Source organism: Opisthocomus hoazin, chromosome 8 (assembly GCF_030867145.1).
Source record: "Opisthocomus hoazin isolate bOpiHoa1 chromosome 8, bOpiHoa1.hap1, whole genome shotgun sequence".
NCBI classification, from domain to species: domain Eukaryota; kingdom Metazoa; phylum Chordata; class Aves; order Opisthocomiformes; family Opisthocomidae; genus Opisthocomus; species Opisthocomus hoazin.
Window position 1 is genome coordinate 37,720,567 of NC_134421.1, and position 288,358 is coordinate 38,008,924.

At 39.0% G+C, this 288,358-nt stretch overlaps 1 protein-coding gene and 1 long non-coding RNA gene across 8 annotated transcripts; one reads left to right on the forward strand and one right to left on the reverse strand.

Moving 5' to 3' along the window:
* Positions 1-19,772: 19,772 nt before the first annotated feature.
* Positions 19,773-105,796, reverse strand: SLC16A7 (solute carrier family 16 member 7). Of its 2 annotated transcripts, none has more exons than XM_075428743.1 (5): positions 105,707-105,796; positions 54,215-54,457; positions 30,921-31,064; positions 28,520-29,332; positions 19,773-25,882 (listed from the first exon to the last, which is right to left on the reverse strand). In XM_075428743.1, exons 2-5 carry the CDS (start codon positions 54,426-54,428, stop codon positions 25,611-25,613), a joined length of 1,443 nt encoding a protein of 480 aa, XP_075284858.1. In that variant the 5' UTR covers positions 54,429-54,457; positions 105,707-105,796; the 3' UTR covers positions 19,773-25,610. The 2 variants fall into 2 exon arrangements, with proteins under 2 accessions (XP_075284858.1, XP_075284859.1); XM_075428744.1 differs by lacking the exon at positions 105,707-105,796 and adding an exon at positions 85,669-85,756.
* On the forward strand, positions 105,395-202,785 carry LOC142362222 (uncharacterized). 6 transcript variants are annotated; one of them, XR_012764837.1, is made up of 7 exons: positions 105,728-105,771; positions 132,250-132,459; positions 134,206-134,307; positions 159,865-159,939; positions 160,898-160,974; positions 187,272-187,460; positions 199,986-202,785. It is a non-coding gene; the product is annotated as an uncharacterized LOC142362222 (long non-coding RNA). The 6 variants fall into 6 exon arrangements; XR_012764839.1 differs by lacking the exons at positions 105,728-105,771; positions 132,250-132,459 and adding an exon at positions 105,395-105,692; XR_012764834.1 differs by lacking the exon at positions 132,250-132,459 and having other exon boundaries at positions 105,690-105,771.
* Positions 202,786-288,358: the final 85,573 nt, after the last annotated feature.

Consider the following 288,358-nt stretch of genomic DNA (forward strand, 5'->3'; position numbering starts at 1 on the left):
AACAGCAGTCAATAAAAAGCGATGCTAATTACACAGGCATTCAAGGGACTTCTCAGAAATTATAGTTCAATAAATCTGACTCGTATACTGGAAAAGCTAGCTGAAAATATACATTTGACAACAGTCAGAGAGAATATTGGGAAATACGGACATGTGGTCTGAGTATGGCAGTTTTTCCAGTGTTTCTATAAGTTTCCCTTGAAATTATCCGTAACACCACTCAGTTTCACAGAGAAACATAAGTAAATCAGCAGCATAGAAGATGTTAATGCATTCCAAGTCACTAAGACCCACTCAATCTGCTGTAAAAGATCCCTTTTCACTGGTTGAAACACAGCAAAGCTTCAGTCATTTAATGTACCTTGGATTACACTGGCAGATACAGTAACTGGACTGGGAAAGTGATTGGATCATTTTGCATATAAATATGTATTGCATTATCTGTCTGACGCTATAACGAGAGGAAACAAAGTCAGTATAGTAACCTTTACTAAAAAGAAGATACAGTCATTTCCTTTGTTTTTTACACCAACTATAGGCTTTAGATGTATGGTTTAGTCAATGTGATGTCCTCAAGTGATACTAGAGGAGAGGAAATTACGTCTTTTTTATTTGCTAATATTTGAGACATTTTCTTTTTCTCTTTTTTGTGTAATCTCTGTCTTAAGGTACTTGAATAAAGTTTGGATATGTTCACAAAAAATGTTTAGCAAGATTACATGCCAAAAACATCTGTTGTTTCGGCAGAGTATTTTAGCTGCTCCCACTGTTTCAGTCAGGACCATGAGGATACTTTGAAAGCACAATAATGCTTCATTTTCCAGGGAAGAACGTGGTGGTGGTAGGTGTGAAAATGGAAGCTTTTTCAGTAAGAAGTGGGAAATCAGTGATGACTGCAGAGTATCTTGCTAGAGGTTGAATGGTTGTTAACTGCATTACCGAATCGTTGATTTACATGTTGCACACTTACAATCGATGTTACAAGGAAGTCTGTGAGCCTAACTGACAGGAGATGTTATTTGCTTTCTTTAACAGTTTCTGCTTACTCAAAGTTGTGCTGTTTTTCCTTGAAGTGCTTACCAACATCGAAAGTTTGTGACTAATATCCACTTTTCTTAAGAATGACTTTTTTACTCTATATGCAAGAAGTGTACATAACCCTTTTTACTATTTTTTAGTCTTCCATTAAACAAAGGTTCTTTCAAAAGAAAAACCTGTTGGTCATGCTGGCCCTACACATGGCTACTTGGTCTACTGGACAGGGAGTGGCATAGGTGGTGAGTTCCTGCATTTCTCTATATGAATGTAAAAATAAAGGAGGGATTTTTTTCTTTTCTTATTACATTCAATTTCTACAATAATTACACATCAATTTACAATTCATTCATCAGTTTTATCAGCATAGCATGTACAGTAGTTATCAGTTCTTTCCTGAATTTATCTCCTTGCTATACTGATCTCCACCCACTCCATTTGTATATTCTACAGCAGTTTATAATATTTAAATCTCTCAGTGAAGATTTAATACTTAAAATTTATGTAGTTTATAAAATTCATTAGATGTCTTTTCTAGGGCTTATTTAAATTATGGATTAGTTTGATAAAAAATCAAATTAGATTTCTATCAGCAATGAAAAAACTTGAGAAGGTAACTGCTTAATAAATGATCCCAGTTTAAGCATGACTGTGCTGCTGTTGCCTTTGTGAGGAGCTATTTTTTGCCAGTTAGAAACTCTTTTTTTCCTGTTTAGTAATCTACAAAGCTGTATTTTGTAACATATTCTGATTAAAAGTGCTAAGGTCCAATGAAAAAAAATCTGCTCACAAAGAGAATTTATATGCTTTGGCCTAATAATAGTTTTCAATAACCACACTGTTTCAGGAGCCTGTCAAATTAACAAAAAATGACAGATTTAATTTTCAGCACTGATCTTGACTATCTACATTTTACAATTTGTGATGTCAAACTAAGTTGATGAAAAAATGTAGGATGAATTCTGTATAAATCTTTCAAAAGAAAAAGAAAACAACTGTTATATGGGATGAACAATAACCTGCAACCTACAAATAGCAGTTCAGGAATATTTATCACAGTTTTCTGAGTTATTGAAAATCATAATTACTAAGATGAAAATTCCAGGATTTGTTTTGTTTAGCTTTCAGTTTGAAAGTGTAACTTTCAAGCAGGTGAACTGCTATTTATGCATCCAATCCCAGGTCATTATCTATAAAAAAACAAAAAAGAAAGAAAAAAGAAAGGATGCTCCTGTGGTTATAGCAGGGTGTCTGTACTTAATATTAATCTTTATAGAAAAGGAACAAAAATACTAGTTACATGACTTACCAAAGTCCATAATCATCACTGAAATTAAACTCTGTACAGTAGCTGCTTATATGTAAAGGAATTTTTTCAGATACTGTTTGATGTGAGAATTCCCCTGATTTGTGCAGATCTGGCCACAGTGCATGCAACTACAAGTCTGGACTTAACTTTCACATAAGCATCACTGAATTCTAAAGACTATAGGAATAACCCAAAGGTCACTTGAGTTGATCTATAGACAATTTTTCTACATGTCTAATGACAGTAACAATTCCTGAATGAAAGGCACAGGTTCTGACTACTACCTACCCTACACACCTTAGTGATTAAAACATCAAGGTAGGAAGTATGTATTTACTTCCCTAGTCGAAATGGGGAATTCTAAATTTGTATTTCTACCTCTCATTTCCTATAAAATCTTTAGTAGGCTGGATAGCCTCCTCCTCTAGAAATAGTGTGAAAATATGCAGTTTAATGATTAGGCTACTGACTGTGTTCAATGTTACTAGACACAAGCCCCTCAAGCACTTCTGCAATTTGCATTACATTGCTATTGAATGAAACCAAAAATAATACTGGCGGACCAAAATCCAGGACTCCTTTTGGTAGGGAATGCATAATATAGAACTATAGAATCATATTCTTTTGTTTCTCATCTTCTGTCTACAGGACAAGGATTCAGAACCACAATTAGAAGAGAGACAAAACATTCTCAGTCCCCAGATAGTCCCTCTGCTGGAAGTTAAAGAGCTTTCCTAGGAAGCACAGCTTTGAATCCCCCTTTCCCCTGGAACACAGAACCAAAGTATCACTCTCCTTAAGGATCGTTTAGATAACAATATGAAAAAGGGCAAGCTTCTTGTACCACTGCCATCTGAAAAAAAAAATAATTCACCTAAATTCTGACTAACTATCCTCTGAATGAATTTCAGGTTCCAGTTTCTAAGCAGTAGCTTTTATACACGATGTACAGTACAGAGTAGTGCCCAGTAGTCTAACTCTGATGATGATAAACTCTGAAAAGGAGGAGTAGTTTAAAGGCATAATATCTACCCTGTTTAACTGAAAGGCACATAAGCATTTAACTGGATTTAGTCTAAGAAGATATTTGCAGGGTTATCTTGCAATACGTAACCAGCTCTACTTAAATACAAGGGACAAACACTGTGGAACAAAAAAATGACACCACCTTAACTGATAGGCTGTGCAAGTTATTACTCCTTATTATTTCAAGAAAAATATTTTTCTTTTCTGTTTAATCCAGCAGCAAGTGGAGATTATTTCATGTTCTGACTCACACATGAAAAGTGTTATTCAATAACTGCCACTACTAATTCCTACATCATGCATATTTTCCTTGAGGGTCTCCAATCCAGACTGAATGCCTCCGCCTTTCCTTCCTTCTACAAATCATTTATAAGATCTGACAGGATTACAGTCCACAGTAATATGGCTGCAGGGTATGTAAATAAATATTTAACATCTACTAAAGGAAGGATATTTCTTTCACAATAACACTGAATTTTACAAATGCAAGTCACAAGAGTCTGCAGATGCTCTACAGCACTAAATGAGGTTTCATTCACTTGAAGGAACTTACTAATATTCTCTCCAAGTGGAAAACCAAGCAAACACAGTCTTTAGAAGATGGCTGAGTCACACTATCCCCAGTGCTAACAGCTCTTATTACTGTCAGGACACACTGCACCTGTACTCTGGAGTGCCTCTGAGAGTCTCACTACTGCATGATCAGGACAATTTATACCTTTCTCTATCTTTCCTAAATAAAGAGCATAGTGAGGTGATGAATTTATGTACATCACAAAAATACAGGTACCCTTGCAATTCGGGATTAACAACCTGCTTATGACTCGTTTCGTTTATTTTCATATTACCAATATCCTCTTTCTTCTAGATGGGGGGATGTAAGAGGACGTGATCTTCACTTTCCATCTGTGAAGTTTACTGAAATTTCATTTTCATCTACATGGATCCTCTAGTGAGAAGAAGGCGGCAGAATTGTGATTTACATTGGGAAAACTTGTGCGCAGCTATTGTTTTTATTAATGGTGAATTCATTCCTAAGGAGTACCTGAAAAATTGTTATAAAAGATTCTCAGAAATAGACGACATATCTAAAAATATACGCCTTAAAAGAGACTGCTAATTTCTATCACAGATAGATATTTTGCTGAAGCCAAGAATGTGCAAGTCAAACCACTGGTCAGTCAGACTGGGAGCAGTATTGGAGCAGACTGGGAGCGTGCAATGTTAGAGGGTTGCCAAATCCAACAGCCTGATAGAGACGAGGCTGTCACAGCCCCATGCCTGCAGATTCAACAGGTAACAAAGGTAAGCGTGTACTCTCAATATGCATATGAACAGAAACACATGTATGCAACATATACATGCATACAGCATGCACACACACACAAATGGCCACCACATAGAACAGCACAGACAGAAACACACACAGCACTCCTGTGAACACAAACAGCACCAACAGCCTCATCCTGTTCCTCTCTCTGACTGATCAGGATTAAGGGCCACCACTGTGAAATACATTGATGTTATACAAAATGGACCCCTCCAGCAGCTGGGGTCTGACACTCAATCTGCCCAAAAATGGACCCAGCTGCTACACCTGGGGACAGATGAGCTCGCAGGGCCACAGTCCTACTGCAGCCGCTGGTACAGACACATGCATGCACACACACTGTGGATCTTCCAGCCACGAGCTCGGAGGTTCAGCCTGTGCAGTAGCTGGGCCTGAACCCTTGCTGTCCCCAGTTGCCTGCTGCACTGCCTCCAGCACGTGTGTGCACGCATACATGGGCAAATGGGTCTCAGTCAAACTCCAGACCCCATAGTCTCTCCAGGACCTGGCTTGGACCTCATGGTTGGCCCAGTAGCCATGGCATAGATCCTTGTCTTTCCAGTATCCAGTGAAGACTGGTGGTCACTCTGGTTTCCAACTGCCATACAGACACCTACATAAGCACCTGCACACAACAGTCTCTCCAGGTGCTGGCAACACAGGCATGAGAGTCCCCAGACAGCAGTCCAGCCCTGGAACTGGCACTCAGTTTCTCCCCACAAACAGGCACACAGCCCAGAGAGCCCCACACTCAGGAGAATATCTAGACATGGAGTTTAGTGAGAAGCCAGGACAGACTGCGCTGGTCAGGTGCAAGCATGACTGGACAGGCATCCACCCCAGTGCCTGTTTGCACAGGGCTGGCTCCTTTTCTCCCCTTCTCTTTCTGTTTTCCCACAATTGTTCCTTCCAAAACCACCTCAGTCTCCCCCATTCCCCACCTTCATTACCTCCCTTAAACATCCTCTAGTAAGTTCTATGCACTCCTGAAAAGCTCTTCCCTGCACCCCACCGCAAGCCCTGCACCCTGAGCAGTGCCCCCATTCTGTGGCATGACTCCGAGAGCCTCCCTGCTGACTCCTGGTGCTGGTTGTCCCTTGGCACATGGGGCAGGGGCTGCCCTGGGAGAGCCGTGGGGCTGGGACAGGGGCTCCTGTCTCTGACTGGGGCACTGGGATCCCCCTGTCATGGCACCTCTTTGCTCCTTCTTGTCCGTGAGGATGGGCCTTTCAGCACCCCATGAGATGAGGCTGTGGTTAACACAGGCAGGGTCTGCAGAAGTGCCTGAGGAGTGGTGGTATGAAACCTTAATTTTTCTTCCACTTCTCCAAAATGAGCAAATTCCAAGTGTATGTGAATCTGTAAAGGTCTCATATAGGACTCTCTTTTTTAATAGATTTGAGATCTCTTTATCATTCCACAAATTAAGTTGGCTAAGAAGTACAAAAATATCTGTGCCTTACCCTTTACACATGGTTTTCTTAGATTAGTCAAAAGAAGAAATACAGTTTGCAAATGTAATATTCTTGTCCTGTCTCGAAAGTGATTTTCTCAACCCATCAAATGCAGCTGCTGAAACTGCATTTCCCAAAGTAAATCAAGATCTTATATTTGAGAGTCTACATGGAACCTCCCTGGGACATAAATGAATGAGCCTAGAAATATTAACGTTCTTTTTTCCTCCCTTTTACGTTTGCCCATTCCTTGAAGTGTCCAATAAAACAAATACTCTCTATAGCTTTTCTAGCTAGGACTTTTTTTTACTTTATAGAAATCCTGATAATCAACTTTTCACTTCTGGCTTACATATTTATCTGTATGTCATGATTTGTCCTTTAAGTGTATTCTGTTGTTACTAACAATTAAAGGCAAAAGCTTTCAGATACCATTATATCAAAAGTTTCAAAGGCTGATTAGAGTCAATAACAAGAATTAAAAAAACCACAAAAAGTCAGTGGAAAACTACGTATAAGAAGTAAAAGTAAAAAATATCTTCAAATAAAATTATAGACTTAAAATTAAACAAATAGGTGAGAGAAGATAAAGCAACAGCCATTTTTGTATAGTTCACTAAAATTAAAGTGAACTCATCACATCTGAATTGGTTGATCCCTTATTCATTTATTAGCTAATAACAGTGATTTTTCACTATTTTGTGTAGGGGATGTTCCTTAGGATTCTGATGAGAATCACATCCAAGACAGTGTTCCATTATTCATACTAATCAAAACCAAAAGTCAGCTCCAAAGGGGTTACTTAGGAAGACTTGAATGAATTTTTTTAAATAAGCAGTATAGTACATTCACATGCTATTCTGTAGTAATCCCAGATTCACTGCTTTCTGATTAGTACAAAAGGACAGTAAAATGTGTTTTGTAAGCACATATTCCCTTAAGAGATGTCAGGATGAATTTACAACTTTTTAGTTTTGAATTGGGTAAATTGTGAGGAGTGACTCAAAGGCCAGTGACAGGAAAGAGGTTTACAACTATTAATCTAGGGATTCAAGTGCAGTACACAGACAGGACTTATCCTTGCTCTGTCTTCTCAGACCCCTCAATCCGTGCCCACTCTAAAGTCATTTACATGTGTGTGTGACAAGTGAGTAAGAATTAGGAACAAGTGAAAATAAAAGCTTTTTTATTCCCTTCGAAGACGTAATAATGGCTTAAGAGAATTCTATGATCTGGGTCTTCTGATGTCCCTTTCATGCTGATGTTTTAAACTGGCCTAGGTATGTTATTCTTTTCAAACAAAATAATGGACAAATTTAAGCACCTGTTATTGAATTTAAGTCCAACAAATCAAGCAGAACTTCAGTCGTCCTGCTGTCAGCATTAGCTCATTCTGCATCCGTGCTGTGCTGCCCAAGCATGGTGCTTCCACAAAGCACAGCCTGTATCTTTGAGAGAGATAAATATGCCATTTTGCTTCATGATAGGATACTTTGTTCCCACCAAACATCTGATACAGTTACCGTTTGTCCGTTTTATTTTCCTAGCTCAAGGAAAAGATGAACAAACAAACAAACATACAAAAAATAACTCCAGTATCATTATAACCTATAAAACATCACTGACTGCTGAGAAAATAACTTCAGTGGGATAGAAGATCTGGAAAGAACTCTGTAGTAGACAATGCATAGGAATACACTGAGAAGAAAATTAGATACTAGACAAAAACTTGCAACTAAAAAATTAAAGATCTTAAATCTGATTCTGATTTGAATATATATACATATATGAGTTCATTCCTGTATTATTTTTTTTTATTACTGACTTATACTTGGTTCAGCAGAATCTTATTCTTACCAATGATCAGGATGAAACAATAACTACCATGTTTTAACTTTCAGCTCTGAGATATTATACTAAAGAACAGCACTTGCTTGTAGATTTGGGGAGACGAAGTCCAAAAACAAAGAAAACTAAAAGATAGGCAAGCATAGCAACATGACTGGGAGAGAACGAAGAATACTAACAAATTGGAAAAGATTGAAATAAGCACACAGATTTCATTCATTTCTTTAGTGACAAAGAGACTAGATATGGTGCCAAGCAGATTTGGTTTTCTTTGTGTTCCTCACCAAGGCAGACTCAATCTCGCACTTAGTAATTACATGTCTTTTATCACAAAAAAGTACATCTTTGAAGTGAGACTCCATGAGCCAGTTAGGCAGATTAGTTTCAAAACACACAGGATGCAGCAGTTCTCATTTGTTGACCCTTGGGCAGCTGTGCTAATGGCTTTGTCGCTAGATTATCAATGGATTAGCTCAATTACAGATATTTTAGTTTTTAAAAATGTTAGGAACCTGAATAGCATTCCCAGCCTAGCTGGAATATGTGGGCTGACTGTCCAGATGTATCTTCTGTTGCTCAGTTTGAAAAACACAAAGAGGACAAAGACCTAGTCAGTGAAGTGGAGGGTCAGCTCAAAGTCCAGGTCTAAATGTTCCTAACTGTAATTGCTTTAATTAACTTCAACCGAAATTTTCTCTGTAAACAGTGTATTATTTATTTAAGATACAGCCAGCAACACTGTCAGAAAATGTACGTATTTTTCTCTTACTACATAAGAGTAATCAATGAATTCTAGCTTGATTTATTTTGTAGAAAATTTTAATGTCTACATTTTTACTTTCAATATTGCACAGTGTAAAAATACGTACTTTAATTAGTGTGAAAATACAGAAGCAAATGTAGTAGTCTTTACTCTTTAGTAGTCATATTTATGTCTTGTCTTGAATTGTAGCGTTATTTGTAATAAGATAAGGAATCTACAGCCATCCCATTCCCTACTAAAGTTATAGGGAATAATAAACTTGCAAACAAATAGAAGGGCTTCACTTTAATATTTCAACATGAATATGTCAGCAGATCGCATCATAACTTCTTCTCAGCCTGCTGAATATTAATCTTCAATCTAGTTAAGGCTGAGAAAAAACTAAGAGTTGAAACATAATGATCTTCAACAGATATAGAACCAATATGAAAGTTATTACATTATTTCCTCTGCTTGCTACTAATTTTATAAGGAAAAAGACACCTAGACTGGACTTCTGCTATCACTTTGGTGCTGGTGATCACTGTACTTTGAAATCCATTAGACCATTCCTGATGAGAGTAAAAGCAGATCAGGAGGACTGGTCTGTGCGAAACACCATGAGAATCAGGGTTCTGTGAAAAATAAATTTATGAACCTCAGCCTGATCTAGCCATATCCCAGGGGTGAACCACGCTTACAATAACACTGGATTTTACTGCTTGCTAAAACAATAGTTCTTACAGGATTTTTCATTTTGATAAGACTTTTATTGATTTTTTTGTTGATGTTAAATGAAAATAATTTTTTTTATTTGTTCAGTGAAACCTGAAGTGTGAAGAAAAAATAAATTTTACAGGGAGAAAAGGAGTGAAACAGAGGGAGAGAGAGGGGAAGAGGGAGGGGAAGAGTGAGCAGTCTCCACGTGCAGGAAGAGAGACACCTCTAAAAAGTAATTAATATCACCCTAGTTAGAGATCTGAGGACAGCAGAAATCTCCCTCTAGAATTAATGAAAAGCGGGAGAAAACTGACTAACGTTTCAAATGACTGAGGTATCAAATACTTGCAATATACTAGCAGAGAGTTATTTTCAAATAGTATAATACTAGTTCAATAGCACAATACATGCATAAATATCCATTAGGTTTACTCTGAGTAGGGGTACAAAATCAGATCTGTCATGTAGCTAATGCATCTCTAGTGAAAATGTTAGATTTAAGTATTGAGTTCATGGAGACCAAGAGCTCTGTTTATTTTCTTGGAATGCTTTCTACTACTACTGAAAAATATTCCTTCATCAAACTCCATTGGTTCTAGAGAAATCCTGCAGTGTAACCTTTTCTTTTTTTCTTATTACATGATTGTAATTATTATGTAGGAAAAAAATAATCTGAAAAAAGAAATACACTATGCTTGTCCCATGCAAAATCATAGTAATAGTGCTTATTTACATCAGACAAGGATCTGGGTTCTCAAAAAGCATTATTTAATCAAGTGTTATGAATACAGTTTTACGTGGATCTATTTTTGCTTAACACATGCTTTCAGTGCTGTATATATTCAGTCAGTTTTACAGTTTAGACGTGCGACACATCAATCCTCTCATTTCCCCCCATATTATTTGTGACAAATTCACAGCTCTTAGCAACAGACTTGGAAAGCTCTAGATGATGTATGACTTACATGGTGAGCTCCTCAGGTGATCAGATATCAGGTGACATATCTCTTTTATATACCAGTCAAATCCCACTTAATTCTGGGAGGGTAATCTTATTTTTTAAACTATTTCTTGCATTCTATCAACAATTTATTTTTCCCTCACAGGGTTGAATACAAATTATCTAGCAGAAATAAGCCAAGAAATTTCATGGAAAAGCGCATGCCACTGGGGTGCAATGAAGCTATTGCTAGATGAGAGTCATGATGGAGACATTTTCCATAATGCCATGGGAATAAAAGAATCAGAACTGGAGGATTACTGGCTTTGCACAGGTATTCACTGCAATGCAAGGGGCAGCACACTGGAAGACGAGGTTGACAGAGACGTGCTGAAGGGCCAGAAAGATGTAGACAGCCATAAAACTGAAAATTCTCAGATGATTGCATAAAGAATTTTTTCAGCACATTAACCTGTTGTTTGATGACTTTTAATTTATTTTTTTTTTAGTGGGTACAATTTATTGTACTTCAGTGTGCCTTTTCAAACTGTTTTAAAAGATGTAGAGCCCCAACTGGATTTCTTACAGGAAGACTTGAATCACTCATTAAAGGCTTAAACTTAAATTTCTATTCTACTCAGCTCCAATCTAAGCTGCAGTCTTGAAGTTTGAGAAGGCCAAGGATGGCTTTCATTTCTTTTGTTAAAGTATGGATTTCATGAACAGAGCAGCAAGTATGCTTCTTGACTTTACGCGACTTTCATTACCAGAACGTTTCAGGACCATTCCTTTAATCTTCTGAGAAGATTCTCTTGATGACTGAGATTATAAGGATAGATCTCATTTACTGATCAGTGCAAGCAGACTAAGTTTCTGACACTTTCATATATACACTTTTTATAATAATCTTCCTAACAGAAGAGCTTAGGGAGATGAAATATGAAATAGACAGTTAATTATGAATACAGAGAAACTGACTGAATTAAATGAGGATTGTTCCCTATGAGTAGGAAAGCTTTAAAAGTTGAAATATGAAACATTTTTTTAATAATTAATATTTTAAAATGGAAATGAATCAAATGGAAATTCAGCTGAAAGTTACCTGGAGAGCTCCATAGGAAGAATGTACTCAGTACAGCACATTCCTATGGACCTTCACTCATACATTCTAGGGAAAATGAAAGTGAAGAGATATAAAAGCTGTATTCACTACTGGGACTTTAAATTATTTGATTGCGATGAGAAAACTTTTTTAGTTCAACTTGTCTGACCTTTTTTATAACCCTATTTGCATTAAAAGTAAAAAAGACCAAGTAAATAGCTTTGAGAAGTATCTGCTTATTGAAGCAAATTCTTTTATTTCTTTTGTCTTTAGGGACATTTACAAGATAATGAACATTAAATAAAATTTGTATACCAATATGATAAAACAATCATGTATTAATATTTTTTTTTATTTATAATATGGAGAGAGATATATATGTATATGTATCTAGGTAAGTTCCTGGAGATTAATTTGAAATTGGAATTCACTGCAGTCACAGTCAGTTTCCAAAACTGTTACTTGTCTATCCAACTGGCAGATTTTAACGGTAGGGTTTACCCAGTGAAACATATGGCTGGTATTTTCAAAGCTGCTCCTGACATCAGCTGAGAATTACCAACTCACTTAAAACAGGTTGCAATCAAGCAGCAAAACTGTTGGACAAGACTGAAATTTACAGAGCTCCATTAAGACCCTAGTTCTTCATACATATTCAAAAATTCAGTTGTAAATCCAGTGCTTGGTTTGGATGCACATCAGAATGGGCACGTTCATTCTCGCTCTGTTAAAAGGTTAACTTATAGAAGGCTGTAAACTAGCTTCTTAGAGGTTGGTTTGTTTTAACTCTTCTATAATGTAAAGGAAATCGTGTTTTAAATAAAAAGTGCTGTTCGGAATTACATCACAGCAGGCAGAAACTCTGCATTGCACCTGTGAGTCACTGTCATGTGATGCAAGTGAAGGCAGGAGGCTGAGTGTGATTTCTGTCAGTTCACAGAGTTTCAGAAACACTATTGCTAACTGAAGCGAAGAGATTGCTACACTTTGAGCTTCATAAATCAGACAATAACTAAGAAACAAACAGAGCCGACCATGTCCTTTGTGGATTGCACTCAGTTTCCTTCCTCCCTTCTCCTTGTCTTTGTACCATTGAAATGAAGGCTTTGGATAACAGCATATTTCCTGATCCTGAGAATACACTGTCTTTTTCATTGTGGAGTCCCAACAGACAACTCATTTATGACTGTCTCACAGCCACACGTACAGACATGTGGGTTGGTAAAGCTGAAATAATCACAGCATATGGTGCTGGAAGACCTCCCCATTCTCTCCTCTCACCTTGTAGCCTTACTAATGAAGATTCAAAGGTTAGTTTGAAGTGCTGCTCATCAGCCCTTATGCTCCCTGTGAGGACTCCTCACATACACCCTCTTCAAAGTTGATTACCTTTGTACAAGAAGTTGTTGCATTCAGGTGGATGGAAACAATAAAATATGATGTGGTTTAGAGAGCTATTTGGTGATGTGGATCAGCCAGGCCTAAGGGTAGGAGCTAGAACAGAGATGATGTGGATGATAACTTAGCAGAGACGTAAGTAATCTACCTCTCCATCTTGAAGCAAATGGGTCCTGTGATGTAGATATTTCGCTGAATGACTACAACATGTCACAACCTGTCGTTCAGCAGCAGACCCATATTGCAGTAAGATGATTCCTACTCAGCAGCAATCACGTATGTTTTCAGTTAGAGAGCATTTTGAGAGACACCACAGTGCATTTGGAAAGCCCCTGTGAAACGCAAAAGTGAGAGAAGAGCTAGCCAGATAAGGACCAGCTCCTAGACTCCATTTACTAGCTTTTAGGGTAGGCTCTACTCACGTGTTATCAGGAAAGCAGACCCTTCGTGCTTTGTTGCAACCTGTCTTGAGACTGGGAACTATGAGATAGCATGCCTTATCCTGTGGAATGGAGCAAAAGATATAGTGGGAAAAGAACACATTATAGCAGCTTAGCAGCATGTGACCTTCTCAACAACTGGTGACAAAAACGAGCTGTGTTTCAACACAGCAGCTAGGAACACCCATAGGAGTAGGAGGCTGTATGGACCTTCCCTTTGCTCCACATCACCTGTTGGACCACAAAGCTGTCCAGTGTTAATGAATTAATACAATGTCGGGGTAACCAGTTGGACTTACAGATGCTCGTTTTCATTGTAGAAAATGAGATATGGTGACTGTGAGCAAAATGACTTTTCATACATATTAGATACCGTTCTTGAAACACAGATGCTTGATTTATATTTTTAGCTTCACAGAGCATTATTCGTTCTTCAGTGTCTAATCCATTAGCACTGTTATAAAAGTCCATATCCATTATTTCCTGTGGTAATAAACGCCAATTAGAAATAAGCAGCTGAATAGAGAAACAGTTGCCTTAAGTATATGGCTTGGAGTTTTGCTGAACTATGAAATAATTTCTAGGCCAGAGGTGTTAGAAGGTGAGTAGCTGTGTGGTACTCTTTCTTCAGGGATGCTAGCAGCCTCATGTTGAGAACTTATTGCCTGCAATTCTGCAACAGGGGAAGTGGTTCTTCAGCTGCTACAAAGGTGACAAGGAAAACAGTATGTGTTCTGAGAACTTAAAAGTATTAGTAATCACTGATATTACACCTTGAATTCATAGGTTTCACCCTATTTTGCAAAGGTCTCTAGACATAATTTGTTATATGCTTAGAAATGTAGGAAAACAGAGACAAATCAAGTCTAGAAAATTGCTTGGAAATTTCCTAAAATAATCCACAGGGCAGATATGAAACAAATTCCAGTCATCTTGCGTTTTAATTTATTTTTATTTATACTCTGACCCTACTTTAAAGGGAAAACTTTTGAAATATAAAAACTCTCCCATAAAGTCTATATCAAAAAAGAAAAGCTTTTCAGGAGTGGAAGAAAGATTCCTGAATGTGGTATTCCTGAATCTTCTTATACTGGAAGGTTTTTTGTGTTCCTTCCACCCACCCAAAGAGACTTCCAGCATGGGATTGCTTATAATTTTCACAGTCACATGCGTTTGGATAAAAATATTATTTCAGAATGTATTTCTCCATACAATGGCCGAAAAATTCTTGACAGAGAAACTCTCCTAAGGACAGGCATCCTGAATTGGAAAAATCTTCTAATAAAGCTTTTTGATTGGTTCCATGTGAGGTTCTTAAGTTTTTTGGCAAAATCCATTAGAAAGAGAAGTCCCCAAATTAAAAACTTTACATTTTCCCTGTGAATTATATTTGTGCACACTGAAGCTTACAGATACCAGAGAAAGAATTGCACAAACTGCTCAGCCTGTAAGTTTTGTGGTCGTCCCTTGATGTGGTTTGGGTCAGAGTGAGGAAGAACCTGGACTGTGTTCAAAACAGATAGTTCTTGATGTAACCCAGTGAGATGAGCCCCTGAATTGAGCACCTGGCAGCGCTGAAGCAAGGCATTGCTCAGTTGTCGTGTATTGTGTATGCTTAGCTGTAAGATGGAGAATGTGCAAAAAGTTCAAGGCAAGAAATTTCCACCCCAGGCTCTACAGTCAGCTGTCTGGTCTGCACTTGGAGGAAAGTGAGAGTAAGGTTATCATCGTGGAAACCTCTCAGTGACTGTTGCTACGGTAAACAGAAAAGACATTGACAAGTCTGATGACACAGATGTGGGAATAAGTTATTTACTGATACACAAAATGGAGTTGTAAATGGTTGAAGGGTGTTTCACGCTTGTTGTCAATGTCCTGTACCAACTGCAGAACTTCAAGCAGTCCTCTGGCTGCAAACTCCTGTTAATCTCAAATTCTTGAGGGCAATTAAGTATGTCACACTCTTGAGCCCCTGGGACTACACACTTCTGTTAACAGCCCACTTGCCACCCTCTGCCAGCTGCGCTGAATCTCCAGGTTGCTGCTGCTGCTGTTAAGGCAGAGTTTAAGAATGAGTTTTTAATATCTTTTCAGTTGATTAACTTCAGACAAAATCTTGCTTTAACCAATCTGAGTGGGAGACAGAATTAAGACTTTTTAGTGACACGTTACTTGTGGAAAAAATATTGCTAAAAAGATTAATTCTTTTGGAAAATAATTGCTAATTTGGGGCATTATTTCCTATTTTCAGTCACTTTTTGTATCCAGACCAAACTCCTGTGCATCCAGGCTTCAGGATGGGAAGATAAATATCTAATTCTATGAGGCAGTCATTTTCAATCAATTCAGACTGTGCCTTTGCTACAACAAATCCAGTGTCCATGTAAACACAAAACAGCTGACTGTGGATTTTATTAATACCCAACAATAAAACCTTTTATTTGCAGTGGACATCAGCTGAGTAAAGAGGATATTATCAATGCCAACCTACTTTATTTCAGTCTTTCAAAAGCTATGGAAACTGTGTCTTTTCAAACCAATTCCTATGATATTCCCCAAACACATTTTCATGGGATTTTTCTGGCGTGCAGGTATTAGCAATTTCTTTTATTGGTGCTCCTTCACTTTGCATAAACTATTTGCTGTTGGAATACATATAGTCCAGGTGCTAGAGTGCCACCATGCAAAATGGAACAAAAGTTTGCCAGTCTCTCTGCCTGTAAAAATTATCAGCAGGACAGCAACTCACTCCCAAATCCCCAGCAGCTTTAGAAGAGGGAATCATGGGTGCATTCATGTCAGGCAGAAGAAAGAATTGAATCTGTCTCCCTGGTTGTCTGATGAATAATGTGATCATTGTTGAATCCTGTTGTTTTGTAAATGGTATCCAACTCTCCCTTTATTTCCATTCAAAAGGTCCAAAATAGAATCAAAATGCTTTGTTTTGTAATTAAGGCAAAGAAACACTTTTTCAGTGAGGGGAAAAAACCCCTTCAGTTAAACCTCAACCATTTTTCCCCAATTATCCAGTTCAGTGATGAACTGAATAATTACACTGCCTAACTGCTACTCATCTATCACTCAGGCCAAACTGGAATTGCAGTTATTAATCAAAGTATATTATGATGGTTGGGAAAATGAATCACTGTTCCTCCAAAACAAATTCTTTGTCATTGAACACTGATACGTGTGTGATATCTCAGAAAACTTTGCCATTTCTTTTGGTACCTAGCTTTAGGGTTCTACAGGACCATTTCTGAATATACTTATTTTTTGGAAAATACAAGCCCATACATGTTATGGATATCTGAACCAGATTTTGTACGACAAATCTTTTCTATTAGTATTGAGTTTAAACTTCTTTTAACAGGGAGTTTTAAGACGTTTGAATAACACATTTTCCTAAATATTTCACATGGCTTTTCTGCTCAGAACTCAAATACCATATAAAGAGTTTTATTAAATGCTTGTGGTTTTTGTAGGTCTCCATGAACTTTGATGAAGACAATAAAACCAAAATAGGTTGTGCTGATGTACTTCTGCCAGTCTTAAATTAAGAAACCATGAAAGTGGCATTAGCTAATTTCCCATTCCAATTTCATAGACATTGAAGGGCTCAAACACATTTCCAGCTTATGGAAAATGATATGAAAGGGAAGTAGGAAGGGGAATAGCCATAAGACTGGACTGGGATGGTATACAGTTAGTAGAGAAGACACGAAAACTCTTCTGCTGTCACAGTAAATCTGCAGTAGTTTTATACAGAAAATATATAGTGCTTGATCAACTACACTCACTAAATTTCCAGGGGCATAAAATATAATTAAATGCCAAAAATATAGACAAATTGAAATAAAATTCATAGCTTTTGTAACAAAAGAAACCATTGCATAGATACTACTCCTTAAAAGCACTCAAATTAAAATTGATCATTTCCAGACATTAGCATCTAATTCTATATTTAATTGAAACAATGTGTACGATTATAGGATGATATCTACAAATGCTGAACAGTACAGCCTCCAGTCATGCATTTTGATTCAGTTTTTTCTTTATGGAGACTTGGCCATTTCCAAGAAATTTCTCAGAGATGCTTTTTATCACATAAGGTCTGAAAGGTTTTGTTTTAACAAATAGTTGGAAACCAACTTTTTTTTTTCAAAATATTTTTTTTAGCTTACTGTTCTTTAGGTGTAATTTTTTTTGAAGAAGATCTGTGTCTAGCAGCTACAATATATTACTTTACTTGACTGATATTTCTTCAGCATCGTCAGCATGAGTGAAAAAGTTAGGAAGAGAAGAGCATGTGAAATAATATTAATATCTCTAATTTTAAATATCCAATCACATTCTATAGATAAACACCAATTTAACTGGGCCAAGTAATCATAACCTTAAGTCAACTGACAAATAGATAGCATCTGGGAATGCTTAGAAAGATTAGAAGAAATAGAGTTATCTACATCTACTGTTTCAAGCCATATGGATAAATTACTCTTTGGTATGAAAACAAATATTAGTGATAAATGAATTATCTTGCATGTACATGGAATGCAGAAAAACATCCCAACCAGGGTACTGGGAAGAAATCCTGGGTGTCCAGATGGTATTTAAGTAATGTATGAGATTAAATCATAATTATGGTGGAACTGGGAATAGGAAGAGGCTGGTAGCACGTTCTGCTGCTGGTAGTATCTTTCCTATACAAGAAATCTTCCAGTTCTGTTTCTGTATGCAAGGAGAAGTGATTTTAAGATCTTAACTACATTTGAATAGTGAATCAATGTGAATACTGAATCAATTAATATATCTGTGAATACCTGTACACTTTAAAAACGTAAATAATTTACTATTACAGAGTCCAAAAACCAGCATTTACATTATTTCAGAAAATTTACATGGGAATTTTATTTTAATTTTTCTTTTTTTCTTCCAATTGTTTATCATACACTTTTTTCATTGTAATTTTCCATAAATATGTATGGACAAATTTGACATATTAGACACTAGTACAAGCCTGGAATAGAAGTTAATGAGCAAATATGCAATGTACATTTTGTACATACACATTGTACAACGTAATGCAGTGCATAAGCATTTTACAGGGTTAATATACATTATGAACAACGAGTTTTGTCATGTCATAAAAAGGATTTGGCATCTAGAAAGAGAATGTTATCATTCGCTCAGATCTCTTTGGAACATAAATAGCACCTCCAGCTAATAAATGATTGTCAAAAAAAAAAAAAAATCTAGCCAATACTTTCAAGTAAAAACCGTACAGTATTGCAAAATACTAAAAGGAAGAAAAAAATTTGTTAATCAACCACAATGGCTATTGCATGTTTAATATTGCATAGCAATACCAAGTTCTCTTGGTAGACTGCAGATATGGTGATCTTTCCAAGTAGGCTATAAGTGTAAAATGCACTTATGTCACACTTCAGGAAGGGTATTTATGTAAGTACTTTTTGTACCACTCTGAAAAAATGTCTCAATAACTTTAAGGTAGAACTTTTAAAGAGTCAAAGACAAATGTAGACTTTTCACTGGCTTGCCTACTTGCAGACAAAACAAAAAACCAAAACCTAGAAAAGGTATGAAAAATAATCAGTGTTTTCAGACCCTAGCGTTCTGGAGAGTTTCCTATAATAGTTTTAGAGCCTAGAGTTCTGGAGAGTTTCCTATAATAATTTAACAAGAATATTATTTGCAGGGCCTTGATTATCCTCATTTTGCAAAATTTTTACAAGAATATCATGCCCCTCAATACCTCATAAGATCTCACCATACATACGTATGTATCGTCATGCATACATATGTATCATCATACAATAGATGAAAACTCAGCCTACGTGCCGTAGTCTGTTCAGAGATTATCTAGTTCATACTTCCACAGCAAAAACAATCAACCAACCCCTCCACCAGCACTGTAGGGTTTACAGTCTAACAACAAAAATTCTCAGTTATCTTATAACACTGTGAACTGAGTCATAGTTGAAATACCAGTATTACCTAATCTTGCAGTTTTCTGAATGAATTTCCAATATAAAGAAAGCAAAAAACTGAAAATAATAAAATACGGTCCTGTAGAAAACCTTTAAATTTTTCTGTCATTTGCTGAAGTCTTTCACCTGCTTACAAATATGCTTCATTGATTAGGCACAGTATGAAACTTACTCTAAGACCTTATATATATTTTATATATACATAAATATATATAATATATATAAATTAGTTTTATATGTAGGGGAATATATGTACACACATATATACACATATGCATATATATTCCCTTACATACAAATCTATATATACATTCCCAAAAGACATAAACCATTTTCTCTGGAAATAACAAAAATGAAGATTATAAACTGCTGAAGGAAGGCTTGAAAGGAAATAGATAATTTTCTTCGAGGCTGAACAGATTTGTTGGGATATTTATTTAAATATATCCTCTATATTTTACAACTGACATTCAGAGTTTATGTTCGATGTTTTTTATTTACATAGGCTATTGAAATAATACATATTGTGCGTTAATTTAGGGACTGATTCGTTAGGAATACAATGCAGGTACAGCTAAATTGTCAGTTGCCACAAATCCTGCATTTGTTGTGTTAAATCTAATACTCCTGAGATCTGATGTGGAGAAAATAAGGCTGAAGCCACATCATCTCCAATGTCTGATAAAGCTCTTTGACTTTGAAGGATTTTTTTGTCGGCTTCAGTGGACATTGTACTAAGTCCTAGAAGGCAAGAATGGTTTGCAGACTAAAAAGAATATCTTTGAAGAGACAATCATCTGTTTTTGTAAAGAGTATATGAAGAACAACCATTACTTCTTGGCCTCAGTCCAACGTTTTGTGACCATCTCCCTCAACTGACTCACGAAAAGGAAAGCAAGCTAAAATTCTTTATTATTTCTAAACCACATAATTTTTATTCCAGGGATGCAAAATGCAAATATTCTGTATCACTTTTTAAAATTATTTGGATGTACTAACTATGTAATATTTCCATTTAACTACTTCCACTAACTCAGAAATTGAAAGAAAACCAGAAAAAAACAGAGAGCCAGCATCTCACAGAAGGGCCAGCAGACTTTGAATATATAAATGGCACTGAGTTTTTATACCAGTTCAGCGATGTAAAAACTACACCAGTATGGATTAAATCTTTAGATTTATTAAAACTATGCCAATTGATACAAGAATTTGGTCATAAATATGCACTGCCTTAAAAATAGAACTGTAAGTGGCTTCAAATACTTGGGAGACTTTCTAATAATCTGTACAGGTTTTATCATTATGCTTTTTGTTAACTGTATTCTTCCAGGGTCGTGCAAGTCTCCAAACTTCAGTTAAGAGGTAGATGATGAGAAAAATTTGAACTGCAAAACAACAACATGCAAATTATGTTGAAATTACATAGCATAGCAATGCTTATGCAAATTGTGATCAAAAAGGTGATAATACATGCGAACACATTCTATGTGTATATGCACAAATATCAGAAAAGCACCCACCCCTGCAAAAAATCCAGAGAGCCTTGTTAAAATTGATATGTCATCTCAGAAAATAATTATTTAAAAATTCCCTTTATATTCCTCTCAGTAGAAAAATAGTCATCTATAGAGAAACTAACAAAAGTTGCCTTGAGTCAATTTTGTTATAGGCAAAATTGTCAGTACCAGTTACAGCACGTTCATCTATAAAAGTGGTCACTGGCTTTGTTTAGTGAAATCCCGATGGCTGCCCCAAATCTGGCTGTATGTGGTTTCTATAGCTTATTATGTATCTGAATAATACCTCCCCACTAGTACTCACAACCATCCAGACCTGAAAGTAGCAAGTGAAAAATATTGCTTAGGCATTTGAGGAAAAAGAATGACAAGAGAGCATCTAAGAAAAGTAACTACATGCTGGGCCCAAATTCTTTGTGTTACATCAAAATGGAGAAAGTGTGGGGCAGTAGGCAAAGGGGACCTTTGGGGGAACGAGAGGTGTCCGGGAGGAACAATTATGTACACACTGCCAAATGTTTTTAAGCACATTGAATGCTAATGCAAAAAGATCGTTAAAATTAACATGAATTTTGAATCATGAAGTCAGTGAAATTGCTGCCATTCACTTCAGCAGTAATTAAAGTTGAACTTCCTCTCGTAAGGACAGCATCATTAAAAAGAAAAAAAAATCTTTTTGAAGAGAAAATAAGATTTTCCCTAACTCTGTCAAAACAGTTGACAAATCACACTTCTGAAATAAAAGGATTGTAGTCTTAACTACTTATGCTACACTATTTCGTATAAAAAGATGCTTTTGTGAATTTAAAGAAAATACAGAACTGGTAACAGTTGCAACCACAGTTCAGTGGCGAGAGATGGGAGGGGGAATCTTTTGATATGTTCTTGAAAAAACACTGAGAACTATTGGCGAGAAGTCTTTCCCTGGAGTTGGAAAGGGCAATAGAGAAGGACCCTCCAGCTACTAGACAGTACGATGTCAAAAAACTCTAAAGAGATAAAAGTATCTGGATGTGTACTCTGAAACTACTTGAAATTTAACCTTGATGTTAAATAGGAAAAACATTATTGATCTTCTCCCCTTTTTTACTAAATTTAAAATTTTGGTATTATTTTTCTTGATTGATCAAGTAAGAGCAAGATCACAATTAGCCTCAGTGATATTGTGGCAGAGAAATGAAGAGGATGAAGTATACATGAATATAAATGAGATTAAGATCAATTAAGGCTTTTCTTGCTCTGACTGTCAGAGACTACACACTCCATAGTGCGTAACAGATGGATGTGATATGTCTTCAAGTCTGAGAGTATGTTTTTTCATTGTAGGGCAGCGGCCTCTCTTAGTCCTGACCCTGCAGTGGTCCAGACTGGGGCTGAGGCAATTAAAAGAAACCAGGGCGAATTAGAGAGATGGTATATACCCAGATCTTTTCCTGAAGGTAGAAACGTAATGATGAAATGACTTGCAGTACAAATTACAGCTCAGGGCAAGTAAGAGTGATATTCAGGGGTCTGAATGCAAGTTATACTCATTTTGCTACTTTGCTGCTCAGTATAGCGTTGATCCAAGACAATTTATTATTATTATTACTTTTAGAAATACGAGCTACATATACAAGGCAATTGCCCCTTTAGGAACTATTATTTGGAAGACACAGTTTTTTAATTCCAGGTACTTTTTGCATAGAAATTGTTCCAATTTTCTTCATCCATCTCTGAATTTTAACTTCTTTAATATTCAGCAATATCAAAAGTATTCTGATGGGGTTTTTTTTGATGCTACTGTTAAGAGGAAAAGTAATGAAAGAAGTGTAAGTAAATGTTTCACTTCACTCAGTTCCTACTTTATATTGCTCCAGTTGCCTGCTACATCATTTTACTTTATGCGATTACAAATTGCACATTGGTGAGTGGTGGTAAAACAGCTCTTTCATTCCTATTATTTTTTAACATAATTGGCCAGAGATGAAAGAGTAGTATCTCTGCAGAGGGCTGTGTTTATATAAATTTTTATTTCCTCTGAGATAGTAACATGATTTTTCTTACTGGTGGTCAGGTGTGTCTCTGGCTTATGGAATCTTTTTTTTCCCTTTTTTCCTATGCCATGTTGCATCGTATTCTGCTACCCTGCATAGAATAGGTAAATTGTCTGCATGTTTCCTGAGAGCCTTTTTTTATCATCTTTTTTCTGAGTCCTTTAATTACTCAACAGCAACTTTTAACAGACCTAAGTCTAAAGCTGAAACTTCTTGTCTTCTGCCCTGCATTCTTCATCACACTGTTTTTTGCAAAGAGATAATAAGCATCTAGAATTTTGCTTCAATCATCTTGGTTCAGCCTCTACATTCACCTCTTTTCAAATAATCTCTGCCTTTCTACCACTTGCTGTCAAGAGCAGAGTGATGTTCCTGATGACTACTCTTTAACTAAAATTTCAGTTCTTCTTTCCCAATCCAATATTTGTAACTGATATTCCTCACTGTATGAAAGCTTAGTGTCTATGAAACTTCTCACCGCTTTTTAGCTCTGGACACGTGGGGCCTTCACAGACCCTGGAACTCACCCTATGTATTTGTATAGCCAAAACTGGAGCAATGCTTATACCTCATGCGGTGCCAGCACGGCTATGGTTCAGAATGAGGTGCAATGTAAATTTCTTCTCTGAAGTTGGGTGCTGGGAGAGGAACTGTAATTTTACTGGGACTAAATCATTCTCCTTTACACAGTTTGCTGCTCAAATCTGAGCATGTAACTGATATTTTCTCCCCAAACTCTGAAATGCACGTATATTGTTGTGAATGCGCATATTAAATTACAGGACTTGTAGAAGGTGTCAGGTTTTCCTGCATATAATTAGGTAAAAAGTAGGTATTAATTTCCGTACCATGCTGTGAGTAGATTTATGATACTTCTCCCCCAAAACTGTGCTGACATAATGAAAAAATTCAGCATTACTGTGGAAGTTCGTAGTATATAAGATGACAACTTAGCAAAACAGAAGCAAGCACTATCTAAATTTTTAGAAGAATGAAAATCATAGTATTGAACACCAGTCTTAAAGAATGGCTTTCTTAAAAGCACTCACATATCTGCTAGATTTTTTTTTTTTCTCTTGTTATTGGTGCTTCAAAGTGTGTTTAACACAGCTGCCTGGCTGTCCAATATATTTGCAATTTTTTGAGATTTAAAAGAAGGCTAAAATGAATTATATTATTTTCCCTGAACTGAATGCATATGTATCCTGCCTAAACAGTGCATAAAAGTTTTATGAATCAGACCCCTAATTTTCACAATTTCTGAGGCATTTATATGCACCACTCCAAAACGAATAGCACCTTTCCTCACCTACAAATAAAACAGAAACATTTTCACTTAGTAACTTCAGAAGCTTGCACTTTTGGCTTTCAAGTGCAATGTTAAGTAATTTCTGTGAAGTGAAATTGTAGAGTCATGCTTTTTTTGCCTCAAGGAAGAGGAACAGTTGTGTACATTTTAATCAATATGAGTGTATGTGCGAAACTGTAGACACAAGACCAAATATCCTGCACAAAAATGATGTATCAATACAAAGCTTCCAGACTGGCACTGTCAATGTGCCTTGCAGCATTTTTGCTTGAACTGGCATTACAAAAAAGAAGTAGCTTTTCACTAAACACATGGGAAAGAGACGTGAGAACTGGTATGAAGTTACGTGTCTTCAAAGACCTGAAGTTAGACCTTAACTATCCTCTCAGCAGACCATCAAATATCTAATAACTTTCCAATAAATCCATGCACCTACTTTGAAGTCACTACTATGAAACTGATTCAGGCTACAAAAGCCAAGGGCAAGTACCCTTTTAACATCAGCAGGTTCTGAATCTAGTCCCTTCAGGAAGAAGGCTTCACAGTCCAACCCAGTTTCTTCTGCCATTCAGGAATACATAACTGAACAAAACTAATTGCCACTCTTGTTAGCAATGTGTATCTTGGTTTTAAGTCCTTTTATGTACAGGCAGATTTTAGCTTAGTTTCAACTGGTGAAGTCTAAACGTACTTTGTGTTCAAATATGTATGTTGAAGTACAATATAGTCAGCTATCACAGGAGGAAACAACTTCTGGAATATACAGTAATTCAGCTGTTTATTGTATTTTAGAGATGGTACCCACCAATTTTTTGTCTTCTAGACTGAACTTTTACATGAATACTGTAATTGTTTAGACAGACATAATGTATCCTTTTGATCTAGCGGGCATACAGAAGAGAAAAAAAGTTTTATTGTGCTTCATACAGGTACTCTGTCTCTTTTGAAAGGAATCTTTGAGCTTATATTCTTTTTAATATTAGTGGTAAGTACAGTCTGGGCAGATTATTTCAAGAGACTTTATCAATACTCTAAAGATGAACACAAAGTATCTTCCCAAATAAGAGATACTTTTGCATTAGATATAATCTTAACACAAAACTGTTTGTCATTGGAAGGCCTTTATATACAGTCTGGTTTACCTGACTCTTGATTGTCCAGAGTCATGGTTTGATGGACTCGTTTGCATGGAGTCACTACCTCTGTAATCTCAATTTTGTATCACAGAAACAAATAAACTGCAGACAGTAATTTAACTTAGAGTCTTGCCATGGGGCAAAAATCTGTTCCCATCCAATATTGTGACTGATCATTATTACCACAAAACCTGGCCTGTGTCTTGAAGACATATTTCTAATGGAAGTCATAAACGTTGTCTTCTGAGCTATATTGCAGATTAAATATTGGTTTCTCTTTCTGAAGGATCTTCAAGAGCTTTATCAGCTCTGCTGGCAGCATCTTCATTTTCATTGTTTGTTAATGGTTCTGCTTCCTTTGAGTCAGCATTCTTCTGTGCTTTCTGCTTCTCATCTTCTAACTTCTTTTCTTTTGCCAAAAGCCTGTAGTTAATGGCATTGCCAATGAACAACCAAATACTGGCCACAATCACAATCACTCCGCAGACAAAATACATGTACTGATATTCACCAGTAACATCCACTAGCCAACCTGAAATACAACGACAAGAAGAAAGAAAAAGAGTCTTTAAAATAGAATACCCAATACAATCCAGATAGCTCCCTAGGAGAAATACCTATATATTGCCTGGCATTTAAGTTGGAGCAGAAAAGCATTTTCAGCATGTTCAAATGGTCTAGCATATATAGCAGAACTCTAACCAAATCTGTATTAGTCAAGCTAGCAATTGTCATTGGAATCACTGACAATGGTAAAATATTGAAGAACAAAGTAAGTAAAGCTTAATGAATAATGATAGACAGGTTTTTAGTTCTTTCGTTTTCATTCTTTCATTGTCTATTATTTTATTCACCTCCTAATTTTGTTTCCTATTGTTTTGAAGTGACTGTGTGACACTCACGGAGGCTGCATACAGACAATAGGATGATGAGGTGGGTGCCTTTTTAGGCTGCTGTCACTGTGCATCAACTGCTTGCTTTTCATTTTTACTTTCCTGTGACTGGTGAAAGAGATAGTAAAGCTTGTCCCTTCAGCTATCATGCTCGAGTGCTGAGTTTTGGACTCTGAAGCCTGTACCTAAAAACTATTTCCACACCTCTGAGAATATTTTGGTCATGACAAGGAAAATAAAATATAACTGTTCATCCACTTTATGAGCCTTTCTTTCTAAATTTTCCCAACTGCCAAAGCAACATTTGTACGTAATCAACTATTTAGCTCTGAACTCTGCTACACTATCATTGAAACAGGATAACCTGCACACTTCGATTTAGCATGTATTTAGATGCTTTTACTGGTTTGAAATCATAATGCCAGCCTAGTCACCTGAAACAAATTTACAAGCCATTGAATTATTTTAGTCTTTTCTTTATTTCACAAGCCTAGTCTTAGGAAAAACTCAAATAGCACTGCAACTGTATAATTCAACTATTAGTGTAAATAGTACAATTTACTGTTTTTTCTCGATGAGCAGTCTCATAAAGCTAATGATTAAAAATGAAATTCTGTATTAGCATTACTTCGTCATAATATTTCAAAGGATATGAGCCAGTCAAAACTGGAATTTAGCTTCTCTACGTGCTCATCCCCTTTGATGTCTCTATTTAACAAAATAAATCCATTATTCATATAGTTCTAGTACAAAAATATGCTTTTCAAAATTTCTGCAAAGCCAATATACTGAAAAATAAATGGTTGCATATGCTATTGCTCCATAAATATTAGATTTCACATCTTTAAAGTTAATATTAATATTGATTTCAGAACTTGACTGAAAAGGCTGGACTCCAGCGGTCACAGGCTCAGTCCCCCCACTAGGTGGCACAGGAAGAGTCTGAGTGAGAAGATCACCTTTTGTTCTGCCATCACCAAAATGAATTTGTACACTCAGAGATGAGGGAAATCTTGAGGACTATTAAACTTTTACTTGTATAAACATTATTTCACTGAAGTGAGTGGAATTGATTTGGCATACTCAAAATTTCACTCAGCAATGCTCTTTTCATACATATTCATACAATACTTTAATAATTATAAATGGTTTTAGGCACATATAATCTTGCTGACTTTTGTGGTTTTGCTTACGTGGGTATAGTGTATTTTCACAAAGCTGGTAATTGCAGTATCTTTATATTTTCATATTGTTGGGCTTACACGGCAACACACACATTTAACTGATATTTTTCAATAAGATTTGAGCATCTATTTCTTCAGTCTCTTATATCATCAGAAACCTTAAGATTATAAAACTTACAGCATTACTAAATACTGACTAAAAATCTACCAAACAGAAAATACTTTAGATAAGACTCTTCAACATTTTTTGTGCTAGACGCCAAAAAAGTTAAGGAATGTAGTCCAAGCTACATGCCTAGGCTCCCTTTAAGCTCCCTTTACAATCAAAAGAGAGAAGTTGGAAACACCGCCATCCTTTAGTCAATGTAGGATGGTTCACACTCTGAATTGCCTTACACGTATCTGTTGGCTACAGAAACAGGTTAAAGGACTGGCTGAGAGCGAGGCTGTGGTGTGAAACCATGCCAGGGCACAAGGCTCCACAGCACTGCGCTGGAATGCCACCAGGCACGCACCCTGCCTAGGCTGCTGAGCATGCCCCTGTCCTTTCTGGCACCTCCCTACTGGTTTGCTCTCTCTAGAAATGCCAGTCCTCTCTGTCTAGGCAAACTAAAGCTGTAATTCTAAATTTACGTGGGTACTCCTCTAGCTGCCAGAAACTTTCGCTTACAGAAACTATAAGTCACTGTGAGATCTTCACAAAAACTGACCACTGCATTCAACCAAATCAAGAGAGTAAGAACTGTCTTGGCAAAATGCAAATTGCAGCTGAACACACATAAAACAAGGCTGCAAAGTTAGCACTATGTGCTATCAGGAAAACATACATTTATCACATGGACTTATGGGCCAGTACAGACATGCTCTTAATCTAGCTATTGCACATACATGCAATGTATGTCTTTAGATTATCATGTGGATCTGCAGCTGTAAAGCCCAAAGGTAACTGATGCAGTGCATGGCTGCTACAGTGCATTCCTAGTCACAGCGAAAACATTAAATAACATTAAGAACAATGTTTATATTAATTCAATGCTAAATTGCAAGATTATGCTGCAACGTCTTAAAAAATGGAATAAAGGAGATTCTTACCTCCTAGAGGAGGGCCTATGAGCACTGGGCAACATTCCACGATGGTGACAAGTCCAACCGCACTGGAAAATCTGGCAGCCCCAACGAGGTCCATCAATGTCTCAAAAAGAACACTGCTAACCATTCCAAACGCAAACCCAAAAAACACAGCATATATCACCAAGCCAGTGTAATTTGTTGCCAGAGGGCACATGACATGACAGACACCATTGTAGAAGACAGCAAAACTAAAAAAGTACTGAATCTTTGGCCGGATAAACTTGGAGTTTGCTACGAGTCCCATTGAAGGCCTAGCAAACATGTCTACAAAGGCTAAGATAGATAGCAAAAAAGCAGCAGAATATTCATCAATTCCCTTGTGCTTGGCATAAGGAGCCAAGAATACTATTGGAGCGAAGAAACCTATAAACATAATGACATTTCCTGACAAATAGATCAGAAACCCTCTATGTTTGAAGAGGGACAGATCTAGATACTTATTCATAGTTTGCCAAAAAGACTTCTTGTTGTTTTTGTGCAAGGCAGAATCTCCTGTGCCTTTTTCAACATCTTTTTTCACAGGAGGAACTGTTTTCGGTCCAACAGGTCTCATAAGTGACCCAGCCACACAGCAGTTCAAAAGAAGTCCTCCCAGAATGAGAAAGCTTCCTTTCCAGCCAAACGCATTAAAGAGGAATTGATTGAGAGGTGCCAATGTGCTCAGAAACACTGGACTTCCAGCCATAGCCAATCCATTAGCAATGGGACGCTTCTTATAGAAATACTTGCCAATCATGGTCAAGGCAGGCTGTAAGTTGAATGCTAAACCCAGACCTAAACAACACATAAAAGACAGTATCATTGAAGGTCATGCACTACAAAGCATATCACACCTCTTTCAAGCTATTTTTAAAATGGCCAGTATCTAATCCAGTGATTCTCAATGAAGACAGAAATCAGCTAGCATCAGAGAACGCAATACAGCTTCACTGCTGTCCATGTGTGTTACTGCAAAGACTATGTCATGATGGCATGCTGCCATTTCCCCCTGTAGCACTGTAATAAAAGCCAAAACATTGCTGTGTTTCAGCAATGATAGAGACAGGAGAATCACAGAGGAATGGTGGTATCAGTGCCTTGACTCATCATTATTGTATTTACTAAGCTATAACGCAAATGTCTCTTGGCTCATTTCACAAAAGTTATTAAATGTCACCTCAGCTACAATGAATGCAGGGTGTATTTAAATGCATAAATCTCCTCATTTCTTATTTCCAGCCCTATTTAAGATCAAACTTGTGTACAAAAGTGGAGCTTAAAATGGCTAATTATTTTGGAACACATTTAGCTCCACTTCCCCAGGTTTGGAAGTCACTACTAAATGTGGAAGAGTTGTAGAGGACACGCATGGGAGCAGATCACCCACCCACATCAGCTGAGTGTGTAAGATGAACCTCTAGACCTTCTCTCTGTACTAAGACATCTAGGCAATAAGATCTCAGTAGCTATGCATCTGATGGATGGCACAGGAGAGAAGTTTTCTTCTCTGATAGGCCCATTTCTGGACCCTGGCTCTATTCTTTCAGTGAGCCTCAAGTTCAGGATGTGAAAAATAAGAGCATTAAGAAATAATCACTGAACAAAGGAGGACTCCTTTAGTCCCAGCATAAAGAAAGATGAGCTTGAATATAGGAACAAGTATTATTTGATTCATTTATTATTTGCCAATATTTCACCTCCCTTGCCTTCCTTATTCTGAGGAGGTAGTTTCAAAAAAACTCCACAACTTTTGATAAGAAGGTTATTTAATTTACTGGCTTTATGATCACTTTAGTTCATTGCCTTAGGCAACATTCAGGCCTTTGATTATATACGAATAATTTCATTTGGGGATTGACCCTGGGGGATTTTAAACAGAAAGCTATTGAACTGAAAGTTGTTACACTTCTCTGTGAGAGTACATGTATGTACAAATCTACAGAAAGCTGGTACTGGCTTTTGCATTTTCACTAGAATTCTGCTAGCCTCTGCCACCCTGTTTGAAGTGCAACATGATTGAAAGCTAAAAGAATGAATGTGAAATTCTACACAAATAACTGTAATAAGTGCTGCCACGAGCCAGTCAATTTTTACAACATAATTACAGTGCAGTGTGGAACAGTACATACAAACAGCGTTTACTGAATAAAATCATCAGTTGTTCCTGAAATATCCCAAGAAATAATTTAACATAATACCAGTTAATTTAAAGGATTAGATTGTTAAGGTAGCTTAAATGAACTGATCTTGCTACCTTTTTGGTTTACATTTGTACAATGCCTTGCACAGTGGGTTCTTGATCAGTAAGACTCATTGGTAGAACAGTATTAGAAATAAAATAATATAATATAATAAAATAATCCTTTTTAAACAGGACTCTTACCTCCAACGACACCAATACATAGATAAAGTTCCAGAACACTATTGCAGAAAGAGGAGGCAATCATTCCAAATGAACACAAGATACCTCCTGCTATCATCACAGGCCGGCTACCATACTTATTCACCAAAATGCTGCTTATGGGACCTGTTGGTAGAAAGAAAATACATTAACAGGTAACAGATAACTCCATCATACATGGTTTTGTATTTAGGACATGTTGGAATGCTTTACTCTTCCATCCTGGAAAATGTTTAGCTGTTTCTATACCAATTTGTCTTACAAACACACTCTATAAGTTTGCAGAGGCATGAGCCTGGATGTGGATATATTGCCTCCATGACAAAATAAATATTGATTAGTCATGGAGATGGATCAAAAGATTAAAGACATCAGACAAGCAAGAGGGATTGTTACAGTTCACAGGCAATCAATACTGAGATCGGTCAATGGAAGTTTTGAAAGTGCAAGTTCTGAAGAATTTCAAGTATGAGACAGATATCAAAACTCCACAGAGCAGGAGGAATCTCCAGGCAAGCAGACTAATAACTGACCTTAATACCGTAGCATGTCCTGGACTCCTACTTAAAATTACACATAAACTTAAAAATATTGTCAAATCAGAATGTAAATCTCTGGCCCCTGAGGCTCATTTTCCCTTACCTCATCCAGAAAGGAGTGTTAATGGGCAGTAAGACAACTATAGATTGTCTGGGAAAATCTAAGATGTGGTTAACATAAAGACCTATAAACTTTGAAAATATCACTACAGGTCTGCTTTTCAGTTTCAACTGCAATTCAGTTTATGGTGTAATTATGTCCATACTAAACAAACTGCTAGTGTGCAATTTACCATGACATGCATTACATGTTTTTTTAAACGACCGTGACTAGAATAGATGGTGTACTACATATCAAGATTAAGAGGTTGTCAAAGCTCTTTAGGTAAACCTGCATACCATCTGACTGCACTATATTTGGTCCAAACCTTTACAAGTAGTCTTGCTTTTGCAATAACTACACTTATCCAATTCAAAAATAAATAAATAAAAACAAACATAATAAAAAGTAATACATTTCACACTAAAGATAAACAGGCACCTGGCATAAAGTGGAATGCCAAGCTCTGCATCTGATTCCACTGAAAATCATTCACTGTACTGGCAACAGTTCTAAATCTCTCTCTCTTTAAACAGCTGAAGGAATAGATGCCAGAAACTCCAACCAAATTTAAAAGTGTATTTTCATAAGTACAGTGTTACTTTAGACTCCACTGTTTGAATTACAGATTTCAGTGATACTTGGACTCCATGATCTTGAAAGGTCTTTTTCAACCTAAATGATTCTGTGGTTTTATGGTCTTATCGTTTGTGCATTCATTAAATGGCTTGGGTCATGAGGACTCTAGTGCAGCACCTGTTTAGAAAAGGGGATCCCTGTCCAGGCAACACGGACACTGGATAATATACTCTGTTTTCCGTCAGTAAAAGCAATCTATCTTCTTGACCAGGTAGCTGATCAAGGTAGGGGCATAGAAGATAAACAGGGTGACTATTTTACTGGGAAGGTAAAAGATGCTCAGACTGCAGTCATTAGGGCTCATCCTACAGACACATAAACATAGAAGACCAGGCTCTGCTGCTTCTTGAACTGCAGTTTAAGCATAATCGTATATTGAAACCACCAGAGTAGAAAATGCACAGCGTGGAATGGTCCACCAAATATACAATAGCCAGAGATTTATTAAAACACTTTAAATCACATATGAAGCACTAAAATATTTCGCTGACAGCTTATATTACGAGATACTTAACACTTCCTTTATTTCCATTTGGGGGAACCACTGAACAGAACAGTGACGAGGTGGGCTTTCTCCTTTGAGGCCATGTGAAGAAAGCAGTGAAACATGAAGGACGGACAAATTATGCCCCAAACACCTCCCAAATATATCATGCTTACTTCCCCTGTCTTAATAAACTTGTGCTCTCATAACTATGCTGAAGCATAACTTCAATCACTTTTTTTTTTTTATTTATAGAGCTATATTTGGACAATCAGTAGTTTGGCTCATGTTTGAATTAGAAAGAAAGTCCTTTTGAAATATGTGAACAATACAAATATTTCCTCTGGGTCAAAAAAAAACCCTTTTAACTTGAACTCTTTGTTTAACTCAAAAAAGTTTCATCTCAATATTAAGTAATACTAGTACATTTGAAAAAACATTAAATTTAAGGCAATTTTATGGGAAAAATCAAATTATAACTGCTATCATTGCTAAACTCAAAATATTCAACAATATTTCAATTCAAAGATACCGAAATAAGGATTTTCAAAATTAATTTCATGTTTTTTCCTGCAATGAGATAGAAGTATTTACAAAATTGATCTGAGCACATCAAAACTTGTTTAGTATTTGTTAGCATTGTGAGTTCCCCAAAAATTACTGCTGTAATAAATATTGCCTTGCTGTAGTCTTGCTTAAGATGTTCCTTTGTTGATCCTTAGTGTTATGGGATTGCGTGGCAAGGGTTCGGTAGCGGGGGGCTATTGGGGTGGCTTCTGTGAGAAGCTGTGAGAAGCTTCCCCTATGTCTGATAGAGCCAATGCCAGCCGGCTCCAAGATGGATCCACTGCTGGCCAAGGCCAAGCCAATCAGCAACGGTGGTAGCACCTCTGTGATAACATAGTTAAGAAGGGGGAAAAAAAACCTGCGGTGAAATGGCAGTGAGGAGAGAGGAGTGAGATGATGTGAAAGAAACAACTCTGCAGACACCAAGGTCAGTGAAGAAGGAGGGGGGAGGAGGTGCTTGAGACGCTGGACCAAGAGAGTTTTCCCTTGCAGCTCGCGCTGAAGACCACGGTGAGGCAGGCTGTCCCCCTGCAGTCCATGGAGGTCCACGGTGGAGCAGATATCCACCTGTAGCCCATGGAAGGGACCCCATGCCGGAGCAGGTGGATGCCTGAAGGAAGCTGTGACCCTGTGGGGACCCCATGCTGGAGCAGGCTCCTGCCAGGACCTGTGGCCCCGTCGAGAGAGGAGCCCACATCAGAGCAGGTTTGCTGGCAGGGCTTGTGACCCTGTGGTGGACCCACGCTGGAGCAGCCTGTTCCTAAAGGATTGCACCCTGTGGAAGGGACCCACGCTGGGGCAGTTCATGAAGAGCTGCAGCCCATGGGAAGGACTCATGTTGGAGAAGTTTGTGGAGAACTGTCTCCTGTGAGAGGGACCTCACGCTGGAGCAGGGACAGTGTGAGGAGTCCTCCCCCTGAGGACGAAGGAGTGGCAGAGAAAATGTGTGATGAACTGACCGTAGCCCCCATTCCCTGTCCCCCTGTGCCGCTCGGGGGGAGGAGATAGAGAAACGGGAGTGAAGTTGAGCCCAGGAAGAAGGGAGTGGTGGGGGGAATGTGTTTGAAGATCTGGTTTTATTTCTCATTATCCTTCTCTGATTTGATTGGTGATAAATTTCCTTTTCTCCCCAAGTTCAATCTGGTTTGTCCACAATGGTAACTGGTGAGTGATCTCTCCCTGTCCTTATGTCGAGCCTCGAGCCTTTCATCATATTTTCTGTCCCCTGTCCAGCTGAGGAGGCGGGGGTGATAGAGTGGTTCTGGGGGGCACCTGGCATTTATGCAGGCCAAACGAAAACACTTAGGAAAAAATCTAAGAAAGAGGCATAGGGGAATATTTGACGATACTATTTACACATTTATTCACTACAGGCAGCACCTTGAATTGTACCCTTATATAAATACTTCAGTAATGATCTAGATAAGACCTGTTCGCAATCTGTTTCTTCTCACTAAAGACAGTGTGAAAAGCCAGAAGGACAGATGTGAGATCAAATGAAAAAGATGAGGTAAACTCACACATAGCAGACTATCAAGTGTTGGAAAGAGAGGAATGGCATTAAAAAGAGCACTGTGCAATACTGATATATTGTTAGCATCTTAAATAAAATTATGGATTAAAAAGACAGCATTGCACAACACTGACAAAATTTTCCAACAATAATCAAGGACAAAGATGAGCTCTGCTGTAATATTCACCCCAAAACAGTACTGACTATGATATTTATATTCTTTAATATTGTTCCATTAATCCTTCCTTCCTTCCTTCTCCTCTAAGACAGGAAAATGAGACAGATTCTTGCTTTTTTAGGGGTTTAGTGAAGAGGACTGTTTTTAGTGTTTGTTTGGTTGATTTTTTGGGGAGTGTCCAGAAATGGCAAGTTTCATAATACAGTTCTTTGAGGTTGATCATTTTGCAACCAGTTCCTTAACAGGAACAAGAAAACTGCATCTCTGTAGACCTTAACTGTGGCAGTTAGGCCGGACTGTAAGCTACAGCTTTTTGGATCAAAGCACGCAATGTTAGCCTCACCTACAAGACCTGTTAGGTAGAGGTCAAATAGGGATGTATTAATTTAGGTAGGTAGCGGATGAAGACACCAGAGGACAGATAAAGCTGTCTGATGGGTCTAAGCTCTGTACTTTCAAATGACCTAACTCTGGAATGTATTATGAATTTAAAATTACTTTAAACGTAATATTCGCTTTGAAATGTTTTCCTTATATTAATGATGTGTATTTACCACCACAGCTCCATTTAATTCTGTATTTTCTTTTAGTATATTCCAGTATTTTGATTTAAAATTTGTTCGTGTGGGAAACATTAATTGATAAGCCATAAAGTTAGTTTAAGCCAACTCCCTAAGTTATGTAGGAACCTTTCCAGTCTAATGAGTAGGTTAAATATTTTCTTGTGACATCTGTGTATATACTTGGTTTTGGAGACTCACAAAATTATGCATATTCATATCTTAATGTATATGAATCTACATAAATTCCAGCTGTTTACCTGTCATCACACATTTTATAGCCACGCACAAATTTCGTTTCACATCTAACAGCATCTGCAATTATTTAAGCAATGCTCACATGCCAGCACGTATGTGTGTTCCTTGCATATTTTTTATTTTTATCGGAAGCAAGATTAAGCTGTTTAAGTTCCATAACACTGCCAAAATCTTGCTATACAATTAATGCACATTAATGCACTAAAGGGCTGCTGGATCTGCGAGTCTACTTTCCCGAGGCCTGAAGTAACTACATAACAGATGTTAAGTCAGGAAGCCCACAAGAATATTTACTCTGATCTCTCCCTCAGCACCTACAAACCATCAACCACAAAAGACTATATGCTCCCTAAACCAAATTTAAGGCCATTATCATAATACGCTAACAGTCTCCTAGCTGTATTTTTGTTTTATATCTTTCTGTTTGAGGCAAATGACCAGACTGTGAGAAGGAATAAGGCAGCAACTGTAAGTAGTGCCACTGAAGAACAGTGCCAGGAAGGGCTGTGCAGCAGGAAACAAATGGTTTAGAAGAAGACAAGAAAAAATAGCAGCTCTTCACATTCTTCATTGTATGTCAAGGGAAAGATGGCAAAAGTCACTTCATCTATGTGAGCAGAGACTGGCTTATGCATTTGGGAGCTGTTTATGATGCTTTAGACAAAGTTTATAATAATGTGACACCTACGTTCTGTTCTGATGGCTCAGCAGAACACTCACTTGCACATCTGTATTGTGCAAAACGTGAGGATGAAGCTGCTTTCGTTGTTCTGCAATGAATATCAACACCTCTCAGAAGAAATATATATCTTCACAGATGAGATTTATTTCTTACAATAACAAAGGTAGCAATAACCCATATTTTCCTCTCACTTCCAAGTTTAAATTTTCAATCACCATTTAAATCTTCCTTCTTCTGCTAAGCCATACTGTTGTAAATGAAAAGCAATAAAAAAGACTACATAACTGAATAATAAGTAGATTCAAAAAGCAGATGTTTGAAGAAATAATCACTTTTTTCCCCTTAAAAGATGCTTATTGTGCTAATATGGCTCAAACATAACTCGAACATTAAAGTTTCTTCTTAAAGAAATATACTGCTTGCTATTTTTGTGGAAATGAGTAGAGGGCTCAAACTATGCACTATAAATTTAATATTGTTTCTCATATAGTTACATTCTCAGAGATACACATACACTCATATACACACATCTATAAATTTTTTTTTGGCTTTTTTCAGCCCTAAGAAAATATACACTTCAAAAATTGATCTGACTCTGGAGACGACGCAACAACTTTATATCTAGTATTTCTAAAATCTTAAAGGATGCAAACCAGATAACCATATTTTCATTTCATAATACCGTGAACTAACAGTACAGGCAGATCAATTTTAAGGCCATAAAATAGAATAAAGGAAGATTTATTTGGCATTAAATCTATATCTTGCTCAGCTCTCAGGCAGAATAACATTTATAAGCCCAAATGTATTAGGTACACTCCATTAACTTATAACAGGAAGAGAATCTAGGACACTAAAATTCTTGCTGCCTTTTCTCTTTTCCATCAATTTTTTTCTTACCAAAATGAAAAAAGTGTATTTACTTTAGACAGTTCACCTGTAAATAGACATCACTTTCTGTGAGAGATGAAAAAATCTTCTGCGACTTAAAGGTATAGTAACTGGTCAGAATGGTTACAGTAGTAGGGATTGGTTTGTAGCAGTATCATCTGCCATAATTGTCTTTTATGTCAATAATGAGGTCATCTTTGGGTCTATTCAATATTTATATTCACTGTAGGAATGAAAATTTATTTTGAAAGTATCTAATCTAGGTTTTAGTATTTAATTTATTTGTCCTGGTTTGATTTCTCACTGCTATAATACAGTGATACAGTTAAAGATCACTCACATCTGCAGTTTGTTTCACATACAGCAAGTGCACTTACACTTTTTATTTTGTCACCTGCATTATTCTTAATATGGAACTAGAGATGAAACTTCTTGATATAAAGGTAATTTTTTAAACATATATTGACAATGTCATACAGTCTTCATAGTGTAAATCATCCAAGCAACCTAAAATGACTCAGTCTGAACAATACGACATTTATTTAAATAAAGTGGATTGCTGAAAGAAGTTGAAAATAAATGCAATAATATTTCAAGTTGCACTAATGCAATATTGTAGATTGCATTCTGTCAAGTGATCTAAACACAAACACATTTTCAGCCTTCTGCTCTGTGGAGTCAGCTATCCTTCCGGTACAGCTTTATTTTTTCTTTCTGTTTCCTACAAGGTTGGAAAAGCCCAAGGAGTTCCAAGAATTAACATCAGGATAAGCTACTTGCTTATTACTACTTGCATCAGTTAACATCAGGATAAGCTACTTGCTTATTACTACTTGCATCAGTCAGACTCAGTCTTTTTCTTTCTCTTTTTTTTCTTTTTCTTTTTTTTCTTTTCTTTTTTCCTCCTTTTTGTTTTTTTGTGGTTGTTTTTTTTTTCAAAATTGATTCTGATTATGTTTACAGCCTGTTCATGACATTGGAAAATGCTTTAAAAATATGCTGCTTTTCTCAAGCAGGTTTAAGTCAAAATATGGAGCATTCTGTTACAGTCTCATCTCCAGTTCAGAAACCTTTGGCCAAATACTTTCAGTACTCTTGGGTAGGCGTTTACAGAATGCAGAAAAAAAAATCAAAAAAGTATTGATGAATTTGATAATATTAAAATATCACGCAACTATTTTCGTCCTAGATTCTTTATCACATTTCTGGGAATGGTAACCTGTGCTTCTGACACATTCTATATGTTTGTGTAACAGCAACAAAGGTAACATAGTTGAATAATTCTTGTAAAGCTTTCTCTGTAGTTCCTCTGTGCATTTAGCAGTACTTTTTTCCCATTTCATATAACATCTACAACTGGCTGCACTGATTCCATAAACCTAGACAACATAGTAACCGTGGCAGAAAGCAAAGAGAAAAAAACATGGTTTTGTAATAAATATTACTAAAAAGAAATGGTTAATATTCAGTTAAGGTTGCTCAACTATGAGTTAAAATAGCTCAGCAGCCAAAAGCACAGCATGCCAGGGAGTAAGCAGTCAGTCGTTCAACCATCCATCACTCTTTGCTCATCACTTCCCCTCCTCAAACTACGTTTTCTCAGTGTCATTACCCTGAATGCACACATTGTCACTTGTGTCCTGAAGGATCCTTGAATTCTCTTAAGTTTCTATCTTTTGATTACTTGAGGATTAATTTGACCTTCAGATATTCCTCAGAACCTTTATAACAAATACAACGATCATGTGTGGTAACCTGTAGGAGCATGAGTGATGGCAGAGTGCCGCAACACACTGGCTGCTTCTCCATGGTTCCTCCCCACAAGAGGTTACAGCTGATAATTTTGAAGCGATGTGCTCAGTTCAGTGCACCTATGTCAAGCTGCAAATATAAGTTATCATTTTCCTTAAATGTTCAGAAGAAACATAAAATAGCTATCAGTGGTGCTGGTGCTTGCTCTGAATTTATTTGGTTTAGGTAGAAGTAATAGATCCTTGATCAATTTGGGGGTTTTTTTGGGTTTTGGTTTGTTTCTTTTTTTTTCGGTGATACATCAGAGACATGAACCAAGGGCACTACATACTTCGATTAAAGCTGTTGATTGGCTTACAGGTTTTTTTCTTGTTTGCTATGGTGCAAATGTGTATGGAGTTATAGACCATGTAATTTAGAAAACTTCTCTTCAAGTTAACAAATTACTCTATATCTACGAATTTAAAGATGTTGGATAATTGCCCAGATTTGAATCAAGGAGTAGCCATGATGATTATTATTTACATGTATACATAGTGATGTTTTATATTAATTATCTTGTGTATGCTCTGCTACAGAAGTTTTTTCATGAAAGGCTAAAACACTTGATCCCAAAGCAGAAGATGTTAAGATGATCTATGACATTTCTTTTGAGATTAGTAATATGAAACTTCATAATATTTCATGAGAAATAAGTGAGTGTGATCTATGAGCTGCTGAACACACTGCAGTTTTCAGAAACATTTATGGTCATCGACTACAAAAAATGTTCTGTCCCAAAATTAATTGCCCAAATTTTGTGTTGACACATTTATTGTGAAATGAAGTCAGATGCAGAAAAATATTACAGTATTTTTCTAAACCTTGCTTATATTTATATTCCCCTTACCTTCAACATCACTGAGTACAGTGAAGCCTATGCATAGATATTTGTAACAACTAGTCTTCCAACTTGGAAAACAGCAAGAAACAAGAAAGAAGAAAGAAGGGAACAAGCTAATGCCGAGATGGAACCAAAACACCTGTAAGAAAGATGCTTATAAATAGAGACTTGTAACACTAGGCACATATTTTTTACAGTGGCCTGCATGCCTCTGTAATGGGGACAGCTGAAAATAGTATCAGCCCATGATAAATGAATTGCAAACGGTCTTCTCGGAGAACTGTTCTTTTCTTCTCAGAAAACCGATGCAAGCAGCTTGTAACTTAAGTGGTAAATGTTACGTAGTGCATCAACATGAACATTAAAAAATTCAGTGGCAAATATGAGGTACTTGGAAGAATATAAGTTTCCCGTAGAACAAAAGACAATGAATTTTTAAAGCTTAGTATTTAACCACAATTAACTCCTCCAGACTTCATAAGCTTGCAAGAATCTAAATTTAAAACAGCTTTTCGGACCCAAAAAATGTGTGGTGGATTTCACCCAAATAATATTACTGTTGACACGCACCACAAACCTGTGCCATTAAATGTTGCTTCTCCTTTAAATGAAAAACCAAATAAGGGCAAGGACTTGTAAATACCGTAAAAATTATAATAATACTAATATATAAATATTAGTAAATATAATTCTCTACAGCAATAGTTAATACAATAAACATCACTACAGTTATATCCTTTCCAAGGTTTCACCAGGAATTTCAGGAGGCATAACTGTAAGTATAGAAATGCTCCAATGACAGTATTTAGTGGTTTTCTTCCAGAGTTCTCATCCTTGAAGTATTATCCATTCAGCTCAGTGGCTGCTCCTTCTTTGTCTGTGGATGGTTGCAAGTGAAAGACTTCGTGCAATTTGGTAATATCTGTGTTTGAGCATTTGTACTGAAAGAAGCATCACATTTCTGAAAAGATTAAATAAAGTTAATCCTATCTAATATGTCTACTTTCAGGGAACAAAGGAAAATTAATACTAATCCAAAAACAAAATGGTCATTTACAGCTATTCAGTATTTCTACTAGTTCTTCCGTCTCAAAAATAATCTTACTAAAAAACTGCTATGCCCAGACATAAAGGCTGTGTATTCACAGATACACACACACGTAAAAAAAAAAAAAATGAACCGCTTTTCCTCATCTGGTTGTTGGACTCCTAATGATATATATGTGTTGATTTTTTCCTGGGTTAACAGAAAGTACTCATCTCACTTATAAATATTTTTTGCCTGGAAACCTTTGAACTCACTAGTGAAATTTTTGAAAATTTATGACTAAAGAACACTTAGTATTTAATACTTTGTGCCTTGACAAAGAAGATTACAACTTTTAGGTATAAAACTTGTTTTTACAGATTGCTAACTGGGTAAACCAGATTGCCAAAGAAGTTCTGTATATTCTGCTGTTACAAAAGGAAGACGACTGTCTGTACTGTTGCAGATCATAAACTGAAAAGGAAGACAGAGGTTACAATATACCATTCTCACAACTACAACTACAGCAACTTGAAAATAAGAGATATGTTGTTAATCTCCGAGCTAATTGTTGGAAAGAAAAAAAACCCAAAATCATAACAAACAGTGCTTGTAAATATTTATTTTAATTCTTCATAGACATTTTCCTAAATGATGTTATTAACTAGCTACAAATACTTCCATTTTTTATTTCTTGCTCTTTGAGCAACGACTATGTTTTCTGCAAATCTGTGTATGCTTGTGAACACAATATCCATAAATGTTCATTACTCATCACTTCCTAGTTATTATTCCCCATTATCATTCATGACTTTTATACACTTTCTTAAAAATCTCTGGCTACTCTTCCTGGAGCAGCACAATACTTCGTCATTTGGAAGCCTAGCAGACATCACAGAGAGCAAACAGTCACAGCAAACACTTTCAGAAGACCTGGCACAGCCTATATAGTAGTACTTATGAATGTAGAGTATATGTATGGATGGTTGGACTTGATGGATGGTTGGACTTGATGATCTTAGAGGTCTTTTCCAACCTATGATTCTATGATTCTATGATTCTCTGCAACTCAAACCATTACATTTTTCAGATAATGCATTCACTGTGAAAAATTTAGCCAACTTCAGTTAAGATTAACATTGTCCTTTGGATTTCTCTGTCTTCTACAAATTGCCTATTATATTAATGTTAATACAGTATCCCATTTTTACCCTGCACATCATCCTACAGTGTATTTGGTTTCTTCCAGAACAATATTATACCTAGCTCAAGTTGGAAAGGATTCCTCATATGTTGTTACAGGCAATAATACATAATTTCAGAGAAAGCACAAGATACATGGTTCTTCCTAGTTATTTCTTTGTCATATTCCTTTCTGGTCTCAACTTTTCACTCTAGAATTAAACTTCAAATTGAAAATATTGAATCTGCTCCTTATGATGTTTTCATGGGCCACTTACTGTGAATTATGGATCATGAGTCGATCATTAAATCTCATCTACATGTTCAGAATATATGCAATGAGAAGTATAAATCCATATGTATATATACATATATATATGTATACATAGTGAGGGAACAGGAAGAGGAAGGGAAGAAGGAAAAGGGAGGGGAGGGGAATGGAAAGAGGAAAATAAAGAGAAGGGGGTAGGAAATTTATTTGTGTTTCAAAGATATACAAATTTCCTATGTATAGTCACATGTCATTTCTTTTGTGGACTGGATCAACAAATACACATTCCATGGACTGTGATCAAGCAAAACATGATGACTTTAATGAGGCGGAAAGTATTCCTTCTGCTATGAAAACAATACTTCAATACTTCATGAAACATGACCAAATAAGGAGTGAAGGAATCATGAAAAAATAGTAGACAAAGCCTGAGACTTAATCCATGGAAAAGGAATATATTATGAGGGAGCTGGGCAAAGGTCTTTATGGCATTTGTGTTTCGCCTGGTCTAGAGAGGAAACAACATGTATAATATTCTCTACACAGTGCCTTCCCTTGAAGCAACCGAGGATATGTCTCCATAGAAATCATCTTGTGAAAATGTGGGGTGGATGGGTGGCGGGAGTCTAGATGAGGTTTGCTTACATGAATAGGGAATATTTGAACCCTGCTGCAAAAAGCAACATGAAGTGGCTTGGTGACCTAGTGCCGTCTTACTGCACTTGAAGATAATATTTCTATGGCTTTTGAAGCAGGCATGGTTCCTCATCTGTCGTGAAAAAATTAAACTACCCACCACTGTCAGAAACCTTATTGTCCACCAACGTAAAGCAGCTTACTTCTAATTATTGTAATACATCATAAATTCAAAATAAATTAGTGCCTATTAAAATATAGGCTTCTCATGATTTGTATTACTGATGCTGTTTTGATGTCATGCATTCCTGGAGATATCTTTCACCTAAGGAGTTATGCTGATATTCTTCAACCAGAACATATTAAAATAATCCAATGAAATATACCCGCTTCTGCAAGGATTTAACATGTGCCTGAGAGGATAATACTACTTAGCTTTCCTAATGAAAGAATTATTTTCTTCCCACAGGGGAAATATGTTTCTTTAGTAAGTTTTAATACATCTTACTAAAAAGCAATTGGTTAGAAAGTTGACTGATCTAGGCAATACATATATCTGAACACCATCTGGTAAATTTTTTATAACATATGGAGAAATGATCCAGAAGCAATTCTATGATACAAATTTGTTCTCATCTTAATCCCATATGCCACTTCAGTTCTGTTTCTCTGAGCATGGGGTCAAGTGTTTTTCACTCAGGTTACTGTTTACATTTGAGTAAGTAAATATGAAAAGCTTCTAAATCACAATGGCAATGGTTTATATAACCTTGCACACTCTTTGCACAGGTATAAACTATGGTGCTGTGTGAAAGACAAGAAAATCACTCCCACATGTACTATCTTTTTGACATGCTATTTGATTTTTAAGGAGCAATACATAAAATTAGAGCTAGCATTGCGTGAAACACTTATGCTTTAACATCCATTTTATTCCCAAGCTGAAATAAACATTTCAAATTTCAGAATTTCAGTTGAATTAAAACCCTTCAAATAAGTCACTCTGAAATGTCTTAAATGTTTTCTGTCGTACAAAATAAACAAACCAGAAATATAACTGTCCAGCATTCCCATGATCTAATTCTTCCTCTTAGCTTTTCAAAATAATTGAAAACATTCTGTTTCAGGTCATTTAGCACTATATTGCATTTCCAAATGTTACCAAATAATCTTAAAAAAAATTGCAGCTCTGTAGCTTGTTAATTTAGTATAAATCCAATTGTTGGACCGTGTTGCTCGTTGTAAACACAGTCACACAATGCACACCAGACCTTGCTCTGAGATTAACTGCCCCATCTCATTCTGGGAGGTGTAGTCCTTCAGCAAGTGCAGCCCATAGAGGGGGTTTATTTGGCAAACTTTTTTTACATTTTGTGTAATTTTATATGACAATAAAAATGTGTTAATCAAAACGGTTATTCAGGCCATAAGTCCCTTACAGCCACCTCTAATGTTGACATTCTGTTCTCAAGTGAGAATCACACAATTTCAGGTCACTACCAGTGAGTTTTTGTTACGTAGTGTGTTGCTTCAGCAAATAATCAGAACGATCATTACAGTCACAGTGTCTGATTCTCCACTCCTCAGTTCACTTTGCAGCACTGGAACTCGATGGAATCCAATAAATTAGAATCGAGGTTAGGAGACTCATACTTAAGGTCAAATTGTGCTGTTTCTTCAGATTTTTATTTTTTATTTATGAAACAGAGATATGCTCACTGACAAATAAGCCATATCAAAAAGTTTAATCAAATGGTTACTTTAATAAAGTGAATATCACCAGTTTTGCTCAAATACTATAATTTCTTAAAGCTAATCTTCTGTATTTTATTTATATTTTATTTTTGAGAAAAGATGTGAATCATTTATGGATAATGTCTTTTTAAGGTTAATATAAATAAAAATGAGATTTTAATGAGTGCCTCTGGGAGCACTTAAGTTATTGAAGGTACACTGTCAAGAACTTAATGTTACAAACACATATGCATAAACATATTTGCAGAAATATATAAACATGTTTACATGCTGACTTTAAGCAGGTGAAAATTTTGTTTTAACTTTTAACTTGATGAGATCACTAAAGTATTTAAAATTAAGCACGTAACGCAGGATGGGCACCATAGTGCCCATACTTGGAACAGAGTCCCAGGCTGTTATTTTACATGTCTCTGATAAAACCATAACATTGTCAGTGAAAATGGTCATTCATCACTATGTATATCAATGGATCTGTTGTGAGTTTTCCTACTGTCATCTTTTATTATGTCCAGTGTCACTAGCCAAACTACGATTCTAGAACATTTGGCTACAAATTCAAAGAAGATCTGCAGACTCACCATATGTAGCACATGACCTAAACTTCTTTATCAATAATGTCGCTATTTTACTTTATTTCTTTTATTTTACTGTATTTTTCTGGGCAGATGTCCAGGTAAACTAACTAACTAACCAACCTTATTTCACCATGAGTAATGTCATGCTGTTTCTCACTAGCTTTAAAACCTTATGTTCCATAAATGTTCCATCGTAACAGTTAGAGTCTTGTAACTTATGGATTGAATAGCTCCTGCAAAGAGAGTCTTTAAGTAGAATATCCAAACGTAAAACCTCCTCCACTTTGTTTATTTCCTTGCCGCTCTGGAAATTACAACTATTCTTATTAGGCAAATAACAGATTCAACTACTTAATTAGACACACCCAAAGCTTAGCAACATTACAGTAAGGAAGGATTAATTCTGCTATTTGCATGTATGTCAATAATTCAAACAACTTAGAACAGAACTACTCTTGAAGCTTTTCTGAGTGAATTTTGACTTCCAAGGAAACCAGACTACTCCCCCTTCTAAGGGAAGCCAAGCAGGACACCTGCCCGCCTTCCTCTTTTGTGGCAGCCCTACCCTGAAAGCCGTTGCAAAGAGTCATTGGGAAGTCCTGACACTAAATTATACTCTACTATGTAGAAAACAACAAGAAGATAAAAGCTAGGATACATCTGTAAATCTGGAAGCATCATGTGGGGGATAGAGAAGCTCATTCTTGCAACACAGGAAAAAATTTCAGTCAAATAATTTCTGTTCCTGGAAAATCAAAGGACTCCTCCAAAGGAAAGCAGTATGAGTCAGGTCTGTACCATGACAAAGTTGGTACTGCCAGCTGACACTGACAGGGAAGTGTTTTGGGATCTTGTTACAAAGAGGCTGAACTGTATGCAACTTTCAAACCATTCACAGAACAGAAGAAAATATAACAGATCCATAGATATTCTATCAGCTTATAATCAGCTACAAAAGAATGCAAACTTGGTCAATTATTAGATAAAGCAGGTATTCTCCCATTTGTGTTTTTTTCTCAGCTGATGATGCAAGTAAGGGAATTACAGGTATGAGGAAAAGTCACTGCAAGATTAAAGAAGCTTTTAAAAGTTAATAGGTAATCCTAAAATTACCAGGTAAAACTAGTACAGCTGAGTCAGTGTCAGTGAAACGTGGGAGAATTATAACCTGTCCAACATACAAAAGGAAGATTAAAACAGAAAATCAAATCTTAACCAGAACAAGCTCAAAACCACTATGCATGGGTGCATATCTGTAACAGAAATGCTCTTAGATTTCAAGGCCTCTAGGGAGCGAAGTATAATGTATTAGTATAGGGCAGCAATCATGTGGGTGGCATCACTTCAGATTGGTGCAAAACAGACATCTGAATGCTTCTAGATTCCTTTAGCACTCAGAAGACAGAGAAGTCTTTCTAAAACATGATTCATTTGATGTGCTTCAGATATTTAACTTAGGAAGGGATGAATCAGAATTCCCATTTTTATTGACTGACAACAGAAGTTGTCTAGACAGCTGGATCAGATGTAGGTGCCAATGCTGAAGAACACTAAACTCATGAATCCTGTCCATATGATCTCTAATTACTATAGTTAAAAAGCTGTAACGGTAGCACTAGTTTCTTCAAAGTTTTCTAACAGTCAAAGCACTTACTGATAAGTGTTTCAAAGCAGTACACATAGAAAACCAAACAGGGCACATGTTCCCATCATCAGTGGGAAAGTTTTGCAAGAAGCGTTTGAAGTAGATGAGGAAATCAACATCTTCTTTCACAATACAGTCTCCTATGTTAATCACATTCTTTCATCTGGTTGTCTAGTCATAGTACACATTCACCTGAACAAAAGTCAGGTAAAACTGCTGTGAAAATGCTTAACTGTTTCTTGACAATTAAAAAAAACCTGCCAAAATTTGTGGAAAAGAAAGGTAAGCTTTTCTTCTGCTTGTATGCACCAATGAAACGTGTTACCTACTAAAGCTGCAGCCGTTTGTGCTCTTTGACATATGTGATCATAATAGAATATCACTGTCAGATGAAAAGGTTCTGATTGACCAAAAACTCTTCATATGCTATATATGCTTATCTGCCTGTGTCATATGTGATCTCTGCAAAAATGTTCAACACCAGTTAATCAATTAGAAGAGAGTTTAATGTAATCATAAAAGACAATTTAAAACCACCTCATTCTTTGATTTCTGCAGTTCCCCCGGCATCAGCATAAACCTGCCATTAAGTCCATTCACCTCTGTTAATGACTATGGATCTACATATCTTTACGAATCACAGTAAAAATCTCAGCTGTTGCCATTTGATACTGGCTAACATTATCTTCTAAACATATCAGTGCAACTTTGTTTCCCTTGAATATACCCTTCAAAATAAACATGGGAATAGTTCTTAGACATTCCAAAACAATGGACCAGTAAAATTCTATAATAAGTTCTTTGTAAATTGCTGGGTTTATTATTTCATTTGAAGTGCTGGTGTGACTACAATGGTATACACAGCATGAGCAGATACACTTTTCCTTCCCCACAGTACTTCTCTGGTATCTGCTTCAGTATCTCTTGGTTCCCAGTTGTGCTAGACCATTGTTTCACTACCTTTGAATTACGCGACACGCATCACAAATACAACCATTGTATGATCCAGTGATATGAAAAACTATATGGGAACTAATCCAACATTATTAGTACACACAAAATAAGCATTCTTTTGCCAAAGTTTTAGAAGCTCAACGAACATATCAAAGGCCTACATTTGTCCCTTGATATCTTTCCTAAACAAACCTAAAGTTTTAGCCCCTTAGAAAATGTATTTTATGATGCATGTTATTTGTTATTGTTTGACTTCGACCCATTACTTTTTAGTAGGAGAGAAAAAAGAATCTTCTTTGCAGATAAAAAATCTGTCAATATTGATTACTTCACTTACAGAAATCCCTGGCTATAAACCCAAATGAAGATCAAGACAAATTCAAATCCTTAAATAGGAAAAGAGTGCTTAACTAACATTCATTATGTTATCCATGTTGCTTACTTGCATGTAAATCAGAACTGTTTTAATAAAGGGCCTGAGTTAACTAAATAAAAGTTAACGTAAATATTTCTATGATATGTATCAAATCATTACTAATAACCTATGTTTTGGATACTGAAAGAGCTTGGTAGAAGCACAGTGGGAATTCTTGGCTATGTAATGTCTTTCTGACAATTATTCAAAATTAACATAAGTGTACAATAAAAGCCAAAAAAACCCCAATATTTCTCTCAGTGGTAGCATGTCCTGAACTTTGAGACTGGCTTCCTGAATGTGGCTCAGTAGATCCCAGTAAAAACTTTTTGAGAAGCTGAAAAAATTGGATCCCCCAAAAGCACTGAACATTCAACAACTAGATTTTCTCTGTTCAGCCAAACATAACAAGTTGCAGAGTAAAAAAGCAGCTTGCTCCTGTAGATAGGATGACAAACCTGTTTGAAAAAACTGTATAAAAACATCTACAACAGATCTGCTTTTTCTCATCTTTCTTCTCATGACCATTTTAAAGAGTGTATTCTAAACATTAAGAAAGGTCTCTGTCTAAAAGAGCTATTGCTACCACAAAACACTGCCCTACAAGGTACATTTTTACTAAAACTGAAAGCCTTCCAAGAAACATAAGAGGTGGCTGTATTACCCTTCAGAGGCTTTATCAGGCTTCCTTAGCATTCAGGTCTTCTTTTTTAAACACTGAACTACTGTAAATTTGTAATATTATTGTTACTCAATACCTCTTTTTTGTACTTCTATTTGCTAGTAAGATTCAAAATGCACTGTTCTTGTGTCACCTCATTATGACTTCTTTTCCTTTATATGAGAGTTTCAAATTAACTTGACATACAAGTTTTACATATATTTTAGGCTAAATGTGACGTATTCCCTCATGCCCATGAGGCATTTGGAAAGTTGCTAAGTTCTGCTTTCAAGGACACTCTAAATGAGGTTATTAAAATTCAACACTTTGCATATTCTGATGGAGAAAAACGTTTGTCCCTGACAACAAAGGACATAGGTCAATTTAAGAAAGCTTCTCAATCTCCTTTTCCATGGCCACTGAATTCCTTGTGTCAGTATTTGTAAAACCAAAATAAGAAAATGTTACCAGGGAGGAAGGAAAGCGTAGGAGCCCAGGTCCTGTCCAAAAGTAAAAATCCATAACCATCTGTTGTTTGTGTTACATGGATTTCACAACTGTCATCTCCACTGTGCACGCCATTTCATCTTCACAGCAATATCACCAAAACACCCACTGAGATGAAATCACAAATATTTTGAACATACCATATGATATGTTATTTTCCAAATTAATATTTGACAATGTCAAAATGAGAACTTGACTACAGGTTACTTTTGTGTTGTCACCTGAAAAATCCCTTAAGGGTTTGCTACTGTTTGGAAATACTTAACCTCAAACTTGAATAACAAAAATACAGAAGAAGAGAGAGAAAGCTATTAAATGCTGCATTTTTTAACTATAAGTATGATTTGAAAAATGGTAAGGGCCACTACTTCCACTCAGCATCTCTCTTCAAAAGGGCTCCAAAGCTGCTTTTTAAATTATTTACTTAGAAATACATTCTAGAATTTAAACGGACCTTTCTTTTTTGAACTTCAGACCAGCAAGACTATCCCACATTTCACAGCTGGGTATGGCCTGAGGGATGTACTGGCTCTCAAACTAATCTCTATAACCCAATGTCACATCCAAAAAGTTCTTTCTGAAAAGGAAAAAAACCCTACAAAAACAAAACACCCAAACTGAAATTGCCTTGGAAAAATGACAGAAAAACAGTTAAAGACAAGTGAGTCAACTAACTGCTTTTCCCTTACAGAAATCTAAAAGTCAAGGTCAGCTGTGTCTGAAATCACCAGACCTGTCACATGGCTTTCATAGCTGCCACTAAGGCTCCTATCAAACCTACACTGAAAGCAATGAAAACATTTTTACTGGAAACAGATCGAGCTCTGATAAGGAGCTCTCTAATCACCTTTGGTTGGTTAATGCTGCACAAAGTGAGAGGTGAAGTTTTGAAAAAGGGAATAATGGATTGACAGAACTTGAGGTCAAATGTATTTGCTCTATTTCTTGAATTCCTTAGTGCTTGTGTGTGTTAGAGCATAAATATGGCTCTTTAAGTATATGAATACATATATAGTTTATGTATATAAGAATACATAAATGCAAATACATTTTATATACATATGTGTGCATTCACATACAGAAATACAGGTTGCACTGTCAGGATAACTCAACTCCATCTTATCCCAGCTTTTGTCCTGCAGTAACAAAAGTCTGGTGGTCTCAGTCACAGTCCCTTGGGGGTAGGAGCCCATCACAAAACCATCAACCTTAATTTAATACAATTGACAGTCTCTGCTCAAGAGAGGCAGAAAACGGAGTTGCCATGGAGACTGAACTATTGCTCTTCTCCAGAGGATGCTTTTTTAGGCACAGGCTTAACAGTAGAGGCTGTGCAATACCTGTAACCTTGATCAAATCACAGGATCTTGCTTTTCGAGTTGGCTTTTTAGTAAACTCTTACAAACATCCAGCAGATGAGGGGAAAAAAAGAGAGCGCTTAAGAAAACAAATTAAGAAAAAAATCAACAAAACCCAACAAAAAACAGTATGAAAATGTATATTATGCCAGATTGAGAAAGGAAAAGAGTTTCATATTGATTTGATTTATCAGATTTGTCACCTCTGCTTAGTGCTTTCCTAACAGGGTGAACACTGTGCTTGACCTATTTGCTGGAATTAACAAGGACTGCAGGAGACCATATGGATTGCCAGATGGTCTGCTATAATTTAATGCCATTTATTCTAAGTATGAAGTAAGTGATAAACATAATTAACATTCTTTTAGCTCCTTACTGGATGCCTTTTATTAGTTTTTTTTTCTCAGACATTGAAAGGTAAGTTAATACCTTGTTACTGAAACACAGATGCCAGCTAATTACTGCAAGAGGCTGCAGCCTCCAAAGCAAAGAGCATCTGTACAGACTCTAACTTATTCACTGACCCCACTGCGATGATTAATAGGTTGAATGCTAAGCTCTAACGAGAATGACAGATCTTAGATGTTTTCAGGTTACCTTTATTAGTGGTATGAGGAACAGAGTGTTCATTGCAGATGTACAGATCACACTTCACAGTAAACAATACACCTTGTACTCCTGGTCTGAACGTGTATTACACATTACAGCACATCAAATGCTAAGGAATCAAACCACCTTCAGTCAGTAAAAACAATGGAGTGATTTCCTTCAGAAATGTTTTTCCTCATTGCTATTTCATATTCTGCCAGCGATTGTCTAAATGGCCTATTTTTTAGGAAGTGATTCTAGAGAAGCTATGGCTTCAAAGAGTGTTTACATCAGGCAGGGTCGTCATCCTCAGCATTTTGATGTGAGTCTGTAACAAGATATCCAAACAACTTTGCCTACTGCTCCTGTGCTGACAATCTTCATAGTGACTAGGGTAGCTATTAGCAGAATGAATAGTAAACCATTTTGTAATTTCTAATGTTAATGTACAGGTGAAGTTAGTATGCTGGTACTCAGAACAGTAAGAGAAGTGTTAGAGAAAAGGCAGAACTACTGGATGCTTTGCACTTTACATGAAAAGCTATGCACATTGAACATCACAGATAAAATTGGCCCCAGCTAAACACACTGTGATCTGCATCTGTACTGTTAATAAAACTTGGGTGAACTTTGAGATGACAGAAACAGCATAAATTAAACGTTATTCAAATATTAAAACAAAAGAACAGCACCTATGCTATGAAGCAAATCTGCCCTTAGAAAATTTAGCTCCGATCAGAAAACATGATGAAAAAGAGTCCACCTCAAAAGTCACAGCATAGGCAAAGCAGAAACAAACTCCAGCTTTTCAACACCTGTGCTCTTCCTTTGTTCCAGAGGGGTCCAGCATTTGTCCAGAGGCCTCCACAGTTACACATGTACACTCCACAGCACAAGTGCTGACATATCCTTAAGAAGCAACTACATTAGATGGGACCTGAATATGACGGGACATACCTGCTCTCTTACTCCACTCTTGATGGCATTAGTTCAAGTTACTTCTTCACCTGGTGAATTTTGCTTACTGTTGCTGGTCCTATAAAATCCTTTATGATTCTTTATGAGTAAATGGATAATTTGTGATTCCCTACTAGTATACCAATAAAAATCGGATCAAAATATCTGGACGGCAAGCCTTTGTTGATATTGACAGCATTTGTCAAAACATCTTTACAGGTCTCTGCCTCTGTCAGCATTTGAAAAAAATCCATTTTTCCATCCCATTAACTGAAAAATATTTACTTGAAGAGCTTAAGCTAATGCTATGCTGGATGCAGGTTCATTTTTATAGTCAGAGGGGAAAAACAGGTCCTTAAAGAGAGAACTCAGGTAGCCTGAATTGCTGTCTGTAGGCACCTACCTCTCTTCCCTGGCTGCTAAAGGAGTTAGCGTCATTCAGGTGTCAAAACTGAGGTAGGCTGAAATCAAAGATAAAAAATTACCATGCTAAAAATCAGACGTCATGTTTCCTTCAATAGGTTGTTTACCGGACCTGACAATAACATACTTTAATATTATACAGACACAACTTCTGACTGGAATGATGGTCTTCAGTGATTAGATATACTGAATCTCAATATGCTATTAGCACTTTTTCTGCTTCTATGTATATACATTAATACACATGTACATACTCACATACACACACATACATATAAAGGTATGCATTTAATTGCTCCATCATTGCAAACAGTCTGAGATGTTCCAAGTGGTCACCTTGTAACATCCAAGAAAGGGCAATGCTAGATTTATTTCCTGAAATAACCTCTTATTCGGACCTCTGGACTGCCCGAAAAAGCACTTTGCCTAAGTAGCAGATAGCTCCCACCAATACTTAAAATATGCTAAAAAAACAAAGTAATCCAGTGGAATTTAACAGTTAGTCTTTGAAGTTGATATAGACACAAAACCTGCCAAAGCAGGTTTGACACTTAGTACTTTAACATGGCTTTACACTTTAAAATCCTTTTTCATGTGTCTTGTTCTTTACTTGCTTTCTCACAAGACAAAAGGTATCAGAGAATTTATGTTCGCTGTTCATTTCAGTCCCAAGAATAAGATTGTCTGTATCTTAGCTATCATACAGATGGCATGTATGAAACATGGCTCTTGGCCTAAATGGAAAGTAGGATTTTATTTCAGGACAAATAGGGATAAGATATAAAACCCCTGTCTACACTACAGAGGAATACCTGTGCCTGACTAATGAACCCTCATGGCCATAACAATTTTCTGTGTTCATGCTCCATCATGTGATCTACCGGGAGATCTCACCGAGGCAGTGGAAATTCAGCAAATGTACCCCCAGTCCAAGGAGAAGTTACTTGAGCATTGCTTTGCTGGAAAATTTGACTCTTAGAAAGTATAAATTTAAGGCAAAATTACAAAATAGAATAAGGTAGAGAAGAAACAAAAGGCCCTAAGGGGAAAACAAAAGGGAAGATAATGTAAAGTGTTTTAAAAGGGAAAGTAAACAGTACTTTAATGATGATGTGGCTACCAGTCTCTCTGACAAAGTACAATACAAAAAGCAGCATGTCTCTCGGTAAATGCTTTAGTCAGTAATGACACAATCAGGTAGTATTTAAATGCTTTAAGACCATAGAAAAAACCCACCAAACTATGATATTTGCAAATGTTACAAACGTCTTACCTCCTGCATACATGACAGCCAACATTATCGATGATATCCAAGCTATTTCACTATATGATGTGTGAAAGATCTCTTGTATTTCTTTGAAGAATACTGTGATGGCTTTGGGGAACGCATAGGAAAATCCAATGGAGATAAAAGCCCCAAAGACCACAACCCATCCCCAGCCTCCATCTGGAGGTGGGTACTGTGGCGCCACTGTTGCTGGTGGCATTTTTTGTCTCTGTCTCTTCTCCAACTAGGCTGAAAAAGAAGAGAAGAAACACAGTTTCAAACAGTTTTCCTTTTTTCTTTATCAAACTGCAGTATTTACTCATCATCTACTGGGATCATAAAGAATCCTCAGAGCAGAGACCAATTTCCAGCTTTCATGAGACCACAAAGTGTGAACACCTGTTTTCAGAAGCAAAATCAGTTCTACAAAAAAAACTACATGGCAAGAATATTTGCAATATCCTATTCGGCATGTGGCAATTATTACAAATCACTGATGTCAGTCACTGAACTTGTGTTTGCAATTAGTCACATATTAGAAAGTGATGTGTTTGTGTGGGTTGATCTATGTATCTACAGAGTGGATTTAGTACAGGAATGAAACAGAAAAAAAACGCTGAAAACTGGAATTATAGGAAACAATGGCAAAAAGTTACAGTAAATTACCACTAAATGCCATTTCATTAGCAAGATTTACTGGTACTTCAGCAAAATTATCAGCAACAACCGCAAGGAATAAAATCATTACACAGTTTTTAATCATATGCTGTCATAATCAAATTTTTGACCGTTGTTCGTATCTCTTGCTGGTCTATGAGAACATCTAAAAAGCAGGTTCTGAGTAGAGATTTAAACTTCCCTGAGTATCCATAAAATAAATACAAAGTATTAAAATACCATATTGTACTCTTATTTTTAAAATTTTCATCTTCATATTAGTTGATGTTGATATAACTTGCAGGAATAAGGTGGGGCTTGATGGTGCTATTTTTGCTCTGTTTCCACGTCAAAAGACATGAAGAAGTCTTTCACTAATAACCTCACAAACTTTCTACAGCTATTCCTTAATTTAGAATTTACCATAATAGATACCACCAGAGTGACATCTTACAGAAGTTGTGAGAGATGCAACTAACACATTCAGGCAGCTCAAGAAATCATAGGTAATCCACATAAAACTCCTAAGGCCTGAAATAAATTTCATACTATTGTCATCATCCTGGTATCTAAAAACATAAGTTTTCTACATTATGCAAAACCGTTTTACAAAACATGTATTAGTGAGAATCCATTTTGTAATTCTGAGATTTTTTCACTGTCAAATCCCTTTATTATTAAACAGCAATCTGGAGTCCACTGTGTTTTCTTCTGTGTAATCCAGCCTACACAGACAGCATGAACTAAAAATTCCTCCTTCCTCCCTTGTTTCTGTCTTGGGCATTTAGGCAATTGATTACTCTTGATGGGTCTCCTGCCATACCAGTATTGAAAGCTGTTGATGTTAACAGTGTTGTAGGTTGTTGTTATGCTTATGATTACCAGTAAGTTTTTATGTGATTTCTTCTGTGCCACTTATGGGATATTTCAATTTCTTGCAGCAAACTGCATTAGCAGTGGGAGTGATATGATTACCTTAACAAAAAATAAAAAACAAACTGTGCCAGCTTCTATTAATCTCTTGGGATAGTGCCTGGAGTACTTTCAGGGTAAACACCATGTAGCACTGTGTGCAATATATGCCACAAAACTAGCAGAGTGTTGCTTTTAAGCTTATCTGTCACTAGGCTAGACTACTTTTGAGTCTCCACTTTACTGAAGTTGATTGTAGACATCACCTTGACATTGGCAGACCTCTGAGGGGAAGATAAATCAACCACTAAAACATCTGGCGTCTATGCAAGGCTGCAAAACCCCAGGTAGTTTGGTTTCTGCATCCTATCATACAGATTCGCTGATGGCAGCAATAGGTTATCTATTGCTCTGTACATAGAGCATATAAATCTTTTTATACGTATGTCCAGAAAGAACCTCTGGTATGTACTTTGTTTCTGCTTATCCTAGTCTCAGCTTAATATTAGTCCACTGACATACACAGCAGTAAAATACTAGTTTATTTTTTCTGAATCAGGACCCATCAGAAGGATCTCAGAAAGCCCACTGTAACTTACAACACACATAGTGATGACTGATTGCCATCAAAAGCACAAAACCTCAAATTGACATGAAAAGCAGAACTCTGTTTCTGTGAATGGAATCACAGTAAATAACAGAATTTGCTCTCTGTCCCAGAAAGCTGTTGTTTTGCTCATCTGAGAAAACTTTTGGTCATTTCCTAAAAAAAGGTTAACTATTGTTTTCTTACACTTCAAAGGTTTGAGCATATTTATTTTCATATTTAATATTCATATGACAACACTTCTATCTCTATTACAAATTTTAGTAATGCCACACAACATCAAGGCACTGTTCCCCAAAAAAATGGAAAGGAATTATCAATTTATTGAGGAAGCACTCCTTTTCCTAAAAATAATACACAAGCACTTTGAAAAATCACTGCCACCACCTTAGTCGGAAGAATGCTGAAGATTCCCAAATGTCTCTAAGGCACTGGCGCTTTGGAATGACCCCAGTGTATCCACCCTTTTAGGGCAGCAGAACAGGCTCTGACAGTTCAGTGCTTTCCTGCCTTTAAAAGCTTCACAGTGAACTTAGACAGCGTTCAGAAGACGAGTGAAAGGGCACTGGCTGCTCCTGGGCCTCAGCCTAGAGGCAAAATGCTGCAAAGCCCATTGGGTGGCCAGTTTGTAGAGCTGCTGCAGTAAAAGTCTGTCTGCTAACCTACACCTAACTTTCACTGTCACAAAGAAAAGCCTGGATCATTGTATCTCACACCTCCTGTCTATCCCACAGAGTGGAGTTAATAATAGCTTCCCTGATGTTCCTTTATGATTGTCATGGCCAATTTTAGCTCCAGTTAATAAAAGGTGAAAAGGAAAAAAATAATAAATATGTTCGCACCAAGAGGAAAAAAGTATTCATTTCATCGGAAACGTTAAATCCAACACCTGAAACATCCCATACCTGCTCACGAGCTAAAGCAATTTTCCCCTGTAAAATCTGCACTTAATATCCCTGAAACTGAACTCCTCCTAAAGCAGTCTAGCACATTCACATACCTAGCTCTAATCTAAGCCTAACTAGTAATATCTGGGTAGTATAAGTAGTATACAGACAAGTGCAAAATCCATTAGCAACCAAAACAAAACAGCATTTTAGATGAGTGGATATAAATGTTGACAAGGGAAGAGGTAGAAGAGGGAGGAATAAAGCAGTGACAAGTGAAATGCCTCTTCAGAGCTCTCAGAGCTTATTATGGGCTGTGAAGAATAAAAAGAAATATGGTAGAAAGCACAAAAAAAGGCATGTGTAATGACATTCATGTGAAGGACATGGTACTAAATAAAAAAAAAAAAAAAAAGGCAGCACTTGAGTAAATAAAGGTCACCACCAGTGTTTTCAGTCAGTCATATGAATTCCATCATGTGCTTGAAGCTAGGGAGCGAGTACTGCTCATACCTATGCTTTTATAGGCAAGTGGTGGGTGAGGAATGCTGCCTGCCCTCTGCCCAGGGAAGCAGCAGGGGAATAGCGACTGAAGCGAGTCCTGAGCGAAGCAATCAATCTCCCTTCTCTCTGTCAGATACAGAGATGTTGCTCAGCCTTTCCACATCCTGAGGCAGACCATGCACAAGGATTTCCTCCTAAGCTCTTTCTAGTTCCTCTGTATAAATCCCATTTATGTAAGCAGTGAACAAGAACTCTTACTGTAGTAAGAGCTGCATGTCTCTACTAACAAATAATAGGAAAGAAACGGTAAAAGGACACTTTTAAAACATCTGATATGCCACATTTTTTATTATATAGGTCCCAGCACTTTTGAACTAAATTAAGCAAATGAGAACTAGTGAATGAAAGAGAGAAAGAGAGAAAGGGAGGGAAGGGAGAATGGAGGGAGGGAGGAAGTGAAAGGGAAAAAAAGGGGAAAAAAGAAAGTGAGAAGGCAGCAAGCAAGCAACAAGGTCAAACTAAGAGCAAATGCTACAGACAAATAATGTGTCTTCGTGTCATGCACCATAGACTTCAGTCAGTCACAATCAACCTGTTCAGACTTCTCTTGTACCAATTCTTCATTAATATTCTGCAGCTGCCAGAATCAGCTATCAATATAACAGCTTGTCAAAGGCTCTTCTGAGCAGGGGTTATGTTGTTCTCTTGTTTACAGAGACTCTGATTTTACTGGGAGTTTTAGTTCTGTTTTTCTGCAACATTAGAGTAACTGTTTGCTTTTTTACTTGCATTTTATCTGCCTTGTCCTCAATGTGTCCCATCATCACTTGACTCAGCAGCCATTTGTCCCAGAGTAAAAGAGCTGGTATGTGAAAAATCTGTCCCCAGTTGCTGTAGGATTGTAGGAATATTTGGCACGTGTGTACTGCATTCCAGTTCCACACTGCAAGGCAAGGACTGCAAAAAGTTTTGCAAACTTGAATAAATTCAGTCTTACAACATCTTTGTGGGGTGACTGAGAAGTATCATTCACTTTCAGACATGGGAAACAAATATAGTAACAGGGCAATCCTAAGTCTTGTCCCAAACTAGTGGCAGAGCTGGGATGTGTGCTAATGTCCAAGTAAGCTGTGAGTTAGGACTGAAATTTTTAAGTACATGTGTGTTTCAGAAGCTCATTAAGTAGCAAATGCAGATTAATTGTACTGCTTAATACTTGAGTAAGAAGCACAGGTAAGGGCACAGTGTTTGCTTTATAGGTTTGAATAGTTTGCTGCTCTAACTTACCCCTAACAAAAGTTGCATTGCTGTATCTGAAACAAACAATTTGTGGTAGCATTAGTAAAAAAAATGTGCTATATAATAATTATACTCTTATAAAAGATTCTTGCTTAAAAGCTCCAATAATTTCAGTTTTCCTATTTTTATTAACAGCTCTTTACCAAGTTCCAAGCAGGATGGCAGGATAGCAGGTATCGTCTCATTGAAGGGTATTGCCTCACCAACTTCTACAAGCTATTGTCATTATCTTGTGAACAATATTCAGTATTTAAAGAAAAAAATATCTTGTTAGTTTTGTGAGAGGATTTTGCTCTGTCTTGGGATTTTATTGTGGAGAAAGGGAGGATGCGGCAAGACTGACTGAAGGGATCAAGAGAGCCTGTTCTCTGCTTTTAGCTCTAACTATTCAGTTCTGGAGGCAAAGTCGCTCCTAATGAGCTCTGGTACCCAGCCTTAAAGAAATGGCTAATCATCCTGAAAGCGGAAAATAGTCTCCATTTTGTCTGAATGTCCATATTCAGAGACTGAGAGGTATGCGATAAATGAAACACAGGTAGATGAAAGATACACTCAGAATCTGACTTCACTGCCTTTTTTCCACCAGGGTCTAACCTGCAGGACAAATACACCCTGTGCGAGACTAAAACTGCTAAAATGTTCCCAGGCTCTCTAGCATTTTAGCAAGCTGTTGCTTTTTATCATTTCTCCAACAGGCTTGAATCAAAGGGCCATGTCTGTGAATGCTTTCCAGACTTTTATATGACAAAAAAATAAATTATATATATAGTATATTATATCAAATTGTATTTATGGGGCTTATGTTAACATTTACTATTTTTGCTAAAAGTCTAAGCAAACCTTTACAAAAACCCACAAAATCATCAGCTTTAAATATTTTGAAGCTTATTTCACATCAGTATTTAATATCCAAAAATATCCAACAATATTAAAATGTATTACTACAGATATTTTAAGTATAAAGCTATCTACCTTGACTTCAGCAAGGCTTTCGACACTGTCCCCCATAACATCCTCCTAGGGAAGCTTAGGAAGTGTGGGCTGGATGAGTGGTCGGTGAGGTGGATTGAGAACTGGCTGAATGGCAGAACTCAGAGGGTTGTCATCAGCGGCACCGAGTCTAGTTGGAGGCCTGTAACTACTGGTGTACCCCAGGGGTCAGTAGTGGGCCCAGTCTGGTTCAACTTCTTCATCAGTGACCTGGATGAAGAGTTAGAATGTACCCCCAGCAAGTTTGCTGATAACACAAAACTGGGAGGAGTGGTGGATACACCAGAAGTCTGTGCTGCCATTCAGCAAGACCTGGACAGGCTGGAAAGTTGGGCACAGAGGAACCTGATGAGGTTCAACAAAGGCAAGTGCAGGGTCCTGCACCCGGGGAGGAACAACCCCATGCATCAGTACAGGCTTGGAGCTGACCCTGCTCTGCGGAGAGGGACCTGGGAGTGCTGGTGGACGACAGGTTGACCATGAGCCAGCACTGTGTCCCGGCTGCCAAGAAGGCCAATGGGATCCTGGGGTGCATCAAGAAGAGTGTGGCCAGTAGGTCGAGGGAGGTTCTTCTCCCCCTCTATACTGCCCTATTGAGGCCCCATCTGGAGTACTGTGTCCAGTTCTGGGCTCCCCAGGTCAAGAAAGATGAGGAGCTACTGGAGAGAGTCCAGAGGAGGGCTACGAGGATGATGAGGGAACTGGAGCATCTCTCCTGTGAGGAAAGGCTGAGGGAGCTGGGCTTGTTCAGCCTGAAGAAGAGAAGGCTGCATGGGGACCTTCTAAATGCCTACAAATATCTGAAGGGTGGGTGTCAAGAGGACAGGGCCAGACACATTTCAGTGGTGCCCAGTGACAGGACAAGGGGCAATGGGCACAAACTGAAGCACAGGAAATTCCAGCTGAACATGAGGAAGAACTTCTTCCCTCTGAGGGTGACGGAGCACTGGAACAGGCTGCCCAGGGAGGCTGTGGAGTCTCCTTCTCTGGAGATATTCAAGACCCGCCTGGACAAGGTCCTGTGCAGTCTGCTGTAGGAGACTCTGCTTCGGCAGGGGGGTTGGACTAGATGACCCACAGAGGTCCCTTCCAGCCCCTACCATTCTGTGATTCTGTGATATCTTACTGAGAAAAAAACAAACCTTTTTTCTTGAAGAGGAGACAAAGGAACTAGTTCTATGCATTCACCTCTATGGAACAAACATAGACGTATTCAACCCATTCATAATTTAAAGTTAAGAATCAATATTGTGGTATACTTGTCATCCCACTGAAGCAGTTAACAAGACAAGTATGTGCTTAAAGACAGTGTGGGAAAGTAATAGCCCCTCACACATCCAAAGCAGGCATATTAATATCAATCTTCCAAATGCTTCGGAGGTTGGCAGAGGCAGGCTCTGTGGAGGGAAGCAGAAAGGAGGGAAAGGCACATGTTGTAAAACAAAAATACTTTCTTCTTAGGGTCTGACATTGTAATGGGCTGATTATCAGTAACAGCATCAGCTGAGCAGATAATTGGATGTAAAAGCAAAAGCTGTTTGCTGAGTTAAACAAGGATGATTACAGATGTGAGCTTCTGACAACTGTGGGAATAATGAAAGGTCTAATTCACTTTTACCAAGATGACTGGAATAAAGGCACATGTCATGTAATTCCTTCTTCCTGTTTGAGGATGCAGAATAGGATTACTGAGACAGAAGCGAGCCCTGTAAGATACTGCCCTATAAAAAGCGAAAATGTATAAATTACATTGTGAAAGTGTAACTAAAATCCCATTTGTGCTAAGGCCCTATTTCATCACGGTTTAAACAGAGGTTGAAGCCAAAAGCTATTACTAAGTCAGTCACTAAAGTCAGAATTTTACAGAACTTGAACCCCCTTTTGAAAAAAACAATATTGAAACTATATTGGAATAGTTACATCACTGAAATCAGATTTTGAGCACTGCTGAGTCAGTAGCGAGATGTGAAACATAATTTGTCAAAACTAATACTAATGCAGCACTTATAATTCACTGGAGTTTTGTTGGGGGAGATTGTTGGGTTTGTTTTTTTCAACCTCATATGTAGTGCTGTCACATTCTCCTGGGAAATCATAATCTGTATTCACAATCACAGTCATGGGCTGGATTTCCATTCATCACGTATTCTGTTATTACCTTTTTCATTGACTTTAAGGGAAACCTAAATGACTGGCTTACTCTAGATGACTAAATGCCTAGATGACTAAAGTTAAGCGAAATGAATTCCAACCAAAGTGATTGCAATTCTGTTTTAATTACTTCAAAAAAGCAGTCAATAGAATATCTAGCCTGAAGAGGCTGGCACTCCACTCGAAGTGCAATGAAATGAAGTGTTGATGGCTAAATTGAAAATGCCAGTGATCCAGTCTAAAGAATTAATCAGTTTTAACAATAAGTTGATTGAGTTTGATGAAAAATTCTGCATACCTGGACAAAAATAACCCATCAGACTAGTCAACCTCCCAAAAAACCCAAACCAAAACCTTGTTGTGCCATTAGAGAACTAGTTTTAATAAGCTCAGGGAAACTTGTTCTTTATAAGTCAAAGTGTTGGCTCCTCGCACTGCAAGAATATTGATCCACTTGTTAATTCATTTCTAACCACTCACATCATCCTTTAAATTCTAGTACTACTCCCTCATGTTTATCTATGGTAGTTACCAGCTTTACAACCTGCTACATAAGCTTGCTATTTTAACTCTGTATAGATCAATTTTGAATGATTTTTGGTAATATAAGCCTTTTTAGTATATCAGCACACTCATCTTCTTTAAAATTCACATTGAGTGAATGTTGTAATGACCAAGAATACCCAGAATAACAGAAGTCACGTAAATCTGGAGTTGTATGTTTGATACTTATTTTCAAGTTTTATTATGTCTGGAGGATGGAGAGTTATATTTTCACTTATTTGTAACATTTTATACATGGAAGAATTAAGGTTTCAAGTCAGTGTTAATGGAGCTGTCTGCACAGCTGCTGCACATTGCTTGAAAAATAAATAGCGTAATCCTTCCAAAGCAGCAGATTTTCCATTATCAATAATAACAGATATTAATTTTAATATCATTCTCTCCATACTAAGCTGCAGAAAAAAATATAAATTATGGGAAAAGCTAGTCTATTCATACGCTGTGCTATTAGTTAAGGTTCTTAAAATCAAAATTCATATCTTTTTACATAAACACATAATTTGGAAGTGGCAATATTTAATTTATTTATTACTGAAGATAATATTCACATCCATCTATCAGCTTAATATTTAATGTTATGAAGCTGCAATAGATTCCAATTCTAATTCTGCTGACATTAATTTCTGTAAACTTTATCAAAGTTACTCTGTGCTCTTGAGATTAGAATCTAACCACTGACTGTCTTCTCTACTTCAATATTACGGCCCAGTGTACTTCTGTGTATGTCCTACCACTCGCCTAATTCCTGGCCTGGAAGCATGGTCTGACACATACTGAGAAAATATTTTTATTCTGTTCTCATGGAGCACATGACTCCCGTGGATGGAAATAGCTACTAATGCTTAAGTCTCAGTGACAGTCACTTAGATTATGTAATAGGAAGTAAACTGATCTGGATTCTGTTCCTAAGAGCATATGACTGGAAACACATAACAGGCCAAGGCTGGAAAGCAACTCCAGACTGCAGAAGCTTATACAGGGCTCAGATTTCATTTATTTCTGCCAGTTTGGAAAATGTTACTAGTATAAGAAATATTTTCTATATTATTAATAAAACGGAAAAAGTTAGGAACAATTCTGATGACACAGGGACTTTTAGAAGTATGGACTGGGAAATCTAATGAATTATGAACTACCTATTAGCAAAGCTACATATAATTTATGTACTATATAGAAAAGTACATAAATAAGGCAAAAACGAAATGGGCACAACCACCAAAACTGACAATGAGGAAAATAGCTTTTAAAAGAAATTACTTGGGAACCATCGTATCTTGGAAAAGCCAGAACAGTTTCTGCAATTGTAGGTATTCAGTCTGAAAAAATCCCCAGGCTTTAGGTCCTAAGTAAGAAGCTATCTGCTTAATATAGATTATAAAAGCTGTGTGAGAATAGAGAAAGTAAGCCATCTATTTGTATGAAATAAAATAAAAAACACACAGATAATTCAAACTGAAAAATCCAATCGATACAGCTGTGCCCATAAAAGCTTGATATGTGAGCTCCTTCTGCCAGGGAAAGTTCAAATGTGAGCCACTGATTCCAAGAACAATATAGCCAAAAGATAAATTAATCCAGCGGTCCTTCCAGAATTACTAAAAAATATTAGGTCCAGAGGAAGGAAGGAAGGAAGGAGCAAACAAACAAACAACCAAACTTCATCTGCCTTAACAGAATTTAGCCGAGATTAAAACTTTTTATACATTTATACAAAATGTTTTTAGAACTGAATCAGTGTGGCTTCATAAAACTAAGTGGAAGAATTCTAAAAATGTCCACATTTTTCTCAGGGACACAGACTACCTGAGAGTTTTCTCAAGCCAGAGACTTTAATTTTTGTTTTATTCATCTTATGAGCAGTGATACCCATGGCTCTGAAAAAGCAAAACATGACAGCAAGGTATTCTCCTCACTCCAACTGTCTCCAGTTCCAGGCAGATAGATAATCACGCAGATATACTAACACAGGGCTCATGTTTGGGGCCATGCAGGGGCCATCCTTGAAGATGCACTTGCCATTTCTTAAGTACAGAAATCAGATTTTAATAGCACCTTGAAGACTGCGCAGGGAAGGTAACATCTCTAACCACCTAGCATTAAAATAGACAGCTATGTCCGGTAGACTCAACTTTCAGCCTTTCTTATGCTGGTATTCATGCTGGTAAAAGACTGTAAAATAAGGTCTATTCTTATTTGATAGCCTGTAACTTTGAGTAGACAGCTAAACAAATGGGAAGGTATATATTTACCTGGGACAGTGCAGTACTACACTGATACTCATGCTATCTCTTGATGGCTAAACATGGCTAGTAGGAGGAGAACAGCTATGTTAGCTTGGTATCCTGTCGAGGTAACTTAGCTCTACTCAGGTATCATGGCATTGTGCTACATAAAGTAAGTACATGTGTGACGATTATTTGTCCAGTCTGGAACACGATGATAAAAAGTTCATTTGAAGTACGTACCAAAACTAATATAATTTAGCCATGGCAGTGTTTTAGCATAAACAAATACAGGGAAGGAAGAAGTTATGATTGTATTTGATTTCCATGGGAAGGAAGAGGATGTTTAATTACAAACTTACTATGTACTTTGTCCAAGTGTTAATGAAGTGACCTGCTGACATATATACAAAACAACTTTAAAGACCATTTAATCAAATGCTGATGTGTACCCCTCCACCCATTGTGAGAAACTGGACATCGGGAGATCAAAAAACCTCTCCTGGCTGTTATGGAGGACACTTTTTCCTAACACAGTACACAACACCGAAAGAGTACAGAACACTGCTGTACCTCTTAGACCATAGTTCTACAATGCTACAGCTAAACCAATCTTTGACTAATTTGCAACAAGCTTTAGAATTCACCAAGAGTTTAACACGTCAGATTGTTTATACATGTATCATTTGTAATTTTTTTATTCTGCCATTTACTAAATCCCCATACAATATCGAGAATATATATGTGAAGCCTGTGGTTCTGCTCTGATACAATGGCATTAAAAGGTTGTTTAGTGCTTCTCCATACACTCAAAGAGACGAAGAGATGACCAACCACTGAAGGATGCAAGAGCAGTGCTACATAACTCCGAAACCCCTCTCCTCTCATTCTTTTGTCAGGAATTTCTGAATAATCTAGAAATCCATTTTTTTTTTCCATAATTTTTCGTATTTGCCATTTTTGACTCTCCCATTATCTAAGCATTTATCTTATACAACATCCATTTCCCCAGCTTACAGTGCGGAACATAAGCCTGCTGGAATATAAGCCTTTTGACCACAACGTACCAGCTATCTTAGCCTGTTTCAAAAGTGCTCTTTTTTGAAATATTAAGACAAGAGGAACTCATTTTCTTACTAGAAATGGATGATCCAAATAGGCCAATGTCTGAGTTGCAGAACAAAAAGCAGACCTGAAAACTGAAGTCCCGAATTAGCCCACTAATTACATGATATGAACTTGCTACTGCAATAGTTCTGGTTTAGCTAGTAAATTACTCATTTTTGACGGAGAATATGGGGTAGAATTGCTTTATTATTCAAAAGCAACCTGATGAATCCACAACAAGATGCACTTTTGTTGATCTATGTTGGACTCTAACTGTAAAATTTCTCCCATGCACCAAAGTACTTTGCTCTAACCCTTCTTTGCCAAAACCACACCAAAGTAAACAGACTCACAAGTATTAACTTTTACATTTCTGTATCATCACAAGAAAAGCTTTACACTAGATTGCTGTCCTGTGAGCTAACATAGCACTCCTTATTCTCATTATTGAGAATCTAGATCAAAATAATTCAAATCCTCAAAATTTCACTATAATAGCTGCAATAGAAACAGCAGTGCAGTTTACATAAATATATAGCAGATAAGACAAGAAAAATAAAGATCTCGGTGGTATTTGCATGCTTCCAATTAGCAAAAGGGCACAGTGAAAACATTCACAGAAGAGACTAGTTAAATCATGTTTACCTGGAAGCTTAATGAATCAAGATCAAGCTGTATCAAATGCCAGGGAATGAGTGCATCAATCTAAGCAATGACTCTGTCGTCCCTTTCAGGACAGAAGTTTAATCAGTTCAGAGGCAAAAAAAATGAGTTGTCTTTTTCCTTGTGAAAAGCAGATACATATACTGTTTTTGTTGTTATCATATGATTTCTACCAAAGGCCAGCTTACACACAAAACCGAGTTTAGCCAAACTTTCTATATGTAAAATTGTTCAAAATGTGTAAAAATACATACAGCACACTCCACATATCTATTAAATTTGTCTTGATAACAAGAGAAGGAAGAGGCAGTGGAGTTTTGTAAATCTCAAGGTTTTCTCTTGAGAAAGCAATACAACATTGGGATTCATAGCCTAAAAGCATTATAGTCTGCTGAAGATTACTCCTTCAATCTTCAAGACAATAATACTTTTGTGTACAAAACACTCAGCTCTGGAGTGTGTATGTTTTTCTAAAACCTTTAAAGACATCTCTTTTACTCATTTGTACTCACGTCCCAAACTATTATCCTACCCATGCATAGTTACGCATCAACTATGCATAGACTTCCTATACGTAGACTTTTACTTTCACATACAGCCCAACTGCCTTCAAAGGGGCTTAGATGGATTTGAACTACAAATCCATACTTCTAATTGTCATTTAGCTAGATCCTTTCTCAGTCAGTAGCTGCAGATGAAACAACTATCACCTTCTGGGATGACTGGATTTAAGTAAGCTTTTTTCTTTTCTTTACAGATTCTTCACCAAACATACTTTTCAATATTTCACTTATCTCTCAAAATATTACTGGATGTACTGCCAGCTGTTCCTGAGGGGAGGTTGTACTTGTTTTGATCTGTCTGAATCAAGCAGAAAATCTGTGTTCTGTTCACCCTTAGTGTTATTATTCCCTTTTAATTATATTTTGCATTCTGTACATTAAACATGGAAATCAGGTTTCGTTCTTCCCCCCCTCCACCCCCTGTAAGTTACGTACAGTGAGATTCATCTCTTCAGTCAACAAAATGTTTATATTAATAGACAAAGTTTGGGTAAGATTAACTCTGCCCTAACTAGCTCCAAACAAATCTGTATGGCTTTTAAGTGTAGCAAGACCATGGATTGTTTCTTTCTCTTCTCCCTAGTATAATTTACTGATTCAAAAACTATGTCTGTAAAGTGCTGCATACATTTATTTCTCCATAAAAGAATCATATGATGGAAAAACATACCTATGTTGCGCTTTTGAGTCTGTTAATCTCAGAAAATGGTACAATGTATACAGGTGGTAAAACCTATGAAATGAAATTTGAATGCACAGAATTTTTCATTTGCCCTTGTTGGGGAAATATGTGATTGGCCCCTGCAGAACAAAGCTGACAGTTAAAAGATGCAGCACTGATAAACCTTGAATTTTATGAAGTAAAAAAGGACAGTAATAAAATACACCCGTTCAGGTTTCTTGAGCAAATATCAGACTGTAAAAGGATGAAGCAAATAATAGTGTTGTTTTCATCTCCAAAATGTGAGTAAAGCTGTGACTCATCTTCTTTGCAAAACAAAATAGGACGCTGAGGAGGAGCACATGAGATGTCATCTAGCTCTGACTATTTATGAGTTTTTCAATTGGCTCTAGCTTCTACCTGCTATACATCAGACCTAAACCTGCCTTGCAGGTTTAGCTGCGTTCTGTAAAGTCATGCATACATTTGCAGTACATATACATTACAAAATAACTTTTATTATTACCTATGATAGCTGTGCATATTTTAAATGGTAAATTAACACGAATTATTGTTTCAATTTCCATCAGTCAAAGGAAAATCTTATTTTTTAGCACCATCCTAAAATAAGACCATCGTAGGATTTTTTCATATGCTAGTTGACAGATTTTTTGATTTGTTTTAAAATTATATTTTTTTAAATGAAAACAACATAGTAACTCAAAGACAATGTACAAATTCTGTACATAAATCAATAAAATATTTTCTAGTGTACAGTCCTTCAGCCATATTTCTTGAAGAGACAACCTGTCAATTCAGTAAAACATAAGAAAAGCAATAGAATAAAATACAAAAGGCTGATTTTGAATGATAGCAAAATTTTATGTACTTTTGACACTTCTCACAATCTACATTTCACAGAATCACAGAATCACAGAATAGTAGGGGTTGGAAGGGACCTCTGTGGGTCATCTAGTCCAACCCCCCTGCCGAAGCAGGGTCACCTACAGCAGGCTGCACAGGACCTTGTCCAGGCGGGTCTTGAATATTTGAACATGCAGGTGGTGGTTTTCTAAGTGGATTTTAATGTATCTGTCTCCTGCAAATTTAGCTGTGAGTGCTCACTGAAGTAAAAAAAAAAGTGTTCCCTCAAACTTCATTTGGCTTTGACAATTAATTCTGAGCTGGAAAGTTGGCAGAAAAAATCAGTCTCACAAAAATAAAAGATTAAACCTCTTTTAAGTAGAACAGATACTGTAATTCTTGAATTGTTCTTAGGTATAAGAACAGAATACTCAGAACACCTGTTCGGTTATACTGAATTTGTACTATTAGAGCAGCCAAACAGAGATACAACATAGTTCTTAATAAGAGAATGTGACCAAAATTGTGACCAGAAGCACTGTAAGAAGAGAAAACATGAATAAATAAACAAACCAGCACTCCTGTCATATAAAGTTGTATGCCTTCTATGATCCAGAAAAAAACATATAAAGCAAAGCACTCAACTCCTTCAAGGCACGTAGGATAAAATTACATGTGAAACAGTTACTAAAGCTATACTTTGGTTGACTCAAGCATAAGACTGAGTGATTACTCATTACTTAATGCATAGCACATATATTTCAGACCAGTGGCTAGATCACCTAATCATCCTTTTATAAATGCTCCTGTTTATCCCGATTTCTTAAAAGATCAAGAAAAAAATCCTCTTGAAGAATGTATCTCTATCTGCATATTTCATTGTTATAGGTTGCTCCTAAGTGTTGTAAAAGGCTACTCTGATCATTACCTGAGCCTTGAATCACACAAGTTCATCTTCTTCAAAGCTTTTATATCACTCATTGAAATTCACTGTATTTTGGCTTCTGCATGAGGAACACCTCCAAGGTTCATTAGAAAACTACTTTAATAAAACCACTCTAGAACTACTTAGGTTTTTAAAAAAAATGTAATAAAACCAGAATTATTTACAAGTTAACATGGTGAAAGAAAACGAAGGAAATAATACCCAATTCCTTTGTGAATAAGAGTTATTATAACAAAAAATTCATTCAAAATTGTGAAAATTACTTAGAAATAGCAATGAAATGGACATGAGCTAGACAATAATGTTGTACTTGTGCCGCCATAATTACAGTTATGTATTTCACATGCACTATATATCTACAAATCTTTATGGTGAAGATATGCATAGCTACACCTTACTTTAAGAAAATAATTTCTTTTGTCTGTTAACAGAGCAATGTGCTAGTTTATTTGCTCTAGTATATCATACACACCTGCCTCAATGTGAAATAATGTAATATTATTCTTCTGTTTGCTGCCAAGTAACTACAAAATCATTGTTAATTGCCAGTAAAGCACTTGAAACAAAGTGCTTATTTAAGCAAAGCAAAGATGGCTCTAGGCCATATTTGCACTGTGGGACTGACATAAAATGGGTACTATATAATCCAAGATGGGAGTCTTTATCCTTCTCAGTCACAAAGATATATTTTACCAGCAAACCACGACCCAAAATAGTATTATTATGTGCATTCCAGGACATTACACTTCACAGAAGAACTCGACATACAGTTAAATTTAAATATAATAACCAGTTGTAGATTTTTGTTTCTTTTGGATATCAATGCTGAGTAGTTGAATGTGAAAAATACGTAGCCTTTCTGAAGTATGATGCTTATTTTACAAATAGGTTGATGTACCCAGGACAGGAAACATGAAGCAGAGAGATGTATTAAGTCTTTCAAGGTGTACATTAGCTCTTTCACCCTGGAGTACACTTCCACCCCAGTATGAGTCGAATGGTATGGGTCAAGTAGATGGACACATTTAATTCCACCTTTTTTCAATTTCTTATTTTAGTAGATTCCACTGTATTTATTATTTCATATTAATGACGAATTTTTCACGATCTGTATTTCTTGTGTGAGATACCAATAATATTAAGTACACATCTGATTATTTTTAATTCCATGCCTGACATAGAAGCATAGTCTTCCAGTCAAGGGAATGACTTAGGTTTCATGTGACCTGGACTCTTTCTCTCACTTTACAACTAACTTTTCTTGTAATTTTCAGCAAGCCTTTCATGTCTCAGTGCAACAAAGAGATGAAGAACACCCATGCATCTATTTTTATCTCAAACAAAACATTAGGATCAAGAGCTTTGCAAGATGGTTGTTGGTTACAGGTGTCTAACATGTCTGTAGCGGAAAGACAGTCACTTCAGGAAAACCTCAAGTCTACATATCCACCTCCAAAGCAGAAATTTCTCCTGCTTGGGCTAAATTTTGTTGGCACTTCCATTTTCAGCGGCCAAGGAATACAAGATTATTGCCTCCAAAACAGAATAATTTTATCAAGTTGGACTGACAATGTCCTCCTGAATATTCTCATAACTGAAGTACTCTCCTGTCCCTGAAAAGATGTTGGCTAGAATTTTCTTGGCTAGAAAACAAACTTGAATGTTAGGTAATGTACTGGTCATTGAGCACGTGCCTAAAAATGAAGTGCCAGCGTCACCTAATAACCAACACTGTGACACCCTATTGACCAGGTAACATCTAAAAATGTAGAACAGTCCAGACCTATCAAATGATCTCATGTTGTTTATTTAATAGATCCCGGTGGAAGTAAGACATCCAGCACAACCAAAGCTGGGGCATTTCTGACCATGCTACGAAACAGAATGTTTTTAGGAAAAGAAATTTAAGGGCCTTCACTATAACGAAGCAGCTCTTTGAGGTTTTGATTACTGAAATTTATATAAGCTTATATTTATTATCATGTATGTGTGAAGATTATATATCAAGCTTATACTCCTTTCTGTATCAAACTTTATTGTAGTGAATTGAGGGATGATGATAACTGGCCAAATACATGTCTCCAATGCAAACAGCAATCAAGACCATTTTCTCCAGCCATGAAAAGCTCTCCATTTAAGTGCCTATATATGAGTAGTTTTGTTATCTTAATTTTTTCCTTGAAGGGAACTTAGTGATAAGTGGGACTGTTGTAGAATGTATCATCTATCGACTTCTTTCCTCTTTCTATCTTCAGTGTGAGAAAATATGTATGCTTCTTAATGGTAAGATCTTTAACACTGTATTATTTTTGCCCTTTAAAACTGTCTTTTGCACAAGCCAATGTCAAAACCTATTTAATCTATCTGCATTTTGAAAGCGTTTATTGCTGTTGTGGTGCTCCCAAGAGTGGTGTACAAAGACTGAAAAACAACAGGCAGGCTACCTGCAGGTAGGCAGTGGAATCCATATGTTCCGAGTGCTGTGATACTATGAAGTTGTTCTGAACAATCAAGGAAGACAGAAAAAAATTAGGCTCTGCACAAAACTTTCCAAAATGAGAGCGCTAATGGGGAATTCCAAATTTCAAAACAATTTTTTAATATTTATTTTTTTATTTTCTCATATTCATGGAAAAACATCAAAGGTTTATTTATGCAAATAACCTGAACATGACAGGAAAAAGGTTATTTCAGAAACATTCTTTCTCACTCTCTCTTTCAAAAAGAAAAGAAAAAAAACAAACACAAAACCCCAGACTTTTAAATGCAACTTTCTTATTTAGTCTAGCACACTCATTCAAGATTCATAACTGCATATATTTTGCAGGGCAAACAATCAAAATTCTTTTTTTAGCTGAAAAAGAGACAAAAAGCATTAAAGTCAACACTTAAGATGAGGAGAATTTTTAGTGATATGAGAAACCATAGAAGATGAAAGCCAGTGTTTCAGACATTGCAAAAATATTCCCCTTTGTCTTCAGTATAAACTTGGCAATTTCAATGCCAACCACAATTTTAATTGAGAGTGAATGAAGTCCAGCAGCAATGTTACTTTGTTGATATATAAGAACAACAGTCTCTCTACCATCCATCCCACATTATTTCTCTTTTCTAGGCAAAGAAATGTATCTTTCCAATTATTCTGAATTCATCAGGTTCCAACTTTAGTGGGCAGAGGGGAAATCCAATGTCCAAGTTCTTCTACTGGAAAAATAAGACAACTTGATTTTGAAAATTTGAAATCATGATGTAGCAATAACCTCTTCCTTTTACTTGTTGCAAAGAAAAGAAGCAATCCATAAGAGATCCAGTATTCACCCCAAGATGTAAGGATTTTCTGCAAAAATTAAAATCAATGCTGGCTTCGGTGTTTGTCACTTAGCTGAAGTCATATATGCAAAGTCCACACATTCAGCACTAGCCAAGATATTGTCTGTGTTTTGCAGCATGAGCAAGTGCTTGTTAAAAGACACAGGAAGAGGAGCAAACTAGCATATTTTCAGTGCCGAAGTAGAATTTGCTCATAAAAAAAAAAATTGCCATAAACCAAACAGGAAGACATTCCAGGGAATTAGCATGGCATGCATAATATTTTTTGAAGCCTCAACTGTATCTGTCATCCATTCTGCTTTCACATTTATCTTATTTGAACTGTCTTTTATTTCTCCAATATTTTAATATATGTGCTCACACTCAAGGACATCGCAGGAGGACTCAGTTGAGATTTCAGACAAAATATTTGGCACCACAGCAAAATAAGGTCACCTTTCAGCCTCATGACTAGAGGTTTTGGTTCACCGTCATTGACCCTGCCTGTGCTATATTCTGGGTTCAGTCATGCAAGGAGGTGGGAAGGATTACTCAAGAAAATGTGGGCAGGCTTAATAACATGTATAACAATATGCACCCCTTAGAAAAGAAGCACTCGGGTCTCCCCTCTAAGCAGGGTTTGCTTTTCTCCGTGGTCTTTCAGTTGCCTCTTCCTTTCTGTTCTTTTCTAGTTAATCCAGAGAAAAATCTTGTTCTTGCATACAAATAATTTAAGGTATTTTTCTTTTGTACAGTATAGCACAGTCACAGGTATTTTAAAAAACTATTTGTGGCTTGCTATCATCCTGCAGCACTTTTTCCAATAGCCGTTCTCGCCTCAGCTGACCAGCACAGAATGCCACAGCATTTCTGGAGAAGAACTGCCATGACAAACAGCTTTCAACTGTGAAATCATTCAACAGATTTAGGAAACAATGTAGATTCGGGCCAGACTGCTAGGTTTTATTTGATAGAATTTATCCATACAGAATTTCACAGAAATTTAACAGTTTATACCTTCTTCATCAAGTGCTCTGATTAAACACTAGCTTTAGGAGCAAATATAAAATAATTTCTATTCTCTGTAACTGTTTTCTTACTCTTTAGCTTGTTCCCTGCCATCCGGCTTACAGCCAGCTGTTTACTTGCAATGATCAGATTAATTATTTCCTGCAAGAAATACAGTTGCATGGGCTTGATTCCCTTTTCCAAATTACTGCTGGCCAACAGAGTAGTATAAGCATAGCAAAGATCAGCTACCGTGAAGAAAACACAGCAGCAAAATCGTTTTTCATCTTAGAATAATTAGATCCTGAATCGAATTAGAAAGGAAGGACAGAGGAGTGTACAATTATGCTCAGAGGATAGGAATACCTACCATAAACTATTTTTCTTCCCTTCAGGGGTCTTACACACAGGAGGGGGGAAAAAAACAGGGGTAAAAAAAACAATCAGTCTTTATTTCTGGAATAAATTATGCAGAATTTCAATAGCAGTTTCCAACAATTAAATCTACATGAAACTGGGGCTTTGGGGTTGTTTTTCCCCCAACATGTCTCTGAGGCAAAAGTCATATGAAAAGTTAATGCAGATGCCAAAGTAACTGAAAAAAAAGCAATCCCATTTCCCATCATTCATCCTTTCTTCATCACTGTCATATAAAAAACAGACAGCATTTAGAAAGAATTATTTTTGCACTTCTATCTGTTCAAATTCCTTATGGTTTCTCTTTATGAAAAGGCAAAACAATCTCACCTAGAAATTATCTATTAATTCAGAATTCATCAAGCAGCAATACTGTCCACTGACTTTCCAATTTCAAAACTAAAATTTTCTTTCTAAGGAAATACATGAAACTTCACCTTGATAATGTAAATAGAGAATAGGATCAGAGTATTTCATATCCAAGACATTGATTTATATATAGCAAAACCAACTTATGCGTGTCACGTATGATATGTAGTATTTTATGAACTGTGAGCAACAAGGCAACAAAAGCACAGTGACAAACATTGGAAATTATGTCAAAATGAATAAAACCAACACAACCCAAAGCAAAAACAGCCTTATTTTAGTATTATTCCACACACACCTCAGAAATAGCCCTACATTTTACAAAACTTGTTGCAGGATTTGAACTACAAAACCTTTTGCTGTTACCTGACAGGGTTAATTAATGATCCATCAAAAATGACAAGGAAGTAAATTTTATACTAACAGAGGAACTGGCTGAACCACCCTCAGCTGGATGAATCCAGATAAACGAACCAAGTCATGCCATACTATGTCAAGCCTTAAGTACAATTTTCCTACTTGCATGGTATGACTGTGGCAAATACAGCCTGAGGTTTCCAACAACAGACATGCTGTTATTATGGCAACTGCACAGGGTAATAAAAGAAACCTTGTGAAAGTCACACGTGACAAAAGTTGAAAGGAAAGTCACAGTAAATAATGGCTTCCCTGAAGCTGGGTCTACTGCTGCTCTTTGAAGTATTTCCATGACTGCTCGTTAGTCTGTACATTACACTAATTCCACAATAAAATAATTTTTATTTGTATTACAGGTATGCATATGATATTTGATGCTGAAATAAGAATACTGTAAAGCAAGCTTAAGGCTAGAAGAATGTATTGATATTTGATTATTATATCATGATAGCATCAATCCATTATCTTTAATGGACCTCATAGTCACTTATAGTGCACATGAAAGAAATAAAGTTGGTTCTCTGTTCATGAAGATGTTAGGATGATCAAAACCAGGAAAAGATGGATGTGTCTCTGAGACATCCATGAAACAAAATTCTATTTTGTCCCAATGCCTGTTTAAATAGGTAAGGCACTTCTGGTTATTAATACACAGATGTGTGAATTTGATGGAAGAAAAAGAAATCAAGGTGAAAATTAGAAAAAAAATAAAAGACCAGGAGTTTAAAAGATGAAATTCAGCAAAAAAATTAGAGAAAATGTATTGATATAATAACAGGTAACTTTGGGGCAATATTAAAGTAATGCAGAGGAATTTTTATAACTTGTAATGCTGTCAGATTTTTCACTAATCTCGCAGAAATATTGTCTATGAAGATATGAGGATATTCTGGAAATTTAGCACTTCTAATGTTGGATAAACCTTTTCAGTTCTGAGCAGGCAGAATCATGTTTGCACTGTTCATACAGTGCAACAAAAGAAAAGATCGAGAAGTGGCTAAATGTCAGTAGCTAGGCATTTCTGACTCATGCTACAGGTTCAGAAAAAACTTCTATCCAGTTCATTGCAGAGTCAGCATATTTCAGAAATTGCAGTACTCACCATGAATAAACCAGGAATGCTCTGAAAACAAGTTCCGATGCTGTCCTCTTAAGAAATGAGGAAACAGCGAAAGTAAGCTTCCATGGTCAAGTAGGCCTCTCTCTTACCTGCCATTTTGAGGTATCACACTGAGATGCCTCACGGGCCAAAATCTAGCTCACCAGTTTAAAATTACCCCCAGACTCATCAGCAATGCCTTTTGCCTGATGCCCTGTATATATGGCCATCAGAATACAGACATCAGGAGAATCTGTACTTTATGTGGATATTCCATGTCTCACATAAAAAGCCAATACATCCATCTCTTCATGACACTGTCTTCTATTACCAGGTAACCATACATTCGGCTGTGTGGCATCTGGAAAATCAGCTTTAGTAGTGTCTTTGTTGGATAAGGACAACATGAATGTGTGTACTTAGATGAAGGAAGAGAAAGAAAGGGGAGAGGAACAAAATGTGCAAGAGAGAGAGAGGGAGAGACAGAAAGATGGATAAAGTGACAGCTGAGAGAGAAGAAAATTAATTGTTCTTCATTGAGTATTGGCAGACAAAGAAAAACAGTTTCAACTTCTTCACTATTATGGTTAGCAGAGAAGGAGAGATGAGAAATTTATATTTAGCTAAAGAACTACATTTCCCTAGTGACACAAGAAAACTACTGCCTACCTACTTTTCTAAGAATTTCAGGTGCCCTTCAGACACGTTTCTATTAGAAATGAAATGCTCCTCAAGAGTAGATGTCAACCATTACGCCAGTCTTTAGAAGCAATTTGGGGACTCAGCTGATAGGACAGTTGCAATGACTAATGAAGCTGCATTTCTGTCATTGATATATTTCATTGTGATATGTATAATACTTCTATTTGTGAAGGACTTGCTTCTGTAATTTCTCTTCAGATCGTCTGTTTCAACTGTACAATACCCAGCCTTACAGTATGATTTGATTACACACAGAACTAGCACTATTTTCCTCAGTTTATATCTACTGCTTGAATTACAGTAACTTTTATTTTGGAACTAATTACATTTTCCCATATTAACACATCTGAAACTGGCTCTGCTTTGTCAGTCTGTTTAACCAGCATTGCACTAGAATACTGGGCCTTTGAGCCTAAAATTATGTATATTTGCATGCCATTTTCTTCTCTTACTGCTATCGCACGAGTAATTCAGCTGCACTACACGGCCAGATGTTAGTACATACTGTTGATCTATATCATCTTTGCCAACCAAGAAACTAATATCATGGGATCATTTTGAACAAATAAAGTACTTACTGAGGGACAGAAAACAATGTGTTTTATGTGAAGGATGCAATGCATCCCACAAGGCTCTTTTATAGACTGTGATTAACTCTTTATTATTTTCATACGTTACAGAAAGTCTTCCTCATAAGTCAGAGATGAATTACTCAGCAAAAAATATTAATGTTTGTTCCGATGGTGTATTTCATACTGATTGATACAAATGAGTTTCCCAATAATATGTGAAGAGAGTTTATTAATAAAGCAAAAATTCCTACTCTATGGAGTTACATTCCTGTTCACCTCTTTCCTTATTTCCAAGTTAAAAATGACACATTTGGAATTTAAAATTGAGGATATATCAGTAATTTCATGCATTGCAGTGATACTAAAACTCAATTCATACTCTCTGAAAAGTCTCACCAAAAAAATAAATAAATAAAGAATGAATGAATTCAAGCCAGTTAAGATACAGAAACAGACACCCAAAAGCACTTAAATGGTTGTTCCACTATACCAGTATTTTAGTACAGTGCTGGTCTACTTATGTCTGGTGATTTAAAGTGTCTGTAATGCCAGATTTGGTTAAAATGTCTTTTAAAGATTCCTGATTTGTCATTAAATGGGATTTCTTCTCCCTTTTCCATTTTTCTTTATTTCACTATTCAGTATCTTTAAGTGCCTATTTTATGGGGATGAAGGTGCATGAAATGAAAAATTGCTTCTTCCTCCCACTATGCTTAGTCTTCTGATCTGCAGAGGTGTAATTTTGCCCTCATTCAAACAGACCTTTTCAAATGTTGACTTCTACAAGATGAGTGGTTGTTTCAAAACTATCTAGGAAGAAGGGGCATGGCTTTCCCTCTCACAGTTTAAATATTTCTGCAATTGAGTAGCTAAGCTGCCTCTCACGAAGCCTTCTTCATGTTGCATGGTCATGTACATCATATTGTCTTGATCCCAGATACCTCCTCAGTCCCTTTGCCTTTCTGCTGCACATTTCAAGGTCTCACCTCGCTTCACGCCAGCCATCATTCTCTTTGTGCAAAGCGACAAAACCTAAAGGGCTCGAAAAGGCTTTCTTTCCCACAGATCAACTGCTCTAGTTTTGCTTTTCTACCTCCTCTTGACCTAGCGCACTACCAGTGCAGACTGCTTGAGTCACACACCACCATCAGGCTGTCAGCTGAAGTTATAATGACCTCAGGCTGAAGTTAAATCACCCTGACATCTACAATGTAGATTAGGTGTTTCTTCTCCTGGTGCCCTAATTCAGACGTCTTCAGGCAAAGGCTAGCCAGCAGCATAGGCATGTGTGTGAGTTACCTCCTAATTTCTTCTGGGACCACTGGCTGCTGCGTACAGCCTGCCAGGGGCTTCCCTTCCACCAGCAACTCAGGTACCCAGGCTACACCTGCATGTCTCCATGTCTACATTTCTAAGGAAGCGCAGGCTGCAAAATAAACACAAAAACCACAACAAAAATGCTCACACTAACCTAACAAGTATCCCTTTTTTGCAATATCTATTTTCACCATACTCTTCTTTCACTAATATCTGAGGTCTACTGTCAACCAGGGCAAGCACTTCAGCTTTAATGAATCTGATAGCAATGAGGGAGGATGGAAAAATGAATTAACACTTCATACAGCCATCACAGATAGCTTCCCAGAATAAAGTGGAATACATGAGAAGGCTCTTCCCAGTCAATCTAAAGACGGTTTAATGACATCAATCACATATTCTTGCTGGTCTATGTCTGTGACACTGTGAAACTCAATGATGTAGAGAAGGATAGTAGGTAACAAGTACTTGCTATTTCTCACAACACAAGGATGAGGAGCTACACAAAGAAATGACCAGGTAGATTCTTTAATGCTACATGTTTTTAAGGAAAATCCACAAAAAGTGAATTGCATTCCATTCTACTTCCCTAAATAAACTTTGAATCCTGCCTGAAACCTAGGGGCAAAAAAACCCAAACAAAAACCCAATACACTTCACTTAGAAATCCTACTCCTCAAATTACCCTAATAGTCATGTCACCATCCCTTTCTCTCAGAACAAACATTAAAGAGATGTTTTCCTGGTATTTTATCCTTCTCCCATAGGTCTAGATTTCAGAAGACAGTGTGTGGACTGCCACATTTTGCAGTCATTGTCAGAATTTTTCCTGAATGTATTGCAAAATGAACCATTTTGAAAAAGGGAGAGCAATTATTATTCCCAATTGTGGGAGTTAGTCCTTAAAGACAGTGATGAGAGCTCTCTTGACACAAGGCAATGGTAAATTTAAGGAAATATAAAATCGTTTGTTAACTACTAAGCACTGCAAACTAGTAGTTACCAGGAAAGCACTCATTTCTTCCAACAATATTCCCTATAACGAACCTCAATAAACAATCTCATTATCTCTCCTAATAAGGACCGTATGCTTCTCTCTAGGAAAAGATTCCTCAATGATTCAGTGACACAAACACGTGCTAAGCATTTTTTCTGGATCAGAGCTAGAAAGCCCAACATACCCAGGGACTGAATTCTAGACAGCCAAACGCCTGCAAAGAAGCGCACTCTCCCCTTTTGTTTCATGTTTGCAGCTCAGCTGCACGATGGATTGAGAGCATAACTACTGCTGTCAGGCTGATCTCATGAAAAGGAGGGGGATGTACAGGACAGCTGGCCAGCAACAGATGGGGATATGCTGTTCCATCTCGCAGGTTGGTAGAGCTCCTGTTGCAGCACATGCCATCCAGAAGGAATTCTAACTCTAAGACAGCACCAGTCTTCCAAAGGAGGCCTGGCTTTAAGCCACAGTCAAATCCTAGAATTCAAAGAACTTCTTAAATTGTCTATCTACTCCTTCAATAGTCCAGTCATTTATAGCTCAGATCAGTTGTTTGCACTGGAAATTAATTAGTCAGTTCTTTAAATTCTTTTTTCTTTAAGATAAGGTGAAAGCATGCTGTAACCTTCTCCGGTTTTGTGAACAGAACTTGATATACCTGTTGACAGCTTAAGATTTCTTGTCCTTGAAGGAATAAATTCTTTGCTTTTCTAATCACATGATAAATTCAAAAAGGTCATCATCAGTCCCAGTCACCACAAGGATGATTGCTTTCACTCATTCTGTTTAACAGTAACATTGGTTTTGACAATCAATTGACTTCTAAAATAGTTAAGCTGCGTTAAAATTAGACTGTTGTTATTGAAATTTACAACAAACTGAATTTTTCTTTTATTCATTTCCTTAACTTTGTATATACACCTAGAGTTTAATTTTGTTCTTTTGATATTTCACATTAAATATTACTTGAAAATGAAAAAAGTAAAACTCATTTGAAAACTTACAGAAACAGAAATGAAGGTACCAGTTCATTTTGACCTTCTGAATGGAAAGAAATGAATAAATTAAACATATATGTCATTTCTCATTATCAAGGTGACTGGACGCAATTGTAGGGAGCTCATTCCACTGTGCAAACTCACCCTGACCCAACTAATCATTGAACTAGTCATTGTGTGTCAATATAAAGAATTATCATCTCATCTCCTTAAAATAGAGATACTGTCTGTTATGGATAAAGTTATCTATACCATGTCATACACAGAATATCAGAGGACAGTATTCATCAGTAGTGCCAGATTCACACCAGGGATTAAAATACAAAGCACTAATACAAACTAATGTAACAAGCAAGTTAAAGGAGATTATAAAATAGGATTTGGCTGAGAAATACTGCTTCTTTGCATTATCATCTGTGGCACTGCATACAATCAGTGTTATAACTTCACAGTTACAGACACCTTGAGCTCATACTTGGCAGATTATTAGAAATTTTATGCAAAAGATGCCTGTACAATCCCATACAGAGCCATAAGCATTCAGTAGGACATTTTTTTCTTTATGCCTTTTTTCTCTTATAAAATTGCTTCCAAGCAAAAAAGATATATATTAACAGTGATATATAAACACAACTCTGTAGTATATCCTTTCTTAAACACACAAATTACAAATTAGAAAAATGGATATGGTCTAAAATTCATTAAAAGCTGTTTTTGCTTTATGTATTTCTTCTTTTTTTTTAACTGAAGGATAAGTTTACAGAGATACAGCTATAGTCTGATCCTTCTGAAATGCCTACTGACTTCAAAGAAAATCTGTCCAAGAACAGAAACATATGTTTTACAGCTTCTTCCTCATTATTAACAAATATTTCAGTATTTGAACTAATGGAGTAATTCTTGTGAATGCTTGCACACAGCATTTTAGTACTTGTGCATATCCCTACTGGACCCTACAGCACTGTTTCCCTCTGACGAGCCTCTTAAAGGGAGTCTTGATAGAAAAAACCCCACAACTTTGCCTAATGTGCTCTATAAAAAACAACAGGATACTCAGAGTACTCATACAATAAAATTAATACTCAGACTAAATGTTTACAGACATAAGCCTTTAAACAAATGCAGTGAGCTAGAATTGAGTTTACCTTACTCTCTTAGCTACTAATTCACCCTCACCACAAACAAGAAGATAAATCATACACAGTTCTACCCAGAAAAAGGAGTTGAACTTGCTGAATAAAATATTGCCATTTTTATGTCTCGTCTTTCTCTGCAAAGTCACAGCCTACCCTTTCCCTTTTTCATGGTCTTTCTGTTCTTAAATTTGAGGCCTACAGTTAAAGTCACATCATCATCTTATCAACTATCAAATATTTTTTTATTTATCATTAAAATAGCTAGATTTATTATTCTAACCTATTATTGTTTCTCTAGTTTCTTCATACATCAGACATTATTGTTCGTTTTACACACAATGTGCTATATAATATCAATATAAATCACAATCCCCATATCAGTTCAAAATCTAATGTAAAAGGAAAAATATACGTATACATTAATAATTTTTATAATTTATATAATTGGCATAAATATGGTATATAGTTTTTGTATCAGCATACATCATACATGCTGACATTTTTGTGATTACAGAAATGCATGAATTATGATTTACTGCTGCTAAACATATGATATTAATTTGCTGCAGTATAATGAAAGAACAGAATTTTAAGTGGAAATCTGATGATGGAAGCAGTTGAGTGTTTTGTCAGTTTTCAGTATCTTCAGGACCAAACATCACATATGGCAATTTTATTTGAGGTTGATGACCAGTTCCATTTGTCATCTACAAGAAGTTGATTCCATCAGTTTTATATTATTTTGAATCACCAGATGGCACTTTCCCTTGCTCTAAAGATTTACCATCTGAGCGTGTAGGAGTTAGATCTGGGAGAAACATTGCCAACTGAACTGTGATGCTGTATAGATGTTGAGTGCTTTACCAGTAAAGAAGCACTTGTCTTGTTTCAATCTCTCTCTTTAGCTGAAAATATTCTTTCTCAAACTAGTTGCTGTAGGCAAGCTATGTCTACAGAAGTGGAAAAAACATAATTAAAACCACCCCAGTTTTGTCAACACATATGCACAGCCCAGGGATATTTTTTAAAGGCATTTTTTCACATTCCCCACAAGACTATATTTAAAGTTGCACTTCTAACTTGAATAAAATAATATTGACAAAATGAAATAGAACTCTGTTGAAAAATTTATCCACTTCTAAGTACTATTATAATTTTGCTGCTTCTATTCTGGTTATGATCTTCAAGTAATTTCTCTCCCTTGTTTCCATGTGCAATCCACAGGAAGAAAAAAATCAGAGAAGTATGCAGCCATAGCAAGAGCTCTCAGTGAAGTACAATCATGATTCATTATCATCACATACTAACGGAATATCTCAGTTGAAACACCATACAGCAATGTTTAAACATCATGCAGTGATTATTTTATAATGTCTGTAACTACATTGCACACAAATCTTTCACCCTCCTGCTTTCTTCTGTTATGTGGGTCAAGCACTGTGCTTCCTTTCTCTGTGACTTTGGGGAGAAGAGACAGGCTGATCTGGGGCTTTTTCCCTTCAATTTCTTTCTATCTTCTCATTGTTTAAGGGGATAGGGAGCTGCACTGTTAAATCAATTTTGTGTGGCAATCTGAAAAACAGTTTTTTAGGAGGTAAATTAAAGGAAAAGGAATTTTCCTCATATTGAAACTTCACTAGGGTCGCATGCAGCATCATGAAAAATCACTTGTGCAAACATGACTCCTTTATGTAAGGACTGGGGGGACCTCTCTGCCATTACCCTGTAGGAATACCTTTCTGCTACCTCCTGTTTTTACCAACAGGCAAGTGACTGTTTTTACTGTTGGAGAGTTACAATACATCAGTGACTACATGAATATACACTGGCTTTCCAGCCACTGATGATAAACAAAATATTACTTATTTTTTTATCTCCCCAATATTTTCTTTATGTAGATTTATTGAGAATCATATAATGAGCAAATATGAATGAAAAAAATATGAAGACAGGCATAAAAATAGCCATCAGAAATAAGCGTGAAAACTGTCACCATCAACTAGTTGTGTCATTTTTTGGTTTGCAGTTTGACCCATTTAAGTCCATAGCCTTACTATGTGGTAAACCGTCATGATATCAGAAGGGTTTTGAAGATGACAGCCAAAATTCTGGCCTCTGAGCCATCAGCCCACTCTAGTGAAATCAAAGACAGCTTTGCACTCCGTTTTGAGCTCAGTAAGCAAAGAATTAGAGACTGTGATTCTTTAAACTTTGATAACAGGGATGACAAAAACAGCAGCAAAAATCACCAGGTTATCTCCATGAAATAAACTCCGTATACTTTTCTCCAAAATTATGTTTAATCAGCCGTTGTTAAACTGCTAGTGCATTAACCACTGGCAAAACTCCTTAGGTTGGCTGGAGATTTTAGGGGGGGGGTTACATAGGAAAAACAGAGTTGGATATTACTTCTGCTATTGCTTCAGTCAAAGGCATCTAGTAATTTTGAAGTGCCTATAGATAAAACTAGGCATAGGACACTGAGTTCTGAGGTTGCAAAAGACTGAAACAAAGTTACCTGTGTCAGTGAGATATACACCCACATTGCTTGCTTTAAAGCAACCCCTCATTCTCTATTATAAAAATTTCTGGCACTGCAAAAGAACCAACTATGTAAGTGCTCAGCAAGGCTGAATAGCCTTCATTCCATCATTTGGTTTTGTGCAGGGGGATTATGCTATTGCTGCCGTCCCAAACCCTTATGAAAATAAGCTGTTTATCATGAAGACTTGTCTTGTTAGTAAAATTGATATTGCATTTATAAATTACGTGTTACTTCAGAACACATGGGATTAATTTGCCCTGTCAGCCCAGGCTCTAGTGTTCATTCCCATGCATGCTGCCACACCAGTCATCTACTTTCCCTGTTGCCTCGCTATGTCCAACTTCCCTTCAAGTCTTCTGCCCTCATTCATCTTTTTCCATACTAGCTGTGAGCTTCTTGAGCTTTTTCAAAGCTGTGTTTCTGCCAGTTTGCTTGCACTCTTTATTACTGTCCTATCATTCCTCTAATTCAATCCAAGTCACATAGCCACAGAACCACAGCACACCCTTCATTCTAACTCTGATTTACATTTCACATCCATCAGTTCTGAAATCTGACCTGAGCGACACCGATGCTTCCCTTTCTTTAAAGTTCCTCTTCAGAAGACTCATCTTTGAACTCTCTATTTTCTCAGAAATGTAGGCAAAATATATGAACAAAAAATGTCAGTCAAATCTATAAGTCCTGACAAGACTTGGGGAGTGTCACCTTTCAGTCATTAATCCTTGTTGTAACTTTTTAGGAGTAGAAAGACTGTAAGAACATTTCTTCTCTACAGTGCTCCACACTCTTTCGTCAGTATATGCTAGATAATCATTAAAAACCCAACAGCAAATATTGTGCAATGTGCGCTGGTGCATTGACTCGTCTTGCATTTAATTAGTCAATTCATTTTGCATGGATTACCACAGTAATCTGAAACTACCTATTACCACTAAGTAAAGCTAAAAGGAAACAGAAAAACAGCACATTACCTGGCAGAGATCTGCTGTCCAAGACAATAATCTGAATTTGACAGATAAAGAGCCTTTGTTCAGTTTGGACATTTAAAGACTCTTCGGAGACGTGATTGGCTGATTATCACACATGATGTTTGGACAGTTTATTTTGTACGACCAATTGCCAAACCAACAAGCATCTCAAATTACTGAGGCGCAAGAGGTTATGGTGAAGCTCAACATTCAGAACACAATTCCACAGAGGGGCATTCTAGGTCTACGAACATTAAATCATCTGTTTAGGGTTTTTTTCAGAGTGTCTTTGTTTGACGTGCAGGATTTTTCCTTGTCATCCTCTGTGCATGTTCAAAAGTGTATTTAGATGCTATTGCCTTTAAAATGAGTGCTAATATCTGGGGACACCTGAACATCGTTTGTGCCTAATGCTACAGAATTTCAGCATGTACTCAGACGCTGGGTGTGAACCTGCCTTTTAAAACATATGGTGTCTTAAGATCAGCACTAATATGATTTTGTTCAACAAATTAAAACTGTAATAAAAATGCTCTAAAGATCAGCAGCAGAGGCTTAAAAGCAAAACTGGAGACACTCAATGCAGCTAACATGTTGCAAAAATCTAATTTTTTTCTCATTTGAAGGAAATTGTCCAGCAATTAACAGTAAATATGCAATTAACTTAGACTTTTTTTAGACTGTTCCATTAACAGGCATAGTAAAATACTGCATTAGGCCTTACAGAGTAATTAGACACTTCTTTGTATTAATAAGCAATGCTAGCCACTACATTATTTTAAAAGCTGTATTTTGCTGGAGATAATGCAGAATTTCCTTCAGAGCTCCAAAAATTCTTTTCTGCTGTTTCTTAATGAAAACTCACCATTTTTGCATAGGAAAAAAATCAAATCATTTGCAATACTGATGATAAAAAGAATGCATATATAAAAGGCAAGCTGTACAGTAGACCAGATCATAACTTCACTCAAGAATGCTCAGAAAAATGCTGTTATTGGTTCACATCAAAAGCCTTTCCTTTTTAATTGCAAAAATGACCTTAACTGTTTTTTTGGAGAAGCAAACAAAAAAGTGTGTCTGTCCTTACAATTGTTATTTTTCACAAGTCTCACACACCATACTTGCCTTGACCCAGTAAATGCCGGAAGAGATGAAACTGCATGGACGGATGAAACTACATGGCCAAATGAAAAGGAAAAGCATTCTGACGACTCAGGTTAAAAAATCTGAAACTTTTTCTTGTCCTAGATATTCACTGTGCAATTGATATTAGAGTCTCAAAGCTCCTTAGCAGTGCTTTGTTGGGAATTTTAGGCAGTCTCTGGGACAAATTGTATGAGAAAACTGCTGTCGCTTTCACTGTTCACCACTTTGAATATTCACAGAGAAAGAAGAAATTCTCTCCATGAATTTCTCAATTTATCTGAAAATAATGATGCTAATGATGATCTGCATTTCCAAAACCTGTGGCAATCTTGTATGAAAAGTGAGACGAGTTTTAGTACTACTGGAAGTGCACCCAATATGAGAGTTGCTTAAAGAAAAAGACCAGCCTAATCATCAGAAAATACTATCATTTAATTGATCTCTGTACTGTCTAAAAGTTTCATTCAAATCTGAAATGGTTCCTTTGGGAAGGATAAAATATATTGGAGATAATACACGGCAGCGATAGGTAAGCCTCTAATGCCAAACCGCAGGGAGGACTACTTGCCAGGGGTGTTTGTCTCAGCACTGAGGACAACGGCAGGAAGGGAACGTGTTTGCTGACACAAGCACATAAGAAGAGGACAAAAAGGAAGTAAACACGGGTTGCTGAACTCTGACGGAGATCCTGCGGTGACAGCAATACCGCATTTCCTATTATTGGAGAAAAATAGGAAGCGAGGCATTGTTCATGCTGGACACCCTCTGTTAGATTTTGACAACTCGTGTTGAGTCCCAGGTACAGCTTCTCACTTGTGTCAGCAGAGCTGCTCCCCCCCACCATGCCCTTCAGTGGCAGGCCCTTCCTTCCACAGGATGCCCAGCCTGCCCCAGGGCTGGGGAAGAGAAAATCACCTCTGGCCTCAAGATTTCTGCATCTGTGAAAAGCAGCCACAGAAAGAGGGATTAACAGTGGGTACCGCTGTGATGTCCCTACAAGGTGAGCCCGCAGCTGTCCTCTAGGGATGCTGACTATATGGCCAACATGAGCAAGCACAGCACCAACTTGGCATCAAGGTGGCTGTCTTTTGTCCACCCACTTCAGAGAGCAAACAGAAGGGCTTAAATCTGTGCCTGCACCACGGCTAATCTTCTAAATTCAGGGAACTGAGCACGAGGTAGAAGGTCAGAGCTGATGTCAAAGTGCACTTCTGAGTGACAGAGCTAATTGGCACAGGGCATGCCGCTGGCAGTCAGCTGGCCTGCAGTTCACTGTCAGCTTGAACTCGACGAAAATAAAAGTTAATACTGTCTTGGACAGTTGTCTATAAAAACGTATAGATACCAAGAGGGCTATTACTCAACTCACCATATGAGACTAATCTGGTAGTGTGTTTTGCGAATAATAATGGCATTGGGTTTTTAAATGTAATACGAATCCAGCTACTCAAGTGCTCCTCTGAGATACATGCCTAGATGTAGTTCCTTTACTGCACCTTGCTGCCCACTCACAGATAGGCACACACTTATTAAATCTAACTGTTCCTTCCTGGAAAAGAGCCAGACACCAGAAGAAGGCTGAGGTTTTCTTCTGGGATCATGAGCTTAAACTATTAAAATTGAAGAAAGTTCACCATAACCATTCAGTTTGGATGCTGATCTGAACTTCAGCTCAGGTTTGCTACTCACTAACCTCTGTTCCAGTGCAATGTCTGTTTATTATTAAGTAATAGATAAATAGTAATAGATAAATAGTAATAGTAATAGTAAAAAGTAATAGATACTTAAAAAAAATAATCTCTTTTGCACACAGCCAAGTGATATCTTTAATATTACACACAGTTTTTCCTTCAGTCACAATCCAAGGATGTTGGTTTCCTTGAAAGAATGCTTTTATTTAGCAGCAGCAATAGTGCTTAAAGCTAAATAGCAGTTTGTTCTAATAATGGGGTTTTGGTCAGAGACTCTTTTCTGTTGGTGTGAATTTCTGATTTTAGTGTAATCTCTTGAAACACTTGAGATGCTGGGTGACAATCTCCATTTCTCCTGTTTCTCCTGCTAGTATATAATTTTATCTTTTCACATTTTAGGAAAGATTTAAGTTTGTAACAAAGACTTGCAAGATATTATTTGGCTCATGCGATTTGTGACTTTTTCTGATTTAAGGGAGGGATTCATCACAGCCATATTTAGACATCGACAGTGCTGACACCTGCATGTGATCTGGATACTTAGGTTCCACCTATAGTCAATGGGCAAAAATGAAATTCTGGGACATATCTCACTGATTTGTTTTAGACATCTAAGCTATCACGGAATGATACGTGGCCTACAAGTGCCTGTATCTCTCCATTCTATAAAGTGAATCTAGAAAACTAGCTGAATTATAGATATCTATGCTACTGAACTCTGCATTTGGATGAACCCAGCCTTATGTGCCCATAATACAGTTTCTTGGTATGGCAGGAGACTGGAAATAACGAATCAGTTCCTTCTTCCAGTACAATGTTTTTAAATCTTAAGTGTTTTGGGGTAGAAGGAGGGTTTTCTTGTGCGTTTATTTAACTGTTATGAAATAAGAAAGGGAAAAATATATGTTCTGGATTCTAAAAATGTTCTTTCTGTCTTCTTTGAAGTAGATCTGCAGTTTAACAGTATAGCATTGAAATCTGAAATTTTGCAATCTTTTCTGTATTGCTGAGAAAAATATGTTCAGTTTGGCTGAGTAATGAGTCTTTGAAAAGCATGTGCTTGCAATATCCATATTTTGCTGCTGTGTTTGTAAAATGTGCAACTCAGTAATGTTACACGATGAACATTTTTGTGGCTATCATGGCTATACAGAAGAAAATTTATGGAAGATGCAGACAATCTCATGATTTATGTACATACCGTAGCCAACTAATACTATCCTTTCTGAAAGTAAATCTTCAAGTCAGGTCTTCTATAGCAAAAGCAAATTACTGTCTTGTTAGACAAAAAACAGTGACAAATTTCTTATGTTCAGTTTTAACTCACAATTTACTCAAACAAGTCATTGCATAAATCATCCAGTTAAAAATCAAAACAGTGTTCAATGCCATACAGAACAACGTAGAGGGCAGCCTACCTTATGTAAAGACTGGACAGTTGCCCAGAGCTGCAAAATTGGAGAGGCAGCATCTTTAGAACCAATTTCTGACTGCACTGATTAAATTGCTAATAAGACATTAATTTTCATAGTGCATAAATACTTTGTCTCATATTTTTCTGGAATTTTGTGAGACTGTTATTTCATAATAGCTGAATATGTGGCATTCTAAAATTCTACTAAAATGCCTGGTATTAAATATGATTTCTTGCAAATGTTGGAGTAGAGGCAGCAGAATATAGTTTACTCAAGGCAACAAAATAGCTAGGGCTGTCTCTGATGATACATATACCAAATATGCACCAGGGACTGCTTACAACTGACCAGAAAAACAGTAACTGTTTGCCAGAGATACTGCCAAGACTTTTTGAATAGGCTCAAGAATTCCATAGCAGAGCTGTTTGCAGAAAAAAAAGACAATATTAATTTAAAAATATTCTCTGTGAATTATTTAAAACATGTTATCGTTCAGGCATGAAGCTTTGTTGGATTAGATAACTGCAGATACACAAGAGTTTGAGTAATAAGATATGCCATAGGGTGTGACAGTGCACAAGTTTGAGTGTGTTAGGTATGAAGAAAATGCAAAACTGAAAGGTATGCTGTCACATTGCCCAACATTGTGCGAATCCGTAGCCTTTTGGGCTGGTTCTTGCCTGATTCTCCTCTAACCACTGTTTTGCAGCGGTTAGTTTCAAGGGATACTAAGTAGTGGAGAAGACCATAAGCAACCATGAATGAAGAACAGCAGGACCAGACAGACTTGCTGTACCTAGGCAATGTAAAACACGGACATTTTCTCATCTATCTATCTCCAAAATGGCAATAACTCTCCCGTCTTGTACACCACCCTTCAGAATGAGCCAGACACACTGGTGTGTTAAAAACTGCCTGTGCACAAGTTGCAAACACACGGGCTAAAGAGAAATATCAGTAGTTTCCTTCTCACCACTTGTACTTTAGCACTCATTGCAATGGCACTGTAGCTAAAACATGTGCTTCCCCACCAGCCCCTTAGTCTGCCAGCCTGCCCCAACAGCGACCTCTGCTTCAGCCTGCTCCATGGGAACACTCACTGCTCTCCCTTCACTCTTCCTCCCTAATCCACCAACCTCAAAGGCTGGCAGTCTCACCCACCTTGCTCTAATAGCTCTAGTAACTCAAAAACTTACCAGCGTACAAATCCCAAGCTAAGGAAAAACTACTCCATAACTGACTGACTTAAGTCTTGTTCACCACAAGACTGACACTTTATGTTTCTCCTGGTGCCTTGATTTTGCTCCCAACATCCTCACTGTCTTGTATTTAAATGTATCTATAGGAATATATAGATAATTGCACACCAAATAAAAGAATGCAATACCTTCAAAATAATTTTTAAGGCTACAGTTGGCTGTAACTCTATCAGGTCAGAGTTAAGCCATGATTATTTGAATATCACCTAGTGCCTTAAATAAAGAGATATAAACTTGGCCACCAACTTTCTTACTTTTTTAAAACACTGTAGTAGCTCATGAAAACAAAATATGTTCAAATCACTAATATATGTGTGCAGTTTTTCTGTTTTACTTATATCACTTTAGATTCATATACTGAATCCCTTGCGTTCTCTTTCATAGACTATTTGTCAGCAAGTGTATTTTTTCAAGTAGAAAAATATCTTTTTCTAGTCAGATAAGATAATGTATGAGCCTAATAAGAATAATCATGTGAGCCTAGTTCAGTGGAACTGAGTATGTACATAAGACTCACTGAATATTAGAAAAGAAAGGGTGTTCTTCAGAGGGGAGAGGATGCAGTGAAGATATTGCAAAATCTAAGTGAAAATGAAAATGAGCTTAAATGGAGGGGTAATACTGCCCTTACTGACACCTTAATTTTTAATGACATATATCTTGTGAAAGCCTTACTCTTAGCTTTAACTTGGCAAATCTTTGTAGTTGCATAATTATTATGTTAAGCAAAAAATATTTGTTTCCAGCTTGTAACAAAATGCAAGTAGGTCTCAAATGGGAAGTTTATGACTTTCATACAGATATATAAATTGCCAAATATGTGTTACATTTGTTGGAAGTATGCTCTGCTTGTCAGTCAAATCTAGACCATGATTAAGGGAGGCATTTAAAACAAGTAAGCAATAAATGTAGACGTACATTATAGTGGGAACATGACAGTTGTGCTTGGGTATATATTAGTTTAACATATAAGCAAAGTGATAAAAATATTCAGCAATTGATGAAGTAATTTTGTTTAAAGACAAGAAGGAGATATAACCCATAGTGATGAAAGGGTCTAGTACAATATCTTTCTGCTTGCCTAGAGGGGCAGCTGTGCTGGCAGAAGCTTTTGCCCCCAAGGTATCAACTCTTGGCTGTAGTTTCTACCAGGGTAAAGCAGGTTTATTTTTATGGGCAGAAATCTACACAGATCCTGCCAGCTGAGGCTCCTCAGGAGACAGATAAATTTTATGCAACTCCCAGCTGGCCTGAATATCACAACAGCAGCACGTTTCCCTTAACAGCTCACTTTTCTTTTTTGCTCTCTGAACTAATCAGCTTCTTTCAAGCCACCCTGAGTAAGTCTATTTGAGACACATACAGTACTTTTAGCTACCACAGGTAAAAGATTCAGATCAATGTACAGGTTCACTGTGTCTCTACAGCAGCTATTTTGTGCACATGTGCAGTTTTTTGAAGACGGTAACCTCAGCAGTAACACAAACAGCCTCTCAAAAGTCAGCCTGTGGTCCACAACAGAACTGCTCAAGCTGCTTCAATATTTATGCTGCTGCATTTTAGGATTGAAATTAAAGCCAGTGCTCCAACAATACTGTGCATTCCCTCCACTCTGAGGCATAGAGGGTTTTTTATGTAGCTCATGCTACTATGGCTTTCCTCAAAAGCAGGGCAGAAAAAAAGTCTATGTATTGCTGGACTGCCTGAGAATTAAAGGCCAGCGGCCTGACAGCTTATACCATGTACTTTTCCTTCTTTCTCTACATTCACGACTTTGCATCTTCTCACTGCTGTCACCACCCTTCCTACCTCTGCTTGAAGAACCACTGCAACACCCTCCAAGACAAGAAATTATCAATTCTCTACAGGGGAAAAAAAAAAAAAAATAAAAAACCATCTTACATAAGCTCTTCTCTCTTTAGGACAAGCGACAGTGTGTCATGGTTCCTGTTTGCAGCAGAAAGTAGGCAGCCCATTTCTATCCTCAGCAGGGCCCAGATAAACAGTTCTACCAAATGAAGAAATAAACAGGGATTCCCTCTGGCAAGGTCAGAGGAGCAGATGAAAATGACCCTGGGAGCATGAGTTCAACCAAATACAAAAGGTTCTGTGCTCAGTGGGGTTTGGTTAAATAATTCAGGTCCAATCTTTTAGGAACACAAATATGAACGATTCCCTTCTCAATGGGGTAAAAGAAACAAACACACAAAGCTAATGAACCCAGCGGGGATTGACCAAACAGTTCACACTCCCCTTTGGAGCAGCAAGAATAGCCGTGAAGCAAACAACCATAGCCACTTGGCACTGCAACACAGAACCTGTTCTGCTTTGGTTCGATGAGTAAAAACTTCCTTGATTACAGGAGTCCTTCATTCTTTAGAGCACTAAATTTACTACTAAATGCTGACTAAATAATCATCCATTTAGTTCTGACAGTTGATGTGCTAAGTCAAAGCAATGGTAGTGAAATGCCTTCTCCAAGCATTCGATCCCCTTGTTTTCTTGCTAGGTCGAGTCTACATCTCCTCACGCTCCTGTACCGCCTGTACGCAGGTTCCTCTCTTTCAGTCCCCTGCTTCCTTTCACACTGTTCTTGTACGAAACACTGTTTTTATCCATCAGTATCCTCTACTCCTTCTATGCACCTGGTCATAGAAGTCTTCCAAAGGAGTCAAAAGGATCATATGGAAAATATATCCGCATGTATCTACGGAACTCATGGTAGGTCAATATAGGCTGTAAATACCATACTGCAACACTAGAACTGCCTGAAACATCAAACTAATATACCCGCACTTCTTCTTCCAGTGCTTTCTTCATTTCCCCACTTCATCCCCTAGTATGTAGCATGTCACATATTCCTTCCTATTTTTGTATCACCTTGTGTATTTATATATATACATACCATTATTTCTATTAGAAAACTACCTCCTCACTTATGTATATTCAGTTGCCATAATGAGAAGCAAGTAGATGCTTCCTTGAGACTACACCAGAATGCAAGATTCTTTGCACACAGAACAACTATAACTGCTGTTCAAAGCACTTACTTATAAAGTACTGTAGGCCGTTCAGCGTACAGTTATAACTTCCAATTTCATCCTGTACAAGTGTTAGTTAGAAGAAAGGCCTGATTTAAAAGTAGGATTTAAGCTTCAGTTATTAAGAGATAACAACCTACTTACCCAAGATCCAGTAATACTGAAATTAAAGATCCTAATTTAGGTGGCTAATTTAGGTTTCACAAGACTATTGGGGTGCATATAAAAACTGTTGTATTTATACACCTGGGATGAAACTGGTAAATGAGGGAAGAGAGGAAAACAAAGGAAAGAAAAAAATTCTAACTACCTTATTAAGGTTAAAAACATATTCTGGATCCTCAATAAAACATATCATTCAGTATTCTGTAAGAATTCTATTTTATTAGAGTAGCAATTCAAGTATAATAATTTAAAACTAAGCTTGGACATGGCAACTACAATAGCTTTGCTAATTTTTCAGGAAATAGCTACAAGAAAAAAAAACATCATACCCCCATAGTTAAAATACGTTTGCTCTGAGAACAACATGATTTAAATCATCACTTTAGCTATACAATATTTCAGCAATGCTAAAGTACGTCCAGAAGTGCAAGCTGATTACTTAGTGAAGCAAGAACATCTTATTTCATTAACACCTTTGTATGCTATCACATTCAGAAGAAGAACCTATTTTAATTGTGGAAAGGACAGGCTTTTGTATCCTATTACATTATCATCACAATATGTATTATCCAGGTTGCATAAAACAATCAGCTTTAGTATTAAGCATAATGGTGGAAGCCACTATTAATTTTTTAATCACAAAAATAATTCTCAGCTGGAAGCTGTCAACTGGATCAACACTCCCGTGTGTATTTGGGTGCTACCAGCCACAGCCATGTATACACAACATATTCGCACTTCACATGTCAGAGCCCCTTTTTCATGGCACACCTGAGAGGGAGTCTCCTGCGCACGTGCAGATCAACTTAACAGACACACACAGTGGGACACGGTAGCAGACTGCACACTGCCATGGGGCTTCGCAGTGCTGTACCAGACGTAAACCAGGAACAAGCCCCTTTTTCGCTCACCCACTGCTAAAGCACCAGAACAAATCTGTACCACAGGGTCCAGGTTGTCTCCCACTGAGTAACAGGCCATCATTACTTAGTATGGTGGTTCTAGCCTTTATTTAATTTTGCAGTGTTAAGTGTAATGGTTTTGAATGTGTCTCACACTATTTGCAAAGTACTTCTGCAATTCAAGGTATGGTCAACCATGAGGCTAAACAATGTCTATAAAACTCAACTCTTGCCTTCTATTTTCAAGGTTGCAATGTTCGAACTGTATTGCTGAATTGTTTATTAATTTTCTCTCATATCATATTTCATATTCATTTTTTTATTAATGTCTTGTATGATGGATATACTGGTAAGAGTGCACTCCCATTTGGTGATCAGACAACACAACCACTCATCAATAACAAAAACTTTGCCATACCCTACAATTAGCACACCGAAACAACAAAAGCAAAGGTCATTCTCTCTGCTTCTTTGTCAAAAGTAAAAAAAATATTTAAAAATCTGAAGACAACTAAAACCCACACTGACTGAAAATATGACACATTATTCCACTTCTGCCATCTTGAAGATATTTGCCTCTATGAAATTCCTCAAAATAATATTTCCTCAGGTTAATGCATCTTTCCCTTCTATTCTGTTTTCACCCTCTGCATTTGTCATTCTTCTAAGGCATTTTTGTCATTATTTTTCTTTACCCTAATCATAACACCTGAAAAGCAAAATTAAAAAACAGAAGGGTGAAGAATGTAAACATTTGTAACTCTAAAGACAACAATAGCATGATAAAACATAAATACTGGTTGCTATGGAGGAGCATCATCTGTGCCATGTAAAAGCTGTCCTTCAAGCGAGCCTGTCTCTGACTGTTTCCAGATTTAGTGTGGAAGACCCAGTACGCTAGCAGGATGAGCAGAGCAGAATAGTAACTTGACACTTTACCTTGAGGTTTTCTATTCTAATAAATAGGGAAAAGCAAAATGTTCTCACAGAAAGAAAGATGGGAACAGAAGGACAGAAAAGATGGACACTTGAAAGTATTTGTTTGGAAACAGAGAAATCATTTAGGTAATCATTATGAGAAATAATTTCCATTTAAACCAATCAGGCAGGTCAAAGCAAGAGATCCAAATGACTAACTGAGTCTTGAGAAGCAGTCAAAAGAGTCTCTTCAGCTATTACCGGGCATAAACAACGAGTAACCCCTTTTAACCCAGTGGAACTGCACAAGAGGAAGGGCGCTCAAACTCACACCTGGAGTCACAGAAACAGAGCAAATGCCAATCAAGCAACACTGACATATTCTTTGACTGAGAGAAAACACCACAGTGCTTTTAGGTCTCTGTTATAAATCCCCTTCCAGGATTTTTCTACCTCATGCGAGTTTGGCCCTTACACTTACAGAATCACAGAATGGTAAGGGTTGGAAGGGACCTCTGTGGGTCATCTAGTCCAACTCCCCTGCCGAAGCAGGGTCACCTACAGCAGGCTGCACAGGACCTCGTCCAGCCGGGTCGTGAATATCTCCAGAGAAGGAGACTCCACAGCCTCCCTGGGCAGCCTGTGCCAGTGCTCCGTCGCCCTCAGAGGGAAGAAGTTCTTCCTCATGTTCAGACAGAACTTCCTATGCTTCAGTTTGTGCCCATTGCCCCTTGTCCTGTCACTGGGCACCACTGAAAAGAGTCTGGCCCCATCCTCTTGACACCCACCCTTCAGATATTTGTAGGCATTTAGAAGGTCCCCTTGCAGCCTTCTCTTCTTCAGGCTGAACAAGCATAGCTCCCTCAGCCTTTCCTCATAGGAGAGATGCTCCAGTCCCCTCACCATCCTTGTAGCCCTCTGCTGGACTCTCTCCAGTAGCTCCTCATCTTTCTTGAAGTGGGAAGCCCAGAACTGGACACAGTACTCCAGATGGGGCCTCAATAGGGCAGAGTAGAGGGGGAGGAGAACCCCCCTTGACCTGCTGGCCACACTCCTCTTGATGCACCCCAGGATCCCATTGGCCTTCTTGGCAGCCAGGGCACACTGCTGGCTCATGGTCAACTTGTCATCCACCAGCACTCCCAGGTCTCTCTCCACAGAGCTGCTCTCCAGCAGGTCCGCCCCAAGCCTGTAGTGGTGCATGGGGTTGTTCCTCCCCAGGTACAGGACCCTGCACTGCACTAGCGCTTGTTGAACTTCATCGGGTTCCTCTCTGCCCGACTCTCCAGCCTGTCCAGGTCTTGCTGAATGGCAGCACAGCCTTCCAGTGTACCCACCACTCCTCCCAGTTTTGTGTCATCAGCAAACATGCTGAGGGTACATTCTAACTTGTTAGCTTTACTTATAAATCTCCTCTTTCACTAATACAGCTAAAACTGAAATAGGCCATGCACAGCACTCATGATGCTCTAGCGTTGTTATGTATGAATGAGAAAATAAGCTAAATTGAAATAAAGCACCTTCACATCCAGCATAACTACATCAAAACATCTCTTTTTGGATAACTACATCAGAAAAACATGAGAACAAAAGCTACTTTATGCCTCTAGTCAACGTAATTACATCTGCACAAGAACAAGAAAACAGGATCTCCTTTTTTCTTATTCTTCATAAATACAATGCATACTTCATGCTTTATAAATACAGGCTATTACGGCATATTCTTTCTACCTATTTTATTTAAATGTACAACCCAGAGCTCTCAAACTACACAACCTTTTTTCACTCCTCGCTAATATCTGGTGTTGGGGCTTCTAATCACAGGCTGTTGAGTCCCCTGATTTGCCTTTTGTAGTGCTGGTGAGAAGCAGGGAAAGAGGCTGCCTAATGGCAGACAGGGAGTTAGGAGCCCTGTGTGATACAATGATCAGAGATCTTCTAAATTCCTCAGGGCAGAAAGGAAGTCTTTAGTTTCACACTATGTACAAGTTATTATAAAGATGTACATCTTAAAAAAGGGTTTGGTAATGGGATAATAGGCCCATTGCCTTCTTCAGCACCCAGCACCAATTTCCCTTCACAGTCTCGTCTATTCTCTCCACCTGCTCCCAGATGCCACCCCCTCGCTCAGCCAGCTTGAGTCTCTGTCCTAGGCACATTTTTTATGTCTCTGAACCCAGTCTGAAGTTCCAGTTTGCAGTTTATAGCTCACCAATTTCTGTATTTCTAACATCACCAGGAGGCAGCAGGCACACAGGCTCCAGTACCCAGACCCAAATCCATCCCTGGCACAGCGTGCAAAAGCAGTTAAGAAGAGATCTCTAGAAGAGATTTGTTCAGTGGAGAGTGTACTCAGCAAAGGCAGAATCGTTGAGGAATTTAACACATAAAATTCCAATTCTTAAGAAATCAGACACCTACATTCCCATGGGAAGCTTATTTGCATCACTAAGTTGTTCTTTTTTCTTTCTTTCTTGAACCTGCCCTGAGGCCCATATTAAGAATGCAAACTATAGGAGCTCAATTTAGTAATCGCAACTCCTACAGCATTTTAATTCAATAGCGTGGCAAATTGTTGAGATGTCCTACAATTTGAGTTTTCCAATTTCCATCTCCCAGTAAGGTCAGCAGAGAAAAGCAGCTACGTCTCTCAGAAGCCAAGTTGTTATAGTTGGTAGTTTGAACATAGTCCTGTGTCACTTCAAAAATTCTAACCTCACTGCCAAATGTTTATATCACTATCCCAGAGATTTGAAAAAAAATGCCACAAAGCATTTCTAATATTAAAAAAACACTCTAATACAATTGATTTCAAAAGCATACAGACAGAACTGATTTTTGTTTAAAAAAAATCAAGTACACATTTTGCATGTATGCTTTTGCCATTTTTGTCAGCACAGAAATGGTAAGTTCTTTTTGGTTTGTTTCCTCACATGTTTTTAGTACTGTAAAATAAACATTTATACTCTTTCATTCAGAAAACAAGCACTGAGAAGTACAAGTCTGAGGTTGACACTATGAGTTTCATACTAATACAAGAGACGAATTGAGATTTCATCTTTTTTTGTCTCCTTTTCACTTGTACCATGGACTGCAAGAGTGTCTAAGTGGTGAGTGGCAAGTATGAATGCTAAAATCTTAATTAATCCATTTCTATGAAAAAAAATTTACATCTCTTGGGATGATGTAGTGCTGTTTTGTGACTGATTGTACTAATTTCTATTGCACGGAACACATGCAAAAGGCAACATATATCATTGCACTGTCATTACCACCACTGTAATGACAGCAAATGGCTAAGTTTCTTCGATGCAAAACATATTTTGACCATCACAACTCTTTGTCATTTGTGCTATCCCTAGGTGCCAAACTTGGGAGTGCTGCCAATAGTTTGGTGTCACTGAGGCCATATGATGAGAGGGCACTACACAATGCTCATGCCTGAAGCTGCGGCAGGAGTCTGCTAGCAAGTGTGGGAAGATGAGTTATTCTAAAGGACAGGAACTTTTAAAGATATATAAAGATAAGAAAAGCCATGAAATACAGGAGGTGTTCTGAGCTGTCTTCTGTGCAAGGTGCTCTCTGAATGTTCCCACAGCACCTTGATCATCACCTACAGTTGAGTCCTCCACTGGAAAACCTTAAAAAGAGATAAAAGTGAAATAACTACCAAGCTTGCTGTCAAAACAACTGGAAAGTGTTCTTTTTGGGGTACAAATGTTCAGGCTGGAAGAAAGCAACCACTGTTTAAACAATCCTGCACATTCGAGCAACTCCAGTCTGTGGAGTTTTATGCTTTGACCACTAGAATCAGATGTTGTCATTATCTTTAATCGTAAATACATGAAAAGAATGTCACATTCACCTATTCTGAAATATTCCAACTTCTGCAAAGTCTGGGCTTTCTACAGTTTGTCAATAGGTGACTTAAAAGTACAAATTTCCTGCAGTCTAAAGTTATCAGCTAATTCTACATAATTTACATTATTACTCAGAGCACTGCTTTCTTGTTGGGTGGAACTGAAATACATTCAATGCTTCACATTCAATAATCACGACACCAAGTTAAAAGAAAATGCATCAACAGCTACATTAAAAATCAAGCTTAAGTTTGTTCTCTAGTGCTTCCTGATTTTGTGAATTAACATTAATTCAATTTCTTAAGATCTTAAATCTTCAAACTACAAAGGAAAAGAGTACATCATGCTAAGGCCCCATTCTTTTCCAATAATTTTCCTCCTTCATTTTTGTGAACTTTTTAAATTGCCCTAGTTATGCTACTATCCTGGAAACGCTTATTCATTTTTTATCAGCAAATGCTCTTAATGCAACACCTCTGATTACGTATTACTGCAAGTGTCATGAGACAGGAAAGCACCACGTCCCGAAAATAAAAAAATATTAGCATGTAACTGGGGACTTGTCCTTGGAGATAACAAATAAAGGAACTACTTAAAAACACTGCATAAAATAAAATTAAAAATATAATCAACAAAAGAACTAGCTGATGAGGATGAATCACCCCATCAGACACAAATATTATGAATTAAAAATGTTGAGATTGCAAGGAAAAAAACAAACTGAGACTCCTTCTAGTTTGTCAGCCACTATGACCTGGTTAGCTATACATTTGCTCTTCAGTAAAAGCTTTACATTATTTTGATTGCTTGACTATAAGACCAAGACCCTTTAAGAAGTATTTGAAATATGTGATAGATTGTAAAGCCAAATAGAGTTCCCCAGTCAGTTTGTCCAACATGCTCTATTCTTCAAGTTACGGAATATTATCTCCTTACTCGTATATCCCAATTACTTTTATTTGAATACTGCAAACCTTTCTTCACATGTTCCAAAATTCACAATAAAATTATCAAAGTTCACACCACAGTTCACAAATACATGCAAGTCAAGGAATGCAGATTTGGACTGAGATGCATATGTAAGGCGCAGCCTGTTTCTCACTTTCATTTGACACGTAAAACAGTTGGTCAATGAGGTCCTATTTTCCTATCTAACCTCCTCCTTGGAGTTGTGCAAACACTAGGCCACATATATTACACAAACAGACACAGAAACTGGTAATGTTCTCTATCAATGATTAGCAGCCCAACCCTTTTTTAATAAAAATCAGAAGATAATTACATTTTCATAATTATACCAATCTTGAAACATAAAATTCATTTAACAGCACAGATTATTAGCATAGCTCAAAAACATTCTTCTTTTCTCAATCCTCACTTAAGAAAATGGGCAGCTTTAACTCTGGCAAATGTTGTAAAGGATACAATGAATTGAGAATTATATTCAGACACCATCTTTGCTAAAGCAAACATCTACTCAAGAAAACTACAACTCTTCAAAAGCATCCTGTGATGTTGCAATGGGACCAAAAAGCAGGTGAGCTGTAGTCTCCTTTCTTGAACTGGAAGGGGTCCAATAATAACCAGAGTTGCTGGAAGGAAAACCACCTGCTAAGGCACATGGAGGACAGACAGGTGATTCGAGACAGCCAGCATGGCTCCACCAAGAGCAAGTCCTGCCTGACCAACCTAGTGGCTTTCTATGATGGTATGACTTGATCAGTGGACAAGGGAAGAGCTACTAATGTCATCTGTCGGGATTTCTATCAAGCCTTCGACACAGTCCTTCACAGCATCCTTCTCTCTCAATTGGAGAGATATGGATTTGATGGGTGGACTGTTTGGTGCTTAAGGAATTGGTTGGATGGTCGCAGCCAGAGGGTAGTGGTCAACGGCTCGATATCCAAATGGATGCTGGTGACAAGTGGTGTCCCTCAGGGGTCCGTACTGGGCCCGGTGCTGTTTAACATTTTCATCAATGACTCAGACAGCGAGATCGAGTACTCCCTCAGTGAGTTTTCAGACAACACCAAGCTGAGTGGTGCAGTTGACACGCCAGAAGGATGGGACGTCATCCAAAGAGACCTGGACAAGCTCGAGAAGTGGGCCTGTGTGAACCTCATGAGGTTCAACAAGGCCAAGGGCAAGGTCCTGCATCTGGGTCAGGGCAACCCCTGCTATCAATACACAGTGGGGGATGAAGGGATTGAGAGCAGCCCTGATGAGAAGGACTTGGGGGTACTCGTGGATGAAAAGCTGGGCATGAGCCAACAATGTGCGCTCGCAGCCCAGAAGGCCAACCGTATCTTGTGCTGCATCAAAAGAAGCATGGCCAGCAGGGCGAGAGAGGTGATTCTGCCCCTCTGCTCCACTCTGGTGAGACCCCACCTGGAGTCCTGCATCCAGCTCTGGACCCCTCAGCACAGGAAAGACATGGAGCTGTTGGACTGGGTCCAGAGGAGGGCCACAAAGATGATCTGAGGGATGGAATACCTCTCCTACAAGGAAAGGCTGAGAGAGTTGGTGTTGTTCAGCCTGGAGAAGAGAAGGCTGCAGGGAGACCTTATAGAAGCCTTTCAGTACCTGAAGGGGGCCTATAGGAAAGATGGGGAAAATATTTTCAGCAGGGCTTGTTGTGATAGGACAAGGAGTAATGGCTTTAAACTAAGGGAGAGTAGATTTAGACTGGATATAAGGAAGAATTTTTTCACAGTCAGGGTGGTGAAACACTGGAGCGGGTTGCCTAAAGAGGTAGTGGAGGTCCCATCCCTGGAAACATTCAAGGTCAGGTTAGATGGGGCTCTGAGCAACCTGGTCTAGTTGAAGACGCTCATTGCCGGCGGGTTGGGCTAGATGGCCTCTAAAGGTCCCTTCCAACCCAAACCGTTCTATGATTCTATGATCATAGAAAGAGGACAGGATAATTTACTTAAGAAACAAAGGATAACAAAGAGGACTTTTTTCTAAAACAAACTATGGATGCCAGAAATGCACACACACATAGGAAATAGATAAGGAGTATGACATAGTGAACCAAATCCAAGAAAGAAGACTAATGAAAGAAAAACATTTTAAAAACCATCAGCTCGTGACTCAAGAAGTGCTACTTCCTCCATCTTAACTTGCCTGTGCATAAATAACAGCATCTCCTTTAAGGCTACCCAAAGGATCTCCTGCCTCCATAAAACTCAGATTCTAGAAGGAGGATTTTGCCATAGCAAGGGCTGAGTGAGCTTAAATCCAATAAATACCCCAGAGAAGGGACAGGTGGAATTAGGTTAAAGAGCTGGAAGGAGACTTTTTTTTATATACCATTAATGATGCTTTCATTTACACTGAAAATTGCTGAAATGGAATTCCACCTCTCTTCGCTGCAGCCACAGAGCCACAACGTTTAACTACACTCTGTTTCTCTGATATTTCCCTTTGTAATATTTCAAAGTGTCCCCCTTTACCTGTAAAATTCCTGTTCGGATCAGTTGTATCACTACATAATCCAAAGAGTTTCCCATCCATAAAACGTGTGAATTTAGTTTTCTGCCATCCATGAAGACCTTCCATGAAGAACACCACTGATATTGAGGCTATTCCACTTCTCATTCATATAAATAAAATACAGCTGACTTCATTAACCAAAATCTCTCGCTGCTGCCATAAAAGCAAATCCACAACCTCCAGCCACCCTTTGACTGTTCAAAACGATGAGCTGTTTTGCTCTGAAGCCACTTACATTGTAAACACTATGTTGCAAACTAAGCTAGCTGGGCCCTTACAGATACATGGACTTACAGTTCTACAATAAATTGCACAAATAATAGAAACACATGGGGTATAATTTCTTCTCTGAATTTATTCCACGGAGTGGAAGGAGTAGATACTCGGCACCCATTCTTGAGTATGATATTCAAAGTTAGCAGACAATAATGGAAGCAGAGAGGAGGCAGCTGTCTTCAAAAATAAGAAGGGAATCACACATTACTCCCAGATTTAGTACTTGTACATAAAAGTATCTACCACTTGTATTGAACTATTTGTCAGTTTTTGGCTTCCTTTAAATATTAGTCTACATCCGTCTGTCTTGAAGACTAACTTTTGCATCATGATTCATCGAGACAGAGCTGAGGCAGTATTTTGTTGGCTCAATTGGTGTGTCGTTAAGTTTATGGCCCCATTCCTGGAATGGAAGCTGCAAGCACCTATTTCATTACTATTTGATAAGTAACTTGAGAGCCACAGATGGATGTCACTATGGAAACACAAGCGATTATTCGAGAGACCAAGGAAACAAGAATGGACGCCTCCATGAGGCATCAGCTTCCTTCAGTTTCCTTCTTTTTCCCAAAACAGCTTTCAACAATAATTTCAGTAAGACTCCTTTACTGAAAGCTCAGGCTGGCCTCTGAAAAACCACCAATCTCTAAACGTTATTCTTTTTTGTTTGTTTTCCTATCCACATGACTGTATAAGCAGCGGAGAGCCCGTCAGCTCTGCAGGACTGCGAGGTACCGTGCCCTCCAAGGAGTACCAGGGGACATCCTGCTCTCTGAAACGTGAACAGGGCAACTTCTCGCCCTCAGAATGCTATGGTTGCTTCAGTGTCACATAGGGGCCACTTCAGCAACCACGAACCCCAGGCACGGAGGTCTCCGTGGGCACAGAGAACTCCTTTACTCTCGGGACAATGGCCCCTCACTAGGGAGGCTCTTCAGAACATTCCCTTCAAGGCCTTGGAGTCCAATGTGTGCTGGCGGAACTCAAGCAAAGAGAAGGATGGAGAAGCCGCGTGTTCCCGGCCCTGGTACCCGTCACCACGGGAGCTCAGCACACAACCGCCAACTCAAGTCAGCGACCTTCGGAGATATTAATGCCAGCACTGTCAGGCTCGGAGCAGCCCGGAGCAGGGCAACCCGCGCCGCGGCTGGCACGGTGCGGCAGAGGGGTTCGTCCAGACCCACCTCCCCCAAGGTCACCCCGACCACGCAGCCGTGATATCAGCGCCGCTCGCGGGCCTGTGCCTGACGGCGGCAAGGGCGGCAGCACGGTTTTCGCCACGCTGCCGCCGCCGCGTCCCCCTCCCCGCCCATGCTTCCCGGCGGAGCTGCCCCCGGGCCCCGGCTCGGCTCGGGGCGGGGGGTCCCGCAGCGCCCAGGACGCGGCGCGAGGCGGCCCCGGCGCCCGGGCTCGCCGCCCCGCGGCGATGCGCGCAGCGGCGCGGGGGCGGGATCGCGCGGCACCCCCCTCCCCCCCCCCCCCAAGCTGCGGCCTCGGCCCGGCCCCGCCGCCGCGCCCCGCTGTCAGAGCCGGGCGCCCGCACGGCAGCGGGGCTGCGCTCGCCGCGGGGCGTGCGGCATCTCTCCGCAGCGGCTGCTTTGGCACGGGGGGTAGGAGGGGCAGCGCCCGCGGCGTGCGTCCGTCCGTCCGTCCATCCCTGCGTGGGCGGTGGCTCGTGTGTGCGTGTGTGTGTGCGTGTGACTGACAGTGCGGAGCGCAGCGCGGGGGCAGCCGCCCTCACGCTGCCAGCCGGGGCCAGGCCGGCGCGCCCTGTGGCGGCAGCCCCTTCGCCGTCCCCCGGAACCCTCCCCGGCGGGGGCGACCTCGCTGCTTCTCCTCCTCCTCCTCCCTCCTGGCGGGTAGGTTACGTTACCTGGTCTCTAGCTCGGGCTGGATCTACTCCCGCGGCCGCTGCCGGCTCCTCTCCCTGCCGCGGGGGTGAGTGGGGTAATTAATTTATTTATTTCCCATGAGGTGTCCTCGGCAGCAGAGAGCCCGGGCCGGGCGGCGGGGAGGGAGGCCCGGCTGCTGCTGCGGGTGCCGACGGGGCGCCGCTATCCCGGCGGTGCTGCCGGGGAGCGGCCGAGGCGCTTCAGCACCGGCGCGGCGGGCGGGCGGGGGGGGAGGCGGGGGCTGCGGAGGAGACGCCTCCCAGGCTGCCCAACCCGGCTCGGCGGGGCCGGCGGGGGCGCGGCGCCGCCCGGCTCGGGGAGACGGAGCCGGCGCGGGAGGTGGGACGCGCCGGGCCCGGCCGGGCCGGGTAAGGCCGGGCCGCGCCGGGACACCGCGTCCTCCGGGGCGAGGCGTGAGGCCTCCCCGCCCGCGGCCTTCCCGCCTGCCTGCCCGCCCGGGGCCGCCGCCGCCGGTCGGGGGGCTGGTAGGCGCGGGCGGGGCAGCGTGCGCTCCCCGGGGAGCAGAAGGGCGTGGAGAGCCCCGCCGGCCGCTCTGCACCTCGCTCGTGGCCGCGCACCGCGCGCCCGCCCCCGGCCCCACCCGCCCTCCTCCTCCTCACGGCGGAGGCTGCTAAGTCTGTCGCTTGTGGGGCTGTTGGCGCTCGCTATGGCGTGGAAAGGTTACAAAAATCCGCATTGGCTTGCTCGTGTTAGGGAAAAAGAAAAAAAAAATTGACAGAGATCTTTTTGTCCTAAACGGGGAACTTCGTCTTCTGAAGCAGGAACTGAAATTTGGCCAGTCAGCAGTGAGCTGTCGATTAAAATCGTGGTCACTTCTTGCTTTGCCCCCTTTTTCTCTCCCTTAAAAAAAAAAAAAGTGACAAGAACTGTTATACATATATCATGAGCATATTTATGGAAGTAGCCACCAAGTTCTCTAGAAATTCCGCCCTTAAGGCTAAAATCCTGTAGGGAAAGAGATAGAACATAATCATATAATTGCATAATTAAAGCCTTTGCCATAGTGCCTCTCCTCATGGGTGCAGGCTGCACATTACGTGCAACATTTGAAGTAGTGCGAGGAGGCTGGAGTGATTACAGTTGTTGACATTACGTTACAAAACGTGCAAGAGTAAATGTGGTTATCATGTGATTTTTTTTTTTAAACTTTATTGCATGTACTTTGTTTAGTGAGAGCTTTATGAACAGGATCTTCACAGATGCATCAGGAACTGAGACTGCCTGTGTATGGCAGGAGGAGAGAGAGCTTGGGTTGTAGCTGGGGATCTTCCAGTTTGCTGAGCTGCTAGGGAAGGACTTGGTAGGGTCGTCTGTTTATTTTCCATTAATAACATTTGAATCCTTTAGCTAGCACCCGCCACAATGAACAAAAATTTTTGAGAAATAACCTGGAAGGAGCATGCCACCCCTCAAAAAAGCTGCAATGTGACTGGCAATACCTATTACACATCAAAGAATCCATCCACAGAGGACTGCCATCCTGAAGCACAAATTCATAGAAGTCAAGTTGCTTTGACTCCATTGCTTATACATCTGCTTGTATGTCAGAAGTGTTAGGAATTATTCTGTGTTTTAAACTATACTTGTTAAACCAGAAGACACAGACCCAGAAATCTTGGTAATGCAACATTTTATCATTCCTTCCTTCTTTAGGATATTATTGTTATAATTTATGTATCATCTGCAAGTTCTTCAGATTCAGGAGTCACATGTTTGTAATGCAGCCAGGTGGCTACAGTGTCTGGGCGGATCCCGACACTGCAGTCAGAAGGAACAGTAAGTAGTTCGCTGGTAGAGACAGCCAACATTTTTATTCCTGAAATGCAGTTTGGAGTAATTTTTGTGACATCACATAAGCTAAGTAATACTCAAGTTATGTACCTGAGTCCAGGGATGTTTTTAGGTGCAAACATCCATGGTGACTGCCAGGGTGGCTCGTGGCAGTTGCATTAATTTAGGGAGTGGTGTCAAGTCATCTCCTGTGCAAATGTGTGAAAGGAGCCTGTGCCCAGCACCCCCACACAGTGGGGTCATGGTGTCTGTCCTGGCTGCAGGTTGCACTACAGGCTTTGGAAGACCAATGAGCACTCAAGAGGGGCCTGCTAAGCCAAGCGGTGGGAAGACTGAACACGAAGCAGCGACTCTTGGGCATACAAGCAAAGGCGGCATGGGTACAGATGCCCGTGGTCGAATTCACTGTCACTTCCAGGCAGGCCTGCAATTACAGGATTAAAAATGTGTAAATTAGGCTGAAATCTGATATGAGATCTTTCACAGAGAAGCTGCTAGTGCTGAAATCAAAGCGGTATACTTGGCACTACAGCGGTGTTAAGCTCTCGTCCATATTCAAACAGTTTGTATGCCCTGAAGAAAATCGTAGACCGTATGGGACCTCAGACAGTTCCTGTAAAATGCAGAGCATGGCTACATTGTCTTTTACAGTGAAATATTATGGTTTACATAGTTTTTTATAGAATGTTAGGAATATGATTTTCAAAGGCAGCAGAAAAGTAAAAACATAAAGATAGAAATGGTAACTGTTTTTCATTGCATAGTTCTATTCCCTCCACTGGTGTGCCTTAAGTATATAGTTATATAGACATGTATAAGTTATACAGAATTTCTTTATTTATAAATATATACTATATATTATTGACAATAAATTTTACTCAGTGATTTTTGTGAAGTACGTCACATACACAGTATTTGCTGTACTACGTAGTACGTACTGCCCGCTGTGCGTAACACAGTGCTACACACAGTACAAATGGATGTGTATTGTATAATTTGTATTTATATTACTACTGCATACATTAACTTACCTATATAGAAATAGTAGTTTATATTAACACGTGTTAACCATCACATAGACATATACATTTTCTGTATCTACATATGTGCCTCATGCAGTTTCTTTCTATAACTTTTCAGAACATCCTCTCTAGGAAAGGTTTATGCATCTTAATTGACTTACTGTTGCTGTGTGCTTCACTGCATTTTGCGTTTTCTAGTTTGAGACAGAGTCTGAACATAAGATAGCTGCAGTTGTAACTGTGTGACTCTGGCCTACAGTCTACACAAGTTCAGACACAGCTCAGTGTCTGCGTCCTGCTTAAAGTCACAAAAATTACCGTAAGCCCTCAGACTAAAAGTTCATGTATGATTTTATTTTTTCTGCTGTCTTCAGCTGCAGTGACATCAGTTTTTTAAAGTGAATGAACTCCTCTGCAAGTGCTGCAGAATGAAGGCTCTGAAGTGATTCAGTTCCCTGTTGCAGGTTAAAAAAAAATGTGTTGTCATTCTACATCCTTCCAGTCTCAGAGCACCTTCAATGTAGGAAGCCCATTACGCAAAGTAAAAATATTCATATCCACAGTCTATGAGTAAGAATTAAAAATATATTAGTGATAGCAATTGATAATTTATGTGTGAATTTCAAGAAGCTAGCAAAAGTTCCGAGCTGCATGTGCACACCTATATGCTTCTGTGTATGGGTATTCGTTTGATGTCCATTAGATAGTGAGATAGACTTCTGGGAGGGTGCATGTTATACACTCTCCTGTTTCAGTTGACATCACCTTGAGGTCTTTTTAGTGATATCAACAGAAAAAGATTTTAAGCATTATTTTTCGCCAGAGAAAAAAAATGCTGCATATGTTGAATACCTGATGGTATTTTCTGTGAGTCTATCCACTAATTGTTTGGGGAAGTCTCCTACTGGAATAGTCCATTACCCCACGTGCCACTTGTCACGCAGTTTCATTTGAACCCATAATTTTACAGGTCCCCTTCTACACTTAGATTCTTCTGCTGCATCACAGGCTATGTCTTCTAGTCCCAGAGTCTGGATCTAAAGGGTGCATATTTATGTTCATGTGTTCTGGGACACATAAGATTACATTCTGATTATGGTTTGGTTTTTTTTATATCTGTTCCATAAATACACAACTCAAACTTCTCTATGTAGGCTGGTGTGGTGTGCATGCTCCCAATCTCCAGCAAATACACAGGGTATTATCATTGAAATTGTATTGGTAAACTACCCGGGCCACCTTCTGTAAACTTTGTATCAACAACTAATCATTGTCAGCCCATGTCTCGGTCCAGCTTCATTCACACACACAGGTAGCTCTGTTGCTAGCATAGAACTTAAATCATAGTTCTGTTAGTGAAAGAGATATGTATACTTCAATTTTTGTGATAAAATTCATATAGATATGATTAGACTGTAGAATTCTAATGATAAATTATAGCCAAAGCACGTCTTTCTATTGAGGTCAGTCTTCTCTGTAAGCATAAACTATGTCTATTCCAGGCCCAATAGAACTCTTTTCTTTTACAGCTTTCAGGGACACAGAACACAGCACATTGTAACCACAGCAATAGGCTCGACTACAAAAGATCTCTATCGGGCATCACAGAGAATTTGAGGCAGCTGGCTGTTATCAGCTGAAGCAGGTAGTCAGTAGAAGTGTAGAGGATAAATAGATAATAGAAAAGCAGTCTAGAAACCTGGGAGAGAATAAACCTCTCCTCTAGAGGGGAGGTAACAACTCAGGTAAGTCACTGATGAACTCAACTCCCAGATCACTACTGCCTCTAATACTGCTCAAAATACAATAGGAGCTCATGCCTGTCAGCTCTGAAGTAGTGTTCAAGATGTTGTTGGAAATGCAGCTTGACATATTCAGTTATAGAAATCACTATTGCAGTAGAGTGAAGAAGGATCATGCTGCTGAAAGACAGGTGACCAAAATCCCAGGAACACCATGACCCTCTATTAAACTGCAATTGCCAGAATAGGTAACTAGTTACACCCCCTTCTTAGCCTGCATGCCGCTGTGTCTATATTGCCAGCGCAACCATTACATAGTATTCTTGCCATACTGACCATGGTCCTCTGTGGGGCCCATGATTACTTTTTTTGTGTAATTTCTCCTTGTCTTGAAATAACTGAACCATTCTGCTTTCCCTACCATGAGCACAGAGAAGACAGGGCAAGACCCATGTCTATGAGTAAAAGAATGTGTTGTTCTTAGTAGCTGTACATTAAAACAGTCCCACAGAACATCTTTTTCTTCAAGTCACTCTTATGATTCTTAGATTCTTATAATTCTCAAATTCCTCTCTATGAAAGTGTGAAATCTCACATGAATGTGCATGGAAACTGATACCATTTGATAACTCTTCTTGCTGGCTTCTGAGATCTTGTAGGACTATATTGGTAGTCGGGAGATAGCGTCAGGAGATATTTTTGTGAGAGTAGGCACAGAAAAGAAGTCTGTCAGTGGCCACTTTCCACCAAAGAAGTGTTTGAATTGCTGAATTACTCCACCGACATCTGTCTTTATCTTGTTGAGCCACTCAGGTGGACCACAGGAAGTAGCTGATGTTACTGTAATGTGAATTCTTGTGGAGCTGAACGAAAAAAAAAGAAGAAAGAAAAAGAGACTCCTACTGCACAATTTGCGTTGAAAGATGCTTTAAAAAATCTGTCTGTACCAGAAGAGTTATAAATCATTCTGTGAATTTACACTGAAAGAGCATAAACCAAGACACATGCATCAAATATTTTTAGAGTATTAGTTACCACTGTTAAAGAATGTCCTAACCATGAAAGCAACTTATTATATTCATAAAACCAGTTAACAAAATTTAGATGTATCCAAGTTGCTGGTTGCATAAATAATGTGGGTCCTTTGAACAGTCTCTGTAATTCTTAAATAGTAACTGATGTACATATTTTTATTTTTTATGTATTGTTTCAATATTTGTTTTACTGTGCCACTGGGCATAAATTACCTGTGTGCCTCTGTAAATTCTGCCTCTAAGCAGTGATTGCTGAGGGTGTTTTTCCTTTCATATCTCATTCTATGACTGCTAAAACAAGGAAAGGTCAAAGTTTTAAGGCTTACATACACCAAAAGTTTACAATTACCATTTGCTATTTTGAGGCCTGATTTATCTTTCCATTGTGCCAGTGCAATCCTAGCAATAGACTCTGGGCCAGTCTAGATCCATCTTTTATATCATTTTCTCCTTTTAGATGTTACACAACTGTAAATTACTACCATTGTGTTACAAGATATGCCTAAATTCATTCGATTACAAAACTTTTAGGTAGCAGGAGAATTTTGTTTCTGACAGATATATTTTTATTTGTTTTTAAAAGAAGGTGAAAGAAAAATAGAAAAAAAATTGCTTATTAGAAAAATTTCTAGAATGTGCCTACATATTTATTATAAGAATCCAGTACATCAGTAATTATCAGCTAACAAGATGTTGACAACATGTTGTCCAAAACAGTGCAGATAATACTTAAGGTAATATATGGAGCCAGAAGTAAGAAGCATCACTCCCAGTGAAGCATCCTTATAATTAGGACAGAAACAGATCTTTTTACTATTTTCTCTCTCTCATGAATTCTTTGAATATTTTGGTCTTTTTGTATGCTGTGATCCCAAATCAACAGGAAAAGTGGAGAAGAAATAGTCCAGCTCAGTCTCAGGCTATGTAACTCTCTGAGATTCAGGTACTGCTAGAGGAGGTCTAAACAGAGGGAAGTCTTAGCATCTCTTTCTGATCAAGTTTCCTAATTGTGCATAAAAGGAGGCATCCCTTCATTATCTGGTTCTGCTCAGAAACTGGTGCAGTGCTTGGAATTGCAGGGGATGAAGGTGTCTTTTATGAAGGTACAAAATTTAGATAACTGTTCAGACAAAAATCATAGTTGAGTGTTCCCAAAGATATTTGCTGTAGCATCAGTGGAAAGGAAAAGTCTTCCTCAAGGTTTCTGAATACTCTCACAGAGGCACTTAACCACCTGATTCTGTGAGAGCTGGGATGTCTAAGGGACTACATCTGAATCATCCTGCAGCTATGATCATCCGAATAAGGCCCTGAAGAGTAGATGGATTTGCAGAAACGTTAAGCATCAATGAGCATACTCTGATGGGATCACGTTCTGCACTCAAGGTAACATGAAAACCCAGCTCCTGAGTTGGTTTACAGAATATCATGAACCTCTTGAATACTGTGAGTATGTTGAATGTGCAATTAATGTTCAGTACTTTCATTTGTTATTGTGTTGAAAGCACTGAACTATATGATCAAAATCATACATGAAGAACTTTTACTTCTTACGTTTATGTCTTCCTATTAAAATCATGTTTACTTTGCAACTCTCCTCTAGGATAGTCACATTTTCCCAAAGTGGGTAAAACTTAAGAACTCAAAGTGTGTTTGGATTACTAGTGCTTCGCATGCTTCAAAACTGTAAAAATCTTCAGTATATCAAGTATTTACTTTGTTTAATGATTGGGTCAAAAACATAGTTTTGCAAGATAAAGATATTATAAAATATTTTAGACGTAGTGATATATTTAACTTTGGGGGGCTACATACCTAACAAGTCCTTCTCCCGACACACAAGTCGACACCAGGAGACTTTTGAAGAGGAAACCACACGATACTTATGTGTGTGGTTCTACAGGGAAGTAGGAGGAAGCAGCAGTCAACTCCCTTTTTGGGGAAAGCCTGAGACTGCTAATCCAAACCCTGTTTTCCCCAACAGATAAGTGGCATGACAACTACGTGTTTGCAGGTGTTCGCATATGTGCTTTTACTTCTTTTTGGTGACCCTCTTATTCTGTAACAATTAGGCCTGCTGGAGCTTCTGCTGGTGCCCTGGGATCACTCTATTCTGTTTTGGTTATTCCACAAAATCAGTAATAAACATTTCTTTCTTGATGTTTCCATTTTATTGTCAGATGTCGTCTCATTGCCAATAATGTCTTTGGATACACAAGTATGGTATCTTGTATTGAAATACCCACTTTTTATCGAATGGCTTGAATTCTGCTGCAGTTTATTGTGGTCTAGGGTAAGACTACAGTGAGATGAAGATGCCTTAGGCACCTAATGGAAGTGCTCCAGTGTAAGCTGTATGTGTAAACTCCTGTTCTAGACAGCAGAGTCAATGGAATCTGTGGAGCCTGCTCAGTGTCTTGTCACCTGACGAACCACTTTGCATATATTTCAGAGTGAGCTGGGTTGTTCTCTAGGCTCCATCTGAACACAGAGAAAAAACATGGCATCTTGTAAAAGGTACTGTCAGTTTCTAGGTCTTGCAGTTCTTTAAAGGATGCAGCTCCCAGAAACTAGAAAAATATTCTACTGTAATCATTAAGTTTCTGACAAAAATAGTAAAAAGTACTTTCTTGAGTTTCTCCTAAAGATAAATGAGGAATCTGTGAAATTGTCAAATCTTCTCTTGTCATTTGCTGTGACTTGTGCATGTCAGACACCTCTACACCCTAAACTGGTAACATGTATTTGGCCAGGTAAAAGCAATCTTCGGTAATCTTCATATGCCTTTATCCTGAAAATGCATATCAATGTAATGATGCCAGTTCTTGAATCTCTTGGGCTTATTCAATACATTTAAGATATTGACAGGATTATTTCATTTGGTAGCCTGTAGTAACGGGAGACTGCACTTGTTGATGCAGAACGTTACTCTGATTTCAATATCTGAGTGTCTTATCTGTTACATGTGAATAAAATACTTTCCTATAAATACAGCTTTTTGTTTCCTTTGTAGTGATTGTGTATATTGGGGGAAAGGAAGTAATTTGTCCATTACCCTGAAGATTTTTGCTTCTCATAACACCAGCAACCTATTTTGTTTTAGAGCATTGGCTTAATCTGAAGTTTGGCAGTTAATATACCAGAGAGCAGGTTTGAATCCAATCATCAAATAAAAATGGAAAGCAACAGCAAAAGACACGATCCAAGTTATGGTTGGACTAAGGTTACACAGGGTAGCTACTGACCCGGGACAGCTACAGAGACGGAGCCTAGACAGCTGCAGAGCAATGGCAGCCAGCCAGTGTTCCTGAACACGTGAAGATGAGGCCAAAAGGAGGACTTCAATCTCAGATATTAGCTGCTCTAACACAGAACGAACAAGCTATGTAAGAACCTTACATGCTGTGACAAGAATTGCAACAGCTAATTGGAAACAAAGTACTCGAAGCTTCTTGTGCAACTTTTCAAATAGAAATTCTCATAACTAAAGTATTTAAAAAATAAAGCTTTTGAGACATATCTAGTTCTAAAAATTGTATACACTAGGTACATCACAAACAATCTTTGCCGTCAAATACATCATGTACTGAGTCATTAAAGAAAAGCCATGACTTCACAGGCACATTTCAGTTTATGCAGAGATAATCCTAGTTCTCCTTCTTTGGGTGGGAATTAGGATCTGTGAGCCCAGATATATTGTTTTTAGTATCCCAACTAGCCCTCTCTTCATGATGGTATACTGTGTCTTGTGTACTTCAATTATTCTTTGAACAACCAAAAAGTATTTAGGAAAGCCCTGTTTCTCTCTGAAAGTACATTTTTTCAGGTATAATCTAGAAGCTGTGCACAACTTCATTGGCTGAAAAGGTTACCTTTCCTGTCCTATTTACAAAGCATATTAATGCTTTACAAAGTAATTGCAGACCCTGACACAAAGGCCTGGCAAATGAAACCAGACAATTAAACAGCTCAAAAAGGAGGAGAAGAAGTGCAGTACAAAAAGATCTATGCAGAGAACCTGTAGCTGTCTGTGACCCTCCCCATTATTCTATGTAGGATGTACTCGGGTAGTTTGGATTAGCCATGAATACAGATGATGTCAGAACCAGTCCTCTAAATCTTTTCAGTTTTCCATTATGAAAATATGCTACAGAACTGTGGTATCAGATATGAATCAACCCCTTACATCTTGTTTTCAATGTCACTGGAATTATTTCTCATTAAGTTTTGTGTGCTGTATACCATGGATTTTTTTTTTCCCTGTTAAATCCAGAAACCTTTCCTGATAAGGGCATCCTTTCTCAAAGTACTTCTTAAAATAGAATAGCTTGATGCTGTGGATAGCACTTTGACATTGAAGAAAACCAGGGAGATGCAAACAAATTCTAGCAAGTCTGGAAGTGGTGCCTGTATACTTCAGAAATGGTTTGACTCATTAGTAGATTAATAGGCTGCACAGAAAGCTGGATCTTTGAAAGAAGTCAGTGAATTAAGGGCAGACTATTACCCTGTAGCTCCCATTAGCCTGCACATTAAACAGATAGATCTACAGATAGTTCCGTCCCATACAAATCACCGGAACAATGGATATAGGTTTTGTATAAAATCAGCATGGCCATAAAATGGAATGTAGGAACATTTTACAATTACTGCAGTTAGAATGGCCAAAGCCTTTGAATACAGCTTTGTTAGGATTTTTATTTGCAAGAGCCTACCTATTCACAAATCTGAGGCAGCTGAACATCACAGAGTTAGGTTTCCTAGTATGGTTGTTTTTCACTCATGAATCATTCATAAGACCATTTAACAAATGTTATGTAAAAATATATTTTGATATGTCTGATAGAAACTATACCTGATCTTAGCTGAGGGCAAAAGAAGAGGTAAGACGACCTGTAATCTATGACTGCAGGCCACCATTTCTATCCTTTATCTTTCAAACAGGGATCAGTTGTGATGACAGATACTGTGAGATACAGCAGTCCCTTCCAAAGGGCTTGTAGTGCTCTGTGTGTGCAGGAAGGTCATAGGAAAGGTCAGCAAGGTTCCCAAAACTGCACATTAAAGAGTTTAGTTAGGGGGGGGGGGGGAGGGGGCGCGGAGCGGGTCCTCTGCCAGGCACATTTTTAATTTCAGGCTACCCCTATGCTGAATGGTTAGAAGTAGGCATCTGAAGGACACAATTAATTTCATCTGAAACAGGTTGGTGGAATTGTGTTCTGGAACTACCCATTTGTCTCCACTGACTACAAAAACAACCCAGGGTGTTAGTACAGATACAAACATCTGCAGTTTAAAAATCTAAATTTAAGTGAAATTACTTCCATCCTAACTTTTTCCTTGTTTGCATATTGTCATTCTTTTTCAGGGAAAAATTGATCAGTGGACTCAAAACAGATTTATCATACTGCCTTTAGCTGATTTTTGACTGCTTAGTGGTTCATTATATCCACCCTGTGTCCTATAGTACAATGACATCACAGGCTTCCAATTTTGGCTAACAATTCTGCACTAGATAAGCACGTTATTAGATAAGCTGAAGAAAATAAAAACAAAAAGATGTTAAGTTATGCATGAGAACTTATGAATTTTCAGAGTAATGGACTTTTTCCTGTAGTCTCCAACACTGAACAATAACAAGGGTGGAGGAGACATGGATTGTGTTGTCTTTCCTGATTTTACTTTAGATGTAGTAAGAGAAATTTCATCCTGTTTCTGCCTGCCCATCAACATATGGCCCCAAACATAAAGACTTAGAACTTTGATGGTCAGTTCACTATATTTTAATAGCAGATTACTACTTTTATGTACTCCATGTGGACTATTACTTGAAAGTGTGCTTTGAATAGATCCTGTAGCGTGGATACAATATCCGATAGAAGTGAAAAAATGGCACAATTTTGCTGCACTCATATTTTGTGTAAGATATAAAGAATCTACTTACAGATGGCTTGAATCTCCATAAAGCTCTACAGGAGCAGGAATTCTATGCATTGACAAGTCCAGAGATACGGCTAATGAACCCAGGCCAGCAATGCAGCTACCATAGACCTCCCCATAGCTGGCAACTGATCGATAATATTCATGGAGAAGATATTTTTCTCCTGCATGCAACATCTCTTTGCCAAGTGTATTCAGACTTGGCACAGGTAGAAATATTTGATGCTCAGCTGTTTTCTGCTTTGATAGGAAATATTGGTGTTTGGTGAGGCTTTTCTCCCACATGCGAAAACTATATTCTCTGTTTCTTACAGCCTGCATCAAATACTTGGCTAACCATAGTTACAAAAATACAGTAAAAGAAGTAATATTCATTAAAAACATCTAGCTACCAGTCTTCTTGTAGTGATACTGATCATTTAGAATTATCAAATAAAATAAGGCATAATTTTTAAAGGGGACTAAATTGGTTATATATATAATGAATTCAATTTCCATTTATTTCTCATTGAGAATTTTTAAAGGAGAGAAAGATGGAAAAATTATAGACATTCGTTATGAGCAAGCACAATGAGACTGATTTGTTGTTTATAAACCAACACTCAGGGGTTTTTATGCATATATGACTATACAATTAATTTTGCATTTCAGAGAACAGTGTTTGTTTAGTTCTTTGTCATACATTCCTGTCAACATCCAGAATGAAAGGGGTGAAGATAGAGTGGCTGAAAAACTAAAAAAAAAAATACCCAAACAGCCCCTCCTGTCTCCAAACAACCACCAAAAGTTCTGATGGGGAAAACTTCTTTTTGTATTGGGATAATATTTGGGTTAATTTATTTATATTAGTCTGAGCGTTTCATTTTGATGGTGTTATGGTAATATTTTTATGGAGAAAGAAGTCAGAAATGCCCAGATTAGCAAATGAGTGCTTTTCTAAATCTTAATAATGAAAGATCAATAAGCGATTCTAAAATTGCTTGTGACAGATCTCAGCAATAATAGAGGAATATAGTTTTCAATTCACTTGTGTACTTCAGCACATTTATGTCAATGAGACTGATTATGTTTTAAGGCTGTACACAGAACTGATTTTTCAATTTTGCTTCTGAATTAAGCAACAGAAATAATTTTTATTCTGAGAAGCCAGTGTTTTGTGTTTCCTTTTTTTTTCACTTTAGGTCCCAGACCAATGAGAAAAGATCAATTAGTTTGAGATCAAAGTATTGTGTGGCCTTGTACAAACAATTTTCTTGGAACACAAGTACGAAAAAGTGAAGAAGAAGATGGACCAGATCCAGACAAAGCTGCTGGAAAAAGCCACATATTTCTTTCTGTTGAAGTGTTAGAACATCCACCTGCTTTGTGCAGCTTAGGTTTAGTTTTCAGTTCACCTTCAGGGAATTAAATCTTAAACTCCTCTAATCATAACTGCCAGCTGCAAATGATTTTGTAAAGAGAAGAACAATCGTAGCAGATGTAACAGAAGTCTCATCTTCTCTACTCTTTGCATTATCCTCAGAATATCTATAGCCTGGGGAGAAGGTATTAATTTAACCTATGAAATAAAATGTTTCAGATTCCTACCCTCAGTCAGAAAGAGAACAGATCTGAGTTCAGACAAGCGCTGCAGCTGGTGGGGTGTGAAGCATGTGAAGTCTGGAAAATTTACGGATAGCATATCTGTATGTTGGAGGTACTCCATTTTGAGGAGGACATCATCACGGAGTCAGAGAGAGCAATAGCTTGAGAGTATTGGTTTCAGAAAACCTTTCAAGAGCCGCTGGATTTAAAAGCACTAATAAAAAACAGCTCAGTAAAAGCTAAATAAGTTCTTCTATTTCTGCTTTGTACTCTGAAGTTAGGATGCTAACCCAGGATCTGGGAGAAAGCTGGGAATTTAAACAGGGACTGCCAAATTTTGTATGAATGTCAGGAACACTAGACTAAGCAGGCATAATGATAGTTCTACATTTGTGCGTAATGAAATTTTCAAAATTCTGGTAATGAGCACATTTGGCTTGCACTCACACAATTTTGAAATGACTGAAAATGTATTTTTTGAGGAATTTATACTTTGTCAAATCATTACCAACATCATCATCTCTGCTCATCTGACAACAGCCTTAGCCGCAGTCCTTCAATGGAGTAGGATGGAGCAGAATTAAAGGATACCATTGGGAACACTTGGCACAATGAGCGTGTTTGATAAGGGTTAGGTTTCATTTTGCATCGTGTTACCAAATTACTGCGGTTACAGGAAAGAGGAGAACAACTATTTCTAGTTTCTTAAATGCACCAGATACTGAAGTTATAAAATTAAGTTGTTTGACTTAAAGAACTGAAATGCATAGATGCAGATTCAGAAAAAAATGTTAAGATGCTGATGCAAATTTGAAACATGACTGTATGAACAACAACAACAATATGGCAACATTGCAATCACTCCCTCTAGTCCTCTGCTCATGGGGTTTAGTGACTTCCCTGACTATTTTTGCCACACTTTGTTTTCTTTGTCATGTCTCTCAGTGCATTTCATAGACTGAACTAAGGGATGTCCATGAGAATTACAACAGATCCTATTTCCTGCCACATTAGTACCTACTTAATTCAAAACCCTCCCTTCTCTCTCTCCCACTTACATGTACACACCAAAGATTAAGAATAGGCGTTTTTACATAACCCAATGGTTTAAAAGTTTGTAGCTGGAATTAGAGCCTGGGTTAAATCAAAATGAGTAAGAGAAAACGAAGTCATTGTAAACTGTGATGTTATGTAAACTTCTTTTTGAAAAAAAGGAACATAAATGAAGTAAATTATGTTTGCTTAAAATAAAGGAACTCTTGACTATGCCGTTTCTAGGAAAGTCATGAATGTGTCTTACTAAGAACCTAAAATTTTGTTGAGAGGAATTTTGCATGGACAGCACCACCAGAGGTTTGTTTTTTATAGATCTCAGAAACAGGATTTCAAAGAATATCTTTGGCAATCAAGTTCAATCTCCTGCTATTGCTCACTATGCTGTCATAATAACGTTTAAGATTTAGACATCTATATTAAAACAAACTTTTCTTTCCAAGAGTTCCTCAATATTTTTTTCCCACAGTTCCTCACTTCAGATGGATTCATTGCAGAACTCTCTGGTAAGTGTCACGATCTATTTATACTCAAATAGGGTGCAATATGAACCATATCCAAGGTCTCTGTTCACAGCCAGATCACTCTCTCCTTTTTCACATATTTATCTTTACCTTATTTTGATGATGCTCTTTTTAAATTAAACTCTGACTTGTCTTTTTGAAGATACAAATATCTGTTTTCTTTGTTTTGTTTTTCCAAGCTCCAAGTTTCTTCCTGTAATTAATGGCCTATTAGGTATTTATTGACTCAAGAAAAGATAAAAATATTAATTCGACCCACTCAGGATGTAAATGTGAGTGTGAAATATTTTCCTTCACTGCACTATGTCGTTAGATCAACCTGTCCATTAAGAAGTACAAGCGTCTTCATTAATTTATGGAGTTTATACTGGTTCTTCATTGGAGGCCATTCACAATGGTAGTCAACCATTTATTTAGTAATAATCTTGGGATGACTCATGCACAAAACTATTTTTGAAGCACACCGCAAAAATTATGCCAAAACCCAAATAGCTATTCCCTCTAAAGTAGATAATCCTTTGCTGCATTCCCTCCCAGCACTCTTTTTTCCCTTCAATTTCCTACACAAACCAAGAATGTAATTCTGATCTCCTTCAAGTCTGGCTTCCCTACACCCTGCAGCTATTCTAATTCAGACAGTAGCCTTTATATTATTTTGATGGAGCAATGTCTTTTTCTATGACTTTTAGAAGTGATTTTTCATGATGCTCTTAGATTAAATTTTGAGTTCCTTGCTTTCCATACCTGAAACAGATCAAGACACCTAAATGTCAGAAGGCACATACTCTTCAGTGACTTCTGTCTCTGGAGATGTCTGTGTTACCTCTCTTTCAGGCTAAACCTTCGTATGTACATATACTGCAGAATACACTGCAGTTACTGCAGAGTTACTTTGTCTTGAGCAGCATTGCCTTCTCTACATCTGAATTCTGTTATGATTTGGAAACATAAAGACTGTTTCCCAGAGGATCCAATCTGGTAACTGTACATTGTTCAGTGTCATGAACTGGCAACAGAGAGCTCAACTTATGCCAAGCCACAACCTCTTCCTTCAGAAATCATGGTTGGGAAAAGAGACGTGATTGCTGTGGTGCATGCACTTGACACATTGTTTAGAGGTTGGAGCATTCTTATGGAAGGCAATATACACAGGGTTTAATCATTGCTCCCTGGATAATTTATGCACATTATATTAGTTTTGGGATTAAAACAAAATGAAAATAATAACAATAACAACATAAGTAATGTTTAACCATATGTATGGTTACCAGTAGGCAGTAGATCCAAAACTAACCTTTCTAGCTGGATGCTTTGGGTATCACTTTCGGTCCCAAGCTAAGCTATATCCTTGTAGTGAGGGCATTTGCTTGAGATATGAAAGCTATGGATTTAAGTTTGTTGCAGTTGAAGGGAAATAAATAATTGCATGTGATATATTTATAAAATGGGCTACATTCAAAGGGTAGGTAACATCAGGTGTGTTTTAAAAAGGGTGAACCCTGCTTGATTGTTTATATGTTTAGCCTAAGGAAAGGACTTAGCATCTGAACCCAAAATGGTTAGAGAAGCCTCTTTAGATTAAAAAACAAAAAAAAAAAGAAACAAGTGATTGGTCAAACATACCTATTAACCTTCCTCTACATTCTCTCCATACTGAGAACGTGTTACCCATTAATAGCTAAACCTTGCCAAGTTCAAGTGACTTTCTGCGTCACCAGTAGCACTGACCTGCATCCCCACCCTGGCAACAACTGCTGACACCTGTACATGAAAACAGGCAAACCTGTAAACAGCTGGGGAGCACTCTTCAGCACTAACGCCAGCTGACATTGGCCACATCCACACAGTTTTCTTGACTTTGGACCCTTGCCGGGGATGTTATCCTTCGATCCACAGGTATAATAATGACTTTCCATTTTCCTTTTTTCTTTCTTCAGGTAAAATCTTTGAAATAATGAAATAACGAAATAACATTGCAGCCCACTGGCATCTTGTTTACAGAGCATGTTACTGAGGGCCTCTGTTACAGGTTTTGGGGTGTCATAGACAGGGCATGTGGATGTATTCGAAGTACAAGACTTGCTGGGATAGTGCTGGAGGTGAGAGGGATGGGTAGTAGGCTGGCAGGGAATAGCAGGGTGGAGAAAGCACTGAGTATGAGACTGGCTCTCCGCTCATGCAATCCCAAGCATTTTCTAAGCGAGTGCTAGATGTTACAGGTGAAAACTGTGCCAGGGAGTGTGTTAATAATTAAGTAGCATGAGTGGCTGGGTTCAGGGTTTGAGCTTGCTCTGTAGTCCTATTTTATTTAGCACTGTAGACATAGCCAACTGAGATAAGGTTTTACTGCTGGACTCATTTTCCCTTAATCCAAAAAAAATGTTCAAACATGACTAGATAAGGAGACGGAGGCAGATAATTTCAGGGTGGTTTCAACAGCAAGGATTCAACAAAGGCGGCAGAAAATACTTGCTTTTCCCATTCACAGCTGAAGTAAACTATGATTTTACCCCCTGCTACACATAGATGTTTAGTGGATTTTATTAGAAAGGGAATGCTGCAGGGACACCAGAGCAGAAAAACTAAGTAAAACGGAAGTGCAAAGAACGAACTATGAACATGTTCTAAAAGCAGAACCACAGAAGTAGGTAAAGAGGGGTCTTAAATAGGACTTTCATAAACACAGTGAAGATTACAATGACATCTTCATCCTAGTCCCACAATAGATCTTTAAGAAGGACTTAAGAAATGACATTAATACTGTGATACTGCATTTTATTCAGGTGTTTGTTTCAACTAGAAGATCAAAATAATAAATGAGTCTAGAAACACATCAGTAAAACAGAAAAGTTGCTTGATTTTTAAAAAATGGACTGATACATCTTTGGCCAACCCTGCTGTCTAAATCTTAAAAATTGTGAATTATGAAAATAGATGTCATCTTGTTTCTTTGAAAGGTCTTGAGAAAATGTATCCATAAAGTACAATAAAATAATAACTATCCAGATCCATTCAGAATATAAACAAGGAAATATGGCAGTTCAATTACTTCTTACTGAGTACGAGGATTTTTACATTGTCACTTTATTCTAAGTGGTGATTTTATAGATTGCCAAATTATACTCTTACTCTTATTCTTACTATTATTTGTGTATTTTTTGTTGAAAATGTTTAAAGACACTTCACTAATGGGAACAGAAATTATGAGAGACTTTGCAGTTGGCACGTTTACAAAATGAAGTAACAATGCATATTGTATAATGTGTATGATACCTAAAGAAAAGTAAAATAATTATAATTATATTGCAATTCAGTTGTAAAACTATTTTAAAAATGCAGAACATCATTGTTGCTCCTTGCAAAAAATCTTTTTTCCTGTCATTTTCCTCACAACAGTTCGCGCTGTTGGTTTTCTTCTGTATTTATTTAAATGAATGTTAAATCACTTTTTTTAAACAGTATAGGTGATTATCAGTTAGATGCTTTACTATTTATTTCAATAAGACAAACATAGTACTTAGACTACACCCTCAACCAAGTGCATTGTCTACAGTAGAAATGCACATCTGTAAAGAACTGAACTGGCAGATCATTCTCGATGCAGTGCTTTTACCTTTCAGTTCTGTTATGATTTCTGAGAGTTAGTGTGAAAGGTACTTCACAGAATAATGGCCTGAAGTGAAGAAGTGCTGATCAAGCCTTTTGTCATTGCAAAGTAAATCATCAGCCCACTGTTTTTAGAATCCCATGGACATGACTTTATAGAGTGACTTTGAGAAATATTCTTTCTAATTTTTCAAGGGGATAAGCAAATCTGTGAGAAATGTTTGCTGAGAAATCAAGAAATCAAGATGTGAAGGAGGGATAACATATAACTTTCACACGTTGAATTCCTTTGACTATCCCCGCACTGTATCTGCTTCTTGCAAGGGCACTAGCATGTTATTTTTCAGTGTGTTGACAGCCATATAAAACTGCAAAGGTACTGAATCAAGTACATTATTTACTAGCAAAGATGACAGTGGGAAAAGGTAGAATGGCAGCTCTGTGTCCTGCATTAACATCTAAAGATGAAGATCTGAGAACAAATTTATCATAAGGGCTTTGTACCATAAGAGCCGCTCTTTCAGACGGTAGCCCAGAGGACTGCAGCCACATACTGATGAACTGGAGGAACGCGGGTCTCTGCTGTGAGTAGCAGAAGTAGTGCTGTACTGCTTCTTCCAGTGACAGGTTACTACCACGAAACTCAATAAACTCGGCTTAAGTGCAGTGTGTGTATACTGTATTAAAAGGATTTTACACTGTCTCACTTAAAAATATCTCTGATCTGCGTAGATAAGATGATGACGATCAGCCTTAGCCACCCAGTCAAGTAAATTAAGATTATGGCTTTTTCCACATTCTGCTTGCTACTGTTTCATGAGTTGCTGCCTTGGAAACCCAAAATTGTGAGGAACTGTAATTTAAAAGAATTTCCTCACCTATGTGCAGTTCTTCACCTCAATCAACAGAGACAAATATTGGCCCTACGTAACTATAAAAGCATCTTTTTCATTCTTATATTAAAGTAAGCCCATCTTGGAACTAAACAACTTGCTGCCAAAGCTCAGTTGCTGAGCTGATGTGATATTTTTCCGATAGCAAGAGAAACGGGTTTGTGCTGTAATCGGGCACTCTCCACAGGTGGTGTTACTTGACAGTGGAACTGGGAAAACCCATCTCTGTCCTTGCATCTTAAAAGGCGGGGAACACGCTCAGATGAAGTGCGTACACATCACTTTGGGTGAAGTGAGAAGGCCAGAAAACACTGACTGGGACTGGAAGGGGTTGCTGTGAGACTTGGTGATGAAACATCCTCTGTATTAATCCTCTTCCTCAAGGAAAAAACACACTTCACACAACAGATGCCTTGACTCAAGGTGTTTGGGAGACTCTGTGAATCCCTTGTCAGGATAAGTGTGAATCATTTTTGGGAGGAGGGAGAAAAAGCAGATTAATAAAAAGGAAAGAAACAGGTCAACAGCAGAGAAAGATGTACCTGAGAGGTAGAGCCACATTCAGCCTCCTGCTCTGTGTCATTCGGAGCAGAACTAAAACATTGATCTCATTCTGCCTTTAAGAACACACATCTTATTTTGAGCAACTCCATTGAGGAGAAAAAATTGTTATGTGTAATTGTGTAAATAAGCCTAGTTATGTTGTAGCTGAATTTGTCCCAGGACTTCATTTGAAGAACTGTCGTATTTCAAAGTAGCTGAGACTGAATATTTGACTGCAGATATTTTCCCTGGTGACATTAATGTCTCATACATTATTTGCCAGTAGTTGTGGTAAACTTACTGGCATTTTCCCTGCTTATGTGGCTGTATACCCACAACATTCTTTTGCTAGCTAATAAACCAGCTGAAGTATCACACATCACAGGGGTTTTTATATGTTATGACCATACCCAAGGAAAGCAGTTCAGTGGATGTCTCACAGCAAACAAAGGAGTGGCTTTTGACTTCAGAAATGTAAAGCGAAGCTTTCTGTTTTTTTTCCTTTGTAAGATAACTACATTCTGCAAACAGCTTTGACCTTCCTGCTCATGGATAAAAAAATCCACCATTATTTTCTAGATCCTCCTTGTTTTGTAATTTGACTTTGAATTTCATATTTAAGAAAAAAATGTACAGGATCAGTAACAGTTAAGCCCACATTTATTTAATAAATTGTGAAAACTACAGAAGCAGTAATTTATACCAAAGACAAGGCTGATTTTTCTGGTTAACAAGTTGGCAATTCCTATTGCTAAGGACTGAATTTCTATCACTACAAGCTATATTAACACAATGTTACTATATTGTAAAAGCTGTGAATGCAAAGCAACCTATTAAACATCAACACATTTTATGACACAGCTTTTTATCCATAACTTTTCTAATTTGGTAATGAAGCCTGGTAGTAGTAAAAATACCATTATGCCAGATGGGTAATAAAAGCAATAAAAAACCCAAGGGCTGGGTACTTGGATAGAAAAATCTATGAAAAAATTGCTTACATAGCAATTAATTTGAACAAACAATTCCAGAACCATTTTCTGTTTCTGTTTGTGAATTACTTCCACACATCAAAAACTCAGAACACTGTATAAAGAGAAGGACAGGTATGTGGATGTGCTTATAAGCATTGTACCAAAATGTTTCTGAAGCTGATGCTGAGCAGCTGCAGAGTGATCTAGGTAACTGATCCTCTACTATTTCAAGAGATGTTATTAATTACAGGGGAAAACATGTTTTCAGTGGAATGTGAGGATTTGAATGGAATGTGAAGACATGAGGTAGTAATACTGGCTAACAGACCATGGGTTAATTGAATAGTTTTTCAGTTTCCTTGCAAACTGTGGTGTTTTTTCCTACTTCTGAAAAAATTCAGTGTTAAAATCTGAGTGTAAAGACTCGGTTGCAAAGACTACAATTAAAGTTCAAAGCCAGTTGTAGTAAGAGACAGTTATAGCCAAAATATTACATTGTATATGTGGGTAGGATTTTTCTGCATGGTTTTATCAATCTAAGGCTGTGGTATTTCCATTTTTACTGTTATCTGAGAAATCCATTTCTAGCATAGTTTGTTCATGATACTTCTAACCCATTGTAGGTACATAAGATGTGTCCTTCAGATACTGCGTAGCCTTCCTGTCAGATTTTGAAATGACTTAATAAAATGGTTGTTGACTTTACCATCCTTAATGGTGTGGAACTTTTTTGTATCAACCATTTGCATATTCCTAATGGATGAAGAAAAACTGTAAGGTATTTCTGTCAGCTGTTTTTCAGTCATAAATATCACCATTTGGATAGAAAGCCATTTTTTTTCCCATATTGCCTTAACACGTTTTTGTCTCTTGCTTTTCTTATCTTAGCATTGCCATGTATCTTAAATTGAATTTATGAGGCTGATGTGAAATGAGGTGCATAAGTACACTGTTTATTGTGTATTTATGGTAAGGTTGTGAACCAGAAACTTCTACCTTCAGTTGGGAAAATCCAACTTAAAAATACAGGAGTTTGATCAGGTCCAGTGAAAGCACAGAGGAAAAGAGGAAAATCAAAGTATCAGAACTGAGTGCAGATTGAGATATGGAAGAGTATTCAGTAGAATTAATGAATGTTGCCTTTTTTATTCCTAAGCAGTGAATATAAAAGTTATTTTATTCCAAGCTATTATTGTTATTTATGTCCAGTAAAAGCTGGGGGAAATGTACAGTGATTTGTAGTATAAAGAAGAGAAGTTATGTTTGTGCTAGAATCAGAAATATGAAATATGTGGTAATTCCATTCTTGGAGTTTCCCTTTTGTTAAGGTAACTATTACATTTGGTTTTTATTAAGTAAGAAAGGTTATCTTTCATCTTAACAAATGCCTTGCTCTTTTACTTGCTAATGAGAAAAAATGCCTTCCAAAGCAATTTTAGTTGTAAATTTTGTCAGTAGAAGTCTGCCCTATTTAACCAAGTTCTATTCTGGACTTCTCTGTTCAGGTTATAATAGAATGCTATTGGTAATTTTCTGTGATATTATTAGTATGGTGTTAGTATATACATGGAACATCAACACTGGAGTTAGCGAAAGAAAATGAAAAAGAAATCAAAAACACTTTTCTGTTACAAGGAGTTAGTAAACCCTCATAAATTCAGAACTAAACTTCTGGACAGTAAGTGAAACAGTAAAGGATCCTTCTGAGGGAACAGTTTATTGCAAAGTTCAAATCAATCAAAAATAATTCAAAACAACATACATTCCAGATTTTTCCTCATGAAAACATTTTTCCTTTCTAAAATGAGACCTGTCCATCCTCCATTAACTAATATTTTTTTAACCTCACCACCTCTTCTCTCAAATTAATACCCAAAACATGAGACAGCTGTACAATGAGAAAAGGTCTGCCTCCATGTGTCCTGTTGCATTTCATTTTCCACATATATTAACTGAAGAAGAGATTTTGACGTTACCTCAGTCCTTCACAGAAGTGAATTCTTCTTTCGGAATAGTCTCTCAGTTTCCCTCTCTCAGCTAAGAATATTCAGTCATTTATATAGAAAGAAGGAACTACATAGAGATATTTGTGTTTAAGACAATCACCTGTCATGTACAAATGGCAGGTGAGTTCCAGAAACTCTCCAAATTTGAAATATATGTTTGAGTCATTCTTAAATCTGATCCCTTTCAGACTGATTATCTATGATAACCCAAAGTCTGATACTTTGTCAAAAGGCCATAACGTGGCTGGATATGACCAAAGTCATGCTGAAAGCATGGGAAAGTAACCTACATAACAATGTGCACTATGTTATTGGATACTGAAAAATGTGGGAAATGGTGGAGGAGGAGGTAGTAGCTTAGTTCTGTGTAGAAGTGCGAATTAACTAAAAGTTGTCATATAATTTATTAAGAAAGTTTTATAAGATTTCATGAGATTTTGTCAACCAAGATCAAACAAAAGACCCTGTTGTACTGAACATAAAACGAAGGGTGGCACAGCTTATCCTGTGTTTCCTCATCTTACATGTTCAGGATGCTTAAACCTTATCCGGAATCTTTATGGCTTTATTTTCTAAACATTGTTTTTTTATAACAGGAGTTTTCTTTGGACACCTGACATTCCCACTTCTTTTTCAAGCATTTCCTTTCATACCCATGTAACCTATGCATGGTCTCCATTCTTTAGCTTCCTATCATGCAAATTGGCCTAATATCCCTGTTAAAAAAACCCTGTTTTCTCCCAAGTCCTATCTTAAATACACAATTAGCCTCACAAATTGAATTCAGGTAATTTCTTTTCCTCCTTGACAGATGGCTCCATCTCTGCAACATAATGAAATACATGTACTTCATAAGCATGGCAGTGAACAAAAGCTGATTCATAGATGTTCTCTTCACCTTCCAAGGAAAAGGACAAGGGAGAAGGGTAATTTGTAATGACCCTCTTCAGAAGGGAGCATACAGCTCTAGTCTTGAGCAAACCAGTCATTTATGCTGAGGAACATGTAGTCTAGAGCTCTGCCTGTCATCTTTTTGTGTGCGTGCGCGTCTATTCCAAAAGCAGAGTGCCTGCTTTGAAAACCTTTTCCTCTGTCACATATTTCCTAAATTGGACACATAGGTAGTCTCAACAAGAAATAAAAGCTGTCTTACAGATATTCAGTTCCCTAGCTTTTGATAAGCTACAATATCAACTCAAAAATTTCTCTTCTGTTTTTCAGAAAAACTATTATTAGCAAAATTGAAAATGAAAAATAAGTCTGTGACAAATACGGTCAGCCCTGCTCCTAAATATAATTTGCTCTTATCGTGCTAGTATTACTGTTATAACTATTATGACATTTCTGTGAATAAATAGTTCATATTATAAAGAAATCTATTTCCATTCCAAGTAATACTTTTTCATTTTTCACTAGAAATATTCAACCTGAATGTGATTTACCAGTATTATCTCGTTTTTATGTTATGTTTTTTTCTGTTAGTCACATACACATTCATACATATATAGGCATACACACATTGATATATATTTTTATACAGTTTTGAATCTGCCAGTTTGAATTATGAAAGCATATAACTACTGCAAACACAGCAAGCAATTCTTGTTGAATCAGAAAAGACTCAATATGCCAACTATGTTGATTATAGTAAAATTTCATGACAGTGAAAATATTAACATTTCAAATATCATTTTAGAGTGACAAAATCCCTTTTGCAGTGTGTCTTTATATACTTCTTCAATCTTTCAGAATCTCACTTTTCTGGGAAAATACTGTCAAGGAAATGAATGCCGTATGGTTTTAAGTAAACCTGGAATCATGACGTTTAAAGCTTAGAAACAGATCAAAGAAGAGCTATAGAAGTTAAAGAGGAAGGAAATCTTTATGTTCTTTCCACATGTGAGACTCTAGGGAGCATATGTTTGAATTGATAAAATAGATCTGCAATGATTAGATGATTTAAGGTTACTTTAGAACAGTCATTGCAGGTGAAAAAAATTTCTGTGAAACGAGAAGATGGTCAACCAGTTTAAGCTTGCAGGTATAATCTCAGATCATAAAGTGTGCCTCATAGAATATTTAGTCTTCTGCCATCATGAAGGTATATTCTTCTGTTTTCTGGTTCTAGAAACTGAATGCCATACTCTCATACAGATTATGTTTTCAAAATTATTGTTGCAAAATTCTAAAGCAACTGGGTTTTTTCGTGTCTACATGCAATTAAGGAGAAATATGTACACTAGGTACCAAAGCTAAAAAGGATTGGTGGGTTTTTTTCTTTCTTTTTTTCCACAGAAAAAAAATATTGTATTTGACAGGATAAACATTACATGTTTGCACAGTTGAATAAATATTTTACAAGCAAAACATGAATCAGATTTCCACTGAGATATTCTGGGGTAGTTGGAAGACATATGTACTGAAATTAATCTTATGTTTGTAGTTTTTTTAGTTCACTCTAGTACATAAGAGAAAAGAGTTTGAGAAAGCAATTAATGGCTGCCCTGTAACTATGCCTAAAATATATAATTCGGGAACACCCGTTCGGGGTCTTTGAACACAAACATGTGTATGTATCCAAAAAACCCAAAAGTGCATTACCTCCTTCCCACTTGTCACTTAGTTATTATAAAAGGAAATCTGGTAGTGTGGCCAAGCCAGGAGCCATGGCATGTATCCCACCTCACTAAATCAGAGACACACATCAGTGGAGCATGATGATTGCCTAAAAGAAGCCAAACTATACAAAGTAAGTTCAAGTAGAAAAAATATATTCCTGTGTACAGAATTCAGAAAAGTCATTAATAAAAGAGATGCTGTTTTGGCAATAATGAACATCTTTGAAGTGTGAATATCTGCAAAATAAAAGTACATACCAAATTGCAGCTGAATTGGAAACAGTCCCTTTTAGTTGTGATTGCTAATTATCTCATGACTCTCCTTTAAGTGCTTTCTATAGGAAATGAAAGCTAATTATGGGCATTTTCCATCTTCTTTTGAAGGACAGATAAGTTCATAGTATTTTGGATTACTAGCTACTATTATAATATCCAAGCTGCTAACTTAATGCTTGATAGCTCCTCAGTATTAGCTTCTCCGTTCCCAGGCAAATCTTTCAAACTCTATGTCTGGTGAGAAATAGTCTGTATGAAAGTATGACAATTTGGAGAATAGACAGCCCATCTTACCAAGAAAAAGAAATATCCAACTAAGCAAAAACCACGCAAAATTTCTTGAATCTTTGTATGCAGACATGACTCTAGTTACAGATTAAAAATATATTTGGGGCCACTGCTTCTGTGGAAGATGACTGTGTGACTACTAGAATGGATGCAAGTGTAATATGTGGAGTATTTTTCATCACCTTTCATCTGGTGAAACTGGAATTTCATAGAGCAACACTTGCAGCAAATAATGTGTGGGGAACATCATTCAACATCTTGTCATTGTTCAGTGGACTTTTAGAATGGAACACAAAATTGTACTATCTTGTTCCCAGTTTCTCTAACTAATTTTAAATTCATCTAACGTAAATGCTCTATGCATTGTAGACATGGAAGGAATGTGTCTGGTCAATGAACAGTAATAATAAACACAAGTTGTGTAAAAATCTAAAAAACTCTGGAGTTCCAGGATATCCAGAATATTTATAATTCAGGTCAAATTTTTTCTCAGCCTGCATTTCTGTACCTAGGTTTGTAACACAATAACTTTAACATAATGCAATTATTCTGCTTGTTGAACTATTTTATCAGCTTGTTTTCCACCCTACCTTTCTCCCTGCTTTTAAGGAACAGGTCCCTGACTAAATGCTCCTGGCTGTACTAGGAATCTGCAAATCTACAAAGATTCAACATTGGCCATCCTACTTCCCCATGAACCTTATCTTAAGAATATTTTAGACCACATCTAGTTCTCAGCACCCACATAAGGAATTACCATTGTCGGTCTCAAGTGAAATAGCCAGTCCTCCAAATCAAATATATCCTGAAGAATCCTAGGTGAGAGACACTCCAAAATGCATTTCTGTAAAAAAAGACAGAAATGTTTGTATTAGTTACCTACATGATATTGTTGTTCCTGAGTGCAGATGGCCGAGGCTGTCCTGCTGTTCTTTTGGAACCACTAGTAATTTGGATTAACGGAGTGTACATGATGCAGAAGGAAAGCACAAAGCTTAATATATGTTTTAGTATTTCAACTGTCTTGAAAATCTTTACAACTGTGTATTATTTCTTATAGAGCAATTGTAGTATGACTATGTCACTGAAATGTCTCATTACCTCAGCAATAGAAAAGTGAAGGATAATAATCTCTTTTAAGAACATTTTCTCAGGTGACAAAAGAAATTTTTTGTTTCCTTTTCTAGACAAGATAAATACTAAGGTAAAATGGACAAAAAAGGTTTTGTTCATCATTAACTTCACTGGTACTAAGGGTGGAAGCTCTTTTAACTGGTTGCTTGGAATGTAGTTTTAGAAACTTCTTTGTGCTGTTGGTAGGTTGTGGAGAACTGTTGTTCAGCAGTGAAGGCTGGTATCTTTATTCCTGGATTTGAATTTGAATTTGAGTGTGTAAAGCTGAAAAGTTTTCTGAGAAGCAGAAGATTCAAAGCAAAGTGATGGGTAACAGATTACTAAAGGGAAGAAGAAGTCGCTGAGACTTTGCTTTGCGTTTTGGAGCCACAGTTAAGGACATGGTAGAACTATATTTCCCCCCTCTAGGAAATAATACTGTAAGATACCATTAATGTCAAAGTCTTTATTGAAATGGAATTTCCTGACAAAAAGTAGGAACACAGGACAGCATCATCAGAACTGGGAAGTTTTCAGAAATATAAATCCAAAGGCTGGATTTGCTCATATGTTTGTAGTATCGTCTTTGGTGAGTGGAAGGGGTTGTAATAGTGTCAGTTTATTGCTGATAAAGATGTGTTCTTTGACAGAACTCCATATACTGTACTGATAGTGTAAGTACAGAAAAAAAGTGGCTCCAGAGAGGCATGTTTTTAGAATGTGAAGTAAGAGCCATTCTTTTGTGGTTTTACTTTTCTTTTGTTTTTTTTTTTTCTCATGAAATACCTTAGCAACAGAATGGGAAACTCTGATGCTAATAAGGATTTGTACACAGGCAACAGGTGACAAAGAGTTGTCAGAGTGTATATTTCTATCATGAGTGTCTTAAGGGACCAGTAGGAAATTAACCTAGACAGCAGCCACAGCCAGTATGTATCAGGCTCCCCCAAAATTGTTTTTGCAATGAAAACAACTTCAGCTGTTGGAGATGTCACTCGGCTGCATAGGAGATACGCAAGACAAACACATTGGGAATTTTGTTATTGAAAGGATTTATGTTAATTATTATTATTATCTCTTATAACTGAAGACTGGAGCATCTTTCAAGTAGCAAAGTATTCTATGCCATCCTGTATTCTATGCATTTTTATTATAATAATGTAAAATTAAGAATTAAATCAAGGGTTTGATATAGAATGAATACTTTCTTTCCTTCTTTCTTTTGTTTAAATTTCTGTCCTCGGGCAAAGGTATATAACGCAATTCAACATTGAGTTTCCTTCTTGGATTATTGCAGCATCCTTTTACAGTATAAGAAAGATCTTGGGGCTCAGAAAGGCTCCACAAAACCTTTCCATGTAAATACCATTCTGTAACATATTTTGATATGTCATCTTATTTTGATTCCAGACCAGGCTGCCAGATTCATCCACACTCTTCTCTGTGTTTCAGTGGAGAATTTCAAGGCTGTCTGTGAGGTGAAGTGTGGATCTCCTGTTGACAGTACTGAAGACTACAGGGACTTCATTAGATACAGTATGTGTAGAAAAATAGGTGAGTTTATAGATGGTATCTAGAGGTATGGCACAACAGGGAAACATTTGAGTTATGCAATGATCCTTTACCAGGCCATCAGGATTATCAGGATAACAGGATACATAGAGGAATGATTTTATGTAACATTTTCCCTAAATAATTTTTCTTAGTTGATGAATTGTCTCAAGAAACCCAAGGTATGGCTATAAGTCATTCATGAACCAACATTTACGATCAACAGCCTTAAATGAGGTAAGGAAGCAAATCAGAAAGCCAGGCTATAGGCCTAAAATTTGGGGAATCGTAGGAATTGTAGGAGGTGACAACTTTTTTGATCTTTTGAACCCATTACTTCTGACTGGAATAAGTAAACTGCTTAAGTTCCTTGATCTCGGGTGGTAGAACTTCCCTTAATAATGAAATTTTGATGGCATCTCTGCTGCATCATCCAGCACTATAAATTGGGGGGAAATTTTATTAAGGTTTATGACTTGAGAGTTTCTAATTCACAGTTAATTATTTAGCTTAAAAAAAATCTAGGAAGGAAGGAAAAGCTAAATTTGCAAGCTTTTGAAATGCAGTTAGAAGCATTATATCATGTTACAGGATGTCTGGGTCTACTCCTGTGTAGAGAGATTTCCATGTCAGACAGTGAAAAGTGTGGCTGATCGTCCAGGAGAGCGTGCAAGTTGTTGCAATGGTCAGGTTGCGTGAGCACAGTTCGCACCATTCTACAGCTATAGCTTGGTCCAAGTTGAATTTTGGAATTATGAATTTTGGATTACTTTTGGCCCAACATTTTGGAAATAATTTCCTTGTTTACTTGATAATGCAGCTGTCATTAGAAAGACTGAAAGCATCCTCAAGGAGTGGTGAACCATTCAGGAATGTTATGCATCCCAGATGGAAACGTGGGATTGACCAGCCAGAGACCTCCTCTCTACACTCCTTCTCAAGGCATTTGTATCTAACTGACAGTCATGTGGAATTCAGTCTGCAAATACCAGATGGTGCAGCTGGAAATATATAATGAAGCTTCTATTTTATGATAAGGGACATCAGTAAAAGGAAAGACTATGTCAACAAAATGATATTCCGGGAAAAAAAAAACCTAATAGGAGAAATCGGAGATGTTTTCTGTAGAGGCAGAGTAACAAAGATACTGGTGAAGTATTGTCTTAAGCACTAGCTTGTTGCCTTTGATGATCAAGACAGGTGAGCCACACAGATATGCAAATGACTAGAACGAGTGGAGAGTAAGGGTCAGTATTACCAGCAGACATTGAAAGAGCAAATGGATACCTGTAAAAGAATATTTTTGTTATTGAAAAATATATAAAAAATAAAAGATATTTTAAAAAATATTAAATTTAAAGGATAGTGTTGGTGTATGATCAAATTATTAAAAATTTGCCATGAATCTATTTAGGCTGGAAATTCAGAAGCTGTCTTCACAAAGAAAAAAAGAAACTTCCTTAGTTTTTTTTGACCTTTGACTATAATCAAAGGTTTCTGTGGATCTTTCTTCAGTTTTCAGCAATGCCATCAAATGCCCTCTCTGTAAGAAGACTTTTGATATTTATGCCAGAGACAGGGTTTTGAAAAAGAGCAAAGGAAATGTGCCTCCTTGATACTGCCTCCTTTATGGGCAATGAAATATTGCCTCCTAGAGTATGTACACATTGTAAAATAGCAGACATACTAGAATCATTTTAAAAAGTGTCATCTGTAACCATTCACTTCCATAGCGATCATGCTAGACCAATACAGGACAAGAGACTGGGCTGACAAGATCAGAATGAAAGGGAGACTGGCTATAGATCGCATGTGAATTTGGGTAGTAAGAATAATAGAAGCCTTGGGGCTTTGTCAGATCAGAACTTTTGACAGTATGAAACTTGCTTATTGCTTCAGTCTTGCATTACCTGCAGCTTTTAATCACTTGCTGCTCTTTACGTCAATGTTCTCCATATATCTTTACAAAAAACCAGATGGCGAGCATTCTGAATAAAGTAAGGTTATTTACCAAGCCTGTTGTTATATTTTTCCCTGTGTCCTTTGCACTGGGCAATGTTTAGTGTTGACAGTTTACGTTTTTGAACAGGTAGATGAAAGAAAGTAAATTAATTTCACGGTTAGTATGCTTGTTCACTTAAAGGGAAAATATATCAATACAAGTGGTTAATACAGAAGGTAAGGCATTTTAGATCTCTTAAATAAATATTCAGCTTGAGAATTGATTAACATGATAAGAGTAAGTTGGAAATTTTAGGTTGCATTCTTATTTTGCTGTAGGATTTACAGATTATGACAGTCATATATGGTGAAAACAATACTTTCAGGGTTGATCTTTCACAGTGGCTTTTTACTGAAGTTGAGCTGAAAGTAGTGACATATATGTAGTGTCAAGTGAGCGTGATAATGTGGAAAATACAGACCATGACAATTGCAGAAGAGTGATCTTCATTGAACGATTTTCCCTGTAATTCTGTGTTTCTCAGGTATGTTTGTACAGCCTCTCCAACAACAAACACATAGAAAATATTGCTTAAATTGTAGAGTTAAATACTTCAGTACTTGAGAAAAATGAATTTAATGAGGAGAGGCATAATTCACCTGACAATTTAGGGGAAACAGACTTTAATATTTGAGTTTTCTTCTGGTTTTACATCTACATGTAGTCAGGCATGACTGACCATTCATTTTCTAGCACCACTGGAAATATGACATAGAGCCCCCATAAAGATGTTTTCTCCCCTGAAGACACTTTGATAGATTTGTATGGATGATGCAATATTATGCAGGGATACCTAAGTGCGTTGTGAAAGAGTTAGCTTGGTTATTTTGTTATCTGAGCGTTGTTCAGCTCACACTCACACACGTTGTTTCTCAGACCATTATACTTCTGCTTTGCTGCTAGCCAGTGCATTTGCCATCAAAGTACAAGGTTTCTCATGCTATATTCTGTTGTATTTCTGCTGAAAAATTCAGGAGGAGATGTTGTGGCATTGAGGTCCACAATTTAGGAAAATACTGTTTACAAAGGTCTCCTAAATGTTTTTTACTCCTGTTTGAGTTTTTGAGTTGCGCAAAAGATGGTCTTGGGATAACTTTAAAATAAAAAGCTGACCCTTGAAACACATATATAAGAACTGATTCTGGGACAGATGATCTAGATGATGATACTGAAATACTTCCAAGTGTTCTGTCCTAATGTCTGTGTTTGGAGACCCTTTGACTTCAGACAAAAAGAACTCTCTACAGGGGGTGTCTTCTCTTTTGGACAAACTGTGAAGTTTGGTGCTGTTTCCATCTGATCTTCTTAATATGACAGATAGGCTAGGAGTATTGGGGAAATTGGATAGAAGTTGTACATTATAAGTTTATTCTGTTGCATATTTTTCCTGAAGCCATTAAGTAATGTCTATATGATCTATGCCACAGGAATACAGGTGATTTCACACCCCTTCAGGTACTACTATCCAAATATTCCATTACTGTATGCCAGTATCTATTAATATTAGGTATCTAGATGTAATAGAAAAATCAACATAAATTATTATGAAATTTACCAATAGTAATATTGGGTGATGAGTAGAGATCTGGAATCTAATCACAGTTCTGCAGATGGCTTTTCACAGCTCTCTGCCCTGTCTTCCTTTCTTCAGAAAGTTAAAATAGCAATCTACTTCCATTGTAAAGTTGCAGTGAGTTTTCCTGATGGAATGTTTTGTCTGAATGATGGAAAGAATGACAACAGTTACCTAAATGTATTTCTCTTGCAGATGCATTTATATGCAAGTACAATTTCACGGGTATTGTAATTATTATGTAATAGCTACCACATTTGTCTTTTAAAAAGACATTACTCTTTTGGTTCAGTACAGACATTCTCTGACAAAAGAAAGTGTTTCATTAATGCTGCCTTAAGGTTGCCTGTGGGTTTGTGCCCTACTTAAGGATTAGGGTCAGTGAAATTTAACCTTTTAAAGCCAGAAAATTCTGAATTATTGGAAGTGAAGCTGTTAAGCTGCCATCTTTGAGCAATGCCCTTAAAAGTCCACAATATACAGATTCACATTTAGTCTTTGCCACCAAGGTCATATTTCAGATGGAAAAGAGCCTTTGATAACTTTAGGATGATACCTAACACCTTTTTTTTTAACTTTTTAAAGGTAAAAGGTGTGCCCCAGGTGAACTACAATGCATTGAAGCTATCCGCACATGATTTACAGTGAGGAAGTAACCTCAAATATGCGATGTTTTATGATCCCTTTATATACTTCCATAAATTAAGTTGGCTTATCTGCAGAATTTTCACTCTTACAACACTGAAAAATCCATGACAAGAAAAATCTTCAATTTCTTTGCACCGATACTGGATTAAGACACACACACACTTCTCTCTTCTTGAATACACACAGTACTGGCTCAGACCCAGATCTGCTCATTTTACTGAGCTGCCCCAACTAAATCCTTCACCATTCAATATCACTGCACTTAACACAGTGAAACCAGTTGAAATGCATGTGAATTTTTGCCAGCTGGGGAGAAGGAGCAGAACTAATGCTTCACTGTTGTATTTTAGCATTATTTTTCTTGATATTCACAAGTTTAAGTCACATACACATCAACTCGTTGTTTCTTGGTTTTCAGATGTCTGGAAGTCACTGAACTAAACATTCTGGAGAGAACATGACTGTACTGATATTTTAAATCCTGTTAAAAGACTATTTTTTCAGGCATTTATTATGTACCACACGTTTCAGATCCAAACAAACACAATTTATCTGCATGCCAAGGTAAATTGCCAAGAAACGTTTTACATAAAGTATGGAGAAATGTGGAGGGGGATTATGTGGCTCTTAGGACCTTCTGTACATACTTGGGAGCATGTAAAACATTTCTGGAATAGAACAAAATGAGAAGAACGCATGGGATTCAGTAAGAAAAATAAGGTAAGATCAGAAGATGCTTTCATGATTTAAAGCTCTGGGTCTGGGATCTGAAGTAAATGACAGACACAAAAGGTTTCTCTGTATTGTTGCTGGCAGAGAGATTATAGCTGTCCTGAGACTCAGCAGTGGGAAACAGAAACAACGTGAATACCAGAGGGAATGAGATCAAGAACAGAATCTGCAAGAATTTCAGCAGACGGTTTAGCCCAAAAATAAAATATAGTTTTATGGATTTCTTTTGAACTTGAGGTTGTCTGTGGCATTATTTTGTACAGGAAAAGTGAATAGTTTTGTTCTCTGTTTGTCCTAAGAGAGAAATTCGGGACTCAAGAGAGAAACATATTGACAAGCCACCAGTCACCCAGCAAAGCATGAAAAGAGACTACGATAACTGATCAAGGATTTGATAGGGCCTGTGGAAGCAAAAATAGAACAAATGTTAGAGAAAATGCATCATTCATCTCTGGTGCGGCTACACTCATGCAGTGACATTGTACGAAGGATGATTGCTGATGAAGTGATAAAAGGCAGAAGGGAGCCGTGAATAAAGATACCTAAGGAAGGTCATAAACACATGATTCATCAAAAAATGAGAATCCTCAGAAAAATTTCACTTTTCAAATTGTGGTGTAAGGCTTCCTTTAGGAAAAGGACTTTCTGAGCGTGGAATAAAATCAATTTATAGTTCCCTTCTGTTAACAAAATAAATACTCCAATTTTCACCTTGGGAAGAGACTACTTAGTGAAAAAAAAATGTCTTTTCAAAAAATCCATCGATGACTTTGCTAAAGTTTTCAGATTTTCTAACATTATGAAAATGAAATGCCGGATTGCCACACAGTCTGGATCATAACATACAAGGTAGGTGTTTTCATGCTGCAGGATAATTACAAATACATCTCCAGTTTCTACCTGAACAAACAGCTACTGAAATTGCACAACTGTAATTAACAGAATAACTCTATCTGATAAAACTTTTGGCTGTAAGGAGAAGAAAAAAGGGGAGAAAGCAAAGGGGAAAATAAAAAATACAGATGTATTTTAGACATTAATTTTACTGCACATAAAACCTCTGGAGTTGTAGCTTTTACCCAACAGTTCTCTAAATAACATTTTGTCTCAATACAGATTTAGAAGTTCATGGTGGACAATGATGAGAAACTGGAAAAGTAATAAAAATGCCCCACTACAGGATTTATTAATATTGCCTTTATTACTGTAACACAGAAGCTGCATGTGAATACAATACTTCTACAGCTGTTGTTAGGGAGCTGACTGTACAGATAGATTGGTGTTATCAGCATTTAGCTGTGTGATTGGAATAGTGGTGCTGCACAGAAAAAGTGTTACCAACTTTCAGTGTCTGGAGATATTCAGGATTTCTGGATAATGCTGTTATATGAGATCTGAATAGTACTGCATATGCACCACAATGTGTAGTCGGCTGTTCCAGAGGAGGTCATGAAGTTTGAATCCAGTTTTCATAACATGATCTATGTGTTTATTCTTTCTCATGTAAAATATCCTTCCCATGATATAATTCATTATTTACTAGGAAATTATCAACATCAGTATTTATATAACACCTTCCTCACAATAAAACGGACGCCAGATTAACCCTGATATTGAGATGGCTTTTTGTCTTCAAGAGACACTCATCAAAAGTATCTCACCCAAAATGTCAAAATATTTTGTTATTTTTCTATTTGCAACACATTCTTTCCTTTAAATTCTGAGTGAAGCAAAGGCAGAACACATACCACCTAAAACTGTAAACCCCTGAGTCTACAGAATCCATTTACTAATGGGAATACTTTGTGCTGACATTTTGTGTTGGATGTTGAAATTGCAGTTTTATTTATTTTTCATCTGTTTTTAATGTGAGACAACTCCTTAATGCTATTTTTTAAAGTGTTGCTAACAAAGAATAATGTGCTCTGTTTATTTTTAGATAACATGGACAAGTTGAAACTTTCGTATAGGAATAAAAACTGTTTGAGTTCATATTGCTTATAGTATCTTTGATTATTGTTCCATTTAGAAATTCCAGCCAGCACTTAAGCTTCATTAAAGTATATATCAGATACAAGTTACTGCAAAGTCATTAATAAATAAGGGCACTATTAATTTTCTTGACCATTAGCAAGTATAAGCAGAAGGAAGTGATTTTGACTTCATACATTTTATGAAGTATTTCTGTCTTAGGCTCTAAATTATGTATCCAGCAGCTTAAACATATGCACTTATTTCCATTCAGATCTTTGTTTACATTTCATATGTATTATAAGCACACTTAAAGAATTAGAATTTAATAATAAAACCAGTGACTATTCTCAAACTCTGAAATAGCACATTTTATAACATTTTTAAAAGAAAACTTAGCAGAATGAAACATTTATTGGTTGGTATTAAAAAAACTTTTACTGATGACAAATACTATTTATGATTCATATTCAAGAATGTAATAAACCTAAAGACCCTAAATCACAGAAGGAGAAATAGGAACCAAAATCCAGGCACCTGCTGAGCTCAGATTACTTTTCACAATTACCCACAGACTAGCAGTCTTTGGAATTGAGTGTATCATCACAGCCAATGGGATGATAACAGCTGCTGAAATAAAATGGATCATGGTTGTACAGGGATTTGTAAGGATTCAAGAGTACTTTAAAGAGCGTTAGTCTCACCTAACTGAAACTCATTGCTGGCATCTCCAGGGAAAGAGTGAATGCTGACAGAATGTGCAAGTTGCTCCTTTGAATTAGCTTTTACTTGTGTAGTGTAGGAGTTATTTCTAGAAGTAATCAAAGCTCAGGTGATCCGTTTGGTCTGGTTGCATATCATGTGTGATCTGAATCAAGTAATCAAAATAAAATGTAACCAGCACTGCATTAAAGAGGTGGATAGAAAAGGATCCATGGCCCAGCCTATCTGCCGAATCTCAATCCCCTGTTTTGAAGAACGAAGGCTTTACACCAAAAAGCCCTTTCAGGAAATGAAGGATTCAACAGTGTTAGGGGGGGTCTATGGTTTAGTTCTTATCCACATTAGTGCAAACTCTTAATCGAGATGTGCTACACCATTGTGAAACTCAGCTTGCACACACAGTCTGTAGCTCAGTCAGCCTTTGCATATGGACAAACTCAGCCTACTCAGGAGACAGATCTATAAAAGGGAAAAAAGTTTTGGAAATATCATCTTGTCAGTAATCACCCATTTTGAAGAGATTGGCTATAATGAATATTAATTGGCCACACTTCACCGCAAAGGAATGCCCAAGTTTTTAATAGTAATATCTCTCAAGCCCCTCCACCCTCACCCACTCTTCTCATCTGTGAATTTTATATTGCACTTTGAATTCTCATGTATGACTCTATTTATTTCTCCTTTGGGCAAACAGCAGTGAATGGAAGACAGAAACTTACCGACTCTTCTCCCACACTGCTTTTTATACAACTGAAAGAAAAAAATATGTTTCTGATTCCAATTCCTGATCTAGATAGTTGATTGTGCATGTATACTAATCTAGACAAATTTCTTCACTAATTCCAGCTATTCTAGCCTGGTGAGGGGTGGTATTGATAAGTCATTAGCAGTATCTAATCCTCCTTGACATGGATGAGCATAGCTACAATGCAGATTAATCTTCAGAGTTCTGCTGAAGCAGATGTAGCACCCCAGAAGTGGAGATGCAAGAGAAGATGTCAGAAACAGGAGTGGTAGTGGAGCAAAAACCAAGGCTTCACTGCGAAATTGAAAAGAAATAGACAAATTGGTTTTAGCCAAAATAAGAGAATGATTTGTTAACATGTAAAACTTTTAGGTTCAATATCTCTGTCCACTCAGGCCAGTATACTGAAAGAGGCTTCTTTTCTCTGCAGTGCTCTTCAACATAGCCTTACTTTGATTTTAACTGATTAGTTAAAAACAGAAATAAGAAACAGATATTTTAAACCTTCACTATTCATTTAAGACAACATACAATCTCTTTATTAATTTTATCTTTGATTGTTTGAATGTCCTGTTTCCAAATTCCTTGAGAATTTTCAGTCGTGTATTGTCTTTACACATTTATTACAAATTGACAATTACTGAATAGAACCTTTTGAAGACTGTAAAGCTGGTCACTCAAAAATTGATGAATGTCAGATCTATTTGTCTCAGTAACCTTATTTAGATTGTATATGGAATTTGAGATAGTCTTTAATGGTATAATTGCTGTCCAATATTCTGCCTTCCCAGTAAATAGAGCAGGCTCTGTAAAAGCTCCAGTATATACTGATACAGTGACAAAGTAACAATTTAAATTCCACATTAAGTAAAGGAAGAGGGAACCACATCTACAAAAAAGGCCTAGTTTACAGAAGGAAGGGTCTAATATTGTAGATAACCTGATCTAACTCCTGCTTCCTGTTCCTAGACTGTATGTCCCACCTTCATTTTGGTGCTGGCTTATTGGCTTTTTTTTTCGGTTGGTTGGGGTTTTTTTTAGCTCCATAGCTCATGGAATTAAAGTGGGAGAAAGCTGTTTCATTTTTTTTTTTGTTAGAATATTTTTTTCCTGCTATTTTAGTCATTGGATAGGATAGGCATATTATAGGGCCCCAAAAACTGCAGATTTTGTAGAAGGCATGCAGCAGAAATGGGAGCTATGAGATCAATTCATCTTCAGCTACAATTTGAATTTTCATCTTATTTTTCTTTTTTCTCTATCAAATACAGAACATTTAACCTTTCCAGAGGAGGGTCCAGTCTTAAACTAGACGACTCCCTCCTCTTTTAGGAAGGAAGGAAAAAACAGGTAATAATAGCAGGAAATAATAGGAAATGTGCAATTCTTCTCTTCCCTTGGGATTTAGTCCATCTAAGCAAATAACTGTTGATGGTCATATGGGCTGAAATACAGAATGTATCACCTTCATAACAGATACTAAGATCTCCTGGGTGAGTGTGCTGTTCATCCCTTCTCTTAAGAGTGAGCCATTCAACAGCCTGAGGACATAAAAAAAAAAAAAAGAGAAGAGGAAGTTTGATTGTAGTGGATTATCAAGGGCACTCGGCTGGGAGCAAGGGAGATGGTTCTAGTTCTGCCGGCTGAGAGATACCTAAGTTTTAGTGGAACACATCATGTGTCTACAGAGTAATGAAACACATCTTTACTGCACAGAAAGAGCAGCAGCAGGAGAAAACATAGCAAATTTATTGAAGGAGACTGTTCAAGAGAGCTACAGTGCCAAAACTGAACGTGGACACTGGAAAGAAACCTATTGCTCTGTCTGGAGACACAGTAAGAAATGTAGTAAGTAATCTTTGTCTTGTGCAACACACTAAGATTCAGACTGGGAAGCCAGGGAATCGTTCCTACTTCAGGTGATTTTAGCTAGGTGCAAAGATAAATCAGATTTTGATAAGATAGATTTCATAATTGTTTTGGAAAGAGAATTATGGAGGCCAATAGGTCAGACGTGCCTTTTTTTTTTTAAAGACTGTATATTGCAGGGCAGAAATCCTTAGAGATATAAAATATCTTTCCAAGACATCTTTAATAGAAGAGGTAATACATCAGAAATATATGAAACAGATAAGAGAACCCAATTATCTTGGAATGCATATAATAAAAATAGTCCTACCATGCTCAAAAGAAGCCTCTCAATCTCAATGACAATTTGGGTAGACTGGTTGCATTTGGTATTTTAAAGAGAGTTAAAGAGCATGCTGAATGGATTCTTTCTTCAGTAGCTAGTTTTCAGTGGGAGGAGATGATCACAAATAATTTGAACAACTATGGTGAAAAAATGTCAAGCCCTCGACATTAAAAAACAAATTCTGTGGCAAACAATAATTGTTCAATATTCTGCATTGATTGTGATAATTAGTGTTTTATTTCAGTAAAAAAATAAGTTTGTAAGATTTTAATACTTTGTTTGTGGAACTGTGTGTCTGCTGTCTTATTTTTGTAGTTGTGCTTTGTACCTGAAGTGAACTTCCAAATGATACATATAGTGAAGCTATACAAATTTTTAAGGTGTTACACGGAGGATAGTCGAATGTAAAACAATGCAGGAACATAAAATGACATTCAGATAATTTCTGAAAATGGCTCATGTTGCAGATTTAAACAGAACAAGAAATGTCAGGTTAAAGAAAACATACAATTAGGAGAAGTGTCTTGTTAAGGGATATGTGGAAATCTTAATAGGCTAGAGGTTATTCCTTGGCCTGCAGAAGGAATACAGTGTACAAAATTTATGGGAAGTATATGATTTGGGGAAAGTTTTTACCTAGTCCTGTTGCTTACTTAAAGGCCTTTCTTAATTAGTAAAAGTACAGAACATAGAAGAGATATCAATCAAAACATGGAGCTTGAAATTCTCACCCAATTCAAACAGAAAGCAACAGTCCTGACATTTGAGTACAATAAGGGCCAGACAAAGCTGTCACCTGATGCTCATAAACAGGGTACGAAGGCAGGGTGATCGCTGGAGACTCGTAGCATATGCTTCCAAACCTTGTACTGAATCTGATTGTCAGTGTGCAGCAGCAGAAAAAGGATCTCTAGCTGTACTATATGCAAGGAAGGAAACATGTTGGTTTCTTTTGTCCAAGGGAGACCAGATTTGGTTGAAAAAGGTCATGAGTTTTGAAAGATGACTATAAAAAAGAAGTTAGAAAAGGCTTTTGGATTTCAGAAACTTTTATTTTTCAGTTTCAGTTGTATGATTTACAAGTAGAGAAGAAAGTGGAAAAGACTCTGTGGTAACAGAAAACTTGTTTTCATCATGGGATAGACATGAAGTAGGAAAACATAGGAGCCTGATACTGGAACTAGGTGAGCCTTCTCAGAAAAACTACTTCCGAAGGTGTGACAGTCCTCTCTCAGAGAATATGGTCTGTTACTCCAGAAGCCACAACACAAAATCAAACTGCCAAAGATAGTGATGGCTATTAATATCTTGCCCTTACAACAACTTCGAAGCCTATCTTTGTGACACAGGTGGTACTGTATATAAGAACAAGACGCTTTATTCTGTGTTGATTTCAGATGGTTTGTTGCTATTTTCCAGATGTGGTAGTACCAGAAATACAAATATCAAACATAAAATTAGTTCAACGAAGTTTGTAGTTAAGTTACAGAGTAGTATCCTTGAACCTGATCCTTTCACCTGCTCCAGTGTTGTTCAAAAAAAATCAGATCGTTAAACTATTTAGCAAAAAATAATGGTATTGTATGCTGTTGTAAATACTGTAAGACATTATAGAGAAGAGCTACATGTGCATACATATATATATGCGTTTATGTGGAGGGGTGACAGAGACAGATAGGCACAATGGATCAAATCTGTTAACACCATAGAACTGAGTTTATGTGTATATTATTAAAATAAAATGTAAGAATATGAGCGAAGAAAATAGTGGTCTCAGGAATTTCACCTTATTCTGAGAAGGTGGTAGCTAAGCAAAAGCAACTGTACAAAGAATATAAACTATATTTTTCAGAGACTTCATCAAGAGGAGACAAGAAAGCGGTGGACTCTATGTGTCTGTCTTCTAAAAAAGAACAACTGTAGAATGCAACAGGATCAGAGGAACTGCTGAGCAAAGAAACCCAGAGCAAATATGTGGTAGTGTATATTGCCTCTTTGGAAAGGGTTTTTGAAGGACAAGTAATGTGTAACTTTGTGTTGCAAGGCAACATCTCTGGAACATTCTTGTAAAACTGGTTTGACGTCTGTACACAAGGAGAGTCAATTTGGATACAAGGACAGGTGCAGACCTTACCTCCTTTTCAGATCTTGGAAAAATATTTGTAGATTGCTTGATAAATAACAAAGGTTTGCCTTAGAAATGAGTCTGGGGTCAGAAATTTCATTGTCTGCATGATAGCTGCAAGCGCAGGGCTGGTTCCTGGATCATGCAGGCTGTGGGAAGCTGTTGTGCCCACCACAGCTCCCGTTCTGCTGAGATGGCTGGCTTTCCTGCCAGGGAAGCCAAGGTGTGTCTGGTGTGCGCCCGGGTCTTTTCTTGGATCTGTACTGGGGGAAATGGGAAACTGGAGTGAGCCACGGGGCACATCAGCCCGTCAGCACTTGTGTTTAGTTCTCAGATATTAACAGCTACCTAACAACATTACTTTGCCCTGGAGGCTGCCCAGTTTCTGTCTGCTTAGCCTGATCCATGATTTTCAGTCTAGTTCTAGAGAACCTAATCTGACTGCACCTGTATTCTCTCTCCTGTTTGATTATCAAATATACTCTTCTCACCTCAGCAGCTCCATTCCTGAAGCCTTACTAATTGTCAGTCGTTTTCTCTTAATTTTATTCTTTCCCACCTTGGATATTCTTCAGTCTTGTTTTCTTCTTTACAATATCTGTACCACAATCTGCTCTACCATCCATTCATTTATTCCCATTTTTCCTCTCTGAGTCTTAGATTTGGATCTTGTCTCCTCTTTAGGTCAATGCTTAGGCTTCCTCCTCCGTATCTCTTGCAGCCTGGAGAAGCAGGATGTACCACAGACAGCCAAGAAGAGACAGATATCATTTTCTTTTTTCGAGTTCTGCCATCTGTGCAGTCCCACTTCTACTTTCCTAACTGTGAAAACTGTTAAGTGAAAAGTCTGACTTTTCATGTAGTGACTCCATAGCTTTGGTTTACATTTGGGTTATATGAGCCTGTTGCTTAGCCCATGACTTACTGCAGAAGCTATGAAAGAATAGACAGTCTAGAAGCACTCTGAAGATAGGAGGGGATGAAGCACAGCGAGCTGCCCTGCAGATCCAGCACCTGTGCTGGCTGCTCTGGAGCTGTGAGAAACTCACACGTGCTAGGGATCGTTGTTTCTCCAGCAAATTTTCATAAAGATTGTACTGGTGCTCACTGTCAGGCCCCCGAGGGCACTAAAGAGGCCTCGGCTGCCCTGACCAACCTCGCCTGGGGCCTTCCACCCACCCTCTGCCCATTGCTCCAGGACCCTGAGGCCCATGCTGGAAGTCCGGGTTTAAGCTATGAGGTAGTTTTACCTGTGTTAAGACCTGCTTCTGGCCCTGTCTCCTGGCTGGATGCCCTGTAGAGACCTCAGCCCTGGTTCATCACTGGCTCTGTCCAGGGCTGTCTGCAGACCCTGTTAGCAATCCTGCCCAACGTGGTCAGCCCTGGTGGGACAGCAACCACTGTGGCCGATATCACTCCTGGCTCCCCAGCCCTGAAGCAGCAGCCATCCTTTGCTCTGCTCTGACACCAGTTTGGCCAGTCTGAAAGCTAAAAAAATGAGATTTATATCAAAAGTCAGTGTTAAAACAGAGCAACAGTACCAAAAAAGTACAGAATTATCTTCTGTTGTCCTTTCTCCCCACACAACTTCACAGTGTGTAGCTCCATGGCAGCTTTAACATCACGAGGAAGTTATTTATGGAAGGCACTGTAGGTGTGGAAAAGAAAATTTCATCCCTTGGAAGAGTTGGCTGCTTATGCACTTCCTCCATGTGCTAGATATCTCTGGTAGGTGTTAGTCTTCATGGCTGATTTCTGTCTGATGTTGTACTGCTTCCCGCAGTGCACTGACTGTTCCAGCCTTTTACTTGGGTCCTGACCTTGATTATACACTCCTTCTTATGGATACTAAGTGCATGCTTCAAAAAAAAGCCTTGTCATTGTACTTCTTAATTCCCTAGCCAGTTCAAAACCCTTTCTCTCACAGAGAACATTTGGGATTAGTACATGAATTTTGTGTTTGCCTGAAAAAGTAATGAAGCATTTGGACCTTTGGCTTGTGTGCCTTTTATTTAATTTTATTCCTTCCTCGCAGCTTGGATCATGGAGCTGGAGGGAGCAGGCAGGCAAGCCTTCAGATTGTAATTTGCCTTCAGCTGTAGCTTTTCTTGGCATATGAATGCAGTCCCTGAGTGTCAGCGGTGAAGTGCTCCCATTCATGCTGTTTCTGCAACTAAGCACTTACAGCATACTGGTGTAAGGAGCCTCAATTTGTTTAGGAATGTGTGCAGTATAGTTTTGTGCAAAAGCTATTACACTGAGGAACTATGGATTGTTGGAGGGGCTGGACGAGTTCATAGCTATGCACTTTTCTTCTTTCAGGTTGCAAAATATTCTTTCTTCACACTTCTTACTCCTGATTTTTGTGATCTTACTCTGTCACTTGATCATTGTTTTGCCTGTTTATTTTGGGTAGGAGGCTATTAGTGTATAGTTCCTATATGATGAATTTTCAAAGAAAGAATTCTTTTCTATTTATTCTCTTTTTAGTGTCTAGTTTATATCATTTGCTAATTATATCAGCTAATCTTTCCAACCATATGATATATGACATGTCTGATCATATGACTGGATTAGTTTCTTACAAATCTGTCATCAGTTTCTCCTTAAATGCTAGAAAAGCGGTGTGCAACTTCCAGTTATTATATACTGAATAAGACTTTTACTTAAAAACAGAGATTTTTTTTCCCCCTTGGCTTGATATATTCTTCTTTCACCATTTTAAGAATTAAACCTTTTTTAAAATTTCTTTCCAAGTTTTCACACTGAAATAGCTACAGCTGTTGAAAGATAAATTCTCTTTCTGCATTTTTTCTCTTTATTAATTGTAAGTGGGTTTGAGCCTGCAGTATTTCTATCTGAATTTTGCTCTCTGGTGTGGGATTCCATCTCAGTACAGAATGGTCTCGGGTGGAATACAACCGTGATGGACGTCTCACCCAGTATAAAACCTAACTTCTATGTGTTAGGAGGGAGTGACATTGGCAGACCTCAGTGAAATACTTTCAGACAATAAGATGAGCCTTTGCTAATGACTGCTTACAAATCATTACATTTGGTTCTGGTGGAACAGAGGCCTTCCAAACTTGGGAGGGGGAAAAAAGCAAAAAAAGCTACAGGTATGGTTGGATGTCTTTCTTTTGCTTACTTTACATTTTATTTTATTCACAACCAGTTTAAGTTATGAGAACGATAGAAGAGCCATTAAGCCATTACACCTGGAAATCCTGGTGATTCCCAAAGGTTTCTTCCCACTGTGAGTTTAAGCCCTACTCCACATTCATGATGTCCATAAATTCGGCTGCAAAGGAGCACCTGATTTTGGGACAAGAAAGTTGAATGTGTCTCAATGCAACGATAGCTACATCAGTTTTTTGCAGTCTGTTGAAACTCAAATGTGCTTTCACCTCACTGGGCAATAACAACATGTTATTCACCCTCCGTCTCTGTTAATTCTGTATGGATGTATCACCCCTGCACAGCAGATCACACAGCCTGGGAAAGGATTTGATAACAGCACCTTAAGGGAGGATATCAGAGGATCCTAGTGATGGTAGCTTTGAGAGAGATAGGGAACTTCAGACTTCAGTAGATTACTAGGGGAAAGCCAGCTACTAGCATTCTTGCATCAGCATCTGACCTGCCAAAAAATGTAAATCTCTAACTATTTACTTTAATTTCACATGCTTGGTCTATGAAGCTACTGTTTTTTACAGTGCCTTTTCAGCAGCATCTGTATTGAGTGACTGGGGAGGTTTAAGCTACATACATCAGACAGGAGACTTCAAGCTTTCATATTTGCAGAGGAGAAAATATTTAAAATTAATTGCCCCCATCCAGTTTCCTAGTTGCATTTCTATTATTTATTCTCATAGCATTACCTCCTTTTGCTGTTTCTATTTACACTGCCAGTTCTGGCAATTTGTGTTTCTCTGTAAAACTCCTGTAAGCCTGGCCCATGTCTTCGCCAAAGCTGCATGTAAATAGAGTGTTTATGAAGCTGAATGGCTACTGTGACGATAGTAGTTTTTATCTGAATTTGTCCGAATATCAGTCATACAGAAGAGTCACACTCAGCAAGGTGGGAGAGTGAATCTACCCTCTGTATTTGTAATTGTTTGCAAATACACCCATACATTCTCTTTCATTTATTGAGCTGGTTTTTGGTATGGAATGCAGAAGTGAAGCTGCTGTTCCCATAGCACACAGGAACAGCAACACAAACTGGAAGAACTGATATATGCCCTGTCTCCACTAAGTTATGCAAATTGGAAAGCTTCAAAAGCCTTAGTAATCTGATGCAAATGGTACGATCATTGTTGGAGGCTGATTTCCATGTGTATATGTTGCATGCATGTCTTCAGACAAAGTACAGCCGTCTTACATTAGCAAAAGGAAGTAGTATGCATTCATTTAATGATTCAGGACAACCTTGTTTTCGGAGGGAAAGTAAAGAAATAATTTTGTCACCAACAGGCACAGCTGGGGGTAAAAAAGAAGAAAAGATGAATTGATGATTTATTGTATGATGTATTCATGGATTTTTAGAAAGGAAACAAAAGAACACATCTAACAAACTCTGCATACAAAACAGGATTAAAATTGACCTAGAAACTAATATTGAAAATGTATATTCAGTCACAGAGTCAGAAAGGGGTAATTTGTAAAACAATTGTTACATGCATGTTAAGGTGGAGGGGAAGGTGAAAAATACTATAAAAATTTATAAGGTTATAAGATTGATAATTTCTCAAAGATGGGGTGGGGAGGGGGAACAGCTTTAATTTTCCCTGGTACCATCAGAGCTCCAGTACTACATACAACAGTCCCTTCCTATTAATGCAGCCCAAATCCTTCCCCTTAACTTTCTTAGCTTGCTTAGTTGCTGTGTTTGATCCTGATCTTGTTTTCTTGCTTCAACAATCCCCACACTATTATTCTTTCCATTATCCCATGTATTATCTTATCTATAAGCATTTTAAAGGCCAGCTATCCACATACACTATATAGAGTGTGATCCCTACTGTAGCATAAGAAAATTGTAAAATTAGCATGAAAACATAGCTACATTGCAGCTGTACTCTTACTGCAATTTAGTTATGTTTTTATGCTGGGTTTGTAGTCAAGATTTAAGTACACCTAGAAAGAAGACTGTTTTCTAAGCAGGGTTGTCTGTGTTCTTGTACAATCAAGGAAAGAGGAGAAGCCTGCTTTGGAAAGATGGTCACTGATTCACAAAGAAAGGGTGACCATCCCTTGGGGTGGATATGCAGATGCAGACCATCAAAGATAAGTGGTCAGACCTCAACAGGAAGTCTTCATTGTGCTTAGAGGCTTTGCTCATACCAGTAAATGCAATAGAATTACCCTGTGGAATCAAACACTAGTGTGTGAATGTATGTATAATTTAATTGCTGGCACAATGACTAAGTGTAAAGATTTTGAATCAAATAGAAATATTTCAGAAAATTGTCAGTTTTGCTTCTCTCTCCTTTTGGAATTATTATGAACTAGGATATCAGCTGGCCTCAGGGTTAGAAAATGGCTCCTGCCTCTTGTATTTACTTTTGTAGACATAATCACAGGCTTCAGAAAAGGGACAGAGCATAGATAACCCTGTGACAGAATCATTGTACTGAGAAATGGGTAGCAAAATGTGTAGTCAGTCAAGGTAAAGTGTTGATTACAGACCTGATCCCAAGCTTATTCTGTATTTTCAGCACTTCTGTGAAATTCCCAGGGGACATTGGAGGTGCCTTTCTCTGCAGTCCTTAAGGGGAAGAAGCAGCTGCTTTCCCTTATAGTGCATCTCTTCTAAAGACTAATGGGATTTGCTAACAGGAGAGAAATAATTTGCACCTGTCTATGCCATCTTCAGAACATCTGGTCAATTTAAACCAATTTACATCAATATTCAAAAAGTGTGAATACTGATGCAATATTACACTTTGAAATTGGTTCATTCATTATTTATGAAGGACGTTACTATGCGCCAGTTTCCTTTTGGACTGGCTATAAGGAGGATTACTTGTTTCTATTGACAAACATTAGCATGGAAATTCTGGATTCTGCTACAAATGTGCATGAACAATGCATTCACCCACTGAAAAAAAAGCTGCAGATACACAGATCAAATAAAAATTCTGGTTCTAAATGACTTTTGGGCTCACAAGTTTTTATTAGGACACAATATAGTCTGGAAGCATTTTATGAGGTTAAGTTTCACAAGCATTTCAAGAGCTCACCTTCAATTTCTCACAAGTTTTCCAGGTTCTACGAATTGAGGTGAAATGTTCCATCAGAGAGATTTGCCTTGCCTGAACTTCTATGGACAGCATCAGTAAACAGTGTATGGCCATTTGCTGGCATAAGAAGAAAACTGCATTGTTCTTTCAAGTTAAAAACATGTAAAAGCATTGCAGTGGTGTTACTGTGAAGCTCTAGTAACTCGATATGGAGCAGGCAACTTGACATTTGGCGCCGGAGCAGGCCTCTGCGTGAAGAGTGTGCCACTTGCCAGCAAGCATCTGTGAAACCTACTAGCATAACTTGAATCTGTAGGGTAGATTGACATGCTGGATGAAAAATCAGCGACACTTTACATAAGCTGTGCTATTACATCCGAGGGCAGCAGGCTGTGTCATGGACAAGTTTCCAGTCTTTTCTTTGATGCTCTTGAACATCAAGAGTATGTCTAATGGTTCCTCGATTTTTGTTTTGTTTTGTTTTTAAATTAGAAAACAGGTTCCTCACTAAGACAGCAAAGCCAATTGCTGGAATGTTAGGAAATGATAGGATTCATGTTTTCTTTGAAGTCTTAACCAAATATATATATATATATTAGGATGGAATTTTGTGTGTATGTGTTTAGAGTATTTTTTTTTGGTGGGATATTTCTTTTATTCAGTGCCCCTGGTAAGCCCTGTGAATCATCAGGGTGATTCAGAACTATAATATACAGGAGGCTGCTCTTGCCTTATTTCTTACTGAACTTAGAAGATATGTAGTGACAGGACAGGGGACAGGAAAAGAATTTAATGCTGTTGGCCTTTGAACTACAGTGTGATTTTAGGCAAGTCAAGGAAACCTTGTTTTTCAGTTGTGGTTGCTGGGAGTATATAGACTCTCAGTTAAGAACAAGTCTGAGGATGCATTGAAGCCCACAGGGATCTATGAGATCTTCTGCTTCAAAGCACCCTTATCAGTTCCTGGAAGTTTCACAGACAGAACTACTGAGAAAGAACTTGAGATCAAGTCTTGACTCGCTAGTTATCTAGCTGCCCAGTTGCTTGTCTACTTTGAACGTAGAGTAGAAAACAATACACTGAAGGATGGAGCACTGCACCTTCAGAAGAGTCTTAAGTGGGGTCATTGCATGGAACCATCTGTATCACAATGTGCTTTCAGTAGGAGATTAACTCTGGTATTTCCCAAATTGTTAGGGTTTAGTTTTGCAAACATTGCATTCTACTACCACTGTGAAACTGAGAGTCTGATTCTTTATAATGAAGAGGTAAAACATACTTAAGTGAATAATTTTATTATAATTTATATTTTATATAACAGACTTTTTTTTCATTTTTTGTAGTTTTCTTGCAAAGTCAGGAGAATAATTGTTTTCTTTTCTCTTCTTTTGCTTATGTTACCATTTAGCTCTGGTTATCATGTGGGTTCTCCCTTTTTCCATTTACTTGGGCCTATTCACAACTGGTTGCTTTGACTTTTTTGTCCTCCGAACCTTTCAACTACCCAACAGTTGCAGCCGTCACTTTGTGATTGAAATGACACAGCTTCTGCTTTGCAGTGTTAAGCAGTGTCATTGCAGAAAAATGTTAAGGGAAGACTAGAGACTAGCAGGTGAAAATAGTGAGGGCAAGAAAAGACAGGAAGATGAGGATGGAGGCCACTGATGTCTGCCACAGACTGGGTCCTTCTCAGTGTGGCTGTCAGCTGCTGGAACAGAGCCAAAGCAGATGTGCTGGGCTCCGTGAAATACTGCAGTCTTAGTCAGGACCCTCATTTCCCCAATGATTGTTGACTTTTTATGAAAACACAAAGACTTTGAGCAAGGAGTGTACTGGCCTTGCTACCTACTGACATTGTCTCCCTTTGTGTGAACAACTGATTTGTTGCTTGTTATTTCTCTGCATTTCAGCCTATTCCCAAATTGCTTTGAATTATTCCTGTCACTAATTAGAAAGTAGATGCACTGAAACATAAGGTGAAATATCATCTTTGGTAGTAACTAGGAGACTCTCCATTGATGCCGTGAAAAGCCGGAATTGAAGACTCAATAGTCGGCAGACTATTAAGCAGGTATTCTTTATTGCGGCGCCGGGCACACGGGGGATCTCTCCTCCAAACGTGTGCACCGAAGAGACACAGTTACTAGGTATTTATGCTATGTTAACATACATATTCATTACATTTCCAAGAAATGTTTATCATAGTAATGGCTTTTCCGAGAATTCATTAATATACGGTAATGTCCATCGCACATGTTTGTTTGGCGTCTCTCGGCAGGGGTCTTCAGATTATCCTGCAGCCTCCTTATCTCTGTAGTTTGCATACCTGTTCTCCCAAGGCCCAGGGCCTAAAGGGATTATTCAGGAGTCTCTTGTCTTGCAACCGTCCCAATATTCACAAAGAACCAAGACTTGTTTCTGACCACCTGAAGTGATAACATCCCCTACATGTTACATTTGTTACATTTACAGTTATCACCATAGTTCTCCTTAGTAATTCTCTGTATTAACATGATCATTCCACCATAAAGAGCCCTGGAAGTTTACAATAGCTACTGTCTCTAATTCATGCCTGCCAAGCCCACTCAGAAGCAGGTGACGTTTCAGTGAGAGTTCTAACAAGTCTCCCCGTTAGACAGCATCTTGTTGGTTTCCTCATTATAACATCATCTCATTTCCTTCATTAGCTGGAAGACTTCTACTTCTGGTACAAATATTCAAGAACTGATAATGACTTCAGACTTTCTAAACTAGTGTCCAAGCCCAACTAGAGTTGGTTAGGTTACTTACTAGGGGTAAAAAAAAAGAAAAAGAAATTTTTAAAACTTCAAGCAAACAAAAACCCCTCCAACTAATTTAAATCCAGGGCTTGATTTTTCATTTAGTGTTGTGGTTTCTACGTGTTATCCCATCAATGTAGCAAATGTAAAGAAAGTATACACTAGGTCCTTTTACCATGACAGAGCTTTGTACAAAAAGCTTACTTGTAAGTGGAAAAAAATACCCTAACGTTTCTACTTACGTATGACAAGTTGATTCCTATTGTATTGATCCAAAGTAAATATAACCAGGTTGCTGTCCCATCTTGAGTTTTCTTGCGGTGCTTTTTGCAGACGTAAGACAAGTATTACAGAGCCTGAGTTCTGATCCCTGGTTTATAGTTTCATATTCTGCTGCTTTATATTAACATGAACATGGAGTAGATCAGAAATAACATGTTCAATAGGAGATGACTTTTAGAGGGCAATCTATTTTGGGCCAGGATCCCATGCTAGAGCTAAGCATAGGCTATCATCTCTGGGCTTAGAACTTCTTTACTAAGAAAGAAATTATTATAGAGACATAAAGAGTTTAACTGAGCATTTAAGAACATAAAATAAGAAGTTCAGTAATGGATTATCATCTTCGGGAAATCACTGTTTACAGCCTGCCTCAGACAAACTGAGATTCAATGACAGAATCCAAGCAAACAAACAATTACTGTTGAAAGGGTCCCCAAGGCTTGTCAGTGTGAATTGTATAGCCTAAGATGAATATATCTTCAGGTGCAATAAGTAGTATAAATACACTCACTGCCTGACCTCCTTTCCAAGAAAACCTCAGTATACATTCAGAATATGGCTCCTTTGTTGCTCAGGTGCTTATAGATGTCTGGAAAGGAGTATGCCTGGGAAAAGTAAACAGTGAAGTGAATTCAGTAAGTATTGCCTATATGGAAAAGGCAAGGTTGCAACTCAGTTTCTTAAGAATCTCCCACACGTCATGAGGTCTTATCATGATGTTCATCAAGAGGGCCAAAGGCAGTTTAGGTGGCTGTTACATGTTTGATAGTCTGTCATGTTACGAGGGAATATCCTGAGCTGCATTACTTAGGGTAAGTAAGTGAGCTGCATTGCTCAGAGGGTTGTCACCAGCCTAGTTGGAGGCCTGTAACTACTGGTGTCCCCCAGGGGTCAGTACTGGGCCAAGTCTTGTTCAACTTCTTCATCAATGACCTGGATGAAGAGTTAGAGTGTACCCTCAGCAAGTTTGCTGATGACACAAAACTGGGAGGAGTGGTGGACACACCAGAAGGCTGTACTGCTATTCAGCAAGACCTGGACAGGCTGGAAAGTTGGGCAAGAGAAGAACCTGATGAGGTTCAACAAAGGCAAGTGCAGGGTCCTGCACCTGGGGAGGAACAACCCCATGCATCAGTACAGGCTTGGGGCGGACCAGCTGCAGAGCAGCTCTATGGAGAGGGACCTGGGAGTGCTGGTAGACGACAGGTTGACCATGAGCCAGCAGTGTGCCCTGGCTGCCAAGAAGGCCAATGGGATCCTGGGATACATTAAGAGGAGGGTGGCCAGAAGGTCAAGGGAGGTTCTTCTCCCCTTCTTCACTGCCCTAGTGAGGCCCCATCTGGAGTACTGTGTCCAGTTCTGGACTTCCCACTTCAAGAAAAATGAAGAGCTACTGGAGAGAGTCCAGCGGAGGGCTACAAGGATGGTGAGGGGACTGGAGCATCTCTCCTATGAGGAAAGGCTGAGGGAGCTGTGCTTGTTCAGCCTGAAGAAGAGAAGGCTGCGAGGGGACCTTATAAATGTCTATAAATATCTGAAGGGTGGGTGTCAAGAGGATGGGTCAGACTCTTTTTCAGTGGTGCCCAGTGACAGGACAAGGGGCAATGGGCACAAACTGAGGCACAGGAAGTTCTGTCTGAACATGAGGAAGAACTTCTTCTCTCTGAGGGTGACAGAGCACTGGAACAGGCTGCCCAGGGAGGTTGTGGAGTCTCCTTCTCTGGAGATATTCAAGACCCGCCTGGACAAAGTCCTGTGCAGCCTGCTGTAGGTGACCCTGCTTCAGCAGGAGGGTTGGACTAGATGACCCACAGAGGTCCCTTCCAACCCCTACCATTCTGTGATTCTGTGATTGCACTGCTGATAGTTACCGCAGAGATTTACCTATGGAAAACCAGCACATTGCAGTACTTTAGTAGAAGCTCCTTGGGGTGCTGTTTGTGCAAATGCATTCATGTCACAGGAAAACTAGCAAAATCAGTAAATTCTTTAAGAAATATTGATGGATAGGGAGGATTGCAAAAGCAGCACATATTAATTTGATTTCATTTTGTTGAAAAAGGATGAAATAGCTGCAGTGACTAGGTCTAAATCATGAAGTTGTATGGTAAATGTAGACTTTTCAATAAAACACTGGTCCTGTTTTCTTGCATATCATTATATGCTTCAACAGTAAATGAAGAAAAAGAACTCATTCCCTTCTTTTTATTGATGTGCTTGGGTCTGTTTGTGTTCATGACTATCAGCAGCTGTATCAGCCACAGCTGATGGCTGATTCTCTCGTTAATGTGGTTCTCTCTGGCTTATTGCATCTCTCATGGAAATTATTCTGTGTAGTTTACAGAGCATGATTCATATGTTTTCGTGGAAGGCTCAGGACTTTTTAACATTAACACACTTCTATGAAATACCGTATCTCACTTATTTCATAATATTTAGAAGCATGTTGTGGCATTACCTTTTTCTCATTTTTTAATGATCTGTTCAAATTCTAGTCAAATGTCTGTTTTCAGATACTCAGATGCTAAAGTAACTGGAAATACATAAGGTTCTCATAATATCTGATCAACCAACTTATTGTAAATAGTAAAATAATCAATACTTCTCTTTTTGCTTATATCTGTTTAATATTAGGTTATAGAATTTGTGTAATAGAATTAACCTGAGCAAACATTCATAGCCAGACTATTGGTCTTTCTTTTTTTCCTACCCACTCATATTCAAAATGACCTAAGAAGACTGACATTTTCAGTTGTGTTGTTAAGGAAGAATACATCCTTGCTTAGTCTTCTTTGATTTGGATTTAGTTACTTGCGTTGCTTCCTGAAGAGAGAAAGCAATGCCTAACTTTAAATTAGTGGTGTAAGTTTTAGCTTGAAATACTTTCTGATATGATACATTCATTCTCATGACCAACTGCGGTGTCATAAGTCTCCACAACCAATTCAAGTAGAGCTGGAAAGTCTTACGCGTTGCCGAGGCCTGGTGCTGTAACATTAAAATATTACGTTCTACTGCTCTGCAATTTGAAGGCACTTTAATTTTCCTGCTAGCAGGGAATGATGAAGGTGGGAATGTATGAAAAACTCCTTGTTGCTTGTAATTAAGGTGCATTTGTACAGCTGAGTAAATGAAAATCTCTCAGAAGTAGAGCTCTTACTGTAAGCAAAATATAGTTACTGTTTTGACACATGATGTGATGAGTTTCTCACCTTTGATCCAAAAGTTAATGTTATTCATAATGCATTGAAGTACCAAGCCAGGCAGCACCAAACAGCACCACAGAAATTACCGTTTATCCCTACATACCATCCTTTTTTGGACATACTTCTATTTCAATGTTATTTGCTTATTGTCCTCTGTAACACTATAGTTGATGTCAGTACAGTGGACCCTCTCACATTTTTATTTGATATAGCTGAAAACTATGTAGCCTACATTTGTTCTTAAGACAGATTGCTATGTAAAGGTGGTAGAGAAGCAATCTGAAAATGGAATCATTATATTCTATGTTGTATTACAATGTTGTATTTTTTTCAGAACAAGTCACTCCTACTTCACCGTCTTGGCATATCTTTTCATAAAAAGCTTGGAGGAAGTGTATGAACAATGCAGGTATGAAACATGATGCACAGAAAACCACTGCATCACACTCAGTATAAACCAAAACACTGATACTTAATATCTTCTGAATCACATTCGGTCGAAGAACATCTAAAGTTAGCAAAACCTTAACCTGGATAGTATGCTTCTTTATGAATATGTTAAGGCATGTTTCTTTGGAAATCTGATCTGAAATGTCTCATTAACTCTACTCATAGAATAGTTTATGAGCTTGTTTACCACAGAGAATGAAGAGGTTGCTTGTAAAGTTTGTCCTAATAAAATTCAGGTGAACACTAGTGATGAAAAATTACATTATATTTGCTACAAAATCTTCTTTCTTTCCTCAAGGATTGTAAAAATGCAAGCAGCTGGAAAAAAGATTTACAAACTGACATGCAGTATGCAAAGGTATAAGACAATTGCTGGAATTCTACAGTTTCCACAGATAATTACAGTTTAAACTTCATAGTAACATACTCCCTGGAATGTCATTGGTCCCAGGATCTCAAAAAGATCTCCTGCTTTAGAATTGGTTACAACAAAGATGCAAGTAGTATGATGCACTTTTTCATATTTCCAGGGATTTGTTTAAATTCTCAACAGCTCTTCAACTATTTAAAAGTACTTAATATTTTTAATGACAGAATTCAATATGTGCCTTGGCTTTTAATTTGTGAGCATAATACACCATTTACTTGAGGGAAATGGGAATACTAAAAGAAAATAGAAGATGTAGATAAATGTTAAATACTTTCAGTGCCACCTATTGGCTGATAAATTATTAGATTTAACAATAAACATCAGCTTCACAATTTTGGACAAATGTGTGAGATAGGGCTACGTATACTAATATTTCTAATTTGGACTGAAGGTAAAGCCAGCATCAGTGCCTATGATCACATGTGAAAACATTATCCCAACTCCAAAGAAATTTATCTCGAAACACTTTTTTTATTTTTCTTTATAGAAAACAACACATGAATGCATCCTGTGGGACTCTTCAGTCGTCTCATGGTGGGACTGATGTTCTAAAGCATGTAGTGAGTAAGTAAGGTGGTAGGAGACATAGGAAGTGGTCAGGAGGTGATTTAAACTTGTCTTTTTAGCCTGATGATGGGTTTTTGTTTGTCTGAACATATGATCTAATCAGTTTAGCTACAATTATCTTCTCCTTTGTAAAATTTCAAGCCAAAGATACTCTTTGCCGCATCTCAGATTCCATTTCTGGAATATATTGAGCACTGTAACATCTCTGAGCACTTAATCATGCCTGTAACTTTCCACCTTCATAACTTCATCAGGAACCTGAGGAATACCATTCACTGGAACTAGACACATACTTAAAGATAGTTTCATAATTGTTTTCTAGAGCCAAGTGTGCCACTTTGCATGAATGAGGCTTATATATTTTATCATCTTTAAAAAGTTTATGCGTCTTAACTCTCCTAATGACTTCGAGTTTAAAATTTTGTGTAAATTGTCCAAAGGTTACATTTATACACGCAAGCTTATTTGTTGCTTACTTAGTTATGAAGCTTGGTATTTCATTGCAGAAATGATAACTGAAGTGTTATGATTATTTCTTAGATCAAGGAATTTTACCCTTAAATGTCATTTACATATTTTTTCCTTATGTTCTGAGGTTTTCTGTGTGTCCTCTGGATAAATAATACAATAGTAATCAGGTGAAATTACACCTAGTAATTTCAAAGAACCTAACTGCTTTCACAATTGGGGTTGATTATAGTTCCCTATGACAGAAAGGGACTTAGAGTCCCATACAACTCCCATGACACCTTTTTTAAAGTATTAGATTTTTGTTATTTAATTGAAGAATATGTTCCAGGTAAGACATCTTTTTAACCAACAAATCAAAAAGGAAAAGCATGTGGGGTGACAGAGAGTTAGCTTATATCTTTGATGAACTACATATTTTAGATCAGATGGTGGAGAAGAGCAGAGCTGTACCAATAGCAAGAGTCACCACTGCAAACTGAGAAAGGATCAATTTCTGGCCAGTTTTATCCTGACACAGGGAATTTATATCACACTTCAGCTACCTGAGAGTTCGGAGTCTACCTAAGCTGGCTCTCTAAGTTCCTTCTATAGTCAAAGGCAACGTCTCCAGGTTGGCAACCCAGAGAGAAATCCTAGTTATAGGACAATGTACCAGAACAGTAAAGTATCTTTATGAGGTGCCTGTCCATATTAGGGACTACACAGGGAATGCAGGTTACCTTAAATTTAACACAAAACCTTTTTAGAAGACGGAAATTTTGAGAGGAGTTCTACTCTTACTGTCAAACTCTTTCACTTTGAATTTGAGTAGGTCTTCTGCCAGCATTTTTTGGGGGGGGGGGGGGGGGGGGGAAGATCTATGTTACGAAATAATTGTGGGATCAATGTCCCCTGCTGAGGACAGGCAGGGCAGGACCTCTCTGGCTAAGGCCCCAGAGGTCATGCAACTGGCCCCAGCTATGGAGGTCTACCCTGCCTGGCCCATGGGCAGTCTCCACCATAGTGCACTGACACTGTCAATGATTTGGCACCAATTTAATCCATCCTTTCAGGCCTTTTCTACTCCTGGCATTAATTTTTGTTTCTGCGCTCTCCTTATGCCCTCGCTGAATCAGGCTGCCCTTTTCCGGCACTGAAACGCAGCAAAGCAGCCTGAAGGCTGTGAACTTTTGTCCACAGACTCAGAAGCCATGACAGAGGCTGAGGCAACAAAATGACTCAAGGCCTGAAGCGCATTTGAAAAAAAGAAAAAAATCTGTCCCATAGGATTTGAAATAAATTAGGTTCTTACCGAATGACAACACAATCCTTGGCCGAAGGACAAAAGAAATCCCAGAATGGGAGCAGTGCTTTCGCTAGGATAACATGTTGCAAAAAAACCACAAGCTCCAGTGCTAAACTATAACCTCTTGATGAGAGAAGTATCCCACACTACAACAATTATTTAATGACAGAGAAATCCTCTGCCTTATGAATCCCAGTGTTCAGACCACGTCCACTAGAGAAGGGCTGTTCCCAGTTTTCTCTAGTTTATTTCAAAGTTCTGGAAATGATTGTAGCTCTTATATTCATTAATCTGCAACCTATTTGCTGTTTGGTAGCACACAAAATTATTACACTGGTGGTCCTACTTTAATTCCCATATCAAAACCTGATACTGTATAGGCTGAACCAGAAATGACCCTTAGCTGTGGAAGCTTATTTCCTGACTAGGTGTAAAATCATATGAGGACATCTGATTTTGCAAAATGTGTACTACGAAGGGAACTAGAAAAATAGGTATAGCAGCTGGTTTGCAATATATTCTGATGTTAGAGGCTTTTGCTTACTCAGGTCACAAGATTTTGGTGCTGTCACATCCAAACCGAAAGTCACATTTTAATTAGTCTTCTGGATAAAAACAAACGTGGATCTGGAATATGACCTGTATTTTTTTAATACTAAAAAGCCACTCATCACTTAGGTACTTTTTTTCATAAATGTTTTTGGTTTTAACAGATTAATTTATTTAGCGTACTCAGTCTCTCATTTCCCAAATACGACATCTGTTCATAACTGTCAAGCATTTATCTTTGTGTAGATAAACTTTTGCCACGGAGTTTCCTGTGGTATCATCTTCATTTTTGTACCTTCCTTTTACAATCAAACAGAAATTGTGTAAGACCTACCTCTGAAATGAGTTGCTTACCATTTTTCAATATTCATATGTTTTGACTTAGAAACTCGTTCCTCCTGTTGATATTCAAATAATTTTTAATAATGTTCTTACTGAAAAGCATGTCATTAGTGTGATTAATCTCAACTGATGATAACACACTGAGCGACTAAATTTTCACTCTAGAAGGAAGAAAACAGCAACCCTATTTAACAGAGTTTGTTGGGTCATGATGCTTGTATAATTATTATGAAGTTTGTAATAAATTATCTCCATATGGTATTAACTATGTTCATGTCAAAGACATAGGTCTCAAGTGTGATGATTTTAAATTTCTACAAACAAATGTTTAGTAGAATCAGTCATTTGAGAACACAGTAGCAATACAATTCCAGCACTAATTTGCTATCAGTAAAACTGTGTAAATGTATGCACTGAGCTACTACTTTCTTTAAACAGTGGTTCTGGGTTGTGTCTCTGTACAATCAAAGTATTGAAAGATACAGTTCACTCTTTGTTAAAGATTTCTCTCAATCAACCAGTGTGCTACTTGGAAATATAGAAATAAAAATTGAGTAAGACTCTTTCCTAAATGCTGATCTGTTAACTCTTTGTTGTCCCTGCAGTTCTTCAAAAAGTTAATGGTTGCTCAAATTAGGTTCAACTACAGTGGAATGTAAAGAGAAAAGAAAGAAAAATGTGGGTTTACATGGTTGAAAATTAATACTGATGAGATGCCCTTATCTGACTCCTATGATTCCATGCTTTTTAAGTCCCAATTAATTACTGAAATAATTCTGTCACTCCTTTTACTCAAAACTATGATTTTAAGTCACAGCCTGGTACTTGTATTTTACCCAGGACATTTTTGCGGTGTCTATCACTGTTTATTAAGTAGAGAAAAGTCCTTTTATGTTTATTCCGGAAAGTTTTATATGAGTTGAGTTTGAATTGCAAACTTTCAGAAATTGGTATATGTGTTTAGAGTTGAACTAGCCTTAGCTTGAGAATTCTTTTAGTTTTTTGAAAAAGTAACTCTATTCTGAGATTTATATGAGAATATCATAACTTTATTTCTGTTTAAAGTCAGCTGAAACCAATTCTCTTTGTTGAAGAGCCAAATGATTTATTTGCTACAGCTTAAAACATCACAGTGATTATAGTCCAAAATTACGTTCTCTGGATATGCTTCATGTGATGTTGCTGGCTTAAGTACATCCTTAAAAAAGATGCAAAAAAAAAAAAATCTTAGCCCTCTTTCATAAAACAGCTAATAACTCACAGTTCATGGAAATATAAAAATTATTTACTACAATTTTAAAAGATTGTGTCAGGAAAAAATTTCAAATGTATGAGTGTGTTTCTAGACAGCTGCATTGTTATGTCCTGCAGCTGTGTCACTTACATTTTTGTGTACAGATTTATGTTGTAGATTTTCAAAATAAGCAAGGTTCCAGACCAAGTGGATACACTATAATGATGTATTTTGAGAGTGGTACAGTTCCTTTAACTCTTGTTTAAAACGGCTTCTCAGTGTTCTGAACACCACCAGAGAGAGTAGACTCTTTGCTTATTGCTGAAGTGGCAGATTGCTTGGTATGTGTACCTCATGGTGCCATTAGGATGACACTTCACTGGATCTACTGTTTGCTATGCCCACAAGCTCTTTAAAGTAGGAGCTATCTCTTTATTTAGATGGTAGCCGGTTTTTCTGTGAAAAGTGATTAGTAATGTCAGTTCACCAGGAAAAAAAGAAAAATCCGTGAACCTTTAGCGCTATTTAGTCCGTAGCTGGTTTAGTCAAGTAACTTACAGCATCATCTTCTGCTGTGGCACTGTTCTTAGGTGACTTGAGTCTCTTTTGTACCTGATTCTGGATAGTGAAATGGTAATGTTTATTTTATTAATTTTTTATGACACAGAATTCCTATGAAAATTCTCATGAGCAATTCTTTGTTGATGAAAATATACACTTCTTGGGTGTTTTTTAATATGTTTCAGTATATTGATTTATCAGCTGAAAAGGGCATGAAAAGTCAGCAGAAGGAAAAGAAAACCCTAGGAAGCAAATTTGTGTGTATATAAAGCACAAATATTATTCCTAACTGAATACAAACATCATATTTCTTACGATGCTGTTCAATGTTTAATTTATAGCACTCTATCATTGTCCGGTCATTAATTCAAAGAAAGTCAATGCAAATATCTTGAAGACAAATAGCAATATCATTGCATAAAACCAAATTCATGTTACTAAATTTTAGCTGCCTTTAAGTTAATAATCTTGTCTAAACTTCTTACCACTTCACTCTGTGCTGTTTTTGAGAGAAGTTCAACCAGAATTGGAGTGAATTGACATCTGGAAATAACTGTCTCTCTCAGTTTGCCTCCCTCAGTTATGGTTAGGTGAGATACAAGGTGCTTTTTCCTCACCTTCCCCGCAGTCATATCAAACTTATTTGAATGAAGTGACTATGGGAGAACTTTGTATATCCTCTTCCTTTTTAATTACACATTTTATGGAAAAACAGTTCACATTATTATCTTATTCTGATATTAGTTATTATTTCCATCTTGTCATATATATGTCAAAAATGCATTACTGTACTTAGAGCCACTAACTTTTTAATATTCCCCATTGAAATAAAACTTCTAATACCGTCAGTATTGTAAATGAGAGCCTTATTCCACTGTAAAGGTGACAGGAAGGCATAAAAGTGCTACATATTCACATTTTTTATTGGTTAATTGACAATAGAAAAATCTCTTTTTTTGGCATAGAATTATAAAAAAAGGTAAAATCCTATTTATTGTTGTTTTTAACTGACAGTTCAATCCCTTGTTAACTAATTCCTCTACCTAAATAGATTGATAATAACATATTTGGGATTCAGACTTTTATCCAGGAGCCAGAGATTAAGATTTTGGACCCAATGATTAGTGAAACATAGCTTGACTCTTTTCAAATTTTACATTGTCTTGTAAAATAAAGGAAGATGTATTTTATATTTGCACATATGCTTTCTAATTGTTTAATTAACCAAAACTAAATTTTACAAACAAAAATTTTCATCATTTCATTACTGCATTGTTTGTGGTTGGGGAGGCATTTGAGCATCATAATTGAGTAATGGGTATTAGCTACAGTGCTAATCAAAATAAACACAGAACATGTATATAGCATCTTCTAGTACAATGTCCTTTAACAAATTGTGTAATCCATGTACAAAATGAGCATGAATAAAGTCTTAAGGTTAAACAACCAAGCCTTCAGCATTCTGTCATGGGGACTTCAGCAGTTTTCTTCCAGACATATGTCTTCAAAAAATGTGGTAACTTTTTAACTTTAAAAGGCTAAATATTAGGTTATGTGAACACTAAATATTTCTTGCCTCAGTTTTATACAATGACCAAAATTTTATTCTTTAAAAAGATTAAAAATCTTAACTTCTTCACTGCCACTCCACAGGATGCTTTAAAGAATGCCTTCATGCATTTATGATTTGCTTTCCAGTGATAAGTGTATGATTAGTGATAAACTGTGCTTGGCCTTGTACATAAGCATGAAAATCAGTGTGTAAAAACACAGCTTTCCATTAGAAAAAGCTGTTTCACTTAAGATGGCATTTTTGACACTAGAAGTGTATTGTTTGCTTTTTTCTCTTTTTATTTCTGATTAAGTTACAATATCAAAATATCCCACTTATGAATTATATTGAAATGAAAAAAATATAAATTCTCTATTCTCAAAATTTTTGTATAAGAAGCTTGCTTCATTTCATGAATTTTTAAATGGGAAATGAAAGAGTTGCAATGAAATGATTTATTTTTGTTACCCAGAAACATATTTTCAGATCTTCGGTAAATGTCCTGAAAGAGTGCCTTGCAGTACTGTTTGAAACAGATGAAATGTTCATTCCCTGATAGATGAGATCATGAATTCACTGTATGCAGTGGGAATGAGCTTCACTTGGGTCAGGCTTTTCAAAACAGGTCGATGGATTTTTGTCTCAAATGCAGACGTCAGGTCGTAAGTAACTATGCTATAGAAAAAAAATCTCATGCAGGCTGAATCCTAGTTGAAAGACCTGAGTAAGGTTTGAATTCCATAAATCTGGAGAATGCATAGGGAATAATTTTGAATACTCAGATTTCCAAGTATGAAGTGTTTGAATATTTGTGATATTTGAAAGAGATCATGAAGCCTTACCTCTATTGTTTGTTTTGCAACACATATTTAAGACCACGGAGAAATATTTTTCTTGTAATCTTGTTTTCATGTTAAAAGTATCTCTTTCATTATTAAGATTAGTGAAGGCGTATAACACATATAACCATTTTTTGTATAAAAATGTGGAATACTCATTTCTATGAGAGACTCTCTATTATACAGCCGGTAGTATATATAGACCTCTCGAAAGTAGTCTAGGTAATAGTAGTCTTTTGCTATGAGTTTATGCAAATACAAGACAATTTGCCACAAGAATTTGAAGCTGGGAGTTTATATGCACAGTGTAGATACAGGAGGAATTCTAAACAGGAATGAAGCAGCATTCTTAAGGCCTACAACAGGATTTGAGGGCCTTTTTTTCTTGTGAAAGCCCGTCTGCAGTAGTGAAAAAGTATCTTTAAATGACTTTTAAAAAGATTTAAGCTGAGATACCACAGTTCTGGAGAGTTATCTTTTGTCTTCGACTTTGCTTCCTCGTCCAAATAGAGAAAATAATATTACAATCTGAATGGAGAATCTCTCTGTAAAAGAGAAACAGTCAATGGCATAGCCATTTTGCAAAACAGAAAAATAAAATAAAACAAACAAAGAAAAAATCCCTGTTTATGTAAGAGTAAACTAGCAAATGACATCCTAAAGATAATTCTTTTTTGACACTGTACATATTACAGGTTAGGATAGGTGAAAGACTGGTGGGAAATTTTATCCCCTAACTTTTTGTCCATTTCTATAATTGTACATATCACTTAGAGTTTTGGAAGGATACTGGCAAGAACTAGCTTCCCCCTACCCTACACAGAATGAGAGAAGAAACTTTTCAGGAAACTAATGATTGTCTCCAATCTTTCTTTTGACTCTCTTCCATTTTAGAAGTGGCATAATCTTGCACTAAATCTCACTGATCCAGCTCTTTAAGTCCAGAAGGCTTTAGGGCTGACAAAATTTCTAGGGAGAGGCAGTATCTTCTATATATCAATGCAAAAGAAAGGACAGCATTTCAGGCTTAAATGTGCTTTTTCAGTCTGAAACAGAATCAGACATTAAACAAAAAGAATGGTTCTACATCTTCTGAGATGGGTACATTAAAATATTGCTGTGGGCACAATTCCAGTTTTTGGCAAGTAAATAAAACCATAAATTTCAATTTATTTCCACAAAATGGTTTAAGAAACACAATCTACTTGTTCTCCTGTGTTCAAACATCTCTAGAGAATAGGTAGTCAAATATTATTGATATCTGGTAAATTTCAGAACACCTTCAAAGACATCATCCATTGCATTCAGTAAATATGTTTTCTGCCTGTTTAGCCACCTCTATATAAACTAGTTAGTGAAAGGCAAGCATTTGTAATAGGGGTTGCTGTTACTGTTTATAGTCACTATAATCCTGGAAAGGCAGCTACTAGAACGAAGTCTCTCATCTTTATCTGAAGATGAACCTACCTCCTGAAAAGGGCTCATAGCTCAGAGCCCTGCATGGAGGATTCAGGTCTGAAGGGTAGTCATTAAGACTCAAGTCTCTTCTGAAGTGATTCCTTCTCAGCCTAATAAATTTTGTGACTGTTTAGCAACTAATATTTTACCTTGCTCTGTTTCCCTGGGAGTCTCCTTCTGAACCACTGAGTACTTGGTGTACTATTCCAATGAGTGGGAGATCGAAATTTATTTCCCTCCTGTGCAAGGGTATTTTCATCTCCTCATCAAGAGTCTGAAAAAGCTGCCAGCAGAAGTGGGTGGAGAGGTGTACACAGAACAACTCAAGCATTTTTTTCTTGTGCAGCATTAAGCAAAAGGAGGAAAATAGAATGTGTTGGGTATAAATTACTAAACTTATTTTATGCTGCAAATTAGCCTGAATATTAAATACTGCACTGCACAATTTTCCATTGAGAAAGAAAGCAGTGAAACAGATGTATAATTCTCAAGCTTAAGCTCTTCTCATTATTCTGCAGACACTTTTTTCTTTGCAATATTATTTCACAGTGAGCCATGAAGATGTTAAGTATTGTGCATTGTTCCTACAGACATTTCTCCCAAACCTCACAGTAGTAGAGGGAGATGAGAACACTACATGCCTATTTCTTGCCTATAAAGATTAAATAATTTGGGCTATTATTCAGAGTTATCTGCTCTGCATTCTGAACACTGGTCATCTGGCTGTATTTACATACCTACAGGACTGATCATAACTGGTGTGCCGGGTAAGGATCTGCCACTGTCACTGAATCCAGTGGTTTTCACTGTGCTTCTATTCATAATGGATCACTTTCAGAAAATCATGGGCAACGACTTATGCGGTTCATAGGGGAATTCAAATACAAATAGACTTGTCTACTTGCTGATCCAGATCGAAAATCTCCCAAAAGACACTGTAACGGTGCAGAAGAATTAAGAGACAGGACTGAAAATCCCTCAGAGAAATGAAAGCTAGAAATGAGTACTTTTCCATCAGCAGAAGCTATGGTGTCCGTGCCAGGAGGTTAGCTTATGAAATGGTTCCTTGAAGAAAATAAATATTTTCATCACTGATAATGCCAACAGAATTTTCCTCACTGTTTTTGCTAGCAAGGGAAAATCCACATCAGAATTTACCACCCAAATTTGCCCTAGTATGAAATAACTTCATGCTGCAGGACTTGCAGATATACTAGCAGCCCCCACAGAAAATTAGTCCTCAAAATGCTGCATAAGTTTTCAAAGATTTCTTTGTTCTTATGTCCACAAAGATGACAGTTAATCAATTCTCCTGACCAGACTGCAAAATATTTAAGAACTAGTAGACCTGGAAATGAAGGTCAGGAGAATATTATGAGGTCAAATACTGATATCATGAAAATAATTTCTATAATACTGATTTCTGTAGTCTTGAGAAGTGATATTGGTTAATATAGTAACAATTTCTTGCATATTTTCAGTATTTTGATCCTGGATTACAATGGGAAAACAGTAAGAAACAGGTGGTTTTCAATATCAGGATATCAGAAAGTCACTTGTAAAATAAACTCGAGTTCTGAGTGCTCTGGAATAGGCATCTGTGAGTTCTGTAAAATTAGCATTAGTCCTGAAGTTAATTATTTAAATTTGCCTACAAAATCAGACAGAGATCTGACAGCTGTGTGCATGCAAAATTAAGTGAATCTAGATTATATATGGGAGTTGCTTCAAGTAAGCCTTGACGCAATTTTTGTTCTATGCCTAGCAGCATTTCTTCAGAATTATCTGCTGTAATGTAATTGTTTCTATTTATATGTACCTATGAAAAGGCCTAGAAACAGTCCTTTCCCAAGCAATGCAAAATGGGTCCTGGGGCTCCAGAACTGTCTGGATTTTGGAAGTTATTATTACTACAGCCTTTTCTTCAAAGTGGAACACTATTCACATAAATAACTTTGGTACGTTCAGCTGAATGTGTCTTACCAAGGAATAATAATGGTCTGTCATCGTGTCTTCTGGTCTTGAGCAACATTTGAGATTATGCAGCCAGTAGAAAGGATCGCACAAATTGCTAAATTTTTTTCTTTCTCTTGAATGACATAGACTAACACAAGGTCATTATGTGAGTTAGAATAAACTTAGAGTTGTATGGATGTCCTGGGTTTGGCCAGGACAGGGTTAATTTTCACCAGACTCCAGGAAGGGGCACAGCCGGGGGGTGGGGGCTGACCCCACCTGGCCAAACAGAGCCGGGTATTCCATACCATGTGACGTCAGGCTGGGTTCCGGTGGGGGGGGAGCGGCGCGGCGAGAACTCTCTCGCGGCTTGGGCGGGCGCAGCGCCGGTCCGGTTTCGGGAGAGCGGCTGTTGTACGGTTCGTGGTTGTGTTTTCTCCTTATCTGTATCGTTGTTGTTCCTGTTTTCCCTCTGTTTGCTGTTCTGTTAAACTGCCCTTATCCCGACCCACCAGTTTCTGCCTCTTTCTTTTCATTCTCCTCCGCACGCCGGCGGGGGGAGGGGCGGCCGCGTGGCGCTTTTGTTGCCGGCGGCAGCCGAAACCAAAACATTAAATTGGCGCCCAGACGTGGGGCGGGGATAACGGCAGGGCTGAGCAGTGGGTGTTAAAACTGCTTTCTTACATTTTGTTAAATTTTGTTATACGCATTTTTCTGTGTTAAAATAGTCGCCGGTAAAAATGTTTCTGACTTTGATCAAATATCTCTGCTACGTAAATCCTTACTTGCTGTATGTGTTTGCCGCCGTGCTGTTTGTTACCTCGGGAAAGAAGATCAGGATGATGATTTTGCTGTACTGTACGATATCGACTTATGATATGATAACATCACTGTGCATGAAATTAGTCTTGTATTTGCATGCGGCACTGCGGTCATTTCCGTACCTCGGATCCTATGTCTTAGATTTTGTTAATAATCAAACCCAGTCTGTGGGGAAAGCCGAAGGGGATACCTTCCCCCACTCTTTCGCCCCCCCTCTCTTCCTCAGGCTGGTCCTAACTGCTTTTGAGAATTTCGAGTACCCCTGGGATGCTCAGGCCAGCACTCTCCTTTTGTTCTGCCTGCTGAACGGCTTCCGGGTTTTGTTTAGGGTTAAGCAAGTCGTTAAGAACATCGTGCAGAGACCTGCCCCGGGGCTGGATAGCTGTGAGTGGCTGGGTGTGTGGGACAGCATGGGCAGATGTCTAGAGCAGTGGGCACCACCGGTGTGTTTTAAACTCACCCCTGAACAAATACAGAATCCGGATAATCTGGTAAAATATCTGAAAAAAGTGTGCTGCCACCCTGGGAACTCCAGAGAGACACAGATCACCACAATGTGCTGGGGTCTGGCCCACGCCTACCGAGCCATGTTCAACACTGTTCAGTGCCTTAAAGGGGAAAGGGGGGGAAGCGAAGCGGCAGGCGCTGCAACTGGCGCTGCCCCCCCAGCCGGCCCTGCAGCCCCTCCAGCCCAGCAGGCAGTCACAGCCCCCCCAGCCAGCACCACCGCTGCCACAGCTGCAGGGTCTGCCTCGGTTTCCCTGGCAGGCACAGCAGCTGCTCCAGCCCCAGCTCCAGCCGCAGGCATCGCAGCTGAGCCCAATGACCAACCTGTGCCCGTAGCAGTCGCCCCTGTAAAACTAAAGAAAGACGCAAAGAGAGCAGATCGCTCTGGGAGGGATGACGATGAGCCAGGGTCATCACGGGAGATAGAGACAGAGATCATCACCCGGTCCCTGTCCCTGGGCGAGCTGCGAGACATGTGGAAAGATTTCAGCCGCCACCCAGGCGAGCACATTGCCACCTGGCTGCTGCGGTGCTGGGATAATGGGGCCAGCAGCTTGGAATTAGAGGGCAAGGAAGCCAAGCAGCTGGGATCCCTGGCCAGGGATGGGGGCATTGACAAGGCCATTGGGAAAAAGGAACAAGTCCTCAGCCTCTGGAGGAGACTTCTCTCAGGGGTGAGGGAGAGGTACCCCTTCAGTGACGATTTTGTATGCTATCCTGGCAAGTGGACCAATATGGAAAGGGGTATTCAGTACTTGAGGGAATTAGCTGTGCGGGAGCTGGTTTACTGTGACACAGACGATGAGCAGGTACCCACAGACCCAGATGAACTCCAGTGCTCACAATCCATGTGGAGGAAGTTTGTGCGGAGCGCACCCTCCTCGCATGCCAACTCACTGGCAGTTGTAAACTGGAAAGGTAAAGACACACCAACAGTAGACGAGGTGGCTGTCAGACTCCGCCAATATGAGGAAAGTCTCTCTTCCTCCCTTGTCTCAGCCGTGGAGAAACTGGTCAAGCGACTAGACAGGAATATGTCCTACTCCCCACCTGTGCGGGCCCGCATCTCAGCTATTAGGGGCAGGCGTTTCTCTGCTCAGGAGAGGGAATACAGAGGCTATACACCCCGGGGCACCCTGTGGTTTTACCTGCGTGACCACGGAGAGGACATGAGGAAGTGGGATGGAAAACCCACCTCAAGTCTAGAGGCACGAGTACGTGAGTTGCGAGGTAAAACAATCACAAAAGGGGACTCTGTTAGGAAAAATGCCGCCCCAGTTTCCAAAAGTCAGCTCTCCAGACCAGGTAGACAGTTTGACCTTGATTCCGATCCTCTGGAGGGGACCTCCAAGTCATTTTTACAGCAGGTGAGCAGCAATTTCTCTGACGAGGATTAGAGGGGCCCTGCCTCCAGCCAGGTGGAGGAAAGGGACAACCGTGTCTATTGGACGGTGTGGATTCGGTGGCCTGGCACGTCAGATCCACAAGAGTATAAAGCTCTAGTGGACACTGGTGCACAGTGTACTTTAATGCCATCAGAGTTCAAAGGGTCAGAGCCCATTTGTATTTCGGGAGTGACAGGGGGGTCCCAAGAGCTGAGTCTACTGGAGGCTGAAGTGAGCCTCACTGGGCAGGACTGGCAGAAGCACCCCATTGTAACTGGCCCCGAGGCTCCGTGCATCCTTGGGATAGACTATCTTAGGAGAGGCTATTTCAAGGACCCAAAGGGGTATCGGTGGGCTTTTGGCATAGCTGCTGTGGAGACGGAAGAAATTAAACAGCTGTCCATTTTGCCTGGTCTCTCGGAGGATCCTTCCGTTGTGGGGTTGCTGAGGGTTGAAGAACAACAGGTACCCATCGCGACCACAACGGTGCACCGGCGACAGTATCGTACCAACCGAGACTCCCTTCTCCCCATTCATCAGCTGATCCGCCAGCTGGAGAGTCAAGGAGTGATCAGCAAAACTCGCTCACCCTTTAATAGTCCCATATGGCCAGTGAGAAAATCTACTGGAGAGTGGAGACTGACAATAGACTACCGTGGCCTGAATGAAGTCACACCACCGCTGAGTGCTGCTGTGCCAGACATGCTAGAACTTCAATATCAGCTGGAGTCAAAGGCAGCCAAGTGGTACACTACAATTGACATCGCTAATGCATTCTTCTCCATCCCTTTGGCAGCAGAGTGCAGGCCACAGTTTGCTTTCACCTGGAGGGGCATCCAGTACACCTGGAATCGACTGCCCCAGGGGTGGAAACACAGTCCCACCATTTGCCATGGACTAATCCAGACTGCACTGGAAAAGGGTGAAGCCCCAGAACATCTGCAGTACATCGATGACATCATTATATGGGGCGACACAGCGGAGGAAGTTTTTGAGAAAGGGGAGAAAATAGTTCAGATCCTTCTGAAAGCCGGTTTCGCCATTAAGCGAAGTAAAGTCAAGGGACCTGCTCAAGAGATCCAGTTTTTGGGAATAAAATGGCAGGATGGGCGCCGTCAAATCCCAATGGATGTCATCAACAAAATAGCAGCTATGTCTCCACCAACCAGCAAAAAGGAAGCACAGACCTTCCTGGGTGTTGTGGGTTTTTGGAGGATGCACATCCCAAATTACAGCCAAATTGTGAGTCCTCTGTACCACGTGACCCGGAAGAAGAATGATTTTGAATGGGGCCCTGAGCAACGACAGGCATTTGAACAGATTAAACGGAAGATAGTTCATGCCGTAGCCCTTGGTCCAGTCCGGTCAGGGCAAGATGTTAAAAACGTGCTCTACACCGCAGCCGGGGAGAATGGCCCAACCTGGAGTCTCTGGCAGAAAGCACCAGGGGAGACTCGAGGTCGACCCCTGGGGTTCTGGAGCCGGGGATACAAAGGATCCGAGGCCCGCTACACTCCCACTGAAAAAGAGATTCTGGCAGCATATGAAGGCGTTCGAGCTGCTTCAGAAGTGGTCGGCACTGAAGCACAGCTCCTCCTAGCTCCACGATTGCCGGTCCTGGGCTGGATGTTCAAAGAGAGGGTCCCTTCTACGCATCATGCCACCGATGCTACGTGGAGTAAGTGGGTCGCTCTGATCACCCAGCGCGCCCGAATGGGAAACCCCAGTCGCCCAGGAATTCTGGAGGTCATCATGGACTGGCCAGAAGGCAAAGATTTTGGAGCATCGCCAGAGGAGGAGGTGACACGTGCTGAAGAGGCCCCACTGTATAACCAGCTGCCAGAAGATAAGAAACAGTATGCCCTGTTCACGGATGGGTCCTGTCGCATTGTGGGGAAGCAGCGGAGGTGGAAGGCTGCTGTATGGAGCCCTAGATGACAAGTCGCGGAAACTGCCGAGGGAGAAGGTGAGTCCAGCCAGTTTGCAGAGGTGAAAGCCATCCAGCTGGCTTTAGACATTGCCAGTCGAGAGAAGTGGCCAGTGCTCTATCTTTACACTGACTCTTGGATGGTGGCCAATGCCTTGTGGGGGTGGCTGCAGCAATGGAAGAAGAACAACTGGCAGCGCAGAGGCAAACCTATCTGGGCTGCCCCATTGTGGCAAGATATTGCTGCCCGGCTAGAGCAGTTGGCTGTAAAAGTCCGTCACGTGGACGCCCACGTCCCTAAGAGTCGGGCCACTGAAGAACATCAAAACAACCACCAGGTAGATCAGGCTGCTAAGATTGAAGTGGCTCAGGTGGATCTGGACTGGCAACATAAGGGTGAACTCTTTATAGCTCGGTGGGCCCATGACACCTCGGGCCACCAAGGAAGAGACGCGACATACAGATGGGCTCGTGACCGAGGGGTGGACTTGACCATGGACACTATCGCACAGGTTATCCATGAATGTGAGACATGCGCTGCAATCAAGCAAGCCAAGCGGGTAAAGCCTCAGTGGTATGGAGGACGATGGCTAAAATATAAATACGGGGAGGCTTGGCAGATTGACTACATTACACTGCCACAAACCCGCCAAGGCAAGCGCTATGTGCTCACAATGGTGGAGGCCACCACCGGATGGCTGGAAACCTACCCTGTGCCCCATGCCACTGCCCGGAATACCATCCTGGGCCTGGAAAAACAAGTCCTGTGGCGACATGGCACTCCCGAAAGAATCGAGTCGGACAACGGGACTCACTTTCGCAACAGCCTCATAGACACCTGGGCCAAAGAACACGGTATTGAGTGGGTGTATCACATCCCCTACCATGCACCAGCCTCGGGAAAGATCGAACGTTACAATGGGCTGCTAAAAACCACTTTGAGGGCAATGGGGGGTGGGACTTTCAAAAATTGGGATACCCATTTAGCAAAGGCCACCTGGTTGGTTAACACCAGAGGGTCCACCAACCGGGCTGGTCCTGCCCAGTCAAAACCTCAGCGCCCAGTAGAAGGGGATAAAGTCCCTGTAGTGCACATGCGGAACATGTTAGGGAAGACAGTTTGGGTTAGTCCTGCCTTGGGCAAAGGCAAGCCCGTCCGTGGGATTGCTTTTGCTCAAGGACCTGGGTGTACCTGGTGGGTAATGCGGAAGGATGGGGAAGTCCGATGTGTACCTCATGGGGATTTAATTTTGGGCGAGAATAGTCCATAAATAAATTGTATAAAGTTAGTTGTTAAATAACCCTGTCACTGTCTGTTATCACTGTTATAATTGTTATATTTTGTACCAGTAGTAGCATAGTAAGAATCGTCCAGATTAAAGAAGGATGGACTTTTTCGATGAAAACCTAGCAGAGCACAGCGATGATGGAACTGGACCTGGTTTTCAACAACTAGCATCCAGCAACTTCATCAAGATCAACATCTCCTGCAGACTGTGGGCACGGGCCGCACCAGATACATCAGCCGTGAGCTCCGGATGCAGCAAGTGACCGCCCATCACCACACATCACCTCCCCTGCCACGGAAGACCATAACGACAGATGGAGCCTGAAGTCATGGATTAAATGAACTCAACGGACACTTTAGAGTGATGATCCATAGATTAAAGGAATGATATCTGGAGACAGGAGAAGTGGTGGTGATCAACTGGACAATGGGGGACCTGGGCATGACGTAGATGGTATGGAATAAGGGGTGGATAATGTCCTGGGTTTGGCCAGGACAGGGTTAATTTTCACCAGACTCCAGGAAGGGGCACAGCCGGGGGGTGGGGGCTGACCCCACCTGGCCAAACAGAGCCGGGTATTCCATACCATGTGACGTCAGGCTGGGTTCCGGTGGGGGGGGAGCGGCGCGGCGAGAACTCTCTCGCGGCTTGGGCGGGCGCAGCGCCGGTCCGGTTTCGGGAGAGCGGCTGTTGTACGGTTCGTGGTTGTGTTTTCTCCTTATCTGTATCGTTGTTGTTCCTGTTTTCCCTCTGTTTGCTGTTCTGTTAAACTGCCCTTATCCCGACCCACCAGTTTCTGCCTCTTTCTTTTCATTCTCCTCCGCACGCCGGCGGGGGGAGGGGCGGCCGCGTGGCGCTTTTGTTGCCGGCGGCAGCCGAAACCAAAACAATGGATTACATTGTATGGATTACAGTGTACAGATGACTGTAAGTACACCCACACATGAACGCAACAGGATCCATTGCCAAAGTGCTCCAACAAAATGCTGTACTTAGGAGCAACATAGACCTTATACCACATAGGAAGTTGTATTTGGTTTATGTGACATACTGTGGGTAGCATATTGCTTTACTTCAAGAGACAGGAAAGAATTAGATTGTTCCGTGGTGTCGCAGAGAACACGCATTTTGGCAGGACCTTGCCAATCTTCTTCTGTCCTCTTCTGTTCCCAAGGAGGATTTTATGTGGCTGTGTTGCTAGTGCCCCGGATTGAATACGGCTGGAACGTTTCCCAGACAAGGGGGAGAGAATGTCGTAGCCAAAATTATGAGCTGCCTAGCAGACACAAAAATAATTGTGCACAAGTGTATACATGTGGGGTCTTTGCTAGGTCCAGATTTTGTCTCACTCATTTATACAAATGCCAGGTCTATGGCCAGACAGTGTTGGTATCTGCTGGGTATTCCCCCATACCATTTAAAGTGCCATCTGCTATTTTATATCTGCCAAGTATATGGATTAAGTCTGCTATTTTCCATTTTATGTCACGTTATTAATAATGGTAATGATAGTTGCACAGGCTGTAGTTGTAAAATTCATGGTCACACATTCCTGTCCTTTCCTTATTTATCTTACAGGTGCCAGAACTCTGGACATACTGTTCACCTCCCAAATATTTATTTCTCCTGAGGATTCCTTCTAATGTCCCAACATATCATACTGCTTTACAAAACATCACTCCCTGATTCATGTAGCTAACTACATGAGGCTGAGCATGCATGTACACATGCATTTTTACCCTATGCAGGTAGTAAGTACAGAGTATAACGAGTTTTCAATACAGAATGGAATAACCTAGCAGGGCTCCGCTGTCTCACATATAATTTGAAGAAGCCCATCCTTTCACAGTCACAACGGTAAAGTTAGCAAACAAATAGTCCTTCCCCACACCCCTCCTGACACCAAGTTTAGTAACCCATTAAGATAAACAGTGTACAGCGTGTTTTGGTATTTTAAAATGAGATAAAATAGAATTAATTAATATTAATTAATTTAAAAGCATCACACAAGGACTCTTTTTACCCTTTCAATATATCTTCTTCTTAAATGCCTGAGCTCCCAAGACCCTTGTATCTATAGCTTACATGAAGGAAGTATAAAAATAACCTTTCAAAGGGAAGTCCCATGTGTAATTTTTCATGATATGTAACTCAATTTCATTGTAGCTGTGGATACTTATGATGGTTGCATGATCTATACTTCACATTTTTATTGTAACTATTTTTCCACTGAAATCTGATATCAGACCTCTGCAGTGGGATAGTGCAGTGTAATCAGATGTAATCATGTCTTTCCGATCAGAACTGTCTGTCCCAATGTTCCCAAGAGTGTATAAAAAGCCACTTAATCACTAGCTGTAATATGTTTGTTGGCAATTTCATTTTTTGTTTCACCTTGAGAGCTACAGTGAGGTCAACCCTCATGAGTACGATTTTACACTCTGCTATAATAACTTGAATCATACCCTGAATATTTTTTGCTTACATACATGTAAGGTCAGTGTGAACTGTAAATATGTCTATTGTTGAACCAATACTCTTGATTTTGGCCTTGTTTTCTGACAGTTCTAGTAACTTGAAATAAAGTTTCAGCTAGGTCCAATAGAGGATTTAGTAGCTAACGTAGATTTAGGTAAGACAAATTCCCTAAATTCAAAACTGTAGGAGAGAAAAACAGTGGTCACCTTCTACGTAGCCTTGGAGGTGTCACGAGTCCATGACAGATCCTCTTTTCACGTGCAGGACTTTGAAGGGTTCAGGAAATGATCAACAAAGTTGTTTAAGTGTGATTTTTATCTAGCCATTAAGGGTTCTTCACAGTTGTCACTAGTGAGCTTTAGTCTAGTGGCTGTTCCCAGGGCATGCCTTGTGCACCTCAACATGAGAGGACACTGCTTTGCGTTGGAGTCAAAAGAACATTAATTCAGGCAGTTTAGTCAAATGCATCTCCCTCCATCCATGCTCCAGCCTAATAGGGCAATTTACAAAGAGAATCTCTTGTTGAAAGCAAAGAGAAGATGCTGAATTTCACTGATCAGGCTTGTTTCAGTGCTACTTGTATCAAACAAATGCTGAAAAACACCACAACAGTCCTAAGAGTAGGCATACTTTCCCCAAAAGGGCAAAAGCATGGGGTTACGAATCATAATCCTCCTCCTCCAGCCCCTTTCCCTATGTGCCTGTCTTTCCAAGGTGGCACATGGTGGCAGCAGGTGAGAAGGGAATGAACCTCACCAAAAAACAACCATGAGACATCGAGCTTTGATGTAAAAGCTGCAGAGGACACTAACTCTACATCTCACCCATGGGCAGGCCACCTGAAAACTGGGCTGTAAATGCAAGAGCCTCAGTCTGCCCTTGACGAAAAGGCTTTTACCTCCAGGAATGTGTTGCAAAGTAATGAGAATTTTTTCCATATAGGTCAGTGAGAATTAAGTTCAATGACTTGTCTTTGGATTTTCTTGTTGAGCGGCACTCAGTGACAGCTACCAATGACTGCACGTTGCTAGATCCCCTCTCACTGTGCGGCTGTTTTCAGCTTTTTTCTTAGGCACCCAGCTCCCCTTTGAGATCTGCCAGGGGATCTACCAGGGTACTAAATGCCTGTTTTTGAACTCCACGTCATATTTGAATCAGGCACTTTTCCTTTGAGGAGTATTCTCATAAGTGATGCTCACTAACTGACACAATGCCCTGACCTTTTTTTTAATAATGGAAACAATGCAAAATGTCTTGTTAAAGCTAAAAGAAAGCAAAATAATAAAGGTCGTCCAGCTTTTATCTCTCTGTATCAGTATACACCAAGCACACAAAAATATTTTTGAGAGTCATTTTTCAGTGTAAAACTGCTTTTAGACAACTAAAGAATAATATGATTGCTTAGTTCCTGAAGAAAAAAATGTATATGTATATAATTCTGAATTCTGAACCTTTGAAAAGAAATAAAAATTCAGAGTTGAAGCCTGAGTCTTATTTTCCTACTTTGGATAAATACTCCCAAATATGAGTCTCTATGTGTAATATGTATGTGTACATCAACTCACAGAATGGGGGCTTCTCAACGAAACATGACATATTCTACTTTTCACTTGCTCTCCACTTGATAGTTATATTGATTTGCTAGCTGAACTTCTATTCTGCATAATACTTTGTGATCAGAAATGAGCTCAAACTGAAGGGGAAGATTCGTCTTTCTGAAATATTTGAAACTGCTCAGACCTGGATCTTAATCCAGGTCCATTTCAAATAGTTTATCTCATTAGAAATAAAAACTTGTTTATCAAAAGTATGTTCTTCACGTCTCAATGTTGGTATTCTCCATTATTCCAATTGTTCAAGTTCAGTTACGTGTTTACTATTTGAATTTCTACACTGAGTACGCTGAATAGAGCATAATGCCATTTCTACTTTTGCATGTGAATGTAGACACTGTTTCTACAGTTTTTCTACATAAAATACTTCATTTGCAAGGTATATTAGGAAGGATAATATGGTTGGCTTATTTGTCACCATTACAGAGTTCCTAAACACTGCTTGATCCATTTTAAGAATAATTAAAAAAATATAAATTATGCAAGATGACTACATAATCCTATCCACGGATACTGCTAATATTGTGAATACTTCGGCATGAAAGTCTTAATTAGCTGTCAAACAGGCACACAAGGAGATGATGGTGGTGAAGACAGCTGTAGCCAATTCTCAAAAGAGAAATAAAAAGAGAAAATAAATCTTTAGTGTATTCTATAAAGGGAACAGAATTTTCTAGTTGTACCTTTGTGTAGGGAGCTATTCCACAGCATAATTACAGAATTACATCCACTCAGACTTAGTAGATCTATCATTGTCTGTTCCTTTACTAATTTTTGATACCTAGTGTTTGACATCAATGTTATTCATACTGACAGATAATCCCCTTTTGATTTCAGGTTTTCTTAATCTCCTTGTATGATCCTTGAAGTAGTCCCAAAGCATGTAAAAATTGTGATCCACATGTATTTAAATTTAAGTTCTCTTTACAAAGTTTTGCTACAAAAATAACTGACTTGGTTAAATTACATTCTGAGAAATATGTATACCTCCCATGCCATCTTACAGCTTCATTTTTACAAAGGCGTCATCATCCTTCATGTAAGTTTAAAAGACCTTTTCTCACAGAGAAAGAAAATGCTAGATGTGGCATGTTCTGCATGGGTGGTGAAGCAAAAGTTATAGGCTTTCATGCTGTCTTTCATCTGGTAAATTTAAAAATGGGAAATACTATCTAATGTGTTTTCCATTAAAATTTTTAGCAGCTGTGCAACAATGAGAAGAGGAAGGCACAACTTGGAAATTATCCCTTTATATTATTTCACAAGCTAAGTTACATAAATAACACTGCGGTGTCTGTCACCTTGAACCAAACAGTATTTTTGTTCGTTTCCGTCAGTGAAGCCAGGATTTCTCAGCAAGTGCAGTACTCAGAACAGCATCTGAGTTGAAAACAAAATACCATCTTTTACTTTTGTTTGTCTCCTGCACAGAAGAGGATTAATTTGATGGTTTCCTGGGACTGAGAATAAGTGCAAGCATTGGCTATAAACACAGGAAAAAAGGAAGGGATGAAACTGAGGTGGTACATATAACTGGTTATTTTATTTAGCTACAGAACTGGAAAGAGAAAGGAAAAGCAAATTTTCTGAATTTTTTTGTTAAATGCTACAGGGGAAGCAGAAACAGCTGATTCACAAGGTTAGTAAAATAGAAATACTTCTTGTCTAGAATTTTGGTGGGATGAGGATTTGACCATACAGCTTCCTAACTTCCAGTTATGTGCACTGGTTTCTGTGCCATGAAGAAAGGAAAGGCAGAAATCCTCTCATGCTCTCTTGATGAAACAGGTTCACTCTACAGAGAATGATCCTTGAGAGCAGGGGCTGGTTGCTGCAAGTCCCATTTACAGGATATGTGCTCTGACTACCAGGCTCATTCGTGCTTCACCCCAGGCTAACTACTAACTTTTACTGTAAAGTAACTTTAACTATCATGTATTTTTGCACTTGTCCAGTGGATTTGATACTGCCCTGAAAAGTGAGTTTCTGGGCTTCTCCTTAGAAGAAAAGATTTATCTTTCAGGTGGAACCGAAGCAGGTCTCATGCTTAGACAGTACCAAAGCTTGTCTAACAGGGACACCATCCGCTGAGGCACTTGGCGTGTGCTGCCATCAGTAACAAGTCAGTGAGTAACACTGAGGTCCTAGTTCAGTGGGCTGCCTCTTGTCTTCCTGCGGTCTGAGAGTGGTAGAAAGAGCACTGACTATGGGGCAAACTATCGTCACTTTGTACTTCACCAGTTTTCAGCTGTTTGTACATTCTACTGCAGAAAGCTCCATTATACTTACGGCTTGCAGCTGTGAACACCAAGAGTCAGCTCATCTAGTTTTAGTCATCTTAAAATTGGTGGTGTAATCTGAGGTAGTTTTGCCAACTGCTCCCGTATACAATGGAGAGAGAGGCACTCAATAAGCAAATCATGTAGTCCTAAAATAATTATATCAGATAGAGAGGATGACTTTCCCAGATGGAGGCGCTTCCTTCTCTTTCTTTCTCTTGACTATAGAGGAAGTAAAGACAAAAAGCTTCTCGTCTTTCAAGCAGATACAGCTAGACGAGCTGACTTCTGCTGTTAATAACTGAAGATAGTTTCCCTGGCCCAGATCCTACTGACAGAATATTAAGTGTACCTATAGCTCTCTGCTTTCCTTGACATTATATCCACCTTACTGGCTGAGAGGGTTACTGTCTCCATTTGGCAGCCATGTTATTTGGAGGAAGAATGCTTGTCGGCTCACATCCTTAGTACCTTGCTCCATTGCTGCTGATCAATGGCCTGACATCACGGAACACTCCAGAAGCAAAAATATGTTTTTTTCTTCTCTGTTTTCTCTTCTTCTTTTATGTTTTTTTTATAATTTTTAAAAATTTATTTGTTTATCTCTACTGAGTTTCCATCAGGCGAGATGGTTGCTTACAATTATATTTACACTGTCCTTGCAGCAGTTACCATCCCTGCAATAGAAAAATTCTGCCATAAAATGAGTGAAGCTAATTTATTAGCCAGGGATTGGATTGACAGGTGGTAGGCTAACAATTCTTCTACTCTTTTAGCAGAGTTTCAAGATTCACAAAATGAAAGATGTATATTTTATTGGACCCTGGTAAAATATTGTTTTAATATTTCATAATAAAATAAAAAGCAATAAAACAATATGCCTGTTGTAGCTTGAATAGCCTTAAGGGTTGCTTTGCAGGGACTCATAAAATGGCAAGAAGCATTTAACACAGCATATCTGGTTCACTGTAGATTCTGTTCCCAGTGATAACCTACTAAGATCAGTATACAAAGATGCTTGTGGCTAGTCCTTTCTTTAGGGAGCTGGGATTAGATCAAGGAAGTGAAGTCATGAGATAATGCAAATTAAAAACCAAAGCAAAACAAAACAGAACAAAACAAAACCACCATCACCACCAAAAGCAACAAAAAACCCAGACCAAAAACCCAGAATTCTGTAACACCTGTTTGTTATTCTTTCCTGTAGAATAATCTAATGCATACAAAATAATCTATTATATTTTATTTTCCCTAGTTGTGTCTGTGCTTTCCAGTTCTCCCTTCCAAAATTCAACAGAGGATTTTAATTTGTAAGATCTCCTAGCTAGTATTATGTATCCATAAAATTGCAACTGTTTCTCACTCCTTCTCATTCCACCTTTCGGGGGTCGTGTAAACAAATCAGAGGATGACAAGCATGTCTCTGAATTACTGTCCCTCTCAGGGTGAGAAAAGGGAGCTTGTCTTCAGCACACTTAGCATGTTCCCCACATCATCCCAAGAGGAGATATCTTCTGGTATCACTGCCTCCTTTTGTTAACTGCAAAATAAATATTGCAATGACTGAAAAATGACAGTTTTAAAAAGGGACAATTTGAGAGTAGCATTAACACCTGCTTCCTCACATGCAGATCTCACTTTCGTCCTAGCTCTGCCACAGATATCCTCTGTGAGTGTACAAATTCACGTATGCTTCAATTGCATATCTGTAAAATTGGATTAGTGACTTTCTCCCCTGTTGTTTTGTGATTTCTCCTCTATCTATTGACTGGGACAGTGTTGATTTTGCTTCATTTTTCCCAGTGAGGCATCAGCTTAATGTCACGCCCAATGACATTATTGTAATTCAAGTCATAGGTAAGACAGGTACAAACTTCAAGAAAGGAAGGCATGGTGACTACTTTTTTTCCAGTCAACACAGAATACAGAAGGTGTTATGTTATGCAGCTCTTCGTTACCACAGATGGGCAAAGATTTCTCTTTTGACTGTTAACCAGTCTGATAAAATACCTCTTATCTTGATTTCTGGCTGTGAATTAGGGGCAAGCTTCCGTCCCTAATCAATTCTGTTCCATCATGGTCCCATCCAGAAGGTCTGAGCTTTCAAAGTATTTGATTAGGTTTCTGAAGTATTCTTCCTTTTTCTTTTTCTTGTTTATTTCTTTTCTTTCTTTTTAACCTTGACTGAAGCTAGTCTCTTTTTCTGTACTTTTCTATATGGCTCTTTTTCATAGCTTTTAAGTTCAGCTTCTTACTTTGCTTCTCTGCCCAGCTCTTGATTTCTGGCTTGTGTTCCTAATAACTGCCATGTTTTTCATTGCCTGACTTTGGTTCTTGGCTTCCATCTGGAAATCTGGCACAAACACTTGACCCGTGGCTTGCCTTCTGCTAGTGCTGGCCCTACCCACCAGATGTATCTATCCATGCCTTCGGTCCTATCAAGCAGGTGCCTGAAAGCTACAACCCAGAAGGAGTACGGGTCATGTAACCAATCAGAAACAGCTTTCACTGTCACTCATATTAAGGTAGAATATTCTTACAAATCATTTCAGTGTCTCTACCAGCATATCTTTTCTGCTTGCCTTTCTCTTTTAACTTCTTCTTCAGCATCAGTTTGACAAATGTTTGGTAGGTCCCTTCTGTGTCAGTGAGTCATTTGCTGCAAAATTACTCAGCTTCTGTTTGCTTTCAACTGGGCTCCACTCCAGATACAAGGAAATATGTTCCTTTGATGCAATAATGATTTGTTTTTCTGGGCATCTTATTTGAACTATGGGCCGTTTGTTTCCTCCCGATTTCCAGATAAATCTACCACATAGCTAAGGTAAGCAACTGGAATTTATAAAGCCTAACAGTAAGATAGTACGGGTTAGCATATTAAAACAGAGGCTGATGCTACCTCTGCAGTGCTCATATTTTGCTGGTACACTGGCTGATTCTGATCACACTCTGCCTTAATCCAACTGCGCATTGCCAGTCCAGAAAGCACCAAGTGTGTTTCACCTCCCTATCAGCTGCAGAATAGTTCAAATACAGTCCGCATGTCTTTAGTCATGTGAATGGATCTATTCCACAGGTTCAGGCTTAAAGGCTGCAGAAGACCTTTAGAAGTTCTAGGGTAAGCTGTGTTTACCACTCAGTGTAAACTTCTCTTTACTCTTCTCCCTACATATGGAAAAAATTATACCAGAGTTCATAATTCATTGTGCAGGCAAAGATTAAAAAATACTATCTGATTTATCCCACTGCTTTAATTCACCACAGTTTTTAAGGTGCTTCAAGGAGGTCACAAAGATCCTTCGTATTTACTAAACACACTTACTCGTTTCATATCCTATTTTCCTTCTTCTAGCCCACATCAAGTCTTCAGAATTTTAAAATCAAATGTCTTTAATCAGTTTAAAGGTCATCATATTATCTTCCTCTGAAAAATGGTGATAATTTTTCTTTGATGACTAAGACAGTTTTAACTGTTAACACAACTTAGCGTATGTAGCACTTTCTCTGGGAAAGGTGATGGCAGAAGTCAGTGATTGTATTTCCATTAACATTTAGTTTCAGAATAACAGTACATCTCTAAAATTGACCCCAAATTCTGTATTTATCTATTTACCATGTGTTAGTTTAGTTTCCAAGGTGTTCTTAGTTTCTTAGTTTGCAAAACATAGATTTGTTCTGGGGAAAATTAAGATAGAATATTTTCTCATGTTTAATTTGCTGTATTTCCTTTTGTTTTGCATGTTACAGGTGAATGATAAAAACAACTCAAGGAATTATATAGGAAGCCCAAGAGTGTGATTTATGCGGACAATATCCTTCCTTAAAAAGAAGGAAGAATCGACTCTGCTAAGTTATCAGCTTCATTCTCCTCTTCAATTCTTTTTGGTTTTTTTCCATACTGTTATTCGGCTTTCCCTTAACAACTCCAAATCCCAGGTGAGTTTTGCAATTGCAGATAGCTCTGATGTTTACGTAGCTCTCTATTTATGCATAGCAGATAGAGAAACAGATCAAATGGAGCAAGAGTCAGTCCTTTTGTCCTGTTTCTGAATGATCTGTAATCCTATCATGATACAAAGCTGACTGGAATGTCAGAAACGACACTAGATTTATAAAATCAGAAGCATATTTTCAGATGCAATACTCCATGCAAATTATTCATGACAGAACTTTTTTCCTTTTCCATAAATTTTGAGTTTATGCACTGCTTGGGCATCTTTTACATTCATTTTAGAGCTAGAAATATCTCTGTCCTGAGATACAGGAATATACTGAAGAATCAGCTTTGCTACAGATCTAAACACTACCTTCACAATTGCTCCCCACCTTTCTTCCTCAACCTGTGCTTTGATTTCTCTGGGAAGGATTTCTGGATGCATGGGCTGAAAGACAGTTTCTGTGCCTGCCAAAAAGCCCCCTGATCGGAGTGATCAGAAGACCAAGACAGGACAACATACTGTGCAGTATGGCTATCTCATGGCTGAAGTGTTGCCACCATTTTTCATTGACCAAATACATTCAACATAGCTTTTGCTTTTGCCAGTAGTCTGTCATCTGTACTGTACATGCACTGTGCTTGTCTTCCTGTGGAGTAGAACCCGTGTGAATATAGATATGAAAAGATGGTCATGACTTCTGTGCCTTCACCAGTCTAATAATGATTTGGTTGATCAGATTGTTACAACTGGAGAAGATTATTCCTGAGTTTGAAGAATCTAGAGACAGAAATATTTTTGACATCGTCTCTGAAGTTGATATTCTTGTCCAGCTAAGTTTTATTCAGTCTTTCAGTACAAGAGTGATTAGAACTGAAGGAATCTCCTGTGGTACACATATGCCTGATGGTTCGATCAGGCAACATTTGACTCACTCTTTTTGAATACACCCAAGAAAAGTTTGTCAATTCAGTGAAACAAGTGCAATAGTTTTAAGTCAGACATATTCCATGATATTATAAAAATATTGGGCAAGTCTACTGTTGCAGCTTTTCTTTTTTTTAAGTATGACTTCATGTTCTGCATGATTCCCTTCTATAAGAGACAACTATTGTTTGTTGCATCACAGTTGTTTTATGTAATCTGTAACATTAATTTAAACAGCAGATAAAACGGAATCCCTAGTGGCTCCTCTAATGTGGCTTGCCATGGCCTCCCTTGGAGTTGCAACCCCTGCTTTGCAAAGCACTGGTTTAGGAATCTTTTCCTAATAAAGTGCACCCAGTTTTTTTCCTCAATAAGATTGTTCTTGATGCTCAGATGTTGATTAAAATGCCATATCTGATAAGTGCACATAAGTCACTATTTATCATTCTGCTTGTTTGGTTTGGTCTGGATAAATGCCAGGTGCCCATCAAAACCACTCTATCATTCCCCCTCCTCAACTGGACAGGGGAGAGCAAATATGATGAAAGGCTCATGGGTTGAGACAAGGACAGGGAGAGATCATTCACCAATTACTGTCACGGACAAAATAGGTTGAACTTGGAGAGAAAAAGGGAGTTGATTTTATCACTGATCAAATCAGAGTTGGATAGTGAGAAATAAAACCAAACCTTGAAACACCTTCGTCCCACCCCTCCCTTCTTCCCGGGCTCAGCTTCACTCCTGTTTCTCTGTCTCCTCCTCCCACCCCAAGCGGCTCAGGGGGATGGGGAATGAGGGTTGAGGTCAGTTCATCACACTTTGTCTCTGTCACTCCTTTGTCCTCAGGGGGAGGACTCCTCACAGTCTTCCCTGGCTCCAGCGTGAGGTCCCTCTCACGGGAGACAGTTCTCCACAAACTTCTCCAATGTGAGTCCTTCCCATGGGCTGCAGCTCTTCATGAACTGCCCCAGCGTGGGTCCCTTCCATGGGTTGCAGTCCTTCAGGAACTGCCAGCAAACCTGCTCCAGTGTGGGCTTCTCTCTCCACGGGTCCACAGGTCCTGCCAGGAACCTGCTCCAGTGCAGGCTTCCCATGGGGTCACAGCCTTCTTTGGGCATCCACCTGCTCTTGCACAGGGTCCCTTCCACAGGCTACAGATGGATATCTGCTCCACCATGGACCTCCACAGGCTGCAGGGGGACAACCTGCCTTACCATGGTCTTCATCACAAGATACAAGGGAAAATTCTCTGCTCCAGCATCTCAAGCACCCCCTCCCACCCATTCTTCACTAAACTTGGTGTCTGCAGTGTTGTTTCTCTCACTTCGTCTCACTCCTTTCTCTAGACTGCTCTTTCACCGCAGTTTTTTCCCCTTATTAACTATGTTATCCTAGAGACGCTGCCACCGTCGCTGAGTGGCTTGGCCTTGGCCAGCGGCGGGTCCATCTTAACGCCAGCTGGCATTGACTCTATCAGACATGGGGGAAGCTTCTTGCAGCTTCTCACAGAAGCCACCCCTATAGCCCCCCCCCGTTACCAAAACCTTGCCACGCAAACCTGTAACACTGCTTTATTGCATACAGTGGTGGAATTAGATAAAAATGGGGAAAAAACCCAACCAGTTTATTTTGTCATAAAGCTACTGGGAAATTCTGGCATTCAAAGTAAGTGTTTCAGGAGTTTTGCCAAGGAAGCAGCTAGCTGGTGTGAGTGATGATGCAAAGGCTTGAAAGGAAGAACAGATCATAAAAAAAAGTAAAAGAATCAAGGAAAGGAATGAAATTATGGGACTGAATGTGTCTGTTTCTGTGGCTTTGCTTCTTCGTGTGAGGCTAACAAAAGGAAATAATTGGTCTGAGAAAAAAAGCTGAAGAGCTGAAGAGCTGAAACAAAATGTGGAACTGAAAGCCCAGTTTATAGGTAGTTTTACTGTTTCAAAAGATCTGCAGCTGTTGTAACACAGTAGCATTTGTTACTACAGGGCAACACTATAGTTGCTTTATAGCCTCTAGTTCCCTTCAATACAGACCATTTTCCTACTTCCTAGCTCTGTGAATATTCATTAGCAAAACCCAGTCCTCTATGTTTCCCGTCTTGCCCTAAATAGCCTCAGAAGGAAACCACAGCCTATAGACACTTTAGCCCTTAGGATGAAAACGAATTTGGTTATCATTTAATTAACCAGTTTAAGTGATGATTGCTATTAACAGCTGCCTTCTCCAGCAACAAATCACAGCACATAAACAAACGGTGCACCTACTGCAGGTAGATGAAATATTGCAATGCCTTTTAGCACTGACCAGCCCTTAGATTAAATACAAGTATGGATTCCAAATTGTGATGTTGACCTACCTCTTCAGTCATTCAGCTGGATAATTTTTTCTTAAAATTCACAACTGTTCATAGCAGAAACTGGGTTGACAGAAGTAGTAATATGAATAAAACCAACAATAACAGTGTGGCAAATGCAGTCGGTGTGAAAAGAAAATCTACAAATCAAAGCTCATTTTATACTTAAAATAATACTCTTCAAGTTTTTAATATATGTTTATGAACTTGAAGAAATATGTGTCTTCCAGAATTACAATACTCCAATAAAACATTTTTCACATGTAAAGGAATCAATGTTATCCCTCGTCACCATACAGACAAATCAGGTCACAGCATCACTCTACAGTAAGAAAGCACTGTTGTCTTGTTTCACAGGGAAAGAAATTTAAATTATTTCTTCAAGATCACACAATCTGTGGCAGCACCCAGACTTCTTGGGTCCTGCCTTAATACTTCACTATTTTTAAGCTTTCTTTTTCCCCTTCTCTGACACTTTGAATAGCCAAGGCACAAAAGAAAAAAAAAAATCCTACTGCCAAATAATCCTACAGCTGAAGCAGCAGTGGTGGAACAAGCAGTAGTTATTTCCTGAGGATTTGCACTCCTTCACGATGGTGGGGGGTGGATAATTTGATTTTTAATTGCATTTATATCAAGATTATAAATAAACCTGCCTCTAAAAATTTATAAATAATTAAAAGAGTGATTTATGTTTTCTCTTTTACCATTCTATTGTGTATTAAGGGCTTTTACAAGTATTCATTGCTTGCACATTTTAACTGTTTGGTAAGATTTTATCTGTGCACAATTTGATTCTGTATGCAGTTTTAGCAGTTAGCGGCCTGAAGACTCATAAAGTGTCTGACCATATGTTGTCTTGCTCTTCAACTTCTAGTACAAAATTCAAAGTATGCATTTTAAAAATATTTTTATACTGCTAAACAAATGTTGTTCCTATGCTATGAATAGTCCATGAAAACATTGAAACTTTTTTTTTAAACTAGCTAACATTATCATTTCAACAGAGAAACCACAATGAAATAGCAGAAAGGAAGAAAAAGAAAATAAAACTATTTTCCTTCACTTATGTATCGCTTATTTTCCTAATTTTCACACCATTATGAACTATGATTATATTATATTTCATAGACTAAACAACATTAAACTCAAGTCTTCAAAGGATATCAGCAAACAAGATCTAAAAGCAGTAAGAAGTTTAATAATGATTCAAGATTGCTTATTCTGCTTTTGCATTGATCTATTACCTGGCACTGTGTTCTATGCCACCGACATGAGTATTTCATAAATCCAATGTCCAAATCACTTAGAGCTATTAAAGACAATATGGTTTTTTGTATATGTCACCAAAGAATTTGTTGAGGACACATTCTAGTTTACATCATCTGTATTCTTTAGAGTCCATTTACTTTCTACATATATTTTTTTCTCAAAAAAGCATGTACAATTGACCTATGCTTAGGGGAAGAGCTTTCACATTGTTAAAAATCACAAAAATAGTACTGCTAAAACAAGTGTTCAACCATACCTCAGTTAGAAATGACCCCACCTAAACCTTAGAGTTTTTGTTCATTATCTAGACATTCTGTTGTTTTCTCTTGATTCCTTTTGTTATTGTTCTAAATACAGCCAGATGCTGAAGGTTATTATGGTCTGTGGAAGGCTGATGACATAATTCCTTCATGTTTGCTGAGTAAAATATAGACACTAAAAAATAAAACAAAAATTAAAAAATATCATTGCTTACTTCAAATCAAACCAGAAGACCTAAGAATAAGACGCAGAACCATAGAATCGCTAAGGTTGGAGGAGACTGTCAAGATCATTGAGTCCAACTATCGGATAGTATAAGATCACTCTAAATTCTTGGAGAAGCAATTCAAAACCTTTCTTCAGCAGCACAGTCTCTTTTACCGGACTACATCACTACAGGCATGAGGTTGCCCTTTTAATCTCCAATTCTACACTCCAGAATCACATAGTGGAAAGAGCAGCAGCAATGGGAAGATAATTGCAGCAATGAGCAGGAATCATGATAGGGGACACAGCATGTATCTACACCGTGTACTCTGGAGCTCATGTGTGGCCATAGTCCCCTAACTATCCCCACAGTATAAGCACCCCTCACCTAGGAGGTGCACGCATGTCTCTAGTCAAACTCTCTTGTGGGAATGGTATCGTCATAAGCAGCTGGGCTTGAATGTAGAGTTGTTCACTGCTCTTCTGCCAGTTCCTCACACTTCTGTTCTGTTTTTTTACCCTACCAAAATATTCCCACCTCCCTCTTTCCTAGAAACTGGTTGACGCTGTCTTTATTTTCAAAGCAGCTTGCTCTAACCTGTTAAAATACTACTAACAGCTCCCTGCCGCCTGAAGACAATTCTCTGCTAAGAGCTAGATGACCAGAGGAGTGATTCTTAAGATGCAGAAATGAAATATGTTCAAGAAATATGTTGATTTTTCTCTGTGCAGTCACAAACACAGTTACAAGTTTGCTTCAGAGAATCTGATGCCATCAGGGATGTTCTATCATGGTGTGCAAAGCCAGAACTACCTGTCTGGAGGTGGCAGTCTCAGATCTGTCTGTACACACAATCTGTGCATATTCTTTGAGCAAAGTTCTTGATACTGTTTGATTCATGAAGCATCCTATGTCCTCAAATTCCTTTCTTCTTTCAGAAGAACTCATAACATATAAAAAAAAAAAAACTATTTTGAGGACATATTATACAATCACATCATAGTGAGTCAGACTCATTACATTCTAACCAGGAGCAGCCTTTTGAAGAAATCTGGGTTTGATGAAAATACACTCTTTATTTGCACCTTTTATTCTGAAGGTTTCATCCATAGATTTTTGTTCTGTTACCAAAGTTTGTATTTATCACTGCTAAAGCTCACTTGAACAACTTCAGTGGAAGACAGAGTGAATAAAGGAAGGAAATATTTACCTAAACTTTCATAGGTGAAGTGATATGTAATAATACTGTGTCATAAAATTCCTTGCCCTCCTTGATCATTCTTTACAGTGGAAATTTACAGTGTTTTAGCCGGATGACAGAGGGAAACAAAGCCTAAAGCTACTAATGTCTGATTAACTTTGTTAGTGCTGCTCTTGATGTTTGTAGACACCTGAAGATAGAGGGTAATTCTGAAAAATATTTATGTTTTATGTAATATTTTGTATTATCTATATTTACACAAATACACATGCTCTTGGATTTGCAGTTAGGTTATTCTTGTCAGTGTGGCCAGTTTTGAAGGTCTCATTCTTTTGTTTCTGACCTTACTTCTCCATCCCATGGCCTCTTGTTTTCTGCTGGTTTTTGTGGTGGGTTTCTTAGTGGTTTCATTTGTTGCTTCTTTTTAACATGGTTCTCAGCACATACTGATGAATCCTGATTCTTGTTTGAAATATCCCAGCCTTCTCCTTGTAGAGTTTCCACTGCATGGTCTCAGTAGATGGACAGGTTGAGACAGACAGAGCCAGTGGCAGGAATTCAATAGTCGTAAAACTTTGTTGTACATAACTGATTCAAAAGGAAATAATGCAATAACAAGTATAAGCAATTTTACCTCTGTAACTGTTCTGAGTTTAACTTCTTGAAAACGAAAAATAGAGGCACAATAGAAGAAATGTTGATTCAATGTTGTTGATATGTTATGAAAAATCAAATAAGATTTCACGTGTTTCCACCTTAATGTTTTCTTTGAAATAATTTTAAATGTCTCACTTCTTCCTTTGCTTTGGCAAGCACTTTCAAATTCTAAAATGATTTGAAATGTGTCCAGTTATGCAGCCTAAATGATCCAGCAGTAAGGGAAACGAAAAAGGTATTGATGATATGGCTGGAATTACATGAAGATTAAGGATTATATAAAGATCCAATAAGCACGAGAAGCATGTGACAGGGTACTATTGGGACAAGATCCTGAAGCCACAGATCAGTATGGTTATGCTTGATCCACTGTGTTCTGGACAAATGCTCAGCATCCTGCACAAACCTTCTCCACCAACCTCTTCATCTTACTGCCATCAGTGTGCCACCATACATTATAAACAACAGAGCACTTACAAATCTCTGGAAATTGCTGGGGAGGAGGTGCAACATCACCATAATCACTCTTCTACAGCTTGTGTTAGGCACAGTACCTAGGAGAGGAAAAGAAGATACTATAAGCAGTTGTTACTTCTTACTGTTGTAGGGGCAGCCTCAGTCTAGGTGTTGGCTATTCTCTCTGTAATTAGTTGTTAGGCTGTTACTGCATGGGTGCATACCTAAGAATTGAAAGCATGTGTATCTGTCTTCATCATGTGAAAGAAAAGGAACACAGCTATGTGATTCTATGATTCTATGCCAAACTAATTCCGTGATTCTATGATTACGTGCCAAACTGCATTTTTTGTCATAATGCAAAAAAATTGTTCGTTTAGAGCTGTGTTTTGCTCTTAGATCTTTTCCTCCCACCATTCTCAACACACACACACTAAAGCAGAAAACTCAGAAACTTAAAACTTGACATTTTCTTTGACTTAAAAATGTTTTAAGTCTAACCATAATGAAACAGCAGAAGATTTCGATTAATATGATAACGTCTACATTGAAAAAGTTGCACTATTTTCCAGAAAAATTGGGAAGATGGTGGAAATACAAACAGCAGTCCTGAACTCAGACCAAACTCTTCTTCGCAACTACAGAAAAACAAGTATCACAAAAACGTATCAGGATAGAAAGTTCTATGCTGCCCTGATGTACATTAGTGAGATCCAGGTCAGCTGTGTCCTTCATCATTTATAACTTATAACATCTTCAGTAGCATCTTGGGCTTCGATACATCCAAAAAGATAAATGAGAGCAAGCTAGCTTTCACGTTAAATGATCTCAGAGAAGAGTGTTGAGATAAAGCAGAGGGGGAAGAGGAAGCATTCTGAACAAATAAGACCTTCTTTCAGGCAATGTACAAATCTCAGGCTTACTGTGCTTGTTTGTATCCTATTCTTTCTCAGTAATCTTTGGTTTCAATGGTGCTTCTAAACACTTATATTCAAAGTTAATATATTTTTAAAAGACACCTAATTTATGGCAGTTAGCACAAAGTTTTGATATTAGATTTATATCAACATGAATTTTTTTTAAGCTACAATTCATAATCTCTATTCGTTTTGAATGTTTTCAGTGGCTGAATCATTTTTAGGAATGATAAGGTTTGTAGGGATTCAAACTTGTGTTTTTCTTCAAAACACAAGCTAAAATCACAGCTAAAATTAAATCAAATATATTTTTTAATCGTAATGTGATATCCCATTGTATTTCTGACCTTAACAGGGTAAAACCTGCTCAATTCCACTACATAATGCAGATAATACCTTCATCGAAGGCATTTTAAATATGCATCCATGATCATCAAAAATCACCTAATTATCCACTATGTTGAGTAATCAGCATGAAATATAGCTGAGACTTTTGAAATCTCCTACTGTATTCTCAAACCACTTATCCTTCGTACATAGCTGCTAGCTGACAGCTGCTAGTACCATCAGCTAAAGATCTCACAAGAAATACCTACACCAAATGTAGTCCACAGGTGAAATAACAAAAATTTACTTTAAACTGCATTTCCTTTTTGCTGTCTTTTTCCTAATGACTATTCTTAAAAGAGAGTTCATGCCAGACTAAGCTATTGGCCTCATCTGTAAGTAACCCAGCTACATGAAACACTGTGTGTCTCCTTTTTGGAGCAGAATGCACTATTTTTCTGTATTCTCCTGAAATCATAGAATCATAGAATAATTAAGGTTGGAAAAGACCTCTAAGATCATCAGGTCCAACAGCCAACACCACCATGTCTGCTAAACCATGTCCTGAAATGCCATATCTACATGTTTTTTGAACACCTCCAGGGATGGGGACTCTACTACTTCTCCGGGTAGCCTATTACAATGCCTGACCACTCTTTCAGTAAAGATATTTTTCCTAATATCCAATCTAAATCTCACCTGATGCAGCTTGAGGCCATTGCCTCTCATCCTATCGCTAGTTACCTCGGAGAAGAGACCAACACCTGCCTCGCTACAACCTCCTTTTGGACAGTTGTAGAGAGCAATCAGGCCCCCCCTCAGCCTCCTCTTCTCCACACTGAACAACCCCAGTTCCCTCAGCCACTCCTTGTTAAGACTTGTTCTCCAAACCCTTCACCAGCTTCATTGCCCTTCTCTGGACATGCTCCAGCACCTCAATGTCCTTCTTGTAGTGAGGGGCCCAAAAATGAACACAGTACGTCAGGTGCAGCGTCACCAGTGCCGACTACAGGGGCACGATCACCTCCCTACTCCTGCTGGCCACACTGTTCCTGATCCAAGCCAGGATACCATTGGCCTTCTTGGCCACCTGGGCACACTGCTGACTCATGTTCAGCTGGCTGTCAACCAATACCCCAAGGTCCTTTTCTGACGGACAGCTTTCCAGCCACTCTTCCCAAAGCCTGTAGCGTTGCATGGGATTGTTGTGACCGAAGTGCAGGAACCAGCACTTGGCCTTGTTGAACCTCATACAGCTGGCCTCAGCCCATCGATCCAGCCTGTCCATATCCCTCTGCAGAGCCTTCCTACCCTCAAGCAGATTGACACTCCCACCGAACTTAGTGTCCTCTGCAAACTTACTGAGGGAGCACTCAATCCCCTCATCATTGATGAAGATGTTAAACAAGACCGGACCCAAAACTGAGCCCTGGGGGACATCACTTGTGACTGGCTGCCAGCTGGATTTAACTCCATTCACCACCACTCTCTGGGTTCAGTCATTCAGGCAGTTCTTTATCCAGCAGAGAGTACACCCATCCCAACCATGAGCAGCTAGTTTCTCCAGGAGGGTGCTGTGAGGAACAGTGTCAAAGGCCTTAAGAAAATCCAGGTAGATAACATCCACAGCCTTTCCCTCATCCACCAGGTGGGTCACCTTGTCATAGAAGGCGATCAGGTTGGTCAAGCAGGACCTGCCTTTCATGAACCCATGCTGGCTGGGCCTGATCCCCTGGTTGTCCTTCACACTCCCGGTGAGCGCCCTCAGGAGGAATCGCTCCATAATCTTGCCTGGCAACAAGGTCAGGCTGACAGGCCTGCAGTTCCCAGGATCCTCCTTCCGGCCCTTCTTGTAGATGGCTGTTACACTGATGATCCTCCAGTCATCTTGGACCTCCCCTGTCAGCCAGGACTGCTGACAGATGATTGGAGAGTGGCTTGGCTGGCTCCTCTGCCAGTTCCCTCGTCACTCTAGTGTGGATCCCATCTGGCCCTGTGGGGCTCGTCAATGTCCAGGTGGCATAGCAGGTCATTAACTGCTTCCTCCTGGATTATGGGAGGTTTGTTCTGCTCTCCTTCCCTGTCTTCCAGCACTGTGGGCTGACTATCCTCGGAATAACCAGTCTGACTATTAAAGACTGAGGTGAAGAAGGCATTGAGTATCTCAGCCTTTTTCTCATCCTTGGTGGCAATATTCCCCCTCGCATCCAATAAGGGATGGAGACTCTCCTTGGCCCTCTTTTTGTTGTTGATGTATTTGTAAAAACTTTTTTTATTGTCCCTTACAACAGTGGCCAGCCCGAGTTCTAGCTGGGATTTTGGCTTTCTAATTTCCTCTCTGCATGACCTAACAAGACCCCTGTATGCCTCTTGAATCACTTCTTCCATACGTGGTAGACGGTCCTTTTTTTCCTGATTCCCAGCAAGAGTTCCCTGTTTGGTCAGGCTGGTCATCTTCCCCCCTGGTTTGTCCTGTGGCACATGGGGACAGCCTGCTCGTGTGCCTAGAAGACTTCCTCCTTGAAGAATGTTCAGCCTGCATGGACCTCTTTGCCCTTCAGGACTCTCTCTCAAGGGACCCTCTCAACCAGTGTCCTGAATAGGCCAAAGTCTTCCCTCTGAAAATCGATGAAGGTGGTTTTGCTGGCCCCCCTCTTTACTTCACCATGAACTGAAAACTCTATCATTTCATGGTCACTATGCCCAAGACAGCCTCCCTCCCACCACCTCTCCCACCAGTCCTTCTTTGTTAGTAAACAGTAGGTCTAGCGAGGCACCTCCCCTGGTAGGCTCACTTACCAGCTGCATCAGGAAGTTATCTTCCACACGCTCCAGGAACCTCCTAGACTTTTTCCTCTCTGCTGTGTTGTATTTCCAGCAGATGTCCGGTAAGTGAAAGTCCCCCACGAGATCAAGGGCTAGGATTGTGAGACTTCTGCCAGCCGCTTGTAGAAAACTTCATCTGCCTCTTCATCCTGGTTGGGTGGTCTATAACAGACCCCCAGCAGGATATCTGCTTTGTTGGCTCTCCCCCTCATCTTTACCCATAAGCACTCAACCTGATCATCACAATCGTTGAGCTCTGTGCAATCAAAGCAGTCCCTAACATACAGAGCTACCCCACCACCTCTCTTTCCTCACCTGTCACTTTTGCAGAGCTGATAGCCATCCATTGCAACACTCCAGTCATGAGAGTCATCCCACCATGTTTCTGTGATGGCAACCAAGTCATAGCTGTCCTGCTGCACAATGGTTTCCAGTTAATCCTGTTTGTTGCCCATGCTACATGCATTGGTGTAGATGCACTTGAGCTGGGCTATTGATTTCACCTCGAACATTGGCAAATGATATGTAACTTGACTCAAACCAGATAATTAAGCAACCCATTTCCTGACTTTTTTTTTTTTTTTTGAGCATATGGTACAAAAATGTGGTCTAGAAAAAAAATACCTGAAGCCAAGACGGTTACAAATTCTAGTTTTTTTCTGCTCCTGAAAACATGCATGTAGCTGGAAGTGGCAAGGGTGTTTATTGCATTAACTATGTCTCTGAAGAACAGACACCATGGATGCTCTTAGCCATTGCTTTACCGTGTTTTTGAATCACATACCACTGTGTAAGGTATGAAAGCAGTCAAGGAGCAACACCTGTTCTCTGTTGCATGATTCCCTTGTACTTAAGCTGGGTGACAATATCAAACTAGAATATTAGCAGAGGTTTGCAAGGAGACACAACTTAAACTCAGGGTAATGGAGACTCAGCTTTGTGGTCATCTTTGACCCTTGGTTTTGTGCATCTGCTGTTTATTTTCTCCTTCTCCTGAGATGTGAGATTTTACGTATTTTTGAAAATCTAAGCTTTGATCCTTGTTCACAGGTTGTTGTCCTTTAGTTTCTCCAGACTACTTTACAGTCTGGGTCTAGTTTCCCTTACTATTGTTTCATTTTCAGCATTTTCAGCAAATTTTGATTATGGTTGAAATTCTGTCAACAAGAGAGATTTGTTCAGCAGACTTCAGCTCCTGTCTAGCCATCCAAATAGCCAAATTTATACCTTATGAATAAAGGAGAGCTCTCCTGGAAGACTGACTGTACCACTCAAAATGCCTGCTGTGGTGGGCACCTATCACTTCCTTTGAGAATTATCCAGTTTTGATGTACCCTGCTTCAAAGACCTCCTGGGAGTGCACTTTAAACCACCTGCCGAACATTGAGAAACTGACCATCATGGTACAAAGATCATCGGTCTTCATATTCCCTTTATTTTGAATAATAAAAACTGTCATGAGTCAAGTTTGATGCAGGGCTGGTTTTACTTCATGGAAGACACTGTGCCAAAAGGAAGTATAGCAAGATATTAGAAAGACAAAAATCACCCTTTTTGGGGATTTTATTCCTTTAGTCATAAAGACTGCTGAGCAGTCTTCATGGGGATTATTAACATATTTCCTCTAGGTCCTGCCATGAGGTTCAGCAGGCCTGTACTGACCAAAAGGGGAAATGTCACAAGGATAATTCACGCTGACAGGTGCTCATGACCACACTACACACAGCTTGTCCTCCACCGCTCTGTGGCAGATATGGGTTGGGGACGTTCCATCCCAGGAGGAAGCTGGAAGCCCCTAAGAACAGAGCCAAGAAGCAAGTTAATAACTGTAACAAAGGGAACCAGGTTATCTGGCTCCTGACCTCTTTGTTCATCAGTGCAGACACACAATGGTGCCTGGAGCAAGGTGCTCCCAGGCCATGTTAAGATTTGGAAACCAGCTGGCAGCATCTGTCCAAAAACAGCCCCTCACTCTGCTTTGGTTTTGCAAAATCCTTTAGTTAATTCTCTTTCCCTGAGCCTATGCCAGCTCCTGTGCTTTGTAACTGGGGGTGAGTTGCTTCATTTACTTCTCTGTCCTTAAGACAAAGAGGAAACCATGGAGGTAATTGTGACTCAGATAATGCTGCCGGAGTGGCACAAGTGTTCATTAGTATTTTTTATTCAAGGTTCAATATTACAGATGAAGCCATAGCCTTTAAGTAAATCTTATATTTTAGTATTCTGTAATACGTTGGCTTGCTCACTTGTATATTCCAGTATCAGTCCTGGAGAAGGACAGAGTTTTTTGACTTCTCACAATTGTTATGAACCTAAAGCTTGTGAGAGAACCAGAGGGGAAAACTTCATCACTCTTATCAGATGGTAGACTGTCCATTTGGCATTCTGCCTGGAAACTTGCAAACTCAATTAAATGCACATATGGTCCGTAGCAGGCAGAATCAGTCTTTGCCAACACACATCCCTCTTATGGCACTTCCAAACTGTACCCACACTAGATAGCTTTTTCCACACAGATGATTTTTTCCACTTCTCCAGCAGCATCAGTTCAGCATATTGTCTTCTCTGCCCTGGAAGAATACAGGGAAGAATGCCAAGATGAACATCAGTTTGAACTCCACAGGGGTGATTTTGCTATCGAGGATCTTTTGTTGAGAAAGACAGGTATGGAGATACCTAGATTTAATGAGCAGTGCTGGTAGAATTAATAAATCTTCTCAATACTTCCTGAAGCAGCTGCTCTATTTTGAAATAATGAGCATATGGTTTCCTTATATTTCATTGATTTGATCCCCTTCAGCTAGAGAAATATTTCAGGGGAATGCAAATAACTTACAGAATTTCTGCATATTTCTGACTCCTTTTATTTTTCCTGGCTAAACAGAAAGCTGACTAGCATGTAAAAGGAAGAGCCAGAGGCAGCATTCAGATTCCTTAATAGAGGTTGTGCAGGGGGCAATGGGGCCTCTGACAATAATGAGGACTTTTGTGTGGCTGGAAGTTACAGTACTTGGGGGCTCTCTTAAAGGTTTTGGTTGTGTGAAAGAAACTGTGTGAAAGAAACAAGCTCAAGCTGGACTAACCCTACTTATACGCTGTGTTCTTTATTTAAAATTTCTCTTCAGAGGCAGGGAATGGGCAGGGAGGATGGTGAGAAGGCATCAAAGCAGCTTGTTAATCACAGGTTCAAAATTTATAGAAAAAAAAGAAGTTACGGGATAATTTTAAATTGTCTACTAGAACAAATCTTTCAAAGCAAAGCAAAACATGTTTTACTTTCTCAGTTGCTAGAGCTGTCTCCCTGTCCAGCTGTTTAAAGGGGAAACTGTATTCAATATTTGATCCACTGTGCATCCTGCTACTGACATTAGAAAATCGAATTCTGAAGTGAAATTGAAGTGAAAGCCGCTTGCATTTTTTTTTATAAGATCTTTCTGGAAACTGATTTCTGGCAGCTGCAAGCTCACAAGCTATCTTTTTACAGGAGCCAAAATATATACGGAAAACTTCCATGTGTTTTCATTTGGTAACTGTATAGTCTTGGCAGCTCTGAGGTCTGGAGGGCAGGAGCCATTCATGGAAAGACTGGTGACTGACAGGGAGGTGCGATGTTCTGCTCTGTCAGCTGTGGGGAAGATGTACATTCTGCTTCTGGTTACTTGGCTCCCTTCCTTATTTTTTACCACTACAGCATTGTGCAATATCGATACATTATTAGTATGTTCTACCTGTATATATACATACATATATGTTCTATATGTATATATGTTTGTGTAGGTATAAGTATACATATGTATAGATACATATTATGTATTGTAGCATTTGTGAACAGAAAATCATGTAATAACAGTTGATGAAACTGTGTTTCTTTACCCAAAACGACATTACAATATCGCTGAAAGTACTTCAGTTTTCCTTTTATATTTCTATTTTAATAAAATTTGATTTTAAAAATCCCCTTGAGACTCAGAGACATTTTCTCGTGCTGGTACTTCAGAAGGGAAAAAATCCAACTGTTTTGTGATGCTGCAGCAGCTTACATTTTCATCTACTGCAAATGCCTAGTGTTGCATCATGTAATTATTGACATTGTGAAACCGAAGCAAAAGGATTCACTTCCAGGTCTTCACCACATTTGAACCACTAAGCTGTAGTTATAGATCCAGGCCTATAAACTACAAGACCAAAAGGAAAGCCAGGTGGTATTTTTCATACATAAGAAATCGGCGCTTCTTAGGACAAGAAGCTGTATACTTCAATTTCTTTCCAGCAGAAATAAAAGTGATTTGTGTTTTGATGGATTGCAAATTGATACTAGGTCAGTCAAAGCCATCTTTTTCTCTCTTAGACCAAGCAAACTTCAACATCACAGAAAGTGAAACAATGCTATCCATCACAAAATACCAGTCTTTAGAAAGCAAATTAATCTCCCCTGCTCTTAAAATGTATCAGAAATATTACATTTGCTATCAAACTAAATTGCAAAATTTATTTCAGCCTCTGTGGTCCTGCAGAGATTGTGGCATAGTGATGTCTTCTCTTTATTTCTGACATGCAAGTGGCAGGGAGACAGATGAATGCAGCACCTCTCTTTTTGTGATATAATCCATACATTATTAATTTTTGTTGTTGTTGCTCTAAAGCTGTGAAACAGATGCCATTCTGAACTGAAAATCACTGTTCCGATATGAGCAGACACAGTCCCTGAGCTACCCAGTCAACAAATTAATGCTGCATAATTTAATAAAGGATGGTAATTACTCAGTTTCCCTATCTTGTTCCCCTCCCTGCTAATGATAACATTATCAAGCTTAGGCAGGGGGTATGAGCATGTGTGTATGTGTAGGGAGATAATTTACAATAAAAGAGGATGAGTAAGCAGATGAAGCAGGAAATGGTTCAATCCAGGAACAGGCTTCTAAAATCTTTTAATTTCTTATTTGCGGGGGATCTGCAGTGTGGCAAAGTGTTAAGCAGAATAATAGCAACGACAGAGTCATTAAAAGAGGTAAAGTAGAGAAAAAAAGTTAATCTTCCTGGCATTTATTTATCAAATGTTGCTGTACATTTCATTTTCATTCAAATTTTGGTTAGGAGGCAAATGTACTTGTGGACAGAAAGGGAAAGTCTCCTCCATAGGCTTTTCCTCTCTCCCTTGTTACCTCTGAGTGGGCAATGGATGATGTCAATTATAGCAGGATCAGTCTCAGAAGCAGAGATAGTTCCCTTAGGCATTCTGCAGTACTCCCACCATATGGTGCAAGTTTTTCCTCATTCAAAGAAAGGTGCCAAAAGGTGCTGTAAGCTGCAATACATTAATCCAAACTTCTGAAAACTCAGCCTGGCACATAAATTCTCCTTTACATAAAACATCTCGGAGGAGTCCTAGCACACCTGTATATCCTCTGTCCAACTAACAGATTATTTAATTCATTACAATCTGGTCACATAAACTCTACACTTTTACTCTTTTCATTCGGTCAATGGTCAAAGACATCTCAGAATAATTTTTTTTTTTAACATAAAATAAGCAATAGCAAGCTATATAACTGCACTGCTGGCAAAACGTGACAAGAAGAAGAAAATAAAGAGTTTTTTCTTAGTCAACAAGATTCACCTCTTTAAAATACATATTCATTGCACTAAAATCCTAGAATCTGAATTGCTGTATTATTGTTTTTAATGTCTGAATTTTTAACTAGACTTGAAGACTAAATGTCATATTGAGGAAAAGTTGCTGAATAAGAGTGATAAATTATTTATTACTCAACTTCTGAACTTTTCAAACAACTTTTTTTTTATAAACTTCAGAATACTGTTTAAGTGGCAAATTTAAATTTAAGAAATGATACATGAAACTTTATTTTTTCTAAAGTTTTCCATAGAAGTAAAAATACATGTTGGAGGATGTCCAGAGGAGGGGCACAAAAATGATGAGATGGATGGAACTCCTCTCCTGTGTCTCGAATGAGTGGGTAGGTCACTTAAAATATCACCATCAAATGTATTTACAAGAAATGATTTTACTAAAATTTTATGAAATGTGATTTTACAAACTTCGTTGGCAAGGTTCATTCTAATACTTATCAAATAGATGGAATACAAAATTAAGGTAGGATTGAGGTAGAATGGTTTATACAGAGACTGAAGAAAGATGTAAGGGGTAAGGGACACCCTCCCATTCAGTCACAAGGTTCGGAATGGACCCCTTTGCTTTCTAAACTCCTTCTCAGAGAGGACCGTAGGTGCAGCTGGATCCAGACTTAGCCTTAGACCACAGTGGTTTATGTCTAAAGGATATGTCTAGCAGCAATTCAAGGTAAATTCGCAGTGAGAGACAGAGAAAACCACAGAAACTTTGCAGCAATTAATCACTGGTTAATTTAGCATTTACAGAGTTATTAAAAAGAATTCACTACTGTGATCTCAGTAATGGGATATTATGCTTTGAATCGGTTCACACACACACAAACAATACGCATAAATGTAGCTTTTAAAAATTCCCCTCCAGTTCAGTGAAATACTCACTACAAATCAAATTATTTTCTCAATGGGTGAAGGTCAAGCCTCAGAGAGTGAGGGATCTCTGTAATTCAGCCCAGGTAACACTGAACTTCAGAGCTCCGAGAGGCATCCCACTCAGAGGGAGATGCTGGGCGCAGCCTGCTGTGGTCCAAGAGAGCTCAAAGGGCCCCATTCGGTATTGCTGTCTATAGGGTCTCAAGATGATTGACTCTAAGCATCAGTAAGTTTCCGTCCTGGCCACAATCCGTATGAGGTAATTCTGGTGTCTTGACAGCAACCATACAATTCCAGTACTTCCCAGAACATACAGTTCTGACATTTACCAGGAGGGTGTGATCCAGGCAGGCAGGGGGTGCCTGACCAGCACAGCTCACTGCTCTCTTAGAAAGAGCAGGGAAAGTGCCAGGTCTTCCCACCTCACTGCTCTCGTTCAAAGGTGAGAAAAATGTCCAGTCATGCCAGCTAACTGCTCTTGCAGTACAAGCAAGAACACAACGTTGGCTGATTCAGAGAATGCTGGGAGGGGGGGTGGGGGGGGTGCGGCTGCAGCACCACAGCCTGTGAGGAAAGGCTGAGAGAGTTGGGATTCTTCAACCTGGAGAAGAGAAGGCTCCAGGGAGACCTTATAGCAGTGTGGTAGGTTGACCACGGCTGGATGCCAGGTGCCCACCAAAGCCACTCTATCCCTCCTTCTCCACAGCTGGACAGGGGAGAAAAAAAGTAATGAAAGGCTTGTGGGTTGAGATAAGCACAGGGAGATCACTCAGCAATTACCATCACAGGCAAAACAGATTCACCTTGGGGAAATTAGTTTAATTTATTGCCAGTCAAATGAGACAACAGTAATGAGAAATAAAAATTAAATCTTAAAACACCTTCCCCCACTCCTCCCTTCATCCGTTGCTCATATTTACTCCCGATTTTCTCTACCTTCTCCCTCTGAGTGGCACAGGGGGGATGGGGAATGGGGGTTGCAGTCAGTTCATCACACGTTGTCTGCCACTCCTTCCTTCTCAAGGGGAGGACACCTGGAGCACCTCCTGCCCCTCCTTCTTCACTGACCTTGGTGTCTGCAGAGTTGTTTCTCTCATATGTTCTCACTCCTCTCTCCTGCTACAGTTGTTATCCCCCTTCTTAAATATGTTATCACAGAGGTGCTACCACCGTCACTGATGGGCTTGGCCTTGGCCAGCAGCTAGTCCGTCCTGGAACTGGCTGGCATTGGCCCTATCGGAATTGAGGAAGCTTCTAGCAGCTTCTCACAGAAGCCACCCCTGTAGCCCCCCCGCTACCAAAAAAACCTTGCAAACCCAGTACAAGCAGTCTTCCAGTACCTGAAGGGGGCCTACAAGAAAGCTGTTGAGGGACTATTTACAAAGGCATGTAGTGACAGGAGAAGGCATAATGGCTTTACACTCAAAGGTGGCAGATTTAGGTTAGTTATAAGAAAGAAATTCTTTACTATGAGGTTTGTGAGTCACTGGAACACGTTGCCCAGAGTAGTTGTGGATGCCCGCTCCCTGGAAGTGTTCAAGGCCGGATTGAATGAGTCTATGAGCAACCTGGTGTACTGGAAGGTGTCCCTGCTGATGGCAGGGTGTTTGGAACTAGATAATCTTTAAGCTTCCTTCGAACCCAAATCATTCTATGATTCTGTGATATTTTTGGGCCACAAAATAAACCGACACAGATGAAACTGGTCTCAGCTGGGAACCTGTAAACCTAAATTTATATAGACTAACCTCATATTCTTCCTAATTCTGACTGCACTTAGCCTCTTTCTCAAGGAGGAGCAAGGACACTATAAAGGATACTTCAGTGGGCAAAGAAATAGTATCTTCTGTGCAGCTGGTTTTTGGGAGGCTTTGTCTCCTGGGCCTCTTATTTACACTCTATTGAGCCCACTCTTGCCTTTAAGCAATAGACTATCGTAAAAGAATTACTTCCTTTCAGAAATGAAAATTCTTCTCTATTTCTTCCTTAGCTGAATATCCTTGGCAGATTGATCAGAGGCAGAGAACCGTAAAACTTTTTTTTTTCCTGATTCTAGAACTTAAGACAGTGACAGCCATTCAGCAGCCAGTCCAGATTAGCTGTTCTGTACCTGACACAGAAAAGGTAGAAGAGATGCTTAGATGTTTCTTTTCCCCATTTGCCAAACCATTGCCAAACAAAGACAAAGGATATCTATCCACATCCTGCAGCCAGGGTAAGGGAAAGAAAGACACTAGAAGAACTGAGGTTTTCCTCCCAGTCTCTTTTTCCATCAGTCTATTTATATATTCTTCTGATGGGACAGGCGAGGGACAGCAATGGTGTTTTAAATAGTATTTTTTCCTTTCTGAAATCTTGAAAGCTCCGTAGCATCCATTATATTTTCTAGAACATCAGTCAAAACTCCTCATGTCACTGTTTTTTTTAAACCAATCTCTCTAGACCATAGATGCTTGGAGTACCATAGTAACACAAATCACATTTCAGTTACTTACATCTAGGAAAAGAAAATTTCATTAAAAAAACAAATACCAGAAAAAGTATATAACAAATTTCCATGCAGGATCTGGTGAAGAACATCAAGTGTAGTGTTTCAGAAATGAAAGATACTTAAATTGTGTAACTTGTAAATAATGTCTGTGGTCTGAAGACAGTTAGTCTTTATCTGACACTCATTCTGGATGTGATGATGAAATGTATAGCATTAGACTAAATGAAGAAATATTAATGCATTTACAGGCATGAGTATGAGGCATATAAGTGTAAATCACCTCACACTTCAGTGAGAACCTGTGAAGAGAGCAGATTAAAGCTTATGATAACAGAATCAGATCTGTTTAAGCCAAAATACAAATTTCTTAAAAGCACTCTATTTTCACCAGAAAGTTTAACGTTGCTTGTTGCTGGGTCGTCACTAGAAACCTGATAGCTGAAATGCACATATAAACAGTGGTCTCAAACTAAGGGAAGTCTGAAAGGGGAGGTAAAAAGAGAAGTCTGAAAGCAACCAAATCATCCTGGCTGCGGTAGATGAACAGCTCTTTAAAAATGAGTAATGCCAATTTTCAATGACTTGGCTAAAGGAAACTAAGTATACTCGGGTAGGAAAAGATTCCTTTAAATCTTGTCACGAATTAAATTCATGAAGTCTTCTGTCAGCAAGCAGGGAAGCCCATGACTGGACTTGGACTCTGGGTTTCTTTTCATTACAGGAGACACTGGCCTCACTACAGCAGTGCACCCATACATGCACTGAATTATAAACACCTGCTTAGTAACATTCAAGTATACTCAAGTAGAGACTTTCAGCGGAGAGACCTACCTGAAATTCCTCACAAACAAAACATAACTGGAAGTACAGTAGTCCGACCTCACAACCTCATCAAGTTAGGAAAAAACCAGTTTTTAAATTAATATATCCCTTTTATTTTACCGTAACCTTGCCAAGACTGTACTAGATCACAGTTTGATTCCACTCTGAGCAGAGCAGGCTGGAGGCTTTAGTATGCCATATTGTGACAGGACCATTTTGGTATATATTAAACATTATGTGCATCTGTCATGTTTTATATAGATATCACCAATAACAAAAAAATTGCATTTCAGAAAGACTTCTGGGTTTCAAGTCATGTGCATTCTGTACGACATCTAATGTTTGTTTTGTATGAAATCTAAAATATAAAATCTCTTTGTGAAAGACATTTTAAAGATATTTTGGATCCACTGAAACAGTGAAACAAAGAAAACCAAGATATTTTATCATGAAAATGTGAAAATAGAATGTTTTGAAAGTAGCAGACTTTTTTTCCTTCTTATCTTTGTTTCTTCTTCAGAAGGAATGTATCAAGGATGTAGACACGTTCATTGACAGACCACATTTTACTATGAAGGTGTTTCTGACAAGCTCTACTATGAAGACTTATTTGCTTTGTTTTTTGCGTGCCAGTACCAAACATAAAATAGAGAAAGGCAACTCCATTACTAAACTGTATTGATTAACTTAGACTTCTCATCTGTAACTCTAAAGCCTATAGATGTACTTCCAAGGCTAGATGCACGGTTATATGCAAATACCTTACTAGTGCCCCCAGCTGATTTCCAGGCAAGAAAAAAATTGTCGTTTTTCTAAATTTCCCACAGTGTCATTTGTGCTTTGTACACTTACAGTATTCCTTCCCCTCAGGCTTGCTGACCTAAACCTTCACTGTAAAAGGGCTATTTTTCATTGCTAATATGTGTTAGTAATTAAAGAATATTTCTTAATTTCTTCCTTAGAATTTTTTTACACTCTCTCTCACTCTCTCATTAAGTTAATTGGTACTTTGAAGTAATAAATGTAAATTTTAAACAAGATTGGACTGCAACAACAATACAAAATAAAGTAATACAACAGCAATAGCGTAAAAAGTAAAGATAATAACATTCATGCAGCTAGAATCTTTCAGGGGATAGAATTGTTGCAATAGTTCATACACAGTATGAGAGTTTGTTATTCCTCTAAAATGGCCTCTGTTGGGCAAGACATTTATTAATAGAAATAAATAACAATATCTTGACCCAAGAAGCTTTAAAGGCAGATGAAATGACTGTAGACTGAAGTACAGCTTTCATAAACTCTGATTTCTTGAGCTGGAAATCTTTCTCCAGTTTTATTGCAAGTGAATCTAGGATGTTACCTTATAAAACTGCAGTTATAAAATACAATTTACAGGTTGTTTCATGGTTACAAATTAATATGTAATATGTTGTTAGTCATTTGATAGCTCTAAATGAGCAATAAAAAATGTTTCCATGAACAAAGCATCACTATTTCCTATTATGAGCTGAACAGAGAAAAGGCTCTTAAAACAAGGCAAAGAATGTATTAAAGTAATAAATAGACTGCTGTCTCTCAAATATTCATGGACTTTGTCTTGGGGAGCTTAACTCTATTCAGTCCACAGCAACCAACGTTACATGACTAAATCTTTGTAGGACTTAGAAGACGGCATACCTTTTGTGGAAGACGTGTGTATTTTGTTTGTTGCAGGTTGTAGCTCATTTTTAATATGCAAATATTATGGAAGGAAATAATTCACTCTAATACTAAGACGTTTTCATAGTACGTAATGGTTATGAATATTATCACTTATGGATAACACAGCAGGAAAATACCTAGAATCTGATCATAATAGCTAGCAGAAGATGACAAACTTCCTAGTTCTGCTGCTCAGTTTGTCTCTTCATATCAATTGCTATTATTATTCCTATCAATTTATCCCCCTATGTTCTGATTTACACCCAACTGCTAAATATGTTCTGTACTCTACTTTTGAATTACCAGTTAGGGTGTTCTTGACAGGAAGCTACTTATTATGGATATTATGGCAATGTTATAATACGAGGGGTTTTAGTCAAAAAATAAATAAAAGTACTACACTACTGGGAGCCCAAGTGCTGTACGATTCAGTAAGAAGATGCTTTCAAAATTGGCACGATGCATGTTTTTACTGTGCTTGTAGAAGAATTTTACTATGATCTGAGCATTCCATACTGTTTTATTGTTCATAAATATCCCCTGTGTCTTCTGCCCTTAGAGATAGACAAGTGGCAGGTTTTGAGATGGAGGATGACACGTGCTATTTCCTCTGATTTACTCAAAGAAAGCATAGAATAGGAAAAAAAGTTGCTATGGACTTCAAACACCTGCCAGTGACAAATTACTTCAGATCCCCTTTGGAACTTAATAGCCACTGCTGCAATTTCAGCTCTTCCCAAGTGAGGGGAAACGCTTTAAAATGAACTAGAGCAGTGGGTGGTGAGAAACTCCTTGACGCATCTCATGCATTTTTCATCATTATTTTATGTAGTTATTTGTAAAGAAAGAGTGCAATAGCAAAGATTCCCTTTCAATTCCTTAAATTCCACCTGACTACCTTTAGTTTCCTTACCAGTTCTTCTAAGCAATGCACATATTACAGTTTTTTCTGTAGATTTTGAGCATCTGATCTGGAGATTAAAACTGTAATAACAGCTCACAGCACAAAGCTACCCTGAGCTTTGCTAGGGGGGAGGGTGAAATCTGTGCCTTCCCTTGCGAGATGACTCAGAACTGATGTAGGCTAGAAGCTGAGTCTCGGATGGCTGCATGAAAGTTGTTTCACAGAGCTCAAGGAGTCCTGGTCAATCTTCCTCACTTTAGTGTTTTGCTCCTTTCAAAGTTAGTTTGCACTAGAGATGAGAGAGGAAACTGGAAAAGAATCCAGAATGATTGCTGGCAAGACGAAAGTGGCATTAGGACAGATACTCTCTGCCAATCAACAGATATTTTCCTATATAGTAAGGATATTTCCCTGTAGATTTCATGCTGCTAGTTTGTTTATTAGAATCGGTAACAATTTTCAGTCTAGTCCATGCAGCATGTTGGCAGTACAGAGCACTTAAAGTAAAGAATATTGTCAGCAAGGTCCATATTAACAGGCAGAACTTCTGAAAACTGAACAGTCCTGCCCTCGCTTAAAACCTTGCCGGTTAGTTATATGAGGCAGCTGCCATTACTGTGGTACTTCAGAACTCTTCCTGAGGCAAAAACTGCTGCAAGTGCAGTGGTAATTTTATTTAGTTATGGACAGAACTGGGAAATGTTCAGTTGCAGCCAACAAAAATTTTACCTAAACGCTGAGAAAGCATCAGGCTGGTTTCCTGGTATATCCAGAAAGGTCACGGAAAGTCGTTTCCACAGGTGGTGTTTTTGTGAGAACTCACTGATAGAAAAGTGTGGAAGTAATTAATCATGTATGTTGTGTTGTATGTGAATGCATCATTTTTGCAGAATTTGTATGTGCATTTCAGGAGCAGAACCAGTGAGGCTGATATCACAGAGGAAACAAGCCATCTTGAAACATGGTTATGCCTTGCAAAGCCTTACTGGAATATCACATCCTTCAGTAAAGAAAACACCCATGACTAAAACTGTCCTCCAAAGCAACTACTTTCCTTACTGCAAGATGAGGTATATTTGCTAGGCGTGTGTCAGAAGAGCTTTATTATTTCATCTTGTATATCTTGCGGAATCCAAGACGTGTGCACAAAGAAAACAGATATAATAAAGGATCTGTTATTTACCTGAAGTCTTCTGAAATGGCAACTGACAGACATCTGAGATGATTTAGGGGACAGAAGACAACAAGAAGAACCTATGTTTAAGCCAAAGAATCTCACCCAAAGTGTCTTGATATCTGACTGTGAAGTTTTCTTGCACTCTGAGCAATGACCCTGCCATGTCCAGGATTCCCCCATGCTTAGTGACTCAGTTTCTATTCCTGCCTATGCTCAGGTAGAATTCTGAAGAGGTGCTTCTCCCAAAACCCCCAAAACTGCACATTCTAAAATGACCACCTTAATTTATAGTGGCCTGCAATTTGAAGACCTCACTTGTGAGTGGCAAAACTAGGTTAATTTTCTCACTGTAGCCTGCAAGCACTTGCATCCACTGTTTTTCACCTGTTAGATAGGACTAAGGAAGATCAAATCAAGCAGCAAGCTTATCTTTGCAGGTCCTAGCTTAGAAAATCTGGGTCTTGCTCCTGAAACAAAGGAAAGTCACCATACATGAGGTTCTTTAGTCAATCAACCCCAGCCACTTACCCTCAGCTGCTGAGTGTCTATGTCTACTTTCTTTTCTGCACACTTAGCAAATACACTTAGTTTAATACAATTTATATTTGTATCATTCATAACTTTTCTGAAATGTATTAGGGAATCTGAGATATCTTTAGGGAACATAACAATCTCCTTCAAACATCTAGATGGAGTTACACCTTTTCAGAGCACGGAATACGGATAGAAACAAAGGAGGTAAGGAAAGAAAGGCATCAAAAAGCAGTGATAAGCAGCATGGCAGGAATCCTGGAGCTACTCAAGGGGAGCCCATAAGATGTGTGCCTGCAGAAGACACAACCTTCCTTCAGAAGTGGATGAAGGGAAATATTGAGGGTTTCAGCAGGGGTAGAGTCTAAAACATTCTTGCCCCACAGTAATAACATAATTACCTAAATTTTCCTGCACTAGAAAGAAGTCTGAGGCATACTTAGTTTCCTTTCCTTGATTATTTCTATCCTCTGCTTTCTTTCCAGTTGAGTATTCTGCCACATACATTTTAGTTTGCTGTTATAATCTGAACAGGAAGATTACTGAATGATCAGTGAGGTAGAAATCATCATCCAACATCTGAAAACTTTGATTTATCTCAATGAACATTTGCTGTTATCTAGTTTAGTCTAAGGAGGAGTCACAAGAGTACGAAGGGGAACTACAGTACCTAGTCGTGAAGTAGAACCATCCTTTTGCATTGCATGTGCAATTAATTTGAAACTAATTCTCTTCTCATCAGGTGTCACTTCCTGGAGTTTGTATACCATGTACATTATTGATGTAAGGCAGAAATAGGATGGTGCGAAAGGCCTGGGTCTTATCAAAAGTTTTGAGACCCAAACCACGAAAAACAGTAGGGAAGAGTGGGAGAATATTGCCTTGGAAATCTGAGTATGAGAGTCAAGATTTCATGCAAAGGTGACAATCAGGTTGTAAAAGTTGCATGTGCAAATTTCTGTGATGCTGGAGTCATATCTTAAGTTTCAAGAACAGAAGTGAAAGATTCAAGAAAACTATAAAATACAATAGATGTTATATTACAATAACAGTATTCACTGAGATACACTTAAAGAAAGTACTGCTGCTTCATACATCTTGGTGAAAGTGCAGCTCTTGGAAGGATGGTACAGGAAATTTCAGGGATGAGAACAAAGGAGGTAGAGGAACAAAGGCATCGAAGAGCAGAGATATGAAGCGCATGATGCAGGGGCTTCAACTGATGGCGTATTTTTGATGTTCTAAACCAGATTTCAACATCTTTTTTCACAGTCTTCCCACTTCATGTACATCAATCCAAAATAGATCAGTCATTTCAGAAATCCCACTTTGCACTCTCTAAGTGAGCATCTGCTGACAGGTGAATCTTTACAACCAAAGAATAAATGGAAATAATTGTAAACAGAAACACTATGTAATATGTTGTAGGTGCCTTGTGAGAAAAAACATATTTTAAAAGTAACTCAGCCACTGTTTTTGAATTAATTTACATTTTAATAAATTATTTATTTTTTCTCTACATACATACTTTCATCCCCACTGTTTCACCTAAATTTCCTGCTGCTAGTAGATATTCTGCAGCACTGCATGAGGAGTGTGGCTGCATTTAACCTACCAAGCAATGTGTGTTCTTATCCTAATGAAAAACTACCCGTCTTGAAAAAATCTACTGACTAAATCTGGAGGACAGCAGGTATAGTGCATGCCTCTTCTTTTTACTTTTTAACATTTTTCCAGCTAAATATTATGTGTTTTTCTAACCCCTTAATCCAGGTTCTCCAGTCAACAGTGATGGGCAGCTCCAACAGGACACTAAATCCCTCATACAACAAAAATTTAAGACAGATCGATTGACTCACTGTTTAGAAGAATATCTCTCTTTCCAACAGATATAAAAAGGACCTATGTTGTTTAGCTAAACTTGAGTATATACCTTTCAGAGGACATAGTGTCTAACAATTTAGATTCTTTTTAACGTGAATTTCTAGGTGGGGTGATGACTGTTGAGGCGTAGTTAAGATTGTTCCTTTTAGCAAAGGACTTGAAAGAGAGAAATACGTGAAAGTAACGTGTTGCTCATGCACACCCTTCTGGCACAGCACTGTTGTGATCAGACAGATGTATTTGTCTTACCATGTCATTACTACTAAGCAGTGAACATAGGTCCATTTCCCATGTGTCTGCAAGAAAAAGAGAAAAAAATCATGAAAACCATGTAAGACTGAGGAGCTAGCCCTTTGTGCTAATGAGGTCCATTTCAACAATACTGAAATTGCATCCTGAAATTGTATTCATTTCCAAGAAAACTGGAGTTCTTATCACTGTGGAAATTCTAGAAGCCCTACAAGATTCAGTCTTCTGTGTGTCACGTGTGTGTGTGATCTCATCTCTCTCGCAAACCTGAGGAAATATCACTTTGTTCAAGCCACAGAAAACTAAGAGGTGGAATAAATCTTCAAAAAACAAAAGATTGTTTCAAAGGGAAAAGGAATAATCAGAAACAATGGTAGGTTATGTTTCAGTTGGATAGTAGGAAAAGAACAGCCTATGCTATGAAAATAATTAAAACGTGGAATAGTAGATTGCCCAGGAAGGAGCATAATAACACCCATGGGGAACATGTCTGTGGAGGGTTTTCGCTTGTCATGTTTTTAAAGAATAGGTTATGCAAGGTTCTTTCAAGAATGTTTTGAAGACTGTTGTTCCTGCTGTGGGCAAGCAGTTGAACTAGATGACCTCTCAAGGTCTTGCTGAGCTCTATATTCTGTAATTTTATGAAATCCGGGTGATAACACAGAACTGAAAAACTGTGTTAACTTAGGGGGCAATTAACACATACGTAGTTATTTCCATGTTGAGGCTGTTTAGATTATGTCATGTAATGCAAGCCCAGAGATATAAACATATGCATGCCTATAGAGAAAATTGAAACTCCTACTATTTGTAGGGAAATGCTACTTTTATTAAAAATTATCAAAAGACCTCTGTGTATTTCTATTGGAAATGACACCTCAGACTCTGAAAGCATTTGGACGTTATGAAACTTCTACCTCATGACACCAGGAAAATTGAAATGAGGAATTTTGGAAATCCCTTAGACGTAGCAAACTTTTAGAAATAAGCTGATAAAAGCCATTTTTACTTACCTGAATGAATTTCCTCATTGGTGTGCTAGAGAAATGCATTTGGCCTCAATAACTGGCTAAGAAACAAACTCAGAAGTGTGCACGTTTAGAGCTGACTGACATCCAGGCAAAGAGGTGCCAAGTGGTAAAAGGGTCTTGGGGCCAAGGGCAGTTTTGATGTTGCAGATACACTTGCTAACCTTTCCATCTGCAGCTCTCTCCACTTCTGAGTTATTACAGAATTGCAGAGCCTGGACATTTAATCTGTTATATTGATGGGTGAGGGCAGAGCAACTGACATCATCTACATGGACTTGCGCAATGCACTTGACACTGTCCCACATGACAGCCTTGTCTCTGAATTAGAGACATGGATTTTGATGGATGGACCACTCAGTGGATAAGGAATTGCCTGGATGGTTGCACTCAAAGAGTTGCAGTCAATGGCTCGATGCGCCAGAGGAGACCAGTGTTGAGCGGTGTTCCTCAGGGGTCGGTACTGGGACCAGTGCTGTTTAAAAACATTGTCAGCAACATGGACAGTGAGATTGAGCACACCCTCAGCAAGTTTGCCAGCAACACCAAGCTGTGTGGTGCAGTCAACACTCTGGAGGGAAGGGATGCCATCCAGAGGGACCTTGATAGGCTTGAGAGGTGGGCCCATGTGTACCTCATGAAGTTCAACAGGGCCAAATGCAAGCTCCTGCACCTGGGTCAGGGCAATCCCAAGCACAAATACAGGCTGGGGAGAGAATGGATTGAGGGCAGCCCTGAGGATAAGGACTTAGGGGTCTTGGTTGACCAGAAGCTAAACATAACTTGGAAACGTGTACTTGCAGCCCAGAAGTCCAACCATATCCTGCGCTGCATCAAGAGAAGTGTGGCCAGCAGGTCGAGGAAGGGGATTCTGCCCCTCTACTCTGCTCTCGTGAGATGCCACCTGGAGTCCTGCATCCAGCTCTGGAGCCCTGAGCACAGGAAAAACGTGGACCTGTTGGAGTGGGTCCAGAGGAGGGCCACAAAAATGATCCAAGGGCTGGAGCACCTCTCCTATGAGGAAAGGCTGAGAGAGTTGGGGCTGTTCAGCCTGGAGAAGAGAAGGTTCAGGGGAGACCTTATTGCAGCCTGCCAGTACCTGAAGGGGGCCTACAAGAAAGCTGTTGAGGCACTTTTTAAAAAAGCATGTGGTGATAGTGACTTTAAACTAAAAGTGGTTAGATTCAGATTAGAGATAAGGAAGAAATTCTTTAGTGTGAGGGTGGTGAGGCACTGGAACAGGTTGCCCAGAGAAGTTGTGGATACCCCGTCCCTGGCAGTGTTCAAGGCCAGGTTGGATGGGGCCTTGAGCAACCTGGTCTAGTGGAAGGTGTCCCTGCCCATGGCAGGGAGGTTGGAACCAGATGATCTGTGAGGTCCCTTCCAATTCAAACCATTCCAAGATTCTACGAAAGACAAAGAAAACATTCTTTTGCTTAGAAAAGCCAATCAAAACTTACAGTGGTTTGCAGACCATTCTGGTCTTCACCTTGCCAGGATTTTACCCCCCAGCTGTCCAGCTTCTTCCTGAATTTTGTTTTCATTCTATTTCATCTAGTGTGTCAAATTTAACATGTGACATTGTAATAATATGATTTTAATTTGTGGAGGAAAATGAGGGAGAAAATTGACTTTACGAAGTGTTAGCTTGAAGATAATTATGACAGCTTTTTCTTACAAAATAGTGTATGTAACGGACTTCATTATAATTTAATAAAAAATAAATTGTATTTATTAATATGTCTGTATTTTTATTGTTATGGCAGTCTGTAACAGTTTTGCGTCCTTATGTCTGCCAAAAAATTAATACAGCACTGAAAGCAAAAGCTATCTTATCTGCCTCCTAATCTGAAACACCATCTCATTTAGTTTAATTACATGGAGTACTCTGCATCGCTTGCCAGTGGGTCCGTAACTTTATTCAGATGATTCTCCAGTAAGGCTCAGTAAGCACTTGTAGCATGGTTATGCATGGATATTTTCTCAGGATTTGGCTATAGTTCAGAAAGCATTAAGACAGTATTGTGAATAAGTTCTGAAAGCCATCCCAAAACCAATATAGCTGATAATTTCTCACAGTTTGAGAAATTGTACTTCATCAGCTACTGCCTCGTTTCACACGCTGAAATGCCAGAGCTTTCAACTCTGTCCCTCTCACTAAGAGTCAACAGCAAGTGGAGTGTCAAGCAAAGAAAATAGGGTGTCAGCAAGGGCACACTGGCAACACAAAGAGGTACTATTAGCAAATGTTCAAATGTGCAGTTGTCAGTGTTAGAGATGTAACGAAGCCAGACTGACGGGATTGATGTGTTGTGCAGCAGAGAAATGAAGAGGTAATGTGTCAGGCATGAGTAGCCCTGCTCTGTAACGGAGGAGTCTTCACATTTTCTGATAATACCCTATTTTTCTAAAAGAGCAAGAATGTGTTGTTGGGGGGATTTTTCATTTAATTTTTTTTAATCCTCATTTAGTGTGCACTACAACTTGAAGATAAACCCAAGAAATTCTTTGCTGAATTTTAAGTGTAGATCCATAGACTTCATAAACTTTTCTCAGATTCAGTCCTGGACTAGAAATCTTCTGGCGTTCTCACCTTACACTTTCATATGAATAAAGATTATATCAAGTTCTTCATGAGACAATGACATACTGTATGCTTTGTGAGACTCTTTTGTAACTTGATGATATGGTTCAACCACCTGAACCTTCAGAAATTTTTTGGAAATAGTTCCGAGTTATTCTGCCTGATTTTTAATACCTGCCAGGATTTACCAGACTGTAAGAAAGCACTGAAATAACCTCTCTTGTGGAATACTTCTCCTTCTCATGTACTAAAGAAACGAAGTACAGCAAACTGAACACATTAATCATCTGGAAAGATAAGAAACAAAGCTTAGCCCAGCACCAGGTATTATAAGATCTGGGTCATATAACCTCTGACAAATTGTGTTCCTGTTGACAAAACAGAGACTTAACAGCTGTTTTCAGGGTGGTAAAATAGAGAAGAGGGCATATAGCTGAGCTATGACCTTCTTTCCAACTCTTATTTTCACAAATGATAGTCAGTTGAAAGTATTTGAGGTTTTTGTTTTTTTTAAAACTGAAAACTCCAGGCCCTTCCCTTTAGGATAATATACAAAATATTAAGGGGTCGGGGTGGGGGTAAGCATATTGTAAGTGAACAAAGCAGATTAGCAACAGGGTCTTATTTGCATGTCCAAGTACCCCCTCTCCTCAGAGCCCACAACTTACACAAGATCCCCGCAGACACCAGGTCCTGCCTGCCAGGATGGATGTGAACAGGAAAGGAATGGGATGAAGCCCTGGCACTAGGTGCAGGGCAAAGCCATAGCACAGAGGAGCTGTTTGTGAAGAGATGAAACCAGAGATGCAGTGGGAGGTAGTAGGAGGGATGTGTGGCAGGGCTGTTAGTGTTACCCTGCTATGATATTCATTATGCTTCAAACCAAGTCTAGGGGTCATTTTGTTTTGGTAATTTGGTTGGTTGGTAACTTGATTGGTTTTTTTACTGCTCCATAGTCAGTTGTGATGACAAGTAAAAATTGGCAACCTGCACAGAAGTCCAAAGCAATAGTCTATTTATTCAAAAAGTTAAGATTCTTATGCTACTGTAAGACTTCAGCAATAGTTTAGTTTTGTTTTGAAGTACAGGCTTGGAGGAAAGCACTAACTGACCTTTTAGAATATAAATAAAATACACTGCCATACTGCTAATGGAGCAGGCAGATCATCAACAGGGTTGGCACCTCTTAAATAGAATCACTAATGCTCTTTATGTTGCACTGATGTTGCAGGTATTGGAATTGGAAAGAAGATGAAGAAGGGCAGATGAGGTGAACAGAATGGTAAAGGTTTTAAAATGGTCCCTTTGTGCAATATGCAAACTCCTATTTACTGTACTGCATTTTTTAGGCCTGGCTGAATTACTTGGGGTTAATAAATTATGCCACTAATTTTGGATTTTTTGACATCAAAAGGATTATTTCAAGGTCTACAGGAGATTGAATAATACCTGATAAATGCTGTTAATCTTATTTTATATTTACAAATTATATTAAATAACACCACATTATTTGCAATCACATCTTCATGTGAATTGAACCAATCAACAGTAGAGAAAAAGTGTCTATAAAACAATAAAATGTACAAATATAAAAGTCCTTTTTAAAACATAATTTTAATTTTAGAAAGCACCTATAAATGATTTTTTTTTTTTTAATGCCCTGCAGGGAATGTAGGAGACCAGGTAAACACAGTGGAGGTTTCTTTGCAACTCCCTGTCTTCAAAATTAGCTTTTGATCCAAAAATAAAAATTTCTTCTGATTGTACAGATTGTATAGCAAAGAATATACAGGCAGAATTTAGAGCTGCATTTCAAATGATCCGCAGGACAGACAATTTCTGGGGCTTTTAAACCAACATGATTATGCAGAAGTCAATGCCAGAGGACCAAGGATTGTCCTTCCGTGGGTGATTTTAATCCCAGAAGGCAAGACACAAACAAAGCACGTGTACCCTAATGTCCCTTATCTCTTTCCTTCAAACGTGCATGCTGCGTGCATTACAGTCCTGCCACAATTCATCTTCTGCAGGAACCATACAGAATTAATGTTCTGATAAACGTCAGTTTCTCTGGGGTGTCCTGAGAGAAAGGAATGGGAAATAATAAGGCCGACAATTTGGAGGCCTTTCAGGTTACAGTCTCACCTATTTGCAGGCAAAGCCCTCCTGCAACCTGCAGAAGCTGAAATGAATTAAACTGTCCTATCTCTAATTACTCACTCTGCAACTTTGGTCTGTGGATTGATATGAACTGAGATTCCTTGGTGGTGCTATATGGATAATTAAACATCTATATCTGCTTTGATTTTATGGAAATATCACTATCTTATAAAACAATTTACTGACAACAAGTGAAGTGAAAAATTTTGCTCTTCAACAACCGTGGTGATTCTCCAGTGGCATGAATTGCAAAACTGAGTACTCCATCAGCAGAAAAAGAAGTCCCTGACTAAATCCAGAGCACTGATATGTTAACTGGAATGACACTATATTTTAAGACAACTCTTCATTATTATGATTCCTCTTTGAAAGAGGTGGAACTGTTGAGTTATTTCAATTTTTTTATTTCATTGATGATCAGAGTTTTAGAGCTGACAGAAGATCTCCAATAATTCTGATATTATTTGTATGTTTTTATTTGTTTTTATTTATATGTACCTATATGAATTGTACCTAGCACATTATTAATAAATTTTCACATAGTTTTTAAGAGAAAGGTAATAAAAACTGCTTAGATGTAGGAAAGTGCTAAAATAGCTTATCATTCAGTGTGTCCTTGATAAAGAGATTTGACCTCATCTCCCTATTTAAAATGATGTTCTACAACAGATATAGTGTTTAAAAACATAAATATAAATCAAAAGCTATCTGTCCCAATTAACTTTGGAGAACAATGGCTTTAAAAGCGTTGTCTGAAGCTTTGTATAAAGGACACTACCTAAAAGAAGCCTTGCATTTTACTATTAGGTGGCTTTGTTGTTAGAATTTTTACATGAAGACTGCATTCATTTTGCTTTGCTCTTCATCTAGACAGTTCACTAGATAAGAATGTACTGCACACACAGAAAAACAGGAAATACATTCTTTAAACAATTTCAGTAAATTGTGTTATGGATTGCTTGGTATTGTTTTGCTGGAAAGAAACTCATATCGTAGGTCAAAAAAAATTGGTGTTTGTCACAATGCTTTATATGCCTATAGGTGTCTATTGTTACTGTAGTAAAAACAAGCTACCATTTTTGGGTTTGTTTTTTATCATTAAAGAGATTATCAGCAGAAATGAGAATACAATATTCACATTTCATTATTGTCTTTAGGGCAAACAAGTCTTTCTGCAGCTCGGGGTGATGTGTGATGAAGATGATAACATTTAAGTCTGGATTCTGTAAGTAAGTGAAGTTAGTTTGGCTGCACAGGGACAGTCCATCTGTCTGTGTGCAACCAGCTGTAAGACTGGACGTTATTTTTTATGATTTATGACCAGAGGTTTTATACCTGTTTTGTACACAACATTTGCCTGTGGAGAACTTAATTTGACATTTCTTTACCTGTTTTTATGCTCTCCATGTCTCTCTACTACAGATATTATTTCCTGGGGGAAACAAAAACAGGACAGCTGTCCACGGCCAACTAACTTCCTGCCAACTAGATGTAAACCAGTGCAGTGCTACTGTTAGACAATAATCTCATTTGGTTTTCCAGCTTTTATCTTTGTGTCTTGGTTATTCTTACATGCTCACTGGCATTTGTGTTGAAGTTTTCATTTGGTCTTAAACTTTTAAAATTCTGCCTTGTAGTCCTTCGCTCAGGTATCTGGGATTGTGGATGCTTTCCAGAGGCTGTCAGTTTTAGTACTGCAGAGTTTTGTTGAGTGATTTTTAGAAAGTCTCTCTCTAAAGCACAAAGGCAAGAATTTAATTTGCTTTTTAGATTTGGGTGTAGTCACAGGAATTAAAAGGTTGAGGTCCTGCATCACGTGTGTTGCTTACAGGCTTTGAATCATGACATGTAATCACATACTACATGTGGCTTTCTGACTGCAAGGTTTCTTTCTCTCCACCCTCCTTTTCAGTCAGATTGCAGCTATAACCATTCTTGGATAATACATGAGAACATCCAGCAATGGGTGCTTGGGCAAAGAGCAAAAGAGTAGGAAAAATACACTTGTCCACATACATTCCCAGTTATATTTCAAGTGTTAGTGATAAGGGTTACAGCGATCTTCAGGAGTACTGCACTTGCTGTCTAATAATTTTTAGTGTCTTTTTCATTTAATGAGCCTTTTACAAATTGACCTTCACACATCCCGTAGAAAGAACTTCACAGATTAATTTATGTACAATTCCATTTCATTTTAGGTCTCTTAGTTCTTCCCCTTTTTAAAAGACACTCACAATTTTATACATCTTTTTTCATAACACTGTCGTTATCTGTTCTCCTTGTACAGAAGCACAGAAGCAGTTTCACACCTCTAAGCATCCATTCCTCCCTTCTCTGTGTCATTCTTTGTTATACTATATTTTCTTGATACAGGTGCGATCAAAATAATCCACACAGCATTCAAGATGTGGATACAAAATGGATTTTCACAGAGGTAGATTTTTAATTTAGTCTCATTTTGTATATCTCTCATTACAGCACTGGATGTGAGTGTTTAACTGTGTTAAGCAATGAGATGATGAACTGTCCACAGTAGTTCCAAAATCTCTTTCCTCAGCAGCAGGAACCAGTTTGGTTTCCATCAGGGTATATGTGCAGGCAGGATGGTTTTCCCATATTATTTATTTGCATTTCTTCACATTCCTATCAAAAGGATCAATAGGTATCTACAGGGTAGTAAACCCTTCTGTTATTATCATTACTTTATTTGTCGTATACCTCTCATGTTTATTTCCTTTGTATGCCTGACCAGCAGATGCACTGACTTCAGCTGTAGCTGTCTTAAGCTGCAAAAAATGCTCTTGCCTGAGAATATTTGCTCCTAAATCCACTGGATTGTTTTGTTTATTCCGCATCAAAGACAATGCTTATCCTTTTATTTCTAGCAATGTATACTCCCTGCAGCACATTTCTCTTTTTGAGCTGAACTGTTTTACTGCTTGTAACATTGCATCTTGTTTGCCACTTTGTCAGTTTGCCTGGGGCATCTCAAACTTATTATAGCATGTTAATAAATGCCATCTGCTGTTCTGTATTATTTGATGAAAGATATGGGTCTTTGCAGTGTATCTGCCATCATTTCTGATTTTCAAACACGGTACTTTCTCTTAAGAATGTAGAATTAGATTTTTGCTAGTATTTTTTGCAATTACTTCAGCCTAGATTCATGTCATTTAACTTTAGTGACCTAGCTGAGGTACCTATAATAAGAACACAGTTGTCTTTGGTTCATTGTGGAATCAATGCAGAGGAAATATGTATAAGATGATTCATCCCATGTAAGAGTTGGCTCATCCTCTCAGAAATGCCTGTCGTTCCCTAGCTGAGACTCTATATGCAGAATCAAAGAGCTGTACTGGTAATTTACATACTCCATTTACATGCTGATGTTAGTTGAAGTAATTCCAGGCTGTGATATTCTAAAATGTGAATACTTCAGAGCCACAAATTATTGAAAATCTTGGTCTTCAATGAAGAGAAAAACAAAAAAATTATTAAACTTCCTGCTTTACCAAATCAGAAAACATATAAAATATCCTCAGAATGATCTTGACAATGGTCACTGTTTTTGTGAGCAGCTCCTACAACAGTTATTATTGCTGGTACCTCTGGATGAGAAAAATACATGCAAGCATAATTACGGTTGCTGTGGATAAGAGCACAATAGGAGCTCAAGTGCCACATATTTTTAGAATACTTTAAAAAGGAGAAGAACTATTTGCCATATTCTTCCCCTATTAAAAGTCACCATTCTTACCTGACCACAACTCTTGAAGAGAAATATAAAGGGCAATTGGAAGGGAATAACAAGATATTCTGGAATGCAACTCTAGAATTTTGTTTGTAGAATTCAACAAGCTGAGAAAGTTAGGTAATTCTGCTGGAAGGAATAATAGCTTTTTTCCTATCCCAAGTATATGTGAATGCCTTGTAAGGTGCTTGTGTATGTATAATTATACATATGAAATTATTCAAAAGACTACCATGAACTGTCACAAGGGCTGTATACACTAGCTGAAGATACAGAATTGAGAACACTCCCAGCTACAGATGATCACACTAAGGTCTGAGTCTGTGTTAGTAAAACCTTTTTACCTTAATAGAGGGAAACCCACAGGACTATGGCCCTTAAAGGATTTCTGTGGTGGCCTGGAAGAAAAATCTCCGGAAATACCTTAAAGGGTCCTAGTTTTCTGTAGGAATTTTCTTTTCTCTGTTTCGTATTCTCTATGCATACTTTAGATTAAAGGAGATGATAACAAATAAGGTGCTCCTTGGATCAAAGCAAAAGGCAATCTCATTAAATAACTGAGTAATTTTTATCACCTATTATGTAAAATACTTTTGCTGATATACCACAAAATTCAGCAATTACTGGCTAAAAGAAGCCCAGCTCCTTGTTACAGAAGATAACCTGATATCTCTGCAATTTATCACTCTTTGATGAGAACAACAACTGCACAGAGCCCCTGGAATCATCTCGCCTCACTTTTGAAACATGAGACACCTAGCCTAGAGGAGCAGGTCCTCTAGACCCCTTCATTATTCAGTGGAGAGATATCGATACTGTTAAAAAGAATGGTTCAAACCACCTAAGACCTCAGTTGCTTTCTTGAGGTGCCAGTCTCGTTTCTTCCGCTGGGTGGCAACTTAAGGTGGCTATACCTCTAACTCAGAAGATTACTTAAAGTTGAATTAAGTGTATCAGAGCTATAATGCCTTTTATTTCTTTTAAAATTTAATGTCTCTGGGAATGCTATTCTTCTGCCACATGTCTGTAACCACAAGGTATGAGGTAGGTGTTTGTCCCATCTAGTGTCTGAATGCACAAAGGGGCAGAAGACCATCAATGCTGGTAAGTTTTCTATGTTTATTCTCTGTGGTAGTTAATGTAACAGGGATATAAATGGGAAGACTGTAAAATGTTTTAATCCACTTAAAAAGTACAGGATCTTTTATTACTTTTAGAAGAGAGACGTCGCAAGCTGCAGAAGCATACAGAATCTCAAGAAATTACTATCCACCCATTCCAATATTAAAAGTGTGGAGCAACAGGAGCATTTTAGCAGACCTCTGAAAAGATAGAGACAAAACAGAATGAGCGGGGAGATGGAGAGCTCACTGTTGAATATGATTTAGTGTCTAAAGTTCTGAAAAGAGCTATTCTGTTTCAGATAATCCCTTCTGAATGCACAAAAGACGGTCAAGCCAGATGCTAGCTTCAGTGTACTACAGCCTTTTTGTACTGGCAATATTAGAAAAAATTGGTATCTCTTTAGCATCAGGAAAATGGGCTCTACTGAATAGTCAGATACAAAAATGTGTGAGAATCTGTTGTCGCTGAGAATCTTCAACCATTGTGTTTTATAGTAGCAAAGAGCCGGGTGGTGAAAAGTGATTCTTGCTCAGATCTATTATTAGTGATTTGGCACAGACTAGGCTGGACAGAAGGGAAGGAGTTAAATTTCTTTTTCATCACTCAGAGCATCTCTCAGATACTGAATAGGGAGGTTGAGTCCTCAAGCTCCAGAGACATTATGACTGTGCTGGATTATATCCAACAGAGGATGCATAGGCCATTTCAGCAGCACATGTGCACATAAACCCAAACCTTCATGACAACTCAAGGTGTGAGGGAACTGGACTCAGGTGAGACAATACAATTAGAAACATATGCTTGGTTTTAAACACTGCAGGCACCTTCCGTAGCCAGGACCAGCTGGTGTTACGACTATTTTAAAGATCTAAGCACAGGAAAGGACAAGGGACCTCTATAAAATTCATGACAACAATAAAAGTACAGCCTTAATGGATTTTTATTAATTTTATTTAATTAAGGGTGTGGGATTAAGAACCAAAGCTATTTTAATATTTATTACCTAGAAGATGCTTTATAGGTTTTCTCCTGTTCATTTGTCATGAAGAAAATTTAACACAGATGTTTAGTTTTACAAAGCCTTACAGTTAGACCCTAATCATGCCACTGAACAGAATTTATTCAAAAGCCTTAAGACGTGTTCCTGTCCTTTTTTTAATATGAGAATTCTGTGTGACTATGGATGAGAACCACAGGCTACAAAATATTTAGTTCTTTCCTGGAGTATAAAAAGATGTAATTTTGGTTCACCAAATGTCCACTGAATTTTGTATTTAATTTTCTCAATTTCATGAATTGTATTAGCTGAAAGAGCCCTGAATGGATAAAATAAGAGAATTAAGGTTTAGGAGACAAAAGGGTGCAAGAACTTCTCACTACTCCTTACCAGAACTGGGAACTGAGTCCAAGAGAGTAAAATGTTTCAGCTCTCACTAATGTCTAATGCATGCAGCAGTAGCAGTCTATGAGTAGTTACTAGCACTATAAAAGAAACCAGGGACCATTTGGAGACCTGTTAAATGGTATGGCTCACATCACGTGCTTAAACTTCCTTGCATTGCTTCTCCAAGACTGAAGTGATTGTGTTAAAATTGCTTAGTAGGACACTTTTGTGCTTTTTCCCTAACTGCGTGTGCTTTTTCCCTAGCTGTGCCTGGGCATTGTCTGGGAAGCTACTAATTGCCCCAGGGCAACAACAGTGGAGAATGCATTAAAAATTAAACAGTATGAGTTCCAGTGCTCTGACCTTAATTTGTTCACTAACACAGATTTAGCCAAAGGTTCTTAACACTGCCAGGGAACTGGAAGTGACAGTATGTTTTATTATAAAAGAGTTTTTCTTGCTCAGTTTTCCTTTCAATATCTGTAGGAAATTATACAGAAAAAGAGCTTCAAATTTTAGGTTATGCATTCAAAAGCTAGGAAGTACAAGATAAGGTTCATGTTGGGAAGATAACACAAATGAACAGCAGTTTAGGTGTTTATCCATCCTGTGTGTTCTGTGAAGTAGAAGTTCTTTGAAAAAAATCTTGGTGGTCAATTTAAAGACTGCTGTAGTGCAAAGAGAGACATGAATTACAGTTGCAGTTAGTCTTACTAGTAGTGTTTTACTGTAGGTATTATACTTTTATATATAAATAAAATATTTCTAAATCAGTCTGAGCTAAAAAGCCTGACTAGTCTCCATATGAACACAAGGCAGATTATACCGGGTTTTGAAGTTCATTTTCTTTCATGTCTTGTTCACCAGAATAATTTTTTTGGCAAAAGCATTTTTTTTTTTTTCAGGTTTTCTTATAATTTGACCAGTCTTCAGCTGTCTTTGTTGGCTAAGCAGTAAGATGCTTGGGAAAAGACTATGTTTTCTGATGCGTGGGCTTCCACCTGTGGCTGTCTACACCTGTGTTTAACCTTCATTGTAGAGCTCACTGGAAATCTAGGTAATAAAGTCACTGGAATCTAGAGACCTGTTCTGCTGACCAAGCTGTACAGAGGACTCAATTTCACAGAAGATCAGCACCATTTTTGACATCTTGGGCTGTCCGAAACATCTTGTGGGAGTAGTTTTTTATGTGTACCAGGACCTAGGATAGGACTTAAAGGCACTCCTATGCCTCTCTAGAGCTAGTTGGTGGCCAGGTTAAATACTCTTCGAAAATGACACTAGAACTTAACCCAGGTGTTTCCTTATGAACTATGCAGTCCTGTCCAGGAGACACTGAACATCTGTAGCCGCCTATTGACCAGGTTTCTATTGCCTAGCAAGAGCCACATGAAGCCTAAATAAATGTACATGTAGATGCCACAGATCAACCGATTTAATATGATGATAAATTCCAGCCCCTGGGCTTGATTCAATTGTCAATACAGACACCTAGACACGTCAATACAGACATTGTATGACATGTCCTGGCGTATCCTGCGTAGCATTTGCTGCTACTTCATAGGGACATAGGCTTCTTGTAGGTCCTGTGTCATAACTGCCAACTATATGTGAGCACCTCTGACAGCTTACATCTAGAAAAAAATTGTATCTGAATCAAGCACAAATATCTTTTTAGTGTTTCCAGATTCATTCATAATTGAACAGTTAACAGCAAACAGAGATAGATGTAGCCAGTTGCCTTTAATACACGAGACATTTTGGGGAAAAAATGTCGAGTTTGCTGTTATGTTGCTGTTCTGATGTGTTAAGAAAGGACTAAGACTCTGAAATTGTTGGTAAAACCTCAGAACACTTCACGGGTTGACCAAACACAGAAAATAAGCAAAGCCTGATGGTCTTCATAAATCACCAGTATTTAGTACTCTCAAGCATTATTAGCAACACTAGCTGATATTTCATTGTTGAATTCTCATGGGGAAGGTGGCAGATGAATTGTAACAAGAAGTTTTGATATAGTTTTATTCTAAAAAAAAAAAAAAGTGAACACATACCAGAAAGTGTCTTTTTATAACTTTTTTTTTTTAAGTCAAGATAAAAGAATAACTTGTTTTGATCCAGCTTCTTACACCCCTGCAGACATTCACTGCTTCCTTAGCCTGCTTGACAGGTAGAGTAAGAAGCCATCTGCACAAGTTATCTGGGCCTGCATGGTGACTTGCTCAGAGGCTGTTAAACTAAAAAAGCCAATTCAAATTAAAAAAGAAAAAAAAACCCACAACGATTTCCCATCGGAAAACACAGTTTTTCATCCCACTTGGAATAACCTGTGGGAATGTGGTAGCTGGACAACATTTCTCCTAGGGAGAAAATAATTAACGATTACCTTGATTTTCCTATAAAGATAATATTAAAACAGACTTTATTATAAAGTCTTTGCTTACATTCAGTCCATTCTGAATTTTAGTTAATATCTAAAATATTTTCTTATTGTATTATACAAATTGAATAATATTTCATTTATGTGATATTTAACATTAGAAAGCTTTGTTGTTGTCAACATGTAGGGTTCCAAGAGGTTCAAATTCAGTCTTCTGGGGGACTGAGGGAAGCACTCTTTTTGATGATTCTTACAGAAATCAGGCTTTTGTACTAATACAGAAAGAAAACAAATCTTGAATGCCGGATTTTCCCTTCAGAATATGAGATTTGTTTGAAATGTGAAGATATGGTTTCCAGCCAGCTATATAACCATTAATGTTCTGCTCTTGCTTCTGCAGGTAAAGCAATGAGATGAGGGAGGGGAACCATGTCAGAGTTATGTTCTCTACTAATTGTCAGTCCCCTTTTCCAGCTCCGGATCCAAACCAAATTCTCTGCCACAGTGTTGGAGGGAGAAATGATGAAAAGCTTGAAATTTTGTAAAAAACAAACAAAAGTGATGTATTTCCATCCTCTTTCACATAATCGTATTGCTTATTCTACGCATACCTTTTTATTGAGAACATGCACACCAGAAATGGGTCTCATTTTTCATGACATTTAATTAGCAGCTTCTAACAAGGCTAAGGTCTATTATGACAGTCTTGGAAGAAATTGATCCTTTCACAGTGAAAGCATTAGAAAGAAATCCAAAATCTATTTTCAATCCATGTGATCTGTGCTGATATGTATTCAGTGTGGACGTATCTTTCATCATACCACAGGGAATTTCATACTAGTATATTAAATTAAGAATACATCTCTTTTTTTTTCCATACAACTTTTGGTCAGAATTTATATGCACTCTCACACAATAGGGCATCTCAGTGTATGTTCCATGGCATGTAGAATAATGATAGCACAAACCTGAGGTACAGCATAAATGTCAGCACACTCCCTCAGCTATGTCAGAAAACCAGTTCAGCTTCTTAATGTGTCAGCTTAAAAGTAGCTGCATTACATCTGCTGTATTCACCTACAATAGAGAGGTATCACCTCTCCGTTGCTGCTATGTTAGAAAATAACTTACACTGACAAAAGTTCTGTTTTCCTTTAATAAAATCCTTGAAACAAAATGGTCATATCTGTTGCTGTCTTGTCTAAAATAAGTATCTGTCATTTATACTGCACCAGAACCTTTGAAAGTGCTTTTCAAAAGCTAATAACTATTTTTCCCAGCACTTAGTGCATTAGGATTTACTCATTTATCAGCCGGGTACTGAAGGTGTAAGGAGGATAAGTGACTTACTCAAGGCTGCACACGAAGTTGGCAATAGAAATAGCCATAGAGTTCAAGTCTTTTCTTTCCACTGTTCTGCTGTGTGCTCTTCCACTTTCTGAACAAAAGACCATTTCATTCTGTTTTTCTCAGGACCCAGGAACTAATTCATCAGGAAGGAGAAGAGAGAAGTTGTTCTTTTTTATTTTTATGTACAGAAATTTTCTCAAAGCTTAAAAATTCCTGTCCAGTTGGACAGCAATCAAAGCAGTTCTGTTATTTGCTTTAGAGATGGCTGTTCACCCACTTCAGATTAGGTGACAGACTCCGGTATAGTTCTGTCCAAAGGAGGAGTTCCTGAGGTTTAGGGTAGGAGATCACAGGCATTCCAAAAGTGACAACTCTCCTTTCCAATACACAATTGCTTGCTTCAGCCAGGAAATATCACCTCTCTTTTATAAAATCCATAAAACCTGGAGGGGGATTGATTATATTCATTTTACACCTCTGTAAAGTAGAACTAATCACTTCATTTTAAATGAAGAGGCATAACTGAACGTGCAGTGATTCATCTGGCCAAATGTAGTCATCTAGTTTATAGCTGATAATATTCACATAAGAGAACTGACCAGCTCAGATGTGGCAATCCACACTGAGACATCTAAGTTTACTAAGATGAATGTTGCCCATCATGCATTCTGTTACATCGGAAATTTAGGACTGTTTTTTCTTCCCAGCCTAGCTAAAGCATACACATTAGACAGTAGATTTTCTCCTGTCCTTCTCATGAGCGTAAAGAAGAATATGTGGAATTGCAATGGCAAAGAGTTTGGAGGAAAAAAAAAAAACCTGGAAAAAGGTGTACACTTACTTTCTTTTTCAGGGAAAGTTAACATATTGGCTAAAAGCCAGGCTAAAACCAGGAGAATGGTAATAAGTCTGTGAGGTGTCCTAAGGATGATGGGCAGTGAACTCTGGTTGCAGAAGGTGCCATGAAGAACTTTGTAATAAAGTCACAGCACAGTGGTGCTTCCATGATCTGACCGCTTCATTTGCATTTCTTTTAACTGCTTGATTTGGAGGAGAATGTATTCTTAGGAACAGTCCCTGGCATGTTTTGACCCAACTATCTTGAGTACTGTCCGCAAAAACATGAGTAAGCAGAAGTAAAACCATTCCTGGGAGCTTGCTTACAATCGATACCATAGATGGTTACCTGTCACTGAACCCAGCTGTGCCTCAGTCTTGTGCTGTTTAACAGGGCAGACTTAGCCGAAAAGTTAAAGTTCAGCTTTGTCAAGTACAATGTCCACTACAGTCAAAACCCAAGGTTTTGGCCAAAGTGAATAGCCCAACATGATTTGTAGGTTGCTGTTCTTTACATTATTTGGTTATTGCAATCTCTCTATTTTTCACTTCCAAGTAATACACACACTGGAAAGAAATTACTAACAATGGTACTGACAAAAGTTGAAACTTGTCTTTAGATTGTAGGATTGTGTTGTTTTCTGAAAATTAACTCTGTTTGATCTTATTTTTCTACCCTTCATTTCTTCTCAATTGCATTGACATATTCTTTTGCTTTGTAGAGCTTTTATGTCTAAATGATTTCTTATTCCATTCCAGCCACAGTTAAACACTTCTGTATATATTTACAGTTCCATAAATCAGTATGCAAACGAAGACTGAACAGGCCTACTGTGTAGGTGTGAATAGGTCATTGTGGCCATAATTAGCAGCACACCTGCTGACCTTGATGGTTATTTCTTGTGTCATTGCTATATTGTGTCAGAAGAACCCAAAGATCATTTCATTACCTAAAATTCCTGACAAATATTTGATAGACAGCAGTGGAAAGGGCAGACTCATATGAATTTTATCGCACTTAGCAATTACCATTTTTTTAAAGGGCAGGTTTAATGCACTGAGAAAATTATTAAGATAGATTTTACATTTGTGTTTGTTACTTAAAAGGGTTGTTTGACAGAGGAATTCATTTACATTATTACAAAAGGTAAAAGGTTTCCTTTGTCAAGTGCTAGTCTTTGTATACAATTACATTTAGGTTAAAAGAAAAAAAAAGTTATGTTTTTCCCAAAACAATTCCAAGATATGTATTTTTCTAGAGTAAAAGTTCCAACTAGTTTGTACAAGTTTTACTGGCAGTTTAAAAGTTGCTGGCAGTTTAAACATTGCAAATTTTATATACTGATATTCTTAAACTGAAATTACAAAAGCCTTTAAACTTAAAATCTTAAAATACTGTTACTAATGCAGTCCATTATGCAGATGAAGGCTCACTATATGCTGGATTGCATTAGTCACAGCCTGGCAGCATGTCAAAGGAAATTATTATTCCCCTCTGTTCAGCACTTGTGACATTGCATCTATTCTGTGTCCTGTTTCAGACACCCTCATTCAAGGAAGATGTTGAAAAATTGAATTAAGCCCAGCAAAGGGCCACTTTTGGGGACAACACAGGGGACTGCAGAACCTGAAAACCAAAGGGACACTGAGAAAAATGAGTTTATTCATGCTGAAGGTGAGAAGGCTGATAGGACTGAAAGACTGGTTTTGGCTATCTACTGCAGGATTGTGGAGAAGGAGGAGTCAGACTCTTCTTGGAGGTGCACAGCAAATGCACAAAAGCAAAGACATGCAAGTTGCATGAATAGGGTTTGCTTGGCAAGGTTTTGGTAGTGGGGGAAGTAACAGGGCTGGCTTCTGTGAGAAGCTGTTGGAAGCTTCCCCTGTGTCTGACAGAGCCAATGCCAGCCGGCTCCAAGATGGGCCCGCCGCTGGGCAAGGCCAAGCCAATCAGCAACGGTGGTAGCACCTCTGGGATAACATAGTTAAGAAGGGGGAAAAAAAAACCTGCACAAGGGCAAATGCAGCCAGAGAGAGGAGTGAGAATATGTGAGAGAAACAACTGTGAGGACAGCAAGCCCAGTGAAGAAGGAGGGGGAGGAGGTGTTCCAGATGTCAGAGCACAGATTCCCCTGCAGCCTGTGGTGAAGACCATGGTGAGACAGGCTGCCCCCTGCAGCCCATGGAGGTCCATGGTGGAGCAGATATCCACCTGCAGCCCGGGGAGGAACCCATGTCAGAGCAGATGGATGCCTGAAGAAGGCTATGACCCCATGGAAAGCCCATGCTGGAGCAGGTTTGTTGGCAGGACTTGTGACACTGCAGGGGACCCAAGGTGGTGAAGTCTGTTCCTGCAGGACTGCACGCTGTGGAAGGGACTGACACTGGAGCAGTTTATGGAGGACTGGCTCCCATGGGAGGTACCCCACGCTGGAGCAGGGGTACCCTCTGTGAAGGATGGATTGGAAGAGACAACATGTGATGAACTGACTGCAACCCCCATTCCCTGTCCCCCTGTGCCGCTTGCAGGAAGGAGGTAGATAATTCGGGAGTAAAGCTGAGGAAGAAGCGAGGGATGGGAGAAGGTGTTTTAAGATTTAGTTTTTATTTCTCATTCCCCTCCTCTGATTTGATTGGCAACAAATTAAACTAATTTCCCCAAGGTAGGACTGTTCTGCCTATGACAGTAATTGCTGAGTGATCTCCCTGTCCTTACCTTGACCCACAAGCCTTTTGTTACATTTTCGCTCCACTGTCCAGTTAGAAGAAGGGAAGTGATAGAGTGGCTTTGGTGGGCACCTGGTGTCCAGCCAGGGTCAGCCAACCACATTGCAGAAATGGAAATTCACACTGGATATGAGGAAATCACAGTGATGATGGTAAGACCCTGCAGCGAGGGCCCAAAGGCCCTGAGGGATCTCCATCCATAGAGATACTGAAAACTTGATTGAGCAAGATCCAGTGCAACCTGCTGTAATGTAAAGTTTGGTCCTATTTTGAGTGACGGGTTGAACCAGATAACCTACAGACCCCCAGGCTAAATTATCATAAGTTTCTATGATGTGTACCAGTTTTAATTTTCCCATGTAATGTCCCCAAATCCTCCAGGACAACTGATTACCTGCTCTTCTGAGAACCTGGAAATTGTGTCCTCTGAGAAGTGTAAGAGTTCCGAGGAATGAAGTAATCTGCATCATATATACGTATAAACTCTTTCAGATTATTAAAAGCAAAACTCTAACTGATCTGCATTACTACAGCCTCTTGCTTTCCATATTGCAATGCCTTACTCTTTGCCAAAGACAGCTTCTTATTTTCCTGGGGTAAAACAGAGGTGTCTGTACCCAGCACCCTAAATTTCTAATGGAGGCTGATATTGGAACTGATGCAGTCTCAGTAACAGGTCCACTTTACCATGCAACAGTGAAGAATGGGAGCATGTGCATTTATATAGGGGATGCCCTGTGACATACCAAAACAGTATTCATTTTCATGCAAAAGAGAAGACAGCAAGTGGCAGCGTATGAGGATTAACATGTACTGCAACATGGGACGTTTCCTCTTTCCTGTTTTGACCAAATGTTGCCGTTAAGCATCCTGAAATGGAATCCCTGAAGATAAAATGGAAGAAATAAGGGAGTATGTAAAGGTATTCAGAAGTCTGAATAATGCTGCAGTTATCTGAGCCTGTATTAGTACTACTGTTATTTCCATATCCTCATCGCGTCTGCATATCTTATGAACTACTATTCATATCAGTTCTAGAATACAATTTTCTCTTAAGTAGCTCATGCAGTACTTGTATAATATCCCTATTCCTGACCACTGATGCAGCCATCTTTCATATGGGAATGTTTTTTGTAGTTCCCAGGCCATGACGGATGGTTCATCCCCATTCTCTAGTTGCTAGGCTCAGGATGCTAAGAGAGCATCACACCAGTCTGATTGGGTCAGGATGCTTCACCAGCATCAAGATTTTATGAATAAGAGGAAAAAAAGAGTCAAAATTAATCACAAGAAACAGAAAAGATAGTATGAAGAAAAAAGAAGTGGAAGATGGATAGGAGGAAATTTTCTAGAAGAGTTTCCTGGAAAACACAAGAAGTAGAAAAACAAAAAGGCTGAGAAAAAACCTAGGGAAGAAAATGTGTTCTGCACTTGGGAATTGGTGTCCTACATTACAGCTTGAGAAGCCTAGAAGGAAGAGAATCTGCTGTGCCTTATGTGCTAACCCGAAGATATATTACTCTATTCTACAATGCAATGTCAAATGTCTCTTGGAAACCTAAACAGATTATGTCCACTGCTTCATCCCTATCTGCTCCCTGCATTCTCCTTATGATAAGACAGAGATTTATATTCTTATTCTTCTCAGATGGGTGCATCAATCTCTGCTGTCAGGTTGCCTGTCTGAATAACAAACCTGCATATCACAGAACTGTTTTAAATGTAATGTTGATAGATGTTGTTTGTGTGCACTTGACATCAACTTCCAGTCACTTCCCTACAAATCGCAGTCTTCTCAAGAAACCCTTATTTTCTATCTTCTGCACGTTCTCACCGTCAAAAATTACTTATGGTCATGAAGTTATTATCTTGGACATTTCTCGGAATTCTGTGCTTCCCTGTCGCTAGACTGAGTCACTAAGCTGTTTGCAGTACCCACTGTTGCCATTCTCTTTCTGGCTGCAAAAATCCTGGTTTGCATTTTGGGGGCAGAAGTGTTGCCAACACTGAACAAAGCTGAATGTTTTCAGTGAAATCTTGGGTCTGATAAAGCATTTCAAAATACTCTCCTCCCTCTGTAACTGCTGCTACCAGCCAGCACTCACCTGTGCCCTCTGATAACCACACAGGGACCTTGTGCTTGGCTCCCTGCACCACCAGCAGCTGGCTCAGCTCTGGGCTGCAGCTCCCCACTCCTCCCGCCTGCCTACAGCACGCACCTACTTCCACCTCTCATCTACTCCCAGCTAAATCATTTGTCCAAATGCCATTTCTTTCCCCACATTCATACCTTCTTCTGCTCTTTACCTTTTTCTGCACAGAAACAGTGAGTGGCAACTATGTCTTGAGCTAGCAGTGGTCATGGCCAGTATAGTCAATAGCAGAAACCTGACTCCTTCCAAGATGTTGATTTGGGCTTCTGCTTTCGTGGACCTAAAGCACGAAAACAGAGGCTTCTTTCAGAATAACAAAATCCAAGTTATAAACATTCTTGAATGTTGTTGCACTGGCTCCTTATGTAAACAAGGTACATAAAAAAAGTCAGAACATTTTTTACACTATTAATGAACAGTTTACTGACTAACACTGCACCATTATTAAAACTCTTCGTTTATATTTTTAGTTTTAAAAGTTCGTTTTGATAAATATTTTTCTCCTATGTATTTTGCATTCCTATTTTTTTCCCTCATAAATCACAGGGAAGTGATTTCACACTCTCTCAGCACATTGCACAGTACTCTGGTTATTTCTTGCATAAGCTGCAGATGCCTTCATCTGGTTTTCAATTTCAGTCTTCTTGCAATACTCAGTTTGCAAAACTGTTATTTCAATGGTGATCCCTGTCACTGTAAACTCTCAGAAGGTCTGTTGTAATGCATTGTTTATGAGTTTGCTCTTTTCCTTCATATCCTCATATATCCTTAAAACAGTCAAGTGGCTAATGTACAAGACACTGAGCATCCATACACTCATTTATCTCATACAAAAGTATATTCTAACATGTTCTTCCTTGCATTTTTCAGTCCTTTTGCCTGAAGTATTTCAGTATTACCAGATTATAGCTCATATTCATGTAGGGTCAATATTTTTATGTAATTACAAGTCCATGTATCTTTTTAAAAAAATAATTGAAGACTATTAATGAATATTACAAAATGTTTTACTTTGATATCTGTTAACTACTTTTTTTTCCTTGTTGATCCTATCACAGGGAATTCAGTAGGAGACTGTCCCAGCGAACCACTAGACCAAACTTCTAAAATTGTGGCATTGTCATTAAAGTTAATGCTTAATTTAACATTAGTGATTTCAGAACAAGCATGGCCTCAAATCTTATGCAATTCTACCATAATAAATAGAATTAAACAATGGAAGCACTATGCATAAGTTTCTTCTAAGAAATCTTATTTATTTGTAAATTAACACCTGCGTACCAATTTCTAGCAGAATACTGTTTAAATTTCTGTTAAAGGACATCCAATGGACGAATTCTGCCTATTGCAATGGTACTACTAGTGCAAAGATTTCTTATCAGTCTGAGAAGGGAACTCATGTCATATATTACAACAGTGAACTTGACTGGGAAATTTCTAAATGAAAATATTAATGACTTAATTAATTCCAAACAACTGGCAAAACCATCAAGAGAATTGTTTCAGACTTAGCTAGGCAATGAAATTTTAGTTTTCCCCCAGCTTTGGGTGCAAAATCAAAATACTAAATGATTCTTGCAAAATAGAATTTTGGAAAACACCCATTTTGTATTATAAATTCAGATTTGAAACGGAATTTCTCCATTTCATTCCATCTTATTTCATTAACTTAAATGCGAAATTAACTAATCAGGGGTTATACACTTCAAAAAAATCCAGTTGATCAAAACTAGTCATTTCATGAATACAGACAGATTTTCAGTTCATTATGTTCTTTCCAGCTGTGCATTTCCAATCAAACAATCAGACTGTTTTCACTACATACTGGCTATGTCATTTTTTGAGGACCTGAAGCTTAAAATATATATATTTTATGTCACTTTTTCAAATGATTGAAGAAATCAGCAGTATCATTAACTTTTTTACTTAGGGAGATAAATAGGACCTAATTTGGAGGAAAAAAATCCTGAATTCCTGAAATTAAGGTTTCTGAAGAAGACTTTTAAAGGTAGAGATGCGCAATACCAATGAAATTCAGAATACTCCACAATTTCATTTTCTTTTCTTAAAAGTTAAAAGAAAAATTAGCAACGTAACAGTAGTATATTGGATAATACAGAATTGTATTCTGCTACAGTTTTACAGATCGTCATGTTTTACTGTATTTCTGAAAGACTCCATCTTGTTCAAAATTCTTCGGTCAATATTGCTTATTCACTTTTTTCATCCTTTTCCTCAATGCATTTACAATTACAAAGCTTAATCAGAGAGTTGATTCTAAAGTTTAAACACATGATTATTTTAAAAATTACTATAGGACCTAATGAAATGAAAGAGAGTGTCCTGGCAAATAATTTTGCAATGTGACAAATAAACTTTATCTGCAGAACCCCCCCAAAAAAACCCCAAAACCAACCAACCAACCAAACAAACAAATAAAAGCAGCATGGAAGACCAAATTTTGCTGTGAGTTAAACTAATGTTTGGAATGAATAATGGAAAGAAACAGCTATTTTGTTAAAAACTCTTCATTGTTTGACCAATGACTCAAGAAATATGCTTCCACCAGATCCTCATCTGATGTAAACTGTTCTGGCTCTGTTACCTTCTCCTTTGGGAAGGACTGTTCATGTAGGCATCATGGCAAATTTGAGTGAGTGAGGGTCTGCCTACTGAACAGGGCAAATATACTTATTTTGAACTAATTCACTGATTCAGTGACTTGATTAATCTTTTTCCAGGACTTCTAGTTTTGTGTCTCTTTGATTCAGCTGTAAATTGAAGTCTTATGCAAGGTGAACTACCTCTTATCAATCAAGAAGTTCACATCTTTCGTGACTGCAATTCTTTGAAGTGCTGGGAAAAGCAGAAATATATATCATGTTCTCAAGGTGGTTTCTGAACCTTTCAATCTTGTATCTAGCTCACAGCCAATACCTCCTTCTTCAGCCCTTTCGTAGACTGTGAAATCAGCAGTTTAAAAAGACATTCTCAGCAAGGGAAGCACAGGGTAACTAGGACACATAATCAATCTTCAGACTCCCACAGAACCTGCTAACAGGTTTTTATTTCTGTAGTCATCGAAAGGATTAGACTGCTTGGTAAAGCAACTTCACTGTCTCTCTGCCTCTCTCTCTTTGTGTGACTTATCCTTTTTTCCTCTCTCTGTGATACTGCTACATGTTGCCTATATTTTCTTTTTAATTTCTTTTGTAAAATATCCATTACTACTTTTTTTACTCATACAGGCACATTCTGCAGTGACATCTCAGCTGCTTATACACACTTGAAAGATACACTCAGCATGGTATCCTTAGAAAAAAGAAAAAGAACAACAAAAAAACCCTACTACAGGGTTTATTTTTTGCTGTTTCAAAAGTTCAGCCAGAAATAAAACAGCAACAGCCCAGCCAGTAAAGCTTTCATTAAGAGTGTGTGCAATGCAGAGCTCATGCTATGATAGAACTAAATAAGTTAATATTATCTTGACAACCTAGTGGTGTCTTAATCACTGATAAGCATAAGCTGGTATTTAATGTGCAGTGTTTTAATTCCCCCTGGCACCTTAATCACTCCTGAATGCATAATTTGGTTTACAAGTATTGTTCTACTTTCTTATGTGCCACACTGTGCTCACCCATTGTTTCTTGTTGCTTTCAGCCATTTCCCTGAGATCCTGTAATAACCTTGATCTCTTCCAGTCACTTTATTAGGCTCCCCTGGTAGCCATCCTCATAGTGAGCTCTTGACAGCACTCGTCAATTCTGGATTCTTCAAATAATTGTATCAGAACCTATCTCCTGGCTGCTTCTGTTAGCTCCTTCCACCAGTACTTCAATACCTCCAACCAAGCGACAGTGTGGGATTGCAACAGCTCAATGACTTCAACGCAGCAAGAATGGGCGGATAGTTTAAGCAGAAATTTTACTCAGAAATATCCTGCCATCTCCCTCTCCCTCAAATTCAATTTTCAGTCATGTTTCTATGGACTTATAATAACACAGAAATCAAGAAAGACTGTTGAACTAGTCTTTTTTGTATTCTTTTTTCTCTTCTTGTTAGTAGAGGGATGTTGTTTCCTTCATTGATGATCTCCTAAGGGAGTGAATTCAGAGGCCTTAAATACAATTTGTAGTCCTTTCGAGTTGTCCTCTATTCATGTGTTTGGGATCAATGTGCAAGAGTTTGTATGTGTTAGTGGTTTTACACTTTTAACTATTACAAAGATTTTGGAATCTGACTCAATACGGATACAAATTAAAGCTACCGTTCTTCTGCAGCTGTTCAGTACTGATGTCATCAAGGTTTAATGGAAGGCAGTCACCTTTAACTACAAAAATTGTAAACTCTAAAATAGTTAAATGTTGAATCCTGTTATTGGGAGGCTAAATACATAGACCACACAACCACTTCTACATCAAAAAGAGATACTAAGATACTGAAGTGAACATACACAAACACTTTCTTACAGCAAGAAAGAGTAGTCTTATCTAAACTTATCTGTTACAGCCTTTGGTGTTATCTCACTCTTGGCTCATCTTTAACATGTACACACGTGTATATTTACCTGAAGTATCACAACCATGCCTTTCTTTCTGTATAGTTTGTAAAACTGAATACAGTGGAAATATCATCGTCAAACTCAAAACTCAGATGTGCAAGACGTGATCTCATCTTTGTTGCATGTTTTGAAGGTCTTTTTTCTGATTTCATTCTCAGAATGCTGCAAATTCAGTCATATGTATGTTTGGGCTAAATTCTACCCAATTTATCTAGTATATTTCAGTTTCAATAAAGCCAATGGAAGCCATAAAAGTTTGTCCAGGAAGAGAATTAGGGTTTTCACAAATACACTTTCTTGGAAATATTTGATTACTTTTTTTTTTTTTTTTTTTTTTTTTTCTAGCAAGCAAAACTGTTACTGAAGTAACACATTGAAATTGAGTGCATTTTGCATTTGAAAGACAGCAACATTTTTGCTGTAGTTCTGATGATTGTCTTATTGTAAAATGTACTGTTTCTCTAGAGGAACTGGGATCTGGTAAACAATGGAGTTGAGTGCCTTGTGTGCAGTTTGTAACTTACTGACAGTGAAGCAATGATCTAATTAGTAGGTGATTAATCACAGGTTGCTGCAGGTCTAAGACTGTATATTGAAAATTTATGGTGTAAAAGAGTGATTCATGTACATGCCTTCACCTAACAGGTAATCACCACCTGGAAATGAAAACTACATTAAAAAAAAAGAATAACATGCGCAGCAGCACAAAGTACTAATTATTTGATTAATTCTCATTGTCACTGAGGAGCGTACCATTACCAGCCAATCATAATTATAGTGACAGCATCTGTGTTGCTTTGTTACCATTTTAAATATTATTTCTATTTTATTGTCAACAAACTGAAATGGAAATATTCAACGTTTCCACCTTAAATAACTCTTTGGCATTTCAACAACACAGGAAAATAAAAATTGTTCTACAGAATTTAATCATGAGATATGAAACATAATAAATTTTGCAGCATTTTGAAGAAGATTTAAAATGTTAAAATGTTAATTTTTACAGAAACTTAATTAACATGCAAAGTAACATGCTTTATTTTGTAACAAAACCACTGAAATAGTAAAATAAACCCATAACCCTTTAAATAACGCAGCAAATCTTCAGATTTTTATTTTGTGGATTGGTCTTCATAAATTGAGATACTGTAACAATAATTCTCATCCTTTTTTGTGCATGATTTATCTAACTATCTTATACAGCCCTGTTATTATATGATTTCCAGTTTTCAATTGTTTATTTACTGAAAATATCTGTCAATTTTTTTGTTTCAGGCTAGATAATCATGACTAAATTTCAGAGGAGTAATAACCTTATGATGCTTAGATCTGACAGTAAAGTGGAATAAAATAATGATATTTTGATAAAGTAGGTGATGAAATAGGATAGGAAAAAAAAAGAGACTTGACAGTGCTGAACCATACCCCCCAAACATTTTTGGTTCTGCAGTTAAATAATGCAAATCATATTCAACATAGAAAAAATGGAAATGTGAAAAATTGCTTAATTCTAAGCTAAAATACCAATTTGCAGGTGAAAAAGCTGGATAAATTTCCATCATCTCTAATTGTTTTGTGGCCTAAGTTAGTAAAACAGTTCCTTTGAGTATCATAGTAAGAGACTGAAAAGGAAAACTTTTAGACAAGTGTAGAATCCTCACAAGTACTTCTCAAAATCATATTTCATATACTGCTTGTTTACATCAGTGTATCCTTAATATAGGTATACTGTCTGTGGCTTAGCTGCAAAACTGACCTACGTACCCTGGGTTCCCATCATAAGCAATAGAGAAAACCAGGACTGCATTGATGTGATTCTTTTCCTCCCAAAGTAAACAGCTAAAATACGCGAAGTAAAACCGTTTTTTTTGTCTGAATTGGCTGCAAGGATACCCAAAAGTTAGCTAGATTTCACAGAATCACAGAATCACTGAATGGTAAGGGTTGGAAGGGACCTCTGTGGGTCATCTAGTCCAACCCCCCTGCCGAAGCAGGGTCACCTGCAGCAGCCTGCACAGGACTTTGTCCAGGCGGGTCTTGAATATCTCCAAAGAAGGAGACTCCACAATGTCCCTGGGCAGCCTGTTCCAGTGCTCCGTCACCCTCAGAGGGAAGAAGTTCCTCCTCATGTTCAGATGAAACTTCCTATGCTTCAGTTTGTGCCCATTGCCCCTTGTCCTGTCACTGGGCACCACTGAAAAGAGTCTGGCCCCATCCTCCTGACACCCACCCTTCAGATATTTCTAAGCATATATTAGGTCCCCTCTCAGCCTTCTCTTCTTCAGGCTGAACAAGCCCAGCTCCCTCAGCCTCTCCTCGCAGGGGAGATGCTCCAGTCCCCTCATCATCCTTGTAGCCCTCTCCTGGACTCTCTCCAGTAGCTCTTCATCTTTCTTGACCTGGGGAGCCCAGAACTGGACACAGTACTCCAGATGAGGCCTCACTAGGGCAGTGTAGAGGGGAAGGAGAACCTCCCTCGACCTGCTGGCCACACTGCTCTTGATGCACCCCAGGATCCCATTGGCCTTCTTGGCAGCCAGGGCACACTGCTGGCTCATGGTTAACCTGTCGTCCACCAGGATACCCAGGTCCCTCTCCGCAGAGCTGCTCTCCAGCAGGTCCGCCCCAAGCCTGTACTGATGCATGGGGTTGTTCCTCCACAGGTGCAGGACCCTGCATTTGCCTTTGTTGAACCTCATCAGGTTCCTCTCTGCCCAACTTTCCAGCCTGTCCAGGTCTTGCTGAATGGCAGCACAGCCTTCTGGTGTACCCACCACTCCTCCCAGTTTTGTTTCACCAGCAAACTTGTTGATGGTTCTTTCCAACTCTTCATCCCGGTTGTTGATGAAGAAGTTAAACAAGGCTGGGCCCAGTACTGACCCCTGAGGGGCACCACTTGTTCCCAGCCTCCAATTAGACTCAGCACCGCTGATGACAACCCTCTGAGTTCTGCCATTCAGCCAGTTCGCAATCCACTTCACCGACCACTCATCCAGCTCACACTTCCTGAGCTTTCCTAGGAGGATGTTATGGGAGACTGTGTCGAAAGCCTTGCTGAAGTCCAGGTAGAAAACATCCATGGCTCTCCCTTCGTCTACCCAGCCAGTCATGCCATCGTAGAAAGCTATCAGATTGGTCAGGCATGATTTCCCCTTGGTGAATCCATGATGACTACTCCTGATAACCTTCTTTTCCTCCACTTGCTTGTTGATGACCTCCAGGATAAGCTGCTCCATCACCTTTCCCGGGATGGAGGTGAGGTTGACCGGCCTGTAGTTCCCTGGGTCCTCCTTCTTGCCCTTTTTGAAGACTGGAGTGACATTTGCCTTTCTCCAGTCCTCGGGCACCTCTCCTGTCCTCCAGGACCTCTCAAAGGTGATGGAGAGTGGCTCAGCAATGACATCCGCCAGCTCCCTCAGCACTCGTGGGTGCATTCCATCGGAGCCCATGGATTTGTGGGCGTTTAGATCACTTAAGTGATCCTTGCCTTGGCACTGAAGACTGAAGCAAAGAAGGCATTCAGTAGCTCTGCCTTCAACCCTATTCCTTTGTCTTTCACACTCCGCATAACATCATAGATTCATCAAATAAATTAGGTTGGTGAGGCACGATCTACCTTCAGTAAACCAGTGAAAATCAAGGCAAAAAATATTTTGCTTCCTTAGGAAGACTGCCTTCATAGTCCTGTCTATAGCTATCTTTCATAGGTACAATAGGGCAGGAATGACGATAATCTAGAAGACTTGAAGACTTCTTAAATCATGTAGATACTGAAGAGCTGGTTGCTCAGTTTTTATTTGATATATGATTCTTCTCCTGTTGTTTAGCCTGTGGGGTTTTCTTCTTTCCAAAGATCTAGGTAAATATTTTGGTGCAGGGTGTTTTTGCTACTTTCAGTGAGTGTTAGCTCAGCTACTGCTCAAAAAGTTGTTACCCCTTTGTCAGTCCTGATTTGTTATGATTTGATTCGTCACCACATCTAACTTTAATGAAACTCACAAGGTGCATCAAGAGTAAGCAAAAGTGCAGTTGGACTTACACAGCATTTGAATGAGATCTCTGAAACTCACTTTAGACAAGACTGAGGTAAAGCTGTTCAGCTGATGATGAATAGGGCAGGAATTCTTCTACCTTTTCTGAGGAACCTGTGTATGTTTTTCAAAACTGTATTCATGAGTATCATGCCAGTATTCATAGAATCATAGAATCATAGAAAGTTTTGGGTTGGAAGGGACCCCTAGAGGTCATCTAGTCCGACCCCCCCGCAGCGAGCAGGGACACCACTAACTAGATCAGGTTGCTCAGAGCCCTGTCCAACCTGGTCTTGAATGTTTCCAGGGATGGGGCCTCCACTACCTCTCTGGGCAACCCGTTCCAGTGTTTCACAACCCTCATTGTAAAGAATTTCTTCCTTATATCTAGCCTAAACCTACCCTGTTTTAGTTTAAAAACATTACCCCTCGTCCTGTCACTGTTGTCTCTGCTAAAAAGATTGTCCCCATCTTTCCTATAGGCTCCCTTTAAGTACCGATATGCTGCAATCAGGTCTCCCCTCAGCCTTCTCTTCTCCAGGCTGAACAAGCCCAACTCTCTCAGCCTGTCCTCATAGAGGAGGTGCTCCAGCCATCGGATCATTTTTGTAGCCCTCCTTTGGACCCGCTCCAACAGTTCCATGTCCTTCTTGTGTTGAGGGCTCCAGAGCTGAACGCAGTACTCCAGGTGAGGTCTCACCAGAGCAGAGTAGAGGGGCAGAATCACCTCTCTCGACCTGCTGGCCACGCTTCTCCTGATGCAGCCCAGGACACGGTTGGTCCTCTGGGCTGCCAGCACACATTGCCGGCTCATGTCCAGCCTTTCGTCTATCAGTACCCCCAAGTCCCTCTCAGCAGGGCTGCTATCGATCCTTTCATCCCCCAGACTTTATTGATAGCGGGGATTACCGCGACCCAGGTGCAGGACCTTGCACTTGGCCGTGTTGAACCCCATGAGGTTCACACAGGCCCACCTCTCCAGCTTGTCCAGGTAATTCTTTATTTCTGTTGCCTGGGCTGGTCTGAATTAACCAGAGTGTGGAGGACAAGCAGATCTTATTTTCATTGTGGACTGTAATGCTGAATCTTTTGAATATAAAATTTAGTTTATTGAAATAAAATTTTTATTGACCAATGACTAAAAATAATTGAGAAAAGACAGCTGGCCCATACTGTATGTGAGTGCTTATTACAGAATGTGTTAAGCAGAGTATATGCTAGACCCATATTCCACAGACTAGACAGGTTTTTGTTGGTTTCTGGGGACATGTACATTCTGCAAGACTGTTTTCTTTTACATTGTGACAGAACTTGAACTTGCGGATTTTCAGGGCTTGTTACAAAACACTATTTCTGAAGTATTTCTTTTGAGACATTTTAAGAGAAAAATATTTTTATTTGGGGAGAAATGATTGAATACAAATATTGGTTATCTATGCCATTAATTTTTGCAAGATATTTAGGGCTTTGTTAGAAATTTGATATCCTGGGTTGGAGTATAGGAATGTTGTTTTAATTTCATGAATTTAGTAGAATTAACACCTTTCTTCCTGCAAATTCATTGTTTAAGAGCTCGTACTTCTGCTTTCACAAAGAGTAGGTGTCTTTCATAAACCTCTAACCTGAAACTGCCATGCTGTGATCTGATTCTGGTGTGAGTCTTCTGTGATATAGATAACAGGTAAGAGAGGTAACTTAACAACAGGAGGTAACAGAAGAAGCCTACAGAGAGGACGACTTTCCCTTGGTAGAGGAGGACTGTGTGAGGGATCGCTTAAGCGATCTGGACATCCACAAATCCATGGGCCCCGATGGAATGCACCCACGAGTGCTGAGGGAGCTGGCGGATGTCATTGCTGAGCCACTCTCCATCACCTTTGAGAGGTCCTGGAGGACAGGAGAGGTGCCCGAGGACTGGAGAAAGGCAAATGTCACTCCAATCTTCAAAAAGGGCAAGAAGGAGGACGCAGGGAACTACAGGCCGGTCAACCTCACCTCCATCCCGGGAAAGGTGATGGAGCAGCTTATCCTGGAGGTCATCAACAAGCAAGTGGAGGAAAAGAAGGTTATCAGGAGTAGTCATCATGGATTCACCAAGGGGAAATCATGCCTGACCAATCTGATAGCTTTCTACGATGGCATGACTGGCTGGGTAGACGAAGGGAGAGCCATGGATGTTTTCTACCTGGACTTCAGCAAGGCTTTCGACACAGTCTCCCATAACATCCTCCTAGGAAAGCTCAGGAAGTGTGAGCTGGATGAGTGGTCGGTGAAGTGGATTGCAACTGGCTGAATGGCAGAACTCAGAGGGTTGTCGTCAGCGGTGCTGAGTCTAATTGGAGGCTGGTAACAAGCGGTGCCCCTCAGGGGTCAGTACTGGGCCCAGCCTTGTTTAACTTCTTCATCAACGACCGGGATGAAGAGTTGGAAAGAACCATCAACAAGTTTGCTGGTGAAACAAAACTGGGAGGAGTGGTGGGTACACCAGAAGGCTGTGCTGCCATTCAGCAAGACCTGGACAGGCTGGAAAGTTGGGCAGAGAGGAACCTGATGAGGTTCAACAAAGGCAAATGCAGGGTCCTGCACCTGTGGAGGAACAACCCCATGCATCAGTACAGGCTTGGGGCGGACCTGCTGGAGAGCAGCTCTGCGGAGAGGGACCTGGGTATTCTGGTGGACGACAGGTTAACCATGAGCCAGCAGTGTGCCCTGGCTGCCAAGAAGGCCAATGGGATCCTGGGGTGCATCAAGAGCAGTGTGGCCAGCAGGTCGAGGGAGGTTCTCCTTCCCCCCTACACTGCCCTAGTGAGGCCTCATCTGGAGTACTGTGTCCAGTTCTGGGCTCCCCAGGTCAAGAAAGATGAAGAGCTACTGGAGAGAGTCCAGGAGAGGGCTACAAGGATGATGAGGGGACTGGAGCATCTCCCCTACGAGGAGAGGCTGAGGGAGCTGGGCTTGTTCAGCCTGAAGAAGAGAAGGCTGAGAGGGGACCTAATATATACTTATAAATGTCTGAAGGGTGGGTGTCAGGAGGATGGAGCCAAGCTCTTTTCAGTAATGCCCAGTGACAGGACAAGGGGCAATGGGCACAAACTGAAGCACAGGAAGTTCCAGCTGAACATGAGGAAGAACTTCTTCCCTCTGAGGGTGACGGAGCACTGGAACAGGCTGCCCAGGGAGGTTGTGGAGTCTCCTTCTCTGGAGATATTCAAGACACGCCTGGACAAAGTCCTGTGCAGGCTGCTGCAGGTGACCCTGCTTCGGCAGGGGGGTTGGACTAGATGACCCACAAAGGTCCCTTCCAACCCTTACCATTCAGTGATTCTGTGAACCTGGGCAGCGGATAGACAAGGGTTTTGCATTCCTCATAGAGTTCCACGCTGTTTTGTGTGTGTCGTCGCTCAGGTGGAATACACACCTAACTACTTGATTTACTCATGCTATCATATAGATCACTTTATAATGTAATTTATTTTTCAAAGTATTCGAGGATAAAGACGGTGAAATTATAGCTCAGATTTATACAAGCAGGCCCTCCACGCATTTCAAGGTTCCTTTAAAACACTCAGAAAGAAAGAAGGAGTTATTATGGCTGAATAAATTGAAATAGTTTTTCAAAATTTTGTGGCCCTAACTTTTAGAAACACAGCAAGACAGTGAAAGGAAGCAAGCCAAAACTCCTTGACTTGAACCTCAAAGGACCGTCGCTTAAAACCTTCTGTCTTCATGAGTTGCGTGGAATGAAATAACATTTCAGAACATGAATGGTGCCCCAGAAAGTGATTTATTCTTGTCTTGACTGTCAGGGAGACTATAAGCAAAGAGACACAGAATATCCTTTTAGTCCAAAAGAAAATATTTATTTCCCACTTTTTTGTTGAATCTTAACATTGCACAGACTTCAATTAAACTTCCCCCCAGACAGGCTTTTGGGTGGTTACTGCAAATATACATGATATTAAAAGAGAAATTTGCCAGTGAAATTAAGTGTGTAAGTTACGGCAACCCCAAGACAGTAGTGAACTCCATACTGGAAATTAATGTAAGTTTATAAACATGTTTATTCTAGTTTAGTGGAAAAGCACTTTGTTATTTGCCCTGATTAATATTTGAGGTACTCATCATCTTTTAAAAGCACCTTATCTAAAAGCAGAAGTAGAGAAATAATATAATTTCTTCATTGAAAGGATACTTTTCCCCTTCTTTTGTACATTATTTGTTTGTTTTTCCTTTGCATTTTTGAAAGGGGTGACTTTTTTACATAGCAGAAAGGCTACGTCACCTAGGGTGCCAAACTCTGCATGTCTAAAGTAGACTGAAGTTTTCCAGAACTGACTCTGTAACATGAACTTCTGCAGTCAATACAGGTAGGCAGTGAACACAGAGCCACAATACTGTTTTTCCCTCTTCAGATCTTTTAAATAAAAAAAAAAAAAAAAAAAAAAATTACAGGCTTCCTGGATTGTTTTCTTTGTCTTTAAGTTACCAAGATAAATTGTGTAAAATGGGTCCTTTATTTGGAAAGGTGTCTTTTTTTTGCCACTCACTCACAGAATCACAGAATCACAGAATAGTAGGGGTTGGAAGGGACCTCTGTGGGTCATCTAGTCCAACCCCCCTGCCGAAGCAGGGTCACCTACAGCAGGCTGCACAGGACCCCATCCAGGTGTGTCTTGAATATCTCCAGAGAAGGAGACTCCACAACCTCCCTGGGCAGCCTGTTCCAGTGCTCCGTCACCCTCAGAGGGAAGAAGTTCCTCCTCATCTTCAGACGGAACTTCCTGTGCCTCAGTTTGTGCCCATTGCCCCTTGTCCTGTCACTGGGCACCACTGAAAAGAGCTTGTCCCCATCCTCCTGACACCCACCCTGAAGATATTTGTAGGCATTTATTAGGTCCCCTCTCAGCCTTCTCTTCTTCAGGCTGAACAAGCCCAGTTCCCTCAACCTCTCCTCGTAGGGGAGATGCTCCAGTCCCCTCACCATCCTCGTAGCCCTCCGCTGGACTCTCTCAAGTAGCTCTTCATCTTTCTTGACCTGGGGAGCCCAGAACTGGACACAGTACTCCAGATGAGGCCTCACCAGGGCAGTGTAGAGGGGAAGGAGAACCTCCCTCCTCCTGCTAGCCACACTCTTCTTGATGCACCGCAGGATCCCATTGGCTTTCTTGGCAGCCAGGGCACACTGCTGGCTCATTCCTCGCATGATGGTGTACTTTATGAAAGAAAATGTGTCTGAACAAAAATATGTTGATGTGTTTCTATCCCTAGATTAGGAGACAGTTTGTGCTGAAATGCAGAAGGAAATGGGGGATATTGTTGTTGAAGCATTAGAGAACATGGTGTGATTCAGGAGCATGTAACATAGTGCTACAATTAGTACACATGCAAATTGTGTTCTGTCTGTTTAGTGTTCATATCCCTGTGATAACAGCATAAGTTAATGGGTTTTTTTTAATATATTACCAAATATGCATCTCCAAACCTAAACAGCAGATATTGAGAAAGGTAGCCTGCATCGTCCACTCAAACTTCACAGAAAAGACAGAACTCCTGAAAAAAGTAGTATACACCCCCCCTCCAAGATATTTCATTTAGCAGTGAGAATAAAAGGAATCCTAGTAAAATGATAATAATAATAATAATAGTAACAACAACAATAATAATAACTCTACCTAAGCCCAGGCAAAATACACTGTGAAAATCCGGCAATGCACATAGCACCTTTGTACACTGTGCTAACACTAAGTGCTGGAGTCATAAATCCAGACCAGATCTATTTTCAGATAAAAGTTCTCACCTGTTAAAAAAAAACAAACCAAAAAAACGCGAAACTGGCAATGACTGAGGATTCATCCAGAGCAGTTAGAATTTCCTGTTTTCTGCACAGGACAGAATCCTGCCTGAGTAGACAAGGAAAAACTGTTGATGAAACACTAGATCTGAATTCAGATAGACAGAACTTATTTTGAATGCTGTCAGAGGTACTGAGCTTTTCCTTGAGTGAACAGGAAAATGAGACACTTCTTTTAGGAGCATTTCTTCGCTAGACTTCTGGAACTTCTGCCAGTTAGACACCCGAGTTAGAGAAACTGGCTTCCTTCTTTAATGCCTTTTTGAGTTGGACAGTCTTTTTCAGACACTGTTCCCTAGGACAAACTCTTTCATCTTGCAGACACAGGTTAATTCTTTCTTTGTGGATGTGCATCGTTATCAATTGTACTGAAGTACATGCACAGTGCATACATAAAAATCTGCTTCTGTCTCAGCAGCCTGGAATATATTTCTCTTTTTTTCACAAAACAGACTTCAATCAATCAACATTATCTCCTAGAAGCAAAATTCTAGAGAAACAAAGAATTCCTGCATGCAACCAAGAGCTGGCAAACTAAGAGGAAAAGTGAGTTCAGACTGAAAATTTTACCTTAGGCCAGCCTGCTTCATATAATTCAGACCTTCTCTGGCAATACGGGTATTCTATGACCTGACACTGGCAGAGAAGCAAGTCCCAGCTAAGCAGAATTCAAACTGTTTTGGAAAAGGTCAAAGCCAAATCTATAAATCTATCCTGAAAACTGACTATTAAATATTGTGGATGAAATAATAGGATTACAAAGGACGCATTCTAGAAGAAAGCATAGCTCAGGCAGATGTCATATTTTTGAATGGTTATGAGGTACACAACCTGATGAGGAGTCAGAAGTGTGAATGATGGAGTCAAGGTTCTTTGTACCAAGAACAAGAGGATAAAAACTTATTAGCAAGCTAAGAAGTAAATACAATAAGAATTTCAACTGGGTTCTAGGCAACAAAAACCCAGACTATCCTGTGTCAGCTAGGTTGAAAAAATTAAGGTCACCTCAGAAAAAAAGAAGCTGTGATAGCTTCTGCTACTTCTTCTTTTTGTTTTCTTTATTTTTGCAAAGACGCTTTCAAATGTACTGAACTTTCATTTCCTACCTTTCTCCTAATATATGAAACATGTCCAGGAATATTCTGAGCACAAAGACCAGCTGGCATAAAACAACCTGTGTTTATGCAAGTCTCACAGTTTCCAAAGTGAGGCTGGCAAAGCTGCCTTTGGAGAATGTTTCCTGAGACCTTGCAAGTGCTGAATCATGCCCAAGTTTTGCCTGGGAGAGTGCTGGCTGGCCTGAGCCTAAAGCATGTCAGGAACTATTCTCACAGTTCAGTGGAATAGACTTTCAGGGTCCAGTGGCTATTAAAGTCCCTGAATGCTCTTCAGTTTACTTGGCTATCGTACACAAGGTTTCATCCAGTGTTCTGAGGGCAATTGTGCTACCTAAGCTAATGTTGGAACCCAACCTACAACGATTTGTGCATACTTATACACAGGCAGTTGCTGCTTGCTCTGCTGGGTTAAGATTTCAGAGTTCCTACATGCTGACATTTCTTTTGTAAAAGGCTTCAATCTGATCCTGAATATGAGAGGCCACTTTCTGTGTCTGCATTGCAAAATTACTCAGTTCAATCGAAATTTCAAGTGACAAGGCTTCTAGATGTTTCTTTTGGAGATATAGTTATCTGACTAAATATTCATCATTAACTTTCATGCTAACATCTAATAAAGGTAAGTATTTGCAGTTATTTGCAGGTGTGAGTTTGCATATGCAAAAGTAAAGGCCCTAAATTACATAATCATTCTCTTTTTCATCATAACACAAGCTTGTGCTAACAGGAGATATTACCCCTACCTAAATATCACACATTCAAACCTGCCTTTCTTCACCTAAATCCATACTCACCTGGTCTCCATTCAAACAACCTAATTTTGCTGCACTGTTTCTATCCCAGCTGCATGAATTCACAACCAAGCAGGGTTTAGCACAGTGTAGTTGTCCTACGCAACATATAGCATGTAAGTAGTACACAGATGTAAGTAACAAAAAGGCAGGAAACTAACATCACTAACTCCGACTTCTCAGTACATCTGTAGCACATGTAGTAGTAACATCTGCATTTCTCTTGGCCATTGTGCCAAGCAGCTTCTACTTTTAGACCTGACTGGAATATGCAACAAAACATACAATATTTAATTACTTATCTGATAAATACCTTGCTTTCCTGATTATACCCACATGCATGAAAGAGGAAAAATGCAAATAAACTTATATTCCTTATGAACAGAATTGTTTTCAAAGAGAATGGTGTCCATGAGTCATTGGTAGAACTTTAACTTCTATGCCAAAATTATTCAGCCTGAGACTGTCTGCCTAAGAAATTATTTTTTTCCATTAAAGCGGTGATGGAAAATGTTTTTAAAACTAGCACTTTAGAAAAATTAAATGGAACATTGGACTCACTTCATAATGTCAGTCTGCAAGCCTTCTCTAACAGAGCTTCCTCTTCTGTCCCAAAATGGGCCATTAGAGAAGAGTGACAGCTGTTGAGGTGGCAGATGCCAGTATCAAACTAGTGATAAAAATACTGATTTTTCTTTTCAAAAAAAGAAAACTTTTCAAGTAGTGTGGTGGAAAAGATACAACAAATCTTCTTGAAGTGGCAGACTGGGGTTTCTTAGCCTTTCAGTTCCAAACACTTGCTTTAGTTTTGTGACTGTACCTAGGGACCCAGAAAAGCTAGACCCAGAAAAACTGTCATAGCTGCCAGTATAGGCCTCAGTCTCATACAATACTACATGTGTGTTTGCAAAAGAAGATTTATTTAAGAGTTGGAATAAATGGGAGGAGAAGGAATACTGTGGAGAGAGTGTACAGACGGGGTACTTCTAGGAAGATGGAGGTGACATCCATGAGTGTCTTCAATATATTAAATCTTAATTTATCTAGTTACTAGTTTTTCTGCCAAGCCTCCATGAAGAAAAGGGAATAAATTGTCTTGAGCACTTCAAAGTTTACGTGAGACTGTTGTCAGAATAAAAAGGGAAAGGAAGGGGAGGGGAGGGTCTAAATAACAAGTTCTTTATTCTTCTACAGGAGAATAAAAGTTAGCAAATTAATAAAATAACCAATTCCCAATATTGTGATTAAGATGGACTCTTTTGTTTCAAGCACTCTTGGTATATGGACCAGCTTCCCTCCAGGTTCTACTTCACCTTATAAAACTTAATTCCAGAAGTCACGATCAGTTCTTACTTTTTTTAAACGCTGCTCACTGTCCAATCATTCTGTTTTCAGGCAAAAGAGGCAAAAGTGTTCAATTAATGGAACTTGCAAATAGGTAGGATACAGATACTGTATTTTATGTATTTTCCAGCTGGGCTTCTCACCTGGTGTTACAGCAAGGTAGAATTAAATAAAGCTAATTAACACCTTTTTACCCTTTTAATCCCTTAACACCTAGCTCACGGAAGTAAAACATTGCTAAAACATTCCCAGGGAACTACAGGCCGGTCAGCCTCACCTCCATCCCGGGAAAGGTGATGGAGCAGCTTATCCTGGAGGCCATCATGAAGCAAGTGGAAGAAAAGAAGGTTATCAGGAGTAGTCAGAATGGATTCACCAAGGGGAAATCATGCCTGACCAATCTGATAGCTTTCTACGATGTCATGACTGGCTGGGTAGACGAAGGGAGAGCCATGGATGTTGTCTACCTGGACTTCAGCAAGGCTTTCGACATGGTCTCCCATGATATCCTCCTAGGGAAGCTGAGGAAGTGTGGGCTGGATGAGTGGTCGGTGAAGTGGATTGCGAACTGGCTGAATGGCAGAACTCAGAGGGTTGTCATCAGCGGCGCTGAGTCTAGTTGGAGGCTGGTGACAAGTGGTGTCCCCCAGGGGTCAGTACTGGGCCCAGTCTTGTTTAACTTCTTCATCAATGACCTGGATGAAGAGTTAGAATGTACCCTCAGCAAGTTTGCTGACGACACCAAACTGGGAGGTGTGGTAGATACACCAGAAGGCTGTGCTGCCATTCAGCGTGACCTGGATAGGCTGGAAAGTTGGGCAGAGAGGAACCTGATGAGGTTCAACAAGGGCAAGTGCAGGGTCCTGCACCTGGGGAGGAACAACCTTATGCACCAGTACAGGCTTGGGCTGGACCTGCTGGAGAGCAGCTCTGCGGAGAGGGACCTGGGTGTCCTGGTGGACAACAGGTTAACCATGAGCCAGCAGTGTGCCCTGGCTGCCAAGAAAGCCAATGGGATCCTGGGGTGCATCAAGAAGAGTGTGGCCAGCAGGTCGAGGGAGGTTCTCCTTCCCCTCTACACTGCCCTAGTGAGGCCTCATCTGGTGTACTGTGTCCAGTTCTGGGCTCCCCAGGTCAAGAAAGATGAAGAGCTACTTGAGAGAGTCCAGCGGAGGGCTATGAGGATGGTGAGGGGACTGGAGCATCTCCCCTACGAGGAGAGGTTGAGGGAACTGGGCTTGTTAAGCCTGAAGAAGAGAAGGCTGAGACGGGACCTTATAAATGCCTACAAATATCTTCAGGGTGGGTGTCAGGAGGATGGGGACAAGCTCTTTTCAGTGGTGCCCAGTGACAGGACAAGGGGCAATGGGCACAAACTGAGGCACAGGAAGTTCCGTCTGAACATGAGGAAGAACTTCTTCCCTCTGAGGGTGACGGAGCACTGGAACAGGCTGCCCAGGGAGGTTGTGGAATCTCCTTCTCTGGAGATATTCAAGACCCGCCTGGACAAGGTCCTGTGCAGCCTGCTGTAGGTGACCCTGCTTCGGCAGGGGGGTTGGACTAGATGACCCACAGAGGTCCCTTCCAACCCCTACTATTCTGTGATATTCTGTGATAAATAAAGACAACTACATCTGTGATAACTTCTTAGTAATGTGTCAATAAAGTGTGATAGAGAACATACAGCGTATCTCCTGGGATCTTAGAATTAAAAAGTCATTTTGCTAAGCATTGCAAATAGTTTTGTAGATAAGGCTATTTATATCAACATGAGAATGTATGAAGTGTAATAAGGGATAGGATCAAAGATTAATTTCAATAATTACCATGTCCAATAATAATCATGTATGAGAATGGCCATTGCTGACTGCCTAAAGAAGAATTTAAGAATAGAAGAAGAAAGCATTGATATTTACCCCAAATACTCACATTGTTACAGATCTGTGGCTTAGAGAGTTTCTGAGATAAAAGTGATTTATTCTAGACAAATAATTTTTTATTATTATTATTTGCTCATTATTTAGAAGACAACACGGAGCCAGAACAAGCCTGGATCTACTAACTAGGGTATGTACGGTTTATGCATATGCCATCTGGCCATACCAGTTGAGGTGTTGCACCAGCTTCTAATTTTTTTTAATCATTGCTAGCTGATGTCAGTGCAAGGTCAAGATTTTCAGCAGGTGAATCTTTTTCATTTTGGTGTAGTTGTGGTTCTGAGACCCAGTCTCAGGAATGATGGTATATTTGGATAAAGGTAGCAGAAGCAGGGTGTGTTTTGCAAGCTCAGCACATTTTCTTGGGGTTTCTTTGGTGGTTTTTTTTTTAGTATTACAAGAAACGTAAATGTCTCAGAAATGCTGAAGCAGTTCAACAGTTTGAAATTCCTTTACATTTTGTGAACAAAGTTTCTGACACAGTTTGACACTTTTGTTTCAGCCAAAAATAACCATGAATTCCTTGATTCCCTTGAAGCTGTATTTTTCAGTAAATAAATAACTTTTTTTCCCATGTTAGCCATTATCTGACTTTTTTTTCTGTGCTGAGAGTTATTAATACTATTTTGAAGGCCTGCATAATGATATTGCGATATGTGACTGAAACAGAGAGACTGCTACTGCAACAAATAAAACAATTACATTACCTCCTAAGGCACTGGTTTATATTTTAGCAAAATGTGCACATTAACTTTGTCACCTTCTACATTATCGTAGGACTACAGTGGTCTTCCAGCAGATAAGGGAAATTGTGAGCTGATATCCTTATCATCTGTCATTTTTAACATGGCACATACGTATGTGAAGCAAAAAAGGATACAAGAAACAGTAGAAAAAGAGATTCATCTCACAGATGACTGTCCACACAGACAGTTTGCTGGACATCTCATACTCAGAGAGTGAAACATATTTATTTAGAATAAACAGGTATGATTTGAGGGAAAAAAAACCAAACATGATCAAAGGAATAAGTTTGGCAAGTATGTGGATTGCCTTTCAGTATATTTATAAATGTTGGGCTAATGAAGGTAATTATTACAGTATAAAGCAGATTCTGTCATGACAGTCTAAAGAACCTATTATTCAGTTCTGTTAGTGTTCTGGTTCGGCTGCCGCCGGCAACAAAAGCGCCATGTGGCTGCCCCTCACCCCGCCAGCGTGCGGAGGAGAATGGAAAGAAACAGGCAAAAACTGGTGGGTCAGGATAAGGGCAGTTTAACAGAACAGCAAACAGAGGGAAACAGGAACAACAAAGATACAGATAAGGAGAGAACACGACAAAAATAGACCCGCTCTCTTGGACCGCACCGGCGCCGCACGCTCCCGAGCCGCGAGTGAATTCCCGCCACGCAGCCCCCCCCCCCCACCGGAACCCAGCGTGACGTCACAGGGTATAGAATACCGGGCTCTGTTTGGCCAGGTGGGGTCAGCCCCCACCCCCCAGCTGTGCCCCTTCCTGGAGTCCGGTGAAAATTAACCCTGTCCTGGCCAAACCCAGGACAGTTAGATTTTCAAAATATGTTAATGTCTGGCTTCTGTCACTGTTTTAAGGATTAAGGATTATTTCTACTTTTTAAATGCAAATAGTTCTTTTGTAATTATGGTCTTTTAGCCTTTCTGGCCTTTATCATATTTTAATTTATTTAACTCATTTGCTTTTGAAAACAACTCCGTTTTACATTTGGGATTTAAACAAAGGAGAAATTATCTAGCTGCTCCATTGACAATATTGACTTTAATTTTTCTTCAGCTTTGAAGTTCATTGCATCTTTATACCCATGAGCAATGAGTCTTAATATTATCTTGACAAGCTTATTTTTACATTTGTCGAGGTCCAAGGAAGTCTGGTAGAGATCGCTGTGGCTAGTCTGCTGTCCTGGACCTTTTAAACAGACAAAGACATCCCATAGAATGGGAGAACTCACATCTGTCCAAAATTTCTGTCCCCTGTTACTGTCACTTTGTTCTATTTTTTGAAAGGAAACTTTCAAATATCTTTTTACTTCTTCAGTTTAATGGCTGCTAATACTCCTGAATAAAATTTTCACAGTGTCAAGTGTCTGTTAACTAATTGCATCTTTTGTAGTAACAGAAGAAGACATTTCTCTCCTGCTTCAGATCAACGAGGAAATTCCACCACTTACAGTCAGCCTATTAGACATCATGCAACCTTTATGCCTTCCTGTGCCTTTCTCTAAGAATTGTTGTATATATTGTTCAGAGTAGGAACTCTGTGGCAACAGATTAGTCATGTAATACAGAGTCATCAGACTAGGCAAAAACCTGCTGAATTTGCTGGTAAGAGAAATGTACTGTGCATGAATAAACTCGAGCATTGAAGTGAAGTGTTTGGAGAAACGTTTCTCAGGCCTCTGATGTCTAAGAAAATGAGGTGAAAGAAAGATATGTTTTCAGTCTTCAAAAATCCATTGTTGAATGCTTATCCACTCCTTCAGATTTTTGAAAAGCCTTAGATGACCTTAAATCTGACCTAAAACACTATTCAATGTTTCAGAAATCTTCGGGTTTCGAATGTGTTGTTGGGTCTCTAAAAGCACAGTTAAATTGTGTCCTTTGGTCCCAGGAGAGACATTCACATCATTATCTTGTGCTACAACAATCAGAAAATGTGCTGGTTTTTACCATCATCTTGTATACTTCATAGAAGTAGGGCATGCTTAACCGGAAAGTTCCCAAGAGAAGCGTAATGATGCTTAATTAGGATAGTTGTGTCATCAGGCAAAGGTTGCTTTGTAATTAAAGCTCAGAGCTATGTAAATCACTTCATCTCTCCCTCCTTCATTCCTCCTCTGTCTTTCCCTCTCTGCTTCACACACATACTCTATCAGTCACGTGTATAAACCCGTGAAATGAGGTGAATACCTCTTTCACAAGGAAGCTACTCCTCAAGGGTTAGAAAGTGCTCTGAAATTGTAACACGTAAGGCAAAGGTGTTCAAATACCTTCAGGATTCTCCGGTTCTACACAACAGAGCATAAGCCAGAGTGACCACAATAGCAGAAATAGCATCTCTTTACATATCGGGCACTGCAAATTTTCGGGTTTGTACTGGGATCATAAAAAAACCCCAACCCTCGTATCAACAAGATACCCGACAGGATCATCAGTCCATGCTTGTCTTTGGCTTCAGTAACTTCTCACATTAGTATCAGATGCTTAAGGAAGGAAAGATGAACAGTTTTAGCAGTCTTTTTCCTGTGTAGCATGGGCAGGGCTAGTGAGTGTGTATCCATTTAACAGTCTAGTTACACCCTATTAATTTTTAGATTCATGTGGCGGGACATGCAGGTAGTGACATAAAGGGTTTCACAACTTAATCTCCTTAAAAAGTAAGATTGTTACTGCCGCACCATACGTCTCAAAACAACTCCTTGAAGGTCAAGGTCCAGACTCTTGTTCCAGTTAATGCCACTCAGAAATGTCCTTTTAATGAAGAATTTGGGACAACAGAGAGAGGAAAAGGGTAGCATTCAATTTTTAAAGAACTGTGAACGTATGACTGGAAGATTTTTGTGATTTACATATTTGCGGCAGAACTCTTGTGGGAGAGTAACAGTTCAAAGACGAGATTGCTGTTGCTTGTGAACTTTGTAAGAGCTGAAAGGATCTACACTGAGAGGTTTAGACTCAGTTGGCCTCTCCAAGCTAAAAGTGATCATTGGTATCTAGCTTGTGGGAAAGGCAAGGACACATATATCTTCTTCGGCTGACTATTTTGTTAAATAGGAGCAGGCATATCTTGCTACTCAGGGAAAGAACTTTCCTCTCTACGTGAATGCTCAGTAATATAAAAATTGTCATGTACATATTTTCTCTGCATTAAGTTCTGTTCACTGAATTTTTCTAAACCTGAAGGCAATTTAGGGTTAACATATTTTACAAAACCCAAAATACTTGTCAGTATGTGTTGCTCATTACAGACTCATTCTCCTAGCACCACTGGTAGCCTGAGGATGGCAATACATAGCCTTTCATAATTGTCTGTTTATAGCTGGGTTGAAAGTCATTTTCTCATGGTGTAATTTATGGGCAGTGGCAGGCTCCCCTCATCCCTGCTTTCAGCAACAGTGCTAAGAGCAATATGCCAAACCTTATGCAACAATCCCTGTGGCTGGAATGCGCTTGTGTTGAAAGCATCACAGGAACAAAGCTTCACTGCCAAAGCTTTATCATGTAGCTGCAACAGATTCTATCCTGTGAGGAAATCAGTCCCCAGGGTGCATTAGCCTGTGAGGAAGAGGAAAAAAAATAAAGCTGGAATATCTGTGTGGTTGTTTAAATAATTTCCCATATCCAGAGAAGCAAGTGATGCAACTTGGCACCCAGCAAAAATGTCTTTCTTGCTGGAGAGTTTATTTTGGTTCAGAAGGTGGGGGTGGGGAAATTTGTGTACACATACCTAAATATATCTCAAGTTTATTTCCAGTACAGCCCAGTGAACCTGTTGTTGGGAATGAGGTTAAAGGTCTCTTAGACATAAATCTTCCTAAGAATTTTTTTTTGGTACATTATGAATCTTTCCATAGAAAAGTGGTTTATAACAACATTATCTGAGATCTAGGTGAGACTACCCCATAGACATGCTTCAGTTCAGTGGACTCTGGGCTGGCAACCTTATCTTTCTTCCAGTTCTTCCCTATGCCCAACAGCACGTCAACAGTTTCTAAAGTCCTTGCAGTGCATTTTTTAATTTATAGTGGGATATGTGCTTCCCCTGGGTACTTCTGGAAAGACAGAGAGAGAGAGGAAAGACAGAAAACCTGAGAAGAACCAGTGACAAAGTGAGGTAGGGCAGACAGAAGGAGGGATGGAGCAGAACAAGAAGGTGGTCTGGAAACTGTCCAAATGAAGCACCACCCCAATCCCTGTTTCTGATACTCCTCCCACGCATGGTTTTGTTGTTGTTGTTTATTTACAAAGCTGTGAATTTCTATTCCCATTTACTTTCTGTATTGCACAGAGAGAAAAATGTTAGCAGAGGATAGACAATAACTACTCCCACACCTACGGACAATTTCTTCCAAGCTGGCTAGGCAAAGCGAGTGTGCTACTGTGTCTGTGACTGGAGATGAAGGACTGAGAGCCCTAGAAGCCAGGACCCATAGAGCACAGAGAGTCAAAAGACCATTTGCAGTACCTCTTCACTTTCACAGCGTGATTCTGTGGCTTGTAACTGTCATATGAGGTGACAAGAATGTGCAGCAGGAGATGTGGGAGGTTTTGCCCATTTGTACTGGTTGAGCCTTGCATAAAGTACACTGACACTACAAAGCCATACTCTGTTGTCTCTTAGTTCATATATAGCTTAACAGCAATGGATGCTTTCACCTAGATCATGTCCAGAAAAAGGAAGGCAGCCTGTCCCAGCACTGAAGACAGATTCAGATTAAGATACAGCAGTCTGGTAGCAAGCATCATCTGAAGTTGTGTGCTATGAAAGGTTTTAGAATGTGTATGCTGTTGGTTCTTGGTATTCTTTCTCCTTGGCTACTGCCTGAAAATTCTATCTTGGGTCTTGTTCTTCTGAAATGATTAAATAAAGTATAAAATTTGGCCTGATGCTGGCAATGGTGGACATTGCCAGAGCCTATTAAAAATGGGACTAACCAGGGTACTATATTCTCTTTGAGATGGCACCAATTCATTGGCAATTTCAAGACTTACGAATGTAAGCAAAATGTAGAATTTGTTTTTTTTTTCTGTCTGGCTGCCTGCTTATCACCAACAGAGAGAACTCAAGTTGACTGTAACCTTCAGAAGCAGTAACAAAACAAGCTTTGCGTCTGAGATACTGGTGTAAGGGTATGGACACCAGCTGAGAAATGGGAGGTGAGAGCAACGTCTGAACCAGCCAGCCTTTTGCTGATGCTCTTTGCCAGTTTGCAGTAAGCCTGTATTTTGTTCAGAGGCCAAGGCTTCTGTCACCTGTGAATCATCATGTCACTCTGCACCATTCCTCTGTGGTAGCTTGTAACCTGCAGCAGTGATATAGGTTACTGAGTTCCTGTAGGTACAAAAGTAGTAATTCATATTGAATACGAATTGTAAGCAATAATAATCTGCACAATAACATTGCTTATATAATCTCATGATAATTTGGCAGAAAATTTTGTGTTCTAGAGTCTCTGAGATAAAATTTGCATGAAACGCCTTACATAATTTACAAACTCTCACAGCTCTGAGCAATATCTCAAGCCATTCTCTATGCTATTACTACTGATTATTTATAAATAACTGTTTCACTTCAAAGTTCTGTACACAGACTAACTAACTAATTCGACATGATGGGAAGGAACATATGTTTTTTTCCCACTATTAGATATGTTTCTGGGAGGGCATAGTGTCTTGGCTGTCAGCTGACGTCAGTGTGACTGTTGGATGCCCATAAAAATAAATACCATATAAATAAATGTCCACATAAATCAATACCCATATATAAATAATCCACCCTCACTAGGAAACAGAGAAGCTGGAAAGCCTGGCTGTGGCTATGTTATGAGGAATTCCTGTACAAGGAGATTCCCTGGTGCATTGTTGTAAATGTCTGTGATGAGCTTAGGGGAGTGAATGTGCTTTCAAGATCCAAGTTATTTTCAGTAGGAAGAGTGAGTGACGAACAAAAGTCTCATGGTCATACATAAAAGAAAGGTACTTCATGAATGAACAGGGGTCTCTACATACTGATCTTGGAAGTCTCACATAGGCCCATGCTATTTTTTCTGCCAGCACAGCTAAAGCTACATTTAATTGCCATGGATCTGAAGATTTTGGAGTATTTTATTTTCACATGTCAAGTTATCTTTCTGTAGTTTTAAAATTTGTAAATAATTCATCACTTAGGTGACATAATGAGGGTATCAGTGATGACATGCAGATGAGCTCACAAATCTGAGCAAAAGTTTATGATACTATGGAAGTGTCAGCTGCGCTTGGCTGAAGTGTGAGACAGTTTGTAACAGGTGTTTTTTAAAAAAGACTTTAGTGCATTTGGGGACATACAGAATAATCTGCATAAGAACAATGAAATCTAAAGGCATACAAGTATAAATTAGGATATTTTCATAAATGAAAACTCACTTAGAAAATTGTTTCATTTCTTTTATTTCTAGAGAATGTTTTCTCTTTCCTGCTTCACCTTGTTCTGTTTTCATCCTCACTGATACATCTCCCTCCTGTTGCTATCTCTATTTTTGTTTGTGACCAAATCCACTACTGCAACCTGTCTTTAGTTCTGATGATAGTTTTGTTCAGCCATGATTCTGAGTTAAATAGTGGAATGGCATAGCAAAGCCTGTGGACACCTAATCAGAAGTCAGAAAGTCAAATGCATCTGGTCATCTGACCTGGGGTTATATTTTTTTGATGTGCCTTGTTCTGATGGGGCCAAACTAAGAATTGCACAGGTGACTCCAAAGACAAAATTTTCTATTACTTGCTAAAATGTGTCTCTGTGCTCTTGCAGAAAAAGTTCACATTATGTGAAGGTAAAAACAAAAACTAATAAATGCTTCTGGTTGGTAACACAATAGTGAAACATGTTTCATCTCACCTCGAAAGACAGATACTAGAAGGGCATAGATCTGAAAATAGAGTCGCCCCCAGTGAAAGCAACACAAATTATTCATATGAAGCTCCAGAGGTTTACTTTAGTGACATTGCAGCATATATTCTTTGCAGTAACTGAGGCCTTGCTTCACAGTGCTCACCTTGGGCTTGCTTAACTCCAGCTCATGAAAGCAACATGTGTCTTCCCCACTTCCATTGCCTGGCTGCACTGACCACGCCTTCACTGCCAAAGTCTTTACTCAGTGAGCAATGGGTCCCAAGGTTCCCATGCCTCCAAAATGGAAAGGTGTGGTAGTCTTCTGACTCTACAAGCTGTTGGACTTTTTGGTTTCATTGTGCATTTTTCCTGGGATCCATGACTGAAAAAAGGCAGAGTTGAGACCATGATGTTTCAAATTAAATTTACCAAGTATTTTTCATTTTAAAAAAATGATATTGGAATTGAAATTAAACTAAATACTTACATTTAAGTAGCAAAAGTGAAACCAGATTCAATCAAAACAAAACAAAATATAGTGGGGACAATGGGATTATGTACCTAATATTCACTTAATGATTCTGTAAGCATGACTAACTCATCCTGTGTATACACTGAACCAACACATATTAAATCATCTGTAAACAGCATTTACTGTCACTTGTCTATCTCTTCCAACTAGTGAAATTTTTATTAGTGGCAACAACTACAAGACAATAATGGTTAGTTATTGTTCCACAAATACTGATGCAGAGATGGCTGTGAAACAAGGAAGGGTTCATTTGTTGGTACCTTATTTGGGTTAGAAGGTTTTCTCTTGAAACACTTAATTTTTTGTTTAGCATGTCCTGATCAACAGACCCAATGTTTTCACTTCAAACAGTGGTTGTTGCTGGTCCCTTGATGAAAGCAATTGCTAAAGGGGGTCCTAAGGAAGAAGAGTCTGCAAGTCAACATCTTGCCAGGAACTGTAGCCTGAAAATTCAGAAAACTAATTTCTTGACAGCGAGACTCCCGTTTTCTTTTATATTGAATATAGACTAATCCTATTCTATAACATTGTATACAAAACAGTTATTTGTGAACATAAGAAAATAAATTGTTTTATGCTATTTTGGGGAGAGTTATTTGGAGAAAGGAAAAAAGTCACATCACAGCTAAGTACAAGTCCTATTTCTGCTACTGGTAGCTATGCTATTTCTGAAACAAAGATATGACTCACAGATGTATATTCTTCAGACAATAATATATATTCGTAGATAAGACCGTAAAGCACAACTTTCTCCTCTGGTAACCAAGTAAGTCTGTTCAGCTTGCTGCTTCTTTCATGATATCCATCACGAAAGCTAGGATAGAAAACAATCTGGATTCAGTCATTTATAAATCTGGTAAGCAGGAACAGCTTTGAGAAAAAGAGCAATGTTACTACTGTCAACATTTTGTGATCCTTCTACCACGTGCAAAGCCCAAGCTGATACAACCTATTACTGTCTGTAATGCAGTCTGCATTCTCTAAAGGGGGGGGGCAGTTGAAAGATTAGTTTATTTGAAGTGTTCTCCTGAAAATGCTTTTTCTGCACTAAGATAGATTAGCAAGGGATAATATAAGACAAGGTTTGCTTGTATTTCTCTGCTTTAATATTATACTCGGTCTCTAGGAACAACGGAGCATGTGGCCATAGTCGAATATAAGAATGCGTCATCAAAGACTAATCTTACTCCCCCTCAGGTCAGCAGACGGGTCTTCAGTGTCATCAACAGGAAATGAGTAAGATGCCATGTGCCCTGTAATGAAAGACAAGCAAAAAAGACTCTTAGAATATTGTTGCCTCTTGAATTTATATTGCCATCTCGGTATGGTCTCACTTGAGAAAAAAAAAAAAAGCAGGAAACAGGGAACAAAATCAGAAAAAAACATTTATCGTAAGATAAAATTTTCAACAGAAAACAGAACAAAAGAAAATACTGAGCATATTACTATGAATCTCTCAGTAGGCTGAAGGGAACTGCAGGACACCTGGTTATACCACATATAGAAGGAAGGTTTGAGCTACTCATGTGGGTGCTAATATGGGTTAGATGAGTGGACAGTGAGGGGGATTGAAAATGCCTGAATAGCCGGCCCAAATTATGGTCATCACTAGCGCACAGTCCAGCTGCAGACAAGTCACTACCTGTGTATCCTAGGGGTTGATACTGGGGCCAGTACTGTAACCTCTTCATTAACAATCTGGATGATGGGACAGAGCAGACCCTCAGCAAGATTGCAGGTGATGTCTTGATGTTTTTAGGTGAGCAACTTACAAAGAAAGGCCAAAAATGCACAGGAAATTTGCCTAAAATATTTTGTGATCAACAAGAAATAAATGCAACATTTTAAGCAGGTGCCGCATACTTGGACATCTCAACAGTTTATGGTGAAGTGCTGACATTAAATTGTGCTAGAAGGAAATGATTTTTTTTCTCTGTGTGTTCAAAAAATACTGAAGGCAAATGAGTGGAAAGATTCAGACCTCCTCATAACAGGCATTACTTTAACTTTCTTAAGCTCAGAAAAACTCAACTGAAATGATTCCTGGGAAATACAGTTGGAGCTTCTACACGTGTCAAATCACAAACATGGTACCAACAGATACGAATAATTCCAGCAGGCACAGACTTTGGAAACCTACCCAGGGCTCTGTGGATTCCCTGATTTCTTGCCACAACGTCCATATACATAGCAGGAACAACAGAGGTTGGTCCAAGACAGGCATATGATACCTACAGATTGAGACAATAAAGTTGAAGTGTTTAGACTTCAGTGAATTTAGGGAGTGATTAGTAGGTAACTCTAGAATTCCCTGGACTTCCAGTATTACCTGAGATGTGCTAGTGTACTGCCCTTGGACCCCACAGGCTACCTCAAAAGTGCACAGGTCTTCCAAACAGCTTGTGTCATAGCTAGAAACCCTATGCGGATGCCTGAGGCACCCTAGGACATGTCCAATAGCACCAATGTTTAGGCAATCAATTCCTGCTGCTACGAGCTGATCAGCTGTATTCCTGTCTGGATCCCACTGGCTTTACTGACAAGAGGTTCATTTCTTCTGCTCAAGCACAGTATTTTGGTGTCATCCGAGGTGCTGCTCCTGGCCTGCAGGTATTGCTCCAGAAAAAAAAAATGGGTTTCCTTGTAGATCCTGTGTTTTATCTGTCAGCTCCACAGAAAAACCTAAGATATATAGAACAGCATCGAAGGCCTGTGTTTAGGCAACTGAATCACTTCTTTAGTGTCTATGCTAGACACCAAATACCCCGACAACATTTAGGATTTCCAAGGTCTTGGTTCGGAATGTTAATTTTAATGATTAAAAGCTTTAAGACTTGTAGATGCAAGGCTGAAAGCCAAGCTCTGAGCACTGGGCTGAAGGGTATCTTGCCAGGGTAAATCCTGAAAAAGTCTAATGTCCTGGCTTTTACAGAAACACAGCCACTGAAATGATATGCTCCTTCACAACACTGTTTGCTGGAGGAGACCTAGGCAGTATTCCTACCTAAGCGTCGATTCTCAAAATAGAAGATAATGGCAGATGCAATAAGTTAGGAGATTAGTAATGTAAAAAAAAAAAATTGGCAACACCTAGTTTTATCAGTGGATATTAATTGTTTTAGAAACACTTATCTTTCGATGAGGCCAAACCCAGAATAGTAACTACCTTGTGTCTTAACCTGTATTTTGTTCCGTCTATAACAAACATTCTTCTGCTATTGCCTCCTGAAAGCACTGGCAAATTAAGGATGGAGAAGATAATAGCTTCATGGACAGGTTTGGAACTCTGAGACTTACCACTCCATCTGTTTCTACTGTTTTTTGAGAAGTTTATCAAAGTTAACAAGAAAAATAAGAAAAGGATATTCAGTAAAAATATCCAAGAACAAAAAACTGTAAAAACTACAGCTGCATTATTTTATTTTCAGCTCTAATAAACCACGTTAATTCAAAGGGAGGTGTTAAATCTTTTGTTAGTATACAGTCTGTTCTTTCCTGATACATATATTCTCAGTGCTGTTTCACTCTAACTGTGTATGTGGAAAGATAAATTGAGAAGCCAAAGAAGGAAATAAAGAGGGGAAAAAAGAGAAGGGCAAATCCTAATCACACAGGGTTACTAACAATTCCATAAATCTTTGTATCCTGTTTGACCTTGGCATTACCTGCAGAAATAGCATCTTGATCTGCATTACTTTCACTCCCCATAACAAATACTGAGAAAAAAGATGACTTCAACTTAGTGTTCATTATATTTTCTTCCTCGTGTGAACAGTGGCTGAAGCAGTTGCAAAGTGCTCCAAGAACTTTACCACTCTGTCCTTTTAGTAGTGTAATTGATTTCACATCACTTTATTTCTTTATGTGGAAATTTTACCTCCAAAACTATGTCTATCACACATACATCCAGAAAATCTCCCTTCCCCTAGTGTAATCTCCAGTGGTCTGCTGTCACTGAGTTGCAATAAGGCTTTCACCACCATAGACAATTTTAGCCTTTTAAAGCACCTATCACTTAGATTGTTTCCTTTGAAGTCTTAGGCATTAGGTATGGAGATGCTGAAAGCATTTTTTAGTCTCTGCCTAGAAAAACACATAACTCACACATGTATACATACATACAGAGAGAGAGAGAGATATAAATAGCAAAGCTGGGTTGAATGTACTGTGCTTTTCTTCTTTGTTTTCTCGCAACCACTTATCTAATAAAGCAATTGCAATTCTGGGGTCACTCAAAGAAGCTGTAAACCTCTGTCTTATGATATGAAGACCTTCAGTTTAAACTAAAGCAAAGAGAAATCAAAAACTGTTTCTCCCAGATAGAGCATTTAAGGAAGAAACTGTACTCTGCTTTTGCCAGTTAACAGCAGCCTGCAGTCTAATCTTCCAGAATGAAAGAGATTACAGATTTCCTGGCTGTAGTTAGTTGCAGACATCAAAATACATCCAAATCAACTCTCCTGGAATAAAATCTGTGTATTTCCCACTTCCACCCAGCATCTCACTGGGAAAGAAAGAGTAGGCAGCAAGAAGGAGTGCTTCAAGAAGGAAAGCATTGACAAGAGATGCTTTTGATTTCGAACCAGAGGTGGAGCATCCCAAAGCCATAGAAATTGTATGTTGTAAGGAAGTGCAGAGAGGAGAGGGCATGATGATCTACACCTCATAAAATATTTCCAGTTTTTCAGTGAGACAAGTATGATCACGGGTTGCTGCTCTAACACTTGTGCAGATCCCCAAAGCCATTACAACGCAAAAAGGGCACAAGAGCAAAAGTTTCAACTCAGATCAAGCAAAGAAACTGAAAAGTCTGCCAGATGAGTTATCAGACACATTTCTGATATCAGAAGTAAACTCAGTCTCGCCAAAATATAGCAAATGAGGATTCATAACACATTTGGGGTTGTGTCCTGTATTTATTTCAAGGCATATGGACTGATGTTTGCAGCCTTCCTAGAATAAAATGGGGCCATAACATTAAAATACATACATCTTCAGCTTGTCTTGTTTCCAGAACCATCAAGTCAAAGATCTGATCAAAGTAAGCAACTGTGCAGGGTTTCACCAAAATCAAATATTATCTGAATCTGTGCAAACAGAAACACAAATAAAATATTATCTCTTGAGATAAGACCATTCCAGTAAGCATGCAAAAAAGATACCGTGTGCATATAGTAACACGGAAGAGCATTGTGTTGGTGTTTAAAAGGTCTAAAATAGATTACAAAAATCTGTTGGATCAAACAGTGGAGTGTACCTACGCAAACTTAAGCAACCAAAAATATCTAAGCTTAGTCATAGTGCTTTTCTTTCTCTTTCCATGAAGAGAAGTAAGACTCTTAAGAGGGCAATTCATCTCATTCCATGATTTTTGTCTAAGGAGTCAGAGGATTTCTGCTCTGGAAGTGCTTATTTCACTCCATGCAATGTAGCAGCTTTTTAACATCTCTTTCACTAAATCTGAATCAATATTCATGAAGTATAACTAATCCAGTCCTAATGAGTCCCTGTACATACAAGGGCATCAGGAGGGAAAAAGAAAACAGAAGGCAAATTCAGACATTAGATACCTCCTCCACTGTAGCTCCTAGGATATGGAGGGTGTTTTTACTACAGTTTTCCAGTTCATTTCAGAAGTACAGAAAAACCCCAGCAGATTCCCTTGTTATTAGCAGGCAGCAGATCCGAAGGCAATGTTCCGAGGTTTCCACTCAAATATATTTGACTTCAATAAGGTCTTTTGTTTGTTTAAGCATTTCCCATGAGGAAACCATATCCTTGCCAAAAGGTTTTACTGAAATACTGAAGAACCCTAGACAGCAATCTACACAAGCCAATAAAATGGCACCCCATGTCATCAAAGAAGCGGTGGAGTTTTATTACAGTATTAAGTAAACCAAGCCTCACCCAGTGCAATCCATAAAATTAATCAGACACAACCTATCCCATACAGCTTAGTACAGTCTTCATGGCAAAGGTTCTAAAAAAACCCCACTTCTGAGATATGTAAATACACAGCTATACATTTGTATTAGTTTGACATGTTTTATGGTATTTTTCCTCAATATAGAAATACATTAACATTTAGTTTATCATTATGAATGTCATAAGTAATATAATCATGAACACATAGGACATGCTTAATTCCTTTTGCTGCTCTTTGACTGTTGCTTACAAGTTTTTGTAATGTTTTGCACTATGTAATACAGTTTGGAATGTCAGCATGAAACCTCTCATTGCTCATGCCATTTGTAAACACTTGCCTAGTCCATCAGATGTGAAAGATGTGATGTGAGTTCAGTAGGTCTAGATCACCAGTGCAGTACCTGGAACTTTATCTTACAAATGTTTTGCTACACAATGTCTTATATCCTTTAGTCTGATGAAGTCTTCACTGCACCTCTCATTATGTTTCATCTTCTGAAAGAGCAGTTGAAATTTCTAGCATGGACCAATTTTCTATCAGGCTATGCTGATTCAGTTTGGCATCACAGGATAGAGTAATCGAGGTGAAATAAGCTCAAGAGCATGGTAGATACTCTTGTCATGACACATCCTACAATATTGTCTGAACACTTAAAAGGCAGACTTCACAAGCAACACTCTTGTCTTTCTTAATAGCAGCAACTTGGTGAAATAGGGATTAGATTTCGGAGAATAGACCTTCCCTACACCCAGCCTCCCCAGCACAAAGCTGAGCAGAGTGTCAAACGCTGTTATAGTAGGTTTATATTTTATTTTCTTTACACAAATGAATCCAAGAAGCTGTCAGAAGTCACTTAAAGTACTATGGAATTTTTCAGAGGAGGGTAAGTAAGACTAGATTTTATTAAAATGTTTACTAAAGTTACTGAAAAATATTATTATTCTGTGTTCTCAATATCTTAAACTTACATTCAGAATCTAATCAAATTCCAGTGAAATTCAACTAATCAATCTTACCAAACATATACTTGTTAAGAATTATTCACCTCATAGTAATGATAAGGCAGTGGTATTCTGACTAATTGGAAAGCTAGAAATTTTTCCCCAAGACTACTTTCCAGTGGGAAATAATGTTTCAGAAAAATCAAGTTTTTTCACTTGCAGGGAAAAAAAGAATTGCTGGAAATTTTGTTTTTTCTGTTGAGCAACCAGAAAAAGCTTCACTTTATTATGACTGATCACAGTGCAGTTTTAAACAGTTCTTATATTTAACCAATAGTTATACAAATCTGTTATTCTACTATCCTGTTACAATAAAATCTGTTGTTCAGAAAAAGCATGAAAGGATTGAAAAGAATGCCACAGAGGTCTGCACCTAGGTCATGGCATCCTATTGTCAACACAACCAAAGACAGTCAGTTGGCCCAGACTTTTTCATTCCATGGCTCCTTCATTCCATGAGAAGAGATCACCAGCCATAGCAGCCCGTACATCATATTTTCATCTCTATCCAGATGAGCAAACAGCAATAAGATCAAGGTATATTAGCACTGAGAATTTTCTTGTCAACTTACAAAAGAAGGGAAAATATGAGATTGTTCAATAAAAAATTAGATTACTTATATCAACTAGTAAGGTTTTAAGGAAACGCTGTGCAAGTCCAAGACTTTCAGAAACTACTTCAGAAGCAATGAAATATGGAAATATCTTTCAGTAAAAGACTGGGCCAGCATTTTTGCATCAGTGTTTTACTCTACTAATTTCTGTAGGACTTTTCAATAAGTTAGGTTTTAGTCACTGTGAGCAAAGCTGAGCCTCCTATAATGAGAATTACTGTAAGAAATTGAATGATTCATCCAAAGCTGACATTGAAAAATCTACGAATAGAACCTGAACTTGTCATTCATTGATTTTTGGCATGTCCTGACTTGTTTTATAGTTCATACAGCCTCATTTTCTCAAATATTTGAACAAAAAACTCATAGAATGAGTGAGGTAGGATGAGAATCCACCATGCAAAATTCTACTTAACTTTTTACATCTCCTCTAGGCTATGCATTAGAAGCAGCCTTTGAAGGGTTGCTGTGAAATGGCCCTCTGTGATTATTAATGAAAATGACTCAGCGTGTTTTATGACCTGTAGAAATATTAACAAAAATCTTGACTGAAAGACCAGATTCAAAGAAGACAGAGAACATGTGTTCAAACAGCAAAGCTGAACAATGCCACCTACATTATCATGGAAACTCCAAAAAGAAATGTTCCTTCTGTTCCTTACAGTTCACAGTGGTTGCTGCAGACTAGCTCTCTGCATCGGGAGGTGGCTACCACCCCACCCCATCTTCCAGTCCCTACACTTCTTTCAAACATGGCAACAAACACACACAGAGTGCCATTTGAATTGTCATTCTCCCACCGCATCTTTGTCCTAAAAAACTCAGTAGAAGGCATTGATAAGTAAATTTTGTAATAGATGAAAGCTTGAAAGAGTTGAATGTTTGTGCATCACTCTGTTATGGTTTGACTGCATCCGGCAACAAAAGTGCCACGCGGCCACCCCCCCCCCCCTCACCGGGGTGCGGAGGAGAATGGAAAGAAACAGGCAGAAACCGGTGGGTCGGGATAAGGGCAGTTTAACAGAACAGCAAACAGAGGGAACAGTGACAACAATGATACAGATAAGGAGAAAACACAACACAAACCGTACAACCCAGAGAGCTGCTCTCCTGGACTGGACCGCAGCTGCACGCTCCCAAGGCGCAAGTGAGTTCCTGCCGCCCAGCTCCCCCCCACTGGAACCCAGCATGACAGCACATGGTACGGAATACCCTGCTCTGTTTGGCCAGGTTGGGTCAGCCCACCTGGCTGTGTCCCTTCCTGGATTCCGGTGAAAATTAACCCTGTCCTGGCCGAACCCAGGACACACTAATAAATGTGTAGTATGGCAGATGGAAGGATAAAGTGAAGTTAGTCCATGTTAGGAAAGGAGAGGTGTTGCAAGCACTGAGGAAGCCAAGTATATGTCTGTCCATCACAGTGGTTAATAATGCTGGATGCATTGTCCATATCAATAAAGTTACCACAGTTTTTGTCTCATATTCATGGAGGATGATTATTCATTGGCTAATTGATTTCACTGTCAGCTGTAAATAAGTTACACAACAAATAGACAACAGCATTATGTAAACAAGTAATCATCAGTCTCCCAGTTAAAAGTATAATTGTATGAAATTGCCCTGGCATTACTTTTTAATATGCTGCCTAATTTAGGCAATATATCTTGATATATTGAATCCTTGATGAGTCACAAAATAGATACATTGAATTCTTGTTGAGTCACAAAATAGTATCTTTGCAAGAAAGCTGAAGAGGTTGCTATGGATTATGTGGATGAGGCTGGTAGAGCTATTTCTGACAGTTCCCAAATGAGCACCTCTAATATATTGTATAGCCATTATTAAATTAACATCATATGCCTTGAGATTCCTATTTGCTAATATTTTCTACATGTTTGCCTTTTTACAAGCAGTGGTTCTTAACAGATAGTGAACGATGGAAAGAAGTAATAGAAGGCATTACAAGGCCTGGTGAAACTCAAATTTCTCTCAACAAAATCAACAGCAGTTCTGAGGGCACATCATGGAGAGCAAGAGGACATGCTGACCTGACTGGAAGCTCTCCTTGCAGTCAGTAAGCTTTGGATGGATTTTAGTGTGCCAAAAAAGCAAAGTCCATACAGATCAAGCTAGAAGTCAGAAGGGTTTATGACATGATATGAACACACTCAGATGCCAAAGGGTCCCTTCTCCTAATGAAACAGTTTGAAGAAGTTGACTATAGTACACAAAAACCATCATTATAGTTGTATAGTTGTGTACTCTGGCCAAATGGTCATCTTCTCTATACTGCAATTTGGAAGGAAAAGTATTATTTGCCATTTCAACGATATTTCTGAAAAGATGTCACAAATCCTACTCCAAGTATGAGAGGAAAACCTAAAAAGATGTATTCTGTATGAAAAAGATAAGAAATGAGAATTGTGAAATAAAGTTGATCCAAATAAACATCACAATTGTAAAGTTAAAGCTCTATTATTTTAGCACATATCTACGATTTGATATGCAAGAGTTCTGTGTCATTACCATTATGCTTAATATTTGATCCATGCCGCAAAACACTGAAATGAGTCTTTCAGAATTTGCTCCTCTAATTTATTTCTTCTGTGTAATTTCTTTGCACTCCAGCAAGTAATACAATATAGCAACTCAAATAGGTGAATACTCATTTTTCCAGAGTGGATATTCCTCAGGTCAGCTTCACTCTCCAGGGAAGTTCTTATACAACAGCCTGCTTCGGCATTTTCTGGAAATGTCTATGTAGATGCAGCATCTAACTTCGGAGCTAACATGACAGGTTTCCTTATGATTCGTAGCATCCCATAAACTTGGTTTTCTTGGTCAGTTTTTACAGGTGACATTGTTTAATAATAACAAAAGAAGCCCTTGCAAGTGAGTGAAATACTACAAACTGCAACATATAAATATCTTCTACAGCTTTACACATTTTTTCATGTCAGTTTAGGTAAGGTCTGAGGTGAGTTCAGAAGAGTCTAGCCTACCACAGGGTAAACAGAAACAGCAGAAGGAGGTAACTGCATAAAAAAGCCGGGCATTACAATAGATAACAAGCATAACAACAGCACAAATAGAAATCTGGATGGCGGCAACAGCCTTGTAAGAGCTATTTGAAACCTGTGTGGCTGCCAGGCAGAGGGACAAAAACTCTGGAGTCAGTAACATGGGAGAGGAAAGAATACAGAACAGAAATTTTCCTGCATGTATTTTCCTTGGTGCTTCTTATTTGGTGACAGAATTCTAAGGTTACTGTGTGAATTTGTCTGTTCCAGTTACTGAAGACTCTCAAGAAGAAATGGTGCTTGATGGTGCACCATTAATAAGAGATTAATAATCAACATCTGTTCAGGAGTGCAGTACTGACAGGGAATCCTGCTGTCCGCTGGTGGGCAGCACTAATGCACTGAAAGCTGCAAGCACATGCCAAAAACTAAACAAGTCAGCAGTGCAGTAGTAAAAGTATCTTGATTTTACATGTGGATTTTGCATGTTTATCAACATTATTGCTGTAATATTAGTACAAACCTGCAGTTTATGTGAAAGAAAATGTAGGTGCACTGTCTTTCAAGGCAAAGTTTAGATACTTTACTCTAGAATATTATTCTATGAATTTCAGACATGTTTTTATTGCAGGCCCAACAAAAAATGGGGAAGGGAGATGAGCTGAAATTGAAAAATACATCCTATTCTGTTGGATATTATGGATATTGTGTGAGGCTATAACTTAGGATAGATAAGTATAGAAATTATAACTACTCTCCTGTTTAGGCAAATCTTGAAAAGTAACAAAGATCCTTTATGGACTATACACATGCAAAAATCAGGCCTATTTAGGAAAGTGTAAGCTACACGCCTTATGAGGCATCAGCATGCAGAAGGCAGGGTTTAACTGAAAGCTGAATCTCAGTCTAAGAGGCTGGCTGTTGTCCATACTAGTGGTGTAAAGAGGTGTCTTTACATACTGCCTGGAGCTGTAGATAGTTCAAGGTGCATCAGCATCTCTGAGAGCTTCACATCACTTATTTTTTTGTTTCCCATTCACAGTTTGTCCACTGTGGCTTGCTTGAAGAACTGTCGTCTTCTCTTCCTTGAATTGCCTGTTGTTTTTTATGGGGCAAAAAATAGCAAAAAGATACCTACTTGTACTTTATATAGATTAATATTTTCTTTGCCCAGGTCGATTAATCAAGCAGATTTCGACAGTCTACAGGGAAAGTTGAATTTCTGCCCTTACTGCCTGTCATCTATACTGTAGCAGTGTCATGAACACCATGAAAATCACTCAGCCTGATATCATCACTGATAGGAATTGTGTCTTTTTTTACTATTTGAGAATTTTTTATTTTGAGAGATGGACATAAAAAAAAAGTGAATAAACCAGACTGTCAGTGTTCATCTTACGTGTACCTCTTCACTCCTATCTTCAGGGCTGAGGATACTCTCAATGCCAAAGCATGGCAGCTGCCAGGGAAGGGAACATTTACTTTTTTAATCCTATTTCTTGGACACTTCAAATGAAAGCTAGAACCACTGGATTGTATGAGAAGCAGATGCATTGATATTAAGTTCTACAAAGTTGAGAAGAAAGCAGGTCCCAGCCCCACCAGCAAAGTCTGAAGCTCTTGACTCACACAGAGTGAAGAACACCCAAGTTCAAATCATTACATATCCTAATGCAGGCAACTGTTGAAATATGGAAGACTAAATTCATTCATGTTCTGATGGAAATACCATCATTCATTTTCCTCTGCTGATGTAATTTCTTTTGGTGTAGCTAACTATTCACAGGATCAGCGACAAATCAGTTTTAGAGTCCGACATTATCTGTGGAGGGAAGAAAAAGCAGCTCTGACACAATATAGAAATCATATTGAGTTTGGGTTAAGAAGATATATGCGTAAATGATAGCCAATTTAATGTGGCAAGACCACTGGGACCTTCTAGAAAGAGAATGTAACTATTTCTGTAAGAATACTCTAAAATTAGGCTTTTAGCTATTGTATAACACACTTTGTGGTAAATTAATTTCAATAACATATTTGTATAATACTCTGTTAGCATGTGAACCAAGAGATTATTTGAAATTTAGTATCACATTATTTCCATAATACTCTTAGATCAAAATTTCTCTACGAGCAGATAATCAAAATCTTGTGTAGGAGTAAATGTATAGCAAAAAAAAATATTTTAGATGTTTCCATTTGATTATTTTTAAATACTACTTTATTTTTTTAATTATTAAACCATTTCTTTAGCACCAGCACAAATGGTACTTGAAGATGAATTGCTAGGACCCACTGCAATGTGTTGAACAGTCACTGGAAAATGCAGTAGCTCAGGTGAGGAACTTCATAAGCTAAAATTACAGCTCATAATGGATAGAAGTGAAATGGAGCTGCAGAAGGGATACAAAAGCTCAGAGGATAATCTTTCAGTCTTTCTGTAGGACTTCATCTGACCTGTAAGGAACACACAGAGATTTACACACTCACATTTGGTTTATATGTGCAACGTTTGTTGGCTCTGAAACGGGAATCCCTTCCAATGAAAAGCCAAGATATCTTACTGCCAAGTGAATGTATTTAAGTGGAGTAGATTTCTAGAAAAGTTCCGCTTTGTGAGAAAGAAAATTACTCTTTTTCTACCTCAGGCTAGCTCCTTGAAAACTCAGATGTCAATAACACATCAATGTGACAGAGTCCTGCCAGGCTGAGTGACCAAAAGGAAGAGATTTAGGCACGAAGGCTCCTGACCGCTGCGCCCCCTCCCACCCCCACAGGCAAGGGGGCACTGAGCCTACACCTCGATCCCCCTGTGCTCCTCCAGAGACTGAGCTGCTCCTCCATCTCTGCCCTTCTTATCTTGTACTTGTCTTTTATTTATTCTGCAAATCTAACAGCTGAAAGTGGAAAAAAAATCATTCTGCAGATAGCCTGCAATTCTCAGTCAGAAAATCATTCTGTGTTTGTGAGAGAAAAAAAGGTGGAGTCCTTTGAGAGGCAGGTATTAAATAACTGGTTTCTTTCACAATTCTTTGATAAATGTAGAGGATGATTTTCAGTAGACATTCTTCTGGATTGGTAAAAGCAGAAATTACAAATAAAAGTTAATACTACACTTAAAGAAATTCAAGGGAAAGAGGTATAGAAAGTCCACTAGGGAAAATAAAGACTAGAGGAAAGATGTAAGGCTAGCCAATAATAGAGGGTTTATTACGTACACTGTGAAAAAAAAATTTTTTTTAAATATAGTTGCCAGAAGCCTTGTAAGAAAGAGCACAAGGAAAGATAAGAAGACAGAAAGACAAGTGTTTTGTCCAGTACAATATTCCCCAAACACGACAGCATGGTCACCTATGCTTCGTTCATGGACATGGAGGGGAATCTCTTATATGTGATCTGCTCTGCCAGAGGAAAGAAAATATTAAAGGAAAGAACTACCAGTTTGATATCTTCATAGTAGATTTGGTTTGGATTTATTTCTGGATAAAGATAGTTAATTTGCTATGAAAAGATAATAGTGTGAGAGTATATATGTATTTCTGAACTGGATATTGGAAAAGAAATATGATATATTCCTACTGTGTGGGAAGATTAAGTAATTAAGTACTTTCTTGTCTTTCACTCACCATCAGAAAAGTAAGGTGATATCTGCTCTGGCTATCTCAAGTTCAAATAACTTGTACTTGAGGCCCAAAGATTTGTCTGAAGAAATAGCTAACTCACTGTCAATTTTTTAATTGCCTTAAAGCACTTGGCAGTTTCAAAGACTGGAAATCCACTGAAGTAATAATAATATTAATAAAATCTAGTGCGGTGATTCAGAGTTACCACAGGCTGTATCTTCTTATACATCAATCCACAGAAGGATGGTAGTATAATTGAAAGGATTTTTTTATTTGGTATAGGACTTCTCAACAAGAATTTCATTAACGCTCATGAGCAGGATTTTAAAGAGCAGAGATACCATCACAGAAAATTGCTTTCATTCTTTGATGAGATTACAAATTGTTCAAGAAAGGTGACTAATAAAGTTACTCTAGAGGTAACATAGATTTTGTATGGGTTTTGAACTAGTGTGGCATTCTGGCTAAGAAAGTACACCATACAATTGCAATAAGGCATAAACGAATTAACAACTGCCAGAGAGAGAAAAGGTCAGTAGTAAATCAACATTATATGAGGCCTTCCTTGTAGGTTCTTCAGGGATTTACTATGTAATGAGTTGAATTCAACATCTGCATTAATGACATTGAGACAAATATGAAATCACAGCCAATAAAGTACACAGGTAAGAAGGAATGCTCAGATGATAAATGAAGAAGAGAAAATGACAATCATATTATATGACCTGGTTACATTTTCAGGGTCAATAGGGCCATTCCTATAAATTTCGCTTTAAAAAAGATTAATACAAAACAATAAGAAAAAAAACAATATGAGCCTACCTGGCTCTAAGCTCTAGGTTAGGCTTCTGTTGTAGTCAGCAAAATGTGCTAAAACAACTTCGTAAGATATATGTATATGCAGGGAAGCACAATATCTCTGCAGCACAACAGTGTTTAAACTAACATTAAGATGCTGTATGCATTCCATAATATATATTTATATTTATTAAAATTATATATAGAAAAACATGCATGTATTTGTGTATGTATGTGTATGTAAATATATTATTACTAAACAGAGTATTATTTAGCTGTCATGCACAATTAATTACTGAAAAAACCTACCCACTGCTGAAGGAATCTCTAACTTGGTAGACTGAACTGTAAGAACAACTGTTGGGTAGAAATTAAATCAAGATGTATTTAAATGAGAAGTAAAGCAAGAATTCTTATACAAGGGACCACAATTTTTCCACCGAATCAAAATACCAAGACAAGTGCTATATTTACATGTCCAGATCAAGACCAAATGCCCGTATAATAGATTTATTTGAGCTAACCAGCAATTAATGGAGTTTGATACAGATGAAATGCAATTGTCTGGTACACAGGAGGTCAGACCAGATGATCTAATGACCTCTGTGGTAGGTCAAATGAAAAAAATATGCCAAATCTAAACACAGAGACATATGACTTAGAGGTGATATTGATTAAGTCCACAGTATACTAAAAAGAAAAAAACCAAAACAAAACTTACAGGACAGCATGCAGTTGCCTCTAACATAACCACACATTGAGAGTAGAGTCAAAGTTTTCATAGACTATAGCAATAAAAAAACAAGGTACAGCCCTAAACAAGGACATGATATATTACTTAATTGCTAGTACATCTGCTGTCATGGTTTAGCTTTTTAGTATTGTTATAGCCTATTTAAAACAATGCCAGGCACATTTCAAAAGCCGTCATGTGACCAGCCCTGTTCCCAATAGGGCAGTATGACTGCAGCCACGATCTTTCCACAGAGAAGTGTTTAGGTGGGTAGAAGTGAGGCATGTACTGTCACTTGGCTTTGGGGACAAAGAACACCAGGTTTTTTTAGTACTACAGTCTAGCCTTGCTTTTAATTTTATCTGAGACTCAGAGCTGAGTGAGAAAAGGTGATTGTTCACCAAAGGTCCCATTAATTGCAGGCTCCAATGTCCTTCACTTAGGTAATGTCTCTTCTGGATGATCACACCAAGCATTTCACAACTTTTAGGTAACTGACAAAGTTTAGTGAAATTAGACAAATCAGAGCTGCTACTCTGGCCTTTTGGAGCTGCTCTCAGGAAAGACAGTAAATCATGAGCACTGCTAATCTGCCAGAAGCTATTTTTATAGAACAACATATCCTGATTTTACTTAGCCTCTTCATATGCACCTGAATCCTGAATCCTGAATGAGGAAAAACTTAGACCACAGAAATGCCCTATAGAAATATGTCCTCGGGGTCTTCCAGGAGGCATCTCTGGAGGTCATTTCCACAGAAATACCGTTAAAGTATCAGGGAGGAGTTTACAGAACAAACCTGAAACTCTTTGTCTCCCTTCACAAATTTATCCAATTATCTTGACTTTAGATTAGAGATGGATCTGAAGCGCTTGTCTGCCTGGGTGCAATTTCAGCCCAAATCAATCCCCCTCCTCTGTCACCATGACCTAATCATCAATGGGGTGAATTCTCGGTCCCATCTGTTGGAGCTGCACACCTGCATGTACAGTATATGCTGGGGTCGATGTAGCTTGAGAATTAGCACGACTAGGCCGTTTAAGTAAAACAGCATAACTGAACAGGCCGCTGGAAAGGACAGCTAAGAATAGCAATTGAGAAAGTTCTGAGAGTGTACATGATGTGGGTTAGCAAAAACAAGAGGTGTTCAAGGACGTGGAGGCAGTCTGTTGCTATTGGCGTTAGTGCATAGTTACCAATCATAAGGGAATATGGGGTGCGTGAACAGCGTGTGATTTATGTCTGTAGCCTATACAAGTAAGCGTGATCGCGTGTGCAGATATGGTAAATGTATATAACCACGCAAGCAGACCAATAAATCGGGATCAGCTGTGCATTGTATCAATGTGTGAGAGTCATTCCTGTCCCTGCATGGATGCTGAAACTCGGCAAGTATATATCCTGCACATTAACTTGTCCAAGTGTGCACGAAGTTCTGTAGTGTCTTGCAGGGTAAAGCTGGGTAGGGGAAAGACTTGGCAAAAATCTTCAGGGCAATATTTCCTGAGAGAAGAAGTGTGTACCAAGGGTCTCCCTCACTCCCACCTGGCTGCACTCACTGTTGGGTAAAAAAGCGAAAACATTTCTACATCATTTGACATTTAATTACAGTTTTCAGTTTTTTTACAAAGCTCTTTTCAGTTTAGTTGCACTGGTTTGCATAAGAAAAGGGAATATAAACCTAATTTTTGCTACATAATGGTTAGCTGCCAATCCGGAATGATAATGAATAAATCAAAACCATGTTACTTAAACATTTTAGTATGAGTTCATTTTCCCCATATCTGTGAAGTAAATTGAGTGGAGGAGATAATAAAAATGTAAACAATCTTAGAAACTCAAATAACATTTTGAAATAGGAAGAAATGTTTAAAAATTAAGTTTTAAAGATGGAGTTCTGGGACGATGTTATACCTTATCAAGAACAAGTTAAAAATAAAGATCTTGAATATCCGCTGAAAAAAATAATTCTTGAGTAAGAACCAGTAGCAGATGGAAACATTTATTCACTCAAGACATTACACATTCATTCATAGAGACACAGATGCAACTCAGTCTGATGGGTTATGCATTAGCCCCAGATTAATCAAAATAAATTTAAACATTACTTTTTTCTCCTGTTTAAAAATGTGTTGGCATGTTTAAAATCATGAACCTAGATCTGTGACTGTAAAAAGTGTCCTGGGTTTGGCCAGGACAGGGTTAATTTTCACCAGACTCCAGGAAGGGGCACAGCCGGGGGGTGGGGGCTGACCCCACCTGGCCAAACAGAGCCCGGTATTCCATACCATGTGACGTCACGCTGGGTTCCGGTGGGGGGGGGGGGGGCGACGCGGCGGGAAGGCACTCACGGCTTGGGGGGGGCGCAGCGCCGGTCCTGTTTCGGGAGAGCGGCTGAGTTGTACGGTTCGTGGTTGTGTTTTCTCCTTATTTGTATCGTTGTTGTTCCTGTTTTCCCTCTGTTTGCTGTTCTGTTAAACTGCCCTTATCCCGACCCACCAGTTTCTGCCTCTTTCCTTCCATTCTCCTCCGCACGCCGGCGGGGGGAGGGGCGGCCGCGTGGCGCTTTTGTTGCCGGCGGCAGCCGAAACCAAAACATTAAATTGGCGCCCAGACGTGGGGCGGGGATAACGGCAGGGCTGAGCAGCGGGTGTTAAAACTGCTTTCTTACATTTTGTTAAATTTTGTTATACGCATTTTTCTGTGTTAAAATAGTCGCCGGTAAAAATGTTTCTGACTTTGATCAAATATCTCTGCTACGTAAATCCTTACTTGCTGTATGTGTTTGCCGCCGTGCTGTTTGTTACCTCGGGAAAGAAGATCAGGATGATGATTTTGCTGTACTGTACGATATCGACTTATGATATGATAACATCACTGTGCATGAAATTAGTCTTGTATTTGCATGCGGCACTGCGGTCATTTCCGTACCTCGGATCCTATGTCTTAGATTTTGTTAATTATCAAACCCAGTCTGTGGGGAAAACCGAAGGGGATACCTTCCCCCACTCTTTCGCCCCCCCCCCCCCCTCTCCCTCAGGCTGGTCCTAACTGCTTTTGAGAATTTCGAGTACCCGTGGGATGCTCAGGGCAGCACTCTCCTTTTGTTATGCCTCCTGAATGGGTTGCAGGTTTTGTTTAGGGTTAAGCAAGTCGTTAAGAACATCGTGCAGAGACCTGCCCCGGGGCTGGATAGCTGTGAGTGGCTGGGTGTGTGGGACAGCATGGGCAGATGTCTAGAGCAGTGGGCACCTGCGGTGTGTTTTAAACTCACCCCTGAACAAATACAGAATCCGGACAATCTGGTAAAATATCTGAAAAAAGTGTGCTGCCACCCTGGGAACTCCAGAGAGACACAGATCACCACAATGTGCTGGGGTCTGGCCCACGCCTACCGAGCCCTGTTCAACACTGTTCAGTGCCTTAAAGGGGAAAGGGGGGGAAGCGAAGCGGCAGGCGCTGCAACTGGCGCTGCCCCCCCAGCCGGCCCTGCAGCCCCTCCAGCCCAGCAGGCAGTCACAGCCCCCCTGACTGGCACCACCGCTGCCACAGCTGCAGGGTCTGCCTCGGTTTCCCTGGCAGGCACAGCAGCTGCTCCAGCCCCAGCTCCAGCCACAGGCACAGTGACTGAGCCCAGTGACCAACCTGTGCAGGTAGCAGTCGCCCCCGTAAAACTAAAGAAAGATGCAAAGAGAGCAGATCGCTCCGGGAGGGATGATGATGAGCCAGGGTCATCACGGGAGATAGAGACAGAGATCATCACCCGGTCCCTGTCCCTGGGCGAGCTGCGAGACATGCGGAAAGATTTCAGCCGCCACCCAGGAGAGCACATTGCCACCTGGCTGCTGCGGTGCTGGGATAATGGGGCCAGCAGCTTGGAGTTAGAGGGCAAGGAAGCCAAGCAGCTGGGATCCCTGGCCAGGGATGGGGGCATTGACAAGGCCATTGGGAAAAAGGAACAAGTCCTCAGCCTCTGGAGGAGACTTCTCTCAGGGGTGAGGGAGAGATACCCCTTCAGTGACGATTTTGTATGCTATCCTGGCAAGTGGACCAATATGGAAAGGGGTATTCAGTACTTGAGGGAATTAGCTGTGCGGGAGCTGGTTTACTGTGACACAGACGATGAGCAGGTACCCACAGACCCAGATGAACTCCAGTGCTCACAATCCATGTGGAGGAAGTTTGTGCGGAGCGCACCCTCCTCGCATGCCAACTCACTGGCAGTTGTAAACTGGAAAGGTAAAGACGCACCAACAGTGGATGAGGTGGCTGTCAGACTCCGCCAATATGAGGAAAGTCTCTCTTCCTCCCTTGTCTCAGCTGTGAATAAACTGTCCCGACAGTTCCAGCAATTCAAAGAGGATATGTCCTACTCCCCACCTGTGCGGGCCCGCATCTCAGCTATTAGGGGCAGGCGTTTCTCTGCTCAGGAGAGGGAATACAGAGGCTATACACCCCGGGGCACCCTGTGGTTTTACCTGCGTGACCACGGAGAGGACATGAGGAAGTGGGATGGAAAACCCACCTCAAGTCTAGAGGCCCGAGTACGTGAGTTGCGAGGTAAAACAATCACAGAAGGGGACTCTGTTAGGAAAAATGCCGCTCCAGTTTCCAAAAGCCAGCTCTCCAGACCAGGTAGACAGTTTGACCTTGATTCCGATCCTCTGGAGGGGACCTCCAAGTCATTTTTACAGCAGGTGAGCAGCAATTTCTCTGACGAGGATTAGAGGGGCCCTGCCTCCAGCCAGGTGGAGGAAAGGGACAACCGTGTCTATTGGACGGTGTGGATTCGGTGGCCTGGCACGTCAGATCCACAAGAGTATAAAGCTCTAGTGGACACTGGTGCACAGTGTACTTTAATGCCATCAGAGTTCAAAGGGTCAGAGCCCATTTGTATTTCGGGAGTGACAGGGGGGTCCCAAGAGCTGAGTCTACTGGAGGCTGAAGTGAGCCTCACTGGGCAGGACTGGCAGAAGCACCCCATTGTAACTGGCCCCGAGGCTCCGTGCATCCTTGGGATAGACTATCTTAGGAGAGGCTATTTCAAGGACCCAAAGGGGTATCGGTGGGCTTTTGGCATAGCTGCTGTGGAGACGGAAGAAATTAAACAGCTGTCCATTTTGCCTGGTCTCTCGGAGGATCCTTCCGTTGTGGGGTTGCTGAGGGTTGAAGAACAACAGGTGCCAATCGCGACCACAACGGTGCACCGGCGACAGTATCGTACCAACCGAGACTCCCTTCTCCCCATTCATCAGCTGATCCGCCAGCTGGAGAGTCAAGGAGTGATCACCAAAACTCGCTCACCCTTTAATAGTCCCATATGGCCAGTAAGAAAATCTACTGGAGAGTGGAGACTGACAATAGACTACCGTGGCCTGAATGAAGTCACACCACCGCTGAGTGCTGCCGTGCCAGACATGCTAGAACTTCAGTATCAGCTGGAGTCAAAGGCAGCCAAGTGGTACGCTACAATTGACATCGCTAATGCATTCTTCTCCATCCCTTTGGCAGCAGAGTGCAGGCCACAGTTTGCTTTCACCTGGAGGGGCATCCAGTACACCTGGAATCGACTGCCCCAGGGGTGGAAACACAGTCCCACCATTTGCCATGGACTAATCCAGACTGCACTGGAAAAGGGTGAAGCCCCAGAACATCTGCAGTACATCGATGACATCATTATATGGGGCGACACAGCGGAGGAGGTTTTCGAGAAAGGGGAGAAAATAGTTCAGATCCTTCTGAAAGCCGGTTTCGCCATTAAGCGAAGTAAAGTCAAAGGACCTGCACAAGAGATCCAGTTTTTGGGAATAAAATGGCAGGATGGGCGCCGTCAAATCCCAATGGATGTCATCAACAAAATAGCAGCTATGTCTCCACCAACCAGCAAAAAGGAAGCACAGGCCTTCCTGGGTGTTGTGGGTTTTTGGAGGATGCACATCCCAAATTACAGCCAAATTGTGAGTCCTCTGTACCACGTGACCCGGAAGAAGAATGATTTTGAATGGGGCCCTGAGCAACGACAGGCATTTGAACAAATTAAACGGGAGATAGTTCATGCCGTAGCCCTTGGTCCAGTCCGGTCAGGGCAAGATGTCAAAAACGTGCTCTACACCGCAGCCGGGGAGAATGGCCCAACCTGGAGTCTCTGGCAGAAAGCACCAGGGGAGACTCGAGGTCGACCCCTGGGGTTCTGGAGCCGGGGTTACAAAGGATCCGAGGCCCGCTATACTCCCACTGAAAAAGAGATTCTGGCAGCATATGAAGGCGTTCGAGCTGCTTCAGAAGTGGTCGGCACTGAAGCACAGCTCCTCCTAGCTCCACGATTGCCGGTCCTGGGCTGGATGTTCAAAGAGAGGGTCCCTTCTACGCATCATGCCACCGATGCTACGTGGAGTAAGTGGGTCGCTCTGATCACCCAGCGCGCCCGAATGGGAAACCCCAGTCGCCCAGGAATTCTGGAGGTCATCATGGACTGGCCAGAAGGCAAAGATTTTGGAGCATCGCCAGAGGAGGAGGTGACACGTGCTGAAGAGGCCCCACTGTATAACCAGCTGCCAGAAGATAAGAAAACGTATGCCCTGTTCACGGATGGGTCCTGTCGCATTGTGGGGAAGCAGCGGAGGTGGAAGGCTGCTGTATGGAGCCCTAGACGACAAGTCGCGGAAACTGCCGAGGGAGAAGGTGAGTCCAGCCAGTTTGCAGAGGTGAAAGCCATCCAGCTGGCTTTAGACATTGCCAGTCGAGAGAAGTGGCCAGTGCTCTATCTTTACACTGACTCTTGGATGGTGGCCAATGCCTTGTGGGGGTGGCTGCAGCAATGGAAGAAGAACAACTGGCAGCGCAGAGGCAAACCTATCTGGGCTGCCCCATTGTGGCAAGATATTGCTGCCCGTCTGGAGCAGTTGGCTGTAAAAGTCCGTCACGTGGACGCCCACGTCCCTAAGAGTCGGGCCACTGAAGAACATCAAAACAACCACCAGGTAGATCAGGCTGCTAAGATTGAAGTGGCTCAGGTGGATCTGGACTGGCAACATAAGGGTGAACTCTTTATAGCTCGGTGGGCCCATGACACCTCGGGCCACCAAGGAAGAGACGCGACATACAGATGGGCTCGTGACCGAGGGGTGGACTTGACCATGGACACTATCGCACAGGTTATCCATGAATGTGAGACATGCGCTGCAATCAAGCAAGCCAAGCGGGTAAAGCCTCAGTGGTATGGAGGACGATGGCTAAAATATAAATATGGGGAGGCTTGGCAGATTGACTACATCACACTGCCACAAACCCGCCAAGGCAAGCGCTATGTACTCACAATGGTGGAGGCCACCACCGGATGGCTGGAAACCTACCCTGTGCCCCATGCCACTGCCCGGAATACCATCCTGGGCCTGGAAAAACAAGTCCTGTGGCGACATGGCACTCCCGAAAGAATCGAGTCGGACAACGGGACTCACTTTCGCAACAGCCTCATAGACACCTGGGCCAAAGAACACGGCATTGAGTGGGTGTATCACATCCCCTACCATGCACCAGCCTCGGGAAAGATCGAACGTTACAATGGGCTGCTAAAAACCACTTTGAGGGCAATGGGGGGTGGGACTTTCAAAAATTGGGATGCCCATTTAGCAAAGGCCACCTGGTTGGTTAACACCAGAGGGTCCACCAACCGGGCTGGTCCTGCCCAGTCAAAACCTCAGCGCCCAGTAGAAGGGGATAAAGTCCCTGTAGTGCACATGCGGAACATGTTAGGGAAGACGGTTTGGGTTAGTCCTGCCTCGGGCAAAGGCAAGCCCGTCCGCGGGATTGCCTTTGCTCAAGGACCTGGGTGTACCTGGTGGGTAATGCGGAAGGATGGGGAAGTCCGATGTGTACCTCATGGGGATTTAATTTTGGGCGAGAATAGTCCATAAATAAATTGTATAAAGTTAGTTGTTAAATAACCCTGTCACTGTCTGTTATCACTGTTATAATTGTTATATTTTGTACCAGTAGTAGCATAGTAAGAATTGTCCAGATTAAAGAAGGATGGACTTTTTCGATGAAAACCTAGCAGAGCACAGCGATGATGGAACTGGACCTGGTTTTCAACAACTGGCATCCAGCAACTTCATCAAGATCAACATCTCCTGCAGACTGTGGGCATGGGCTGCACCAGATACATCAGCCGTGAGCTCCGGATGCAGCAAGTGACCGCCCATCACCACACATCACCTCTCCCGCCATGGAAGAC

Coding starts and splice junctions, on each gene's coding strand:
- SLC16A7 (XM_075428743.1), bottom strand. CDS start 54,428: ATGCCACCAGCAACAGTGGCGCCACAGTACCCACCTCCAGATGGAGGC. Junction 29,333..30,920: donor ATGTATTGGTGTCGTTGGAG/GTAAGAGTCCTG, acceptor TGTGTTGTTTAG/GTCTGGGTTTAGCATTCAAC. Junction 25,883..28,519: donor CATAGGCCCTCCTCTAGGAG/GTAAGAATCTCC, acceptor GTTGTATTTCAG/GTTGGCTAGTGGATGTTACT.